This window comes from Lepidochelys kempii, chromosome 5, assembly GCF_965140285.1.
Source record: "Lepidochelys kempii isolate rLepKem1 chromosome 5, rLepKem1.hap1, whole genome shotgun sequence".
Lineage (NCBI taxonomy): Eukaryota > Metazoa > Chordata > Testudines > Cheloniidae > Lepidochelys > Lepidochelys kempii.
Window position 1 is genome coordinate 56,446,565 of NC_136384.1, and position 288,358 is coordinate 56,734,922.

Consider the following 288,358-nt stretch of genomic DNA (forward strand, 5'->3'; position numbering starts at 1 on the left):
ACAGCCCTAGTTACTAATTAAGGATCCTAACTATTCAATTCCAGTTTTTTAAATATTGTTTCAGAACGGTAAAATGTCAGGATTCAGAACAACTGTTTTTGTGTCTGTTGTTTTTGTCCCTAGCTTAATTTTGTCCATCCTCAATTTTTGAAGACTAGAAATTATTACTGCTATTACAGTAGCTAGGCACATAATATAACATGACTCCTCCTTCCACAGAGTTTACAATCTAAGTTTACAGTCTGGTGTTACATAGGTTAGTGATGTGTGTATCTGTGTGGTTTCAAGTCTTTTTAAAAATTTTTGTTGTGATATAAATAAATATCAGCAATCTCCTCCGCAAACCTTCTACCAAGTCATTATCAGATTACAAGGCTAGAAAGCACCATCCTTTCTCATCAGGGAATAGCCCTGAGCAAACTAAGTTTCATCTCATGGAATTTCATGTGAAGCTAGAGAGATACCACTTGTCTTTACTGTGCTACCACAGTCCAAATCTCCTGCTAGCCCCCGAGGAGAAACTCTCCTGCAGGAACCATGATTCCAGAACATCTTCCAGTGACAGCTTCTCCTGAAGCCCTCCAAAAGGAGGGCTCCCCAACCCAGAGAGGAAAGTGGAACAAGCTAATAGAGCTGTAGTTGATCTATACGTACAAAGATTCTCCTTAACCATGATGTCCAAATATTCCTAGAAAAGAGCAGTTGTGGAAGGAATAGTTATCAACTTGCATTTACTCGCAAACTGGCTATTATCTGCCATCAGTAAGTAGACACAAAACATGCATATTGATTAATTTTCAGGAATGGAGGGTGCGGGCAGCACCCTAGAGAGAAAATCTTTGAATGCTAGAGGTAGCTAAGTGCAAGAGAGAGTTCTGGACACATGACCAGAATGACTATTGGAGGTCATGACTAGAGCAGAATTTCTGTTCTGTGAGAAATTTCAACATCTTTACATTTGTTTTCACTCTGAATCAGAACAAAAACAAAAAATCTAAACGTCACACAAAATGAAATAAAAAAAATTGTTTCCAGTCAATCAAAATATGCTGTTTTGATAAAACATTTCATTCTGATTTTGACTTGACTTTATATTATAATTTATAATTTAATATAAAATAAATTTTGAAACAAAAAGGGATTTTAAAATGAAAAATTTAAATATTTCATTCTGATAAGGTGAAAATGGAACATTCTGATCTCATCAAAATGCTTTTTTCCCCCAATTTTTTCAATGAAACTTTTACCAAAATTGACATGTTCTCGTGCAAAGTTTCAAATTTAACAAAATGGCATTTTCTAATGGAAACATATTCATCAGAAAATTTTCAACCAGCTCTAGTGATGACCAAAGCTGTCCCAAAGGCAGAGAAAAAGGGAAGAGCTGACCGGATGCAAATGGGAAGGAAGAATATAAATCTGGAACATATTTTAAGAAATCTCCATGCAGTTATGTTGTCAGATTTAGTGAATTTAACACTTAGGTCTCCCTCTGAGGTATCCGAATGATAGAAGTTTGTGAATGATAAGTTTGTGAAATAAAGCCCTTGGTAACATACTAGACAAGACACAAGCCTCGGTAAGTGTAGCTGTAGGTGTAAGGTTAGTTTCACTTTGAGCATTGCAGCAAGGTGTCATATCTGAATACCCTGAAATGGAGGGAGCTTTGTGATGTCTTCTATACTGATACAATTTCCCCTTTGAGTGGCTGACTTAACATGTATTATTCCATATGACAAGAATTGCAATTAGATCCCTAGAAAATCTTGATCTATGAAATTAACAACTCTTTAGAGGTGTAAATGGAGAAAGTCTATATAGCTTCTTTTCAATTTTAGACCAATGCTGCCAAGCTGGGAAAGCAAAAGGATGCCCTGTAAGAAGATCTGGGGAATAAATAACTTTATTGCAAACACCAGAGTGAAATGATAAAATCCCTGCTTTCCAACATGGAACTGTATGATTTTAACATGATATGAGACCCTTTTCTAACCTTCATATGGCAAATTCTATGAAATTGGGAAAAACTAGTGGTGCTTTTGTAGAGATGAGCATAAACTTTAAATATATGAAGAAAAATATGAACATAGAGTCATGTGCATTGTTTTATAATATATTTTAAGGTATATAGTTTTTTATTATTATGTTTTCACAATTATAACAGCCTATTATGTGTTTAGTTGTATATGGACCTGACCCCATTTAAGTTAACTGCGAAAGTCCTGTTGACTTCACTGGGAGTAAGATTGTAGTTTATGGGCTAGATTCTCTAGTCTGCTGAGATTTACTGGGTGGAGGAGAGAGAGAACAGGAAACCATGACTCAGTTCTCAAATGCAGCAATTTTGGCCCCAGTATAAATCAGAGCATCCAGCTAGGCTGCTCTAACTTATGCCAGCTCACTAAAGTCCTGAAGAGGACCCTATGCCAGCAGGGAATTTGCAAATCAAAGCTTCAGTCATCCCCACCCTGGCCTCCTTTACCATACCTCCTCCCACCCCCGATGTAACCCCTATGCTGGAACTGGGAAGGCAGTTGGTGGAAGAGCCAGCTCTGCTGGCTTTATATCCTCTTACAGTTCTCTACCACTGGGGAAGTTCTCAGCGGGGCCACTTTGGCCAAATTCTGGCCCCTTTGCACCACTTTAAAGGACTATTGTATGCTTTTGCATTTCAAACATTTTGCTTTTATGTTCATATTTGGAGGGAAGAAAGGTGGAATTAATTTTCATGTTCTTTCTTGTTTATTTGTAAATTATTGAGATAAAAAGAGAAACATTAAAAAGTAATTTTGATTTTTCTAAGTCCTGATTCTGACCTTTTGTCAGTGTACATTCGTGTGAGTCCGTTTACTTATAGGGCGTAACTCTTGATTTATATCTGTATATGTGAGATCAGAAACAGGTCCTACAGTTAATTAGTCTACATATGTGTAGTGGTTGAGAGGACATCGCTGCCCCCAGGCTAAATTTAGACTGGCATTAGGCCTGTGTCTCTATAATCATTATTAACAGTATAATTATGACAATAATTTAATGCACCTCATATACTATGTCATGCCTTTCTTGTGCCATTTTCATCCCTGGGCTTAGGCAGCCCTTTGTGCCATGATCCAGTGCTCTTACTGTTTGTGGTGCACTTGCCTAGCCACTCTTTCAAGCCAACCAGCCACTGAAATGTGTTGATGCACAGACATTTGAACATGGGGAGCACATGCATCTCTGTTTATTATTTGAACATATGGTATCTACAACCTCACCCACCCGTCCCTCCTGCCCCAGATCCAAAACACTGAAGCTGAAATTTTCAAAACATTTTTAGGGAATCTAACCATACAAAATTGCCTAGACTGTTTTGAAAAACTGAGTCCTGGTGTATTTGTTACCTGCTGTGGTAGTGAAGTAGCTGGTATGGATATCTTAATCTGATCATGCCACAAGATATCATACCATACCCGATATGGATAATATGTAACCAAACAGACAACTACCCCAAATTTTTGGAGATCATGAGTGGGTTAAAATACTCACATGGAGATTTTTTTTGAACAGTATTTGTTAGCAAAGCTTGCTGAGTGATGCTGGCACATCTGTGAGATTAATGGTGTCATGCTTCAGTGCTGAGGCACGATAAAATCCTGTCAGCTATGTCATAGAGTAGGCGAACCAAAAATTACATGAACGTAACTACAGGATCATTAAACATAGGCAACACCACTGTACCCAAAGGGTCCTCAGTGGTAGCTAAAATCATGACCTGCAGGTAATTTTCACAGAGAGACACTTGAAATTACGTGTTGAGACTGCAATCTCTAAAACTAATTTAATTATCCTCAGGACCACTATGACCTAGTCCAGAAAAAAAATATTAGGTTTGACTTTGAAATGTGAATAATGCTGATTTGTCACAGATCAAGCTCAACACATATTAATGCTTTTGACTGCAGTGCAGATGCATCTCTTCCTTTGCCTTTGGCCAGTTTTGTTCCTCTAGCTAAAAACTTTGATTTCTCATCCTCTAATAAATAGCGATGGACAGCATACATAGCAGTCTCCCTTCCCTCTCTTTACATTTCAAGTTGCTAATGAATAACATTAGCCTTGTTTTCATGGTGAAACTAAAGATAGATTTTAGCTAAGCAGAGGAACTCTCTTCCTAGTCCCTCCCAATGCAACCAGCCTGAATTATTTCAGGGATGGTGGAGTGCATTTGTTGGGTAGAGGTGCTGACCTATGGTGATGGCATGAGTTGAAAGGGAATGGGCAGGAGTTGTGATACCAGGAGGCTGTTTGGGGATGTGTGACCAAGCTAATCACTGGCACACCCTGTGGCCAGTTTCCAGTACAGTTAAAAGGTTAAAATGAATGGTTTCCAGAGGTAAAAGACCTGGGATTTTGCTGAGTAGCTTTGCACTCATGAGATAGGGTTAGACCTTGTGGCTCTCAGGGGATGAGGTCACCACTCTTTTGCACCCTCTGTCTCCCTCAAGCAGAGTCCTGGAGGGTAGGCTGAGCAGAGCCTGCCCTGAGCTATGGGTTATATGTAAGGAGCCCTGAAATTCCTGCACCGGAACCAATTAAATGCCTGATATAGGAGAGTATTGGTGATTGGGAGGTAGTGCCCCTCCACCGTATTTAAATGTAATAAAAGTTGTGACCTGCTGCTTAAAATCCATCCATGTGTCTTGTCCTCATTTCTCTGCTGAGTCCACATCAAATGCCATCCACCTTCCTCAATGGGTGGGGGAACTTGATGATGATAGTGGTGAAAGGGGTATAGCCTCAGGAGCAACAGAAGAAGACACTTGCTGAGGGACATCAGTCCATTCCTCTCCAACTTTTGGAGTCTCTGATGCCTGTTGGCCAGTTGTGGGGAAGGAATACAGATTGAATAGCATTCTCTGGCTTCTAGGACTTAACCTGGAGTAGGAGCCATTTGGGGCCTCTTCAGTCTCTGTTCCAGCAGCCCCACCGTACCCATCCTGAACTAATAAGGGGAATTGGGCCTGACAGATGCTGCAGGTCTAGCCGATCCCCCATTTGGGAGACAGGAAGGAATTTTTTTTCTCCCCTAGGTCAATTGGCAGAGAACTGGGGAGTTTTTTCGCCTTCCTTGCAGTACCTTTGAGCCACAGGAAGTTAGGTAGGAATGCACTTTATTGCAACTTGCAGCCAGTTCCCAGTGCAGTTAAAAGGATAAAATGAACAGTTCAGGGAGACAGTGTGGATCCTCATGGACCAAGGTCAGATTTTATGGCCAAACCAGGCCAAAGTCACCACACTTCTGCACCCACTGTCTAGCCTCACTGGGGATGGAGGCTTAGGGGGTGACAGTGTTATGAGAGAACTGGACTTGACATAACCACAGGAATTATTTACATGCAGCTAAACAAGAAGCACATAGAGTCATGGTCACTGTCCATCACTCCACTCATAAGATTAAATAAGTAATCGAGGGGGTTACAAAGATTTGGAACACAAATGGTGGGAGTCTTTGCTGAGATGGTCCCCCACAGCAGTGAGGATCTTAAATTTGGCCTTACATCCAACTGTGGTGATTCCGATGTTCCAGGTAGCGGTAGTTGTTTTATTCCTGGCCCTAATATGCTGGGTAGTAAAGAAAATCAACTGATTGCAAGACTTGTGCTTTTATAGACCATGGGCCTTTCCCTGATGGGGACTATATAAAGTCTGGCTGTTAATGAGGCAAGATGTGGGGGAAAACTGAGGGTGCCAATGAGAAGGTCTTTGCTCAGTCTCAGTCAAGAGCCTTGAGCCTATGATGGGCTTCACGAGTAACCTACTGAATTTGTTATAAGGGAAGGTCTTAATGTTATGAGACCTTCAAGGAGGGGAGTGTTATGAGAAAACTGGACTTGACATAACGGCAGCCATTTTTGTGTACTCAGCCACCATTAAGGCTATGGGAGGCCTTAAAGGACGCAGGTGTCCCTACCCATTATTGGACTTTATTAGAGAGCTGAATAATGGAACCACTGTCCATGTATGTCTGGGGAGTCAGAGGTTGGCACCTTTTAAATCAGTATCTGATATCAGGCAGGGCTGCGTCTTGGCTCCTGCACTCTTTTGTTGAGCAATGCAGCATAATTTCATAATGCAGCATTCCGTCAGGTCCATAGGTTCTCAGCCCTTGATTATGCTGATGATGCTGTTCTTTTAGTACAGAACCCTGACAAGTTTCGTGAGGCACTCCAGCAAATGGAGGAGACTGCCCTCCATGTTTTATGGTCAAAGACAAAGCTGCAAAATGTAGGACCACCAGTGACTCCAATCTCTTTGAATAATGAAACTGTCAGAGCAGTCTCCAGCTTTTGCTATTTGGGTTTTTTATTCACCAGTTTCTCCAACTCTCACATGGAGGTTCTCCATCGGATTGGCATCGCAGCATCTGCCATGTGTCATTTACAATGAATATGGAATCAACATCATCTCATTATAACAACCAATTTCAGGATCTATTCGAGCTATACTCTGCCTGTACTGTTCTACTGCTGCGAAACATGGACACTATGCCACAAAACGCCAATGTCAAATACTGGGCATAAAGTGGAATGACTTCATCTGTAATGCAGATGTTTACAGTTGGTCCAGTGTACAGACTACCAGGGCCATTTTCTGCAGACAACATCCTATACTTTTCGGACATGTCACGAGAATGCCACAAGACATTCCAGTGAATGCTGTTCTCCAAATGGCTTGTAACATTCAAGATAAAATTCCATCAACTGAGGGGTGGAGGCAGCCTCGAGGCAGACCTCACAGGAACTGACCATATGGTGAATGATCACTATGGCTGACTGTTTGGCTAAGCGTTGAAGAAGAAGAAGAAGCCACCATTAATTGAAAGCAAAGACACCACATAGTCAGGGATAATTTGGCCTTTGCTTAAGCAGACAAAACAGTTGCACAGCGTCAGTATTGCTAATAAAGATAAAGTGACAGGTTTATGAAAATGGGAGGGAGTGTGAGGAGCTGACCTTGGATCTGGGTGTCTGTTGTGATACAGCATGGCCAGAGGGCAGCAGGAGAGTGTCAGAAGGGAGCCTTATTCCCTGTAGAGGGAACAAAGTTTGCAATAGATTAATTAATGCACCTGAAGCCAGTTAGAGCACCTGAAGCCAGTCACATGATAAAACCCCCCTGCTTCAATCAGACAGGAGGAGGAGTTGAAGCAGAGTGGATTGGTGCTGGAGTAGAGAGCAGTTTGGAGGGAAGCAGAGGAGAGTTTGGAAAAGTGCTGTGGTGGGCTAAAAAGACCAAAACCCTAGGTAAAGGGACGTCTGGTCTGTGGAGAGGGAGGGCAGGAAGCCCCATAAGCTTAAGGGTTGGAGAGGGAAGTAGCCCAGGGGAAGGAACTGCTAGTTCAAGTGGTTTACAGCTATCCTTAGGGCCCCAGGGCTGGGACCCTGAGTAGAGGGTGGGCCTGGGTCCCTCCCTCTCCACTCCCCTCCTCTAGGACATTAGTAGGGCAATTAATACCCCAGTTCAGGGACAAGAAATGGTGCCCTGAACCCCCTGCTCCCCCAAGAAGAGAAAGCATGAGACCTGTCATACTAGTACCAGCAATTTGACATACTGTGATTAAAAGTTTCTGGGTTTTTTTTTGCTGGGAGTTCCTCTGATAAGTAGAAATTATGAGTTCTCTGCTGTTGCTAGGGAAATTGTCAGCCCATTAGCGGTTACTTTGAGTTATGTGCTTTGTTCTGAGCAACCTGTACAAGAGATTAGTTAGATTTGGAGAAGTTTGAAGAGGCTTTTGACAAGCTAGGAATCTGATATCCAACTTGGCTAGCAGGCAGGATGGCCACCAGAAACCTCTTGCTGATCACTCAACACCATCTTGGACTTTGGGTAACTATATCTGGGTGCTCTAAACTATTGTTGTTTTAGATGTGTGCTTTAGACAACAAAAACAAGGATTTTTGATTGTAAGCACTCGTGTGTGCCAATCATTTATCAAATGGAGGAGCTGTGTCCCCATTGATTTATGCCCTGAAATGCTGGGAAAACAGACTAGTTAGCACAGTTTGGGGTTCATAAAACCACGGATAACAGCAGGACTGAAAAAGAGATGAGGCCTGGGGCGGGGCAGGCTGAGGAGAGCCTACCCTAAGTTATAGGTTATATGGTAAGACCCCTGTAATCCCCATACTGGAACTAATTAAATGCCTGGTATAGGAGAGTATGGGTGATGGGTGAGTAGGTAGGGCCCCTCCTCTGTATTTCAATGTAATAAAATTTGCAGCCAGCCATTTAAAATCCATCCATGTATCTATCCTCATTTTGCTGCTGCACTGCATCAAGTGATGCTGCCTCTGAACACAGCCGGAGCAATGTAAGTGCATTCACATGCATTGCCCCACTGTGATGAGTATACTGGAGCTTTAAAATAAAGTATCTTATCCATCATTTTAACAGCTGGCAGTACTAGAATACTGTCAGTTCTTTAGAAACAGCTCCATAAATGTACTCCATTAGACTGTTTGTAGATTAGTTGCCTGAGAACAATGCTGTCATATGTCAAGCATTTGCAAAGTGGACCAAGGTGAACTGTAATTTTGGTTACAAAGCCTTTTCTTTTAACAGGGAACATTTAAAGAGCAAATAGAGTCTAAAAAACAAACCCTGAATTAATATGACAAGTTGCTTATGTAAGAGATACAGTGTAGGTAAAGCTTGTGGGATGAAATAAATTTTTGGGGGAAATGGTTATTCGAAGGTCCGTTTTTGTAGCTCTATAGAAATGCTTAGCTCCTTTGTAAAATAAAAATCTTGAGACCAAGCATATAATCAAAGTGATCTCTGGGTGCTTGATCACTGAAAAGTATTTTATTCTTTGCCACAGTTAAGTGCAAACAACCACAGAAGTACATAGGATTATCATAATAACATTAGCAGCTCTGGCCAATATTCTACCCCTCTTCATTATAGAAGGACACTGTGCATGGGGGATATGGATAAATAGCCCTATTTATTACCTTTTTAAAGTGGCTTAAAATAATTCAAAGCAATGGTCCTTGAAATTTTATTTGCCCCTCTTTTAACACTTTTACTACAGTTTAACTTTACCATTTGTCCTGCACAGTCTGACTGGACTTTACAGTTGCAGGTAATAAACCCAAACTAGAGGAAAAAGGGACAGTGGGAGAAGTACTGTTCCCTGATGCAAAATCTTCTCTTTAAAAAAGAATAAATTACTGCATGAGAATAATAAATACAGTCTACACCCTGTAAGTGGCAGAATTAGGTATCTAGGCCCAACCTCTCCAGTAGAGTTGGGGGGGAACTCGGGGCCACATTTTCAGAGGCATTTAGGTGCCTACAGATGCAGATAGGGATTTTCAAACATGCTTAACACAGTTAGGTGCATAACTCCCATTGATTTTTGGCTTGAGGCCTGTCTCCCTATCTAAAGGAGCCAACTCTCCAACTGCTTCATGTGCACAATGCCCATGGAAGCTAAAGAGAATATGAGTGCAAAGTGCTGTAGAATCAGGCTTTCAAGCTTACAGAAAATAAAGCATACTGATCCATCATTTGTGGGGGATTCTTGGAATCCAGCTCTAACACTCTCTGGTCCAACTAGGAATTAATCACATCTGTCAGAAACTGACACTGATTCCCTGTGTCATTTAGAAGTACTTACTAAGACTAAATAGGGCTCTGTTAGAGGCACACAGAAATGCTTGCTAGATGAAAGGGAAAAGGATCCCATTTAGGTCGCAGAACACACACCTGTTCCAGGCTGCTTAGCTAAGCCTAGCAGAGTGCAGAGAAAAATCTCATCTTACAGCCTCACTCCTTGAGAAATTCACCCACTCGAGAAATCCTAGACACAGATGTCCCAAAATTCGATGTGTCATTGCCTTTGTCCAAAGGGTTCTTATGGAGCAACCTGAGCTCCCAGTGAAGTGAATGGGAGTTCAGGCTGCACAACACCTTACAGGCCTGAGCCCATAAACGTGAAGATGAATACCCAGCTTTATGGAACGGGTTCTTTATTCTCCTCAGATAAACAGAACTATAGTACCTGCTCTTCAGAATCAAAGGGAATCTGTTTTTCATGTGGCTGCTTCTGCTGCTGCTCTTTTTAAGGCACTGTGTCTTCCAGTGAAGGCAGAGAAAGGAAGAAAATTAATGCTGCCTCCAATTCTGTGGCCTCTGCAAAATTAATTGAAACCCTTGCCTGAGCTTCAGTGCCTCTAGCTGCTGCTGATTCCCTTTGGCAATGCCCCTTCTCCTTTGAACCTTTTGATTTTCCATAGTTTAATAAAGGAAGAGGAAATGAAGTCTATTTTTTGCTGCTTCTCAAATTTTAACTAAGTTTTTTTTCTCTTCTCCTGAGTGATGTACCTTCACATCAGTCACGCTACTAATCATGTGGTTAATCAAGTGTCACTGCAAGTGTAATTCAACCTTTGACTTTTGCTCCCTTTGCAGTGTGATGCCACCTTAAAGGATGACATTCTGGGGAAGAGTGCACAGTTCAAATAAATGGAGAAAGTAGCCATATGCCTGTGGAACTGAAGAATGAGGCCCAGATCCAGGCTGCAGTAGTGGTATTGCCAATCCCAAACATTCAGAAATCATAAGTAAGCATACAATTATGAATCAATGGCCACCACTGTTATGGAACCTATGAGTTTTCCCATTTATTTCAGTTCATCTGTGAAAGCTCACCACTATCAAAGAACTGTGAAATTTGATATTTATCTGGATCCTACTGTCATGCATTAACAGTTTGTTAATTCACTTTGACCAACTGCTGCACATTAATAGTTCATTAGTTGGCTTTAATCTAGTCCAGTTTTAAAGAAGACTAAATCAAAGCAAACTAAAAAGCTGTCAATGTGTGGCAATAGGGTCTCTTGCTGTAAAACTAGTACTGCAAAGTCTGGGCAGAAGGAAAGGCTACAGTTGCTTCTCCCTCCATATACATCTTTGTACTTCACTGGAGCTGGACAGCTTCCAGAAACCACTGCCATGCACTCCCATCTCACCCCTTTTCCCTTCAATCCCTATAGAAACGGTTACCGCAGAGGAAAGATCCAACATACACACGGCAGGGTTGGGAGAGCTCCTTTGAACTTTGATTCCCTTGCACAGTAGAACTTCAGCAGTTCTGCTGCATTCTGACACTTCCCTGGAACTTTTCTGACTCTCAGGATTTCACACCAAGTTATTCCCAGAGCTGGTTAAAATTTGGAATTTCCATTTCATTGGAAGTTCCACCGTTTTGAAATTTTCTTTGGTCCCAAATCAGACTGAAAAATTGAAATTTCAAAATTTCCCACAAAATGAAAATGTTGAACAGTTGAATTTCAGAAATATCAAAATGACATCAAAGTATTTCATTTCAATAAGGTCAAAACACTTTGCTTTGACTAATCTATTCTACTCTATCCTATAATTATTATATGATAATAGTCGAAATGACAAAATCAAAACAAAGTGCTTCCACCTTATAAAAATGAGACATTTTGATAATTTTTCATTGAAAATTTCAATGAAATCTATATGTTCCCATGAAACATTTTGATTTCTTCAAATCAGGATTTTCTGGCATCAAACTGTTCCATCAGAAAATTTTCAGCTAGCTCTAATGATGTCACTAGTTTCACAGCAAAAAATCGTTTTTGCAGAGATGAATGAGACTGGACCAGTAAAAAGAATACTTTTGCCATTTTATCAAATAGTGGGTTTTTTTGTTTTTTAAATAACAATTATTTTTGCAAGCTGAGTCATGATAGCAAAGGCTGATCAGCATGCACAAAATATCTTGCTACACTATGTTTAAAATGGTTTTCTTAATAATCTTTTTCTTTTATATTGTGATTTGCTATTTATATAGTAGAAGTACCCATGGGCCTTATTTAGGACTGAGGGCCCCTGACTCTAGATACTATATAGACACATGGCCCCTGCTACATTGGAGCTACTTCTTATTTGCAGTAGTGCAACATCAGAATGAGGCTCATGTTTTTTGACTCCACCCAACAAGTCAGATTCATTTGACTTCTGTGGCCAAAATTTTCAAACCTGAGTGGCTAAACTTTAACAGGAGTTCTGAGTACTCAGAAGCTCTACAAATCTGGCCTTTTATTAGATGCTTATACATGGATTTAGATGTCTTGCTTTAAGCATCCTAAAGCCTGATTCTGCAAGTTATTCTGGACAAGCACAGAAGTTCTGCAAAGACACAGAATAATTTGAAGGAATAGGGCCCAAATTGGTAAATTGTGGCATATGTTTTTTTTTATTAAAAGACCCCCTTTGTGTGTTTAATACTCTCTGCTCTTTTCTCTTAGTTTTTCTTAAGCACAGTGAGGAGAAAAAAATAACATTTCAAACACAAATTTGAAACTCCCAATGTTTAAAATTAAGGATAATAAATTCACTCCACTAAGAAAGGTGTTGGAGAACTTATAATTTTATGATTGAGTTCTGAGGTATGGTAATTATACTTAGGGATTTTTCTCAGGGATGCTGAACACATACCTGCAGATGTCAATGGGAACTGCCATTGCTTAGCACATCTGCAAACTCTGGCCACCACGTTCTTTGGATGTTGGTGCCTATTCTTCTGTTGAACCTTTGTTTGCTTATTGAAAATGTTGCCACTGTGTGTTCATGGGAGAGTCACACTTGTGTTCTTTACACTAAGGCAATAAAAGCAAGATACTTATTAAATGCTGTCTATAACCTCCTGGGTTGCCAAGTGCCTGGTTAATGGGAACTAGAGTTTAAGAGACCTTCACAGCCACCCAACAGGGTTATGGTTAAGGTTTTCAAACACTGATCAAGGACAGTCTATTTAAACAACATACTACTGAACAGCACTTGTTACACAATGAAGTGTGGAAAAGACCACCTCTGTTTACAAATACCATGTTAGATCCCTTTTGAGATATTACTTTTTCTCAGCCATTTGAGACATAAAATTTTTTTATGGTTTTCCTACTGTCTCATATGTCTGAAATTCCATTGTACTGTCATCAAAAGCATGTTAATTGCTAAGCATTAGACAGCCTATTTCTGTTTTGTAAGACCTTTTTAAGTGATAATTGCTAGCCTTTGAATATGGTACATTATTATCCATATTTCTAAAAATGTATTCATATTGAAATAGTGTAGTGTGATGCATTGACTACACCATTATCTATGCTGCGGTGCAAAATCAAACTATTAGGGTGTGTCACAGTGAGGGCTTGCACTGGCCCACATGCTGCAACTCCATAGCTCTGCTCTAGGTCCCCAAATAAAGTTCTTCCCTTGCAGGGTACAAATGGAGACCTTTTGCCATCTGAGCTTCTAAATTCTGCTTCTTGTACAGCCTCCTTCTCACTATGGCCACTGGCTGCTGTATTCTAAATAATTCTAAAATATCATTTCATTTTTCTTATTAAAATGTATGATATTAAATAAGCATCTGAGAATATTTCTTGCATACATTAAAGAATAAAAATACAAACTAGCAAATCTGAAATATTAGCAATGAGTTGCTCTGGTTCATTGTTTGTTACTGTATTTCAAAGTGACTTTTGTGTCCATGAGCTGATAAACAACCAACCAATCTATCTTTCTTTTACTTAGTATAAAGGAAGCCCTTGAGTATGGTGTATAGCAGTTGGGTTCACATGATCACAAAGCAATGAAAAACATGACGGCATAAGACTGACTGTTCCCAGAGGTGCTCTTATTTCTGCTGAAAAGAATGGCTTATGATTACTACTACCAAGCACATTATATCACATTTATTTTTTGCATGTCATGTCTTAGTAGGAAAGAACATGCTATGTGTCACTGCTGTGCTATTTTATAAAAAAGATCATCTGTAGTGGTATGAACTGATCAGAGTGTGCAAAGACTCATGCTACAACCCAAAATTTCCATTTGGTACTTGCTTCTATGACATACCTTGCCTGCTCTTCTGTGAGTTTGTAAACTTTGTTGGCATCCCTACAAGGAGAAAAAGATAGATGAAATTTTCCAGTATCTGAACATCCTGCCAATTTTATATCGTCAGTGTTCACTTGTTTTCTTTATATTTGATTTTGAGTTCATAAGCCTAACTTTTCAGATGTGGAAGACAGGTAGGCAGCAAGTTTTTGACCCCCATTGCTATATAAGTCTGACAGTCATTTGATGGGCTCAGGGTGAAGAGTCTTCAGAGTTTATTAATCTTAAGCAAGAACTTTTTTTGGCATTCTATCAGGCACTCTGAGAATGAACATCACAACAGGAACAATCCTTTACTCCTTATCTGCAGGAACAATGCAAATCCTTGGGAAACTCTTTACCAGTTCCCCAGGCCCTAACTGACTAGGTCCTTTATCCTTAGGCAGCAGAGCTGAAGACTACCTGCTATTAGAAGAATAATAGAAAAAATGCTGAACTACTTTAATTTTGTATCCCTGCTGTGGGATATCCTATACATCACACTATCCAAAGAAGGAATGGTATAAAATATATATCAGATTAACACTCACTGCTAGCCTTGATTCTTTTCATATCTGGTATGACTCTGGTAATGACTTTTTTTTGGTTCCTGTGAAAATTAACTCTTCCATTGGGGACCTGAGCAGCTACCTAGTTTCTAGACCTTGCAGGACTTTGTTCACAGCACATTATCTGTACCTACCTTCATGTTACAGAACTATGTTTCCATACTAGAATCTGATAACCTATTATTTCTTTCTTATTTTTATATATTAATATTTTTCTGAACAGTTTTAGCAATGATACCATGTCTTTTATGTTGCTCAAAAGAGAGACATTTTTTCTGCCAACTTTCTAATCGCACAAAACCAAACACCCTGGCCCCTCCCCTTTTCCAAGGCCCCACCCCCTCCCATTGCTCGTTCTCCCCACCCTCACTCACTCACACATTTTCACCGTGCTGGGGAGGGTCCCTTTTTGACCATGTGTTCCAGTTGAAAACCTGGCTACCCTATGACCTGCAGGTGTATGGATCAGAAAAAAATAGCTCCAAAGATCAAATACTTTTCAAAGCTGGAGTTAGAAGACCTCCTCGAGAACTAGCATATTGAGAAGTTGAAAGCCAGAGGTGATTTTTGCAAAGTAGGGGATTCTCTCTAGTATTCTCTGTAGTCTGGAGTCTTGTTCCAGGCCTGACTCCAAACAAACCTGACTATAAATAGATGGTCATTGGAAACAGATATGGGTATATCAATATCCTAAATCTTTGATTTCCCATACCCTAGGTAACGGCAGAATGTTTTGAAAAGAAAGCAGACTTTCATGTGCAGACATGCAATGGTTTCTGAAACTGTGCAAGATCTTTCACCTGCTGTGCTTAATTTCACAATCCAGTTAAGACATAAAAATAGATGTTTTTTTTTTCATTTCTGCACCATATTTCACCCAGTTTACATAAATCAAAAATCTTTGATTCCAGCTTCAATTTCCCACTTTTCCCCAGTGGAGCATGTTTACCTTGCAAAATCATTTTTGTATCATCCATGATAAAAGAGTAAATTTTCTAAAAGTTTATTTTTTCATGCGAGCCCTTGATTCTATTTGAAGGCATTATTTTTTCTCCTCTTGTAAGCCAGTATTTTCCCTAGCAAGAAACTTCTAATCATAACACTTAAAAAACAAACAAACCCTCTAGATTCTCATCCTTAGGGGGATAAAAACTTGAAATTTGTCCTGGAGAAAGTGTCTTGGTCATAAATGAATCTTAGGAAGTTTTAGGGAAAGTCCATCTTGATTTGCCTACTTTTTAAATGTACTCTGTAGAAGCTCTGAATTTTTTGAGTAATGATGTCCCAACAATCTTTATTGGCCCTACATTTGCATGTGACAAGAAGTTGTGTAGATTGATTGGTCATACAAAAACATTTGGAAACCCCTCTGTCCTTTGCTGTTTAATAGCCCTGCCTCATTCCAAATGATCTTTAAGGTCACATGGAATGCCGCAGAGCTCCCCACTCATTTTGAGTGTGATAAAGAATTCTGGTGTTGTCTGTCTGGGCATTTCAGATACCATCACTTCATATTCGGTTTCTCTAAGAATGTGAAGATTAGAGATAGGATTGTGACCAAAAGAGAGAGAGAGAATCTAAGCAGAGCTATTTTTATGAAGGCTTGGATGGTGATGAAAGCAACAGGGAATTTACCAACTGACTATTGGTTATTGCTCTAACATAGGGCAATAGTTGAGAGAAGGGAGGAGAAAAGATAAAAGGGCATAGGATTGATGTATGAAGAGGTATTTTTGTTTGCTGAAAAGAGGATTGGAGGGAGGAAAAAATTATGAGGGATGGCTGACCAAGGGAGGGAATGATGATTCATGTACTATCACATCAAGAAACATTTTTCATTGGTAATAAATAGAGGGAAAATGCTATTGTTACATATTCACCATTGCCTTTTACAAAATATGAGAAATCCTTAGGAAGGAAATCTTAAACAGTTTTGTCATGCTTTCATAGGGATTTTTTGGAGGGGATGATAGTAGAAGATGGGGGTTTCACATTTGTATTGATTTTTTGGACACTAAGAGTGCATGTAAGCACATGCACTCATGTACCACTGGTACAGTTTGTTGTCATTTGCTTTTGGAAATGACATCAGGACTCCTCGCTTGATATGAGCTTGCCGTCAAGCTGATGCACCTGGTCATTAAAGGAGGGAAGTCAAGAACTATCATGGGAGAACAAAGGCAATGTGATCCTTGTGTGGCACTGGGTGGTGAGACCCCCCTCTCAGAAGGGGGTGACAAATTACTCTGGGGAGGAGGTTCCAGTATAGAGTACTAGTGGCAGATATAATGAAGCTGTACCAAATCCTTACGGAAGTACAGTTCCTGATGTTTGCATCAAGGAAAAGAATGACCTGAAGCATCATAAAAGAATCATCAGAGTAGGAGCATGGAATATGAGGAGCATGTATGGAGGAAAACTCAACACTGTGATCAAAGAATGGGTAAGATAGATGTATGTGGAATCTCCAGAGCTGCAATGGAATAGTAGGGGTCATTTCATGATGATGGATGGATACGGAGTGTGCTACTCAGGTCTGATAAAGTGAGAGAATATGGGGTTGTATTTATCTTATCTAAGAAGACATCAAAGTGTGTGCTTGGATATAATCCAGTCAGCAACAGAATCATTACAATTCACCTTTGAGTGAAACCAGTTAACAGGATGATCATATAGGTTTATGCCCCTACAACAGCAGTTGATGCCCCTGTGATTGATGAATCCTATGAATGGTTTGAAGAGCTACTCATTAAAACACTGAGCAAAGACATCACCCTTGTAATTGGAGATCTGAATGTGAAAGTTGGAGCTGTATGTTCTCATAAACAAGTAATGAGAAACAATGGTTCAGGTTTACAAAATGAGAGAGGAAGGCGTTCAGTTGAATTCTGTTGCTCTAGTCATCTGATCATTACAAACATGATCTTCATCCAACATTCTAGATGCTGACAGGATGACAAAGAACTACGTTGATTAAATAATGATACAGCGATGCTGGAAATTGAGTGTCTAATGGACAAAGACTTTCCCAAGTTCTGACTGTGGGTCAGGACATCAACTGTTTAACCTCAAACATAAAATTAAAACCTTAAAGATAAGACACTCTTCAGGTCCATTGAGTCTGGACTTGTCCAGAATCAACAAAAACTACATGACTTCTGTCCAGAACAGGTATGAGGCATTGTCAGAGTTGGAAGAGGAGAACAACCTGAATGAACTTTGGAATAAAATGAAAATAATCATGCTCAAAACTGCAAAAGCACATATTCTGAAAAGTTGGCATTGGATTGCACCATGGAGAAGGTATTTGAGCTGGAGAAAAATGGAGCAGAGTGAAAAAGTGTGGCTTGGAGACTGAAGAATGTAGGCGAGAATACAAGGAATTGAGCAGACAGATTCAAAGGCATACTAGATGAGACAGAAGCAAATACATCAGGACAAAATGGAAGGAACTTAAGAATTATGAAGAAAGTAATAATACAAAAGGTATGTTCACAGTGGTCGGACTTCTTACTAAAATTTTTCCCATGATTGAGCATAATAAAAGATCATGATGACAGAGTTCTTACTCAAGATAATGATCAAACATAGGTGAATAGATTACTCTGCCAATCTGTGTGCCTCATGAAAGCCACTTACAATAGAGGACAACAGAAAAGAGAGTATGGAGTGGGAACCATCCATCCTGTGAGAGGAAGTGGTGTTTGCTATTATGAAAATGAAGCCTGGGAAAGCACTGGGTAGATAATGTAGCAGCAGAATTGCTAAAGCAATTGGTGAGTGCAGTATTGATCTCCTGTGGAAAATTTGGAATGATGTATGGATGACTAGAAATTGGTTGAATGACTGGATGAAGGGAATCTTTCTTTCCTTACCAAAAAAAAAAGGTGTGTGGGGGGGTATAACAGAGTGCAGTAACGATCATACCATCCCTCTTATATCTCCAGTGATTAAATGCTGCTCTGGATAATTCAGGATCACACAAAGCAAATGACATATGCAGAACTACCCGCACAAAAAGCTGGTTTCAGACAGATACAAGGTATCCCAGATCAAATTGTGAATATCTGTCATATAATTAAAAAATTTCAGGGGGTATAATCACCCATTGATTATGTGTTTCATTGACTACTCCAAAGAGTTTGATACAGTCCATCATGACCATCTCTGGAAGTTACTGGCAGACAAGAGGATTCCAAAGTATCTCATTGGCCTCATCAAGTCTTTATTGTCAACAACAGACCCTGGTGTGAACAGTAGCAGCTGACAGTGAATGGTTTTCCACTGGGCAGGGTGCTAAACAAGGGTGCATTCTGTCAACACAGAGGCAGACAAGCCCCAGAAGGTTTTGATAAAGTGGAAAATGCTGGGATTGCCTTTTGTGGCAACCAACTTCAGATATACTGATGATACAACACTCCGTGCTGCAACCATCAATACAATGCAACAAATGTTAGAATCTGTAACAACAGTTAGTGAGGAATATGGACTATCCCTGAATGTGGCAAAAACAAAACTCACATACTGTGACATGATCAACAATAACAGGATAGTGTACAAATATTCGACTGCTGAAAATCTTAATTTTTTTCAATTGCAATTTATAGATGTGAATCCTGGGAAACTAATGCTGCTGACGAGGAAAAATTGAAGCCTTTGAGAGGGGGTGCTGTCAAAGACTCTTGCGTATCTCTTGGATGGTAAAGAAGGTGGATGCTTATGTTAGAAACAGTATTGGAGAGAAGAGGACTCTTCTCTTGAAAATCAACAGGGACAAACTTAAGTACTTTGGTCATCATGCATTGAGATAGAAATAGCCACAAAAGTTACTCTGAAAAGAATAGTGGTGAATCACTGTAGTAGGTGATGACCAGCAGATCACTGAGATATCAGGTGTTGAGTGTACAAAGTTAACAATAGATTGAGAAGGCTTCCGAAAGTTCTGCTATGATGCGACAGTTTTCAGACATGAATAAAAGGTGTTGACTTTACTTACTTGAGTAAGCCAACATAACTATTCTTTTTCAGCAGAATGATGAAGAAGCATTGGAATATTGGCCATGGAGAGTACATTGCCGGGGGCTGCAAATCCACCCAAAGTAAATGCTTAGCATTGCTATTAATCCAGAGGCTAGAGGAGGAGTGAAATTCCATGTCGTTCCACTTGTAGTATTTTGTTGCAAAAATAAAAATAGATGGGGGGAAGAAGAAAGTGGAAAACATTATTACTATGCATTTTCCACTTTGCCATTGCATGCTTTACAATTGCCTAATTGTTCATCAGCATCACAAAAGAAATGCCTTTTACTTTTTCCAGGCACTTAGAGATGACTTAAGTGTCATTTAGTCAATTGGCAGAACAAAGAATTCAATTTATGGATCCGATTTTCTCTGTTTCTTTATTCTTTAAAATAATTTACTTTATTGGTTTAGTGTTCTTGAAAGATGAGGGATTGACAGGATTGCAGTGCAGAAATATCATTTCACAGAATCAGGTCATGCACAGACATCTCTGCTAAAGCTGGGGTTGAAAAGGTAAGACTTTGCCAGCCTACACATGTATTTAAACTTAAATTCCCTCAGAGGGAAAAAATCCAGCATTCCGTTTAAGGCCAGGACTACACTATAAATTTTGCCAACTTAGCTGTGCCAGTTAGGAGTGTGGAAAAAAACATACCATATAGCTGACATAGTTATGTCAGCACACACACACCCCATACCAGCAAAGGAGTCCTTATGTTGTTCAGGGAAGTGGTTTAACTACTAACAGGAAAAAGAACTCCTTATAGATTCATAGATTCTTAGGCCAGAAGGGACCATTGTGATCATCTAGTCTGACCTCCTCTATAACGCAGGCCATAGACCTTCTCCAAAATAATTCCCAGGGCAGATCTTTTAGAAAAATACCCATGCTTGATTTAAAAATTGCCAGTGATGGAGAATCCACAATGACCCTTGTTAAATTGTTCCAATGGTTAATTACCTCACTGTTGAAAAAATGTTTAGTTATAGGTATTTCTACAAAAAAACCAAAAGCATATAGAATAATTCCAAATGATGGAGATAGAATCTTCCTAAAGGCATCTGGAGTTTGAGAAAAGTGTTAAATTCCTGACTTGTGACTTCCAGCAAGTGTTCCCATGTAAAATTCTTTTCGAGTTTGTCAGGATACATATTCTCATATGAGATAGCACAATGGGGGAGAAGTGTAAATGCCTTATTTAAGGCAAGTAGAAACCTATGGAATAAACACTATGCCCTTAGACAAACAAGATGTGAAATCCTGATCCCCATGAAGTCAATGGCAAAAATCCTGTTGACTTTAGCGGGGCCACGATTTCACTCTATGTGAACATACGCATTTCATCACAACCAGTCTAAACAATAAAAAAGTCCAACAGACCAGTGAACAGTGTTTATTTGTATCTTTGAGGAATCAATTAATAAAAAATAAAACCTGATAAGTGTTAGCATCAGCCAATAGATATCCAAAGAAATTGTATGAGACTTAAAAGCTGTGTGTACTTATCGAACCTCCGTTCGAGGTCCTTGATGAAAAATAATCAGAACTGAGTTTTGAGACACTTCTAAAACTTTCAATTACAATGGTATTATTAATAATTAGTTATCTACAAAGGGGAGCTATTATTGAAAATGTAATCTGTTGTGGACTGAAATAGATGGATAAAGCTAAACTCTAAGAAATTAAATATGAGCGGGGCATGATTTCTGTTTTCATACATTACTTGCTTATCAGGAAAATAACAATGCTGATATACTGAATCATTCTGATTTTAAAATATATCTCAGAAAAATATTATTAATAGTACTAATGGCTGCATTAAGAACCTGCATGAGTACATTTTGTCCTGATTATGAGACAGCATATTGTATATACATTTCACATATATTTGGTTTTTAATAATATAAATGCTCATTCTTTTTAAAATCATTTTAGATCTAGAAAATAAAGTAAGTCTATGCAACTAATAAGATTAACTATATCATATAAAACATGGCGGCATCTGAAATGAAGCAGTTATGTATCAAAATTAAGAAACCAAAGAGCTAAATTCCATTTCTAGCAGACTCTCACTGACTCACTCTCCTCTTCACCATCATTTTGCTCATGAAGACAGAATCACATGAAAGACCTAATAAAGTGTAGCACAAGCCTATGGGTTTTGTTCCTAATGTATTACACTATCATTTTTGTTGTAATTATTTTTTTTCTCCTACTTGATATTCTGAGGGACTCTGCTTACATAAATAGTTACAGGATAAATAAAGCTGACAAACACTAGTGACAATATCTCTTGGAAAGATGATAATTACAGATTACTACATGGTAGAAAAATACCTGATAGGCCTAAAATGATATGATTAGATGAAGCTTTTAAAACTGTAATTCACGTAAGACTTTTAATATTTTACTATGCTCCTCTTTGCTGTTTCCAACCTATGAATTTCACGATTTATTTGTCACTATTCTCTATTTTTCTGCTGTACACCGTGTTTGTGGGCTATGGCAACCAATCCCCTTGGGCTTTCTTTTGCTTTAATTTGCATAAACACAGGCATCATATGAATATTCAGTGAGTGGCTTTGCATTAAGTAAGTGCCCTTAATCAGCTTTTCAGTTCAGTTTTATTGGTTGCACGCACAGTCAGTTATTTCATCCAGAAAATCTGAGGGCCCTACAAAGCTAACCAGGTAAGGATTGTAATTCTTTGATGCATTTAATGAAAGAGTATTATCATTTGATTATATAGGTTCTGGAGAATGCTTAAAGCTTGGTAGTTTTCCTTTTGGTTTTTGTGTGTGTGTTTTATTATTATTATTATTATTTTATTAACCTATAGTGGTCAGGTGGGCACATGCTTCTGTAATTTGCATAAACATTGACTCTTAATGAATAATTCATAACGGTTATTTTAAACACTAGGCTTCTACTTCGGATGGCTCTGTAGCACCGCAGCTTGATTGGCTGTACAGCGTTTTCATCACCAGCAGAATTCCTATAGCATGAAAGCAACTAAAGCTGAATTGAATATACAGTATTTGTTTTTTGAAAAATGTGTGCTATCTTTTCAAAGCAAATTGCTCAGATTTCCCCTCCCCCCCCCCATCCATTAGTGCGCCTAGCTTTTCATGAAAAATAAATTACAAGCTTGATTGTGGCTGCCATTTGTAGCCTTGACCAGTATCTGTGATTCCTGGAGAAAGCAGCAGCCTCTGTATTTGTCTTTAACTTGCATAAACATGAGCAACATGTAAATAAGAAACCATTGCATATATATGGAATATGCTACTAAAGTCTGCACAATTCCACTGCAGTACTGTAGATCTCTCACCATCACGATCTTCTCTTTCAGTAGTGATATGATCTGGAAAAAAACAATTACTCACTGAATAAGTTATCTATAGGTGTTTTTTTTTACTCTGCCTAAAATTACATTTAAAAGGGAATGGGGGAGAAACCTTTTCATCCTCCAAGGAGAGGAGACAGGAGAGAATTAATAAAGGACTAACCAGGACAATGAATTTAGAGACCAGAGGATAGTTTGTTTATTTAATTTGGTACAAATAAATAGCATCTCTCCTTATTCTTTATCCTCATTTGAGGTGAATTATATGCCTTTAGGATAGCTTTTGCTAGTCACTTAAAATTAACTACTTCAGGATATGAGGATCACAGCTAACACTTGCTTGTTACAAATGGTTCTGATCCAAAAACCTTACAGATGTGATGGACCTGGGGATGGTCAGAATCTAAAGCAGAATTGAACATATTTAATTCTTTTTAAAAGCTGTAATAAAAAAAAGAGAATAAAACAGAAACATAATGCATGATAACAGTTGATACAAAAGTCATGTGAAATGGTATGTGTAATCAATGTATCTCCCATTAAACTATATGAAATGTAACATATAGGATAGGAGAAAATACAGGATTATATGTGGCTTCAAGCTATACACAGAACCTCTAAATTTTAAATGATTGGATTTTAACAATACTAAATTACAAAACGTACACATTACATTGACTCAGTGTAACATACACTAATGTGATGCAGAAGATGTGAAGCTGATACGTTTTCTTCCACATATAATTTCTAATGATATGATAGTGAAACTGAATAAAGAACAGTGTTTCTAATTCTGGTACCAACCATGCCTATGAATCCAATGCAAGACAAAACCTGTGGGATCAAAGAAAAAGGCAAAAATGCCTTTGGTAGTTTGGCTATTAACTTACTTATTTGGAGTAACAGTATTTCTTAATTCAAATACTGTTGTTATTTCTTTAAAGAAATTAAAGAAATATTTCAAGGATATATGACAGGGGACACTCCATACCAATGGCATGATTTATTATTTGACGTGTCGGTTTGTTCCACCTTTTTCCCTTAAATCAGCTCATGATGTGTTGGGTGAGATTGGGGTGTATTTGAGAGAAACAAAGGAAATGGATTAAATCTTGAAATGTAAAAATAGGAGCAAATAGAAAATCTTTTTTAGTATTATATGCACCTATTCAAGAAATATTACATATTATGCAGAATTATTAAAACTAATTTTAATTTTCCGTCTCTTGCCAAGTACATTTAATTAAATCTTGCAGGATTTAATAAGTTCACTGTGCATTTAATCTTCAACCATTAAATGTTTACAGCTGTAATAAACACCAAGCAATCTTTAATGCACTAAATAGAGATTGTAGGTTTAGTACATTTCAATAAAAGAATATGGTGGTACTAGAACTGGAATATTGATAAAAGAAACTCTATAAAGGAGAGCCAGATTAATAAATGTTGTATACAGGATGTACTTGTATACTTTGTATTTGTGTGAAGTACCTGTTAAATGTCAGCCCTTATTAATAAAAGAGAAAAAATAACTCAATAACATCTTGATTGCAGTATTTCTCTCCTATGAGTCATCCTATTGTATGAACTCCTTCAGTCCTTAATCAGGAAAAATTCTTGTAAACCTCAATAGGAGCTTTGACTGTGTAAGTCTCTAGGGTTGGGCCCTTGATGATCATATTTATAGAGGCAAAAGAGGGGCCAGACCCTGCCCTTGACACAGCACAAGGAATGAAAGACACTACCTGGTGCATAATCTGGAAAAGAGAGGAGTAAGGTGCCCACAAGGAGGTCTGGCAGTGCCTTATGGGACATATTTTGATGTATCTGTGAGCACAACGAATGTGCACATCCAAAATTTGCTACTTAACGGTTGCTGCTGATGGCAGCTTTCCCACTGGCTGGCTAAGCATGGGGGATAAACACGTCCCTTCCTGCAGAATAACAAATACCCCAGGGGGGGCATGTTTGGTTGGCTGGTGAGTTAGCGAGCCCTGTGATTCAGTATTTATCTTTACTTTATGGAGCTATTTGATTTGGCATGCTTGTTCTGGAGGAAGAGTCTCTTTAACCTCTCTTCCCCAACCTTGAATATCAGTGCAGCAGAGGGTAGCCCTACCCCTTCCATGTGGGGTAATTTTGAAGTATATCTAAAATATAACTGTCTACCACATGCTTGCAAACAGTGTAAGGGTTTTCTGTAGTGCTTTGAAATATAATCACAAAATTCCAAAATGGAAAAAAAAGGGTGAGGGAGAGCTAAACTTACAGTGTATTCCTGGCATGAATAAGGCCTTTTGTCTTTAGGTCCAGTCCTTTTATACTGGGGAACAGAGATGAATGAGTGCCAGTCCTCATGTCTCTGACAGAATATTTTTTTCATGAAAAGAATTCTTGAGAAGTGTCTTTAACAGTTACGGCTGGAGGTTTCAATGTGTATTGTGAGCTCTCTCAATGCTTAATTTGTCAGGGAGCTGGCTCATTAACATACATTTTTTCTTCCTACTGTTTAGGTAGCATTTTAGTTAAACAGGTATTAACAGAAACAGAAAAGAGTTTTAAACAGTCTGAATAGAAACTGCTCCCATCTCAGCTTTTGTTAGCTTGGTATCTGGGGTGGCCTATTCCTCCTGCTAGTTCTCCAACTGACCATAGAATCATACAAGAGGAAAGGAGTAGATAAGGTTTGGACTTCTGATGCAAAAAAAAAAAGGTGTCACTGAGCAAGGGAGGGAACAAACAAACATTCAGGCTTTATTTACAAATTTTAAAGAAGCAAAAAAGGGCAAAACTCCATTTTTCCCCCCTTTGGGGATAACCTTTAACCAGGCACAGCTCCCATTGAGTTCAACTGTGCCTGTCTGAGGATTTTAGGATTGGTCCCTAAAAAGAAAATAATGGCATAAAGCAAAAAGTATAAACATAGGAGCCTGATTCTCCTCTCATTCACACTGATTTTCTACCAGTTTAATTCCTTTGACCTCAGTGGAATTAATCCTGATTTACATTGGTGAAAGTGAGAGGGTAATCAACCCTTACATTTTTCTAGCATTTCTAGTGACAAAAAGCAAAGATTGTGTAGTTACTCTGGACATGTCCTAGAGCCGTTGAGATAACATATAGCCTTTATAATATGTGCAGCTTGGGTGTATTTTACTCTTTATGAGTTCCAAAACAAATTCAACCCACTGACACCTACCAAGCATTTTTTTCAAACCACTTACACATTACTTTATACTGCCTGCTTTAATCCATTTAATCTTGTGCAAAATTTTCTGTTTTCTTCTGACAACATCCAAAATTTTGGTACTTTTGAAGATATTTTGCAGCAAACTGCTGATAATCAGGATATAGAATGAAAGTGCTGACAGATTATTAGCAGTAGAAAAATAGCTATAATGGAGGGAAACATTTTAACATAATGAATGAGTTGTTAGCATATCCAGAATTGCATGGCTGATCAGCCCTATAGAATTACTGTTTCTCTAAATATCAACAGCTTACATTTTTTAAGAGCTTTTCTTCTCAGGAGGAGAGCAGGACGTATTCAAATATATTTGAAGTGTGTATTGACATGATTCTGCAAGAACAAAAGATATAGATTGCTACATTTGTGGAATAACCATGTTTTCTGCCATGGAAAAAGAGAAAGAAAAGAGAGCAGAGCACTTTAAACCTAGAAAGGGTTTACAGTGATTGGTCATTTACATAACCTGCTTTAAAAAAATTAGGGAAATTGTCTTTTCATTTTCACAGGGCATTTAAAACATTTATTTGAATCATATTTTTATTTCTCCATGTGGCCAAATATCGACCTACCTTTGTAAATCTGGGAGGCTGTGATCTAGAGGAATTTGAATTTAGGAAGTCCAGCATTTCATTCCTGGCTTGGCCAAGAGCTAGTTGTGAGGTCTTGGACATATCATTTCAACTCCTTGTATCTGTTTTCTTTGGGTGTGCAATGGGGAGAATTATACTTTCCTACATTTAGGCCAGATTGCATTCTCTAGATCCATACAGAGTGGGGGCTCTCTGTGTGCTAATATTCACCCCTCATTCCTTATGGAACAGGGGCTCAGCTGCCCTCACAGCACTTTTCCCTATCCCCCAGCCACTGCAAATTCTTCCCCATATTGTGTGAAGCCCATGATGGGGGAGAAGACTGGGAAGAAAAGTGGGTGGCACGATGGGGTGCACATCATCTTCCCTCCGGTCTTATGGAAATGTAGTGAGAAAAGATCATACAGCTTCAGGCTATATGTAACTTTCATATGTAGACCACCACAGAGATCCTGAGGGGCAGCTGAAGCTGTGGGGAGGTAGGGTAGTTCAGCTTCAATGAAGCCATGCTGCCAGGTAGCTGGGGCTGCTGGGCACCCAGAGATAGTGTGGAGGAACAGGTGTCCTGCAGATCCCCAGGGAACCACCAGATTTGAGGGGAAGCTGGTGGTGTTTCCCAAATGGGAGGTATCAGTCCACCAGGGTGATTTACAAGTGAAGGGGATTTCTGTGAGGGGATATTCACTGAGACCTACCCAGAGACCTTTTCTACCCAGAGACCTTTTCATGGGTTTCCCAGTTGGAGGGAATCACCTTATTGTATATTACACAGCAACAGAAGTGTGCCCTCACTGAGTGTTGTGAGTAATTAATTAATGTTTGTGCATCACTTTGAAGCTGTGAAGTGCTAGACAAATGGTAAGTATTATAATTATTTCAATATAGGATTTTATGAGTCATTTTTTTGCAGTTGTGCTATTGTCTGTAATTTGTTTAGTGCAATGTGGTAACGTCTCTAGTACAGAGCAGTGACTTATCCCTTAATAGATCGTTATGAAGGGCCTGATCCTAGACTCAAGTATGCACAAAACTCACTTCACTTCACTAGATGCAGGGTTGGGTCCCAATACAGATACATATACTGAGCTCAATATGGTAAGTATGTCATCAAACATGTTTGAATCTGGGCATATATTTGTGTGTGAAACTAAGTCGTCCTCACTGAGCATGAAACAGCCCAAAACCTAGAGACTCTCTCTCCCTCATGAACACCCAGATTACAAGCTCCATAAAGGATAGAAATCTCCTGACCACATAGCAAACTCCACAGGTGAAACACAGCATTGTGTTTATTCACAAAAAAGTGCCCTAGAGGGAATCTGATTTTGCATGGGAAGGAGGATAAAGTCACCGAGAAATTAAAGGAGTAGCCCCTTGATGTGTATGGCATAATGTGGTATATTTTCAAAGCCGTGAGGCAAGCTTTTAATAAATTTCATTATTTCTGGGATTTGTGCATGTAATTACCCCCACAGTACTTTCAAAATGTAGTCTAATATGCCTTTACATGATTACAGAGTATATGACACGATGGTGCATGCAGTGAATAAATGTGGAGACATTTAAACCACATAATTAACCATTCTTCTTGTAGCCATATAAATCTATCTAATCTGTCTATCTCAGTACTTATATGGCACCCTCTTTAAGAAAATGAGGTATATGTCAATACAAGAGACCCTTCACAGGTATTTTGTATATAGTGTCACATTACTGGTACACACATATTTGATATAATTGAAAAGAGGTATGGTACAGTTTCTGCCAATCTCTTTCTTCAATGTGCAACAAATAAATAGGGCCACTGGAAATACATACTACTACCAGAATTCCCATCTCACCATGAATTTAAGGTTCTCTGTGGATTTCAGTGTGTTTTGAATAATGTAAAGTTTGATTAGGAAAAGTTTCTACCGATACAAATTGAGATTTTATCCCTCTGACAGTGAATGAATGCAGTGCTCTGTTCCCAGCTACGGAGACAAACAAAATGAAACAATAACTCTCAGAGAAGCATGAACCTCCTGCCATTCACCTTGCTGAGGCACTAACTCTGAAGGCTGAAAAAATGACAATTTTAAATGTCAGCATTAACTATTTCCCAGCTGCTTTCTCTAATAGAAACCCCCTAATGCTTTATTCACTGTGTCCATTTGAAAAGTCATTCTATGCACTTAGCATTGTATTAAAAAGATACATGTAACTGAATGCTCTCTGAAAGATTAGAGTTTGTTTCTTCCACATAATCCAGTAGGGAGAAGAACTAAAAAAGATGATTCTAAGTTGCCTGAAAGATCTTTGTGGGGGTGGTGGGGTAGGGGTGTGGGGCGGTGGGCAGGAGGCAAAGGTAGATTTCAAGGGGGAAATGAAAGATTTCATGGAGATGTGGAAGGAGATTTTATATATATAAATAAAAGCGTGACAAGTCAACTTTATGTAAAGCTATTAAGTATGGATACAAATCTGTACTAAATAATTTGCTAGTGTTTTCATAGCTGACTGAGTGCATTTACTTTAAAATAATTCTGCAGATTTTCCTACAGATATTCAAAAAATTGCTACACAATATGATACAGAGTTTGCCAAAAGTTTCTTCTGATTTCCAATGGTTTTAATGAAAAATCTGTCCTTCCCTTGATACTCTTAATCATCCAGTGTAATTCTTTAAAAAGCAGATGAGGCTCCGTGGGTAACTTTGAAAAATATTTCTGCCTTTACTTGGTATATTTATTTCCTCATTATGGACTAAGTTCTGAGAGGTGGTGAATGACCACCTGAAACTGAAGTCAGCACCTTCAGAATTCAGCTCTAAATTACTAGAGCCAGCTATATGGAAAGTCGATCTTTGAGTCTCAAGTGTTAATCTATGCGCTCTCTGTGTTCCACACCTGAAATCATAATATGCCCTTTGTGACATTACAATAATTTCAACAGTATCCAATTGTGATCTCCCAAACGAAGGTATTGAGACAAAGAGGAGAATAATAAATAGGTGCTGGTGAACTCTTAAAAATTGATATGCTCTTTCCACGTACATGTCTCTAAATGGAGGGGAAAATAAACAGGGGAAAACAAATGGGCCTAAATTTTCAGAATTGATTACTGATTCGGGATGCCTCAGTTTTTGGGTGTCCAGTTGGACACATGTTGAAGGGTCCTTATTTTCAGAAAGTGTTGTGCACCCAGCCTGGTTTACAATGCCATAAACGAGAGAACTACTCAGCCTCTGTAGGAGGGCTCTGCTCACTGCAGTGTTTGCTTAACAAAGAGGTTTACAAACTGAAGCCTGAATGCTAATCTTCAGGGACTGGAAGTGAGCTGACACCTGCAGGTTCTCTTGGGGTCTTGTGTTTAACTAATGGAAATCTCCATGGGGAAGACTTACCAGCAGACATCACCCCACCTAATAGAAAAAACAGGTGAAACATAGTGTGCCTGGCTGGAGAAAAAAAAATTAATCTTTTTGATGGTCTTTGTACCATACTGCCTAAAACCCAGGTAGTCCCTCTGCCTTTTACAGGCATTCAACTTTGCTGCAGGCTGTGGGATAGACTTGCAACATCCTTTCAGCAAAGAACCTGCTAGGGGAAAAGTTTTAATCCACTGTCATTCATCTACAGCTTATATATACTTATCCCAGAAATCATGGGTTATATTTCTGGCAATACATTAAGAGACTACGTTTGTGGGACAGATAGCGGAAATGTTAAAAAAAAAAATAGGGTAAGTGAAGTGCAAAGGAGGTTAAAAATTCTGTTTAATGAAATACCAAGAATTCCAGGATCCGGACTAGAAGACCAGTGCTCCATAAAGACTGTTGATTGCTTCCCCAGGCCATCAGTGCTGCCATTCACTATCCAGAGAAGTTAATTGTAGCACAGTACACAGATAAAATTAACTTTTAAAAACAACTTTAAAATGTATAAAAATGGGCTGGCTAACCTGATTATTCTCAATTTTACAATGGGATGATATACCTTTCATTTGAGTTATCTAGATATCATCCAAAATGTAGACATACAGAGAGAGACAGGAGCATTTCAGAAAATTGACAGCTTTGTGGGTGAGTTGAAAGATGAAGCAAAATATATTAAAAATACCAGAGAGAGGGAGTGAAGCACAGAAATGCAGGGAACCTGGTGATTAAGGGTGTTGTCAATAGACTCTGACAGTAGGCATGCTCTCAGAGCTGAGGTATTTCAAATACAGACAGTATCATACTGGAAAGATAAACACATCTTTGTAGTGACTCCCTCATTGGGTTTGACTAATTTTACCCCAGTTGTCCTCAAGTCAATGAAATTAGGTTTTAAAATGGTATCTGTGATGTATTCTTAAGTTGGTATGCGTACTATGGCTTTACTTTGGTCAGGACTATCTTAGAGAGGTGTGTTCCATCCTTTGCATTTTAACATACCACTGAAAGAGCTTGAGGATGTCAAGCAGTCCGATTAAGTTCTGAGTTGTGGTGTGATTATGTTATCTCTTCAGAAAGAGCATATCGCAAAACTAAGTAACATTCAAATCATGATGCTAATTGTTCCTTGGTCTGCTGAGTGTAGTATCCTGCCTCTGACAGTGGCCAGTAATACCTGATGCCTCAGAGAAATGCTGTACCACACCCACCATAATGCATCTTACCAATTGAGTAATGATATGGGGATAAAATTCCTGCCTAACGCCTGCAGGCAATCAGCTTATTGCCTGACACATTTGAGGTCTGATTTCCCTTGTATCATTCTCTTCACCTGCATAAGAGCAAATGTTAAAAGATTATAAAATGAGCCAATCCTTTGAAAAATCCTGTTGAATTATTTTTGTGATGACCTCTAACAGTTTGACTGTAATACATTTTGAATTCACAGTTTGACTGTAATACATTGCACAAAGAAGATTTCATTGTATTTGTTTTACATTTGCCACCTTTCTTTTTCATTTAGATTACCTTCTTGGACTTGCACTGTGGGAGAGAGCATAAAGAAGTAGCTGATCAGTTTTCTACTACACCCTTCCTGATTTTACCTTAGTCAGTCATGGCCCTTTCTTTCTATTAGCAAGGTTAAGTAAGCCATCTTTGTAGTGTCTCATTGCAGTAAGAATCATCATGTCTCTAATCATCATTATTAATGCTCTTCTCTGGGCCTTCTTTGTTGTGCTTAGGTGCAGTGGTCTTCGATCACCTCTTAGATAGTAAATGTTGCACCGCATACCACATGGGTTCAATAATGATGCAGCAGCCAGTACTTCCTTGCTTTTATCTGTTTATCACACACTCACAGTTTAAATCTAACAAGCTTTTTGCATTTAATTTCTCCTCTTTTGAAGTTCTGGCTTCTAAAAAAAATAGGGAGGTATGGAGGTGGTGACCCATTCACTGAAGTATGTAACAGCCAACATGATTCAGAGCCACCATAATGTTTCATATATTGAAATATTAATAGATATGCATTCTGGGGAAAATCCAGTCCCAACAACCAGATAAGAACTATGCCCTGCGGAGATCTGATGGAGCTGTGGGAGGAAATCCTCTGACACCACGCTAAACAGCAATAGTATAGCCATTGTGGGGCTACAACTGTAGCCTCAGCAACTGTTATGCCCCTTTTTCCAGGAGGGGCGTAGATGATGGGCTGGCACTACTGCAAATCAATTGGCCCCTGCTGCAAATTACGGACGCTACAGAATGGTGGTGTATGACATGCTGGGTTTGCCAGAGACATTATATCCGCCTCCGCCTCTCCCCATTTAGGCTTCCCAAATCCTTCTACCCTCTCTTCACAGCAGAATGATATCGATTCTACTGCAATCAGGGCTCTGTGCCGATAGAATGGAGTGGCAGAATATACACTCAAATATACATATCTATATACACAGAGAGAGAGAGAGAAAATATTGATTCGGTGTAAATTAATGACACTCTTAGTACCTCCCATATAAATTAAATTTAAAGGCCTCCTATATAATGGTTTATGGTGTTCCAGGGCCCATTGAAATCTTGAATCAGCAAATGTTAAACCCAAATGATTCTGATCAAATAGCAACTTTGTGGTGGATGTGTTCTGTTCTTTGTGTGGGGCTTCGTTTCATACACACTGCCAGGTACACCATATTTTGTTCTTGCTATGCAAAATAACCCATGCTTCACCTTAAACTATTATGCTAAAAACATGATATTTTTGTCAAAAAGAAGTAATGAACATGAACAGTAGCTACATTTCTAAATGAATTAACTTGGTTATTTTTTAATTCAAAATTATCCAGATACACTAGCTGGCAATTTTTCCTTTGTTTTCAGAGATGGGCTTGTTATGTTGACATAACTGAAAGTGCTTCATTTGCACATAGGGTTTATAAAATGAATGACAGATGTGTTCTGGGAAGAATATCTTCCTTTTTCAAAGAATAATATAGATGTGCAAGTGAGAGTTATGTGAGATCCCTAGGAATGGGACAAAGTGGTGTAGCAATTCAGGATTTTGGAAAATGCTGCTGTTTTGTCACTTGCCAATAGATTGTTATTCATAGGTATGCTTTTATCTCATTATTTTAAATTCCATGAAGTCATTTATTCAAATTAAACAAACAAACCCAAATACAAATGTGATAGACGTCTTATAAATACCTAGCGGTGAGACTGTGACAAGCTATTATGTTCCCACAATTTAAAAGCAGTTAAATTGATCATTTTCTCATTGCGCTTAAAATCTTTGTTCCTTGGCTGAAGACTTTTGGGATGAAATTTTCAAAAGTAGTCTCCAGCACCATACTCACAATTTGGCATGAGCAAACAAGATTTGCATCTATGTAGGGAGGCGGTGTGGTTCCGCGGTGCCCCGGAGTGGGACGAGCTCCACCAGACACCAGAGTGGGTGGAGCCAGAGCACTCCAAGCCCGCCCCACAGAGGGTCAGAGGTTGGACAGGAAGTATAAGAGCTCAACCCTGGAGCTCCCTTGAGAGGCAGCTGCTGGAGCAGCCAGACACCTCTGGCCCAGCTCCTGCTGGGGAGACTCCAGCAAGCAGCGGCAGACCTGGAGACTGGCCTGACCAGCCAATACTAGATGTGGACCAGTGTGTGGGAGAGTTGCTGAGCCTACCTCTCGCCAGCTACCCTGAGGATCCAATGGTGATCAACCCCCCTGAGGACGCCACCTTGACCCAGGTACCTCCAGAGGGGGAGTTGGGAAGTAGCCTGGGGGCAGCCAACCCAACAATGTCAGTGTATTGCGGCCAGGATCCCCACTGACTCAGCAGTGGGCCTTTTGGCTGCTCCTAGGGCCCCGGGCTGGGACGCAGTGGAGTGGGAGGGCCTGCGTCCCAATGCGTGGGTGGCAGTCTCCCCCTCTCCTAGGCCACTCTGTGCCTGAAGCCTGAGTATGCTCTTCACCTGTGTTTGCTCAGCCCCTGCCTGAGGGCCTGAGCTGTGACTCTTTACTGCCCCTCCCTGACCCAAGGACTGGGCTTATTAACTGCCAATTGTTCCCTGTGTTTGCTCAGCCCCTGCCTAAGGGCCTGAGCTATGACTCTTTACTGCCCCGCCCTGACCCAGGGCCTGGACTAGTTATCTATTAATTATTACCTGTGTATGATCAGCCCCCTGCCCGACAGCTTGAGCCAGGACACATGCGACCTGACTGATTCCCCAAGGGGCCGTGTAAGGACTAAGGGAGGCGGTGTGGTTTCCCGCTGCTCTGGAGAGAGACGAACCCTGATGAACTCTCTCTACAATCTACAAATTGGGTTACTAGGCAGAGAGAGGCAGCTGCAGTTGTTGGTTCAATACTAGGCCTTGATACTACAGTCAGATCTAGTAGCTCAGACCTGAAGCCTTTGTAGTGCCACTTTGATATCAATGCACTTATCTGCTTGCAAGTTCAGGGCTTGAGAAGGCTTGGGGACATTGAAAATGTATTCCATTAGGCAGACTACCTGCACCAATTTTTGTAAAAGACTTTTTACAGGTTTATTGTTGGAAAGTGCAGTACAGAGTACTGATTGTACTGAGTCATTGATCGATAATTGTGTATCCTCCAGCCTTCAGTTTTAGTAATAATTTGTTATGTATATGGTGAGCATAAGGATATAATTACCTCAATTTTGACTTGCATAGAAGTAAATGAGAATGGAATGAGACACTTAATGTTTATCAGATTATATTCTCTCTGTGAAGGGATTATATACCCTTGATTTTCTTGTGCAGCTCCTTTCTTCTGTCCAATCATATTAGGCTACCAGTTTGGTAGATCTTATATAGCAATAATGTTAATTTGAAAATACTATTTTCAGAAAGATATAATGGTATTAGCCTCTCTAGGTATGACATTGTGTGGGAATGATATTGCATAAATAAAGTCTCTTCCTCACTTCACATTTAATGGCATCATGCACAAACCAGGACAGATCTTCTAGCTCTAGTCTGATTTATTTGATTTATAAAATGAACTAATTGGAAACCACTGTGTGTATGTAGAATTACAAAACAAACATTAAGCACAATATTGCAAACACTAATATAGCTTCAATGGGACTACTCACGGGAGCAAATTTACTCATATGCATGTCTGGAAGATCAGATCTCCGAGTAACAAGGAACAATTTGCGGCCGGGACAGGTACTATGAAATGTTAAGGACTGTGTAAAAGCATACCATTTTTTTTTTTTACATTTTTCACAACATTTTTACCATGCTAATTTGTCCTTTCTCCACACCCCAAGGTGTCACAATTTCATTATAATTTTTAAAACACTGTATTTTCACTGTGAAAATATTGGACACATGAAAAGCTCTCATGTTTTATTAGTGAAAATAATTGTGATGAATGGGCTTACTAGGTGTGAAAATGGGGTCCCATTAAAAAAAGCTCAGATTTTGACCATTTCGTGGTTTGTTGCAAATATTTTCCCCAATCCTAAACATTATATTGAACATGTTAACACAACCTTAGTCATATTGTTGCAAACAGTGACCTTAAGTTGCTTGACTTCCAGAGCTAGCAGAGCAAGTAAGAAGTGACTTGTATCAGTAACCCCCTGTCTTATTTATGGATGGAAGTCATACTTAAGCTGTGTTTGGCTTCATTTTGGTTCCAGCACTGCAGCTAAGTCAATATGGATTTCCATAATGGAGAGAAACCCTCTTGTAATGAACTCTGATTCTTTGCTACTAACAGTGCTCACTGTTTACAGTGAAACATTACATAAGCCCCAATCATATAAGTGATAATAATAGTCTCTCCAGTTATAACTCATCTCCAGAAATAATAAAATTGTACTCTAGAAAATGGCTTCATTTAGCATTCCTATGTGCGTAATGTGTGAAGGGTTTGGGTTTTTTTTAATTTTGTAATATTTCCCCCTCTCTTGGTCAGTAATCTCAGTACTATATCTTTTTTTCTTCAATGTAAAAATGAGTTGATATTTATTTTGTTTTTTAATGTACTATATGACATAATTGCATCATATTATACAAATGCATACTAGTCAGAATCAGTGATGTTAACTATTATTACTGTGTAATAGTCTAGTATTTTAACTGTAAGATCTCCATTGTATTGCATTAATGCCTTTCTCCTATTAATTTCATATTACTAGGAAGAAACTCAGTAGGGAATTGAGAGTACAATATGCTAACAGTTTCGTATCCTATTGGTGATACTTTATAATATTATAAATTAACTGTTCTAGATATCAGAAAAATTGCAGAAGAAATAGGATGGGAATAACCACTTATTATTTTTGCTACCATTGGTAGTATTTCTGACAAATCAAGGTGACCCTTACATTACCAAGATAATCTCTACATGGTAAACAAATAGTTGGTTAACATCCAGGATGCTTTGTGCTCTAGAATCTCTATAATATGGCATTAGTCCCTGGGGCACATGCATTCAGCTGAGCACATTTGTTTTGGTTCATGACCTTTTAAAAGATGGAAAGTGGGTAACATAGTTCACCCAGGTGGTACTAGGTGCCCTCAGGTGAAGTCCTCAGATGGTTGGAGGGATTACATGATCTGGAAGGGTCATGCAACTAAGGGATCAGGTGGCTGCCTGTGGGGATTATATACACAGTAGCTTGAACTCACTTAGAGAGGTGAATGGTGAGGGAATTATTAGTGTGGGTCTTTGCCACAGCAGCCTGCAGAAGGACTACTGGGGTGTGACTGGTAGAAGTCCTTGTACAGAGGAAGCTGATGATGCAGAAACCAAGAAGTAAGATTACCAGGGTGACTGTGAAGCTCTGAAAAAGGGCCAGAAAGGATGTGGCGAGCCCAGATACAAAGGCAAAGAGCAAATACATTTGGTTTAATGATATTAAGAAAAAGAAAACAAGTAAAGAAGAAGTGGGACTGCTAAACATTGAGGATTGGATGGAGATTAAAGATAATCTAGGAATGGCCCAACACCTAAACAATTACTTTGCCTCAGTTTTTAATCAGGCTAATGAAAAATTTAGGGGTAGTGGCAGGATGGCTAATGACAATGATGATATGGAGGTAGAAATGACCACATCCAAAGTGGAAGTCAAACACAAACACTTTAATGGACTAAATCAGGGGGCCTGGATAATCTCCATCCTGGAATATTAAAGGAACTGGCACATGAAATTGCGAGTCCAACAGCAAAGATTTTTAATGAATCTGTAAATTCGGGGGTCGTACCATATGACTGGAGAATTGCTAACATAGTTCTTATTTTTAAGAAAGGGAAAAAAGATCCAGGAATCTACAGGCCTTTTAGTTTGACCTCAATTGTATGCAATGTCTTGGAACAAATTTTGAAAGAGAAAGTAGTTAAGGACCTGCAAGTGAAAGGCAATTAGGATAAAATACAACATGGTTTTACAAAAGGGAGATTGTGCCAGACGAACCTGATTTCCTTCTTCGAGAAAATAACTGATTTTTTTAGACTAAGGAAATGCGGTAGATCTAATTTACCTGGATTTCAGTAAGACATTTGATACAGTTCTACATGGGAAATTATTTGTTAAATTGGAAAAGATGGGGATTAATATGAGAATTGAAAGGTGGATAAGGAACTGGTTAAAGAGGAGACTACAACAGGTCATACCAAAAGGTGAAATGTCAGGCTGGAAGGAGGTTACTACTGGAGTTCCTCAGGGATTGGTCTTGGGACTAATCATATTTAATGTTTTTATTACTGACCTTGGCACAAGAAGTGAGAGTTGCTAATAAAATTTGTGGGTGACACAAAATTGAGCAGTCTTACCAATGCAGAGGAGGACTGGAATCTCATACAAGAAGATCTGGAGGACCTTCTAAACTGGAGTAATAGAAATGGGATGAAATTTAATAGTGCAAAGTGCAAGGTTATGCATTTAAGGACTAACAACAAGAATTTTTGCTATAAACTGGGGATTTATCAGTTGGAAGTGACAGAGGAGAAGAAAGACCTGGATGTATTGGTTGATCACGGGATGACTATGAACAGCCAATGTGATGCGGCTGTGAAAAAGGCTAATGCAATCCTAGCATTCATCAGGCATTTCCACTAGAGGCAGAGAAGTGTTAGTATCATTATACAAGGCACTGGTGAGACCTCATCTGAAATACTGTGTGCAATTCTGGTCTCTCGTGTTTAAGAAAGATGAATTCAAACTGGAACAGAAGCAGAGAAGGGCTATGAAGATCTGAGGAATGCAAAATCTACCTTATGAGAGGAGACTCAAAGTGCTTGGCTTATTTAGCCTAACCAAGAGAAGGCTGAGGAGAGAGATGACTGCTCTCTGTAAATACATCAGAGGGATAAAGACCAGGGAGGGAGAGGAGCTATTTAAGCACCTATGTGGACCCCAGAACAAATGGATCTACACTGGCCATCAACAAGTTTGGGCTCAAAATTAGGTGAAGGTTTCTAACCATCAGGGGAGTGAAGTTCTGCAGTAGCCTCCCTCTCCTCCCCCCCCCACCACCCAGGGGAGCAGTGGTGGCAAAAACCTAACTGGCTTCAAGACTGAGCTTGATAAGTTTATGGAGGGGATGGTATGACAGGGCTGCCTACAGTGGCGTGTGGCCCATCAGCAACTGCCAGTAGCAAAAATCCCCAATGGCCAGAGACGGAACACTAGATGGGGAAGGCTCTGAATTACTATGGAGAATTCTTTCCCAGCTATCTGCCTGGTGATCTTGCCCACATGCTCAGGGTATAACTGATCACCATATTTGGGGTTGGGAAGAAATTTTTCTCTAGGTCAGATTGGCAAAGACCCTGGGGGGGTTTCATCTTCCTCTGCAGTGTGGGGTATGGGTCACTTGCAGGTTTAAACTAGTGTAAGTGGTGAATTCTCTGTAACTTGAAGTCTTTAAACCATGATTTGAGGACTTCAGTAACTCAGCCAGAGGTTAGGGGTCTCTTACGGGAGTGGGTGGGTTAGGTTCTGTGGCTTGCAAAGTGCAGAAGGTCAGACTAGATGACTGATGGTTTCTTCTGACCTATTAAGAAACCAGACCCTGGAAAGTTAGTCTTTAGTTGAACACACAGTTGTGTGAGGGGTGAGTACTTCAAGAAGTGCAGAAAAAGGGGAAACTGAGGCATAGGAGTATACCCAGAGAGGATACAGTGCATGACGATCACATTGGATTCTACCTATGAGAGAACGCCCAGTTCTGCTAATGATTAAATTGATGTCAAAATTCCCATTGATGTCATTGGGAGCAGGATTGGTCTTCAGTGGAGCTTTGTTGATTTACAGTAGTGAGGATTTGGCCTTAATGTGCCAAAGTAAACTTATTCATGAACATCCAGTAAATCAGGTGAGTACTGCATGTGCATTTTTGCATGCATGTCCGGGGCTTCTTTTTGAAAATCTCTCTCACTGCTTATCTGCATTTCAAAAGTTTAGAAAATGTCAGGAAAAAATAAACATGTATATTTTTATCATGATAAAGAGTAATTTAAGAATTTTGCAAGTTGGTTTCAATTGTGACACTTTTTAAATTGTTTTAATTTGTTTTTGTTCTGGAAAAAGGCTCTGTAAAAAGAAGCTTTTACAAGAAAAATCTAAGGGTTCAGACCTGCCATTTTCTCTGTTGGGGGGACTAGGCAGCCTGCTCAAGAAGCTTTGCATGTGTCTACACTGAGATAAAAGATCTGCAGCATGGCTGCAGCTGACCTGGGTCAGCTGGCTTGAGCTTGTGGGGTTCAGGTTGCTGGGCTAAAATTGTAGCATAGACATTTGGGTTTGGACTGGAGCCTGTGCTCTGAAACCCCACTAGGGGGGCAAGTCTCAGGCCTGGTCTTCACTATGAGTTTGTCTGATTTAGCAGTGTTTGTCTGATTTAGCAGAGTTAAATCAATTAACCCTGCACCTGTCCACACAACGAAGCAATTTTTTTCAACATAAAGGGCTCTTAAAACAGATTTCTGTACTCCTCCCCAATGAGGGGATTAGCGCTGAAATAGACATCGCCGTTTCAAATTAGGGTTAGTGTGGACGCAATTCAAAGGTATTGGCCTCCAGGAGCTATTCCACAGTGCACCATTGTGACTGCTCTGGACAGCACTCTGAACTCGGATGCACTGGCTAGGTGTACAGGAAAAGCCCCGGGAACTTTAGAATCTCATTTCCTGTTTGGCCATGCAGAGCTCATCAGCAGAGGTGACCATGCAGAGCTCATCAGCACAGGTGACCATGCAGTCCCAGAATCAAAAAAGAGCTCCAGCATGGACCGAATGGGAGGTACTGGATCTGGTCGCTGTATGGGGAGAGGAATCCGTGCTATCAGAACTACGTTCCAAAAGATGAAATGCCAAAATATTTAAAAAAATCTCCGAAGCCATGAGGAACAGAGGCTACAGCAGGGATGCAACACACTGCCGCATGAAACTTAAGGAGCTCAGACAAGCATACCAGAAAACCAAAGAATCAAATGGACGCTCCGGGAAAGCGCCCCAGACATGCCGCTTCTAAGCTGAGCTACATGCAATGCTAGGGGGGGCTGCCACCCTTGTCTGTGGACTCCGATGATGGGGTACTCTCCGCCATGCCTGAGGATTTTGCAGACGGGAAAGATGAGGAGGAGGACAAGCTTGAGGAGAGCACAGCACACCATTCTCCCTGACAGCTAGGATCTTTTTATCATCCTGACTGAATTACCCTCCCAACCCAACGAAGCTGGAGAAGGGACCTCTGGTGAGTGTACCTCTTTAAATATAATACATGTTATAAAAGCAAGCATTTTTTAATAATTAAGTAGCCCTGAGGACTTGGGATGCATTCGTGGCCAGTACCACTACTGGAAAAGTCTGTTAAAGTGTCTGGGGACGGAGCCGAAATCCTCCGGGGACATCTCCATGAAGCTCTCCTGGAGGTACTCTAAAAGCCTTTGCAGAAGGTTTCTGGGGAGAGCAGGCTTATTCCATCCTCCATGGTAGGACACTTTACCACACCATACTAGTAGCAAGTAATCTGGCATAATTGCATGACAAAGCCTGGCAGCATATGGTCCTGGTGTCTACTGGCATTCAAGCAACATCCATTCTTTATCTCTGTGTTATCCTCAGAGTGATATTGTTCATGGTAACCTGGTTGAAATAGGGGAATTTAATTAAGGGAACATTCAGAGGTAGCCATTCCTACTGGGCTGTTTGCCTGTGGCTAAAAATAAATCCTCCCTGCAGTTAGCCACGCAGTGGGGGGCATTGGCGCTGAGCTGTTCGTGTTTGGCTAGCAGGGATCTTCCCTGATACCAGCCACGTGGTGGGGTGAGGGGTAAAGCAATCATCCCAGAGAATTGTATGGGGGCAGTTAGTTTGGTTTCTGCTGCTGCACGTTAACAGGAAAACCACAGCACTAAATAGCCAACTCAACATGCATTGCTTGGTACAGGAGAGGAGGGCGCTGCTGTTATGAAGGTTGCAGAAGCCGAAAGACTATGGCTTACCATGGCTGCCTGCAAGCCGAATTCTGTTGCCTGGCACTGTGTGTGTGATCTCTAACATCAAAGCTGCAGGCACTCAATATAAGATACAAAATGTGACCTTGTACCAAAATCACATGTGCTATGTAACGTGAATAGTGTTCACTGTGAAAGAGTATAGCCATTGTTCTGTAAAATTTATCTTTTTAAATACTTCACTCCCTCTTTTTCCTCCAGCAGCTGCAAATGTTTCAAGCCTCCCTCCTCCGTCCCAAAGGCTATCTCAGATAAGGCAGTGAGAAAAACGCACGTGCAATGAAATGTTCTCTGAGCTCATGCAGTCGTCCAGCACTGACAGAGCTCAGCAGAATGTGTGGAGGAACACAATAGCAGAGTACAGGAAAGTGGCTGATGAACATGAGGAGAGGTGGCGGCAGGAAGATCAGAGGAGGCATGAGGCAACGCTGGGGCTACTGTGGGATCAAACGGACATGCTTCGGTGTCTGGAGGTTCATGAACGGCAGCAGGATAACAGACTGCCGCTGCAGCCCCTGTTTAACTTTCCTCCCTCCTCCCCAAGTTCCATAAGCCCAAGAACACAGGTGGGGGGGGGAGACTCCGGGCACCCAACCACTCCACCCTAGTGGACAGCCCAAGCAACAGAAGGCTGTCATTCAACAAGTTTTAAAGTGGCCTTTTCCTTCCCTCCTTCCACACCCCACCTGGGCTACCTTGTGCGTTATCTCCCTATTTTTATAATCAATTAATAAAGAATACATTTTTTAAAATAGTGACTTTATTTCCTTTGCAAGCAAGCTGTGATCGAAGGGGGAAGGGTGGGTGGCTTACAGGGAATTTAGAGTCAACCAAGAGTGTGGGTTTTCATCAAGGAGAAACAAACAGAAGTGTCACATGGTACCCTGGCCAGTCATGAAACTGGTTTTCAAAGCTTCTCTGATGTGCAGTGCTTCCTGCTGTGCTCTTCTAACTGCCTTGGTATCTGGCTGCACATATTCAGCAGCCAGGCAATTTGCCTCAACCTCCCACCCCACCATAAACATCTCCCCCTTACTCTTACAGAGATTGTAGAGCACACAGCAAGCAGCAATAACAATGGGAATATTGGTTTCCCTGAGGTCTGAGCAAGTCAGTAAACTGCGCCAGCAACCCTTTAAATGTCCAAATGCACACTCTACCACCATTCTGCACTTGCTCAGCCTGTAGTTGAACAGCTCCTGACTACTGTCCAGGGTGCCTGTGTACGGCTTCATGAGCCAGGGCATTAAGGGGTAGGCTGGGTCCCCAAGGCAAACTATAGGCATTTCAACATCCCGAACAGTTATTTTCTGGTCTGGGAAGTAAATCCCTTCCTGCAGCTGTTTAAACAGATCAGAGTTCCTGAAGACATGAGCGTCATGAACCTTTCCCGGCCATCCCACTTTGATGTTGGTGAAACGTCCCTTGTGATCCACCAGTGCTTGCAGCACCATTGAAAAGTATCCCTTGCAGTTTATGTACTGGCTGCCCTGGTGGTCCAGTCCCAAGATAGGGATATGCGTTCCGTCTATAGCCCCACCACAGTTGAGTAATCCCATTGCAGCAAAGCCATCTAGTATGACCTGCACATTTCCCAGAGTCACTACCTTTGATAGCAGCAGATCAATGATTGCGTTGGCTACTTGCATCACAGCAACCCCCGCAGTAGATTTGCCCACTCCAAATTGATTACCGACTAACTGGTAGCTGTCTGGCATTGCAAGCTTCCACAGGGCTATTGCCACTCGCTTGTGAACTGTGAGGGCTGCTCTCATATTGGCATTCTTGTGCTTCAGGGCAGGGGAAAGCAAGTCACAAAGTTCCATGAAAGTGCCCTTACGCAGGCGAAAGTTTCAGAGCCACTGGGAATCATCCCAAACCTGCAACACAATGTGGTCCCACCACTCTGTGCTTGTTTCCCGGGCCCAGAATCAGCATTCCATGGCATGAACCTGCCCCAGTAACACCAGGATCTCCAAATTGTTGAGGACTGTTGGTTTTAGAGAAATCTGTGTTCATGTCCTCATCACCGTGCTGCCGTCACCTTCTCGCCTGGTTTTTCAGGTGCTGGTTCTGCATAAACTGCATGATGATGTGTGAGGTGTTTACAGTGGTCATAACTGCTGCAGTGAGCTGAACAGGCTATGGCGTGCTATGGCATCTGCTCAGGCAATCCAGGGAAAAGGGCGCAAAATGATTGTCTGCTCTTGCTTTCAGGGAGGGAGGGTTGACATTTATCCATAACCACCCCAACAAACTTTTGGTCCCATCAGGCATTGGGAGCTCAGCCCAGAATTCCAGTGGGCAGCGGGGACTGCGGGAACTGTGGCTTAGCTACCCACAGTGCACCGCTTGGAATGTCGACACTTGCCGCGGTACTGTGGATGCACAGCGCCGAATTAATGTGCTTCCTGTGGACACATGCACTCGACTTTACACAATCTGTTCCCAAAAATCGACTTCTGTAAAATCAGAGTACTTTCGTAGTGTAGACATGGCCTCAGAGCCCAGGCTCTAGCCCTAGTCTGAATGTCCACACTGAAATTTTCAGCCTCGCAGCCCAAGCCCCACAAGGCCAAAGCAAATGACACAGGCTCTGAGACTCTGTGCCCCAGGTTTTTTATTGCAGTGTAGATGCACCCTTTGAGATAAAGGGGAGTAGAGAGGTGGGGCAATAGAGAGCAAAATAGGGATGAGAGAGGATTGACTTGGGAGAAGGGAAACATACTGCAGAGGAGAAGAAACCAAAAGGAAGAAAATGATTGATGCAAAGAGGAAGGGAAAGAATAAGGGAGTTCCTGTGGTGCAAGGCTTTGTGAATCCACCACATCTTGACAATGCTGGCTTCACAGAGGATTGATGCTCACAGGCGACATAAACGGTGAGATTTGGTTTTTGGTCATATACAAGTTAAAATAATTACTTCATAGATATAGTAATAATATTTAAGAGGATTAGTAGTAAAATTTGCCCACAGCCAATGCCCCTTTGTATCACATGGACTTAGGCCTGATCCACATGCAGTTTTTGCACCTGACTTAACTATTTCAGTTTAGTATGTGATTTTTCATCAAAATAGTTAAATAGGTACAACCCCTAGTGTGGATGCAGTTATATCAGTATAAAGATGACTAGTGCTTATTCCTGTAAATGTATGGGAATAAGCTCTACTTGCATAAGCATCTTTCAACTTGATATAGTTAAAGCCGTACAAAATTGTGTTTAGACAAGACCTTGCATTAAGATACATCGTGCAACTTACTATACTTGACAAATCCACATCAGTGGGTAGCCTTGCATTTCAGAACAGGGGACCTTAGCTGCCACAGTCTCACACACATTCTGCACAGTGGGGCCACTCAGATTTAAGACTTGCACCCTGTATATGAGCAATATGTACTTTACGCATACTGTAGTCAGAAATATTCCATCATAACTCTGAAAAGATCAGAATGGGACTCTTAAAATATGGCTTTTTCAATTCTGTGACAAAGACAAAAGAGCTTTTTATGTACTTTGGAGGCTCACTAGTCTATGAAAAGGGGAGACTGATGTTGGCGGTGAATCAGAGACAGCCTCTGGAATATGGGCTTATCTCTAATATACATGATGTCGCATCACGTTCAGCCTAGTCAAGCTCGGGCTTGTATTAGAGTGAATGGAGTGCATGGGTTGTGGACTACTGGGATATTACATTTAGTAGCATCGATTTTAGAGCTGCATTTCAAGTTTATTTACAGAGCAAACACATTCCTTAAATAGCACACATTCTTTTTCCAAAATTATATGCAGAAATTGTAACTGATGTATTTCTACCGTAAAATTACCCTCATGTATGCATAACTGTGTTACTGTAGAGAGTATTAACTAGAGTCCTTTGATTTGGAAGCATTTTTAAATATTGTAAATATATATTCTAACCAATCCAAATATATACTTTAAAGAGACCACTTTAAGCACCTTCTCCTAGTTCTTCTTGGTGTCTGCTACTCTGGAATGATTATTTATTTGTATTATGGTAACCCTTGTTACCCCAGGACTCCATTGTTCCAGGTAGCTTACTAAAAACGTGCCCAGAGATCTTACAATATAGGTTGTAAATAAACCTAGGTGGAATAATAAATCAGTAGATACTAAATAAATTGTTATTTATAATAGGTCCAATCTTCTATTCCTTATTCAGTTTTCACTCAAACTTCTGTTGACATCAACAGGAAATGGACAAGTAAAAATCAGTATTCATGAATTTTCAGTTTTATGGCACTCATCATTGTAGTATCTGAGTACCTCATCAACATTAATGAATTTAGTTTCACATCACCCCTGTGAAGTAGGGATGTATCATTATCCCATGTAACAGATGATTCAGTGGTTTCTCCATGTTTGCACAGTAAACCTGTGCAGAGCTGCAAAAAGAAACTCGATTAGTTGACTCCCACTCTTGTACCTCAACCACACTCTGCCTTCTTCCTTTGTTTAAGTAAGGATCTGAGGATTTGGATCATTATATACACACACACACACACACTCATGTATTATCCCTTTTCCACCTCACCTGTGGATATCTACTTGTTCACCTTAAAAACCTACATAAGGTACCTGATGATGTCAGCAAAGTATAGATCTTTTACAGTACTCTGTGCACTTCTTATGTTTAATTTTACAAGAGACAATACAAAATGGGCTGACTCTGAGAATAAAAATTTGTGCCTGTGGATTTTAATTGGCTGTCTCCATTAGGAAAGAATTGTACATGTGGTAATAAATGCCAGATAGTGAGAAGTACAAAATCTCAAGGTTTGTGATTTACATCCGAAAGCAACAAAGCTACAGCACTGCAGTGCAGATAAACCCCAGACCCAAACACATCTCTATTGTATGTACTATACTGTGTACACATCACATTTGTATATTGCGCCCATTGAAATATATTTGACTTAGGGATTTGGAAAATTCCAGCAAAGTGGACAAATATTTGGAGAGGTCTAAGAACAACAATAATTTTGTTCAGTGATTTTGCTCTTTTCTCAGTTTTTTTGGATTTCATTGTAATCATGTATATATTATGCTGATAATGACAGCACATGTCCTATGGCTGGAAGATACAACAGCCAAGTTCTGAGAGGGGTGGGTCAGAAATGACAGGTGACACATTTCAGCAATCTGATTGGGCTACAGTTACAGAGTATTGCTTTTCTTTGGTGAGAGGAATAAATTCAGATTTATAGGTAGCAATGAAAGGATGGCCATCATACTACATACTTGATAGTCAGGAATGTTCATATAATCCTTTCATAAAAGGGAGCGGGAGGGCTGATTTTACTCAGTTGAAACTGTCTGTCTTTTTTGGCCCTTCTGGGAACATATTTTCTAGCAAGCAATTACAACATAAATGCACCATTATCACAGAATTGGATAAATGAATGAATAAATAGCATAGTTTAAGTAAGGAAATGTACAGAAGAAGATGCTACTGTTTAAAAAAACATCTCAGGTAATGTAGTGTAAAAAAAGAGGAGCTAATAACATGGAGAAATAATTGTCAGATAGCAGAGAAAGAGAAAGAAGAGAATCACAAGCTGGTATACAGTGCCTCTCTGAATCTGCTGAGAAGAGACTGACCGATGGAAACTAACTAGCATACACTCATCATATTCTCCTGAGGGAGTCTCCCAAATGCAATGGAGGCATCTTGCTGATAGTTTTGTGATAAATTGTCTGAAAAAGGGAGATAATTTAGATCTTCCAATCCACAATGAAACAGTGATAAACTAAGGCATAAGACATATTTAAAAATACTAATAAAGCATTTAATGGATACTCTATTTTTCTCTGTGGTTGCAGAACTGAATTATTCAGTATCAATTACAAACCAAATATTAATGCACAGTGAATAATTCACAATGAATATTGTATTCAATTAATGTAACTTGTCCTGCTGCTTCAAGAATACCCTCAAATTTAATTTTCCTTCAAATTTGATATAGTTTTATTTCCTCAGATATATTTGTTATTTAAAAGTATTTTGCAATAAAATTGCAGGGCTTTTAACCATTTTTGAGCAAGCCATTTTTTTTTAAATCTGTGTGCATTCAAGATTTGTTGTTCAGATTGTGTAGGTTAGTGGTGATAGGTCCTAGAAGCTAAAGACAAAAAGATGCACATTGTAATTTTTATATCTATCTATATTTTTACTTTCCTTCTTTCACGAAGTCATTGATATAATTTAAGGTCCTGTTCCTGCAAGTTACTTAATTTCTAACAGAAGCAGGATCATAGCTTCAGTTTTCTGGCAGATGACTCCCAAAATTCTGTTTCTGTAAGTACATTGAGTAGTCAGTTATACTTTGACTGGTTTTTCCCTTTCAAAAGTAAAACAACACAACATGAGTCCATTCTGACCCATCTCAGATGTTCTTCTACTAATTGGGATGCAGTGTGGCTGTCATAAATATAAAGGGAAGGGTAAACACCTTTAAAATCTCTCCTGGCCAGAGGAAAAACCCTTTCACCTGTAAAGGGTTAAGAAGCTAGGATAACCTCGCTGGCACCTGACCAAAATGACCAATGAGGAGACAAGATACTTTCAAAGCGGGAGGCGGGGAAGAAACAAAGGTTATCTCTGTCTGTGTGTTGTTTTTTGCCAGGAACAGAAAAGGAATGGAGTCTTAGAATTTAGTAAGTAATCTAGCTAGATATGCGTTAGAGTCTGTTTTGTTTAAATGGCTGATAAAATAAGCTGTGCTGAATGGAATGTATATTCCTGTTTTTGTGTCTTTTTGTAACTTAAGGTTTTGCCTAGAGGGATTCTCTGTGTTTTGAATCTGATTACCCTGTAAGGTATTTACCATCCTGATTTTACAGAGGTGATTCTTTTACTTTTTCTTCAATTAAAATTCTTCTTTTAAGAACCTAATTGCTTTTTCATTGTTCTTAAGATCCAAGGGTTTGGGTCTGTGTTCACCTATGCAAATTGGTGAGGATTTTTATCAAGCCTTCCCCAGGAAAGGGGGTGTAGGGTTTGGGGAGGATTTTTTGGGGAAAGACATTTCCAAGCGGGCTCTTTCCTTGTTATATATTTGTTAGACGCTTGGTGGTGGCAGCAATAAAGTCCAAGGGCAAAAGGTAAAATAGTTTGTACCTTGGGGAAGTTTAACCTAAGCTGGTAAAAATAAGCTTAGGGGGTTTTCATGCAGGTCCCCTCATCTGTACCCTAGAGTTCAGAGTGCGGAAGGAACCTTGACAGTGGCCAAGTGGACAGAGCACTGGACTGGGACTCAGGATAGCTGAGTTCTATTTCTGACTTGGCTGCTGGGTGACCTTGGGCCAGTCATTTTTCACCGTTCTATGCCTCAGTTTCACCATTTGTAAAAGGGGAATAATGATAGTGCTCTCCCATTGTCAGATCTACCAATGAAAACCCTTCTGCTACATATTATTATTATTATTATTTTAGTGGTAGTAGTAGTACACAAGGGAGAGAGTATTTAAGTGTGAACCAAATAGAAATCGGTTTGCCTCAAACTAACTTCCTCTTCTTTAGTGCGCATACCTCATTGCAGGGAAGATTGGCAACCAGAGCTGGGAGGTACAGTCTGAAAAAAGGGAAAAATTATTTGAATTCAAGGATTGCCCCAGGGTCCCTTTCTATTTTCAAAATTGAAAATGGGCCCATTGTGGTAGAAAAATCAGTGATATATTTTTTAAAAATTAAGGGAAATTGCCCCTCTTTTCCAGCAAAAAGATGCCAGATGTTGAACAGTGCTTACTTTGACATTAAAAATATGCAAGAATGTGCAGTTTTCAGTTTTTCAATGCAAAAATAGCCATTTTTTTTTTACAAAAGCAAAAATCTGGGATGCAGTAGTAGTGTGCAAAATTGCACAGAACTGAGATTACTCATACTGAATTTGCCAAGATAAAAATGATGAGTTTGGCATTGCTCTTAAAAGCCACCTAGCGGCCTGGAGTAACCCATAGTCCTAAACTGGAACCTTCTTCCTTCCCTAAGTGTCTATTTTCTGCCACAGATGCTTCTGGTGATTGAAAGACTCTTACTACATATGCTAGGTGTCATTACAATAAGGTTTTTAGTCTGTTTAGCTTTGAACTGGAAACAGCACCTTTCACTCCTTTTTTTAAAAAAAATACCCTGTTGACCTAACATATTTTGGACTGAGTAGGGCCCCCATACTGTATGTGGATCCACACAGCTAATTGCTTCAGTCTAGCAACAGAAGAACAACAGTCTGTAGACGTTTTATGATCCATTTCCCATCCAAACATATGGGGTAGCTGGCTCTGTCCAAAACACACTGATTGCGCCATACCCTCAGTAGCACACATGCAGCCCCACAAAAGATGATAGGGTTACACTGGTGTAACTAAAGGCAGAATATGGCTCCACGGATAATTTAAAAATACTGCTGTAGCTTCAGTAATTCCCCTGTTTACTGCGGCCCTATTCCTAATGCCCGATTCTTTTACCACTTACCCTGGTTTTACACCAACATAATTCTACTGACTACAGTGGAGTTACTAGCAAGACCAGAATCAGGATTTATGATACTGTGACAAATGTTAATGGGGCAAATAATCCTCATTTACATACCAGCTTCCAAGTGAAGCCAGTGGTGTAAATGAGAGGAGAATTTGGCCCCATTGGAGTCAGTGCGGCTCTGGGCAAACATGGATCCACTCACACAGACTCAGCTGCAGGATCACTGTCTCATCAGGTAGCTCTAGCTCTTATCACATACACAATAACTTTAAGCACATGATTGCAGCAGCCATGCTTGCAAGGAAACGTGGGGGGAGGGATTTGGTTTAAATTACTTTAAATTGAAAAAGAAAAATGCAAGGAGCAAGAACCAACCATTTCTACTGTTGTTAAGGTGTACACAGTAAACTTAAGGAGGTGAGGAGAGGAAGCATAACGAGTTGATACGTGCTAGAATGCAAGCTTTTCTCTGGAAAGGGGCTGTACAAATTACTTTGAAAAGAAACCTGTTTATTGTGTTTCATTAACTCCATATTAATTTTGTTCGCCAGCGAAGTAAAATAATAGTTTTCTAACTACTAGAACCCAACTGGGGATCTGAAAGTCACAAGGGGTTCTCTCCATCTCATGTCTCATAGTAAAGATGCTGCAGACAAAATTTATACCCTTGGTTACATCCATTGGTGATGTTGCATGGGCCATAATTTGGCCTGAAGCAGCTTACTGCATGGGAAGACAGAAACCAGTTCTCAGCTTCTCACATTTCCTTTGCAAGGTTGGCAGTTAGAAAAATTGCTTTTTAACTTGGAAACACAGCACATTACATGGTCATCGATAACTGGGGGTTTGGAGGGCTTTAGCCCTTCCGAAAAATTTAGATTGCTTTAATATATAAAGGAAACACTGAGTTTGGAACAGAAGCTCATTTATCTCACTTTATTAAAAGTGCATAAATTTAGTTATGATACAAAACTACTCATTAAAAGTGAAATTCGGCATCTATTATTATTTTTAACTCCAGCCTCTCCAAATAAAAAAAGCTGTCTATGCCCCTGCAGTGGCAATTTCCATAGTGAAGGATGAGCAGAGCTAAACATCAGAGTACATCAAAGCTATACAGCAGAGTAACACTATAGAAATACACCTATTAATAAAGGAGGTGGAATGGGAGAATAATGACGGATTCCAAAGTGGCTGAGTAGATGAACTGCTTATATAAAAATGTCTAACCTAGAAAAATACAAAAAAGAGTTATAGATAACTAAAAAGTAGTGAAGAACAAGAAAACTTAACTTAACAAAAAGCAAGTAGAAGAAGACCTAGAAAATTTATCAACAAATCTGCATATTTTACCCAATAAATCATCAAGTGTTTAATTGTCTGTACTCTGGCTGGAAAACTAAGATTGCAGAAGTTAGAAAAGAAACAGAAGAATATGCTTGATGAGTACTCTGAGTAAACTAAATTTACCATTCAGCAAGCATAAAGAAAAGAGGAAATAGAGGTATGATTTGTGAACATGTTCAATACTACATGTTAGTATCAAGTATAACACTGACAGACCCTGGTCATCGGAGGGCACAATTGAACATGGGATGTCCTGGAGCTTGGTGTATGAGCCTCTACTGCAGGTGCAAAAAGCCACATGGCCCTTAGCTAAGGCTGTAGCAGACTCATTAATCTCTAAGTGGTCTCAGTGCCACTAGAGGGGACAGAGCACCACACCAGGAGTGTGTGGATTACACAAAAACTGAGAATATTTAGGATGTAGAGCCCAAAGTAAAATAAGTTATTGGTTACACACTTCTGACAGATTACAGTCATAATGAAAAAGGCTCTTCTGTAATCATGAGAGAGAAAACTGATGACCCTAAGTCATTAAGAACTACTCTCAAATGTGTGTTTGATTTGTATAAATACCAAATGGGACACTGAAGAATTATTTTTGTCCGTGTCGTAGTTCCAGGGATTTTGTGTCTATAGTTGCAGTTCCTGGCGTAACAGCAGTTCTAGTGTGCAATAAATTGATGAATATTATGAGCAGCTGTGAGCCTGAACTAATATAGTTAGCCAAGATTATGACAATGCTGAAAGATGAAGATGATGCATTTGTTGATGTACAAGCTAGACTGGAATGAATTTGCTCTGCGTATAACTAAAGGCACTTGGACTGAGTACAGTTGGTTGGAAAACATGTTCTGTGAAACTTTTGCAAAAAAAAAGTATTTGTCATCTTTCATCGAAATTTCATTCACAATAATTTTCTGCCAGTTCTAGTACTAAGGACTTTATGTTTGGGTTTTTGATTCAGTACTTGCTCAGAAATAGTGATAGTAAGAAAGTTAGGGGAGAGGGTTGAATTTTGAGAGCATTTACATTAGTTTAAAAATGTCGATTTCCTTGCTATTCAGTCTTCCTAAGAGCAGGAATATCATTATTCACACAAAAGACAAAGTAATTTGAAAGGTTTGAATGACACAAGATAGAGCTGCTAATGACAGAGTCTAACTTCAATTAAGCAAACAATAAAAGCCATTAATAACAGCTCAAAATATCACTGGTGATTGGAACTCACTTGCCAAATTGAATGGATTTGTGGTGTGCCATAGACTGAGTTTATTTTGTGTTTGTTTACATATTACTCATGCTATCTTGTTGTCTGTTAATTTGGTATCCACAATTCTTTAGCTTCCTAATCCAGATTTGATTGCTGAACTTCATACCATATATCAATACCAAGAGAACAAATATTGACAATGCACACTTACAATATATCCAATGACTACTGAGATCAAGTCTCAACAGTAGCCATAGGAATTGCTTTGCATGTTAATAAACTTCTGCAGCCATGAAGAAGATGAGTGGTATCATCTAGAATTGATGACAATATAACTGTGCTACATGTAAAAAGGAACTTTTTGTGGTTATAGACTAACATAGCTGCTACTCTGAAACCTATTATTAAGAACAGGCAGTGATCCACAGTGGGACAAAAAGTGATTGAAATCTTCGACGATGATCATGATGATGATGATAGTGGAGCATCATATTGCTACAGGTTTGGATAATAATGCATGCATAGGTTCATTGAAAACCAGAACTCTGGACTAAGTGATATCTTAATTTATAAAGGCTATAACTCTAGAGCACTGATTGATACTTATATAAATATCACCATTTTCACCTTCTTTTCACCATCCATTTTAAGGAAATTACATGTCCTTAAAAATATATAATTATTCATCGAACTTAATTTGAAGGAAAATATATTACCAATATGCTACATGCTATTATAAAACATAGACTCACCCTAATTTAGAGCAAGCTGTTGGCTTACATTGTGTTTAGCTGCATGCCAAAGAGAAGCTGTAGGTGGAACTTTTCTGTCCTGATTTTGGCTCTAAATAAAACTTGAAGAGAGGCCACTCCATGTGTAGGCAGGGCACAAGTGTTAGAGGATGTGGACTTCACCTTAAGGAACACACGCTCCCATTCCAGGCAATGACAAATATTCCTCTCCCCATACAGAATTCATGCTCCTAACAAGGATAATTTCAGTGGTGTTATTGTTGGTCAGAAAATGGACTGTATATCAGCACCACTTTTGTAGCATATATGTGATCCTCTGTTGCGGGTATTTATGCAGTGAGGAAAAATTTGGTCCATAACATTTTCTTTTTATACTTATAGTCCAGGTTTTATAGTGCCTGCTCACACAAAACCACCTCATGCTTTTTACTTTGTTTGAGCAGATCCACCTTAAAGGGAATAATATAGTACTGAGTCTACCCTCACACAGGTTTTACACCAGTGTAACATAATTGATTTCCATTAAATTATTCTCCATTTAAACTGGTGTCAGTTATATCAAAAACAGGGTCATTATTCCCAGCTGTTATCATTAGAGTTGGTGAATTGTTTTTTAGTCCAAAAATGTCTATTTGTCAAAACAAACTGTTCAGGGGAAAGGGTCAGTTTTAACCAATTTTTTGACTAAAAAATTATGTTGAAAAAAATGAAATAATTGAAAAGTCATGTTTAGACATTTTTCAGTTAAAATTTTCATTTTCCTGATTCTAAGTGACTACTTTTTGTTTCAAAATGTAATTACAGTAAAAAATTTAAAAATTAAACATTGTCAAAATCAAATAGAAACATTTAGAAATGATCAGAACAAAGCATTTTGGTTGACCCAAACAGACATTTATTTATTTATTTATTTTGGTTTCTTGTTTCATGACATTTTTCAAGATTTTCATGTTTTGTCCTGATTCAGAACAGAAATTTTTTTCGAATTCTCAAATAGTTTCACAGGATGGAAAAACTGTTCCCCACTCCATTTTAGTTATCATTTCTCAGAATTACACTATCTACATTTTTCTGCATGCACAATAACAGATATAAATATATTGGGTAGCTGATGTAGCGGGGTGGTCACCCTGCTCCAGCCCTGAAGGAGTTAAAACAGCCCTGGGAGAGAAAGGGGTCAAAAGCAGCCCTGGAGAGGGCTGTGGCTGAGAAAGGCTAGGCTGATTGGAGAAGCAGCCACAGCTGGAGCCACGCCCCAATCAGGCCACAGTTGGCCCTATAAGAGGGCTGAGGGCCAGGAGCTGGAAGAATCTCACTCTAGCCCTGGAGTGGGAAGGGCTAGCTGTCGGGGAGCAAGGTACCTGAGGTAGAGCAATGCTGGGGAAGTTCAGAGGGTTAGCTCAGTGGTTTGAGCATTGGCCTGTTTAAACCCAGGGTTGTAAGCTCAATCCTTGAGGGGGCTATTGAGAGATCTGAGGCAAAAATTGGGGATTGGCCCTGCTTTGAGCAAGGGGTTTGGACTAGATGACCTCCTGAGGTCCCTTCCAACCCTGATATTTTATGATTGGGTAGCTGGTGGAGCCCATTGCTATAATAAAGGGCTTCAGTAATGGGTTAGAAGAAAGGGTGACAAAGCAGCAATAGGGTGGAGATCTCTCAGGAAGGAATGACACTCTGCCAATAGGGAAGGTTGTGGAACATGCTCTGAAATGTGGTAGGAGATTATCCAGATCCACTCATAGTTTCCATCCTCTTGGCTGAGGATAGGGACCCACGTCCTTTTGAGGATCAGGCAATACGGCTCTCATTTCTGATCTCTGGCCTGGCATTTTCCCCAACGTCATCACAGACAGAATGTGGGTCCTCAGGTCCCTTTTGCCAGCAGCAGGGACTAGAGACTGCAGAAGGAAGCTGGTAGCTCAAGTTGAGCCCTCCATTCCCCCTCTAAGTTTCACTGGGGGGGGGAATTCATAATTGTTCATTCTGGAAAGGTCTTTGGTGACCTATCCTAGCCTCTTCTGGACTCACAAACAAATGTTGATTCCCCCCCCCCACCATAACAATTAATTCTATTCTTATGTAGCTACACATTTGTGAAGCGGTACATTATCCTTCCTTAGTTAACGAATGGCAAGATGGTACCAGAGGGGAGAAAATAGCTATTTACAGGGATATTTGCATTTTACTTTGTGGTCACACATTTCTTGAAGCCCTTTTGTTTTCTGTGACTTAATTGGAACGGTTTGAAAAGACAAACCCCCTATTGGGGTACATTGTTTGCTTTCTGTATGTGCATTTGGTGAACCCCTTACCTTGAGTGAATGAATTTTGTGAAAGAAGTCACTTTTTCCTTTTTGGCTAGCCAGCTGCTTCTTCTTTGGGCTTCCTCTTTCTTGTGAGTTGGATTGGAAAACCTCCTTCTAATATGGTAGCACTTCCCTGTTATATACAGGAACAACCAGGAACCATTTAGTATTCACTCTGATGGGGTGGGTCATTTTTTAACAGCAGGAACGAAATGTAGCAGAGATAACAATTTCCTGCAATGCCTTTGGGAGATATTGCTGTATTAAGTTTATGTATCAGTGTGGATCAGGGATTGTATATAATTCCATGGTGGGTGGGACCATAGCTTCAACAGCAGTGGTGGGCAGCCTGCGGTCTACAGGCCGCACATGACCTGTAAGGGTAATCTGCTGGTGGGCCGCAAGACAGTTTGTTTACATTGACCTTCCACAGGCACGGCTGCTTGCACCTCCCAGTGGCCGCAGTTCTCTGTTCCCAGCCAATGGGAGCTGCGGGAAGCAGCAGCCGGCTTATTATCATGATATGATGCAATATTGATGCTGTTTTTTTAAGGAAGCTAGGCTTGATGGGATAGCTGATTTAAATATAATGCCTGTTCTTGCAGAACATGTGTTTGTAGGTAAGAGTTGTAGATGTAGAGCTACCTCTTCACAGATGGTAATCTTAGAATGGAAACACTAATGTCAGATGGAATTACTTTATGTTGCATGCTCACTGTTGGATGCATTTGTTTGCTTGTTTGTTTGTCTCATCTCAAGAATGAAATTGTTGATTTTTGCTAATTGTAGCGCTGAGTCACATATTTGTTTTATGCAGCCGCTTCACCCTGCTCACAACCCACAGTTTATTACAAAGTCTTAGGCTACCGATTATTTTTGCAAACCAGACATAAATACCACCAAAATGTGGGTGGACCAAAAAAAGCTTTTTGTTATTAGTGCAATGTCTTTTGTATATGAGTTTTTCTATTTTACAAAATAACACTGACAAGGTTCTGAGCTCCAGTTCCTCTTTTTCATCTAAAAATAACATTTCTCTTCTGTAAAATGATGCACTGTAGTTTCCTGTGACAGAAACTGAACATCTCCTGTGTTGCACATCAAGGAATCATGTGCTGCATAGCCCCATAAGGTGGATCAACAATGGGGCTTGGAGAGCGTGAGTCTCCTGCTGGATCCCTGTTGTAACCCTTTTATCGTTTGTATATCCAGCCACTCCACTCCCAGAGCTTACTTTCTTGAGGGGGAGAGGATGGAGAAGTAATTTTGAGTGAAGATTTGATCCTGAATTAATTAAAATGTAGTGCATGGGCCTAGAATGTTTGATTTTTTTTTATCTAAGTAGGAAACATTTAGAATCCCTAGAATTCTAGATCCCCATGCAAAAAACTGATGCGTAAATTTGTCATTCAGATTTGATGAAGGATGATTTCTCTTCACTAACTAAAAAGCACAGATCCAAATACTAGCTTTTCAATATCAAAAATTAGTAGGCTCTAGAGCGCCAATTAAACATTATCTTGTTAATGTCCTCCTTTTATTGTACGATATAACCCTCACAAGCTAAGTAGATGGTGTTATCAGGCTAATTTTGGGACCACTATCATTATAATGTAGTTTTTTCAATGACGTGGTAGACCAGGTGGCAAGACAGCATGGCTTTGCATTGCCAAGGTGCAAAACAAATTCAATGTTCAATCAACCTGAGAGAAAAAGGACAATTCTCATTTGCATAAACATGTAGCCACGGAAACTAGATGCACAGAGGTATGAGGAAAAGAGCTCTATTTTACATGATGTGCATAGAATATTTGACAGTTTAGATTGGAGGCGTCATTGATGTGGGTAGGAATGGTGCAGTTGGTTGCCATGGATATGATTTTCCATACTGGCAGTGCAAAGATTGGCAGGGATGGATGCTGGAGAAAAAAAAAAAAGACACACAAAAACGCCCAAACCACTGTAACACTCTGGCAGCCTCATTCTTTTCTTTTGTTGAAAAGCTACGCATCTTTTCGGTGCTAATGACAGCTCATCTAGCATGCAGTGTAATGTAGAAACATTGATATTTCTATAACAAATCATTTATGTACAACATATATTTATACTCTGCGCACACACATATATAAAATATATATTTATACATTTATTTTACATAGTGATATAGATGGATATAAAGGAATAGATATATAATATGTAAATATATGTATATATTCCAGATTATTTTCTCTGATCTAACATATAATCTAAAAAAAAAAAAAACCCTCAAAACCCAGCATATGTATACATCCACACATGCATGCACATGCTAATTTTAACTGGTAAGAAAAGTATAAGACGGTATGAATCTGAATCAACAGAATTAGCAAGCAACAAAGAAAAACAAAGAGGAATGGCTTGTATGGAGGGTGTATAGTTCACAAACTGGTCACTAGTTCACAAACTAACTGGTCAGAATGCTGTTCACCAATACAAAAATGTGTTTTTATGACTTTACAGCTTTTAATATACGGTTTGAACATGCCAGGTGCTGAGCACTCTGGATCTGATTTAGCAAAACATTTAAGCATGTGTTTAATTTTAAGCATGTGAATAGTCCCATTAAAGTCATAGACCTATTCACAGGTTTAAAGTTAAGTGCTTTGCTGAATGGCCACCAAACTGCTAAGCAACTGGCAGAATCCAGGCCATATTTCCTTATACATTACCTTACTAGAAATCAAAAATAGACTATTTTTATCTTTTCCTCAAAATAGCTCAATACCTTTGGCCAAATGCAACTCTCAGTTACACCGGAGCAACTCCTGGCCCCATGTAAATGAGTGCTCATTCATTCATAATCTTCTAGGTATCTATATAAATGTCTAGATTTGGCTTGTATTGTAGCAGGTGCCATTTAGAAATAATGTGATTTAGTTTTTACAAAAATTGATTAAAAATATAATGTTGTTTGGTTTTAGTTTTTAACAAGAACTGCAGCTTAGATTTATCCTTTGAACATAGGCAGCTAGATTCAGCTTTTGGTTTGGCGCGTGCAAAACCAGTAAAGCAAAGTGTTGGGGGATGAGTGGGAAATATCAGCATTAGGTGGTGGTCAAGTAAATAGCAACTGAGTGAGGAGATCTGAATTCTCTTGCTAGCTCTACCACTGACTTTCTGTGTGACCTTAAGCAAATCAGTTAACTTCTCTGTGCTTGTGTGTCCCCAGTTGTAAATAGGGATAATTATACTGTGTAAGCTTGGGATCTATAGATGAAAAGGCCCTATGTGAATGCAAGGTATTCATGTTTATTAAACTCGTGTTTTTCCTTAGTTGTTGAGATGTAATGAGTAGGATGCCTAAGGATCCCATTTTTTTCTGGAGAAGGCCCTCCAACCTTGTATGCTCACTGCTGGTTCCCCCATTAGTCTTGTGGGAAATACTGAATAGGAAAGAAATGAGCTACCAAACCACCAGCAAGGGAGCCTGATCCAAAGCTTTTTGCAGGCAGTTGAAAGGCTGATTTCAATGGGATTTGGATCAGGCCCAGCGTGAGAGCTGGCAGAACTGACATAAAGTGACATTGGAGTGATTTAGAGTGGGGTCTGGTGTGCGGTGGGGCTTCAGCATCTGAGAATGTGTGAGATGTAAAGAGGGGGGGGGGGAAAGGGAGAAGTGTAGACAGAGCCTCCTAGCAGCACTAAGGAAAGCTCCGGTTTACAGAATATGTACAATTTCTGCACAATGCTCCACTGACCTGCCTGATCAGAAGGAACCATTTCAAAGTTGTTCAGTCCCTATGCCAGTTCAACCCTTGTGCCTTCTGCTGAGAATGCCCTCCAGATGCCAGTTGTGATGGAGGACTGTTTCTGTTGTTGGGATTTAATTCCAGACTTTAGGTCTTTGTGGAAGCAACTCCACAATAATCCATGGGCTAGAGGGCAGATTATTTCCTCTTCCCTATCCCCACCATCTCCTCATGTGTCTGCTCAGTATCCAGCCTGGGTATGAGGGCTGGGTAGTAGGCTCTGGATTTGTCCTTTTATTTGTACTGTACACCTGGTTCAAACAAAACATGGAAAGCAGCTTGTGTCTCCAAATTAAAATGATCTTTAGTCATGATGTAGGAACATAGGAGAAGGATGTGAATTGTTGCTGTATTGGGTGAACACCTGCAATATTTCAAACTGTGAGATAATTCTTCTGAGGTCAGAAGGGGAATTCTGCCAACATCTGTTTTCCATGGACAAACATCCACTTGCCTAAATTGCACTCAAAAACTGGTGTGTAGTCCCATGCAGTGTGGCGTCTGTTTTCATCTTGAATCAAGTACACAAAACAAAGTCTGACCCAAATCTATTCATTTTTAGGTATTAATACATTGGGTCACCATCTAATCTAATTAATGATTGCACTGAGATCAGAATCTGGAACAAGAAGCATTTATTGTCAGCGTTTTCAGCTGTGAATTGGTGCTGGTTATAATAATCAATTCAAGTTGCTGTTTATTCTGGTTGATTTAAATGTCCTAATTCCATTCTCTGTCATACTCTTCTTCTTCTTTCAGGGGTAAACTATTTGCCAGCCTCCCTCCCTAAATAAACTTCAGGAAAAAATTTAGATTTCAGTTTTCGACTAGCATCGCCAGTACCACCTCAAAAGAGCTTTATAATGACATTTCCATCTTTTGTACAGAACACAAACCTGTTCCTTGTTTTTCTGAATCATTCAAATTAAGGCTTGAGATGAAGAAAAAAATAAACAGTCAGATGGATGTATTCTGACATTTAATTATATATTAATAATTGCTCACAACAATGTTTCTTTTCATATCAGAGTCCAAAGGAACCAGGAGGCAAAGCTATGCACTGTTTGTCTCACCCAAATTGAGAACGCAGTGTAACTCTGATCTCAAAAGAGATGTTGAGAGAAGTTCTCATTATCTTATGAAACTAGTCCTATTTTTTCAAATATATTACATTTTTGTCATCTGTATCTTTAAAAAAATTAAGCCATCTACCCCTTGCAATGGTAACAATGGATATATCAATTGAATTTTCCATTGCCTGCATTATCTTTCTAAAAAGAGATGTCAGGATGTCCAGCCAACCAAGTGATCCACTGGCTGAACATTTTTGGATGCTTCTTAATTTTATGATAGTTCCTGATCCATGTTGCTACTAGTAAGTTGGCTGTAAGATGAAAATGGAGCTCTAACATGAGGAGACTGCAGAGTATCATTGACTGTTATGCTGGAATTCCTTTCCATCCAGTGAAATTGTAACAAGTGCTAGAAATAATTCCTTCCTTTTTCCCACCCATTAAAGTGAAGATTGTGTTTCTAACTTTCTTTCAGGCTACCTACAATTGATGGAGAAAGGAGACTTGACTTATATGATCATTTCAGGGAAACTAATATTTATCTGAGTTCAGAAATGCACATTTCATCCAAGATTAACGGCAAACTTATATTTTCAGAGCTTCAAAATGGCACGTCACCATATTTACTATGTTACTGCACTATATCTCCCATGATGAGTCAAACCGTGTGCCACTATGAACTTACTGTTATCCTGTCTGCTCAACACTTACTGTTATCCGATGATGCCCTTCACAATTCAAATTAAGTTTGAACTCGATGTCACAACTGCTAAGCCACTATTCATCAATTTTTTCATGGTACAGTTACATGCCATGACTTTTTCTAATGTGTTTATCTCTATCATTAATTTTACCTTCAGATATATTAATACTGAGTGATATGATTTACAGCTTAATAGAATGACTTTTTAAAACACTAGATAAACTAGTAAATCACTTGTAAGAGCCTGCAGTTCAGCAGGTGGACTTAATTTTCTTTCTTTATTTGCAATCCTGAGTGGCTTCCTTGAACTGATCTCATGTGAACTTGATGGGATACTGTATATTTTTGGCTATGGTAATGTATAGTAGGAGGGAAATAGCAGCCATCCATGGCTTCTTTTAAAGCTTCCCATGCATAGGCTGCTATATTTCCCTGAAAATAAAATGATAATATTTATGTATTTATTTATAAGGCACCTATAGTGGTAACATAAGGGTGGATATTACATAGACTAAAATTGTAATCCTCCACAGCAATTGAATTGTAGCCAGAAGACCAAGTGTTAGAAGATTTCAAGGCCTGTAGTTACTGAAAAGCCAGGCAAATGTGTCTTACATTTTGCTCTAAAACTTTGGGCTTGGGTTTATATCTAGCAGGAGAGAATCCCAGAAAAAGGTGTCCAGTACGAGAATCCATGATGCCCAGTCATTATTTCCCATCAGCTTCACCCTTGGGACAGATAATCAAAGTGTTTCCGTTGTCCTTTTGAGGTAACTGGGACTTACCCTTTCCTCCTTTAAATCCCTCAAAATCCACTTCTTTCATCTTGCTTTCCACCATAGACCTCCACTCTGATACTATCTCATTCTCAGTTTGAAAACCTGCCCTCCCCAATGTTTGTAAGATTAGGTCATGAAATAATAGATACCTACAGACTTTATTTATTTTAACTTGTGTCCACTTTGCAGTAGAATAAATGTTTTTTGGGATGAGGCCAGAGTCGTCTCATTTTAAAAATCTCACTACTTGATAAAGCAGGAACACAGGGATTTTCAAAGCTCTCACCAAAGTACTGACAGAGAGGAAATTAAACAATCCAGATAAGGATCTGACAACACCTTTCACAAGTAATGTATGCACAGACAATTACTTGCTGTGAATATGATTAATGAAATTTTAACTTTGCACATAGTCAACCAATTCATCGTACAATAATCTAATTTTTCTAGGAATGATGCATGAGGCAGGGGTGTGTGTGGTCCAGAAAGAATAAGGTTTACAGTTTTCTAAAATTCCATAATCATAGAATCATAGAATATCAGGGTTGGAAGGGACCCCAGAAGGTCATCTAGTCCAACCCCCTGCTCGAAGATAATCCTGTTTATCTGCCATCTCTCCATAAACAGTGACTGCTCCCTCAGAAATTCAAAGATCCAGTGGCTTCTTCAAACCTTCCTTCTGATTGTAAGAGTGTTATGTTCATCCAACCAGGGGGCAGAAACAATACCACATGACATATGCGACCAATCCCAACAAGCCAATGCAACACCAATTTTGAATATAAAGTATCGAGTTCTTGTAGCAAAATTTCCCCAGTTCATGGGGGGAAAAGTTGTAAAAAAATTGATAAATAATTTCGAAGAAATTCAAAGAACATGTAATCTGCTTAGGGATATTCCATGTGTAAATAAAGAAACTTAATGATTTGCTAAAAATACCTTGCTTGGTGTTGGTAATAATAATGATCTATAATTAGCACCTTCATTTTCAAATGGCAGCCCATGCAGCATAGTGTGCACATACTTTCATTAGTCTGACCTACTTAGAGGTGTTTTGTGCTAGCTGAAGCTTACAAAGTGGCCTTCTGTGGTATTTCTGGGTAGACTTCATTTGAGTCGTCTAGATTTGAGATGACAAAGGCATGAATAACTGTGGAGACATCTACATTGTGGAATAATGAGCACAATCACTTGGCCAGAAAAAAAAAAGAAAAGAAAGACGGCTTTTGTAAGTACTCTACTATTTAGGAGAAGAGATCAGTCTAGCAGGTCACCATGATAGTGAACCACTCTGACAACTGGTCTGGGGCCTTTAAGCATTACCAGAATATAAAGAAATAACAATAGTAACAGGAAGGCAAATGCTGTCTGCTAGAGGTCTGTCAGATATTGCACAAGCAGGTTTTGTATTCTATCCTTATATACTGAGAAGGAGACGTACAGATGAGTATTATTGGCATAGTCATGATGTTATGGCCCTTAGCTCCTCACAGTGCCCTCCAGTGGCTTCATATTTTATACATGCTGGATATAAACTTAAATGCAGGTTGTGAGCATTTTATGAGTCAAAGTTACTAGTGCATTTCATAGGACAGACACCATGGGGGACCCTGAAATAAAAAGTTACAAAAACTTTCTTTATCTTTAGAATTATTCTGATACAGGTTACAACAAAAGAGGTTTTCAGAGGTATTTGTTTTGATACCATAAACTAGGTCTAATTTCTGATATTTTATTTCCAGAATAGACTGTTTTGGTAATTAGGAAAAAATCTATTGAGCTATCTAGTCCATCCCCTGCCTCTACAGGACTGTTCCCTAGTCCATACAGTATGTTTTTCTAGAGCTTTGTCCATAAATGTCACATGAACTCATAGATTTTCTGTATCCCATAAGGCTGAAGCTGGGCAACTAGAACAGCAGGTTTGAATTTGTAGGTTTAACCACAATATTATGTCAAGAAAATCATCTCCTGCTCATTTTTTCTGCCAATGTCAGGGGATGGAAAATTGGTCACTGCAGCCACCCTCTTGTCTGGAACTTCTGCTTTTTTCTTGTGAAGAACTGAAAAAAGACTTTAGATCCTCTGGTTCTTGTGAAGAAGACTTTGTTGCTTAGAAGCTTAACGGGCATGAGCAATATGCTCCTGTGGCTGACCATGATGGGGCACACCTGCTAGTCCCTAAAAAAATAAACTTTTAGGGCTTAGTCCTAATGAGGGAGTACTTCACAGAGCTGCATAGCTTACAGAAGATGTCATGTGCACACATTTAATGAAGTCTTAGGGCATGCCTACACTACAAACTTAAGTTGACATCCAGCTGCCGCAGTAATTAAGTCGGTAGTACGTGTCCACACCACATTCCTTGTGTTGATGGAGTGCGTCCTCACTAGCAGTGCTTGCACTGATGCAGACAGCAGTGCACTGTGGGTAGCTATGCCACAGTGCAACTTGCCGCAAGAAGTTTAGGGAAGGGCTTGCAATGCCTCATACGACCAAAACATTTTTGCAGAGGGGACTGGGAACATGGCTTCAACGTCCCATGATACAGTTTTCTCCTTCCCCTGATTTCAAAAGGCTGGCATAGTGGCATGTATGTCATATCCTGAGATGCATGGACCCTACTCAGCTGTGCACTATTGTTGTGAGCATTACAAACATCACGTGCCTTATCCTGCAGTATTTACAATACATGCAATGTCCTTCAGGCAGCCCTGCTGCAAGCCATAGATGGAAACAATTCCCAGTTGCTGCTGGCAGTCATGCAGCAGCTGAACCTGGTGGAGCGACATTTCTGGTCCTGAGAAACAAGCACTGACTGATGGGATCACATTGTTATGCAGTTATGGGATGACGACCAGTGTCTGCAGAACTTTCATATACACAAGGCCACTTTCCAGGAACTGTGTGCGGAGCTCTCCCCAGCCCTGCAGCACAGCCACATTAAATGAGATCTGGTCTGACAGTGGAGAATTGAGTGGCAATCACTGTGTGGAAACTTGCAATGCCAGACTGCTACCGGTCAGTGGGGAACCAATTTGGAGTTGGTAAATCCACCATGGGGGGCTGTTGTGATCCAAGTATTCAGAGCATTCATCTCCTTTTGCAAAGAAGGGTTATAACTCTGGGCAACGTGCAAAAGATACTGGATGGGTTTTGTCATGATGGTGGGGTGATAGATGACACGCATATCCTTATCTTGGCACCATATCACCTTGCCAAAGAGTACATAAACAAAAAGGAATATTTTTCAATGGTGTTACAAGGGCTGGTGGATTACCGGGACCATGTTACCGACGTGGTTGGTCAAGGAAGGTGCATGATGTGTGCATCTTTAAGAACAGAGGTCTGTTCAGTAACTTCAAGCAGGGACTTTCTTTCCAGACTGAAAAATAACCATTGGTGATGTTGAAATGCCAATAGTGATCCTGGGAGACCCAGCCTACACCTTACTCCCATGGCTCATGAAGCCAGACACCTGGACAGCAGAAAGGATTGGTTCAACAAGAGGCTCAGCAAGTGCAGAATGGTGGCAGAATATGCCTTTGGGTGCTTAAAGGGTCGCTGGTGCAGTTTGCTTACTAGGTTAGATCTCAGTGAAAGTAATAGCCCCATGGTTATAGTTGCCTGCTGTGTGCTTCATAATATCTGTGAGGCAAAGGGAGAGAAGTTTCTACAGGGGTGGGGCATGGAGGCAGATGGGCTGTCTGCTAATTTTGAGCAGCCAGATATCACGGCTATAAGAAGATCTTAGTGTGGACCACTCTGTCTCAGGGAGGCTTTGAAAACCCAATTCGGTAATGAGCAATGGTAATGTGTGCAGCTTCTCCATACTGTGCCTTCCCATAGTGTGAACCTTGCTGAGGCTGCTGGGTTTTTAACTCCAGCACCTCCCCTCTGTTGCCTCAGTTTCCCTGTCCCTTCCCTTCTCTCCTCCCCCCATTTAAAATTAATAAAGATTAATTCATTCTCAAAACATGGACTTTTATTGAGCAAACATACTGAAACTTAAAGATAACAAATAGAATTTAACCTTGGACACACGGTGGAATAAAATTGGGAGGGGAAAAACACATTAATCTTGTCTTTAAAAGCACAGTAGCCTTGCTTGTCACACATCATCATATATGCGGCTTTTTTTCTTAGGACCCTCCCCTGGAGTTGAGTGGAAGGGATATTACATTCCCTGCCTCACCTCCTGGAATGTTTGGGAGAGGGGGAGGGGGAGGGGAAATACGGCAATGTTGGAATGCTGTTGTGCAGGGGCTGCAGAGGGAGTCTAGCCTCAAAGTGTTTCTCCTGAAGGTCAGCCAGATGCCTCAAAATGTCTGTTTCTCCCTTCAGAATCCCCAGCATCTGCTGCCTGCCATGCTCATGCTCCTGGGCTGCTCTCCTGCTCGCCATGTCCATGTCCAGTTTTATAGAGCGAGAAATCCTCCATGCCTTCTGCTGAGGATCTGCTGTCCCAGCGGCATTCATTATCTCATTAAACATATCATCACGTGATCTCTTTCACCTTTGTCTTATCTGGGAGAGCCTCTCTGCTGGTGTGGAGGAAGAGCTGAAGGCCGCACTTTCAGCTATAAGCCATGGAAAGTACAAAGCAACTACTGTCAGTACAGACCAGTGTCTAGTGCAGAGTTGCTATATAAAAACCACTCCCCTTATTCAAGGAAGTTTAAGGCAGAACATTTTCATTTACACAAGGTATTCCTTGAACTGGTTTGCTGTCCCAGCCACAGTGAATATGGCCCTATGTCATGAGCACCAGATCATCAGCAGCATTGGGTGGGCAACCTGTGGCAGGACCAGAGGTAGTCAGGGGGCCATGCCACCTCCTCTTTGTAACATGGATGTTGTCTGGAGATCAGGGACCAGTGCTCACTCTCCCAAACTGTAAGCCTTGGCAAAGGCTGTGCTGGGGGAATGTTTGTGGCAGCGAGTGGGCACCACAGAATTTTCCTTCCCTCCAACCCACCCTGGTGCCACTGCTGCTAGTCATTGCCCAAGGCTTGCAGTTACTAAAGGTCAACACTGACCCCTGCCACCCAAACTACAGCCATGTTTTGGAAACCGGTGGTGAAGGGGCAGAAAATCATAATGGTGGGGGAGCATAGGCACTTTTATTTGCATAGGCACTATTGTTTGTGGTCCGAGCAGTTGAGATGAAAACTACCACTATCCTTAAGTGACCCGAGCTGATTTGACTCTCCTGAGAGTGACAGAGCAGGCAAGGGAACAGATGCTGTAAGTGTCCGGATACAGACCATATCCTTATGCTGTTATGCTGTGTACTGTGATGCTGTCAGCTGAATTAATACTGAAGTGCTGTGGGAAAGTGTCCTACCATGGTGGAAGGTGGAAGAAACAAGGCAGCCCTTCCCAGAAACCTTCTGCCATGAATTGCAGAATACCTCCACAAAAGTTTCTTGGAGAGCTCTCTGGAGGATTCCCAGACCATCCCTATGTACATAAACAGTCTTTTTCATGGGGCACCCTCTGCCTATCTGGTGTAGCCACTGAGAAGCAGATAGCCATTTTACCTTACCTTGTTAATTTTAATTCAAAATAGAATATAAGAACATGTGACCCCAAAATATTGCTTGAAATTGCATACTCACCAGAGGTTCCTTCCCCAGCATCACACTCAGCCACAATGCTGTTCTGCAACTGGTTGGACTGCTCTGAGGTTACAAACAGCTCCTGGCTGTCTGGGAGAATGAATTCCTCGCCTGCCTGTCTTCCATTTTTCTCCTCCTCCTCTTCCTTGTCCAAGACCTCCTCTTGAGTGTTGTCTGCTCTGGCTTGGCACTCCAACTCCTCAGAGGTATCCAAGCTGCTGTTGGGTGTCATGGTGGGGTTGCTGCTGAAAATTGCATGCAGCTCACTGTAGAGGTGGCATATCTGCAGTGCTGCACCAGAGCGACTCTTTGCGTCCCTTACCTTCTGGTACACCTGCCGCAGTTCCTTGATTTTCATGCGGCACTGCTGCATGTCCCTGGTCTAGCCCTTCTCCCCCATACACTGCATGACCAGCTCATGGATGTCTGTTTCTATGGCTGGATCGGAGCTGTGCCTGCAAAGCTTCTTCTCCCCACAGACCAAGAAGATCCACCACTTCTTGTGTATTCCAGGCTGGAGTGCATTTGGAGCATGGAGCTGCATGATCAGCTGGGCAAGCGAGCTCTCCACCCCAAAAAAACAGGAAATGGAAATTCAAAAATGTGTGGTCCTTTAACAGGGGAGTGGCTGTTTCCTGTGTACCTGGCTGCTGCCTGTTGTGCAATGGAGTTGAAAACCTTTACCAGAGCGGTCACAGCAGAGCATTGTGGGACACCTCCTGAAGGCCAGTTAGGTCAACGTAAGCACACAGTGTCTACATTGCCTCTGTGACACCCTAACAACATTGAATTAAGCACTACACCTCTCACAGGGGTGGAGTAATTAAGTCGATATAGCAGGCGAGTTTTGTCAGTAGAAGGGACCTGGTAGTGTAGACACATTCATTATGAGGTCGACGTAAGGCAGCTTACATCAACCTAACTGTGTAGTGTAGACCAGGCCTTAGTTGTATTTTGCACACTTTTACCGAGCAACTGAGCCACACTTCAAAGTTTAAATGTTTTGAGTGATCTCACTGGTCCTGTCTGGAAAATCTTCAGTAGCTGGTTGAAGGCAGAAGAAGTCAATAAACTTCTGAGTGGAATAAGTCTCTAATGTATGTCAGGAAACACTTTTTTTGTGTGTGGTGTTAATTCTGTTTCCATTCTATTTGTACACTTTCATGACCACAATTTTCTCCTTGTCAGACTGCTCATTTACTATAGCCCACAGCAGTTAATTTCTCCAACTCTCCCTCCCACTACTTCAGTCCATTTGTTTAGTTGACTTGCTTTTGATGCACGCAGGGCTGTCACTTGCTAAGACTCCTGGACATGTCATGCATTTTTATTGTTATAAGGGATATTGATAGGTTACTAGTGTTTATATTCCATATGCAAATTGTACCAAAGTTTCTACCTCTAGGGAAATGGTCAAATTTGTCTTATGATCACTAAATGTAATAGGTTATTTAAATTATTTTCTATCTTTTGCCATAAAGTCAAACTGAAGCAGCTAAAAATCTTACATGACCTATAAATGACTTTCCCATCAAGAAGGATACAACTTAAACCACTAATGAACAATGAAGTCAAAAGAACATCAAGAAAAAACAAGGTGATATCTGTTATAAGTTAACTATTGGCCCCATCCTCCCCATCATTCTTAATACATATACACATCGGAACACTCTCCCCAGACTATTGTGTTAATATTTTAGGTAACCTACCGCTGACAAGAATTGGAATCCTTCAGACTTTTTACACAAAACTAGTCTTAATCCACTTAATTTTCTACGTTATCTCATTCTACAGCTGTGCATAGCCTTGCAATTCCAGTTCTCACAGCATTTACTGAATTTTCCTTTTGGTTTGTTTCATGCACAAATTGCAAACCATAGATTCATAAATAGTCCATGTTTGCATGATGCAAAATCTTACATTTACAAATTACTGTCTTTGCAGTTCATTGCGAACATGTAGCCATTGCCTGGGAGTTTGTCTAAGGTCACTTGAGACCATAGAATATCACTATTTAGGGATAGGACCATTTGTGGGTCCTCAGTTGTGGGTAGAGGAGAATGTATAGTGGAGCTGGTTGGAAAAGAGATTCCCCCCAACCATTTTTGTCAGATTTTGAAATTTCAGTGATGTAGGTAGTTAAAGATACAAAATGCTGCAACCTGTCTAGTAAGCAAGACAAATCATTGACAGCATAGTCTCACCAGTGCTTAACACTATACATTTGTTGTCTATGCAGTCCTGAGTTTAAATCAAAGTCACCCATTTACTGTGTTCTAAATGGGCTATATTAAGGACCACCTCTTGCTCCACACTCTGGAGTGGCACCTGCATAGCACATTTAACAGGGGCTCTTTCGTTGTCAGAGTCCTGGACTCGTTTTATATGAACTGAGGACCAGTCTTTTCCAATGGAGGGCCCAGGGCTATGGAAGTAGTTTCCAGGGACAGCCTGTCTTAACAAGTTAAACTGGTAAGGTGCTCTCACGTACTGCAAAGCATAGGCAGTCTGCTTATGGATAGGGAGGATGCCAAGTCCAGTTGGCATTTTAACCTCTTAATAAGAGACTACTAAAGGAGGAAATGAGATATTCTCCTGTTGAAAAGTGTCCAGATACTACAGTGATGAGTGCTTCCAACATGCACATAGAGTTAATATATATTAAAATTAATAATATTGATAGGTTAGATTGTGCTTTAACTTGCATAGGAGATGGGGAATATGGACTATGGAAAGAGAGATGGAGTGATGCCCCAAGCCCCAGCAAATCAAGGGGATCGAATGGAACTGTAATTTATGAATCAAGAGGAGAGAAAGGAAGAGATGGCACTAGCCACAAATCAGAATGAGAGCTATGCCCCTACAGCACAGTGTTTTGACTAGTCTAGTTTTTTAAACTATGAGCCCATTCAAGGGTAAATTTGTATATTAACTTGTATTAAGGGAAGCTTCTGTATTAAATTATTAAGACTCATTCCCAGAAGCATCAAGAGTTTAACAAATGACAGAGATATTCAGAAGTTGAGACTCCCTGAATGTTACTAAGAAAAACATATAGAAATTACAACAGTAAATTATTCCTGACAGTATGCAATAAATTAAAATAAAATATAACCCTGCCTTGCATAAATGCTCACCAATGTGAGTAAGGGTTTTACAATCAGATCCAAAGGCATCAAGCATCTGGCAGAGACATGCTGGGAACCTCACAGAAAATGTGACGCTTTCTCTCCATTTTTGTGCTGTGCTACTGTGCTGAAATTGTTCTATAGGGTGACCTAGGCTGAACTGAAAATTAAATCTGGAGTGGTTCAGGGTACGTGTAGGGACTTCTTATGGAAGGAAAACAGCTCTTTTAAAACAATATTTGTTTGCTTGTTGCTATGAATTATTTTTTAACTTGGTCTCCAGCCTTGCTTGCCTTCATTCTGTGTCAGTGACTTTCTCTTGAATCTTACCAATAACAACATGTAAGGTTTCATTTTTATTACTTAAACTCTCTGCTAGCTTTTTACCTTCAGTAACTGCTTTTGAGTTTCTTTGTCCTCACTTGAGGCAGGAGTTCCCCTCCGTAGGATTGTGAGTAGGAAGATGGTGCCAATCAGCTGCATGATGGATGTTGATTAACTGCAAACTGCGAAATAGCTTTGTGTCCTATCACCATCTTTTTTTCTGAGGCTTGACAGGGAGGAGAAGGTTCAGAGTGGGCAAGCTTAGCCCACATAAGAGCAGAGTTATTGCCAGCTCAGTTTATGTTATGCAGCAGATCCTCTGCTAACATACTGCCAATGTCACATGACTTCCAGTTTTCTTTTAAATGTCATAAGTGATGAGACTTTCAACATTTCTCTTGGAAGATTGTTCCGCATCCCAACAGATCTGACACTCAGGAAGTTTTTCCTGACATTCAGCCTGAATTTTTCCTTTTTAAAATATTCTCCAATGATTCCAAGTTATTTTCCTTTGTTCTATCTCAATTGTTCTATCTCCTGCTTCAAGCAGGGGGTTGGACTAGATGACCTTCTGGGGTCCCTTCCAACCCTGATATTCTATGAATTCATCTTCATACTGGATATCTACAACCTTCAAAAATGAGTATGAGTATGTTCAACCCCAAAAGCCCCGATCAGAATTGGGGCTCCTTTGTGCTAGTTGCTATGCAAATATTTGGGTGAGTATATGAGTTGTTAGGCCATGATCTACTAAGTCCTGATTCTTGAGCTCAAGCTGCAGCAACTCATAGCTCTGGAAGTTCCCAGTTGATTTCCTGGTGTGTCTGCCAGATGGTAGCTGTCACATAAGTGGGGGCTCATCCATGATTCAAACCTTTGAGCAGAGGAAGTATGTAACCTACTAGTGTGTCTGGGGGAGTGTTAGAGGTAATCCTCTTTGCTGATCCACAAGGTATATGACTTGTTACAGCCCCAGCTCCTGGGCTTTAGCACAAGCTGTAGCAGATCATGCTTTTATCCCTGGGGGCCCCCGTTCAGTCTTCAGTGTGTTGGCCAACATAGCAGCCATCACATCTACAGTAGGATTTTTGTGTCATTGTCCCCTGTTGACACAACCAGGGTCAACTCCATCCAGAGCATCCATAGATGATGGGGGTGCTAGCATAGATAGGGCTCTAGGCAACTGTCAATGTTTTAAGCACCATGTTGTATAACTCTAAGAGCAGACTTCATTAGCACAGTAGTAAAATTACCGGCAGCTTTTGGCAACTTATCTGTTCTAGTCTTCCCACCCTTGGCAAAGGAAAGTATTAACCAGTGTGAGTAAGGGTGACAGAATCCTGTGCTAAAGCCCTGAGAAAGTGGATAGAAGGTAGCCAGTTTAAAAATGACAGGGGAAAGGAGTCCAATTCTGTGCTGAATAATTTCCCTTCCTTTCCACCTACTCAGTATTCTGCAAAAATATTCAGCTATAAATGTTTTAAAATCCAAACAAGTTTTTTTGTTTTTTTTGCAGATCCTTTTCCTATTCCCACAGATATTAACAATAGTTTGTCATAGCCATATCTCTAACTTTCCTTCTCCAAAAGAGTTACATGATTAACCCGATTTTCTGGCAGTCCTATTAGCAGTGTAAAAATGCCATTTGTTTGCACAAGTAGGCCTAGGTTGAGACTTTAGACATAGCATGGAGCAGAAGGTAGTGCTGTGCCACCCCTGAAGTAACCTTGGGAGTCACTGTAACACCCTGAGTCACAGTTTCTCACCTGCTTCCTCCTAGCTCTGTGGGAATAGTGACACCCCCATGCCAGCTCAGCTGTGCTAGCCACGGTATAGAGGTGTAGAGAGTAAGGCTCCACATATTTCTTGCTTCTCCTTGTCCACTGTTCCAGGAAAGGAGTAAACAATCAAGTAGCTCTACTTACTCCTGTACTCCCAGGCTAAAGGCCTGGGTAGCCCACACAATGGTTTAAAGGTGTAGTGGTGTTTTTCCCTTTTGTTGTCTTGCAGGAGTGTACAGTCTAAATCACAGTCTAGCCTCTGGGTAAAAGAACATTCTGCCTTACATGAGGTTTAGACTTCACACTTTCATTTCAAGGTACTTGATGCATTAATCCCTAGTGCCCACGATACTGTGCTGTTGTTAATCCTGATACTGCAATAGAGTTAATACACAATAGCAAGAAGAATCTCATTATTCCAGCATTCTTAACTAGTATCACGGGCAAGAGAAAATGTGTATGGAGCAATCCCAGGATACCAGTGCTCAGCACTAGGTTCACACAGTACTCTGTGATTTTTAACACTGGAGTACTTTGCTTGAGATCACTCCCTTTTAAAATCAGCACTGAAAACCTGATATTGGATATGTTCACAATGAAGTTTGTCCCTCCATAATTTGATTTACGGGAAGAAGAGGGCAAAACGTTAATAGCTAAGAGCTGTTCAGTAGTATTTAATTCCTCAAAAGTTGAAATCCTTCACTTAAATGTGCAGGCTTTATTTACCTCTGCTTTCACCTTTTGTTGAAATATGGATAGCTGAACTGCAGGGGGGATTCACCCCCAGTAGATGACAGAGTGAGTTCCTACACATTTCTATTGCATCTGAGACTCCTGGCACTGACTGTCCAGGGGATGCTCTGAATTAGCGCATCCCACAATTGCCCATCCCCTCACTGACCAGCACTGCCTACTGTTGAAACTGCTTTAGCATGGATCTGTGTCCCAGGGTCCCAAGCTCACTGAGCAAAATTTCTGCTTTTAACTGTTGAAAATGATCTCCTTAAATACATGTATAGATGACACATTCAGCCACACTCCCTCAGATTTCTTCTCTCTTTTACGCTTGCAAAAGAGCTCTTTTGTGCTCTTTAGCAACCCGTTTAAAAACTGTGGGCAAGGTCTCCTAGGTTACCCAGAAAGATCTATAGCTGCCCATTTGGTCTGTGTAACTCTGTGGCATCTATTAGAAAATTTAATCCTGCAAATCCAGAGTTTGACAGAGTACATTTTATCTATAAAAGCATTTACCTATACAAAAGACTCGCTATAGTTCTCTCTTTTAAGAACACTAGAAAATCATAGAAATAGTAGCACCACATAAGACTAAATAAATCAAACTTCAGATCATCAGTGTAAAAATGACAAAGGCTATTAAGATTTTAGAGACAATAGTCTAACAGAAGCCGACAATGTAGAACCAAACAGGATCAAAAATAAAACAACAGTACTAAGAGGAGCTGTAGAACAATGAACATATATTATCTTTGAACCCAGTAAAAATAAAATCAATCTAATGAATTCTGGAGTATCCAGCATATGGTAGAGACTTTTTAAAGGAAACAGTATTAATATTTCATTATTAACAGCTTTAAAAACTAACTGTCTGGTCAAGAGAATAATTGCTGACAAATTACCAGTATCTAAATTAAAGCGAATTTAATTAATCATCTTTCAGTCTACTGTCTTCATGCTCCATAGAAATAAAAACCATGATTGAGATATGTCAGATCAATTGTTCGATGTCGGATGGTTTGGCTCTTGAGGTGCAACTGTCTGCTCAAGTGTCTGAACAAGAGTACATGAACTGCCTCCCTCTCTTTTGTAGAGAAACTAAGGTCCTCAAGGTGTTTAGCCGAGGGTAGCATATGGCATTTGGTTGGCTTTGTGCAATCCCTACATTCTAGTGGCCGAAAAGGAGTGTTTAGGTGTGTTTCTGGGGGAACTGGGCACTCAGAAATAATATGTAGTAACTATAAAGATCTTTTTATTCAGAGTTCAAAGCACTTTACAAAGAAGGGTAAGTATTACTGTTCCCATTTCACAGATGGGGAGACTGAGGTACTAAGGTTAAGCAACTAGCCCCAGGTTACACAAAGGGTAAGTGGCAGGCCCATACTCTAACTACTGGGACATGCTGCCTCACTGAGAACTAGAGGGAGAAAGAGAGTTCCATAAACAGAGAGAGGGAGAATAAAGAAAAAGATTTTATACCAAGGCCAAATAAATTACACAGGAGTCAAGTTGTGTTTGTAATCTATCAAGGCTAAGCATTTTAAAATTGTTTTTGTCCTGTAATTTATAAAGTAATTCTAAAAATCAATTATGCATAATTTCCAAAAAATACCCAGTATGTTTGCCAGAAACTGGGATGGGCGACACGGGATGGATGACTTGATGATTACCTCTTCTGTTCATTCCCTCTGGGGCACCTGGCATTGGTCACTGTCAGAAGACAGGATACTGGGCTAGATGGACCTTTGGTCTGACTCAGTATGGCCATTCTTACGTTCTTATGTTTTCCATAAAATAACATTTTAAATTAGATATTAGAATCCAAGGCCTTGTCTATGATGGTGGCAGCATGCAGGGTATGTGTAGCCTTTCCCCACTGCCTCCTTCCTGCCAGAGCCTTTCCCCATTGCTGGAGCCTTTCCCTGCAGCATGGATAGGCTCTGGCAGCTCCCTGGGTCAGGGAAAGGCTCTGGCAGTGTGGAGGCAATGGGACATTACACTGTTAAAAACATCAGTGTTGCTGGGATAGGCACTTTTGGGTGTGAAAAAAGAGCAATGCAGGCCATATACCCTAAGGATTCAGGCATGTCTTTACTGTACTGGCCTAAGCAGCACCTTGCCATCTATACTGCTATTTATACCTGTGCTAGGGGGACGTGCAGTGTCTGTATTCTACACGCTGCCAGGAAGTGTGGAGATAACCTTAGAGTTCTATTAAGTTCACACCTGTAAGTGTCTTAAAACAAACCAACAACAGAGTTAGGACTCTAAGTCCATTTCTCTTCCTCACAGTGTGTAGGGTGTGCACCTGGAAGGAGACTAAGGCCTGCTTTTCCTCCTATTGAGATCAATATAAAAACACCCATTGACTTCAATGGGATAGGACTGGGCCCTTCACCACTCGGTTCTAGTGCAAGCTGTCATTTTGGTTGGGTTTTGTAGGGTTGGGGTGTTTGTTTTGTCTTGTTTTGCCTTTGAACTCACTACTCCTTATGGCATGCATGTTGCTCTTACAGGAAGAATAGTACAGTGCAATTTTCCACTAGGGTCTAAAAATATTGTGTGTAAAATCTATGCCATCTACTATGAAAGAGAGTTTTGGAAGAAACTGTGAGTTACAAATATTTATAATATCTATTTGGTTAAAAAGCAGGAATTCTGATTCTCACAGGGAAATTACCCTTGAAAACTAAGGCTCCAATCTCAGTCATGTAAATAGCCTAATTACTGGTATGAAATGTTACTCCTATTGGGCTAGAGATCTGTCACACCCCTTTACTTAGCTGCACTGGGCAGTAAGATTTGTCATACTCCCCAGTTGGCCTCTGCTCGGATTGTGCCAGCTGTGGGAAGTAAAATAGAGGTTACACACCTGATATTCCCTCACTGTGCAAGTGGATGAGGAAGGGATGGAGAGTGGGAGGAGCCACTAGCATGGCAGCCAGCTAGATACACATGGGGAATGAGCTATTTCACAAAAAGGGTTGAAGTAATTTATTTCTCAGGGATAAGAAAGGGAGGCATTCCTCCTCTGAGTGCATGTCAGCACTGTAATCACGGGATGTGATTGCAGCGCAAGTAGACATACCTGAGCTAGCAAACTGCAGCAGAGCCTGCTTCACGGCAGGCTGTACAAGGCCACCCAGAAGCCTGGTAATTACACCTGGAGGCAGCCCCCACTGAAGCATGCACTGCTTTGGCTTCACTGCTCCAGTACGCCCAAGATAGCAAGATTAAAGATAGCTTGGATATGTCTACACTAGCTGCAGTCACACAGTTGCAATTCATTCGCTGGCCTGCTCCTGGGGCAGTGCAGTTAAACGTTTCCCCTTGCTTAGGGCAGATTGAAAAATTACAATCCAGCCATTATGACGGTGCAGTGTTTCGTGGTGGTTGCACTTTAGTTGCTTTGTGCACCATTGTTTGTGTAGCACCATGTATTCTTTGAAGTTCAGGGAAATTTTTTAAGTATTATCTATCGCATTAGCAGAATGGGTGAATGATTTGTAATGGATATATTTTTCAAAAAATTTTTACTCTTTTTGTTCCATTTTTTCTGTTCCTTTCAAACTGTTTGAAGCCAGGTTGTAATTTTCTCAGATTCATTTCTCGTTTGAAATTATTCACCATGTAAGTTCTGTGAATAATTCTTAGTCTGTAGCTCATTTGTGAGCAGTTTGTTGTGTAATTCTGATATTCAAAATTTGAGCTGTTTTGCTTGAACATACAGTTCACACAGACTGTTTCTGTACCACTTTGGATGAACATAGTCCTTGGAATTAGATTTCCGATGTGAATACTAATTCTAATTAACTATCTACAAATAGTCTGCATTATCAATTAAAAATGTACTGTTTTGTCAAACATTCCTGCCAAATAAACTCACTTCCTAGATATTTACAAGAATACTTGCTAGAATATTCACAGGAAGCATAAACAAAAGGGAGTATGAATACTGTCAAATGTATTTGTTTTAAAATGTGAACAAATATTGGTGATTTCATCTCTCCCACCCAGATTTTTACCACGCTGATGATTATTATTACCATCTTATCTAATAGTTTAGCATTGGTAAAGGATTAGAATATTTTTACTGCCCAGCCATCACATTGATACTGGAATTGGTTTTACCCATTCTGTAGGGTTTGGGTTTTTATTTTAGTAATGATAAATATTGTGATAGATGGCAGTTCATCTCAGTTAATTGCACTAAAAAGCAAAAAGGCTTATTCCTAAGGAATATTCACAGCTTGTATAAATACAAATCTTTTTCTTTTCAGTTTATATAGTAAGCCATTCTTAGTCTAAAGGATCACTCTGTCTACAGTCACAGTCCTTGGTAAGCTGCCAAACACAATAGGGCAATAATTAACATGTGCCAGGGATTCATCAACATGCACAGTGGTAGAGGGCAATAGCAGGCACTTTTTTTTCTTCTTTCCATGTCTGTGTAATTCATGAAAGATCTCCAGTATGTAAATCAGTTCCTGCTAAACACCCAGTAATACAATTCCTTTTATTTTCCAGGGCTGTTGTCGAATTTCTTGCACATTCAGGAAAGACATTTACTCTGTCTCTTTTTTTCATGTTCAGAATCCATTTGCAGACTGCAGATGGTAAAAATAACATATTTGTTTACTTGCCATACAGACTGCTCTGTAAATAAATCATCTGATAAACTACAAAACAGGAGCAGAATGAGATTCATTTCCCTTAATGTTGTACCAGTGGGAATAGTGGAATTACTCTCCCTGTTAGCCCAGGGTGACAGTAAGCTGGCCTGCTAACTTATGTGAATGTAAAGAGAAATACTGTAAGTCATATTGTAGCTAGCTTTTACCACCCAGCAGCAGGTAGTCAAATAAATCAGAGACGTAAATTAAATTTCAATTAGTCTTCAGGTAGACCTTCTTTCCCTTTTATCTGTAAGGAAACCAAACTTCCTTCCCATCTCTTTTGTTGTTATTGTTATTAAAATGTATCCGCATTTAAGTGAAACCCCAAGCATTTGCCTCTGTTATTTACTTTTGACCCTAATGCTAGGGGAGTATGGAAGCTCTCCAGTTAGGTTACCCATATCATTCACTTGCAGGAAATAACACAGGAATACTGGCAGATGGTAATACAGAGGAGTTCTGTTGTGCAGTTATATCATATAAACCTGCACAACAGTAAGATAGCCAGTCTGCCTGCCTGAACATTCTAGGATCTTGATTTTTTCCTTCCATCTTTCTCTCTTATTCTCCAATTCATCCTCATTCTTCCTTCCATATGCCCTAACCAGATCCTTCTCTGTTCCCTTGATACAAATGTTCTTTTCCCTTGATCTTCCTTCTCCTAATCCAAATCTCTCTTTTTGACACCATCAAGTTCACTGCATTTGGAAATATTCCACTGGGGTCTAAGGTCTTTCCCTTATTCCACATTTCTAGCTGTTTCTGATTTCTTAAGTTTCCCCAGGAAGAGATGCCTCAAAATTTGTCCTCTTTTACCTTGGAGCAAGGGAGACACATCTGTGGCCCAAATTCATTCCTAGTATAACTCCATTAACTGGCCCAAAAGCTAGACAGATGGATTTTAGCATTGGTACTTCTACTGGGACACAGGAAGAGGAAGGTGTTGTGCTTATTGAAATCTAAAAAGACCTTTGAGTCTGTTTCCATCTGAAAATTGGGCTGAATTTGGGCTGAACACTGAAAATTGGCACATGTTTCTTAACTAGTTTGTGCATATTAAGCCGCTGGCTGTATAGAAATGAGCAGAAATAAATCTGTATTTTAGCTTTGCCATAAAATGAAAACTGTATTTCTGTATAAGATTTGATTCTGTTAAGGAGCTCTCACCAAGCCATGACATTTAACTCATGACGTGTTATTTTGGTATGATGTCACTGTGTTGCATGGGCCCCAATGACCAAGACATAAGGCTGTCCCAAAGAAAAATTGCAACAGCCCTGCAAAAATGAGGACAGCTAGAAATCCAACTTGCCATGATACTTTCATGCGGCAAGAGGAAATAAAGATTGATATCATACCATTGATCTGTAGCTGCACTCGTTAATATTAGTGGGAGCTGTGCATACAGATACACACATAAAAATGATAAAAATTTCCCAGCTGTATAATTAACTAATTATAAATAACTATAACTTTGAGCTAATAAGTTGAAGAATACCCAAAAAGTCATTTGCAATTGTGCTGTACTGTGTTGTGCTTAACTTCTAAATGGTGTGCAAATCCCCTTTTTCTTTCACTTCTATTACAATGACTGCCTTTAAGAAGTCAGAATGTGACCTCATTTTACACAAAGTGATATCTGAGAATGATACCACAGTTTCCCTCAACACTTAGAACAAGCTATAACTGTGGTAACTGTATGGTAACAATGACTATTTAATGATGGCCACTGAATTTTTTGAGCCTGACGATGTGCTCAACAGAATACAGAATATGGTGAGTACAAAGTGCCTACCCAGAGGGCTTTCAAGCCAACATATGTAATGCTTTCTATACACTATCTCTAAATATAAATTAAAGGCCTGGGTCTCCTCTAACTTATGGCAGTATTACACCAGTGTTACTTTATTGGCTTTAGCTGAGTCACTCTTGAGATACATCAGTGTAACTGAGATCAGAGTCAGTACCATTGGAATGTCTCTAAACAATCATAATACATTCAGGGCAAATCTAGAATCTCCATATTATGCCTCTGGTTTAGCTATAAACAAGTTGCTTCTTAAATGCAAAGGATTTTTGAAAAATCATTTTATGTTTTGTTTGTTGCTTTTAATTCTGGTGTTATATCCATGGAATTCTAAGCGCTCAGATTCTATGGTGATGAGTTTGGTCTAAATCTGTCCAGCTAGACACATATGCTTTGATACAACTTTAACAAAGGGGAAAATGAAAAGCAAAAGGTTATTTAGATTTTTCTTGCACAATGGTATTTGCTAGTGCTGTCCATTTCCTTCAGCTTCTGCCCACTTTTACAACTGATCAGGGTCTGGTATACAATCTGAATAAAATAATGGGGACTGTTCACCCACTGATCCTTGAGGAATCTATGCAGTAACTCCCAATAACACTAATGGAAGTTATGCATTTAAGATCCCTTGTACATACAGCCTGACAGGTTACCTCTCTCTACTCCTATATTGTATATTTAATCATCAGGTGACAACAATGCATTTATTGCTAGCATTTAACATAGTGAAATGTTACATTGTGATATTCTAAAACACTGAATTATATCAACACAGGGCAATAAAAAGGCTCCAAAGATGACAGTGGCAGGCATCTTCATAAACATTCAAGGGCAAATGAAACCAACACAGAAATCCAAAGATATCAGAAAGTATACAAGCACTGCGTCAGACCCTATTTAGAGAAGCAAATAATCTGTGCCGACATTTGACTCTGGCCATGTGACCTGAATATGCACTAGCACTGAAAATTGACTCTCCCATCACATTATCATTGCATGACAGAGAACAACAACAATACCTAACTTCTGCTGAGGAGCCACTTGAGAGTGTTGTGAGGAATCATTTCAACTATACAGTATGATAGGATATTTTTATTTATTATTATAACTATTACGTGTATGGTGTCAATAGTGTACATTTATGTATGTATTAATTTCATTTATAATATATCTTTTAAAAAGCACATATCCCAAGATGTAGGTGCTTTCGCCATAAGCGACAAATACAGTCACTTTAAAAAGTGGTATTTCCTCCCCCGAAAAGAGAAAGCAATCATTATCAGAATAGACATGGCCCTGAGCCAAATAATTAGTTTACTGCCCCAACGACCTAGTCTGAGGGACTGTTTCAGCAAGATACTTAAGCCTGTACCTCACTTGATGTGTATGTAGAGCTGGTGGAAATTCCACCCCCCAAAAAACCCAAACCAAAAACAAGACAAAAAAAAACCCCACCACAACAAATGTTGCAGGACTTTTTAATAATTTTAAATATTTTTTAATTTAAAGTAGTCAAATTTCATCAAATTTTCAATTGTCAAAAGATTTCAAATCACCTGAGAATGTTCTGGCTTTTATCACCAAATGTAAATTTCATTAAAAAAATTCATTCAAAACTCAAACTCCAAGAAATTTTAACTAGCTGTAAGCATGTGAATACTCCCACTGAAATCAATGTGATGACTCACATGCTGAAATGTAGGCATGTGCTTATTTGCTTTGCTGGACTTGAGAGTCGGAGACTAAAGGCACAAAGGATCCAAAACAGAACAGTTTAATACAGATTATTATTACTGGTAGTATTGTGGTAGCACCTGGGAGCCCTAGTCATGGACAAGGACCCCATTGTGCTAGGCATTGTACAAATACAGAACAAACAGACTGTGCCCCAGAGGACTTACAAGCTAAGTAACAGAGCTAATACACTGTCACTTATGGTCATTGAGGCTAGAATCATGCACGGGATGTGAGAGTTTGTAGGGTTGCTTGTTTTGGTTTTGGTTTATTTTGATTTTAAGAGGTGAGGGACAGAGCTCGCTGTATATTGATGGGGTGATTACTCCAAGCTTAAAAAGCAATGTCCATATATGGAGTTGAGATCGATTGTGTGTTCTTTTGTATAACCCACATATATAATAAGTGAAAATTACTATTATTAGTATTTTAAAGAAATATTATTTTAAATAAAAAATGCTGGCAGTATGGAGTAGCGAAAGGAGATGGAGTGGTCAAGAGAAGAAAGTAGGACAGGGTGGTCTGGGTGTGAAAGCAGGTGGAGGAGAGATAAGGACAAAGACGTAGGTAGAGTTATAAGAGCTTTGAAAGGGAAGAGTAGAAGTGTAAATAAATGTCAGAGACAAAGAAAGGGCAGAGAGAGAAGTAAAATAGGTGGATAGATGTAGATACACAAACTTTATGCTTGTGAGAGGGTCCTGAAGTGGGAATCCAGAGCTTTGGGTTCTGTTCCCAGATCTGTCACTGACTTCTTGTGTGACCTTGGGTAAATGACCTCAACACCCTATTTGTCTGTCTTGCCTAGTTAGACTCTAAGCTTTTTAAGATAGTGACTGTTTCTCACTTTTGCAGGTATATAGTGCCTACCACAATGGGGCTCTGATCTGAATTAGAGATTCTAGGCACTACTGAAACACAAATAAATAAATAAATAATCCTTTGTACTAATTATTCAAATTTGTCCAAAAAGTACATAGAAAAAAGACATTGTTTTCATATTTGACTTTAGCTACAACTTTTAAAATTTTAAGTGAACAACTGACAGCAAAATTGGGCCCCAGAACTTAGAGGATAAAGAAGAATTCAGATACTATGATGATGGGTCATTAACAGACAGCTTACCTTGAGACTAGTAACACCTTCTTCAGCCAAGAACTAGTTCTTATGAATAAAAGAATGTTCACACAACCATAATGGTGATGCAACAGCAATAACTCACATGACAAAAACAACTTACAAATAAATGGAGAATCTTGAATGTTTAAAAAAAGGAAGAAATTCAAAAACTGAAAATAAATTGTAAACTCTCATTACTGAACTTAATATTTTGCAATGGACATGATTTATTGAGCAGACAGTCCCCATCTTACTTTAACTTAATCCTTCTTTTATCCTCCTTCAGTTCCTTGGTATATGAGTTAGACCAATTTAGACTCCCTTACACAGAAGTAGCACAGGTTAATGAGGTCTAAATTATACCTTGGGGCAGATCCTCAGGTGGTGTAAATTGTCATAGTTCTATTTAAGTCAGTGTAACTGTGGCAGTTTACACCAGCTGAGGATCTGTCTTCTAGCTTACTGGAGTAGACTATCAGTGCTCAGAATAAAAATAATAGTACCAATATAATGAAAAATACACTATCAGAAAACACCCAGATGCTCAGCTGGAGATGATTTCCCTAAATCCCAGAATACCTTCAAACTCTGGGGAAGTTTAGATCCAGACCTGAAATTCAGGCAGTTCCTCGTCTCTGTCATGTACTGAACCAAAACCAAGGATGTGAACAGCACCTCACTGCAGCAGCTCTTCTTAATGAAGGAAATATTTGCAAGTAACTAGAGATGTATAACAAATTTTTTGCGTATCCTGTAAATCAAAATAGGTGAATTCACATACATTTTTGTTTTTTAACATATATTTTTGTGAAAAAGAGTGAATACTTTCTGGCAGGACATGTGCATGTGGTTTGCTAAAAATGAAAAGAAACCGTTTTCCTCTTTGGAAAGATGAAAGGCATGTATCACAGCAGGGAACAGACCCAGGGTTGCATTCAGCTTATGACATTCTTTGGACTTGTTCTAAATCTTACCCATATGACAAGCAGCCAGCCAGGGGAGGATTTGGTGAGAAAGGAAGCGTGTACCTCTGTCTGAAGAAAAATCAGTGGCAATACCTGAATAAATGGGCAAATAGTAAGAAGAAAACTGATTCCACTTTATTTACTGCTTCATGGCTTAAACACATTTGGGTGTGTATATTTCTTTTTTTTTTTGCCAGAAGAACTATATGGTTTGTTTTTTGTTTTCTGTTAGTGAGCTGCTTCTCTTCTTGATCCTGTCTGTCAACTATCATTCACTTTGGGTTTTAAAATGTTGTGTGACAAAAATAAGATCAAGAGCTTAGCGAATGAAACATTTCATATTAGGAACCAAAGCAGAATGGATCTGAGAGAAGACTCTTGCCTGTTAAGTGGACCCCATTAAAAACGGAACATGAACTACCACAGTAATTACATTTATTGCAAAATTTCCCAATCTATGTATAGAGAATAGTATAGATACCATAGTAAAAGTAAATATTATGTTGTAAACTGATTTACAAGCTGCATTGAGTGTTAAAAATGTAAGGCTTGATAGAAAACCCACTGAAGTCAGTGGAAAAAGTCCCACTGATTTCAGTGAACTTTGGATCAAGCCCTGAGTATTTGTCCTAACATGGAGCTCAGTAGAGCTTGTAAATCAATTAGTAAATTTTTGGAATCCACCCTGATGAAAGTAGGAACTATGTTGTTATGCTTTCCTATATATTTGTATAGCACTTACCACATTCTACTGGAATAAAAATAATACGTAATAATTATTGTCTACGCTAGTGCATGCTGGAGCTGCATAAAATGTTACAGTTGTTGTTTGCAGGGGTTTGTGCAAATCTTTTTTTTCTTATTTTGATATGCATGGTATGCTTAGTTCCACTTTGAGATTCTTGCACAAATGATTAACCCTAAAAACCCAGCCAATGCCACCAGGCAAAGAAACCTATTTCATATCAAATCACAAATCAACCCAAGTTTAGATGAAACACATCCACATTTGCAAACCTCTCCAGAATAAGGTTTCAGGTGTTTAACACTACAAGACCTGAAATCAATGAGTTTTGCTTGGTTTCATTACAAATTTTTTCACTTCTCTATCAGATATCCAGTGCTCAGCACCTCTATCTCCCATTGGGACTCAGGATGTTAATTCTCTTCCCTAGTTTCTTATGCAGGCACAGATGTAAGCATACAATTAGTCCCACAAATTTGTGAGCAGAGCTTTTACAAACATTGCCCCGAAATGTTCAAATAGGATGAGAAGATAAAATGAATGGACTGAAGTCAGAATTGTGCCAGTAGGTGTGATTATGGAAAATAATCCATTGGGAGAGTGTGGAAACGAAGGTTTTCATAACTTATTTTAATTTGTCTATCATTTACGAGTGAGGTACCTCAGAATTCCAACTTGATTGAACTTGAGGTAGCTACCAGATGAAGCTACAAGCCTAGAGTGGTAAGAGTTGTATAACCTCCATAACTACAGTGTGGTACATCTCAGTTAGCAGTGTTCCTCTGCTGGGACAAATGTGTTCTAGTATTTTATATGTTCCTGGTCAGTGACATAAAAACCACCCAGTTGCAGTCTGCCATTCAGAAAGAATATTTCTATAAAGAAAAAGATGTGAAAATGTAGGCATTCAAGTGAAAATTCAATCCTTCACAGTACAGAGCTTCTGCGAAGTCTTTTAAATGACCCTTTTTATCATGGTGCCATGTCTGTACCTTTCTGAATAGTGAGACCTGGTAAGAAAAATAGATGTATGTATACAAGTGGTTGAGTAATGTATTACTCATGTGCACTTTGTTCTTTTTGGCAAACTGACCTTATCAAAGGGAAGAAAGCTATACATTGTGACAAGCTGAGCCTTATGGGAAAGGCTGAATTAGAAGTGAGTGAGATTTCTCTGTTATCTTGTGTTAAATGATGATCAGTGAGAATAATCTTTTTCTCCTCTGAGAGGCGATGATGCTAAAGCAATGTCACTCACTTTCTCTTTTTTACTTTTTCTTTTTTTAATCAATAGCTCAAATACCATGTATAGCTTGATTTGAGGATCAGGCACAATTTATGATAACAATAGTAATAATAAATATGGACCTTCTGATTACTTGTCATTTTTCATTGATGAACAAATTTAGATTTTTGAATGGCGCCAGGTAAAAGAAAATTAAAAAGAAAAAGGGAATAAAGAGAATGGCGACTAGATTTGTCACCATCACATGGTTCACCATACTTTTCATTTGTTGGCTTTAGTGTTATACTGAAATTGGAAGCCCATAAAGGTCATTTATGGAACCACAGTGCAGGGTACTACTAACCAATAGGCCCACAGTTTCTGGGTCTAGAGCACAAAGAGGTTAGGGGCTGCCATTTTGATGAGAATGTGGGAAGCCAGTTTGTGAAGCTGCCAAGCAGGAGCAGCTCAAATGACAGGTCACTGGCTCCATTTCTTTAGCAGCTGCAGCTCTGCCATTTGGCCTGGGGAGGAGCTGCAGCTGAATGATGGCAATGCAGGGTTAGGGAACAGCATGCATTGCTGATGGCAGTGCAGAGGGACTGGAGAGGCCTGCCTAGAGGAGTGGGATGTGGAGAAAAAATCTGAAGATCCAAAGAACAAATGCAGCTGTTTAAAAAGCATATTTTTTGGGATACTGTTAAAGATACGGGGCTTATCTAAAATGTTAGGGCCTATTGACGCTCACTGGGTTGACCAGCACTGGCTCAATGGAAATACTAGCTATATATCTTATTAAACATCATAACACTATCAAATCTTTATTAAAATCTATTGACTGTATGTGACACTAACTTCCAGTAGAGAATTTGACACATGCAGTGTAAAAATAACTTCCTTTTATTTGATTAAAATTTTCCTGCCATTAACTCCATTGGGTGCTTCCTTTTTCTTGCCTTATGGAAAAACATGAAAGAGGGTCTGATCATTTAATCTACATAATTTTAAATACCTCACGTATGTCTCCTCTGACTCCTCCCCTTTCAAAATTGATTAATCCTAGTTTTTGCAGTCTCATTTTAAGGAAGTTTACCAATACTGTAAAAGAAGGTCTTCTGTCAGTGATTTATATCCTCCTGTTATGACTTTACTAACACTACTCTAAGATCTTGCAAGTACTTTCATTGCCTGTTTTACCTGCAACAGTTCCAAAAACCTCCACCTTTGGTTTCCCTGAAACTGACATTCAATTTGGTTGTTGATATATCAATAACAACCAAAAATGATAAAAAATTATCGTTTTCAGAAGGTGTATGTACATATATTGAGTTTATTTTAACTGCATTCTTTATAGTCCACTGACGCTGCACAAATGAACTCCAGATTTTAATAGTCTATAGTTCATAGAGTTCTGGAATGTTATTAAGATCTTCAAATATCATAATCATAATCAGCTTCACCCATTCAAGGCCAGGAAAATAAAGTAGTTCTAGCCAGTAGGGCCTTGAATATAATCACAATTTTAAGATCATCAGGGCAGATCCTGGGACTGACTCAAGATTTCACTCATTCCTTATTCAGGCAAGTGCCTATTGATTTCAATGACTGAGTACAAATTTAGTAAAGATTTTTACTTTACCGCAACTTGTTGATATACCAGGAGCCAATACTGTGACTGATAAATAGGAATGACATGACTGACTAATTTTGATCAAGGGAGTAGCTTAGCCCTGCATTGTAAATCTCTCGAACGGGGTGTATCAAAGCACCAAGAGGAGGAAGGCTGGTGTGGAAAGCATAACACTATCAAATTTGTCTTGATCTTCAGTCGTTGAGATGACTAGAGCATCCATTCTCAGATGGGAAGTTAGCTGGATCATTTATTAAATTTTTCTGTGTTCAACTAATTTCAGGTGGTGTTTTTTTCCAGTGACTGAGAGGAAATCATTCTGTTCACTTTCACTTTTGACAAAGAAATCAGGAATTGGAGTCAGGTCTCATGAATTTGCTCACAACACCGCAAACCTTCTTAATTTAGAGTAGGTTGTGCTGGTGAGGGAGTGGCATCATATGTGAAAGAAAGCATACTCAAATAGAATAAAAATCTTAACTGAATCAATTGTACCATAGAATCTCTAGGGATAGAAATTCCATGCTTGAACAACATGCGTACAGCAGTAAGAATATACTACCAAACAGCTAACTACGATGGTGAGAGGTGACCCCGGCAATTACAGTGCTGGGCGAATGGGTTGAAACTATAGTAAAGAGCAAAACTGTCAGACACATAGATGAACATAATTTGTTGGAGAATAGTCAACATGGTTTTTGTAAAGGGAAATCATGCCTCAACAATCTACTAGAATTATTCGAGAGGGTCAATAAGCATGTGGACAAGGGGGATCCAGTAGATATAGTGTATTTAGATTTTCAGAAAGCCTTTGACAAGGTCCCTCACCAAAGACTCTTAAGCAAAGTAAGCAATCTTGGGATAAGAGGGAAGGTTCTCTCATGGACTAGTGGGTAAAAGATAGGAAACAAAGGGTAGGAATAAATGGTAAGTTTTCAAAATGGAGAGAAGTAAATAGTGGTGTCCCCCAGGGGTCTGTACTGGGCCCAGTCCTATTCAACATATTCATAAATTATCTGGAAAAAAGAGGTAAACAATGAGACGACAAAATTTGCAGATGATACAAAACTACTCAAGATAGTTAAGTCCCAGGCAGACTGCAAAGAGCTACAAAAGAATCTCTCAAAACTGGGTGACTGGGCAACAAAATGGCAGATGAAATTCAATGTTGATAAATGCAAAGTAATGCACATTGGATAACATAATCCAACTATAGATATAAAATGATGGGGGTCTAAATTAGCTGTTACCACTCAAGAAAGAGTGAAAATATCCACTCAATGTGCAGCAGCAGTTAAAAAAAGTGAACAGAATGTTGGGAATCATTAAGAGTCTCATGGGAGACTTCAATCACCCTGATATCTGCTGGGAGAGCAATACAGCGGTGCACAGGCAATCCAGGAAGTTTTTGGAAAATGTAGGGGACAATTTCCTGGTGCAAGTGCTGGAGGAACCAACTAGGGGCAGAGCTCTTCTTGACCTGCTGCTCACAAACCGGGAAGAATTAGTAGGGGAAGCAAAAGTGAATGGGAACCTGGGAGTCAGTGACCACGAAATGGTCGAGTTCAGGATCCTAACACAAGGAAGAAAGGAGAGCAGCAGAATACAGACCCTGGACTTCAGAAAAGCAGACTTTGACTCCCTCAGGGAACTGATGGGCAAGATCCCCTGGGAGAATAACATGAGGGGGAAAGGAGTCCAGGAGAGCTGGCTGTATTTTAAAGAATCCTTATTGAGGTTACAGGGACAAACCATCCTGATGTGTAGAAAGAATAGTAAATATGGCAGGTGACCAGCTTGGCTTAACAGTGAAATCCTTGCTGCTCTTAAATACAAAAAAGAAGCTTACAAGAAGTGGAAGACTGGACAAATGACCAGGGATGAGTATAAAAATATTGCTTGGGCTTGCAGGAGTAAAATCAGGAAGGCCAAATCACATCTGGAGTTGCAGCTAGCAAGAGATGTTAAGAGTAACAAGAAGGGTTTCTTCAGGTATGTTAGCAACAAGAAGAAAGTCAAGAAACGTGTGGGCCCCTTACTGAATGAGGGAGGCAACCTAGTGACAGAGGATGTGGAAAAAGCTAATGTACTCAATGCTTTTTTTGCCTCTGTCTTCACGAACAAGGTCAGCTCCCAGACAACTGCACTGGGCAGCACAGCATGGGGAGGAGGTGGCCAGCCCTCTGTGAAGGAAGAAGTGGTTCGGGACTATTTAGAAAAACTGGACATGCACAAGTACACGGGGCCGGATGCGTTGCATCTGAGAGTGCTAAAGGAGTTGGCGGCTGTGATTGCAGAGCCATTGGGCATTATCTTGAAAACTCATGGTGATCGGGGGAAATCCCAGATGACTGGAAAAAGGTTAATGTAGTGCCCATCTTTAAAAAAGGGAAGAAGGAGGATCCTGGGAACTACAGGCCAGTCAGCCTCACCTCAGTCCCTGGAAAAATCATGGAGCAGGTCCTCAAGGAATCAATTCTGAAGCACTTAGAGGAGAGGAGAGTGATCAGGAACAGTCAGCATGGATTCACCAAGGGCAAGTCATGCCTGATTAATCTAATTGCCTTCTATGACAAGATAACTGGCTCTGTGGATGAAGGGAAAGCAGTGGACGTGTTGTTCCTTGATTTTAGCAAAGCTTTTGACACAGTCTCCCACAGTATTCTTGCCAGCAAGTTAAAGAAGTATGGGCTGGATGAATGGACTATAAGGTGGATAGAAAGCTGGCTAGATTGTTGGGCTCAACGGGTAGTGATCCATGGCTCCATGTCTAGTTGGCAGCCGGTATCAAGTGGAGTGCCCCAGGGGTTGGTCCTGGGGCCGGTTTTGTTCAATATCTTCATAAATGATCTAGAGGATGATGTGGATTGCACCCTCAGCAAGTTTGCAGATGACACTAAACTGGGAGGAGTGGTAGATACGCTGGAGGGTAGGGATAGGATACAGAGGGACCTAGACAAATTGGAGGATTGGGCCAAAAGAAATCTGATGAGGTTCAACAAGGACAAGTGCAGAGTCCTGCACTTAGGACGGAAGAATCCAATGCACCACTACAGACTAGGGCTCAGCAGCAGTTCTGCAGAAAAGGACCTAGGGGTTACAGTGGACAAGAAGTTGGATATGAGTCAACAGTGTGCCCTTGTTGCCAAGAAGGCCAATGGCATTTTGGGATGTATAAGTAGGGGCATTGCCAGCAGATCGAGGGACGTGATCGTTCCCCTCTATTGGTGAGGCCTCATCTGGAGTACTGTGTCCAGTTTTGGGCCCCACACTACAAGAAGGATGTGGAAAAATTGGAAAGAGTCCAGCGGAGGGCAACAAAAATGATTAGGGGACTGGAACACATGACTTATGAGGAGAGGCTGAGGGAACTGGGGATGTTTAGTCTTCAGAAGAGAAGAATGAGGGGGGATTTGGTAGCTGCTTTCAACTACCTGAAAGGGGGTTCCAAAGAGGATGGCTCTAGACTGTTCTCAGTGGTAGCAGATGACAGAACAAGGAGTAATGGTCTCAAGCTGCAGTGAGGGAGATTTAGGTTGGATATTAGGAAAAACTGTTTCACTATGAGGGTTCTGAAACACTGGAATGCGTTACCTAGGGAGGTGGTGGAATCTCCTTCCCTAGAAGTTTTTGAAGTCAGGCTTGACAAAGCCCTGGCTGGGGTGATTTAGTCGGGGATCGGTCCTGCTTTGAGCAGGGGGTTGGACTAGATGACATCCTGAGGTCCCTTCCAACCCTGATATTCTATGATTCTATGAAGAAAGGAATAGATAATAAGACAGAAAATACCATATTGCCTCTTTATAAATCCATGGTATGCCTACATCTTGAATTCTGTGTGTAGATATGGTTGCCCCATCTCAAAAAAGATATATTGGACTTGGAACAGGTTCAGAAAAGGACAACAAAAATGATTGAGGTATGGAATGGCTTTCATATGAGGAGAGAACAATAAGACTGGGACTTTTCAGCTTGGAAAAGAGATGACTAAGGTGGGATATGAGTGAGGTATATAAAATCATGACTGGTGTGGAGAAAGTAAATAAGGAAGTGTTATTTACTCCTTCTCATAACACAAGAACTGGGGGCCACCAAATGAAATTAATAGGCAGCAGGTTTAAAACAAAAAAAGAAGTATTTCTTTACACAACACACAGTCAACCTGTGGAGCTCCTTGCCAGAGGATGTTGTGAAGGCCAAGACAGGGTTCAAAAAAGAACTAGATACATTCATGGAGGATAGGTCCATTAATGGCTATTAGCCAGGGTGGGCAGGGATGGTGTCCCTAGCCTTTGTTTGTCAGAAGCTGGGAATGGGCAACAGGGCATGAATCATTTGATGACTACCTGTTCTGTTCATTCCCTCTGTGGCACCTGGAATTGGCCACTGTCGGAAGACAGGATGCTGGGCTAGATGGACCTTTGGTCTGACCCAGTATGGCTGTTCCTATGTTCTTATGACAGAGACAGTGAAATGCTCAGAGAGATTACAGAGGTTACAAAGACAGAAAATGCAATAATAGTGGAGGACTTAAACTATCCTGATATGGACTGGGTATACATCACCTCAGGAAGGGATGCAGAGATAACATTTTAAAAACTCTTGTCTTTGTTGTGCAATTTGGGTCAAATCCAGCAATCGCTATGCAGTCAAAACTATCGTTGACTTCAGTGGAATAATATTTGGCCCTTTGTACCAGATGTGTAGGCAACAAGGGTAAGGTTTTTTAAATGGGTGCCTAAATAAACGGTCTGATTTTCAAGTTAATAGGTACTCCTGGTTGCTCATCTTTTTTCAAAATCAAGCCACTTATGTTGTATAGTGTGGTCCAGCACAGGCTATCCTACAGCATGGCATCACAATCATTCTGGACTCAGTTTCTCTGCTCTGACAAGTGGATACACACACCACACAGCATGTGTGAAGTGAGCACACACACACACATATATATGTCGGCATTTCAAATAAAATCCCCCCCTCTTGGGGTCTAGTTTTTTAATGTTATAACAGAGAAAATGAACATACAGTTCCTCAGGCCTTCTTAGTCTCACAGCATCCTCCACAGGACAGCAGGGGTCTATGCAGCCCTCCTTCCCTGGACTGTACCACTTCTGCCCTTAATGCAGGGTTCACACAACCCTCCTTCTAGGAACAGCACCTTATAGTCTTTTATCCCCTGGCACATGCAGTCCTACTTCTATAGCTTGGCCTTGAATCCTATCAAGATTCCCCATTTGCCACTATTTTGGCTGTACTGCCAAAGAGCCTGCCTCCTGTACAAGTCTCTCTCATTGCGTAAGCAGGCAGTCTGTCTTAAACAAACTATTGCCTTGGGGTGCTGTTACATGACTCTTAGTCACCTGACTTAGGAACAAGGTGGAGCAAGAGGGCTTCTGCCCCCCTATAGGTTCAGCTCACTCTATGATGAGGAGCCTGAGCCCACATTTAAAAAAAAAAAAGTCTTAGACTATATGTATCTCTAGCACTTAGTCTCTCTGTGTCCTTAGCAGTGGAGAAGCAAACTGACCGATATGCTTTCAGAAATAAGAATATCAATTGTAAAGAAGCAAAAGGGCCTGGAACATATTCAAGGACACAGCTTTGTTCACCCTATCTGAATTTGTGGTGGCATTTTGAAATAGAACAGCACTAGAAATAAATCTTTTGGAATATCTATAAGGAACTCTATGATTAATATAACCACTGAGTGGGTGGTATAATTAATCACCTCACAGCAGCGTGGCTGAAACAGTATTTCTTTGAATAGAGAAAAACCTCAAGGTAAAATAAGTTGTCTAGATTCTACTTGTAGGAGCGACTTTCCTAAATGTTCTTGAGCAATATCATGAATATAGCAATAGTCAATTGTCTGTCTGTTTACCACATTTATAAAGTGTCCCTCACCATAGTACAGTGGCTGTCATTAAAAAGTCATCATTTATTGACATTTACTATGCCATGAAAGATTGTAGCTATCGTGTAGGGAAGTACTCGGGTACTTCTGACTGCATAGTGTGATAAGTATTGGCAAATGCTGACTTTTAATGGTGACCACTGTATGTATGTATGTAATCCAAGATTACAAATTTCATCATTTTGTCTGGAAGGGCCCTGTTCCTCAGATTTCTTATATTAAAGCAACTGTTACTTAATTGGATTGGCACTCTGTTGTTTGTTTTATTTCTATGTGGTCACAAAACCTGATCCAAAGCCGATGGAAGTCAATTGGGAATGTTCCCATTGACTTCAGTGGGCTTTGGATCAAGTCCACAGTGCACTCTACTGCTTTGAACATGAGGTATTTTATGTTGGAGTCAAGTCCTGTAATGTTTTTAGTGATAGGGTGTCTGCCCCATAAGGACAGTACTGCCTACAGGTCATTCCTTCCTGTCATGTGACAAGGCCTTTAAGAGTTTGGAGTGGTCTTATACACAAGACTGAGGAGATATGGGGAGAGAGGAAAGAGGTCCTGGGAAAAAGTCTGCTTTACAGAGGAAAACTGTAGGGACAGTTTAGAAGATAGCCCATGTGCCAGAAAAGTTGAAAGGGAGGTCTACTTGTGTGATCTGACTTTGGGGCTGACTAAAGTACACCATGAAAGGGCGCTGTTCAGTATACTTTATTAAAACTCTTATTCAAAGAACCCGAGGCAGAGGTGCAATGGTGACACTGCACTGTACTGCCAGGGAGAACTCTAGGGGTGAAGGCCAACCCTAGAGCTGCCGGCTAGAGGCTGAATGTCCTCATTTTCTACTGAAGTCAAGAGGAGGTGAAGGTGCATAGAACCTTTCAGGATTGAGACCTTCAAAGAGCTACTATAGGAACAGGTCAAAACTAGAAAAGGAAGAAAAATAAACAGAGGACAATGGTAAATTCCCACAACTTTTTTTCATGCCAACCTGGTTAATCCATGCTTGACTTCCTTGTATTGTACACTATCCTGAATATCTGAAAGATGTATGTTAAAGTCACATTATACACACAGATGATAATGTGTTAATTTGGAAAGGTTTAATCTAACAGTAATTCTCAACCTGATGACATTTAGCCAGTTCTCACTGAATGTATCTGTCCTCCTGCGTTGCTAGATTCCTAAGGTCTGCCTTAGTGATAGTTTTCTCCGTTTATTTTAAGTAAGGTAAATAATTATAGTGTGGAATTTTATTTCATCTTATTTTTTTATTTTGGGTTTCTTTTATTTTTCAGAGAATTGATCAAGTGTAAGAGAAGGCAAATTTGTTTTGAAGTAATGCCCCATAAGGCTGTAAACACTGCTGGAATTTCTGCTCCCACTGTAATCAGCAAATCCCCTATTGAAGTTAATGTAGGAGCGCTGGATTCTTAGTATGTTATCAGCCTGACTAGAGGTGAACCAATTTATGCAGCTCCACATGAAGATTTAAATGTGACCAGCAAGCTCCGTATCCATACTCAAGTGTGCACACACAGACACATACAGTATACATGAAAAATATAGAGCTATATTATAAAAATATAGAGGTATTTTTATACCACATTCTCCCACAGTTGGGTCAGAGATAAGTTTCTGTTTTATACAGAAAAAAGTGCCAGATTTTAAAAGCTCTCTGTGTGACACTTATGCCATGGTTTTCAAAGAGCTCAGCACACAAAATGTGCTGCTAAGCACTTTTGAAACGATGGCACTGACTGTTATTACTGAGCATTTTTGAAAATCTGGCCCATTGTGACCAGGATCCAGTCCTGCTCCCACTGATGTCATTGGGAATATTTCTATTAATTTTTAGGGGAGTAAGATTGGCATTATAACATAGTTTGAGCAGCAATTGTAATGAACCTATCACGATGGTATCTGTGTTGACTCAGTTTCATAAAAGGAAGGTCAATGAATTATAAATACATAAAAAATACAAAAAAAATCAGGTATACAAATTTAGTGGTATGTAATATATGGTGGAAATGATATTTTAGACTTAAATAGAACTTTTGCACGTGTGGAGCTCAAAGAACTTTGAAAAGCTGGGTAAGCATTGCTATCCTCAATTTATGGGTGGGATAGCTAAGGTACCAAGAGATTAAGTAACTCGTTGTCAGAACCGGTGTATAGCATTAACCAGATGTTTCTCTGGTTCCTTAGCAATATTAATTTTAATTCTTTGAACTTTGAAGGGTAGAGAGGTATCACATGCAACAAGATAAAGATGTAAATGAAAATTCTAATAGAACAATATAAATATATTTCCACAAATCTGTGGAAAAATAACTGACAGTTGTCATTTTGCTGTGCAACCTTGACATTAGAATTTTGCTGCAGTAGAAATAGATAGAAATCAGATCCTTCTAGTCCAAAAGCATAGACTCTGATCACCTGAGCTGAAGGAAAAAAATCTTTTATTTCTTAGAAGTACAGAGCCAGTGAAACACAGATGAGCAATTCTGGTTATGCCCAGTAGACAGCTCTGATTTGCTATATTAGCTATATTAGCTGGTTTATTACAATACTTTATAATAGGAATATTGTATATTTCATGAATTGACATATGTCATTTAACCTGTTTTGATCAATACAGTGTCTCCCTGAACACTAACTGAATGGAAAGCATGTCTTGTGCTGTGCACTCTAGGATGGAAGGTGATTGGGAAGTAAAGTGAGGGACATGTGATATGAGAGGAGTTGTCAAAAACAAACAAAAAAATATATTTTTAAAGAAATGAACCTGGGCAAGAAATAAGCAGGGAGTGAAACAAAGGAATGAGATGAGTAGATACCCTCATGGTGTGAAATACACACAACATATTAGGAGCCACAGAGCCCTGACTCTGCAATTGATAGGATTTATTGTCTACAATTTAAGTGGCAAAGATCAAGGAGCTTTTACTCACATAAGTAATCCCATGAAGTCAATGGGACTAATCTCTTGAGGAAGGGTAGCAGGCCAAAGCTCCAGCATTCAGAAAATAAGCTTTTAAATAAGATTTAGAATTAAGAAAAACATCAGAAGCAGGTAACTACAGGATATTTTTTTTTACCAAAGAGATAAAATACTAAAATCAATAATATAATACTAGGCAATTTGTCAGATATTAGGCATAATTTTGCAGCTCTATGTAAGAAGCTGTTTCCATAATGTGAATATCTGTATCTTCTACACAATAATTATGAAGTTTTTAGTTCCTAATAGGAGGAAATGTAAAAAGGAAACCTGGGAGTCTATTCTATCCAGACTGACGTTCAAAATACAGTGTGCGATTTAGATATGAAAGTAGTGGAATATAAGCCCCCTTTCTAGCTTATGCAAAATTCTTATTCAGCTTATCTAGGTTGTGCATCCAGGTTTTGCTCTCAGGATGTGAAAGTCCAAAAGGGCAAAGAATGAGTCACAAGATGAGAATCTTCACAAAACAGACACGTTACATCAATGTAGAAAAGCAAGAATTGGGGAACTGCATATGATACTGGGGTTTTAACGTGAAGAACCAAAATTTGGGATAACTTAGTCTTACTGGACAGCTACTCTTCTTTGGGAATTCTTCCAGTGTGTAGAACTCATTATGTTTTCCTTAGTTCTTAGGCATAGTTCTATACAACTTCTGCCATCTGTCTTATTTTTTTAAAACCCTGTTATTATTCTAAAAGTCTCTGTCTGCTGTATCATTCAATATTCAGATTGTGATGTAATTCAAGATCTTATTCCAAAGCCAGGTTTATTAGTATCCTAAAGTCTAGTACTTAGAGCAGTTGCTTGTTAGTCACATTATAGTTACTATGAATATTTGTTGTTCATTTGATTTGATAGTGCACAAATGGGTTCATGAAGACCACCACTGACTTTTAAAAAAACAAATATATGCTGATAAATTAGGCTCTGATCCTGCAGTGGGCTCTGTGTGGAGGGACTCATACACCTGCACAGAGCCCCACTAAGTTCTTTGCCAAAGCAGCCTGTTCACATTGTATCAGTTACAGGATGGGGCCTAAGGATCCTTCAATAAGCTCCATGAAGACTGACCCTGTTGTCCTCACAGAGCCCCATTTACTTCAGTGGAGCCCTAAGGAGATGCCAAGGTTTGCCCTCATGGAGCTCACTGCATGATTAGGCTCTAATGTATCAGTATTTATTTTATTTTATTTATTTTTCTTTCTTTAGGTGTTTACAGTAATAAAAGAGGGCTCCTATCCAATAGGATTTTAGATATGATCTGTACCCACTAGTTATCTATTTGTAGTATTATACTGGATTTTCCCTATTGTAGCTTATCAATAGCCAAAGTGTGCCCCTGGATCCACCGTCCAAGTGTTTGCTGCCATCCCAGTGTTGTTAATAATAATAAAAAATTGTATTTATAAAGTCTATCCCCCCTGCAGCCAATGCCCTTTGTGCAATAAAATTAAGAATATTATAAAAACAATATACAACCAGATAAAAAGCCAAATAAAATGCTTTGGAAACAGCACATGTATTTGGCAGGGCTTAGAGTTATCTTGCTATGCAAGGGCTAACAGAGATTTGAAACCAAAAAATACCTCTGATAAAATGGGGTCTTCAGATAATTTTTAAAAGTGAGGAGAGATGAGCTGAGGAAGAACAAAATTCATATTGTCACAGCAAATCTGATCATCAGCTAATCCAAAGAGTCATGACAGAATTCCCAGGCAGCAGGTTGCATCAGAGCAGAAATTCCTACCAGGACAGGGATTGAGGAGTAAGTCTTTAACATAGATGCAGAAGATGAATATCTCAGGTCATGCAAAAAAGCCACCTAAGCATCACCAGCACACTGTAAAGTCAGTTATTCTGCATGGCTCTGTGAAACCAACCTATTTATCTTCATTAAGTGCTGATGGAGGCTATTTCTCCATTTGTTAATAATTATAGTGTGAAATGCACATCTGGCATTAAGATTTGTAATGTGGTCAAAATGAGGAATTCCTGGGCCAGCGTCTGAGGGAGGAGGGGTGGGAATAAAACACACAAGTCTGTATGTATTTGTAAGAGGACTGTTGCCCCCTTACTGACATTCAGAGGGGGTGTTTTGGTTGGTTAGCTCCCAGTACTAAAAGGGGAAGGGTCTATGGGAAACCAGGACCCTGAGACTGATAGTCCCCAGGAACAATGGGGAGAGGCCAATGCTCCAGCTCAGCCTGAATGACAGGGCGAGCAGGCTAATCAGGGAGTCAGGAGGCCAGGGAGGTCCCGTCCTCCATGTGAGCTGGATTTGCCTGGGTCAGACAGAGTGGGTCTGAGCTAAGGAGAAAGCTGGGGCCCAAGCTAAACTGGGGAGCAGAGCTGGGCCAGATCCAGAGGGACCAGAAAAGCAGCCCAGGAAGCAGGTCAGTGCTGGGAGCAGAGTCACAGAAGCAGCCTGCAGAGCAGACCTGTCCTGGGAGCAGAGCTGCAGCAACCAGAGGCAAAGGGGCCAAAGAAGCAGCCCAGGGAGCTGGAGGCAGAGCAGCAGCAGTGCAGAGACAGAGTGGTGGAGCTGCAGCTCGAGCAGTCCAGAGCTGGGTGGGGTGAGCAGCTGGGGAGTGCGAGGGGGACCCTGGGCAGCAGGCCGAGCACAGGGAGATGCCTCAGCCAAGAGGCTCTGCAGGCCAGGCTTGGATCGTAACCCTGATGGGGTGGGGGCAACACTGGGAAGAAGGGTCCTACCACTTAGAGCCTGAGAGCAGGAGGCCATCACCAGAGCAAGTGTCCAACCCACAGCATCCCTGCAGCACAGCCAGGGCCTGAGAAGAAGGCCTGGGACTTACAAGGAACAGACTGTGAACTGCCCAGACATTCCAGAGACGCTGTTTGTGATGTTCCTGCCACAGAGCGGGATGATGTGTTTCCTTTAACCTTTCTCATTTTTCCTTATTCTTTTTAAAATTAATTGTTGGTTAAATAACTTGCATTTGCTTTAACTTGTATGTAATGATCAGTGGGTCAGAGAAGTGCCCAGTGCAGAGAGAGTACCCCGGAGTGGGGACACCCTAGCCCCTGTCCTAGGTGACCACAACAGGGTTGGGGGTCGAGCCCCGAGGAATCCTGGGCCCAGCCTTGTTGGGTTATGAGGACTCTGCCAGACAGGAGAGTGGAAGAGGAGTCCTCAAGGGCAGGGAGGCCACTGGGTAAAGGAAGTGGGAGTGAGGACTCAGATCCTTTCGGTAGCCCACTTCTCCGGGGTAGTGCAGAGGCCAGGAAAGTTCCCCACAATAGCGGGACTATTCCTCCACTTACATATGTGTTAAAAATGCACTAGTGCCAATTAGCTATGACCATTCTTGGTTCAAGAAAGGGTAAGTGTCTGTTTCATACTGTTTTAGCTTCCAAACCTCTGAAGACTAGGATCCTGTGCAATTAAATGCCCATGTAAAAAGATATACACATATTTAATTTAAACATTGTAAATCCATTGTGAGTCCAAAACTAAACGTGTCCATCTTTTCTGCATCAGGACCTTAATTTGCACAAGAAAATGAAGTATTTGTGTTCACAAGTGGCCAGCTGGGTGTCTAACTAGCCATCTTCACTTGTAAAAATTATTCATATCAGATTTAATCATGAAACTGATGCTATAGAAAGTTATTTACACTAAAGGAATGATTCCCACAGCATTTTAAGTTTCTTGCATTTCTTTTTGTGTTCCTCACTTTGGGTTTTTGACATACATTTGGATCTGGATAGGTTAAAAGGTATATTTTGAAAACGAGGCCCTGCATATTCAAAATGGTGTGCGTGGTGCTATTTGGAATGGAATTGCTCCAGAAAGATAATGTTCCTGAGAGCAGTGGTTTTGGAAGTACAAAACACCAACAATCAGTCAGCGTTATCTTATGTTGTGGCCTAATTACTCCAAAATTTGGCCCATTATTGTTTGAGGAAGTTTTTGCGTGTGTTAGTAGTGCTGGTCCTGGATCTTAGTCTGGAAAAATTTGAATTTAGTGTGAGATTTATAAAGGTCCTTTCTTATATGGTGGTTTTGGATAAAATCCACTAGATGGCACGAGAGCACTGCTCTGGGACCTCTGCAGTGGTGCATTATAAAGCATCAGTTTGTTCTTTCTATTCATGTGTTTGAACAGTGTTGATTCATGTATGTTGCACTTTCTTTCAGAAGGATCTTACAGTCACATGCCTCTTGCAGGACACAAAGGGGGTTGTTGTTTTTTCTGTCATGGAAAAATGGACTTAAATTTGGAATTGTAATAGTTAAATTCTATTTTGTTGGGGGGGTGGGGGAGTTGTGAAACTTTACCTTTGGGAACTTTAGGGGCCATTCTGATATTTGTTATGGTTTGTATTTCTATTTTGGGATTGTCTTAATAGGCAGTTTCGGTAAAATGTATGACTTCCTCTAGCATTATTCTGGTATAAAAACAAATCTATATAAAGTTTGTATATTCTTAACCATACCTCTCAATGTCCCCATATTTTTTTAATAAAAAATTCTCTTTGTCTTTACCATTTCTGGCAGTATAGTGTTCCTCATTAAGGTCTGGAATAGGAAGAGCAGAATTTAAGGCTGGCTATCAAAATGATAGCTGAACATTCTTTTAATATCTTTAATAGCAAGGCTACAGGAAATGTGTAGCTTCCCTAATTTTTATTACCATTCTCTTCAAATACTGTGTCATGTCCCTTATATTTTAGAATGTTTTCTCTGATTTTCAGGATAGAGACTTGAAAGACTCTTCTCAACACTCCCCTAAATTGGTGGATGCTTATACCTTTGGGGTCAAATTCACCCCATAGATGTCATATGGATTCATGGATGTCAATGGAGTTACATCAGGGATGGATTTGGCTCACTGTCTCTATATTTTCACAACATACCTATCAGCTTTTTACCACTACCTATCTGCACCTCCACAATATGGAAAATTATCGTATTCTTGCACAGTTTATCACTTCCTCCATCACAAAATGTCCATTTAAAAGCTGTTTTGATCTTTTGGATAAGTGCCTTGATTTAAAATAATAGCAAAAAAGTAAAATTAAGCCTGTAAGCTCAGCAGTGCATGAATGACAAATCTGTTGTAGTTTGGAGTATATTTTAAGAAACTCTTTTTAAACCTCTTATAGCAAATTTACATATGCTCAGAAAAGATATTACACACTGAGAAACTGAGCAGCATAATTTATTTCATGTGTTTATACAGATATAATAGATTTCACGGTCTTTGATTTGCTATCATGTGAGTTCTTATAATCAAAAAGGTTTTTAAACGTATTTCTATTTTGGGATTTTCTAAAGCCATGTAAAATACAGTGGTTTGTTTCACAGGGGCTTGAATTAAGATTTTCTTTGGTAACTCTCCAAGTTCACATTGGAACGATGTGAAATTGAAAACTTCACAAAACTTTGACAGCAAACCCTAACCTGGCTTGAAGCAGGGCCCAGGTGTGCTTGAGGTTTGTGAACCTTTTGATGAACCTAGCTCAAGTTGTTAGTTTGTAACAAAATCTGAAACTGAGCAAGCTTTGCAGGATGTTGGGCTTGAATGTAGACATTTCACATGGCTTTAGTTTTTTTTTTCCTTTGAATAAGGAATTTTGCTATAAAGCACCTAGATCTGATTCACTTCCAGATGACAGAAACCAGGCTGCATCCTCCAGTCCAGTGTGGGTCTTGGGGATGGCCACAAAGAGCTGCTCCTACTCAGCCTCTGACAGTGGGGTTCAAACTCCTGTGGGTAGATCTGACTGTACAGCAACAGGTCTTAAAAACCTATCAATCTTATCTAAGATAAATAAACACAGTTACTTGCGTAGCTACAGTATTCCCTTTTATTTCCCTATTCTTACTAACCAGAATACTGAAAAGGTAACCTTATATAAATTTTATAGAATTTAATAGGGTTTAAACAAGGTTCTATAGAAATGTAACCAGAACTTCTAGAAGTTACACTTAAAACTACAGGACCAGACCCTCAACTGATATAAATCACCATTGTTCCCTGGCTGCAGTGAAGCTATGCTTCTATAGACCAGCTGATTTGGCCCACCCAATGAAATACTATGTATAGGGTTTTTGATTCTTCCTATGGAATTTTCTATCCAATTCTATAAGATTGTCCAAAAACATCTTAGCAGGTTTTATTGACTCTTGTAGGACTTTTCCGTAAGTATAGTGAAAAGCAAACATTTTTCTTATGAAACTGAAAAGTTTTTAAGAGCAACCATTGAATGCAATGCTGCTTAACACAAAATTTCAAGAAGTTTATGGATTTCTAATAGAGAGAAGCTGAAACAATGTAGGAAGGCTTAGGTACTTGTAACAGTGTGTCCCTGTAAGGTTCTATATTTTTGTAACCAAAAGCAGCATGGGTTGGAAGGAACCATCAGTACTACAAGAGATTCTGAAGAAGCAGATGCCTAGAGATCTGGCCATAAAATACTACTAAACTTGTTCCTCTGAGTGTGCCTGGAGTAGTTTTCCACACAACGACTAAGGTATTATATGGTGACACCCATCTATCTGTGTTTAGATAGATTTTATTGCCAACACATCAACTTCTCCCTGCTAAAAAACTAGGCATTGCATCTGTTCACCTGAATCAGCCTTGAGAGAGTTGATCTTAATCCCCTTCAGCGTTAGCACATACAAGGACCACCAAATGTACTGCACTATGCAATTCATATCCAGAGGGGCATATGGGTTACACATGCATATCAAGGAAGCTGGCCTTTGCTCACAAGCTACTTGCTCAGTGAAATAGTCTTGTCCAAGAATTTGTAGCAATACCAGCTGCCATTTCAAATGGTCTCTGATTATGATATGGACAAAATCATACCTGCAGTGCCAAGAAGCACAACTTAAAAATGACAAAAACTTGTTTTACAGTTTTGACACTGAACTGAAATATTTTGAAAAGCCTGTCTGATATGACAAGGAGTCCGGTGGCACCTTAAAGACTAACAGATTTATTTGCGCATAAGCTTTTGTGGGTAAAACCAACTTCTTCAGATGCGGGTTTTACCCACAAAAGCTTACGCCCAAATAAATCTGTTAGTCTTTAAGGTGTCACCAGAGCCCTTGTTGTTTTTGGGGATACAGACTTACCCAGCTACCCCTGATGTTTGATATGGTTTCTGTAACTTCTGTATTAAAATTTGAGAGATATTAGTGCCATATTTACATTTTTGTAGGGTTGGAGAACAACAGTAGTTTATATCCCTCTCAGCTGTGGGAATATGGAGGGGAGAGTACAGATGGGAATAGAAGTACTGGGAGGCTACAGTTAAATTGATGACTGAAGATTGAGTTGGAAAAGGGAAATAAAAGACTTTGTTTTTCCGGTGTATATGTATAATTAGATTTGCGGGGGGGGGGGGTTTGATTGTATTAGGTGATATTTTGTTTTCTGTAATACTATTATAAAATAAAGTCTGTGTATTCAAAAAATAGCTCCCATAGGCACCACCACCTCCTCCCGTTCCCTCCACCCTATGAATTTGTATTGTTTTCCTTAGGGTTTTTATGTGGTCTTGTGATTTTTTTATCTTGATTGGCTTATTTTACTGCATTTATGCTGAATATTAATCTGTAACGACAAGGAACACATCACAGACCTCAACAGTACTGATCCCTGAACTTGCATTCTCCCCAAAAATTTCATTTTGTGGGGTCCATCGTTTGTGATGATTCAGCCAAGTCAGCAACTATTCTGAACAAAAATAGAAATACCACATTAAAAATGTAGTGTACTCACTTCAGTATATCTAACTATACTTTTTTTAAAATTGATTTTCATCTTTTGCTCTCTTGAAATTTAGGGATAATGGCATGGATTTCATTTTTAATTGCATTAAAACATCACAAAATATTACAATGGTAAAGTAAGACAAAGTATAGGAAGGAAAGGAGAATTTTGTTGTAAAAGTTCACATCAGCTAGATACCATGGGGCAAATTCATCATGGTGTAACTCTACCAGGGTCTCTGGTGGTGAAACAGAAATGAAGTTAGCCCATTAAGCATAAATTTAATTTCACAGCAACATCACAGGCTTTACAGAGTGCAGAATCTCATGTCTTTAACATACAAAATAAAGAAGAAAGGAAAAGGAAGACACATAATTAATGTTTTTGAACTTCTTTCTAGGCACACTGGGCACTTATTTCATTTCACAACATCACAGCAACCTATCTCAACAGTCAAGCTAATACTGCCCTGAAAACCAACAAGAAGCCACCTTAACAATCTTGTGATTTCATCCTTGCACATATTTTCATGAAGTCCCATCTAGCTAGCAAACTGCCCTAGGCTATTAGTCTGCAACAAAGCTCGGCCTCACTCTCAAGAAAAGAGAACACAGAATGCCATCAATAGCCACTCTCATACGCTGTGGAAGATCTTTTGTTTTTTAAAGCAGCATGAGTTAGATGACCACATTGCCATCTCTGCTGTATGTGTTGTTACTCTGAAAGGTCTTCTGAAGTACAGTGATGTGTACAATGCTGGTTCGCCAGATGAGTTAAATAGCCCTACAAAAGCACTGGCATTATGTCTCTACCTGTTTGCCCTTAATTTAAAAAGCAAGAATGACTATTCTAGAAACAACAAGAACTAAACAAATGGAAACCCCAGAATATCCTAGGCACCAAAACTGGGAGTAAGAAATTTGAGAAGGAAACACTAGAAGAGGGATAGGTTCTGATGCCTTCAAAGGCAGAGAAGAAAAAAAATATATAACAAATAAAACTTAGAACAACAGGGAAAATGTGAGGCTAATTCTTTCCATCCCCCGTGCTGACAGAAGTCAAAAATTTTATATGCAAGGTTATTTACTCTATGTGTAACACAATAATAATTCTAGAAACTGTACCCTCTGTTACAGTACTCCGTCTGACAAAGGTCCACCACACCAATAGTAGTATTGATATATATTATTTCTAGATGTGTTTTGTTAACCAAAGAAAATCAGTGCAGTCTCTACATTGAATGAACTGTTAAGCTATAGATCTCAACTTACAGCAATCACTGTCACCTACACCTTTGAAGGAACCTCCCAACCATTTTTTATGGAAGGGCAGAGAATCTGACAGTGACACAAAGCCTGAGCTGGGAGGGGAGAGAAAGTGAGGCCATAGTGAATCTGACTCATCCCTGAAGTAGTATATACAATATTATTTGTATGAATATCGGAGGAGAATCCTCTTTTATAAAAAAAAGAAGAAGACTGACTAAAAATTGGAGCCCCTGGACACTACTTTAATACCAAAACTAATATCAGGCTCTGGTATTTGACTTTTGCATGGCATTTGCAGTATTCCTTACATTTAGATGGAAAACCACACAAATACTGTGGTAAATTTAACTACCAAGAACACTGTTAACTCTATAGTGAAGCCTGCTGTACAAAATAAGTGTGAAGAAATCTTCCCACGCTGTAAACTCAGGCCACTGGATTTTGTACCAAACCTCAACAGCTGATGCCACTGTTGCTGCCAGTCTTCTTGCATTGCAAATCACAAGCCACTTCCAGAATTTCATCCTGTAAATCCCGTATCCATTGAAGTCAATGGCAAAACTCCCTTTGATGTCAGCGGGGCTAGGATTTCACCATGATGTTGAAGGAAGAGGAGGAGGAAGGAGGAACACTGATGATACAATCAAACATTTTATCACATGTTGGTGCCAACATTTGATGTCCAATGAAAAATGTTAGCCTAAGCTAATCATGCAGGTCTTGTACTTCAGTTGCCCTTCGATTACATGTTCATATTTCCTGTATGACACGTAGGATATTAAAACTCTTGTAAGTAGTGCTGTATAGTCTATTTGTATATGATAAACATATAGTGATTGTCATGGTATTCTTGTAAACTAACACTGAAACCATGCCATTATCCCACTACTCTTTCGTCCCAGATCCACTAAAAAACAGCATTTTTTCCCCTTTATGTCCTCTTCTACTCCTCATCTTCCCTACACAGACACTTTTTCCTACTGAGTCAGTAGTGCAGGAAGGTTTTAACATAATACCCAGTCTAACTCTGACAGCCAGTTTTGGATAATCTCTCCCAGAAATCAGACACCCAACCTGCTGTTTTTTAAATGCCCAGGGACTGAGTTATCTGACTGCCTACACCAATTTGGTGTTGCCAAAAAGGATCAGGTTCTTCATTGTTAGTCCACCTCTATTTTGCAGGAGAATTATTGTAAAGAGTAATTTATTTTATTTGAGGCCTTGTATTCTGTGGCCTTCATCTAATGAACTGACTGAACACTGGCTTTAGAAAACAATAGAATGAAAAAACATATAGTTTAATTTTATATAGCAGCCTTCATATGGTATACCACAAAATGCTCAACTGGGGCCCAATCCAAAGCCCAGAGACTTCAATGGGAAGACTCCTATTGACTTCAATGAGCTTTAGTTCCTTTATTTTCTGTGAGACACGACAACCATTTCTACAGGGTGGTATACTAGACAACATCTTTTTAAAGTGTATATAAACCTAACAATTTTTTTAATCAAAATTCAGGATCTGATTCTGCCATTGAAACAAGTGGAACTCTATGTGTGAAGAAAGACAGTACTCAGTTTGAGTGAGGGTGACACAAGTGTTCCCTACAAGAACTGATACACAAGTTGAAAGATTGGGGCTATTTACAATAAGCATTTTTGGCTATCCCTAGTCTGGGATTCTTCCTCCCCGCCCCGCCTTTTGACATTAGAATAAAGAAATTAAAATAATTGGTCAGACCCCTGGCTGATATAATCAGTGTAGCTCTATTGAAGCCAAAGGAATTACAGTGATTTGCACCAGCTGAGCCTCAGGTCCAATATTTTATAGCATAAATGGAAGAGAGAATTTCCTTTAATTTGTTGTACATTATCAATAAAAAATAGATACAAATGTGTCAATTGGGCCAGCAGTATTTTCTATCTCTGATATTTTGTGTTCAATATTTTTCACTGCTCTTTGAACATTGTTTTGTTTGCAAAGTACTTTTTTTAATTATAGCATGAATTGTTCACAATTCTATAAAAATAGGCAAATGTTTTTAAAATATGCCTAATAATAAAAAGGCACATTTTTAAAGGGGAAAATATATAAACTGGCTTGATGGAGTAGGTAAATGTTTTTCAGGGAATAATGTTCATGCAACAGAAAGTGGGCAAATAATGCAGAGTACAAAATGAATGCATGTCTCTTCAGAATAGTACAAGCTCTCTTTTGACATGCAAGCAATTCAGTAAGGAGGGAAAAGACTTGAAATTGAATTTAGCTGATGCAAATGAAATTAAAGCTAAATTGGTTGTCACATCAAGCTGATGTTAACTATGTAAATGTTGCTGTTTGTTAAACTACCATTGAGAGTTTAGAATGTGATCAAAAATAAAGTTCTCTTATTATTCATTTAAAATATAAACTGTGCATTTAAAAGAACATAGATCAAGATTATTCCCCCTGCTTATGCCTTTAAAATTAAATTTAAAATATCCCCTACTTTTTGACAGTATTTTTCAGTATTTAAGTCCACATATACTGTAGCTCCATGCTACCAAAAAAAAAAAAAAAAAAGAGAAAGAGAGAGAGGCTTTTCTGGGTAAGCAGTATCCCATTACATCATTGCTTCAAATGCATTCATTCTCTACAATATTGTTGGCTGTTTCAGGTTAACTACCAAAATCATTTGCCTGAGAAGCGAGATTTAATTGTCTTACAACTACCTCTGTGAAGTACAATAGGGATTACAAGTACCCATTGATTATACTATTGGGTAGAATAAGGCACTCTTATTCTAGCATTTCTCATTCATTTTGTCATTGCATTCTCTTTGAAAGAGACCAAATGGGTCCCAGCAGGTGAAAGCCAAGAAACCTGAAAGGCCCCCTTTGATGAATGACAATACCACAACTGCCCTCCCCCCATTTTTGGAGATTATAAAACCTTATTAAATCATGCCCTGTGAGATATTGATTGAGAGGGAGCTAAACTAAAACCAACAATAGCAGCATGGATCAGAGAACAGTGCTTTCATCAATGGGCACTAAACACAGCTAAGCTTTCCAGTTCTTTTTGGTGGTTTTTTTTTAACTATTTATTTACTTTTGTTTAAACCATTATACAAGAAAGTCATACAATTATACCAACATTGTCAATCACAAATAGCCAATAGCTGTCCCTGTAGAACTAGCAATTCATCTTTTAGACTGTAGCAGGATATTACACAAACAACATTATACTTAAAGTTAGTAGTCTAGATTTTTTTAAAACAATTCTGAGTAATTAGCACAACTGTCACTGACTTCAGGACCCCCTTCACAATGACAAGGCTGTTTGGGAATAACTTGCATGAAAAGAACAGATTAAGACATTTGCTAAAGATAGCTGTGAGAAACAGAGAAGAAAACTCACCCATATTTTAAAGCTATATTTGATTTTAGACTTTTTTGTTGCTTGGCTGTCATGTTAGCCATCTGCGAACCCCACTGCAAACACTCCCTTTATGACAATCACCTCAGTATTACTTGAATCTGCCTGCTTTGGAGGAGACCTCTATAATAAGACTGTGTGTTAATTAACTGTCAGTAGATTTTTTTTAAAAGCATACTGCATCTCAGACAGTGGAAGAAAATGACAAAACATGAAGAAGTTTACATCTAATATTACAAATATCTGCCCTACCATAAGAACAAAAGTTAGGCCTGGCCCTGAAGAATTTTTTTGCTTTAAATACTTTGCTATTGATTTCATTTTCCCCTTTCCTGCCAGATGTCTACAGGTGATCACATTTGTTCCCTGCCATAGGCAGATCCTGTGAAAGAGGAAAAGGGGAATAATAATTTAATGATGGAAACAACCCATTTTGAAACAGGCATGATTGTATCCTGATAATAATTGATTGCTAAAGTCAACAAACTATGTTAAAATGATGCTTTTAAAATTAACCTTGGTTGAAGAATGAAATCAGCATCCAGATTATGATACCAATATTAATGTTGTTGTTAATTTTTTATCAAAGATAAGCAGTTTTGCTGTTTATTATTAATAGCCTTATTTGTGGGAGTAGTACACCCAATATGTAAAAGGCCTTCTCTGCCAACCATAAGTACAATTATGGAATTGCTGAAATTAAGCATTGTGGTTATTCACTGAAACAAATAAATTGTCATCTTTCTGGTAGCTAAAATTTGTTTTGATATCTGATAGTTATAAAACAAAATTAGATGCATTAAAAATATGTGGGCATAATATCAGCACAGGAAATGTAACAGGACTCTTGTTGATGTTTAAAATGGTAGTCTCAAAAACATCTGACAGAAGAAAATCCTGGAAAGATATATAATTCTGCAAAATAATAGAAATATAATGCTTTCAAAAGGGGTACAAAAAAGAATTAATTATGTTATAATCATATGTTTATGTCCATATTTATTTTTGATTGATTTATAATCTCTTTTTCCTAATAGCTGCCTTGCTGCTATTTAATATTTTCCATTTGTTTATCTTCTTCATGTCAAGACTAGCAGTATTATCCTGTGATTTTATACTGCACATTGCATTCATCTAAAACATTAATAAATACTTATAACAATCCTCACCTATTTATCTAACTGCACATCCCGATGTGTATAAAATGCAATAGTTAAATATTTAAATAAAAAATATCAAGTTCTACATCTGTTTTTTACTAATTTTTGTTAATAACAATACTTTTGATAATGATAAAATTCATTATATATATATATATATATAAGAGAAATGGAATTTGAAAGCAGAGAGTTTCCAGTCATATTACAGTCATATCAGTGAAATTTACAGATAAGCTTTATAGCACAGTGTCTTGAACAGATTTTATAAATATAGCATGCCAATTACAGAGCTTTAAATTTTTATATGCTGCTCAGGATGAATAATTAACTGGCTGAAACCTATTGCTAATTGTATTTTCATTTGATTTGACTTTTCAAGCGAAAATGTTACATGCTAGTTTTATACTAATGATTATCCATTTCTGTGCAGATCCATGTTGCCTGTAAGAAAGTCTAACATAATTCTTTGGTTGTATGAGAATCTTGTAATTCAACCATCATCTATTGCTTTTCAAACTCTATCTATCCTCTGTCCTTAAAGAGCTCTGTTAAAATAGAATCTGATGGATCAGGATGTTATTAGACTATTACTTTCTGTATCAAATTTTCTGTCCCTCCTTTCCTTTCTCTGGGAAAAGACATGCAGTAATTCTTACATATCTTTCTTCCAAATTACATTATAAATTCTGAGAAATATTATTGTAAACTAAGTGATGATAAACTAAACTGAACGATTGTACTTCCACTTACCTTCTGCCAATTACCTACAGTGGTTATAATCAGTACTGATATACTTGTAGTTTCTTATGTGCTTTTAGTCATCTGTTTATTTCCTATTCAATTACATATTGGCAAATTCCTACAAAAATGGTGAAATTAAAATAGCTTAGGATAAATCAGTGAAAAATCCCAATCAATATTTTTTCAAATGTAAATTTTAAATGATTTACAGTACATCTAATTTTATACAGGAACCAGTACTGTGATGTCAAGCACTTACTTTAACATTTCATCAGCATTTAACTTCTCTGTGCTCTCAGATCAGTTCATGTAAGTGAGCTGAAGTCTATTGCCCTTGTTATACAAAACCATGAATCATCAGGCCCTATCACCTTATGATGATATCAATTTCCATTTAATAGAAGGATTTAATAATTGGGCTATAAGGCTGTTTCAGCCAATAAGAAATGAAAAGACGTAGTAATGTCTGGGTATTTTACTAATATAACTATGTATGCATAGGTATAAAATATGCCCCCCAAATTAGTTATAAAAATATAAAGTATGTTTAAAGATTTAAAATTAAATACATTCACTAAATCATCACAAATGTCATTCACAGAGAGCACTTGAATTTTAAAGGTCAATTTCCATTAATTTCTTCCTCATATTTACACATTTTTAGTTGCTTAGGTTTGTATTCTGCTCTTGCTAGATTCATTAACTCCTACTACAATTAAATTTGCGCATATGCATCAAAGGAAGATTAGTCCTCAGCGGCCAAATATTGTTTCCTTGCAAAACCTGAGTGAATGGACTTTGTTTCAACGTGGTCTCTGTGTTTGTAAGCGATGGAAATTTTCTTCCAATGCTGCAGAGCACCAGCAGAACTTGATCTGTGGCTGCTGCCTTCTTGTAGTCTCTGGACTTCAGTATCCTAAGACTCATCCCTGAAAGGAAATCTGCTTGATGGATCATCATTCTCCCACTCACAAACATAACTGCAGTAGCATGGAGGTAGAGCACAGTTCCAGTGTACAGAAGGCTCCAACGTGGAGGTAGAAAACAGTTCCAGTGTACCAAAGGTCTCTGCATCCTAGCCTCCCATGGTGCTCCTTATTCTGAAAAGCACTGAGTACCCTCACCTTCCTTTGAAATCAATGGGGGTAGAGACCTCTAAGTAACTCAGGATTTAGAATTTATACCCCACTTCCCAGGTGGCATCAGAAGTAGATTAGCAAGTTTGGTAGCCATTTTACCTGGCCCTGTTGCTCTCTCAGGACATAGAATCATAGAATATCAGGGTTGGAAGGGACCTCAGGAGGTCATCTAGTCCAACCCCCTGCTCAAAGCAGGACCCAATCCCCAACTAAATCATCCCAGCCAAGGCTTTGTCAAGCCTGACCTTAAAAACTTCTAAAGAAGGAGATTCCACCACCTCCCTAGGTAATGCATTCCAGTGTTTCACCACCCTCCTAGTGAAAAAGTTTTTCTTAATATCCAACCTAAACCTCCCCCACTGCAACTTGAGACCATTATGATATGGACAATACCCATGTTCTCGTAGGATGCATTTGACTCTGTGATGTAAACCCCAAAGTGCACAAAATGACTTGGTGGATTCAAATGTGTGTTCATAAATTCACCTTTTTTTCTTTTATATAAAAATGTTAAATTCAGTTCAAAATCTATGCTAAAGTAACAGAAGTTAAACATGCCACATACATCAGGAAATTAAAAGTGATGTTTTCCACATCAACTTTAACTTACACGACTATATTAAAGCATAGATTTAACATATATACAAGATGTTTTAGACATTAGGGAGCTGTTGCTCTGCTCTTTTACATGGGCTTTTTTGCCAGTGTAATCACCTGGTGAATGAGGCCGTAAAAAGGGGCCCATATACAGTTGTATGAGAATTTTCACACTCTTGTGTGTGCATTCTGAACTATGTCATCACGTTAACATAATTTGTGCATTTCTTTTTCTCTACTCAAAAAAAGATAAAATGATGTTGATGTCACTTCTATAAACACAACCAAATGTGCATGTTAAATTCTCAGCTATAACTTGGCATTAATATTTTTCACCTTGATATCTCTTATTCACCCTCTAAATTTCTTGCAATCCCTTTTTCATTAATACTTGTGACGATTTAGCATTTACCCACTACTGTTGCTTGCTGAATAGATGGTTATTCTAGTCACAGAACTCAATTTCCATACATTAGTAACAATCCCAAATAATTGTAATGTATGATAATGTAAGGAAAGTTAGGCTTTCTTGTTCAGTTTCTGGGGAGGAGTCATTTTATATCATTAAGTTACAGTATCATCACTTTGTACCAAAGTCTGTGGATCAGACTACCTATTGCTGGCTGATTATTCACTCAGAAAAAGAACAGAAAGATCTCCAGAATGCCTCTAAATGGAATATCTGTATCTCTAAAATGCCCATCACCACAGCATCTAGGCACCAAAATTCTAATAGAGAGTGTAATGACTTGACTACAGTGTGAAGGTGGTGGATTGTGAAAACTCATCAATGCACTTGATAAAGGCAGTTTTAACCCATTTTTGATAGAATATAGAGAAATGTGCAAATATGACATTGTGGCACACAGAAGAAAAATACTGAACACATACAGTAATTTAACTGTACAAACTATCCATTCTGAATTAATAATGCTGTTAGAAACGTGTTGCCAATTAATGTACAGGGATGGTGGTTAGTGATGTGTGAAAAATTTGAAAAGCTTGGAAATGGAGGGTTTTGTATTTTTGTTTTGAAATTTCATTAGATGCTTAATATCACCGAGAGCCACAATCACTGGCAGACAGACCAGCACTGGAACTTCATGCTTATGTAATTCATACACTAGGCATTTCCATTTTACCGTAAGGGCCTGAGTCTAAGGTGTTGAGCACTTTCGATGCCTAGTGAAACCAGTGAAGATTGAGGACATTCAGCACCTTGCAGGACTGAACCCTTAATGATGGCTCAAAGCACAGTGTGGTTTGGTCTGCTACCTATTAAAGGGGAAGAATAGAATCTTTCCGCTGTCTTGAGACTGGGCTTTGGGGCTGCTCAAGAACACACAGATGAAAAGGAAGAGCATGATGCTGCCCAGTACAGTTCAAGTCTGAGATCCTACAGAAAAGGGAGCCATATAAATGCATAGGTAGCATAGTATGGTTTGCATTGATAAAGTTTGCTGTAAAAGCTAGGTACCATAGGCTTAGTGTGATGTTAACTGGCTCATTCCATCGTTTATTTTTATTTAGTTATTTGCATACACATAAGACATTTAAAATGCCTATTCAGGGCTTTAGGTATCTTTCCCAAGTATTAAAAATACATTGCCAAATAATACATACAAAGAAAAACACAACAGCTTCCCTGGAATCAAGAAGAGAGGGAAATATTCCAGCAATCATTCCCAACTCTTGTGCAAAAAGCTTTCAGCATACCCTACCCTGAAAGTCTGGAAAGAAGAAATGGCCTTTTCAGTGTGTCTTGGAGGTCAACCAGCCATTGCTATTACAGAACAGGGGAGAGAATCCCCTCATGAAGAAGCTGCTGCCAGTAGCTTCCTGTTTCAAAGGGGCTCTAACTTTCGACCCTCCATGGGTCATAAGTGCAGCTGCATGGCATTACTATTATATTATTATTTGCTATTATCTATTTCAGATATTTATTGAGTGCCAACAGTGTTCTTGACAGTGCAGATAGCGAAAGGCCTGATTGCTGCTCCAATAAGCATATGTTCTAAGGGCCCAGTTCTGCAAACAAACATTTACACATATGCTTAAATTAATGCACTGTGAGCAGTTCCACTGAATGTGGTAGAAAGCAATAGGCCTGTAATGTCAATGGGACTATTCACATTGTGTAAAGTTAAGCATAAGTTTTGTAGGGCCTAAATAATCAATATTCACACTTATCCCATTTATTTGTTGCATTTTCTCTATATCCAATGTTTAGTTGCCCGAAAACTAATTATTTTCACTATTTTTTCCTCAGTAGCTGCAAGTGTATTTATACAATGTATTTGACAAGAGACTTCAGAGTATGTTATATGAGGTCCATTCATTTCTAATATGTTTTCTAGAGACTGGGTCTGGTACTTGTGACACTGGACCCCATATTTGTCAAAGTAATTTATTATAGTATGGTTATGGCATAATTATGATGCATTTTGTACAAGCTAAGTCATGTGAGGTGTCATTTGAATAGTTATGATTTGCTGAATATGATTATCCTATTTATATGCATGTATCATTTTTGAATCTGAACTTATGAACACTGACTGGAGATCTGTATTTCAAATGGGCTTACTCTGGAAAACACCCACAGCCAGCCTTTCAGGTACAACAATGAAGAAGCCAGACGCAGCTGATGGCCCATCAGCAAAGATAATGGACTGTGGAATAGCTTAACCTTCCCATGGGCATTTTGGTCAGCATGTAAGCAATGGCTGCTTTAACACTGCAAGGTTCCATGACCAGACCACATATCTCTGGACTCCATCTTGGGATGTCAGTATTTTTCCACAAACTGGTCTGGGAACCAAGTTTTGAAATAAAGGGTTCCCACAATATGCTAAAACTATATAAGGCAGGGAGTGATATCATCTGTTGTTCTTTTCTCCCCACACAAAAAGATTCCTGGAAACACCTGAGGAACAAAGACAGAACTGGGGGAAGTGCTGGACCATGGCTAAAGGAATTTCTAGCCTATGTATGAAGGACCTGGGGATTTCACACTATAAAGCAAGTACAGCTTGTCCCTTAAGAATCTGCATCCTGTTTGTATCACCAAGCAGGTTGAGAATTTGCTAATTCATATCCTATTTTTCTAGTATTTTAGGCTTAGTTTGCTTTTTGTTTATTTGTTAGATAATCTGCTTTGATCTGTTTCTTATCACTTATAACCACTTAAAATCTATCTTTCGTAGCATGGGCGGCGGGTGAAGTGCTGGTTGGGGGAGGCTAGCCTCTGGATGGCCCCGCCACCCCCCAAGAACCCATCCCCCTTCTCCTGTCGGGCGCTTCACCCCCGGAGCACTGGGTAGTCGGGCGACATGCCCTCCTGACCCTCGTGTGCAAGGCGGGCAGGCAGCTTTCACCCTCCCACCCCGCAGCTCAGGGCAGGCAGCACGTGCCCCCCCCACTCCCAAGCCCAGCGCCCCCAGCCATCCCAAGTCCCAGCCACCCCAGCCCCAGCAGATTTTCCTGAAGAGGAGCAACCTTCCTGGGCTGGAGCCCAGTGGGGAAAGCAAGCAGGAGGGGGCTTCAGGGAGGAGAATGGATGGGGCCACACCAGGATATGTGGGGAGACACAGCCTTTCCCAGCCTATGGATCGTGACACCCATGTTTTGTAGTTAATAAACTTGTTTTTGCTTTATCTAAACCAGTGAGTTGGAGCCAAGTGCATGGGAAATCATATCTCATGGGGCAAAGGTTGTTGCATATTCCTCCCTACATTGGGGGGGGGGGGAGCGAAGTCCATGAGCGTACTCTGTACAAATCCCTGTGCATTGCAAGATGGTATAATTCTGGGTTTATGTTCCAGTATTGGGGGGGGGGGAGGTTAGGCTGGGAAGCTGGTGGTTATTTTGGCTGTAGCCTCTCTATTATTGGTTTATGCAGTGGCTGGTTGGAGAGCCTGCATGTAACTGCTGCAGCTGGGTGTGTCCCTACCTGTGTGTATGCTGGTGGAAGTGTAAGACCGGGAGTGGGTCTGCATCTTGTCACAGCAACACAGTGTGAGAGAGATCCCAGGCAGGTAGGTCAGAGGGCTCAGTGGTACCCCAGTTCCAGGTGGCTCCCCAAGGGGAACCCATCACAGTACTCGCAAAAAGAAAAGGAGTACTTGTGGCACCTTAGAGACTAACCAATTTATTAGAGCATAAGCTTTCGTGAGCTACAGCTCACTTCCTCAGATGCATATCGTGGAAACTGCAGCAGGCTTTATATATACACAGAGAATATGAAACAATACCTACTCCCACCCCACTGTCCTGCTGGTAATAGCTTATCTAAAGTGATCATCAGGTGGGCCATTTCCAGCACAAATCCAGGTTTTCTCACCCTCCACTCCCCCACACAAATTCACTCTCCTGCTGGTGATAGCCCATCCAAAGTGACAACTCTTTACACAATGTGCATGACAATCAAGTTGGGCTATTTCCTGCACAAATCCAGGTTTTCTCACATTCCCCCCACCTCCATACACACACAAACTCACTCTCCTGCTTGATTGTCATGCACATTGTGTAAAGAGTTGTCACTTTGGATGGGCTATCACCAGCAGGAGAGTGAATTTGTGTGGGGGGGTGGAGGGTGAGAAAACCTGGATTTGTGCTGGAAATAGCCCACCTGATGATCACTTTAGATAAGCTATTACCAGCAGGACAGTGGGGTGGGAGTAGGTATTGTTTCATATTCTCTGTGTATATATAAAGCCTGCTGCAGTTTCCACGATATGCATCTGAGGAAGTGAGCTGTAGCTCACGAAAGCTTATGCTCTAATAAATTGGTTAGTCTCTAAGGTGCCACAAGTACTCCTTTTCTTTTTGCGAATACAGACTAACACGGCTGTTACTCTGAAACCATCACAGTACTGTCTTACTAAAATATCTTCCAGAAATTAAAACCACTGTGAGCCTGGTTATTTAGAATTATAAAGCTTAATGAAATATGTGAGCACAAAAAGGAAAAGATATAAATTATTTGTGTGCCAAAAAGGGAACTGTGGGAAGGGCACGTAACAGGAAACCAGTTTTCTTCTGATATAATGGAGAGCTAGCTGGCTGTTATCTACTCACTGTCTTCTAGAAGATGAAAAGTCACATGAGTCATGTTGTTTCCTTCCTGGGTTAAGATTTTCTATCTGTAAAATATAGGAATAGCACTTTCAGTTAATACCTGAGGTAACAGACAGAAGGAAGCTTGCTTCTGAAGAGACCCATTTCTTGACAGAATGTGAACAGCATAACCACCAGTTTTGTATTCTATTCAAACTGTCAGTAGGCAGACAACTTATAATTGCTAACAACAATGATAGACGTTATCATTTTCCTTTGGAAACAAAAACAACTCTTGCTTGTGATTTTTGTTTCCACGTCTTGCTGTGTGATGAATTTTCCTAACTGCGGTACATAAAGGCTAGTCCTTATCTATATCCCAAGTCTTTCAGTTACACCTTATGCTGGACTCTCAGCAAGAGAACATAGATGTCAGGCATTTAATTTTAGAGCAGAGCTTCTTTTCAAAGCAGTTTTGCTCTCTGTTGGGTTGTTCTGCTTACAATGGCTGCTAACACATGCACTGCTCATGATAATCGTAACTGACTGAACACTGAGTCCCCTCTGAAGCTGGACTCTCATCTGTCATTGTTCTGCTGAGTACATATGTGGTATGTTATGTAAGTTGGTACTAAATTAATTTTAGTGCATATGTTCCAAAAAACTGTCAACGATGTTTAGTTATGTAATCAACTGATCTGATTTTTTTTTAAATCAACTCATTATTGCTTCAAGTGGGTTTAAAAATAAATGTGAAGAAACAGGTTGTGAGGCTGCTTTGTTGTTTAGCTAGTTGACTTTTTTTCTTTGCCAGTTCATTTTGTTTGTTTTGTACTTTTTCCTCTTTACTCAGTAGCATTCCTCTCCCCTCCCACACTTGCCCTTATAGTTTTCTTAGCACCAGGGCTGAAAGTGGCACCGGCTGGTGGCAGCTTCACCACAGCAATGTCTCACTAATACTAACTATTGTCTTGATGTGCTAATTCATCGGTGTCATGTCATGTAATTTCCATCTTGGGCAAAAGATCCCTTTCCCAGCAATGCTGATATCCAAGACATTGCTGATGAATACTGTTCGTGTTTTCTGAGGCCATACTTCCGGATAAGAAGGGAGAAAGACAAGAGCCTGCATGAAAACTGCATGTTGTGTCATCAGTATATCTGTCTTGTATATTCAATAAACAATGTGAAGAAAGGAAGAGAAATAGAAGGTAAATTGAAGCAGCTGTAGATTCTACACTTTATTCCCTTTTACCAAGTTGGGCCCTGCAATGGCCTGGCACCCACCTCTTGTGAGCACCCCTTCTGTCAAGTGGAGTCTTTAAACAGTCCCAGCCCTGGTATTGCGCCATATACCCAGAGCTTCCTCCCTGGAGCCAACAGTTTTGCCCTCTTGGTCTGTTCTGGCCTCAGCTCTCCAGTTGGGCCACAAAATAGTTCAGATCCCCCTCTGGGGTTTATTTTACTGTCTGATCGTAGGCCACTTCCACAGTGCCTATGGTGTGGGGGAGGGAGGGAGTGTTGGACCTGGGCCCTCCCACTGCTCCAGGTGTCAGCCCAGGCGTCCTAAGAATAGCAGCCATGCAGCACCATGTCCCTTTAGTGAAACTGCCTTCAATTCCCTGGACCACTTCTCCACACCCTGCATCAATGCTTCACCCTTAGCTCAGAGCTTTTCTGTGTTCAGGCTCAGCAGCCAGAGAGGAGCTCTTCCTCGCTCCCCTGGTCCCTGCCAGCACTGAGCTGTCTGAGGTGCTGCAGTTCCCTTTGGTCAGCCAGGAGTACCAACTGCACTTCTCTGGATCCATCAAGGAACTGACTGTCTATGGCTCTGCAGCTCCTTTTCATATGGCTATCCTAGCCTTTATTGACTGCTCCCTGCAACCTCTCTGATTGGCTAACCTTTTTCAGCCTCTCTAGGACACTCAGAAGACTTAGCTCCTCTGCTCCTTTCCTGGGACGAGTGTCACAGGACCCTGAGGCCTCCAGCAGGGAGCTTCTGGGCCTAGTCCACCCCATCACAGGCCCCAATCCTGCACTGAAAACTGTGCAGGTCAACTTCTGGTTTACCCAGAGCCCTAATGACTTATTCAGGACCTTAATGGCTCTCTGTGGGCATAGAGAGCATCACATCCTGTTTTCACTGTAGGATCAGGATATCAAAGAGTAACACATTTCAAACCTCAGGCTAGCAGGCATCTGTACATATGAAATCCTGGTGATTGATTTCTCTCCAAAAGCTTCCTCAAGGAGCAGAATTACAGTACATTGAAATGATGGGTTTGTTTAAGTCATACTGTAACATATACATTGAATTCTTCAGCTATGTTGACTAGTAGTCTGCGCACCAGAATAGGAAACAAAGAACACTTGAACTGTAATTCTCTGACGTTGACTCTTTTTGTGGCCTCTGTGGTTCTGTTTCCCCTTCTATAAAATGGGGGGTTGATAATTGTCTACCTCAGAGATGGTGTTTTCAGTACTAATAAGTTAATGTTTGTAAAGCACTTTGAATATGAAATCACTAAGCATTGGTATTATAATTCCTTAATAATCTGATTATGGGAAAATAGTTATACTGTGGTTTTAATTCTGAACAAAATATGCCTGTAATATGATTTTCTCCATTGCTTTCTATTAATAAACTAAATAACTGTCACCAAACTACTTCTTTCTTATTTGCTCACTCTAAACACACAAGCACATAAAATGTGAAAAACTGAAGTTTTTTTAGAGAAATTCTAATCTGGTGAGAACCATGGTGTTATTCCTAGGTGGATGAATTGGTATGGGAAAAACAAATACGACCCAATTTAAATGGAAAAAATGCTAAAACTTTTGAGTTTTACAAAAGTTTGTTATATTTTTGTACCTATGAACTTTCTCAGTGTGCTTCTATTCTATTTAGGTTCTTATGTCACTCTCATTACCATATTATCTTACTGCACTACTGAAAAGTGCTCTGTGATATAACTAAAATCTGTCACATGTAGTTTGTTCTCTTTCACATCCTCCCCCATGGCTTAAACTGGAAGAAACTAACTCAGAGTAGAAAGGCTATTTTTGTGATATTTCCCACATGGTCATAACTGAGAAGCACTGCACCTAAATTCTTGTGAAGAACACTATACTCTTGATATTTCCAAAATGTCCCCTAGACAAGTAATGGGGCTTGATGAATTGGTGAAAAAAATCACAAAATATGTCACCAGTTTCTCACAGGCAGTTGCTGTACCACCCTTTGGAATCTGATTGTGGGCTATGAGACATTTTGCTGACATTGACCGTCTTCAGGCACGGCCCCCTGCAGCTCCCAGTGGTCACGATTCACCATTCCCGGCCAATGGGAGCTATGGGAAGCGGCTGGTCGCAGGGATGTGCTGGCTGCTGCTTCCCACAACTCCCATTGGCCAGGAACGGCGAACCGCAGCCACTGGGAGCTGCAAGGGCCTGTGCCTGAGGACAGTCCACATTAACAAAATGTCTCGCAGCCTGCAATCAGATTACCCTGATGGGCCGCATACGTCTCGTGGGCTGCAGGTTACCACCACTGCTCTGGAATCTTTGGCTGTACCTTCAGGTGTTAAAGAAACCCATAAGCAGAGATACTTTCTTCTTCAAATTTTGGATAGTTTTCATAGGCCTGTGATAAATACCCCTCTTCCCACAGTACAGCACTATGAGCATAGCTCATTGCTACTGTTCGCATTCCCCTCCCCCCACAACATGTCAAAGAGAACATAACACAATGCAGGCACTCCTAAGTGAGTGACTTTTCTTAATGGCTTCTATTAATGCCCTTAAGCATTGGAGAAATCAAAACCAATGCCATGTGATTTATGTGACCAATCACAACCATCCAATCCAGCTCCACATTTTTAAAAAGTAATGAAAAAAATGTTCCCATTACTTCATATATATAATGTTGATTTTAAAAAATCATAATTTGTACAGTTGGTTCAATCTTGTGCATTTTTAACCAAAAACAAGCATCTTTTGTTGAAACAACATTTTGCTATGAATTTTTCACCCAGCTCTAAGTGCAGAAAGATTCAAAGTAAATCAAAAACCTTTAAACAAGTCAGCAGCAGGATAATGGCCTGTAGCATTTAGAAAGATGTATGGCACCTACATGCATTGTCTGAAATTTTCAGATGTTTATTTTCATTGTTGCTAATTTGTAGACACCTCATAATGCTCAGGTGAAAGAGGTAACCAGGTCTTCCTTCTTTATGGAAAAGTTACAGTTAAATTCTTTTCCTTCTTTCTGTTACTAATAGTGCACCTTGCCTCCACATTATTTTCTCTTGCAAGTATTCCTCAGCTTTCAACTCCTATTGTTTTCCCTGTTCTGCCAGCTAATTAAATACATAAACCTGTGAGAAAGCCACACTTAAAACCACCCTGCTAACAAAGAAGATTTCTCAATAAACCTGATATTGAATATGTTTCAGATGCCTGATGAAACCTCTTCTTGAAGAAATACATTTAGCCATGCTGCTGTCACTTAAAGTTAGTGATTGCCCATAACTATAAGGTAGAGGTTGATCACTAGCCAAGAGCATCTGAGTGCAAAAAAGTTTTAATGAATGTTCTGTGTTTCTAAAAATGTGACACTTGCACACACTTTGGTAGAAATAAGAACTTTATGGAGTGGGCACTTACAACATTTTGTCTATTGTTGCTAAATAAACTCATTCCTGTCATTAACAACAAGATGTTATGGAAATGGAAACCCAATCTATAGATTTTGTCACCATCTGGGGCTTAGATGCCAAGATGATAGTGCTTTAAAAATATCTTCTGGGTGGATGAAGCCAGAGACAATATGTGCAATCAAAACACTCCTTTACTGTCTTTGTCTGCTTCAAACAGCAAGTGTGTTCACTCTTATACCGACTTTATTAAACATGCCCTTTGTGTGTTTGCTCTGTAAATGTTTCTGTTTTGCAGTAAGTAATATAATTATGTACAGGAATATTTACTGTCTGCTGTAAATATAATTAATTAGTCCTGGTATACGTAATTTTTATTTTATTCGGTGTGCTATAAATCATTTTTTATTTCAGCAAGTGGTACAGTAAAAAGCCTAGTAAACTAAATGTTGTTTGAATTAACATTGCTAAATAATTGAACAAAGAAGTTCTGAGTAAATGATGTGGAAAAAATATCTAACATCGCTCTTATCAAAATGAAAGTTGTTTAAAAACTGAACCTCATTTTCAGCATTAGCATCTAGCGCAAGCAACCATTTCCTTACTTTTTTCAGGAAAACATTTTCTCAAACCACAAAATAAATAAATACCATTACAGAATTTGACATTTTATGCCAGTTCTGGCATTAGCATGGTGAGTTACTATCTGCTTAATTGCAGGTGAATCTGCAAATGAACAAACCTACCCTACTGCAGTGCAAGGACCTTGATGGGTTGGTGGGGAGCTATGGCAACTGACTCTCCATTGTCCAAGAGATTCAACCCTGTCAGCTGCATGTGGTCAAATAACAAATAATTATTCACAAATAATGTACTGACTCAATTACTTGGTGAATATGGTTAGACTATATCTTTAGATCTCATCAAAATAGAGCAAGTAATGAACATTCAAATATTCATAGAATAAATAAATAATATTAATATTATTCAAACAGCTCTACTAATAACTGTTCTGGTAGTTTACTGATAAACCTCAGGAAATGAAATAACAGGTTGGCCATTGGAGTATGCTTCAGAAGAACCGGGCTCAAGCACAAATAAGGACTCGTTAAACTCTGGAAATAGGCATTCTGTTGTACTATAATAAAGGCAAAGAAGTATTTTACCTGTAATGTAGATTTTGTGAAGAACCTCCTCACAGAGTTGTTCAGGATGTTAAAAAGCTTGATTGTTCCATGATCTGTGTAGTGTTTGAAACAGACTCATCAAGTGAGTGCTGTGAGCAACTTTCCATCTTCACTGAAAAAATAAGTCACATTAACTGCAGTTTCTTTAGATCAGCTAGACAGTGACAGATGAAGAAGGCACAAATGAACCCACTAAGCAGGCTGAATTTATAAGTGTCTCATTTGTGGCATATAGAGACTTGTCCTGGATTTTGGGAGCTTGTGAAAGTCAATAGTGCAATCCCATTGGATGGGCTGTTGTGTTAATTTTGATGGAATAAATGGGCCCAGAGAGTCAAAGGTGTTAACATGATCCTGTCACCACACAACAGTGAACAGTCAATACGGTTTGGGGTTTTCAGTATAGAGATCTTGGCCTGCTTAGTCCTGTGGCAAACACATTAGAAAATTCATGCCAAAGTTTGGAAATGTGTTGATTAGGATTCACTAGAGAAAAAAGAATCAGAATGAGCCATACATGTTCTGGAATTGAAATTGAGCAGTTATGCAGAAAAATCTCAATTAAAACCTATGAAAGTCTCTTTTCAGAGAGAGGATATCTGTTAGGGTCTCTAATTGTTTCAGGAAACCCTGGGTGGTGGAGAAGAAACTGTTAGTTCTGTTCAGTTCTGAGTTTTGAAAGATAGTCATTTTTCCTGCTTTTGACAAAACAGACAAACACAAGAGGGACTAAATGATAGCATAGTAAAGCTGGGGAAAATATGGCTTTTGTTGATGTTCTGAGGATACCACATGACTGGCCAGTCACAGACGGATGCTCTGGATTGGCAGGTCAGCCACAACAGATGTCGTTTTAACCTCTGTATCCTTTCCCCAGTTTGGAACATCATTTGGCTGGTCTAGTCAGGTCCTTCTCTTTTTAACTTCTCTTTCTCAGGCTGGGCAGAGCTGGATGCGGAGTATCATCTCATTGTGCTGGTGTTGTGCAATACAGCTGGTCTTAGGAGCAAGTGAAAATCCAAGAAAGAGAGACAGGATAAGAGGAAGATAGTGAGTGGATGGAAAGAAACAATGAAGACAGAGCAGTATCTCTTGCTTCAGGCTGAAGTCTCTCTTGGGGCAGTGGTGATGGTCAGGCTGTGATGTTGCACTCCATATAAAAAAGAAGCTTACAAGAAGTGGAAGGTTGGACATATGACCAGGGAAGAGTATAAAAATATTGCTCGGGCATGTAGGAATGATATCAGGAGGGCCAAATCGCACCTGGAGCTGCAGCTAGCAAGAGATGTCAAGAGTAACAAGAAGGGTTTCTTCAGGTATGTTGGCAACAAGAAGAAAGCCAAGGAAAGTGTGGGCCCCTTACTGAATGAGGGAGGCAACCTAGTGACAGAGGATGTGGAAAAAGCTAATGTACGCAATGCTTTTTTTGCCTCTGTCTTCACTAACAAGGTCAGCTCCCAGACTGCTGCGCTGGGCATCACAAAATGGGGAAGAGATGGCCAGCCCTCTGTGGAGATAGAGGTGGTTAGGGACTATTTAGAAAAGCTGGACGTGCACAAGTCCATGGGGCCGGACGAGTTGCATCCGAGAGTGCTGAAGGAATTGGCGGCTGTGATTGCAGAGCCATTGGCCATTATCTTTGAAAACTCGTGGCGAACCGGGGAAGTCCCGGATGACTGGAAAAAGGCTAATGTAGTGCCAATCTTTAAAAAAGGGAAGAAGGAGGATCCTGGGAACTACAGGCCAGTCAGCCTCACCTCAGTCCCTGGAAAAATCATGGAGCAGGTCCTCAAAGAATCAATCCTGAAGCACTTGCATGAGAGGAAACTTGCATGATCAGGAACAGCCAGCATGGATTCACCAAGGGAAGGTCATGCCTGACTAATCTAATCGCCTTTTATGATGAGATTACTGGTTCTGTGGATGAAGGGAAAGCAGTGGATGTATTGTTTCTTGACTTTAGCAAAGCTTTTGACACGGTCTCCCACAGTATTCTTGTCAGCAAGTTAAGGAAGTATGGGCTGGATGAATGCACTATAAGGTGGGTAGAAAGCTGGCTAGATTGTCGGGCTCAACGGGTAGTGATCAATGGCTCCATGTCTAGTTGGCAGCCGGTATCAAGTGGAGTGCCCCAAGGGTCGGTCCTGGGGCCGGTTTTGTTCAATATCTTCATAAATGATCTGGAGGATGGTGTGGATTGCACTCTCAGCAAAATTGTGGATGATACTAAACTGGGAGGAGTGGTAGATACGCTGGAGGGGAGGGATAGGATACAGAAGAACCTAGACAAATTGGAGGATTGGGCCAAAAGAAATCTGATGAGGTTCAATAAGGATAAGTGCAGGGTCCTGCACTTAGGATGGAAGAATCCAATGCACCGCTACAGACTAGGGACCGAATGGCTAGGCAGCAGTTCTGCGGAAAAGGACCTAGGGGTGACAGTGGACGAGAAGCTGGATATGAGTCAGCAGTGTGCCCTTGTTGCCAAGAAGGCCAATGGCATTTTGGGATGTATAAGTAGGGGCATAGCGAGCAGATCGAGGGACGTGATCGTTCCCCTCTATTCGACATTGGTGAGGCCTCATCTGGAGTACTGTGTCCAGTTTTGGGCCCCACACTTCAAGAAGGATGTGGATAATTTGGAGAGAGTCCAGCGAAGGGCAACAAAAATGATTAGGGGTCTAGAACACATGACTTATGAGGAGAGGCTGAGGGAGCTGGGATTGTTTAGCCTGCAGAAGAGAAGAATGAGGGGGGATTTGATAGCTGCTTTCAACTACCTGAAAGGGGGTTCCAAAGAGGATGGCTCTAGACTGTTCTCAGTGGTAGAAGAGGACAGAACGAGGAGTAATGGTCTCAAGTTGCAGTGGGGGAGGTTTAGATTGGATATTAGGAAAAACTTTTTCACTAAGAGGGTGGTGAAATACTGGAATGCGTTACCTAGGGAGGTAGAATCTCCTTCCTTAGAGGTTTTTAAGGTCAGGCTTGACAAAGCCCTGGCTGGGATGATTTAACTGGGAATTGGTCCTGCTTCGAGCAGGGGGTTGGACTAGATGACCTTCAGGGGTCCCTTCCAACCCTGATATTCTATGATACTATGATATGCTTTATGAAAATATGCTTATGAATATGACATAACTGGGATATGCTTTATGCTAAATACCCCTTGTATGGTGTCATTAGAAAGCTTGTAATCTACTAAGTATGTTCATCCTATTTGTTTGCATGTATTATTTCTATATCTGGAGTTAGGAGAATAAGATATAAACTCGTATCACTGATGTAAACATATTAAGTGGAGGCCATTAAGGGTGCTCCAGAAACAATCAGTTGTAAATGGCCTTAGTTACTTGAAAGCCTTCCTGTGTACATGTGGGCCAGCCCATGGAGAATGAAGATTAGGGGCCTTACAGTGACATGCGACATCCATCTTACATCTGGTACTTTTCCATTTAGAAGGAGGGGTGGGGATCCAGAGAGACAAAAGATTCCTGCCTTGTGCCAAAGCTATAAAACGGGGGTGGAGCAGGACAAAAGGGTTGGCCAGTCATGAGAAAACCCCTAGTTACCACCTGAGATGTCTGCTGGAACTAACAAGGGCTGTACCAGGGAAAAGGATTGAGCCCAGACTAGGAAGGAGTCTAGTCTGTGAAAGAAGCTTTTTGGAACATCTCTGAGGGTGAGATATTACCTGTAATCAGTTTCTTAATGTAATAGGCTAAGACTTTCGTGTTTTTGCTTTATTTTGTGTGGTGACCTACTTTGTTCTGTCTGTTATTACTTGAACCACTTAAATCCTACTTTTATACTTAATAAAATCACTTTTGTTTATTAATAAACCCAGAGTAAGTGATTAATACCTGGAGGAGCAAACAGCTGTGCATATCTTTCTATCGGTGTTATAGAGGGAGGACAATTATGAATTTACCCTGTATAAGCTTTATGCAGAGTAAAACAGATTTATTTGGGGTTCAGACTCCCAGAAAGGCTGAACACTGGGTGCTGGGAAAGTTCCTGTTAACTGAGAAGCCCCTGGGCTGAGTGAATCTCCGTTTCAGTGAACTGCTGAGAGGCATGACCCAACATCTGGGTCTGTGCTGGAGCTGACTGGAGTGTCTAACTCAGCAAGACAGGAGTGGAGGGGCTCCTGTTCTGGCAGGAGGGCTGTTCTCAGTGATATCCCAGCTCATCGAGTGACAGTCTTGAGAGGAGTCTCTGTGACCAAACCCATCACACAGTATACCCAATACTGTGCTGAAGTCTGGGTGTCATGATGATGTGATAGTTCTCAAGGCTCAAGAACTAAGGACAGAGTCTCTGGAGCAAATTGGAGATCTACTGACTTTTCCCCTTCCTCTGGGAATCCCTCCGTGCCCCATTTTTTTTAAGGATCCCCAAAAGGGGCAATGCACAGACTAGCCCATCTTCTCATTATTTTGTCCACCAATTAGACCTAATTTCCAACACACTAATTTTGGTCCACTGATTTCCAGTCCCACACATCTTTTGTTGATCAGACATGATTTCAGCACAGTCTGTGAGTTAAAACAGTAGGCCTTTTTGTTTGGATTAACACAGTTTTTGTCTGTTAAGGAATAATTAGTCATGGTGTGAAAGGTAAAGTTCTGCAATGGATAAGAACTGGTTAAGAGGCATAAAACAACAAGTAGAAATAAATGGTCAATTTTAACTACGGCAAAAGGTTAACAGTTGGATGCCCCAGGGTTCGGTACAAGGACCATCTTGTTTAATATATTATACTAATAAACTGAAGGAGGTGTGCACAGTGAGGTGGCAAAATGTGCAGATGTCAGAAAACAATTTAGTAGCTGAAGACTAGAAAGACTACATGACCTCCAGAAGAACCTTAAAAACAGGTTGGTAATTGGGGAACATAATGGTATATTTCAGAGGAACAGCCGTGTTAGTCTGTATTCGCAAAAAGAAAAGGAGTACTTGTGGCACCTTAGAGACTAACCAATTTATTTGAGCATGAGCTTTCGTGAGCTACAGCTCACTTCATCAGATGTTTACCGTGGAAACTGCAGCAGACTTTATATACACACAGAAATCATGAAACAATACCTCCTCCCACCCCACTGTCCTGCTGGTAATAGCTTATCTAAAGTGATCAACAGGTGGGCCATTTCCAGCACAAATCCAGGTTTTCTCACCCTCCACCCCCCCACACAAATTCAATATTGTGAAATTCAATGTTGTGAAGTTCAAGGTAACATGCATTGGAAGAAATAGTTGAAATATCCACGCACCTTTCCAAGTTCTAAACTAAATACAGCCAGTCATGCACATGCAGTGGTCAAAAAAGCCAATAAGGTATCAAAACATGTAAAGACATGGATAGAAAATGATACTGTAAATATTATTTAAAGTCATGGTATTCCGTCAAATATATATATAGCAGAAATTGAATAAGTCCAGGTATGCACAATGAAAATAATTAAATGCATGGAAAGAATTTTGTTTGAAGAGACACTGAGCCTGTTCTGTTTAGAGAAGAGCCAAATAAGAGGGCATACAATAAAGGCACACAGAATAAATCACATAGAGAAGACAAATCATGCTCTTTTATTTTATAATACAAAAACATGAGGACATTCAATGAAATTGCAAGGCAACAAATGTAAAACCAATACAAGGGAAGCTGTTTTGTGGAATGTATGATTTATGTGTGGAACTCATCGCCACCACATGTCATTCAGGCCAAGAGCTTAGCAGGGACTCTAAAAAGATTTAGACATTTATATGAATAATGAGAACATCCATAGTTACATTACACAGGCAGTCTATTCAATGAGAGATGTAAACTCCAGTACTTCTGGAATAAGCCAATCACTAACTGATAGGGTTGGGGGGGAAATCCTTTATGGGCAGTTTAATCCATAATTGTCTGGACTTTCCTGAGAAGTGTCTGACAGTGTCCTCGGACACTGCTACCTGGACCCTCGGTAGTTTCTATGCTGTTTTCATATTTAACATCTAGTTAATAGTGGAAAAGTTATTTTCAGTTAAATTAGGTCCCAGCTTTGAAATGCAGCAGCTAATTCTTTTTTAGCTTCCTTTTCTAAATCTGTTACAGAGGCTTTGAACAATGAGACTGAAATAACATTTCAAGTACATCACTGTGCCTAATGAATTACAGAGCTCTTGATTAATGGCACTTGTTCAACATCACAGTGACAGAAGTATGAAGTGTAAAACAAATGGTGTTTTGGCCTGGTGTGTTTTCTCCTATGAGACAGACCTGGCACCATCAGAAGTGATTTTTTTTTTATTATCTTTTCTTCTGTTCATCTGCTGTTGTATTTTTCATTCTACAAGTGTGCACTTTTGTCTTGTGCTGGTGCTTGCTATCAGAGTAGTTATCATTGAAGAGGTTTGCTGCAGATTCCACTGAAACATCACTACTGAGCATCAACTCTGCAATCACTAAGCCTCAATCCTGTATCCTAACACGTAGCACATGGGAGGGGGGAAGAGAAGCTGGAGGCATATGCTGGTCAGAACCCTTAGCAAACAACTAGGTTGCAGGAATATCTATCATAATGGCACTGGTGAATTGCAGTTGACGAGGCATACTGCACAGTGCTGGATCAGAGTTTATGTATTTTACTAACCTTATTTCACTGTACAGTTTTATAGGGGCCCCAAAGCTGCACCAGTTTGAAATAAATACCTTCTAAGCTGTATATCAGACAGTGACACTGGTTCTTGGACCATCCCTGTACGTACAGTTGTTGCCTGTATTTTTTCTACTGCTTCTGGACTAAAGAGGTCACTCTCCTGCGTGCTGAGAGGCATGAAGCTGGCAGTGAGACCAAGATACAATAGTCAATTTTGCCTTTTGTTAGCTTCTTGCAAGTAACTCGGTCCACTGGTGATTGGAATGTTCAACACCATTGTCAGCTATCTCTGCTCTCCAGCTTTCCTCCTTCCTAGCAGAAAGATCTGTGACATAGATTTTACAAACAGCAAAGACAAGCCTACCTTTGTTTTCAGATTTTTTTTTGTTCATTATTATGTTCTCGTGGCCAATGAACACAATTGATCTCTACAGGGAAATGTTGCCAACATGAATGGGTCCAATCCCAATCTTTTTATACTCGCTCCCTAGTCACACCAAACTCCCATTGAAGACTGCATCTATGCCTGAGTTCGAAGTGTTGAGTAGGACCTTGTATGAATAAAAATAGTATCTGAACTTATGCTGACTAGGATCAAAAAATAATCCAAAACATAATGGCAATCTGTCTTCATGCTTTGATATATATAAGCATCAGGAAGAGATTTCTCCCACATGGTACAGTAAATGTAAAGTTATGCATATTACTGAGAGATTAGTGGCAGGGTACTAAAGGGACCACTGGTCTCTTTTACTTTGGTAATGCATTTAGATTTTAAAAAATGGTTTTCAGTATTATAAAGCTCTCTCTATCTGTTAACAGGGGGCTAAATAATTTGTAAAATCTGCTCTAGCAATATCTTCAGAGGCTATTTCCTCAGTTAGAACATAGAGCATGGTTCTGTAGATGCAAAATTTGGGACACAGTTAATAGTTAAATATCTAAATGGTGACATTTGTGCCTAACGTTAATTGAGAGTGTGATTTTGTGTCTGCAAAAATAGAGGCATTGCTAAAAAGCAATCTATGCCTGAGTTCGAAGTGTTGAGTAGGACCTTGTATGAATAAAAATAGTATCTGAACTTATGCTGACTAGGATCAAAAAATAATCCAAAACACAATGGCAATAAAAAGCAAAGCCATTATGCCCAAGAACATTGAGGCGAGACCCCTTAGAATATAGACCAGACTATTATCTTGTGTTCCTTAGGGAGCAGATGTAGCTTAAATGTTAGAGCAGGGAACTGGGAATCAAGAGACCTGAGTTTCTCAGTTCTGCCAAAGAGTTACTGTGTGGCTTTTACTAATCACATAACTGCTCCCTGGCTCAGTTTTACAAATGGGAGTCATATTCTTACTTTCCTCATAGTGACACTGTGGGAATTCATTAATGCTCGTAAAGCCCTTTGAGATCCTTGGGTTAGAGATGCCATAAAAATGCAAAGTATTATTACAATTGCAATAATTTTAATGAGTGGAAAAGTATATATAAGCTTTGTGGCCAAAGGAGACACAAATGTTTATTATGCTAATCTTTTACAGCCTCCTTTGATTTCTCCCTGAGGACAAAAACAATGAGGAGTCGTTGTGGCACCTCAGAAACTAACAAATTTATTTGGGCATAAGCTTTTGTGGGCTAAAACCCACTTCAGATGCATGGAGTGGAAAATACAGTAGAGAGGTATAAAAATAGAGCATTTGAAAAGATGGGAGTTGCCTTACCAAGTGGTGTGGGGGTCAGTACTAATGAGCCAATTCAATTAATGTGGAAGTGTGCCATTCTCAACAGTTGACAAGAACTTTTGTAGTAATAATGAGGCCAATGTAATCAAGGTGGCCCATTTCAAACAGTTGACAAGAAGGTGTGAGTATCAGCAGGGGGAAATTAGTTTTTGTAGTGACCCATCCACTCCCAGTCTTTATTCAGGCCTAATTTGATGGTATCCAGTTTGCAAATTAATTCCAGTTCTGCAGTTTCTCATTGAAGTCTGTTTCTGAAGTTTTCTTGTTGAAGAATTGCCACTTTTAAATCTGTTATTGAGTGTCCAGAGAGATTGAAGTGTTCTCCTACTGGTTTTTGAATGTTGTAATTCTTGATGTCAGATTTGTGTCCATTTATTCTTTTGCATTGAAACTGTCCAGTTTGTCCAATGTACATGGCCAAGGGGCATTGCTGGCACATGATGGTATATATCATATTGGTAGATGTGCAGGTGAACAAGCCCCTGATGGTGTGGCTGATGTGGTTAGGTCCTATGATGGTGTCCCTTGAATAGATATGTGGACAGAGTTGGCACTGGGGTTTGTTGCAGGGTTTGGTTCCTGGGTTGGTATTTTTGTTGTGTGATCTGTAGTTGCTGGTGAGTATTTGCTTCAGGTTGGGGGGCTGTCTGTAAGCGAGGACTGGCCTGTCTCCCAAGATCTGTGAGAGTGAGGGTTCATCCTTCAGGATAGGTTGTAGATCCTTGATGTTGCACTGGAGAGGTTTTAGTTGGGGGATGTAGGTGACGACTAGTGGAGTTCTATTACTTTCTTTGTTGGGTCTTAGTAGGTGACTTCTGGGGACAATCTGTCGAAACTGTATAATTTTACCTACCTTTCCATTTAGACATATAGCTCACAGATTGAGAGCAAGGTCAGGATTTCATATTTTTTATTAAAAGCTTTTTTCTCCTAGATGTGACTCTGGCAAACATATCTCACATTATAAGGTAATATTTAAGTGTTTGCTCGGTAACAGATAGGGGAAAAGCACTAACAAGTATGATATACTAGTTTCCAAAAGGAGGTGTTATGTCCTGCCCTGCTAAGAAGGCCCATCAACACCAGATGAACTATTGTGGAGCATCAGAGGATGAAAGACTTTATAGATTGCTCTTCTCTCCTCCCTACCCAAGAGGAGACATGCAAGTGAATTCCTCACAACAGCTGAATTTGTAACTCAAAGCAGAAGGAGGGAAGGAATAAAAAGCCCTAACAAGGAGGGACTGTATCTTTTATGCTGCTTAGACTCTGAGGGTCCAGGATTACTAAGCATAAGCGAAAGATTCCCAGTGCTTGGGCTGGGTTAGCCCTAAAGGACATATAGAGCTTGCTTATCATAGAAGCTTCTATTACATTTTGAAATTGAAAATTGGAACTCATTTGTGTGTATATATGTTTAGCTGCTTTAACCATGTAAATAACTTTTTTATTTCCTTTTCCTAATTAATAAATCTTTAGATAGGTTAATACAGGATTAGCTACAAGTGTTATCTTTGGTGCGAGACCTAAAGTGCAATTGTCTTGGAGTAAAGGATTGGTCATAACCTGAATATTGGTGTAAGGGATCATCTATCACAAAGGCAAACTTGGCTAGGTAACAAGCTAGGAGTACCCAAGGCGACTGTCTGTGACATGAGCTGTAGCTCACGAAAGCTTATGCTCAAATACATTTGTTAGTCTCTAGGGTGCCACAAGTACTCATTTTCTTTTCATGGTAAGGCTGTTATAGCACCTGAGGAGTTTACACTTGATACTTAGCTGGTGAAATCTAAGTATAGAACTCACAATCAGTTTGGGGTTTGTGCCTTTTTAACAATCTGCCCTGAGGCTGGTATTCATGCTTTTGAGCCACTGCAGGACAGTTTGACTCTGGGTGCCATCAGTTTAATCATCGTGACCCACCATAACATACTTGGGGTAATGCCGGATGGATGGACAGACTGAAAAAATCAAACCTTTGCATGTAGAGAGCCCTAAATAGGAGGACCAAGACTTAGAATTGTATCAATTAAATAAGTAGCAAACTGAACTGATATTGCATGAGGAATACATGAAGCACCTGTGATATTGCAGTGTAATATACGAAGCACCTGTGAGATATATTCTCCATTAAAGAGACAGGTCATTGTGGGCTGGCCAAGCTTCAACTTCTGTGTTGTTTCCATTGTCATCCCTAGATAGAAATTGTCGAAGTAATCCTGTCTTGAAGCAGCAAAAGCATGGATCATAATGGCCAGATAGATGTCTGAAAGAAGTGGGAGAATTTGTCCGGCCATCAGAGATAGAAAGAGATGTTTCTGGTTAACCCTGCAACAAAGGCATCCAGTCATAAGTATGAAAAGCTCTGAACCTTGAACATCCCACATGTACTTTACATTTTATTCTTCTTTTCTCTCTAATACTACAATTGCTACCTACTTTTCTGTGTTTCTGCTGTGTTTTTGGTCTGTCACCAGAGTAACTTTCTAAACTACTATTGTCATCTTTAGATACTTTTTTGGTTTCTCTTGGGAAATGTTTGTTAATACTACTTGTTGTTTGGAGCTCACCATTTGGGTTTTGTTTGCTTGTCTTCCCAAAGTTATTTCAAGTTCTCGTGTCCCAATAATGGCTGATAAGGCATTAATCTGATTTGAAGTACTCTGGGCATAGGATACAGTACTCAACATTCACAGCTGTCTTACTGTCTTTGTGGAGTGCCATCCATGTAATGCCTTTGGTGATGTAATGGAAGGGTCAGGATATACCGTGTTGTTATCAATAGGGCTTCAGGAGCACCCAAGTTGTAGGATGTCTGCAGTGTGCCCTAGGGCAGTAAGGGAGCTTTCAATAAACTGATGCTTTGATCAAGGGAAAGAAAGATCAGAACACAGAATTTTGACATCACATACACACACACACACATATCATACCACACACTTGGTGGTTTTGAGCATTTTGAATATATTTGAACTACCACAGGTTTTGTCTTCAGGCATTTACAGTGGTGCTTTTCTTTCTGTTGCACTGGATTTTTGGCTAATAATCCTTGGATTTTATCAGGTTAAAAAAGTGCAATGAATTGTGTGGTGATTTATGAACATGGATGAAAATTCACTGGAAACAAGACTAAGGCCCAAACCCCCTTCATTTGTGACTTAAGTCAGATGTGAGCCTAGAGGACAAATGCTGCAGCCCTTACTTCTAGGACAGGCTTAGCATAGAAGCAAAAAACACTTCTCAGGTGAAGCTTAGGAAACTGAGAGCTCAAATGAATAAGCACCCTGTGTTCCCAAACTTTGCCACTCCTGACTCATAGAAAGCATCTATCCCTGAACTTGGGAGCACACTTATTTCAGGGCTAGGACTGAAGCTACTCCTTTGCATGATCCCAGGATGGTAGGGGAAGATGGCCTATTTGTTTTTTTTTAACTTTTTTAAAAATAGGTGTGTGTGAGTGGGTTGTGCTGGTGAAATGAGATTGGGGGGGGGGGGCAGGGGGAGGGAGAGAGAGCCTGATTGCTGGAGAATGTGCACAAGGATCAGTGCTTTCTTCACCATCATCAGAGCCCAAGGAGGACCCCCATGATGTTCTGCACCCTGTGACCTCTTTTTTTAGTGTTTGTTGAGATGAGTCTCCAGATATTGATGGTCCTTTCCATCCTGACCTATCAAATATGGAGCTTGGAGCCACAGAGTACCATACAAATCTGTGCCACAAAACCTGTACAATTTTTCAGTGGCTGGCTGAGATTCAGAGCAGAATCTTTCCTAGTGCTAGGACCCCAGGAGGACACAGAGCATACAGCTGTAGAGGGATTCAGGATCTAATTTTTAGTTCCTTTTTCAGAATCAGTGCAATTTGAGATACAAAGAAGAAATCAATAGCTCCTGTATACAAATACATAATGCTCATTTGTGAAGTGTGACTAGCTACCTACAGTAGGTATTAATTGGAGATAACAGAAAACAAGCTTCATACTTACTGCGGAATGTCAAAATCTATGTTTGTGCTGGATTCACAAAAAAAGGGGGGGACCTCTTTTTCTTCTAATCAGTTCTGCTTCTCTTTTTTTCCACTATGAGTGAAACACATTTTTCACCAGTGAAGACGCTTTGTGCTCAGCAAAAACTAAATTTACACATGACACTGGCTAATGACTGCTGAAGTTCAGAAAGTTAATTCCAGTTGCCATGACACTTCTTTGCAGGTTGCTCTTTAGCAGCATCCAAGATCAGGAGTATTCAGACAGGAGAGAGCTTGTCGAGGAAGATATGCCTGGCGTTTTTGGATGAAAAATAGCTCAAGGACACTTCCGATAATCCTACCTAAGAAGCAAAACCAGCTAAATGTTTTATACTTTAGAATTAATTGTATTATTTTTCCTTGGCAAAGCTGTAAAGCAGAAGAAATAAATGATGGAGAGGAGGATTATTACATGGGGGAATTTTTCTTAAGGATCATATTTTTCTTGTTTTACTGAAAGATTTCTTCAAACTCCAACCAGAAAATGGCAAAGGTGAAAGAACTGTGGCAGTCCTCGCCATCCACTTTTTGTTTTGAAACTTTATTAAGGCCAGGTTACATTAAAAGTTAACATACTGTATCATACATTATGTATTACTTATTTAGGATCAGGTTAATATTCAAAGAACCCGGCTAAAGATTCTGGCTTGCTAACTGGGGAGCCCTCCACCTCTGAGCATGCAGAAAAAGGTGACCAACGTTTGAAATACCTATCCTCTTTTTTGCATTTCTCTCCTATACATACTTGGTACGAAAGCTTTTGAATTGAATGAGTTAGCAAATGGAGTTAGCAAATGGCAAACAAATGCTAAAATGACACATTCCCTCAAGTGAACTCACAGAGGAAAATGATAAAAATCAAAACCACCATTTCACCTATGGGTGAGCACTTTTCACAAAGCAATCACTCTATAGCTGACCTATCAGCCCTCGTCCTCGAGGAAACCTGCACAACACTTTCAAAAGATGAGCCTGAGAGCTTAAATTCATAACTTTGCTAGACATGAAAAATCAGGGACGGAAGAGAGACACTAGAATTATGGCTTATTAAAAAATCTATAACTCACTAACAAGTCCCGCTCCAGCTGCTTCCCCCCCCCCCCTTCCTTTCCCCTCTGTGACTGGAGGGATGTTAATTGGCCACTTCACCTGGAATGGTCCCTTGAACTATGTATTAACTACTTATGCTAAACAATCTGTTCTATCTTGTATTTAACTGTGACACTCTGAGTACCTTTCCCAGACCTGAAGAAGAGCTCTGTGGGGCTTGAAAGCTTGTCTGTCTCACTAACTGAAGTTATATCAGTCAAACATATTACTTCACCCAGCTTGTCTCTCTAACATTCCCTCCTAATCTATTTCTTTAGTGAAAGAGATACAAGAAGCATAGCTCAGGAGGTAGCTGAAAAGAGTGTGCCACTGGGTCCGACAGAGGTAATTCCTGAAACATACAAGACTGTAGCTATTGGCACAGCTGTGTACTCCTTACACAGGCTCTATCATCTCTATGACTGACTTTACTAGCAGCACCAGAACCACATGCCTTGGCTCACAATCCTTGTGGAGGAGCTGAGAATTAGGTAGTATCTTGTTCCAGCTCTAGGCCCTATCGCACCTTCCCAAGTATACAAGAAGCAAAGGCAGCTAGAAAGAGTAAATTTAAAATATGTGCCACTTTTCAAAGAAACAGCAATAGGATCCTTTCTCCCCAGCCATGCCTTTAACACTGTAGCAAAGACCGCATTAGGATTCGGTGGTCATGGAGTTTTCTATGGGGTTGGTACTGGGGTTGGAGTCTAAAGCTTTACCTCCATTATTGTCCTTCTCTAACAATTGGGTGATTTCTCAAAGCACAGTTGCCAACTCTCATGATTTTGTCATGAGTCTCATGAAAATTACTGTTTTTCTTAAAGCCCCAGTTCCTGGAGTCAAGTGGATGTGTGATGATTTCAGCCTTCATTCTTAAAGAAAAAGTACTTTCTGACTCTTGAGGCTGTGGAGAAAGCTTCAAAATGTGACCCCAGTGCACCCTAAAGTCTCAGAAAGAAGACGGCAAATAAAAAGAACAAAAAACCCTATTATTTTTACATAATCTCAAGCTTTTAAAGCCCATCACATGATTTTTGGTGAGTCTGATATGTGATTTAGGAACATTTGGGGTTGGCAATACTGTCGAAGTTCCAGCATTGTATTTATCTCCCAGAATCTCCTGAGCTCCTTCTTATGGCTCTTCATTAAAAAGAATGGACTAAGACATCACCAAGCACTGTAGGTTATTTTAAAGTGTTAGTGAGGTGCTCAGCTACTAGAGTGAAGAGTGTCATTTACAAAAGCCTGTAAACAACTAAACAAATCCCAATATAACTTTCACTGCCAAGAAGTTTATTGTGATGCTCAGCCTGTTTTCCATTTCTTGATTCCTAGTTATGTCCTCTTTCTCCACTGTAGATAATTCCTCTTCCTTTCTGAAGTTTATTAGTACATTGTTGTTATGTCCTCTTGAGTTGTCACTTACCTATACTATATATATTTAGCTCTTTTAAACATTCCTTATAAGTCAATCACTTCTATCCCCAGATAATTTTTGTTGCTCCTCTCTCAACAACACTGTAAAATGTCAGTTTCTGTCTGGTACTGTGGTTCACAGAACAGAACACACTGTTCCAAGTGCAGTCACACACAAGCCATAGTGAGAGGAGCTATTACTTCCCTGCTCTGTGATGTGATGCCTCCGCATATCTCTCTGTCTATTTTTAGCTCATCAATTGCCATGGTACTTAGGCACCAAACACAAGAATTCCAAGGCTCAGCCTTGCCAGCTCCACCTTCATTGAAGTTGTATTCCACTGGTGTTCTTCAGGACAGGAAGATAATTCTCCAGCCATTGGGCTATTGCCTCTCTTGGGCTGTTCAAAAAGTTTTGTCCTGCAGTTTTCAAGGAGGCACAATACAAAATCATCTCAGTCTTCTGCCATCAGGATTTCTATCTCCAGGCTCCTTTCACTGAAAATGCCTTGCATCCAGCTCTAAGGAGCTTTGTCCTGGGTACTGTCAGTGATATCATCCTTCTTGGTCAGCATTGTGGAATGGTGCAGAAGGAGAGGTGATCAGACTTTAACCCACTGAAACTTCAAAGATGAGGATGAGAGGTGATATTCTCAGACCCAGGATGGAGCATTGTACAGGGACTCTAAAAGGATTCTCCCAGTGTGGAGTTTGAGAAAGATGGCTGCAGGGTGTTGTCTGAGGACCCCTCACAAGTGCTGGCATGGGGGGCATGCCAGAGGTGAGAGGCACATTGGGTGTGTGGCCACAGCTAGTGGCATTGTAGAGATTCTGGGCAGTGCTGCCTCCAATAGCAGGCTGGGAATAGGCTGCCCCAGGACTGTCTAAATTATGTCAGAGGCCATGCTGGTCCTGGATCAGCCTAGAATTTGGAGGGCACAAATGTGGCTTAAAGCCAACTTTGCCCACCCTCCCCTGGGCTGTGAGTTCTGGAGTACACCTCTTGGATCCAGAACCAGGCTTTAAATTGGAACAGTGACCTTGAATGGTGAGGTCAGTGTAGTGCAGTGAATGCTGTTTTCATGTGGTCTTGCCTAACTGATCCATTTAGGAGATAAACTGCTGAGTGTTGCATCAGCTGCAGCTCTTACAAAGCCAGTACCAACACAATTTTCATGTTTTGCAAAATAGTGGTGAGAAGTAGACTAATTCAGCACAAAAATGAATAAATTAATAAATAAAATTAAAAACCCTAAAAATGATGTCTGGTTAGGGAAACACTATGAAATTGCACAAAAAATTATATTTGGTGATATTACTACACATTGGCAATATTGCCGGATTTTGTAAAATTCACCATGTGGGATTCTCCAGTCTTCCAGATTCACTTTGCACCAATATCAAGCTTAGACCAATGGCAGATGTTAGAATGGGCCCCCTTATGCTCTAATTTCTGCTGGGGTCAGGTAAGCCAGGACCTAGGGAGGTGGTAGAATCTCCTTCCTTGGAGGTTTTTAAGGTCAGGCTTGACAAAGCCCTGGCTGGGATGATTTAACTGGGAATTGGTCCTGCTTCGAACAGGGGGTTGGACTAGATGACCTTCAGGGGTCCCTTCCAACCCTGATATTCTATGATTCTATGATTCTATGACTGTTCCCAGGAGCCTCCACCGTCCAGTGAAGATTTGGGACAGAGTCTTCACCTTTCTCCTCCGTGTGAAAAGTTTGTCAAGAGCAAATTGTCAGTAACATTAAGAGCTGTATTAATATTTTCTAAACGTACTCCTACTGCTGCTAAAAGGGCTGTTTTACAAAGCAGAGGGAGTTAGCAGGTGTCTCCTCTACATCAGCAATAGCAGCAGCAGTTAGTAGTAGTACAATACCTGACTTTAGAAGGCCCCATCTATTCTAAAAATATAATCATGTCAGGGGACCAAGTTACAATATGTTTGTCCCTTGACCGAAACACAACATGATTCTATTTTGTAGTCTTGATGTGCCCTTAACTACATTCCACAGCAAGACTTAAAGGTTAAGGTTACTATCTGTACTGTACAATGGAACTGTGTGGTCACTGGATCCCCTGACACGGCTGCATTTGTAGTATATAAGAGTCTTATATATGCTAGATGCCATAAATCTCTGTCTCTCTCCCCGCTCCCCTTCCCCAACCCCCACCAGTCACAGGCAAACTCATATATGCATGCTTGCTGCCCGCAGGGTATCTCCAGAGAACTGTGCTTCTCCATTTACTGTAATAGGAAGTACTTTGATTTAATGACAGGGTCATTGTCTGTCAAAATCAGGAGATCAGAAGATTCACAGTTAACTAGTAACAACAAGTAATCAAAATGCTTTATAGCGCAATTTGAATGACCCAGGTCCTCCATCTCATTAGGCACTGATAAAGAAAACATTTTTTATTGTACCATCCATAAATTTAGTTGCTATTTTGATGTTTTTTTAGGTTCCTTCATCTCATGATGCTTAACTCCGTGCAAATACACAAAGTGTTGCCAATTTTATCAAAGAATAGCTGGAAATCTGGAAAGAACAAGAAGCGTGACCTTGTTCAATGGCTGTCAATATTTTAATAGATACCTTTCAGTCCTTCCCTACTTCCATGCAGAGTAATGACTGTAAGGCAAGGAGCAGAGAGAGAAAGGTGGGAGTTACACTACAAATGATAAACCTCTAGTGATCTGAACTCTGTTAGTATGATCATGTTATAGAAATAAATGCTAATTGAAGCCTTACTGTTTTACATCAGTGTAGTTTTTGTACATCATAGTTTGATGTATTTTAAAGAGTGCATTTAAGAAGGAAAGGTACTGTAGAGAGAGAGTATTAGAAACCAAAAGTCTATTTAATGATTAAGGTTCTGTTATGGGGCATATGCACTTCAGTATATCTGTGTCTCCTTTGGCATCTATTTTTAGGACCTACAGTATGAATTATCATCTTCATGCTGACAACACCACATCAAGACCGTGTCTGCACCATCAGCTGATCCGGATAGGACGTTATAGTTCTGCCATCATGCCCCTGAAATGCAAAGGTAGATGTCACAGAATTTTTCAAAAATGAATGTTGAAATGTTGAAAATTGGTTCCCCTAATTTATTAAAATCTGTTCTGGACTTTAAAGGAGGTTTTTTTTCCTTCCTGGGCACTAATCAGATCATCCCTTCCAAAGTTAATTTCTTTAATGTTAAATGATGTACAAAGCATGTGTGGAAAATAGCTTGTCACCTTAGGCCCCTGGTGTTTCATAACGTGGTAGTAGAAATTGCTGCTGAGGAACATGCATGGCCCAACAGCAGCGAAGGGGCTGATCGTTTGTTTGTTCCTGCTCTTTTTAAATATCTACCTAAGAAATAATAGTGGACTGGGACCATTTTTAATCTAACCAGATGGAAAACTGGTGCTGCATGCTTTTGTGACTTTCTAGAACATTTAACTCTGCCTGCCTCTTTCCATAATAAGTTTCTATAGCACCATCAAACGTTGCAGAATCCCCTTACATGGATACTTCCCACGTCCAGGGCTGATTTAACTCAACACAGTACTCCTATGCAGTCCTCAAGAAAGCAAAAAGCAAGGCAACTCTTGCAGTTCTGCAATGGCAAATGAAATGATTGTGGAGTAAAAACCAAGAAGCACCTGAGCATGCACACCCGAAACAACTGAGTCTGTGAAAATACAGCCCTATAGGGTGCTGACTTTAATTGTTATGTGGCACTTAAAAATCTTGGTGATAAGTATGTTAGAAAAACCTTGAATAAATAGGTAGATGGAGGACAAAATACTTAGGGCCTGATCGAAAGCCTAGACTTCAATTAAAGTTAAGTATGTGCTTAAGTACTTTATGAATGGAGTCTTAGAGCTGTATCCATTGCAGGGCAGTACTGTGGAAAAGTGAAATGAGAAGTTAGGAGCATCTAAAAAATCCAGGAAAAATGCTGGAACTTAGTTTCTGCCAGGGAAACAGTACTACCTCTCAGCTCTCCTGACTTCTTGCTCTCTTTGATTGCTGCTTTCCCTGAGGTGTACCATCAACTGGATTTTCACCTTGGCAGTCCATTTTATCGTGTTGTTTGGTGGCCACACTTAGCAGCAGCAGTACATGCTCATATCCCTAGCTTCTTGGCTATGTTTCAGATTTTAATGTTGCTCAGGGTTTGGGGGTTATGTTTTTAAGGAAGTTAATTAAACTAGCCTCTTTTTAATTATTTTTTTAAATAACCATATGACAAGCTGCAACAAGACAAGAAATCCTTCCTGCTTCCTTTAGTGCCCTTTCTCTGCTATAATACTAGAACAGGTAGGGTAGCCCCATCATCTGTACAATGAATCACAAGAGAGGGCCAGCGAATGGTGACCAAGCACCTGTTCCTGCATGCTGTGGGCATGGACAGACCCTGGGGCCTACTCAGAACCCGACTGACCTCAGTGAGGCCCCAGGCACCTTCAGATACTCATCCACACACAACTTGCAAGATCAGTGTTCAAGTCAAATACTTTGGAGGCACTTTTAAAAGGCCCGGGCTATTTTATGAACATTAACAATAGTTGTAGCTAGGTAAACTAAGAAAAAAAGATAATCAAATCTCATACTTCAGGGCAGCTCAAAGAGGTATCCCACTCCTCTTTGTTCCCAAACACCCACCCATGCACCCACACCCACACACACACATACACACACTTCACATAGGATATTAAAGAATTACACACACACACACACTTCATAGAAGATATTAAAGAATTGGAATGGTGCATTATATATTTTTCATCCTCCTCCAAAGAACGAAGTATTGGCCACCTCTTATGTAGCACTTTTCATCTATATATCTCAAAGTGCTTTACAAAGGAGATCAGTATAAGTATCTCAATTTTACAGATGAGGAAATTAAGGCACAGAGAGGCCACTAGGCCACTGAGAGAGAAGGAGCCAGAATGCTGGCCTCCTGAGGTGTGCTCAAGTACTTTAACCACTGGACCACACTTAATAGAGATCTGGGTTTCCAGGAAAAGAATATTCAGTTTTAGGTCTGAAAAAAATTGGCCATCCAGCTTCAACTTTGCAAACTATTCATTTAAAGTGATCCACAGAATATCAGATCCCTCTCTTGATTTCTTTTTGATTAACCATTTTTTATTATTTTTCTTAGGTCAATAAAACATAGAACAAATACACCATGTATAATGAACATGTTGATTTAAGTTATAAAATTAGCATGGAATGTTATATGAATAAAATAATTAGTTAGTAGTATGGTATGTGCCTTACTATTAGTAGTAAACTTGCTATCAGTCCTAATGTAATATATTTTCATCAGAAGCTGTGACAGTTCCCCAAAAGCAATGATAGCTACTGACATATGGGGTACCATTTGAGCTTTTGAGGACCTCAAAGGCCCAATGCTGCAAAGCACTTAAGCCTGTGCTTAACTTTAAGCATGTGAATAATCCTATTAAAACCAATGGACTACTCACATGTTTAAGTGCTTTGCTTCACTGGGGCCACGGACTGTTGTTAATGTCCACTGTGGAAAAAAAGCAGGCACAACCACATGATCAAACTATGGGTCAAATTAAGACCCAGATTAAGACCCAATACATAATCTTTTGGATACAGAGGAAGAAGAAGGAAAGGGGAAGGATTGTGTGTGTGAAATCCTGGCCCTGTTGAAATCAATGGGAGTAGTGCCATTGACATCAATGGAGTCAGAACTTCACCCAGTTTATCATAGGATCATAGAATCACAGAAGATCAGGGTTGGAAGAGACCTTAGGAGGTCATCTAGTCCAACCCCCTGCTTAAAGCAGGACCAACCCCAACTAAATCATCCCAGCCAGGGCTTTGTCTAAAACTAGGGCCAAAGTCAAAGATAGCTTCTTGAATATATGTGAAAAGAAACTTTCAGCATAGCAACAGTCTATAACTGAGACCAGTGAGCCACTCAGAACTGGGGTGGGATCGTCTGGGGTTTCCATTTTTGGAATGACTCTTCTGGCAATTAGTAAATCACTAAGCATAGGCCTCCCTTGCCATTTAGGTAATTTAATAATATTAAATGTTTCTAAAATAAGAAGTGGGTTATAAAGTATATCATTTAACTTAAGAGTAATTTGTTCAGTTGCTTAAATTGCCCCAAAGGATTTTATCATGGTACAGTCCTACAGCATAGATATAGCAATAGCGTACCCATAACCCCTGAGTCTTTAATTCTAGAAGATGCCATAATAGCCTCTCATCTTAATTTTTCCCATTTCTAGCTAATGGCTTTATTTTCTCCATATGTACTTGGCAAGTCTTTGTAATATGTAGATTCTGGAGTTCACTTTTATCATCTCTGTAAGTATTACTTGAAGGTGTGTTGCTAGAGAGTCACAAATAGGAATATCTTGTCCTTAAGTAAGGCCCTTCACAATTAAGTTTCTCCTTACCTATCCTTTCTATTAGTTTATCACAGTGTTGATCCCCACTGTCACTCTGCCAATGATACCCGCCTCAATCGCCCATTTGCCTACTGCTTTTGTAAGTACCTCTGCTCCTTCCAGCTTGCTGCCCCATGTGCATGGGATAAACTCCTTATTAAAATCCTTAAAGCCACTATCGTTGTCTTCCCCTTCCTGGGCTATATCTCCTGAGATGCACAGCACAAAGTCTACCCCCTGGCTGAGGCCTCTACATGCTACTCTAATACTACTTGATTAATAATTAGTGGCTTTCCTCCCAAGGTTTCAAACTTATTCCTAAATTATAATAAAGCTATTTTGAGTCTTCACCCAGATATACTATTCCAGGATTTGCTCTTCTCAGATGTCATCAACTAAGCTGCATCTGGGATAGGAGACCTCCAGGTGTTGTTACAAGTTGGTGAGTCCATAGGTGGTTTGCTCCTCTTTTGAGTCAGTAGTGACTAGGTCAGGGGTAGGCAACCTATGGCACGCATCCCGAAGGTGGCACACGAGCTGATTTTCAGTGGCATTCACATTGCCTGGGTCCTGGCCACCAGACTGGGGGGTTCTGCATTTTAATTTAATTTTAAATGAAGTTTCTTAAACATTTTAAAAACCTTATTTACTTTACATACAACAATAGTTTATTTATATATTATGGACTTATAGAAAGAGCCCTTCTAAATACATTAAAATGTATTACTGGCATGCAAAACCTTAAATTAGAGTGACTAAATGAAGACTTGGCACACCACTTCTGAAAGATTGCTGACCCCTGGACTAGGTGGTACAGGCTGCCACAGTGCTGGACATGCCCCCTTTCAGGTGAAAAGTAATACTAAGACCCTGATCACTAATGGAATTAAAAATACTATGGCACTATACATATGATTAGGTTAATCTTCATATCCTGGCTAAACTTCCCAGGTAACTGGACTTAATCTACCTAAAATATTCCCTTCGTAGTTCCAATTGGAAGCTTTTCCCTCCTAAAGATAGTAGTGGTACAAGCTCAGAAGGACTGACACCCTCTACCATAAAGATGGCTGCCTATCAGCCATGACTACGTTGTCCTTGTATATACTTTGGAAGTGGGACCCTTTGACAGAAAAGTGATAAATACACATGGGGTGAATTTCTGGCCCCGCTGAAATCAGTGAGAGTTTTGCCATTGATGGGGCCAGGATTTCACCCATGCGGTATTATTACAAGTTGTTCACATTGTATCTGTCATTAAAACATAACAGAATTTAAGATTACAGTATTTTGTGTTTAACTTTTTATGTTTCAGTGCTAATGTTCATCTCATATTGGTAGTGAAGCACCCTGGGAAATATTACCTGAAATGAAAAAATAGAGGTATATGTATTTTTTTAAATAAACTACTGGCTACATATGCTATACCTAAGGAGATAACTGTAGGAGGTTAACCCACGCTGTTCTGCTTCCTCCTCTGTGATCCTGAAGGATGGCCCTCCAAGAGGATGCAGTCTCTCTTTATACTTTTCTCCACCATGTATTCCACCACAACTGCAATAGCTGCATGTTTTAGAGCTACCTACAATACTTCAAACCCTGGGTGTGCCCAAGGAATTAAATAGCATTGCTGGGATTTTAAAATACTCTGACAAACTACCAGCAGGCAATTAAAATATTCCATTTCCTCCAAGAACCTACTACTTTTGTGCAATGTGATGCAAAGTAAACCAAATGTTTATTTTGTTGAAAAGCAAAGCTTTCCAGGTTAACATAACAATCGGTAGAGCTATCACAAAATTCCTAGTTCCAGGAAACATTTTTCCTTTTGCAACACCAACTATCACTATCGTCCCCTTCTATCTGTCCATTTCTTCTCTTCTCCATTCTTTCCCAACTGTATGTTCCTTTATGTTTGTTATCCTCATTTTTCCTCTTCTCTCCATCCCTATCCTTTCCAGATTAAGATTTTTATATTTTTAAGTGTAAGTGTGAGAAGACTAAGGGAAACAACAAGCAATATGTAACACAGTAGACACATGCCCCACAAATATACACATATATCTCATATGTGCAGGGGATATCATGTGATAAATTGAGGAGTCACACTAAATGTATCCTGTTGGAGTCAATGAGACTCAGGATCTCTGAAAATCAGGTCAGTTACACTCTGAATCACCAAAGTACCTAAACTAATGACTAACTTAAAACATATGAATAGTCCTATTGACTTCAGTGCTAGAAATTAAGCCCATGTTTAAGTGCTCTACTTTATTGAGTAGGGGTTGCTTTAAGCATGTACTTAAAGTTAAACATGTGCTTACGTGCTATGCTGAGTCAATAGAATTTTAGATACCTAGGCACCCAAGTTTCAGAATTTTAAGCCCCATTTCAGTAGTTCACTATCATCAGCATTTTAAAATTAATTGAATATACCACTTTTTCACCAGATCAAAACCAGTAGTTTTGGATATGCAGACTTTTAATTCAGTATTGCTAAGTGCAAGCATTCAGAAATCATGAGAAAAGGAAAGAAAGGAAAATCAGGATGGGAAGTAAATATTACATGTTTGTGGGGCTTTTAAAATTAGTTTTGTTGTTGTTGTTTTGCCTTCTAGTGTTTGAGCTCTCAGGGTTCATGTTTTAAGGCTTTTCTCTACAACTCCGAGGGCTACACCCCTTACTTTATTTTAATGAAAGGTGAGACTCGTATATAGCACATGACTTCAGGAGCTGAGGCTTTAAGACAAACACCAAATACCATTAGACTCATGATAAAATCATGAGTTGGCAACACTCATTAACATATATTAATCTCTGAATATAATTGCAACTCTACATTATTCTTATTCATGTCCCATTCCATTGATGAGTTTGGATCATTTTATATTTGTACTATTAAGCTTATGGTACAGTTTTGACTAGCTCTGTAATCAGATAGTTTTTATTTTGGAATATATTTCTTTGAGACTAGGCTTCTCTAAAAAGTATCTAACATCAGTTATTTTTTCAACATTTACATTATATGATATGGATTTACCAATATTGGTTCCAATTTATAAAATATGAATAGTTCATTTTATCTATAATATAATTTTATTATAAATATTTGTCACTTCATAACTAATTAGTCACAATTTAACTCATTTCACATTTTAATATAGATGATATTATCATGTGACATCTTGTGGTTACAAATTCCTAGTAACATGATTTTATGTTAAGCTGAAATTTATCATTTCAGAGTCTCTTTTTTCAACGTTATTTACAAAACAATTTTACTTTCATAGAGTTTTTACTGGAGACAATATACTTGAGTTTTCTGTATATTAATTGTATTAATTACTGTGTATGCAATAATTATTTTTCTCTATAGAATCTTAAAAATCAAATGTAGTATTAACACAGATTTATATAACAATTAGCTTAGAATTCCTGCTAAAAAAACATTTATTTGAAGAGTCAGTGCTTGCCTTTCAAGTTCCTTTTCATTCATGTAGATTTTAATTTCCTAATAATGCTCTTTTCCTTAAATTCTCTCTTCTTTTATCCATTGAACTGTAACTTATTATAAGTAATTTTAGCTTTTTATTATGATTATTAGAAACATCCCTTCCATCTACAGCCCAAGAGCAGTTACTTATTCCATAAACTCACTGACAAGTTTGTGGTTTCAAAGCTAGTTTTCTGATCTTCTGGTCCCCCATGATTTATTTTGGGGAAATATGCTAAAACTGCTCCTTTTCATTTCTGTTTTTAACTTAAACTTTAAATATTCTATCTGTACATCTTATGGGCTTGTTTCTCATCACACATTCTGTTGTAAATCCATAGGGACATCTATGATGCTACACCAGCATAATACTGATTTGAGAGGAGAATCAGGTCTAATATTTCTAAATAATCTTTAACACATTAGATGGTTATATTGACAGTTTATTTTTACTCCATCAGTGTTCTGCATTCTATAAGTATTTACAAACAGGTCAGAGGTGGTAGAAGCTCCCTTTGAATTGGGGGGTGGGGTGGGAGAGCAGGAAATGTATGAACCATGGGGAGCACGGAGAGCTAGGGGCAGAGGGGGGAAGGAAGGGTGTTTAGGGAAGTCAGGGTGGGTGCTATGCATGGGAGCGAGGGAGTTAGGGCAGACATCAGGATGGGTTCTCTGCATAGGGAGTGGGGAACAGTCAGGATGTCAGGGATAGGATGGTGAGCAGGATGGGCTCTGTACTGGGAGCGACGGGAATTACTGAGACTTGGCCGAGGGCACCTGGCTCCAGGCTGGGAAAAGTCTCTCACATGACAGGGAGTTGCTGACAGTCCCCGAGTTCCTACCTGCTCCCTGGCCCAATCCTGGGTGCCAGGGTGACCTCCACAGCCGCTCTGGGTCCCGCTCTCACCTCCATCTCCAGCAGCCACAGAGCCCCTCCTAAGTAAGTGAAACACTTAAGAATGACCCGGGGGGGTGAAGGGGTGGCACAGATGAGCTCTGACAAAATTTCCACTGAAGGAGTGGTAGCCCCTCCCCCAGCCTGGTCCCACCACCCTTGAAACAGGAATTAATTAATGTCTGCTTAATATTAATATAGTCCACACTTTATGGGCTGCTTCCATCTACTCCCCCCACTTCTCATTTCAACTGCTCCTTAAGATTCAGGGCTGGATTCTCCCTTGGGTGGTAATCAGCATAGAACTCCATCAAAGTCAGTTTCCACCCAGCAGAGAATCTGACCCTCAGTTCTCCACAAAGATCACAAATATTGATCCATGTGAGTCAAATGATCTCTGCCTCTCAACACTTTATGAAGGGAACTGAAAATAACATTTAAAAAAAAAAGAAATTCTAAATTAATGCCATCTCCTGGGTCTTCCTGTGCACTTTCTTGTCTCAGTGTCTACCTTAGACTGTAAGGCAAGGACTGCCTTTATTTGTGACTTCTGCAGTGCCGAATATATCAGCAGCATTTAACAGATAATGAGAAGCATCGGGAATAATAATCATATACTTAAAAATAGGATAAAATTTGTGACATTTTCTGTTGTTTTTATTGGGGGAGAGGGGTGGTGTTAACATATTTGGAGTCCTGCAGTTTCACTCTGAGCTAAAGTACGGTTGTCAGCATCCCTTCCTAGGGGCAATGAGGGATCTCTTACCCAGCTCACTAAATAGCCAAGGGACACATCAGGACTAGAAGAATTTCTGCTCCAAATACACTACTGGAAGTGGAGGTTGGCATATTCTGCTTGCCTAGAACACTTTTTAGAACAGAGGAGAAAGGGGCCAGATGAACAGTCTGGTTGGAGAGGCTACCCAGTGTCTCTCAGTGACTTAGGAAGGTAGCAGAGGTGTCCCTGTGGCCCCAAGAACAGAATGGGGGGAGAGATGAAGAAGAACCTCAAGGATATCAAAGGTAAAATATGCATGGAGGGAGGGGAGTGGCTAGGGACTTGGAGAGCTATGAAAGCATGCCCTTGGAGCTTTAGGTTCAACTCCCATGTGAAGGATCCAATACCTCTCCTACAGACTGCACATCAATTTTAATTTCTTTAGCTGATTTCCAGTTTTATAGAATTAACTTTTTCCCAATTAGACTAGCCCTTAAAATAAAATGCCCTTGATCTTTGCTAATATTTGTAATAGAATCCAAATCCCCAAGGATAAAGATAGTAGGATTCAGAGGCAAGTCAGTGCTCATTTTTGTATTTACTTTTCTATTACTTTTCATCAGAATTAAAACACGTCTGGGCCCTGATTCACCCCTGGAAGCCCACATGAACGATTCACAGGAGTCACCAGACCCCATGCTGAGAAGGCCACAACCTCTGTTCTACCAGGGGGCCTTAGAAGGGGAAATTCTGGATACAGAAGACATATGAACAGGGTCTGATTCACCACATCCCCACCACAAAGGCTCCTATCGAGCTTCAACCCTGAATTAAAACTGCTCTCCCACAAATAAACACAGAGAAGGGATGATGCAGTAGAAACTTGTTAGTGAACTTGGACATTTCCACCATATCTCCTGAATTATTTTCCTCAAAATTTACCTTGTCAAATCCTCCATCCTGCACAACAGCACACATTCCACAATTTTATTCTATTCAGGTTCTTATAATACGATCATCACTGAATCTGGGCACCTTCCAGTAGTGGATGAGGTACTGAGACTAACAGCTGTCATGTATTATTTGTTTTCTCATTCTCTCCCCAGTGGGATAAGTATGTGCAGTGGAGTGTCTTGTTTTGGTAGGGTTTGGCTTTTCAGTGTTTTTTTTTAAAGGTGTAATGGCTATTCTGTGAAGTTGTAATGGTTCACAAATTATGCTGGGAGCTGGGCAGGCACCTGATGAGGAGCAGAATTAGGGAGATAGAAAGATGGTTTAAGTTACCTTTGCCTCTACCCCATTTCCAGCACCCAGGATAGAAAAGCATGTCTTTCCATACCTTCTACAGAACTCCTCAGATAAAGGCACCTACCATGCTCAAGCTGTCCCTAAAAAGTTTTCAACTGCTTTTATTACTAGGGGTTACTCTTTACTAGAGTGGAAAAGGGTATTTTTGGGAATGTGTTAGGTAGCACATTCTAAGTGACACATCTTAAATTTCTAATGTAGAAAAGGCAAGTTGTACTTAAGATGGGGGCTGGCTGGTCAAGTCGAAGCCTCTAATCCAAACAAATCCTAGGTGGCTGGAGTCTTTTAACATTTTTTTTACCTCTGAATGTCTCTGCCTTTTGTAGTTCCTAACAATGTATAAAATTGAACGGTCTGATTGTACAACCCCCTTCATTACAATGCTGCTGAGCTGGAACTGAAGGGTGCTCAGTGGAGCTCCAGATGTTAAGGTGTCCTTATGCTACTTTTATACTCCCACAATACTTGGGCAGTTTTATAGCCAGGCCATTCCTTCAACAAACCAGAGCAGCCTTAAGGTTGCTCTAATTTGCACTGGTTGCATACAGTCCCAAAGGGCTGACCTGACAACTAGGAATCACAATATGTAGAGAAGCCCTATCATACTATCTTTTCCCTAGCCATGTCCTCCTTTGCTGGCAGCCAAGCGAAGGGCTGATATGGGAACCACTTTGGTGAGTCTCTGCCACCCAGGGATTCCCCTCTACAAGGTGTTCCTCACTAGCCAAATTAGCTTGTTTTAGGGCAGATTTACATCACTGGACCAGTCTAAAAATGCCCTATTGCAGGGGAAGACTGGGGCCTAACTGTCCACAGTTTGTTAATCTGGAAACCTTCCACTCAGTTGATGTGGAGGGAAAGAACTGCTAATTAATGGCTAATTAATGGCTAATTAATGGCAACATGTGCAACTCCCTTCACATAATCATCCTGATTCTTCACAGCCAAAAGTGTGGAGTATTGTGTGTATAAAGTGAAAGTTAAAAAGTAATGTGCAGGACAGGGGGTGAATGGGAATTAGATAAAGCTCATCTGAGTGGCCTGCAAGCACAAACCCATTCTCCAGCCATGTCTTATTTATTTTATCCCCTTGTAAGTAAGAAAACAGACCATATGGATAATAATGCTTAGGATTCAACCCTATTGCACCCGCACATAGCCTCCACTTGGGCTGAAGTGTAACCACTTTACACAAGCTGCTGTGTACAATGCAAGGATCCTTGCAAGCAAGATGAAGCCTAATATGGAAATATGATCTGTTGCTTCCCTGTCATTGCTGAGACCACTAGCAATAATCCTCTGCCCTTTCACATTTGTGTAGCGGTCATATTCACTGGGGATCTGGCTTAATGAGTGGTACTTAGTATGTACATAGGCTTTCTGTCATTCCCTCCTCCCTATCTCCCATTCTGATTTTTCAGGCACCAACATCCAGTGCATCGAAGTAGATTTCACAAAATGTTGCACACACAGCAAGAAAAAGGTAATGATCTGTGTTGGTTTGTGAGAGCATTCACATTTCAAATACATTTATAATTCTAATAAATTAAAGGAGTGTTAAACCATAACAAAAGTAAAATAAAATGAAAGGCTAAAACTGCAAACAAATAAAACTGTCATTAGGCATAACCTAAGCAGGCTGTACAAGTTAAATGCAGTTACACATATTGGCCAATAAACAATGAAGTATCGTCAAGTACTTTAACTAAAAGGGTTTCCATGCATGTGCAATGCACTGAAGTCACAGCAAAATCCCTGATGCTTTGTGTATAATAGAAAGCTCTTGGACAGCACAGTGCCAGAAAATTAGTATTTGTTGCTTTTTGAATTAGCTTGATGAGGCACGTCCCCCATAACAGCGCATTCAATGGCTGTTTTGACCAGTGACCTAAAAATGCACTTGCACCAATTTATGTGAAAATTTCCACGGTCCATAAATCTGGTATTTTGCCATGGAAATGCAGGATCAGGTTCTCTGTCCCACTGAGGTTCTTTTGTGCTTCTCTGGTGTAATAAAGCCTTAAGACCATCTTGATTGGCCACTTGAGGCTTTTCAATGCCCTGGGGAATCCTCAGTGGGCTTAGCACCAGTATATTAGCTCCTTTGCCATCCCAAGTAATGGCTGGGGAAAAGTGGGTGTGGCCAGATTGTCTTTGCTGCTGGAATGGCACCTTGAGACTATGGACCGGCACTGTTATATAAAATGGCCTTCTGAGATTATGTGAGTTGTTCAACTTCACAAAGAAAATCTGTGGCAGGGCTGGAACAGACCTCCTGAATCCCAGTCCAGTGCCTTAACCTCAAAGTCATTTTTCCTCTCCAATAACATTATAATATTATTAACAATTATTCTCTACTCCTTTTAATATACCCCAGCATTTCACAAGGGTTTTTAAGTGCTGCTGAGAATTGAGCAGATGTCTTCATTGTTGGTTTCGGTTGTCTTTGTGTTTTCCCCCTCACCAGTCTTTTATGTCACATCTGCATGACAAGAAAATACTCAATAATTTACCTAAAGAGTGGGAATAAAGTTTGTTTCTCCTCTCCCTATGGACCATGGCTCAAACTCTTAAAAGTGACTTGTTTTATCCTGGACAACCCTACTACCTGCCTACTCTCTTCCCTGCTTACACAAGGGTTTAACGCATCTTCCTTTGTCCCTTTGGGCTATGTTTATCTGGGTTGGCCACAGGAGTTACTGTGTGGGAAAAATCTTGCTGCTTACAATTGAAAATTGTTCAAAAAGGAAAAAAATCTTTCCTTACAGTCTGAATAACTGTGCAGTGTATAAAGGAGTCCTGTGGGGAGACAGTGATTCAACAGCCACAGTTCCCGGGGCACTGTAGGGGACAATGAGAAGTGGATCCAGGGGGTATCCTCAGAAGCAAAAGCCGGCACAGCACTGTACAGACAGCCCCATTAAAGCAGAACTCTACTGCATTCTGGAGCTGCACACCTTCTGTGTGGGTTCCCTTAATCCTACCCTCCCCACATATTGGAACTATACTTGTTCCATTGCATCTGGGGAGCTCAGTGCATCTGGAGGAGAAGGCAGGATTTGTCCTTAAATAGAAAAGCTCACATATTAGGGGTAAAACATCCCTCATAGACTATTAGTAGACTAGTCAGTAAGGGCTCTTTATGCAGTATAGTGAAATTCTCCCCATTGCAGAGGGCTAGCACAAGAATGGTGTACCATTTAAAGCCTTCTTAAGTCTCCAAAATAGGGATTAACTGCTGCATAGGCTTCCTGCTGGCCCACTGCACAAGGGTGAATATCACCCTATGAGAACAAGAATCTGTGAACTTTTCCAAACTATTGCTTAACCAGTTAGGGTAGCAATTAAATATTCCAAATGCATGTAACTGATCTCTTGGTTTGTCAGCCTTCATGTTGCCAATTTTGTAACATATGTCTGTGGGTCCAATTGACCTTCAAGCTAGAGTCTGAATATCCTAGGCTGTATGTCACCTTTTCTAGAGCTTTATCTCCTGTTAGAAAGAGAAATATAATTATTAGCACATTGTTCTGCTCAGCTGACATAGGATCTGATATTTCAGAAATGCTTTTGAGATGCCTAAATTGATTTGATAGTGTGAACTGAAAGATGCAGCATCTTTAAAGCATTAGTAATTAAAAGGAATAAGAGGTGCAGTTTGATCAGCGTGATGCTATAGCTGAAAATAAAACACCTTAAGATGATGAAGCTAATAGCTAATGAAAGAAATGATGGCACATAAGATGTACACTGAATGATTGGCCAACTCTCACCCTGACAGAGACAATTTAATTACATTTCATTATGATAGCATCACCACTTGCAAGACTGTAGGGGTCTGTCAGTTTCCATTTTAAAACATGATTTTTGAGGTTTAAAATGTTGGCCCATTCCAAATCTCAACAGGCTCAGACCTGACATATCATATAAAATGCCAGCTAAGTGAAATCTTTTTTTCTAGCTGAAGATATTGTAATCCTTAGAGCCATTATTAAACTTCAAAGAAAATGCAGTATTACCAACCCCAAACATCCAAAAAATAGTCAGCTCTCCAAAAATTGTGAGATGATCTTAAAAATCATGAGATTTCTAAGACTAATACATCTGGAGTTCTTTTTATTTGCCATCTTGATTTGTGAGCCTTTTGTGTCCACTCACTACATTTTCAGGCTTTTCCCACAACCACGAGGCTAAGAACATTACATGTTTTTCTTCTTTTAGTGCAAGCTGAGATTCTCAGCTCCAAGTTCTCGGGTTTTAAGAAAAATAGTAAATGTGGTGAGACTCGTGATAAAATTCACAGTTGGCAACATGCAACTTTCAAACTGTTTCAGATACTTTATTGCCAACTTCCAGGCTGAATAGTAATCAATAATTATTATAATGTTAGCTTCCAGGAAGGTGCATAAAAGTAATGCTATTCACTGGACTGGGAGACACTCTCATAACATTTCCAAAAGGGGAAAGCAAGAGACCACAGTCCCTTGAAAGAATTAGAGTACACATGCTCACTGAGAAGTACATGCAAAATAACTGGTAAAACAATAGTAAGAGTCTGACAAGCTGAGATTAGAGTCTGGACTGGCAGCCAGGATTCTTAGGCTCTATTCCTCCCTACATAACTTACTTCTTGTGTGATATTGAGCAAGTCTTTTAACCTCCTAGTCTAGCTACTTGAACAAAGATATGACAATACTTGCCTGCCTCACAGGAGTGCTGTGAGGGTTAATTGGTTCACTAATGTTTGTAAAGCACTTTAAGAACCTTGGATGAAAATGACATATGCTGTTAGTGGAATTCACCCATGGTGCAGTGGTCCAGTGCAAGACCCTTTGCATTCTGAAGGGGCACCCTGGGCACAGCGGATAAGCAGGTATACCTGAGCACTGAATCAAGGGTGTCATTCTGGCTCCACATAGGCTAACACGCAAAGGGGACAGGCATATGGAGGATCTCTGGATTCAAATTTATGTAGTTCCAGTTGCTCAAAATCCCTTGCAAATGGAGCAGGGAGACTGAATGATATTCCAGCCCATACGCTGAAATTCCATAGGCTGGAATAGAGGCTGCAGGAGAACAGCCCCACACCTGGCCCAGTTTTCATTTCCCCACCTTCTCTGAAGCGTACCCAAATGTAGCCCAAGTACTCCGGCTTGCCTTATGCGGGTGTATGGTATTATTACAAAGGCAAGGAAACTAAGTTAAAGGCTACTGCATTGTATGAAGTCTTCCCTCTGGGACTCTGGAAGCAATTGTTGATTTTGCATAGCTACCACAAGAACAGCAAGATTTGGAAAGAATATATGAGTTAAGGATGATGGAGCAACCACAGCATTGACTGTACTTCTTTACAGTATATTTTGTGGATATCAGCCCATAATGTGGTGCTAACTGGGAGCGGGGACTTGTATGAGCTCCCATCTATTTTAATCTCAGTTTTAAGGTTTCATGTAGTTATTGAAAATACTGCAATATGAAATGCAATGAGATAATTGTTCTTTTTATGTTCATTGCTAAAGGTTAGGGCTTCATGTTTCTCACTTAGAGTTGGTTGGAAAATTTCCATTAAAATGAAATTTCAAGAAAAAACAGCAAAAAATATTTTAGCAAAGATTTCAGTGAACATTTCCTGCCATTTTCTGACCAGCTCTTGTGTCCCTGAAATATGAATTTTATTTTCCCTTGAATAGTTTTAAAAATGATCGTCTTCTACTGAATTCCTACCACTTGGACATTTTAGTCCTTTACGCAATGATACAAGTTATTATTGAAGCATAAATTCCAATAAGCATTTGGATCTTTTATTTTGTTCTAATCCACATTCTACAGCTTTTTTCATTTCATAACTCACGTTTACCTCAATCAGTTCTTTAGGAGCGGTATGTGTTGCAGAAGATAACTAACTAAACAGCTCAAAATCGTCTAGAAAATCATAAGAAAATAAAACACCATAGCAACGATATCTACCTTAAAGCTTGACCACCAATTCTTTATGTACATGCAGCTGTTGCTACAGCTGTTAATAATGATGGACTTAATAATGACATGTAAATAATTGATATTATGGTTACAGTTACCTGGGTCACATAAGGAAAGCAAGACAAAGCAAAAACTTCAGTATTTCTAACAAGAACAAGACATAAATTTTTTGTCCTGCTCAGGTTTTCTTTTCTGATGTTCCTAATGTTTTACACATTCATACTGCAAATCTTATGTGACTGTCAGTATCTACAGGTAACATATATCTAGGCTTTTGAAAAATTCAAGGTCCGTTATATAATGACTATATCAACACACCTAAAGCTATGAGTTGTAAAAAAAGAAACTAAATATGATCTGAGTCAATATAGAGCAAATTACTGACAAATCTGTCTCCAATATAGTGTCCACGCTGTTGTTTTATTATTGACTGAATGTTTTTTATTTTCCAGCACAAAGTAATAATAGTGGAATAGCCACCACCTCGTTACCCAGTGTTGGTAACAATGCAGTGAGAACATGAAATTTGCCATCTCAAAATAATACTCTTTTCATGGAATGCTCCCTAAAGCAGTACATCCGGGGGGGCTAAAAATGAATATGCTTAAGATGATGACAGTGGTACTAAGCTTTCATGCCTGTCTATCTGTCTGCCTTCTATCTGACCCTAAATTAGGCCTCAGAAGGTATAGTTTTTAATACAGATACTGGGTACAATGTACCTTCTCACAATTAGTAGAAAGTGCTGTTTTGTAATTAAAGGATGAAGTGGGGCGTGATGAACATATGGAAAAGGAGACCCTTAATAAGCGATGGAGCCTTCAAAAGAAATTGCTAATTAGTATGCATCTGATGTGTACTATCCCAATTTTAAGACTTTGCCTTGAATAAATTGCTATGTTGGGTGTTCGAAGGAGTGGTGAGATTAGCATTTACAAAGGGGGCAATTTTCTGTCTTCTTGACTCTGTTAAATGGAGGAAATAACTTCCAAGACTGAAGCAGTAGTTAGCCCATCAATCATTCTCACAGCTGGAAACTGGGGATCCCAAATGCTGAGATGAGTTAATCCGTCAGTTAATAAGTTCATAGTGGCACCATATGGCGCTGGGCCACTCCACACTGGGACAAGGACAGAACTGTTTACACAGGCATGCTGCTTTCTCAGGTACCTCCCTGCTGACAGAACCCTTTGTTCTGAAGGATCAATTTACTTTGCACAGTAAATTGACTGAATTGATCAGTTCAGAGCATATAATTGTTGGCTAATCCTGTGGAATCATGTCCTATCCATATGGAAGGGACAAAGGGTGCTGACAGTGGTCTAGTTTCTTGCTCCATCTCTGAGGCTATTTTCTCTGGACATGATGGACACTGATTAAACCTGCCAGTAGGTGGATACACAGCCTGTATTGACTTTAATTGACAGAGGTAATAGGAGGCCCAGCTTCCTCCAGCAAGGCAGTTTTATGTGTCTTTATTCTACTGCTATCATTACTTCTCTTAGGACAAAAAAACACATAAAGGTCGATCCCATCAATTTAAATGCTGGATCACTTAACTCATATACCTGTCTTAATCATAAAGGGGCATGCTTTTACAAATCTCCAAATCAAACTAGTCAATCCATAGCTTCTTGTTTTAAAGTAAGACACTACAAAAACCACATTAAAGTACTTAAGCCTACAAAACCGAGGAAATTTAATATTAAGACAGAAATGTGGCATATGTCCAATAGTTAGGCATCTTACTCAGGTGGTTAAACCTACACCCAGTTTTATCTAGGTATTGCAGAACATATCACTTTTCAGCTTTAATTCTAAACTTCTTCACTTCTGTAAGTCCCCCTGAAACCCTTCTTTTCAATACAGGATGTGTACATGCAGGATGTAACTCACTTTGATTTGGGTTTCATTATTTTCCTTAGTACCAGATAAAAGCAATGTGCAAGTGTAAAAGACATACAATTCAATTATATTATCATCTCTTGAGTCAGTAGTTTCTTTTCCATGACAGTGTGTCTAGAATTATTTCAGTTAAGGTTTTGATAGAAAATGGTACCGTGCATGAGAAAATGCCATTTACTTGCCAAAAATGTTTAAATAATTACTTCAAAATACCAAAAGTAAGTTGTTTGGAAACGGCAATGGTCCTTTAAATACAACATTGTTGTAGTGCTGTGTCCTTCATCAACATTACAAATCGTATTTGTTAGGATATTTTGCCTTTTCTATGGACCTAGGTACTTGTCATTGTGTAATCTGAGCATCTTCTCTCGATTATTCCTCATTACAGACCTGATTTAACACTCATTGAAGTCAATGGATTGTCTTCAATGGATGCTGGATCCGGCCCTATAAAGGAACATTTCCTAGGGGGGAAATTTAACCAGTTTGAACAAACATGGGTGAATGTTCAGGGACAAATAATAATTCACTCAACTTTGGCTCATCTTTCAGACGTTGGAATATAATTATGTAGTAAGTATTATTTTAATTATTTTGCATGCCTTTTTGATATGTACCCTGTGCTCAATATATAGAAATATAAGATCTCCCTCAATTTTTTATGTTATTCAAGAAACTTTAAAGGTTTAAACATCTCTGTCCAAATGTAAACAGCCTCAGTAAATGGCTAAAAGCTGCTTTTTATGCAGCCACAATATTAATTCTTTTGCTTGCATCAGCAACTTATCTCCTCAAATGCAGATGTTCTTCTTTTTTAACTCAGCAGAGGTTTAACTTCCAGCTCATTAACATTTTCACAAATTCCCAGCACTCTACACATTCTGGAACTGCAGATCCAAAATGGTTTTGTCTCTATATCTGGGTTTCGTTTTGTCCTCTTCCCCCAGAGACTGTGATCATAAGATTTAATGAAATATGACAAAGTCTGATGCAGAAAAGGAAAGAAAAAATGTGAGGAGTTTTCTTAATGTGCTCTCTGACTCCTAAAAAAATGAATAAAAAAATGGAGGATCTGGAATTTTTAGCTGCACAATACTAACTTCAGATACCATGACCAGAGGTGGAATATGGAAGAGGATACTTTGAAAGAAAAGATCCCATTTGGCTGGGCCCTTAGGATTCAGTTGTAATTTGCTTTAATTCCCTTCCACCAGTTACTAGCAGACCATACAGTATTAATGGGAAATTCCGGATAACAAATTCAGCCCCCTCAGCAGAGATGTACTGGAGGGAAATCTTATGGGCTTTTAGTAGCTTTTCATCAAAATTCTCCCAACAAATTGAAGGGAAAATTTAGTTCACCTCCTCTAAGTGTGCAGCTAAATCCCCAATGTCAGAGATGGATCACCCTTAGAGCTCATAAAAATACTTCTCAGAAGCAATTTAGAATGAATCAGAGTGTGCCAAATGGCAGGTATCTTCAAAAAACCAGGGGAGGTACAGTACTCTCGGCTCCCAATTCAAATTTTACAGGTAACAGACTGTCCTACTGACATGTTGCAGTATTTCCCAAAATGGGAAGTGGGCTCCCTTTCAAATCCAGACGACTTCACTTTGTTAAGTGGCAGCTCCTTCTTTGTTTTAGTTAGAAAGAGCTTTTGTGTAAGCCAGAAATAAACGAAGACATCTCTCGGTCCCACATTGTTCCTCTCTGCAAAATATATTTCAGATTTGTAAGAACCCTAAAAAACTGGCATTTGGTATTTTCATGCCTACATGTGCATGCATTGTTATATTTGATCATAAGAAAGGGTATGTCTGGATTTGCTGTTTTACATCTGATGCCAGCCAGTGCCATGCCTGCCACTGCCACCTTCTAGTGTTGCATTTTCTTTGCTATCACATATCCCACAGCACCACTGTTTGGCATCACCAAGATATGGGAGAAATATAGACCTCTGAGAGCTTGATTTTTGCAAGATGAGTGCAGCTGATTAATTCACCATACATGTTTGAAACTTCTAAATAAATTTGAGCAACTAGATAATACTGTGTATTCAGGTAGTATTACCTCCATGAAAGGAGTTTAATGAGCAGATGAGTATGTTTTAGTTTAGACCTACCATAAAGGTCTCTTGGAAGAATTCCCATTTCAAAGATAAACTGAATATTCTTAGGCTCTAATTTATATGTTTACATTTTAAATGTGCTTAAATCTATTCCTGTTCAAAGTTTAAAGTTAAGCACGTATTTAAGTGCTTTGCTGAGTCAGACCCTTAGAGCTCTATTCTGCGTGGTACTGAACAATCAGGCTTTGATGCCTCAAAGCACTTAAGGACATAGTTAAATTTAATCAGGAGCTTAAGTCTCATCGTGGTTACTCTTCTTGCTTGTTCTTCAGGTGAATTCTGAATGTCCAAGTAATGGATCTTGTCTGTGGAGGAAACAAAGGATATTATCCTAAAGTGTATGACTACATCCTTTGAATCATGAGTCTGTAATTAAGCAGATTTTTACATATTTGGGGAAGGCTAGTTCTGTACACAATTATTTGCGAAGGAAAGAGAAAAATTAGGAAGTTCTTTGTGATTCAGCTCAAGCAGCAGTGTGAGTGTGCAAGATGCATTGGAGTAAACTGGGACAGTGTAGCTAGTAAAATATGATCATTTTCATCTTCAGAAAAAAGAGTGGATTTAAGAAATGCACCATTGTGTGACTATGAAATAAGTAAAAAAAAAAAAAGACAAAATTCTACGTAACATGGCTCACAGTCACAGATAGTCTATCTTTATTCATGCCATAAATGCAAAGAGGCTGCCTGGCATGAATGAGATATTCTTGAATTTCCTATGTTGAGTTGTTTGGTTTTTGGTTTAGTTTGCACTAAAATCCAAATGTTATTTTTTTGTTTGGATTATACTTGTTTTATAAGGGTAAACCTACTGGTAAAAAAAAACCTTTAGATGAATTAATATATAAATTGCTCTGAGAGTAAAATATAAAAGATAACATTTTAAAAAAAGAAATAATTTATTATGTAGCCAGGTGTTAAGAAAAGCTTTAAGTCTAGTGGTAACTATGCTAGTAAGCTCCAAGCACTTTGCATGGTTTAAAAAAAGCCTGATCTTCACCTGGTACAAATCAGCATTGTTCCACCTACTTCAGTTTACACCAGCTGAGGATCTGGCTGTGTATTAATTTATCAAGAGACATGTTGTGAGCACAAGCAGTAATATTGTCTTTTCGACTTTGATATTAGGTATAGTTTCATTTTCAAATTGCCAGAAAAAAGTGGTCTGTAATACAGCTCATCTTCACTTGCCCAATTTTTCACTTCCTAAAATCAAAAGCTTTTGATTTACAGATGACCCAAAGCATCTTACAATAATAAACACACACATACACATATATTTGCATTCCTAACTAAAATAAGGCCAAAACAACTCCCCTCCATTGAAACATACTATAATAGTCTACATCCTAGACATTGCAGCAGCACTATTATAAAATGTACTCATTGGACTGTTACTTTAGAAAGATGTAGAACATTTGTATATATACGGTATTGGTTGGTTTGAGCTGAGATTCAGCAGAAAGCAAATTTTTATAGATGAGTTATACAAACCTCTCAAAAGCAGGCTTTCTAATGGAAATGCTGACACACACTCATATAGAAGGACATGAAAATCATGGCTGTAACAAAATAATATGAGCTTTATTTCTTTTTCTGAAGTATGTGTGGTTTAGAAATTTATGGAGACATCACATGGGAACTACAACTTCTAGTGTATGGACTGGCAACTTGCACTGCTCTTGTTTGACCTAGTTACAGCTAAAAAGAACGTGTAGGGGGAGGGGGAATCTGCTGCACACTATTACTCTCGGACCATCAGCACTCCCTGTAACATTGCCAATAACAAATTCTCTGGATAATGTGTTTAATATAGCTCTCCCAAATGTGGAGGGAAAATGTATAAAGCTGTCCCTGGGTTTATTAACCTACACATACAACATGTGATAGGACAATTTTTTCTAAATTCAGAGTACTTCGAAAGGTAATCTGAACATCAGCATTAGTGTGTTCGGACAGAAAGCAGCAAATCATTGCCTTCTGCACAGATAAAATGCTGATACACATTCTAATGGTTAAAGCAAACAGACTGATTCCACATTCTAGAATTTGTCTTCTTTTACTGTTGCAACTCACTGAACTATTCCAAATAGTCCAGAATGTTGCAGCATATTTTCCCTATCTGGAAGGCATTATTATTTACTATTTACTTGTGTAACACACTGGCCAAGTGTATGTGTGTCCCGCCTTTATCTGATTGATCTACGGAGGATAGTCCTGCTGCTGCCCTCACCTAATGGATTTAGGGCTAGAGTCACAAAGAAGCTTAGACATGATGACATTCAGCATCATCACATCTAACTTTAGGCACTTAGAAAATCACTGGGATTCTCAAAGCCTGAGTTCAGTGCCTATGCTCCCTATGCAATGAATGGGGAGAGACAGGTGCCTCAGAATGGGATTCACAAAAGCCAGCATGCTAGGCAGCTCCTTGTCTAAAATAGCCAACAGGAGATGCCACGCCAAGGGCTAAGCCTTGCTAAGCCTTGCCCCTCTCAGAGATAGGTGCCAAGACCAAGCTGCAGTGAGGTGCCTCCCCCTGCTTGGGATTCTTAGCTGCAAACCCTCTCTTGGTGCTGGGTGCCTAGGTCGTATTAGCAATGGGGAGGGGGATTATGGTGGTGGTGCCCCCCTTATAACTTTTAGTCGAGTGGTTAGGGTACTCACCTGGGATATGGGAGATCCCCCATTCAAGTCCCCACTCTAGCTGAGGGAGAACAGAGATTTGAAGGGGAAGCTGCCACCTCTCAGATGAGTGCTCTAATCTCTGGCCTATCGGGTATTTCTGAGGTGGTGTTCCCTCAGTACCTCCTGTTGAAGCTATTCCTCTGTGCATTATTACCAATATGTATATATATATTGGCTCAGGTGAGCTGTAATCCTGGGTCCCCCAGGTGAGTGCTCTGACCACTAGGCTACAGAGTCATGCTCATGTCTGTTTCCAATGTGCTCTCTGGCCCAGTGGTTCCTTCATTATTTACCCACAGTGGAACAGCTTCAACAGGTGATATTGGGGGAGCCGTACACCAGAATATCTCATAGCCCAGTAGGCAGAGCACACACTGCCAGATTCCAGTTCAAATCCCCTTTTTCCCCTCACGTGGAGGGGGGATGTGAAGCAGGGGTCACTCGTGCTAGGTGAGTGGTCTAGCCACTCTTGTGTAACCTTACTTGTAGAGGCCTGATGTCTGAGCATGCTTACTGGAGCAGGCCCTGCAGGTGATTTAGGAGGAAGACCACCTGGTTTATGCATCATTCTGGGGCTAAGGTGTTTGAATGCCTGGCATGGGTCTGCAGTGTGTATGCTCAGAGACAGAAACATAGGTGCCTAGGCAACTTTTACAGCAAAAATATAGACATCTGCAAGGATTTAGCAGCTGGGGGTGGGGTGGGAGGAGGGGAGTGTGTTGTGAATTCAAGTGTGACCTGATTCTGGGATTTAGCCACCTAAAGAGACAGTTAGGCACCTAAGTTCTTTGGCAGATCTAGCCCTTAGTCTTCAAATTCAAGTAGTAGAAGCCTATACTTTGGAGACAGAAGCCCATAGGTTTAATCCCTGCTGATGACCGAGTCAGATTACTGCAGTACCCGGAGCCCCAATCAGAATCTGAGCTCTATATTCTTACAAATATATAGTAAGAGACAGTCCCTGTTTCAAAGAGATATATATATTTTGGCCATAAAACTTTAAAATTTTAAATTTAAAAATGAGAACAAAAAGAGACATCATCACAGAGAAAAATAGAGGGACCAGTTCTGGGCTGTGCTCCAGTTACTTTGCATTGTTGCTGGTGCAAACCAAACTTAAGCCTGGTGAACCCAACCTCCAAAGTGTTTCTCCTGCATAGACTGTTCCTTGGGTATATTCCTTCACCCCACCCTCAGCTCCTGTCATAAGGGGCATGACCAGTCGAAAGAAGCTCTGGCCAAAGCAGTTTATTTAAATCTGAAAGTCTAAACAATTTAATGCTGAGAGAGTTTATGCCGGAGAAGCCTGTCACGTAATGTCTCATGGCAGACTGCACTCTCAAATCTTCCTTTATAAAATACTGCAATATTTTCTTACCTTTGTTAAATTCCTTGGAAGAGTATGATCTTGTAGGAAATGTCTGACCTTATTCAAAATATGGTTGTCATGTAAAGTCCAGGACGGCAATATTGTGAAGGAGCAAAGGGAGCAAGCAACATTCTCTGATCTATTCACTCTTTATCTTTGGAAGGTATCTGAATGTCAATTTCCAGCTTAGTATGCATATAATACTTAGAACTGGAATCTATATGCATTCCCACGATAAAAGGTGACTCTCTCCTTCCTGTACAGCCAGAGAGTGACAGTCGTAAGGAACTAGAGTGGAGGCAGAATGCTTCCTCCAAAACCTGAAGTATATAATTTGTCAGTAAAACTATTAAGAAAATGAGTCTCTTCTGCCCTTTTGTTTGCCAACCCTAATTTTCAAAAGCAGGGCTCTTCTTGTAAAAATAAACTCTATGGATAGCAATACCACTTATCTGCTGGAATCTCAGACTCTCATTGACTGAAGTACTATAAAGCAGCGAGATTGCATAAACAATAGACCTATATGATCTGTAGTGTCCTCAGTGGATCATCTAATCCAATTTCTCTGTTTCCCATATTTTTAGATTTACAGATGTTTCTTCAGAACCTTCAAAAGCAATTCTCCTATATTAATGCATAATTTACAGACAATAACTCACAGGCTGCTTACTGCAGATCCTGTAGGGCAAATTCTGCTCTTACTTATATCAATATAAAATCACAGTAATTCCCATTGACTTCAGTACTTCAATTGCTTTCAGTTGTGCCCATGTGAAATTTGAGGAACTTCAGTGATTGCAATGGAGTTACTCCAGTGTAACTGAGAGCAATGGAAACACTCAGATCAAAGGAGTTACTTCAGTTACACTGGTATAACAGAGCCGAATTTAGCCTGGAGCTGCCAGGATATACACCAGCTGAGGATCTGGCCCTATGTGCTTATATGAGGTCTGTTAACATCTCCATTGAGGTCACTGAGATTTTTGCCCAAAAACATAGTGCTGTACAGTGCCTTATGTGGGTAAGGTGTTAATCTGTAATAATTAAATTCACTGTGTGCTTTTGTCACTGACACACAGACAGACACACTCTGATTATTGCTTGTAAGAACTTTGCTTTCAGAATTGGATCATGCCCACTTTTCCCAGTGGAGATTTGAAAATACAAAATGTATCATACCATTCTGATAAGCTCCAAGGAACCGTCCAGTTTGCATAGTACATAGCAACAAGTGACCTGTTAAATGATGACAAATCCTTTAGCTTCTGGCTTTAGACCTTTGACCCCTTGACATTAGGCTGTATCCAGGGAGCAGTCTTGAGAGAAGAATGCAATAAACTGCTTGTAATCTAGTGGTCTCAAAAGAAATTACATCAAAACCAGCTGCTACACCTCTAGTCATTAAAGACTGACAACTTGTTAACTAAAATAGGGCCATTATATTGTGAAAGGCTTGATTTTGCAGTAGCTAAAGACCCATCTCTTTCCCCCTTTCAGAAACCCGAGCAAATGCCATTGCAAGTAAACATGTTCATTCACCGTTTAAAGGTATGTAAGTAAACTGTGGTTGACTGCAGCATCACTTTTTGATTTTTGATACGTTGAGTTGTGCTAATTAATACTGTGATTACTCAAACTGTGTGATTCCACATTTCTAATTGCATCTGAATTGATATCTAATATTATTCGCTTTGATTTTCAAGCAATGCAAGATTGCAAGATTTCAATTGTTTTTTTTTTCTTCTTTTAAAACCAGTAGAAGTAGATATAAGGGTTTTATCATGAAATAGAATCTACATTTGCTATTTGGATGCTTCTTTGTGCTAGAACTTGCTAAGGATTTGAGCCAGAAGCTGCAGCAGACTGTGCCTGACAATTGATATACCAAAGCTTTGCTATGGGACACTTAAAATACAACATACATCTTTCTAGGGAGTCCATCCATCCACACAAGCATTTGAAATACAACAAACATCACTACTAGGCTTAAGGGAGGAAAGTGAAAGTAGGTGCATGAAGAGCACATCAATGGTTGAAAAACATGTGATGAATACATTCTGCTAAGTGCCTCTTAGGAACGAAGCTGGTACAAAGGCAACAGTGCTGAGAGCATCCACAGAAGCAATTGGAATTGCCACCACTGGGAAATATATCCCTTGAGAAAGGAAAAGAAAAGAGCAATGACAACAGCCATTAATGTTGCACCAAATTGGGAGTCAATGATATCAAAACTAATTATCTACAGCCCAGCTCACCAATTGCGTAGGTAAAGAGGAGGAAAGCTTAGGAAAAGGAAGAAGGTTAAGCCTTCATGGCAGTCAATAATAGTTGGCTGGAGGGACCCTTCTCTACTCTACTCTTATTGTTAAGGTGTCCCTAAATATGACCACTATCTATATTTTGGTTCCCAGCTATACACCAAAGGCAAAATCCTGGCCCCATTGAAGTCTACGGGAGTTTTGCCATTGACTTCAAGGGGGCTGGGATTTCACCTCGAGTCCTGTTAAGATGTAATAGTAATAATGATTAATACCTCTTTAGTTTATGCAGATGTTCTGCTTCCAAATGGATGTTGTGAAAAGGGGAAATGTATGTTTCCTGCTGATGCAGGTAAGAAATGTATAGAAACTGAGAGTACCTAATGAGATGAGACAAAAATATTGAGCTACTATGAAGTCAAACATTATTCCTGAAAAGCAGGTGAGGTTTTCTGGAAGTCTGTTTGCCCTTGTGTATTAAGGAAGATTGGCCTCATGGAAAATGCTTGCAGGGATTGAGTGTGAAAGTCACAAAGCATATGTGTTGGTGGAAGACATGCAAGACAGGGAAGGCGGCAAAACAGCAGAGAAAATTATCAGCTGTTAAATTGGAGTCCCAGCTGCAAAACACCCAACCACTGGTTGTCAAAAAATAAGGTAGTGTTATTATGCAAGTTAATACTTTAATATTGCACTAGCTCAAAGTAGAGGGAGCTTTACAGTGACTTTACATAGGAGTAAGAGTTTTTTCAGAGAAGAATTTTTCTGTTGCAGATTTGTTCAGCATTTGTCTTAGGAACTACTTATGCTTATGTTCATATGCGGCCACTTGAGATCTATTTTACCCCCATGCTACTCTCAAAATTTCCTATGGACCAGCATCATGATGAGCAGTTCAGGCCTTACAATACCCTTATGAATCACTACTGCAGAAGGGATGGAACAGATGAATAGCCATTGTTTGGTTGTTTAAAGCACCAAGTTGTGTTTAAAGCACCAATATTGAGGAAACAAGTGGAAAGCAGGACTCACTATTCTAGTGGAGCAAATCCCTGTGCAGTCAATAAACAACCTTAAACAAATGATCTGAAAGAAAAGCACTACACTAAGGCTCCCCAATATCGAGGAATTGTCATCACAATCCTTTGGCCACATTGCATGGGGACACACTTCTGTAACCATTTATAAAAGAAACACACTGGCACAGATATCTAATCTATCTATACACGATCACAAACACACATTCACAAGAACACTTTTCTTAAAGTCCTTTTTTCTGTTGGGGTGAGGGAGAAATAAGAGGAACCAAACAGACACAAAGTACAAGGATGGGGGTTATCAGAGAAACTTCTCTTTGCTTCCAGCATTGCTCCTAGCAGAGAAATATGCTGTCATTTCTTGCCTGTTGCTCCCTGACATTATAACCCATATATGTTATGCCAACCTTCCTTCCCAATTACTCCTAAGCTGCCACTCCCCAAACCATAAAGGCACACATGCTCCTTTGGTTTGCATGGGCCATTCTTTTTACTTTTTTCTTAAAGACGATAAAAATATTAAGTCACCTACTCTGACAATGTAAATTCACTCTAGGCTGAGGTGAATGTGACCCTAAAATTCCATTTGTTAGTCTCTAAGGTGCCACAAGTACTCCTCGTTCTTTTTTCAAAATAAAAATGATTTTAAATCAGATTACTTCCTGATGGGAATTTTGTAGGATGTTCTGCCTCATCATGGAAGGGGTGGACTTTCCTTTCCTTACTGTGGAATATTAAAACAAAAAATAATAAGCAGAGGGTTTTAGCCTCTGGATCCACATACTGAGGGAGGTACTATCTCCTTAAATGTACAGGAGGCCAAATGTAACATTCCTTCTTGAAAGAAACTCAGTTGGGACCCAAAACCAAAGCAGCTTGAAGTCAAGTGGAATAGAACTTTAGGTTAATAAGAGATGTTGGTGTATTGGACTCTTGAGGTTAATCCTTAAAATTACTTTGGAAAAAAATTTGCTTGTGAAACCCTGTGAACTAAATGATATTCTCACCTCTGACCTTTCTTTTATGTATTAATTTAGTATTTATTAATACCTATGTGCCAGTTTATTTTCTGGGATGAAGGATGCTCTCTAGTTGTCCATGAACATGTGCATATAAAAATACAGATTTCCGTAGTCTACATGCTATGGACTAATTTTGCACAGCAGTGGCAGTAAAGGGAGTTGCATTTCTCATCTTAAAGGTATGGGCACAAAGACTGGCATTGTTAGATGTCATTACTAAGTGAGATCTTTGTATTTCAGTGTTGCACTTCAGATTAGAGCAGCCTCATAGATGATTTAGTTTATGCAGCCACTTAAACCAATTTTACCTAACAACCAGCCAGAGAATATGCCCTATGTCAATTTTTGCATACTATACCCCTTTTGGAATTTACAAATCAGCTCACAGAGCCAGCCAGCACAGGTGCAACTACATCTATACAAGAGAAAAATCATTTCAAGAGTACAGAGTGGGTGGTGTCCAACTTTACACAGATGTAGCTGTTTACTAGCTGTATATTTGATACAACCAGTAGATAATTGAACACTCTGTATAAGTGAGCAAAGCATGACCCTAATGCTAGCCAATGCTATCAGCATTTTGATTTCACTAATAAATTCATCCTGTGTCTAATGCTTATTTACAGTAAGGCCCCTTTACACCACTGTGACAGTATAAAAGAGCCTTAAAATGTGTACAAATAAGGGCCTCTGCCCGTTCTAGTGGTGGAAAGGAGTCTTAGTGTAAATGAGAATCAGGCTTTAAAATAAAGAATTTGAATGAAGTTTTAAATGCTTTCCTTTATATTTCTGAAGTGAGTTGTTTTGTTTCAGTTTAGATGGCTATCTTTTATTTGTTAGGATTTCAGCTGCACATGAAGTTCAGACTCTGGGCAGCTTTTTTACTTACCATATTGCATTTTGTGAAACCCTGGCATGGCCCTCTGTTGCTCTCTGAAGATTTATTTTATAGACTGAAATGTATGTTTTAGGGACCAGTGATGTAGAAACTGACAGCCTTCAGGGTGTAGTTGTCTTTGTCTGAGTCACTTGTAAACTGCTGCAACCAAATGACAGTTTACCAGCATGCAAAGCCCTTAGAAATGCACAACTGACTGTGAATGTATTGGAACATGAGATATCTGATCTCATTTGCTGTTTGTTGTACCTGCTTAAGTTTATCAATCAAAGCCTACAAGCAGGGAACAAAATACAGTTATCTGACTGAAATCAGACTTCAGTCTTCTGTCCAATACAGCACATAATAAAGTGTAGATACTATCTCATATCATCTAGATTATAAAGCCTGCACACCAGCTGTTAAAACCTGAGCACTGCACAGTGGTTAGCAGGCTACCTCTCAAGGCAAACTAGAGAGAAATATAACTGCAGCCTATATATATAGAAACGTAGATATTATATGTAGATTACTCTTTTCTTGCTTGCATTAGTTTTACACCAGTATAACTTCATTAAAGTCAAAAGAGCTACTATGGATTTACAGGAGTGTGAAAGAAGAATCTGACCCTGAATCTACGAACTCAGTACATAATAGGGTTCATTCTTGAGTGAACAGGTTTTGAAAAAACAAGTCTCCTCTGCTCTCCTGCCTCTTTTATTTGAAATTGCCTCACAATACTCTGGAATATATCCACTAAGTAATTTCTGTAACTAAGTAGCTGAGTTCGGGAAAATCTGAGATCTTGTTAGAAGTCACAGTTGGGTAAAACTTTCTGATTTTTTTTTAATTGGTTCAATCCAAATCTTACTGAAGTCAACAGAAAAAATTCCATTGAGTTTAATGGAAGATGAACTTGGTCCGAAGCAGTGTTAGTATTCTTTTAAAAGAAAGCTTGGAAACCTATAGGTTTGTAAAATAGTTTGTGTTTTGTTTACATTCAATATAGCCATGGTTCATATTTGACATAAACCATTTCACCTATTATACACCCTCGATTCTGGCTCAATGGTGGTGTTAATATTGACTAACGCGATAGTTTACATTTTCTTGCTGCATTTAATTTACTCATCAATTTTCCATTAAATTTTTAATTCTTTTTATAGCCTGCTTCATACAGCCTTTATACATTCTTTCCACACTAAAATAAACTTGATTTGCTTGCCACAAAGAGTTATCCGCATTTGTTAAATGATTAGTAGGTGGCATGTTTTGTTGCATTTACTTAAAAATAAAAAAGCAAATTTTTAGAAAGGCTTTTGTCAGAAATATGAACACCACCTCCATAGCTTTCATCTCCTGTTTTGACAGCTCATTGAATACTCTCACAACTTTTCCTATACAGTAATATCTCCCATTAATTAATACCTTTTCTCTGCTCCCAGTTTTGATAGATTTGCCGGAATTGTTAACACAACACTCACAATGATAATTGTTTGGATATATTTTGTCGGTGTGTCTAAAGATCTTGAATAGTAAATGTTGTCTAAAGGGGAAATTAATGTGAATATTGGAAGAGAAATGAATGTTATTAAAGTTTTGTTGTAGAAAGAAACAGTCCTGGTTTACATTTCATTATTATTTCTTCAGCTTTGTAGAAAACTTTGGTGAAACATTTTTTTCTTTGCATGAATCAGCTAAGATGGTAGAATTTTCATGCTTGTAGTTTTTGTGAATCCAGAGAAGCTGTTTCACTAGTTTGCTTCTCATGCTCTTTTGTTGGGTTGTCTATGGAAGGAACCCACACACAAATTTCAGGAGTCAGAAATATTTTTCTAGGAGACAGGTACAGAATGTGTGCTTGCAAGACACTGGAAATAAAGAGTGAGGGTGAAATCCAACCCCTAGTGATGTCAATGGAAAAACTTCCACTACCTTCAATGGTCAATGCGAGGTGACTTGGGTCCTATATGCATTTCTGCTTCCCTACTGCCACCCCTGTGATATTTATCAATAGGGGATTGCATAAGTGCACCAAACTGGCTGTGACATTGCACCCCATAATGCTTTATGGAAATATGCTTATGAATGCAAATATGACATAACTGGAATATGTTTTATGCTACATATGCCATGTAACATATCTCTGCAAAGGTTATGATCTATTGAATATATTCATCCTATTTGTATGCATGTATCATTTTGCATTTGAAGTTATGACTATTGACTGTGTACTTGTTTGATTTTAAGTAGCCTTAGTAAGGCATTTGGGCAGCTTCTTTAGAAAGGAATTTGCAAGTTAAGTGCCCAGTCCAGAAACACTTAATGGACAATTGATCTTGGAAGGCTCCAATCCATGTAAGAAGTCTACCTGAGGATGTTCAAGGTAGCATGTGAACAATGGCTGCTACCTGTAAGTTCTGAGTCATGCGTGGACATGTGACTTGCCCTTGTGACTCCAAAACTCCATCTTGTAGCTGGGATTCTACACAGGGGGTGGGAGGGGTGTCAACCCACAAGATAAAGTCTATTTAAACTCCTGGGAGACCCCTCCATTTGGTCTTCAGCTGGCTCAAGAGATATCCTTTGGGGGTGGAGAGGCTATCTAAAAGAAACTGGAACAATGGACAGTAACCATGGGGGTGTGAGTGATTGCTGGACCTGGACTAGAAGGAGGCTAGTCTGTAAAAGAGGCGTATTGGAACATCTCTGAGGGTGAGATTTTATCTGTATTCCGCTGCTTACTGTATTAGGTTTAGATTTGCATGCTTTATTTTATTTGCTTGGTAATTCACTTTGTTCTGTCTGTTATCACCTGGAACCACTTAAATCCTACTTTTTGTATTTAATAAAATCACTTTTTACTTATTAATTAACCCAGAGTATGTATTAATACCTGGGGGTGGGGGGGTGGGGAGGACAAACAGCTGTGCATATCTCTCTATCAGTGTTATAGAAGGCAGACAATTTATGAATTTATCCTGTATAAGATTTATACAGAGTAAAATGGATTTATTTGGGGTTTAGACCCCATTGGGAGTTGGGCATCTGAATGTTGGAGACAGGAACACTTCTTAAACTGTTTTCAGTTAAGCCTGCAGCTTTTGGGAGACATAATTCAGACATGGGTCTGGGTTTGTAACAGGCTAGCATGTCTGGCTCAAACCAGGCAGGGCACTGAAGTCCCAAGCTACCAGGGAAAATGGGCTTAGAGGTAGTCTAGGCATATCAGCTTGCAGTTCCCAAAGGGGGGGTTGCCGTCACACTGGCAAAATAATTCAAGGCTGAAATCTGCAGTGAAACAAGTTGTGGATATAGCTTGGAAGGGACAAGCTTCTAACTTTATCTTTCCTCTCCAAACAACACATACGTGGGAAGCAGCTACTCATCCATCTTAACGAGGTGCCCAGGACCGAATGAATAATGGTTTCAAATGATCAAATTGTGAATGTAAGTAATGTGCATGCACTCAAACACAATTGGTAATTTGCATATGAAAATCAGTTAATTTCACACCCAGATGTGTGCTGCTACAGGCGATTACTGATTGCTGCGTGGAAATGAGGATTTTGTGCACTAAGGGCTTGTCCACACTGGCAATTTACAGCGCTGCAACTTTCTTGCTCAGGGGCGGTAAAAAACACCTCCCTGACCGCAGCAAGTTTCAGCGCTATGAAGCGCCGGGGTAAACAGTGCACCAGCTCTGGGAGCCATGCTCCCCTCATAGAGGTGGTTTTTCTAGCTGTCTCCCAGTGTTGGCGCCGCGACCACACAAGACACATTGAAGCGCTGCCGCAGCAGTGCTTGAGCATTGCCAGTGCAGTCTAGCTCTCAGAGGGTGACGTATTTTCTGTGGGCACAATTAAGACACACATGAAAAATTTGCCTTAACATTATCAGACTGTTCTCTTGCTTCTCTCCAAAATAAACCTGCCCCTTCTGATGTCACCCTATGAGGTATGTCCCAATTCCCTGCTCCACCACTGACTTCCTGTGTGACCTTGGGCAAATCACTTAGGCCTTGTCTACACAGGGGAAATTCACAGGCATAGCTATTATGATTATTTGGATAATCATAGTCCATACAAGCCCAGTCCTGCACCAGGATCATGTTGTTCTAAACTATTCTGGACTAATGTAGCTATTACAGAATAACTGCCCAGTTTGGACACTCTATTCTGAAACACAAAAGTTATTTTCTACCGATTGCCTGAAGTCCGACTGTGTATCAGGTGGTTGGGGAAAGAGAGTAAGAGCTATGTCCTGTGTATACTACACATAGCAGTTAAGCACTCCGGGCCTGATCCAATGATTCCTACTGACTTCAGTGGGCTCTGGATCAGGTCCTAGATGAGGAAAGCTAAAAATATAAAGAGATGCAAACAGTGTGAACTTGTGATGTATGGAAGAGAGCACCACTATCCCCTAATGAGAAAAAGCAGAAGGCATGCTGTTAAATTTGACTTCCGGCATTATTATTTTAAGCAACAAAATGTCGTACCAATAACCCACATCTCCTGCCACTCAAACCCAGAGAAGAATTAAACTAGCCAGTAAATATATTACACACTTGCCTAGAAAAAAATGAATGTGATGACAAAGAAATGATATGTGCCATAGGGGCATCATGTCAGAAGTACTACCACCAAAAGTAACATTCATAGGAAATGATATCACAGCATCCACGAATACTTTTTTCTCCCGTGGATACTGGATGCGTGCTTTCTCCCATGCCACCCCTCATGCTTGGGAGAAGCTCCGCATAAACATCTGCAATCTAACAATGTATCCTCCTTGAAAACCCTCCTTTAAACTCTCCTTTGCCATGATGCCTACAAAAATATTGACAATGGTTAGGCTGCTGGTGTGCTGAAACCAATGCCTCTCCTGCTGACCAATCTTGTCTCATTGGGTACATCTACACTGGAATAAAAGACACACAGCACGGCCATCACCAGGATCAGCTGACTCAGGCTCATGGTGCTTGGGCTGTGGGACTAAATATTGCTGTGTAGACATTCAGGCTCAGACTGAAGCCCAGGCTCTGGGACTCTCCCCTCTCACAGGGTCCCAGAGCTTGGGTCCAGCCCAAACGCCTACATAGCAATTTTACAGCCCTGCAGCCTGAGCCCTGTGAGCCTGAGTCAGCTGACCTGGGCCGGCTGTGGGTGTTTAATTGCTGCGTAGATGTACTGTAGGTTTCCTTGCACTCTCCCGTCTGTCTGTATGTATCCATTTGTTGTCTCTTGTCTTATACTTACATTGAAACCTCTTTGAGGCAGAGACTGTCTTTTTGTTCTGTGTTTGTACAGGACCTAGCACAAGAGGGTCCTAGGTAATGACTAGGACTCCTAGGCACTATGAAAATGCACAAAATAAATAATAATAATTAATAATAATTAACAATACTGTCAGCTATACCAATGGAGTATTGCCATTTAGAATAATGTACACGATTTTCAACTAACACCAGGAAATAATGCAGAAATGAATGTCCCAAGCAGTATTTACCCATATTTACCTTGCATTTGTCACTGTTTTTCAGCAAAAACTAAGTTGTGCGCAAATAATTCAGATTGATTATGTGCCACAGCATCTGAAACCTGCCATTCCTGGTGGGAAACTGTAGGTGTTGCTGAAGCTGCATAGTTGGGAAGGAGAGGCAGGTGGCCTAAAGGTCCCTTAAATTTATTGGTTAATATTTTTTAGTCCCGTCTCAGATATCCTTGGCTTTCCTTCTTGGATGATATACTTCAGAATGTATTTGGATTTGATGCATTCCTCAGTTGTTTGGATTTTTTAAAGTAAATTCCCCAGAAAACCAGCATAAGTGGATTTTAACTTGTTAGTGAAGCATGCCCTAAGAGAAACTGTGTAAAGTAGTGAACAGCCTGCAAGAGCTACGGATTATCTTTAAATTGAGAAAAGAAAGATCTGTAGAAAGTTTATTGTGTTCCAGAGGACTTGAGAGTTAATGAAAGTGAGTCTCTTTACTACACTTTAAAGGGAAGTTGGTTAAAGAGACAATACTCTAAAGTCAATACTTGAAGATTAGCCTTCATCACTTTTTTTTCCTACTGACCAATTCTCTGAGCACAATCTGTTTCCAGTCTTTTTGTCATCAGAGTGAAAAGGTCAGTGGCCTTTGACATGGCATGAGCCACTGAGTGAATCCAGGGAAACGACACCACCAGAAAGAAAGACAGAGAACAGAGCTGTGCTTAAAACAACTTCAGAATTGCAACAACCTCCAAGCAAAGGAAGTTGTTCAGAGGTCCCAGGGAGTAAGGACATTGTTTAGCCCCTTGACTTCCTTTGAACTATTGGATGCCTACCGTCTTTAAGAACTTTGTACTGATATGTCCACATACCCTGTTCAGGCATTTCAGGTTAGGATATCAAAATGCCACTCTCATGAAGCATCTTTAGAACAATCTAAAAATAGGGGTGTCAACAATAACACTCAGAGAATGGAAAAGTTCCATCAGCCTAACACAGATTAATAAAGAGACTTACACTTACCACAATGGGAGAAAACACAGCATGAAACATGAAAAAAGTTGGTATTTTCTAGACATATCTAGTGAAAGAATGACTATAATCTAGTTCCTTTATACTAATATAGCCTTACTCATCAAAACAGACTAAAACCACTTCCCTCTAAAGCATGGTTTACGATGAGATAACGTATTTGTAACTTAGGGCAGATCTACACTTAAAATACTGCACCAGCGCAGCTGCACTGCTGTAGCACTTAAGTGAAGATGCTTCTACACAGACAGGAGAGCTTCTCCCATATCCCACCTCCCCAAGAGGCAGTAGCTATGCCAATGGGAGAAGCTCTCCTGTCGACACAGCACTGTCTACACAGGGGGTTAGGTCGGTATAACAAATCACTCAGGAATGCGGACTTTTCGCATCCCTAAGCAACGTTGTTACACCAATATAGGTCTGTAGTGTAGACCTGACCTTAGATAAGAATTATATTAGCATTATGAAGCAAAATTAGATGTATGTTCTTCCCTAGGTTTCTCCTTTCTGTACGTGAAGTTGCTTATTATAGAAGCTCAATAAAATAAGAATAGGGTGGGCCAAATTTATTTTACTAGTACACAGGTTATTATGGGGAGGAAGTGCATGGGATGTTAATCAAGGGAAAGGCTAAATATTTCAGCATGTGTCTATGATAGGAAAACTTGTTGACAATGACCTATTTTTCAGCATCAAGGTCCTCCAAGCAGAGTTGTTGGTTTTTCCATTCGATCAATGCAGTGGGTGAGTTACTGTGCAGCCTCATCTCTCCCCTCCAACCCTCCTCATCCCACCCCATTCCCAAAGGATGATGAATCCTGTTGGATTCTAGAAATCTGGAGACTAATACTGTCCTATCATTGTACTAGGCCTGGTGTGGCATTACAACCACTTGTGGTGTATGTTCATGCTATGGGCTCTATTTGTCACCTCCATCTGCATTACTCTCCCAGATTTACCATTATTTACTAATAGGCTGAAACAAATGCAGTGTGAAGGAAGGAGGACCAGATCTTCCCTGGCCTAAGCAAGTTCAACTCTTACGCTAGGAACGAATCTGGCTAATGGACAAGAGCATCAGTGAGAGAGGTCCAGTGCTAAAGCCTTTGGATTGCATCAAAGATGGTTTGCCAAACCAAGGCCTTATCTGCAGTGAACACGAAAAGGTCATTCTTTTCCTTCACCGAACTACCTTATCTACAAAGTCACAAGCAGACTATACCAGGTGGTGGACCATCTGACTAACCCAGCATGATTCCATCACAGTTAAGAAGAGTGGAATGTTTTGTGATACAAGGAGCTTTCAATCAGTTTTGCAAATAAACAATTTGCAAAGGTTTCAGGGTAGTCTCTCTGATGCTATGGAAGGAGTGTCAAAGCAGGAGGAAGAGAATGCACCATTTCCCCAGACTGAGTTTCATTTATTTACATAACCAACACTTCAAATTGCCATAAGAGAGGTCCACTTGACCTTCTGTGAGATGGGCCGTTGCTCTGGCCTTCACGGGTGGTGGAATTCCTAGGCCCTGAACTGATGGGGACGATTAGTATCTATGTTAGGGAGGGCTAGTTGTTAGCAGTGCTTAAACATGCTGTGGTCCAGCCCTTGATAACAAAAAATAATTTAACATTAATGATCTTAATAGTTACCTCCCTTTTCTGTGGAAGGTCATTGAAAAGATGGTTCAACTATAGTGCACAGCACAGAAGAATGTTATAATTCTATACCTGCAGAGCTTCACTCTATTTCACCACATGCATCTCTGGATATCTACTTCTGCTGGAAAAATTGTGGGGACAAAGGCAATTCAGCATTTATTAACTGACACAGTCCAGTGGTTCAAGTCTTGACAGAGGTGGTTTGTGATTTATCCACTCTGCCTGTGTCCCAAGCACCTTTCAAACCCCCATTTAATTCACTTTGGGATTGAGATGGATGAGCTTTTTCTATTTTTTTTTTTTTTTTTTTGGTGTTTAAGTAATTACTACTCCTTTTTCACAGTTAAAAACAAAATACAAAACAAATCTCTCATGATGATGCAGAAGACTGCTGAAACTATGACAATGGAGAGAGAGAGATTTAGAGAGAGACAGATTCACCCAGGCTGGATCAGGGAGTTGCTTATTATATCTGATTGCACGAGCCGATCCTCTTATCTAGCAGGGAGAAATCACCTGGAAGAACAGAAGGTTGTAGTGCCACCTGACTTCCTGTGGGATCCTGCAGGGTGTGGAGAGGGGATCAGCTTAATATCAACTTGTGGCCTCAAATGTCTAGATTTTTCATGGAGAAAAAAGCTTGTTTCACCTTACTTTTTGTTTGTTATTGAATTTTAAAATAATTTAAATGTCTTCCTTTGGTAGATTACCAATGAAGAACTTCACAGAAGAAATGTAGTATAAGGAGGAATTTGACTAGAAGATGGCTGACGGGGTGCAGTAGGGAACTGTTCCAAGCAAATGAGGTAGCATGGAAGAAGCATGAAGACAAGACTGGAGACGGCAGATAATATTCAATGCCTACAATAAGCCTTGATGACTGCATGTCATATTTTAATATCACTTTTATTATCCCTGATTTATTACAATAAAAAGTGACTTTTTAAAAAAATGAAAAATAGGCAAATGAAAATGTGGAGACTTTTCCTGTTTTAATGGCACTGTTACATAATGTCTTGGGTGCGGGGGAGAGTTTCTTGTGAGTAAGTTTTTAGTGTAAGAAGAAAGGCTGTGGTGCTGATGGTTTTCTGATGTAGTCTCCTTGGGGGAGTTCTGGCAAGCAGCAACAATGCCTGAATTTCTCTAACTAGAGTTAATCCTTGAAGCACCGTTGCTCCCTGGGAACTGAGCAATGATGTTGGACCAATCCTTGAAAGAAGGGATTGCCTGCATACTGTTGTGACTACCTGTGTTCTAGGACTGGTGTATCTATGTAAATAAAACAAGTTGAACTAAGAATACACTCAGATTCTATGTCACTGATTTCTCCTTCAAGAGGGAGCCATTCTGCAAAGCTCCAAAATCTGCTACTGCATGGCAGAAAGGTGACATTATCTCTCCATCGATCTACTTATAATGTACTTATCACCATGACATTGGAGTGCCTAGCTGAGTTCTAGCACATTATAATAGTAGTAGCAGCTTTTTGAGATAGATTTTGTGTGGGGACTGAAATTCTAGAGTGTAGACACTCCTTTTTAGGCTTCCCAAAGTTTTAACTGAAGAGATTGAATACTCATCTTTCTTGCTATTCCTAAGAACATACTCCCAAGTGCAAGTGTGCAAAATTTACAGAGGTGATAATGAGCTACATGAAATATCTGCTATTACACAAACAGGTTAACATCAGCAATTAAAAGGATAATTATGTAACTACATGCTGCTCAAAGGCATGATTTAAATCATGATCTTATGTCTGATTCACATGTAATGTAAATGCTTAACAAGGACCTAATAGTGTGTACTGAAGGAACAGCTGATATACAAAGTGATGTACTGCATTGTCAGTGATTTTGGTATTAATGATATCATATCAATTTTCTGTGTACATATTTTTACAAACAACAGGGCAATTAATAGTTAAGATTAGTTCTAGGCTCAAAAGTAACAATGTAAAAATGGCACTTTCTTACTCAACAGATCTGTTTCTATCTGCTGACCGTAATAGCTAACACATTTTTACTACTTTTTCTTCCTGTTACCCTGCATAGTCAACACAACTAAGAGAGAGCGGTGAGCTGAATTTTATTCCTTCATAGGCATCATCAACAGATTTACTAATGCAGTTTCAGTCAGATACCTCTGTGCACCCCACTACAGACTGAGGTTGTACCAGTGTAATTGAAGACATTAATTTGGCTTGCAAAACTTTTCTTAATGACAGGTTTCAGAGGAACAGCCGTGTTAGTCTGTATTCGCAAAAAGAAAAGGAGTACTTGTGGCACCTTAGAGACTAACCAATTTATTTGAGCATGAGCTTTCGTGAGCTAAACATCTGATGAAGTGAGCTGTAGCTCACGAAAGCTCATGCTCAAATAAATTGGTTAGTCTCTAAGGTGCCACAAGTACTCCTTTTCTTTTTGCGAAAACTTTTCTTATTGCAGATAATGCCCCAAAAGGAAAGAACTCATCTTGACTGTCAGATCCAAGGTGGGATTTGCAAGGCTGGGAGTTAGAAACACAGTGCACATTGAATATAGAAATCATTGACAGATAATACATGTGGAACTCTACAGAGCCATTTTTATTGTTGCTTTTCAGCATAAAGCCACATTTTAGTTATCCTATTTTTTATACTACTGTTTATTGTTATGATGAGATCAGAGCATAAAATACACATGAACATACACCTGCAGCGATGTCTTCCTCCAAAATGGTATTTTTTATATAGGGCTTAATCACCCAAACAATGCATTACTACACCTGTTCTCTCCTCACTTTCAATGCAGACACTAAAGAGTTAGTTTCCCTCTCCACTTTCCAACAGACAATGGATGTATCCTGCTCCTGAGTCCCTAACAAACATAAAACAAAATCATTGTGTGAGTGAAACGTTAGCCCAAAATAAGACTTCCATGGAAAAGTCATATGGAATTTAAGAAGTGTTAAGCAACTAAGAGTGTTCTATACAAATTTAACAAAGTTCCTTAGAAATTTCCCTAAAACCCTATAGAATGTAATACAACAATATAGCTTTTTCAATCAGTTTTTTAATCATATAGAATTCTATAATAGGTATATAATTATCTAAAAATTATATAGAAAAATTCAAAATACTTATAGGAAGACTTGCAATTTTCTTATATGTTTGGTGGGATTTTTCAATAAAGACAATGATGGATTATAAAACTTTAATAATCTCCCCCTTTTAAAAAAGGTTGTGAATTAAGTGTCATAGAGAAGGTAGATCACAAACGTCTATTCGCCCTGTCTCATATTACTAGGACAAGAGACTATTAATGAAATTGAATAACTGGCAAATTCAAAGGTGATAAAATACTTATTCTCATGAGGCACAGTTAGCCTGTGGAACTCATTGCCAAATATACAATTATATAAAAGCTACCAGAATTGAAAAAAAGTTATTGGACTTTACATGGATAAGAACAATATCCAGCTATAATAGCAAATATTTAAAAAGAAGCATTCTGGGAGGGATAAAAACTCTCATGTGTCAATGCATAAGTCAATCTTTAGCTATACAGTGTTAGGAGAAAACTTTCACTTGGGGCAGGCAAGCTCAAAACTGCCTCCTGTAGTGCTTCTTCCTTCTGCCCTTGAAGCAGTTGGTACTAGCCACTGGCAGATACTACAGAACATGAACCACTAGCCTGATCAAAAGTCTTCCGGGAGCACCAAACACTTCTGTGACCACATCCTGCTCAACAGAATTGTGGCCTTTGACCTCTTCATCAAAGTTCCAAGGATTAATAGGACCTGGTGGCAGTGAGAGTTTTGCTGGACTGAGAAAAACAGGTTGAAGAGAGCGGCTTGCTGACAGCCACTCGGCCACCAGTGAGTCCCAGGGTAGGTCTACACTTACAGCGGCGAGTACAGATACTGCATGCCCAGCGAGCACAGGTATAAATAGCAGTGTAGGCAGCGAGACACTGCTTAGGAGAGAAAAGTAGAGACAAGCCAGAACCTTAGGGTGTATACCCTAGATGGCTTGCGACAAATCCAAGCAGAGCCTTCCATGTCCACACTGCTATTTTTAGCAGTGTAGTGTCCCTAGGGTTGCCAACTTTCTAATCGCACAAAGCTGAACACCGTAGCCCTGCCCCTTCCCCGAGGCCCCATCCCTTCCCAAGGCCCCGCTCCCCGCTCCCTACATTCCACCTCCCTCGGTGGCTTGCTCTCCTCTACCCTCACTCACTTTCACTGGGCTGGGGCAGAGGGTTGGGGTGAGGGCTGTAACTGAGGGTGCGGGCTTCGGGGTAGGGCCAGAAATGAGGGGTTCAGAGCATGGGAGGGGGCTCTGGGATGGGGCAGGGAGTTGGAATGCAGGAGGGAGTGAGGGTTCCGGCTGTGGGGGGTGGGGTGGGCTCCGTGATGGGGCTAGGGATGAGGGATTTGGGGTGCAGAAGGGGGCTCCAGGCTGGGGGGTGGGGCCAAGGGATTCGGAATGTGGGAGGGGACTGTGGGTTGAGGCAGGCGTTGGGGCGTGGGAGGGGATATAGGCTCTGGGTTGGGGGTGTGGGCTCTGGGGTGGGGCCAGGGATGAGGGGTTTGGGGTGCAGGAGGGGGATTCAGGTTTGGGGGGTTCAGGGCTGGGGCAGGGGGTTGGGGTTCAGGGTTGGGGCATGGGCTTACCTTGGGCAGCTCCCGGTCAGAGGCGCAGTGGGGCTAAGGCAGGCTCCCTGCACTGCACTGGCTGCACTGTGCCCCAGAAGCAGCCAGCAGGTCCGGCTCCTAGGTGGAGGGTGGGGGCAGGAGTCTCTATGTGCTGCTCTCACCTCAGGCACTGCCCCTCCCCCACAATTCCCATTGGCCGCGGTGGCCAATGGGAGTGCGGAGCCAGTGCTTGGAGCGGGTGCAGTGTGCGGAGCCCCGTGCCTCCCCCCGCACCTAGGAGCCGGCCCTGCTGGCTGTCTCTGGGGCGCAGCATGGTGCTGGGACAGGTAGGTACATCGACATGTGGCGATGGATGCATCGGCGGTTGATTTAGCGGATCCAGTGAAGACTCCAAGGGCTCCAAACCTTGCAGATGGGTTGGAAATACTTTAGCTGATGAGGGCCCCATCAGACTGAGGGGTGACCTCTAGTAGGCTTTTAGCATGTGCATAGGAATTTTTAAATGTCTTCTCTGTGATGCTTTCACCTTAAGAATAAGGTGCTTGTTTAGAAAGAGTTGTGTGGTAACTTGTAACTGCTGGCAATACACTGACAATAGACCTTGGACAGAAAGCAACGCACAGGTGCTAGCCATTAGGCAGACTGATTTGCTGAGGATATCACAGTGTGAAGTGGGGAACTGTGCAGCCTTAAAACCCCCTGGTCAGAGGGAGAGAGATGTGGGTCTCCACCCAAAAGCAGGGACTGTTGGGAACTGGATAACTTAAGTGGGTGCCCTTGAGGGACCTCAGAGTGGGAATATAGTTGCAAAAAGAAAAGGAGGACTTGTGGCACCTTAGAGACTAACAAACTTATTTGAGCATAAGCTTTCGTGAGCTACAGCTCGTGTCATCGGATGCATCTGATGAAGTGAGCTGTAGCTCACGAAAGCTTATGCTCAAATAAATTTGTTAGTCTCTAAGGTGCCACATGTACTCCTTTTCTTTTTTGCGGATACAGACTAACACGGCTGCTACTCTGAAACCTGTCAATATAGTTGCAGTTATTCTGAAATTGTGTCCTATTTTATTACAACATTTCCCTGCCAAACATTCTCAGGAGTGCTTTACATTATCAGAACAAACTTTTACTGACAGATCTGTTATCCTATGGGCTAGACAATGTAGCCTTGTAACATTTGATGGCTACATTTGATGGCTTTTTCATGGAGATCACAAAGTCTGCCTTCATCATGATTGCTTTCCACTTCTCCCCTACATTTTGTCCATCCAGAGATCTTCCTTTTTCTTTAATCCAGTTACTACTAACAGTCAGTGCCTTTGGATAGTATATAGGCATCCAAATGCAGTAACTCTTCGATACTACAAGGTGTGCCCCAGGAGACTTTACATATGTCAAAGAAGCAAAAAAGAGTCGAGAATTTCCAAGTAAGGATGATAGGTAGGAGAAGCTGACCAAGGGCAGCTGAATTAAAATTAGGGGAGGAGCTTTCTGAATCGGAATGGCAGATGGGTAAAAGGACTGGAACATAATCAGACTGCTAGTAATTGCCTTAGAAATGGAAAGAGAAGTGATTAAGTCAGAAGTAACTACTGTATATCTGTAGATGGGGAAATTACTTTTGATCTGATGCAAGTAGATATAGCATAAGTTGTAGAAATACAAATAAATAACTCAAAAAAGGAACTGAGGGAATCAGAAGTAAGTTCATGCAAAATAAGAAAATGATGTGAAAACCAACAGGCTGAAGAAATAAAATTAGTGAGAGGCCCCCAAAGAAAATCACTAAATAATGCATGCGTCTCTTGAAATGTGTTCTTCCTGAAATGTGTTAGAGAGACTGAATCAATGAAAATATGAAACCCTTACATTCATTAGCAAATGCATTTGAAGACATAACATTGTCAATTGAGACATCAATAAACGTTAAAAGCTGGGAAACATAAATCACTAAGTCAGGCAAGAAATCTCTAATAAAAACATGTGTAAGCTTCGTTGGGCAACATATAATCACAAGAGCAAAAGAGAGACAAGAACAGATCAAAGTGTCATTCTCAAATTTCAAAGGTCAGGAACCTGGGTCCCAGTCTCACATGAATGAAAGACTCATACAGTTCCACCACACCTGCATTTACTTCTTTTGATGAAAAAGTGGAATGGGAACTAGTCTCCAACAAAAAGGACACAAAATTCTGCCAGCTACGTCTCTGAAATCCCATTCATAATTAAATTCAACTCTGATATTACATAACATTGGAGTGGGTGTGACTTAGAAATGATAATGATTTACCTAGACTTTCACAATGCTCATTTAATTTACAGTAATCTTATTCAATGGAGCTGTGGAGCTGTCCATGAGTTACGTAACGCATGAGAGGGTGGGTGAGTTTTAATTTTGCATGTCTGTTTCAGTGTTACAAGCAGTGGGTGGGTCCTGAAAATCACCAAAATATGTGTTATGCAATTCATGGACAGCCTCTCGGAGTTCAAAATTACCTATACTACAGAAGCTCATTTTGGTGATATTATACTTACTTACTTACTTACTTGAATAGCAATGGGAAAAGGAGAAGAAATCAAGATTGCAGTGCCATTAAAGATTTGACAGCACAAGACATTTATCATAGATGACAGACTGAAATGCTGGATTATGAATTTCCTACATTAAAAAATAAAATAAAAATAATAAAATCATGACGTTCTCTCTATTGGAATATGACCTGCTCACACTGACCACAAATATTTAAGTCTGTCTGCTGGCTACCTGAGCAATATCATAATATAATAAAAGCAAAAAACATTTTAAAGCTAAAGGCCAGATAAAGGTACAGACCAGAATTAGTAGATACTCCTGAGCCAGTTTTGGATAAACCACAATTGGTAGCAAGAGGCATCTAAACCCAGATGTTCTCACTTTTTCTCAAAATTATCCTCTGAGCTGTTGACATTTCTCCTCAGAAGTAGCATCCATGCCTCTAGGACATATGGTAAGGTTCCAACTATTATTAATAATGTTAATGAAAATTGCTGGCTGTTTTCCCCTGTGGACTTCTAATAGATAAACCATTTGCCCGAGCAGCTGACAGAGCTTTCTTCTGCTGAAACTCGGTAGATTTCTATATCATGAAGCTTTTTGGTGCACCTTGGATAACCCTTTCCAGCCCTTTAGAAAACTTTCCATGCAAATAGCAATTTTCAGATACTTATAGCACAGACAAATTTGAGTGAATTTTCATGAGGATGGCTCAAGTCCTGTCTTTTCACAAACTAGCAAGGTTTCCTGCCAGCTTGCCTGGCAGGCTGTTGGGGAGTTTGCTTCCAGAGTTTGCGACACTAGGGCAATCCCACCATGAGGAGTGCCCCAGGGCTGGGAACCCTGGGTTTCCAGGGATTCCTAGCTTCAGCCAAGGCTCCCTGAGAGCCCCATATCAATCTGGGGGCTCTCCGACCTGCTAGGCTCTCCGCTCTGTGGCAGGGAGCCTGGGAGCCCTGGCTGAAGCCCAGGGAGCCCCACAGAGTAAAGGACAGAGCTGGGTGCAATTATTTCAGCAAACTGTAAATTCACCAGAAATACATTGTTTAGGGCACTGGAACAATTTGTGAATTCCGTGAGTAGTTTCAGCTGGAAAACCTGAAAAAACATTTTGGAAATGTCAAAATGGTTTGTTTCAAAATGTTTCAACATTTTGTTTTGAAATGACATTTCAAAACAAAATTTCATTTCAAATCACCATTCCAAATGCTTTCTTTGACCTGAATGAACAACATTTTTCCCATTTTTTGTTTATTTGAGAAAAACAGACAAATTCAGTTTTTGTTTGAAACAAAAACCAAAAATCAATGATTTCCTCAGCTCTAGTCAGAGGTGGCCAGGGAGTTCCTAGAGTCAAGGCAGCTGGCTGCTCTGTTTTGTTTAGAAAAAAAAAATCAAACCAAAAACACAGTGTCTGGATTTTCTTTCTGTGGGAAGTTTTGAAATGTCATGTTTTTGTTTCAGTTCAGACTCAAAACTTTCTTGAAATGTCAGAATTTCCCATGGAATTCCAGGAATTCTGAGTTCCAATCAGTTCTACCAGCAGCCACACTCTGCATTCGAGTCAATTACATTATTTCCCCCTAACATCTTTCTCAGAAAGAGCGGAAATATTTTTTCTGAAACTTTCCAAAAATATTCCACCTGAGGCAGACACACAACACAGAAAATTTCATCCCAAATACAGAGACGACCCATACCTGCTGATAGTGGGAAGGGGCACAATTTAAAGGTTCGGCCACCCCCGGAGTAGCTGGAGTCACTCTCCCCCCCTCACTCTCAGTTTCCCCTTTCAGAAAGCAGCAGTCCTGCCCTGCAACAACCAGGAGGCCTGGCTGCACCATATGACCGAGCTGGGCCAGCAAACTCCGGCAGAAATCTGGGGGGCACGTGACCCTCATGTGCTGCCCCCACATGTCGCCTCTGCCCAAATAGTTTAAGTCTGGGAAAGTTATGAGCAAACAGAAAACATGGTCTTATAATAAAGTGTTAGGACAATTTAGCTATGGGTAGTACCGCCATCTCGGCCAGATATCAAGAACGGGTCAGAGCTTCAGCTGGAGTAAATCAGCATAGTACCACTGAATTCCATGTAGCTATGCTGATTTGCAGCTGGTGAAAATTTGGCCCAGTGGCCCCTAGAAAATTCATGTTTATTTATCATTCCAGAATACAAAGCCCAGGATGTTAAATAGCTACAAGAAAACTGCATCTACTTTGGTCACTACAGTGCTCTGAAAGTTCACATGGTGAGAAGCATTTGTCATCTTGCAGAAGCTGTGAATTGTAGTTGAAAATACATTTTTAATTTAAAACTGGCACTTCTGAGCCTTTTCTGTTATCAGCTACCATCCTGCTGACAATTCACATAATTTGTGACTGTAGCAGTATGAGAGTCCAATAGCAGAAATTATCAGTCCAATTTCATCCTGCTTTAACTGCTTCACTGCCGATCCGTCGTTGCACTGGCACTGCCAGAACAGCATGCATTGGCCTCCACTGCACAACAGGAAGATTGCATATGCTAATATATCGCTAATTTTGCCAGTAGTCAGTTCCAAATGCTCACCCTGACCTTGAAATGGATGGCACACGCCTGGTGCATGCCTTCCTATGCTGCTTCCAAGGGCTCCGATACGACTGGCACCTCCTTTATCTCCATCCAAGATGTCTTTCGTGATACCTCTCCAGGCTGCCGGTCTTCTACCAGGACCTCCTCCGAACCTCGAAACTGGTCTCGGCAACCAAGTTCATGGCAGCCACCAAGGGGGGCGGATCTCATCGCGGAACCTCTACTACACAACCCCCAACTCCGTGTGCAGGTGGCGGAGACCTGCTCAGTGCAACAGAGGCTGGTCCTAGCAGAAGTCACCAGAGTCAGAGACCTATTGGACTATGACAGGGGAGATTGGCTGGATCCACTGATGCTCGCTCAGCGCATGGGGCTCTCCGGCCCTCGTACTCCCGCCACCTACTTCAGGAGGTGAGGGCCACTTTACTGCCCACTGCTCAGGCCTACCTTGACTGAGTCCTGCAAGAGGGTGCCCCCCGCCCACCTTGCACCCCAGGCCCTCCAGACATTTTCTTCGGGCCCCTGCCCCTTGGCCCCACATGGCCATCCCACCCCTTCACGACTTGCAGCTGGCTAATTTCCAGACCGTGCCAAGGAAACATCTGTACACACTCATGCTCCACACCCTTCACATCCCCACACTCATGTCCTGCCCCAATACAATGTGGTGGGACCACCTCTGCCTCAGGAGAGTGAGGCACCCCAGTGGGCCAGCCTATACTCCAACCTGGTCCCGAGGCCCACTGGGGATATCAGCTGGCGGCTCCTTCACTGGGCCGTGAGCATGGGCATGTTCTTGGCATGGTTCACCCCCATCCTGGACACCTGCCCTTTTGTGGTGCAAGGGAGACCCTGGCACACATGTATCTGGAGTGCACCAGGTTGCAGCCCCTATTCCGGCTCTTCCAGAACCTCCTGCTGAGGTTCTGGCTGCACTTCTCCCCACACTTATTTATATTCGCACACCCTATTTGTGGTCCCACTAAGTCGCGAGACCGCCTCGTCAGTCTCCTCCTGGCACTAGCCAAAGTAGCCATCTATACCACCAGGAAGAGGATGGTAGACGAGGGAGTGTTCTGTGACTGTGGAGCCTATTTCCGCTGCTCCCTGGTCTCACGTATCTGGGCAGAGTTCCTCTGGGTGGCATCCGCTGGCTCCCTTGACGCCTTTGAGGAGCAGTGGGCTCTGTCCGGGGTTCTCTGCTCAGTGTCCCCATCCGGTTCCCTTCGTTTAGCCCTGTGACCTCACTCCCGTCCCTGTTATATCTTTAGTTGTCCCCCATACTTAATCGAGATCCCGGACATTGTGGATCCTCCCCTTAGGCTGGGGGAGGTCCTCCAGGATCCCAACAGGCTGACCTTGAAATGAAGAAACCTCATGCAGCCTTTGTGGAGGCAGAAATTCACTCAGAAATAACTACAACCTCTTTATCAGTAATACACAATCACCTTTATCAACAACAGTCATCTTTCTCAGCAACCTGACAGTCCCAGTGACCTTCCAGCCTCAATCTCTGAGTCCCAAATCCCAAACAGGGTAACCTTCTGCCCCACGAACTTGTCACTGGTACTTAGGCATAGTGCAAGCCTGGAGTGCTAGGCCCTGCTCACTGCTGTATTAGGTGGCATCCATCCAAATGATCAATGTGCTATTTAGGGCTCCTGTGTTAGGTCTAGGCTGACCTGGCTGTGGCCATGGCTCCTGCTCGCTTCCTGCTCCAGGTCCGGGCTGCGTTGGGCAAGACCTGATCTTTCCAGCAATAGCAACTTGTATTCCAGTCTTCGCATGCATGTCCGATTTTCATCCTTGCCCCTGTGTGAGCCGGTTGACCCAGATAAGTACTCTAGAATGACATTCCTGCTCTCCAACGGGATGGCTATTTAGATAGCAGCAGGAAGTCAGGGGTGGGATTACTTCCCAATCCTCCAGGACCAGCTCCCTTTTCTAGCCCATTCCCACATTAATCAGGGCTCAGGAAGGTACAGCTGACCCTGCCATGCTATAGCCATTCCACATTACAGCAGCACATCATGACATACAGGTACATGAATCCACTTTGGCAGTAATCTATTGCCTGACATAACTGGTGTAAACAGCAGACACAAGGCAGTCCTGGCATGACTGAGATACTGGAATGGGTATACATACCCCACACTGGAGAAGAAGGGGTTAAGAAGCAGCTCTAAATCCAGGAGGCCCAGCCTTGCCGCAGCTGCACAAGCTGGAGAAGGAGCTCAAAAAAGGAAACAGAGCAGCTCCGAAGGTGTTAAACAGTGGAAGGGAGCAGTCTTGTGCTATGGGGAAGTAACACCACATCAGTATTGACCTGCCTAAGACTGCAAAAGTCAGAAACCTTATTTTGTGTTCAGTTCTTCAATTTACCCTGGGGAAAAAAGGGGACTCAAGTTGGAAGAGATTCAGGGAAACAGTTGCTTAGTACCCCAAGGTGTTGAGTGTAGCTGTCCACCATTGGGCCCTGGATTGGAGCCTGGTGGAGAGAGTGGGAATGGGCTCCTCTACCAACTCCTAAAGAGGGGACAACAATAGGAGTTTATTCCTCAGTGGGGGGACCAGGTGGGGAAGGCTCCAAACGTACAAGGACCCTAAGACCCTTACCTAAGAAAAAGCCCTGAAGCCCTTGCACGCATAGGAAGACTTTCGAATTATTGGACTCTTTTTGTGTATACTCCTCAAGGGGTGGACTTGAACATGTGACCTGGCTGGAGGTCTGAGTTGCCAACGAAGGGACAGACCACCACAGGGCAGAGCTATGGTAAAAAAGGAGGCATGTATGAGAGGAAGGCAACCTGCTGCACCACTGCCTGACCACTAGGCAACACTGACAGTGAGTGTTCCCCTTCAGAGGTGCTCTGTGAAGCAGGATGTATGGGAGTCTCAGGCAGCCTGCCACAAACTATTGCGCAGGAAGGTCTGGAAGCTGAGGGTCAGGAAGGAAATCTCAGGAGAGTTTCATCATCCAGAAGGGAGATCAATTGGCTATTTGGAGTGGGGTTGGAAAAGTTGAGGGGAAAGGGGGTTGAGTCTGAAGGTTCACAGTCTGAAGTGGTGTGGGGGACTATAAGCATGTTCTGGGAGAGAATGGTGCTAAAAGGAGGTCCCTGGAAGTGCAGAGCCCTGTGTAATTGCACATTAGGACATACCTAGGGCTTGCTTTGGACAACTGTGAAGTCGTTAGTACAGGTTTCAAAGACCTTACCGTTTAATATTTAAATAAATGTTTAAACATTTATGTTCTTCTTCTAGCTGATAGACCCATCTTGGATGAGGCTGGAAGATTTACAGCCTCCATGAAATTGTGCTCTTACTGCTGTATGATGATAATAATTTGTACTTTTATAGCATATTTCATCTGAAGAGCTCAAAGCACTTTACAAATGTACAGTAATTAGTAAAGCGTCACAACATCCCTGTGGTGCAGGGGCTATATTATTATATTAATTTAACAGCTGTTAAAAGTGAAACACAAAAATGTTAATTCTGTCCCTAACATTAAATAGAGTGGAGTCTGCGGTGTCCCCCAGCCAGGGCCACGATAAAAGGGGCCCAAGTTATTACATCAACAGAGCCCCATCATCATCCAGCATCTTAAAATCTACATCATGCAGGGCTGGTGTGAAAGCAGTAAACTACTACTATTTCAGCTTGTGTCTACCGCCTTCAATTCCAGTGTGGATGGAAAGTGTTTGTGCACTAGTCCCAGTGATGCCGCCCCCCTCTCCCGCACAAACACACACTTCTATCCTACAGCACACCAGTGAAGGCTTAGTATCTGGTCTAATTTCTGCATGCTACTGCATAGTGAGTCTAGTTTGCTGGAAGCCACTTACCTTTACAAACAGTGTTGCACGTACTATGGAACCTATTCAATCGCTGTTTTGCCAGCTGCATCTTCTTCTCCAGGGATCTAGTTTATTCAGATCAAGCATGTCTCAGAACAATCCTGGCATCCTTTCTTTCAAAAAGCACATTTCTCTCTGTTTTTGGGCCCCTTTGCACTAAGATATTTTTGAGCTTTGCCTCCAGTAAATAAGATTACTTAGTCCAAATGAATATAAGAACATAAGAACAGCCATACTGGGTCACACCAAAGGTCCATCGAGCCCAGTATCCTGTCTTCTGACAGTGACCAATCCCAGGCGCCCCAGAGGAAATGAACAGAACAGGTAATCACCACGTGATCCATCCCCTGTTGCTGATTCCCAGTTTCTGGCAGATGAATTGCTCATTGCAGTAATAATTCAGGAACTGCAGCTCTCAATCTCTGCCTCTCCCTGGGTATTGCCAAAACAACCTCTACACCTCTTCAGGAACCTTGTGGCTACTTCTCAAAGCCCCAGCAAAAAGCTTTCTTGCTGACCGAGGAGTGAGTCTCCTTGGTCTCTAATCTCTGAAAAGGACTAGGAAATGGCACAAGTTTCCAGTTTCCCAAGGGAATTAAGGAAGTTTATTCTCTTCACCTACAGCCCCTCCAGACTTCTATAAAGGTCTTTCCAAATCTGCCATAAGCCACTGCATCAAGGAACTGTGAAGGGAACTGTAATAGATACTCAGAAGACAGTGTAACTCCAAGGGTACATTAAAGAGCAAGTGTGGATGCAAGGCAAAACTGCACCTGAAACAGCATGGCTAATATAGATATACTGCTCCAATGCTTTTCCACCAGTTCATTTACCAATTCTTCAGTTCTCTGGTGTAAAAATGGACTGGGAAAAATCTCTGTTTTAATCTTTTTTATATCAATATGGCTGAAGGCAAAAGAATCAGAAACTTTAAAAAGGTATTTGTCTTCCCTTCTTAAATAATTAAATTTCTAAAAGCAATAAAATCTTTTATCTATCAGATAAGGACTTTGCAGTCCATTAAATGCCTTAGGCCCTTAATCTCCCAAATGGGCCCCGAATCATAGAATTTGAGAAGTTAAAGTTGGAAAACACCTAGGTCATCTAGTTTATCTCCCTGCCAAATGCAGGATTATTCCCCAGAGTATATTTTGTAGTGCTATTTCCAGGCTAACTTCAAATGTATAAAGTGATAGGGCTTTCACTACTTCGCTGAGAAAATTATTACAGTCTAAGAGACAGCTCCATTAGGAATTTTTCCTGATATCTATCCTAAATTTAACTTTTCTTCCTTTCATCCCATCACTTCTGGTTATGTCCTCTTGTTCTATCCTAAACAATAGCCCTGCCTGCTGCGATTTACAGTTATCGCATGTCTCACCTTAGTCACTTGTTTACCCAAGTGAATAATAACAGGCTACTCAGTTGGTCGTTATTGCTCTTACTGTTCTTAAAAACTAGGCAATAATGTGCTACTTCTGCATGCACAGTACTGAAAAGTGAGATGAAAATTTTGAAATGGGCAAGAAGAACATTAATGCACAAATAAAATATGAAATGTTTTGTCATGTTTTATTAGTAGTTTTCATGTTAGCATCATTTTGTATTAGTCTTTGTTTTCATTAATCTGATATGAAAATTGCTGAAATGATTGCATGGTCATATCTTGTTAAGGCAATCAAATGCTAAAATTCTATGATATTAATATAAGATGATAGAAAATCGCTGATACTATAGAAAGTTGCTAATATGTTACGATAGATCATCCAAGAAAAGTTTATGTTGCTTTCATGTACTTTTTCTGAACTATTTCACTCCTACTTACAGAGGGAATATAGGGTTACATAGAGATGAGAAAGAAGAGCCTGCTGCTAGTCCTATGTTAGATTCTCTTACTACTCTCATGGTTTTGGGTTGCTCTGATCCAAAGTCCATTGAATTCAGTGGCAGTCTTTCTGTAGTTTTTCCATTGACTTCAGATGTCTGCATTTTTCTAGGAAAAATATAACATTCATATATTTCCCCCTGAATACACTGCTATGCTGCTATTGGATCAATCATAATATTAAAAGCTTTTTTTAGTTTAATAATACCTTTAGAGACATATGTGCTTTGCTACCCAGTTATGGTATATATTGGGAAACAAACAACATAAACATATTACTTCAGCTTTTAAGAACAGGTAATACTTGTTCTGATTTGCAGGAAACTTCAGCAGTGACAGAAAGGTTGGTATACAGTACTTATATTCTCTATCAGTACAACTTTCCATTCTTGCTTTCAAGAATGACTTGCTTTTGACATGAAAAAGCAGGGTAATGTTTCTATCCAACCAAGTTTTGATTTTCTAGTCATCAGAAATTCAGACGCAGTACAATTTTTCTTCATCCATGATTCATTGATTTTTATAAAAGCTACTTCAGGCCAACCTGGCAAACCAACATTTGGCTAAGAGATGTATCAGTTTTGCAACCAGTTCTCTGGTGCTGACAAATGAGTTGTCTAATGATGTCAAGTGTTTGGGTGAAATTTTAATTTAATCTGTTTCATGTAGGATGTCTCCTCTATTAACAGTCAACCTGAAGGTTTTTAGATTGGCATGTGAAATTATTATGCTCCCCCATGAAAAGTGTTTTGGGGGTTAAATTTAAAATTGAATGTTATCGGCCCTTGAATCTGGAGATCACAAAAATGGAACTTACCCTTCTGCCATCGCCAATTTTTGCTGGATCTCTAAGGCCCTGAATCTGAAGTTTCAGACCTTATTCATGTGAATAGTCTGATTAAAATCAAGGGAGTTAATCTGGATTTACGCTAATGTAATTAAAATTTAAGAATTGTAGTTCACCCCTGATTCTAGGCCTTCTTGGTTTGCTCCCTGGATTCCTTCTTCTAATGTTGTCAGTTTGTCCAAATTTCTTTGTGAAAGGAAGATTCTGTAAGTGGACTGGAAGTGAAATACAGAGGGTTGTTTTTTTTAACACTCTTGCAAAAAAAACCCAAACATTATTCTGGGATGTATTAGCAGGAGTGTTGTAAGCAAGACACAAGAAGAAGTTCTTCCATGCTACTCTGTGCCAATTAGGCCTCAACTGGAGTATTGTGTACAGTTCTGGGCACCACATTTCAGGAAAGATGCCGACAAACTGGAGAAAGTCCAGAGAAGAGCAACAAAAATGATTAAAGGTCTAGAAAATATGACTGTGAGGGAAGACTGAAAAAATTGGGTTTGTTTAGTCTGGAGAAGAGAAGACTGAGAAGGGACACGATAACAGTTTTCAAGTATATAAAAGGTTGTTAGAAGGAGAAGGGAGAAAAATTGTTCTCCGTAAGCTCTGAGGATAGGACAAGAAGCAATGGGCTTAAATTGCAGCAAGAGCAGTTTAGGTTGGACATTAGGAAAAACTTCCTGTCAGGGTGGTTAACCACTGGAATAAATCGCCTAGAGAAGTTGTGGAATCTCTGTCATTGGAGATTTTTAAGAGCAGTTTAGACCACCTGACAGGGATGGTCCAGATAGGGGTGAAAGTAAAATTGAACTCTTACCAGTACGGGGGCTGGCTCTGGCCCCCCTGGAAGGGGCAGGGCCTCAGGCAGAAGGGGCAGGGCTCGGAGTCATCATCCCCCAGCCAGCCCATCTGCGCTGCCTGGCCCGCACTGCCTGGGGCTCTAGTGGCGATTTAAAGGGCCCGGGGCGCCAGAGTCCCGGGCCCTTTTAAATCGCCGGCCCCAGGGCAGCTGCTCCTTTTGCCCCTCCTGTAGGTGGCCCGGGGGGTGAGGGGGCAAAAGGGGCAACGACATTCAGCACTTTAAGCGGGGTCCTTTTTACTTTTTACCAGTATGCTGTACCGGCCCGTACCGCCTTACTTTCACCCCGTGTCTAGATAATACTTAGTCCTGCCATGAGTGCAGGGGACTGGACTAGATGACCTCTCGAGGTCCCTTCCAGTCCTATGACTCTATGATTCTATGAATGTTAGGTTGTCAAAAGTTGAGGCTGATAGGAACAGGCAGGGTGAAGATGAATTATGTACACTGAATTCACACAAATGATACTTAGGCACCTAACTCTCATTGCAAGTCAATGGGAATTAGGGACCAAACTGCCATGGTACTTTGAAAATCTCCCCCAGGCACATTTTATGCAAAATGTCAAGACTTCACAGCCTATGTACAGATATATCATGAACCATGATCACTTTTCTACATAAACTGAGGTGTGTGTTTGATAACAGAATTCAAACAATACCCATAATCCAGAACCCATTCCTGTTAATGGGAGCTGGGAGCTGTGTTCATTAGTTACCTCTTCCAGACCCTACTTCCCTAATGGACACTGGCAAAAATAGACACATATGTACTGAGAGGGGGCGGGGGGGAAGGCTTGAAAACCACCAGATTAGCAGGCATGTGGAGGGGAGGGGTATCACCTTCCTCTGCAGCATGGTTTGTCTGCTGGGATTATCACATTTTAAAATGCATAAAATAATTGATTTTTAAAAGTGTTATTTATATGCCTTTTTAAAAAAGATGCTTATTTTAAATCCCTGAAAGATTTTTTTAAAAAAGACTCTGTTCAAATTAGGTATGCTAAATTCTAATGTTTATCTTAATGTAACATTTCATAGACTGAAGAAATCTTTTTACTCCAAGATGACATTATCTATCGTTTACAAAATGATTATGATGATTGCTTGGAGGGTTTGGCTTAGGAAATCTAGTCCTGACACACTTTACTTTTGTAGAAAACTAAATTTATCTCAATTGGCTCTTAATGTTATCTGAAGAAGGGAGCTATTTAAAATTAGCTGCCAGACACAGAAATAATCTTAATTGAAATTAGAATATATGTCATGTACTGGCTAACTGGCTAACCTGACTTTTGGATACTACAAATATTATAACACAATTTACTAGTACCTGAAATATATTTTAGTCTGGGATTTAGAGAAACCTATGTGTTCTTTTCATGTATTCAGTACAATGTTCCAGTATTCTGAAAACATTTTTAGAAAACAAGATATATGATACTGCTAACTTTTGGAGGGCCCTTTGGAGTGCTTTGTAGGATCAGTAAAACAAATTAACTGGAATAACAGCTGGACTAATCATGTGCAAGTTTAAAAAGCTGAGACTTGTGTTTAGGTTTCTAAAATGCCAGTGGACTCAGCTAATTACCACATGCTGTCACAGTTAGAGCAGCCAGGTCATGTTATCAAGAGCTTTATTGTCCAACGGCAAAGAAAACAATGGGAGGAAAATGCTCGATACCTGAAATAAAGATTTTGGGCAGCAGACAAGTCCAGTCCCTTCCCCTCTTGAGTGCCAATCTGAGGATAGTTTATTCAGATGTGACAATTAAGCCTCAGGCATTTGGAGAGACTCTATCATTTTGAATTAATTTGTGTGCAGTTTTTAAAGTGTTTCCATCTTAGAGTGAAGGATTTGCAACATGCTTCCATGAGACATTTATAATCTTACTCACTTTACTCCATCATTCAAATTAGAGCATCTGAGCTTCTCTGTAGTAGGATTCCTGGAATTTCAGCATATGTAACTGCTAGGCCAGATTCTGCTCAGACCCCATGAGCTTTTGATTTCTCTATCACTTACACGAGTGTAAATCCAGAGTAACTGTCTGAAGTCAATGCTGTTACACAAACTTAATTGCTATCTGAGATCAGAACCACTCCCTGGCCCCTCAGAAAGGTCAAAACGGGTTGCATGAGATGTAAGTGAGAGAAGAATAGGCCCAGAATATTATGAAGAAATCAATGTCGGAAAATGACAACAGTTTTTATCCACCTGCGGGGTTAATTGTAATTTTAAAAGATTTTCATTTGTCTCTATTATTTTTCCAAAATTGTCAAGATGATTATGTATTACTGAAATGCAGAATTTAGGGGGACTTTCTTGGGTGGAAGTTAAGAAAAAAATAATATTGTAATTCACTTGATCAACGTATTTAAAATTCCATGGTCTGAACACTTAGGATGAAGTGATGTACCCTACCTTGGTTTTGCCACATAGGTCCTGGTGTACACAAATCACAGGCTTTAAATTTACACAATAACACGCTTCATTATCAACCACAAAGACAGCAGGGCAAATTCAAAATAAGACTGCTTTGTTCCACCTAGGATCTTGGTAATATCCCTTATAAATCAGTATCATGTATATGGCTTCTTGCTCTCTAGCTCTGCATAAAGCATTGACTATACACACTACTTTCTTGCTGCTTTCTATTTGAAGAGTTATGCTACTTTTTTTAAGAAAGAGAAAAAATATGGGTTATGAATATTGACACAGAAGCTATTCTTTGTTTATTGAAGTCTTGTTTACATAAAAGCTCTTCACGGGCTACCCCCTAAGTCTAGAGGTCCTAAACTAGTGTCAGGGAGCTGTCTGGGTATTTTTTCCCACGTATTGCACTGCTAGTCTGCCAACAATAGAGACCCATTAACGTTTGGCCCTTCAAGTTAGACCAGCCCAAGCCTCAGTGGCAGGACGTCTGCCCAATATGTAAAATAATGGAATGAATGGATTCCTTGGAAACAATGATAACAAGACCTGGCTGAACTAACTGTGACAGCATGTGGTAATTTTCCAGCCCGCTGACCCTGTAAAAAGAGCTTGAACACAAAGCTTAGACTGCAGGGTGGGTTGGCCTGAATAGCTGCAAACAAGTGCAGAATATCTGATGATGTCATACACACAATTTGACAGATGGGGTGGGATTTTTTTTAACTTGCATTTAACTATTTATTTTCCAGTAAGTTCGGACTCCCTGAGTTCAGCCGTGTAATCATCGCCTGCTTTAAAAATACAACAAAACAGTGTCGTCCTGTGTTAGAGTCAAGTAACAGCCTAATTTCATGTCAAAAAATTATATCAGTTACTGGTGAGGTGAATGCTTAGGAAATGGCGGGAGAGACTTGCAGTAGACTTTGCATCATCTCTGCATTCAGTCCAGGGGCCAGGTTTTGAATCTAGCTCCTTCTGAATTCTAATACACACTTTGAATAGCATAAAGAAGTATTGTCATTGCCTCAGTCTAGTCATTACATCACAGAAAACAGACAACCAAAGTCATCTAAACTGATTACTAATTGAGTTTTGGTGTCTGGGAATTAAATAGATTAAAACACGTTTGTTTGTTTTTTTAGTATTTGAAAATTTGTGTCTCTCTGAGTATATGAGCGATTATAAGTACTCCTGTGTCTATTTGCATAACTTAAGTGGACGTGTTCATTATCATGTGTGAAACTGTGAATTAGAAAGAGGTACTTTTACTATGTCTAAAACTGAGATGGACTTCCTAAATGCACCCACTGTAGCATACTATACATAAAATGTGTACATATTTTGATTACATCTCTCTTCCTCTCCTTCACCCTTCTAGTGCTGTTAATCTTTTAGATTGTGAGCATTTTGGTACCATGCTAGGTATATTGTGAAATAGTAATAATAGAAGTGTATGTGTGTATTATATAAACATATATGCTTAAAAAAAAAGAAATACATATAATTTATATCTAATTTTCCCCTAAACTATCCATCATTAGTTGGCCAAAATGAGGACAAATAATGACAAAATTTATAAAGATCAAAGAGAAGTTTGAATTAAAAAAAAAATCATGGGGCCAAATTCTGAGCCCATTACACAGTTTTGACTTGGTCCTTAATTACATTCAGTGTAGCTTATCAATCATACAAACGATTGGTGTCAACATTTTTTTCAAAACAAGAAGCTCTGTTAAGCCCCATATATCCAGTGTAACAGAAAAGTGTGAATGATTGCTTTTATTTTTTAAGACCAGTGAAAGGAGTTAGATAGCTCTATGCATATCTTAAAATGTTAGGCAATTTTATTGCCTTTTCTCTTTCCATTGTAATGCATCCCATTAGAACTATAAACTTGCATTTTTTGCTATCTACAAGTTTGTGCCATTTGACAAGGAAAGAAGACTGCCTTCTCTTACACATCCATTTTGGTTGATCCATTGAGTGATCTGCAAATGAAAAACAAATTGGACCTTTGCCCTTTTTTGCTTCTTGCTGATGCATAGAGGAGGTTTGAATATTGGGGGGGGAGTGGTCAAAAGGTTTTTATGAGTTGTTTTTAAAAATACCTGAGAAATTTGCGTCTTTTCTGCCCGTGAAGACCCTATGGTGATGGGAGAACTAATAAAATGATATCATAAAACAAGAGTCAAAGGAATTAACACTGAGCAGCTGAAAGGTGGAAGGATTTCTAATCCAATTATTTAATACTCTTTGTTTTCTGTTTGGTTTTGTTAACACCAATTAACTTCAATGACCAAATTAACATTTTGGAGAAAAGAAGTCTGTGTTATAGATTCAACAGCTTCACGAAATCAGTTTAGTGTATAAGAGTATAATATACATCCGATGAAGTGAGCTGTAGCTCATGAAAGCTTATGCTCAAATAAATTTGTTAGTCTCTAAGGTGCCACAAGTACGCCTTTTCTTTGTGGATACAGACTAACACGGCTGCTACTCTGATACACATCTCTGACTCCCAAAAGGTCCTCTACCAAGAACATACTTGGCATTCCTGCTATTGCTGAAGAATATGCTGCAGAATAGGTTGGGAATAATTCTTTTTCAGGTAAAGAACTCTTATAACCATCATGTAATGAAAATGAGCCAACAAAATGGAACTATGGAAACAGATGACTCAGAACTTCTAATTTTGGTTACTATAAATGAGACCTGACAGAGAGTTCAGTCTGCCTGCAATTTTGCTGAGCAAAACACATTGCACTTTGACTTATGGGACATTGACTGCATCCTACAATTAATCAAGAAAACATTTGCAATGGGGCAGAAAATGGCCCGTCAAACCATGGTTGATGACTTTTTAATTTTAAAAAAACAATTTTAAAATGTCTACATTTTTTTAAAATGAGTAAATGCATCAAGTGTTTAATTTTTAATTGAATAAATGAATTGTATGCATCATTATTATTATGAATTAAGGCCCACTAAGTAACTTTTTAATGCAAATGATTAAGATCATATATTGTATAATTAAATAATGCAAATGGTTTCTTTTTTAAAAAAAAAGTGGTGAAAAATTAAGTAAAGAATTGCATATTGTAGTATAAGGTATAATTTGAAATTAATGTACATTTCAATGTGATACAGTGTTAACGAGGTGTATCCACGTTAATGTTCAAATAAAATGTGTCTAAGTATATATGACCTGGATTTTTCTAAAATAATTTTGTACAATGGGTCATTGTTTGTTTTGGTTTTTCCCCAGCATAGCACATAGTGATTTCTATTCATGACTATTTATTTTTATGTACTTCTGAATCAGGAAATTTAAAATTAGTATTAAGATAATAGGCTAAGATAAATTACTCACATGGGTAAGGATTAAGTATAAAGTGTGTTTGTGCTATGTAAAGTACACAGTATTATTAAAATATTTCAGATGTGTTTGTTAAAATGTTTCTCTGGCTCTATCTCTGTATGTGTATTTATATCTATATCTCTTTGGGTGTGTACTAGTAAAAGTACTGTACATATGTATTTATCTTAAACAGTAGCTTTTTTCTCCCCCTCCCCCACGATTGCCGGTCCTCAGAAGCCAATGCTATACGAGTCTGTAGTTCTGTGCTATGAACATGATTAAACCATTAGACCTGACAAGTTGATTGTGTTTACAAAAGGTCAGGATCTGCTGTAGTTACGCTTTATCTTCATCATGTGTCACAGGTTGGGGTCCTTTCCATAGTCAGTCACTTTGTTGTCAGCATCTGTACTCTTCACATTTAACGAGGAGAGTCAAATTCCAACATTCATTTTAGGAATCCCTGTTGCTTTTCATTTTATTAATAAAATATTCTTTTTCCACCAAAGCTCTGATTTCAAGAGAAAAAAAAAGATTTATAATACTGACAATGGAGTTTGCATATGCCCATGAGAACATATTCCTGTTTATTTTTATTTTGCTGTCATAGTTCCTTGGACAAAACCTCCACTAGCAGAAAGTCCCTGGAGGGAGAGGGAAGGGCAGAAGTAAAGCAGGGTCCACATGCACACACAGCTTCCCTCCTCCAGGTAGCCAAGATGGCTGTAAAACTGATTGATGTCACTGAGGTGGGTGGGAGCCTGGGTAAGGTTTCTAAGAGATGTATTGATCCATGGGAGGTCTGTAATGGAAAGACAGCATGTTCTTCCTGGGCGTGAATCTTCCCCACCCCACACCCTTCAGCGCTCTACAGACCTCGGTGAAGACGTGGAGAAAATCTTTCCTAGTGGCTATGTAAGAGTGCATATTAGAGATGTCATGGACATGGCCTCAAAGATTTTCATGCTTACAAATATAAAATACTTCTTACCAGAGTAACAGATAACCTTCATAGAAGTGATGGCCATGTGGGTGACTTACTAGGAAACCAAAGTCAGGCCTAATTTGCATAAGCATATATACAGGATTATAATCACAGAGAAATGCACCAATGTTTTTTTTATTTGTAGAGGACTGTACATATGTAAAGTGCTTTAAAATGCAAATAATACTTTGCATTTCTGTAGGATTCAACATTCTCAAAGCTCTTTATTTATATATCTCACCAAATTAAACATAACAGCTTCCAAGCAAGGTAAGTAATTACTATTATTCCTATTATACTATTATAATTAGAGTAGAAAAATACAGCAGATATATAAAGTAACCTGTCCAACATCACACAAAGATGCAGCTGGAATAGGGATAAAACTAAGGTATCTCAGTTTTGTTCTTTAACCATCTTCCAAAATCTACTAATTCAGTAATAAAAAATAAGATTATGCTTAGATTATCCTTATGCTTGCTAGAATTTTTTTTAAAAAAAGTATTTGCTTGATACGTGCATTTAGACAAAAAAAGTTTTAATTTGGAATATATATTTAGAATAACAGTTAAATTTATAATAACAGTTAAAATAACCAGGCATTGCTACATAAGCCATAAAAGGTTTTAATTTAGCGTTACCAAATTCCAAGTTAGAATGAGTGCTTAAGTTTCAGTCTACAAAGAAGTGGGGGCAGGAGGGGCAGGAAGAAAGCATATATGGCCTTATCTATATTCAGAATTAGTTTTAAATCAGTTAAATTAAATCGATACAACCCCTATGTGGACATACTTAAATTGGTTTGCACTTGGCTTATGCTAATTTTGCTTCATTCAGTTTTCATTAAAGCAATGCAAAGCTGACTCTTGATCTTTCAGAACAATACTTTTTCACAGTTGGCAAAGGGGAGATGTTTTCATTGTTTGGAAATTTCAAAGAAGGCTTTGAGGTATCATTTTTACTATTACCATTATTAATGTATCTTTTGATTATTTAAGCACTGGTTCTAAGTGCTAAATAGTCAAAAATGTCAGGCCATGGTCCAAAGTGACCAGGTGCATGATAACCATGAAAGTGAAGCTTGTGATGTTTTACAGACTCCAAGAATAGAGGGGTTAAACTGGACTTATAGTGGGTCACCCCATCGTTTTTAGAGGGATTTTTTTTCTTTTTATTTAAAGGATTCTAATCTCTCTATATTATCTGCAATTGACTAAGCAGTTATGATTTGTCCTTTTTCAACAAATTGGGTCCATTTCCTAGTTTCATAGGCTTAGCCTTTTTCCCCCCTGCTGTTTAAAACAAGGTATTTCTTGTTTCAATGTAAGTTCTTGATTTCTTGCCTTATCTCTGCTAATTAACGATACCAGCAGAGGAACCCTGAGATGTTTACATAGCTTTATTCACCTTGTATTCACTTTCCTGTGTTGTGCATTATCTGCATTTGGGGATGGATCCTGGAAAGTGCTAAACACCTAGTTGAAGATACTCGGCTTTGTCAGATCCTGTTAAAGAAAATGGATGTTAAGTGCACTCAGCAACTCCAGCAGGTGCTCAGCACTTCACAGTATTGAGCTATGACGCTTATTGCATGCTCTTAAAAAAATAATAATAATAAAATGACAGATTTCACACAGTTTCTTACTATTCTGACCCCTCCTCCATGCTTATTTTCTGTAATGCTCTGTTCCTTAGAGAAATGGAGGAACCAAAAGAGAAATACTTTTAAAACATTAAAAAAAAATTAAAGGCTTCAGGCCAACGAAGGCCTGCATGAAATGTGAGGTCTTGTGAGCGTCACAAACTTTTAGAAATGTTTTACAACTTTGCAAAACACATTCAAGTTTTGTGAAACCATTTTCTATAAATCATACTAAAGAGAGATTCAGCATAACAAATTACCTTTTTCCAGTTTGGAATACCTGTGCTATGTAAAGAGTGAAGAAAATCATGGAAGTGTGTTGTTATTAATTCTATCCAGAAATGAAAATAACTGGACCAGTGACCAGTTGCCTTTGACATGGAATACTTTGGCCTTGTCTAGATGAATAGTTAGACATGGTAAGCTGGGGTATAAATCTACAGCACACTAGCATGCCACATACCAACTGCCTGCGTAGACCCTGCTACACTACTCTAAAACTCTCTAATGCACATTGGCCTACTGCTTCAAAGCAGAGTAGATCAGTGCTCACTAAGAGTTTGTCTACACTTACATTTTATAGCGCTCTAACTTGCTGGCTCAGGGATGTGAAAAATTACCCCCCTGAGCACACCAAGTCTGAGCGCTTTAAAGCACTGGTGTAGACAGGCTCCAAGTGCTTGGATGTGACAGATTTCTGTTACCAATCTGCGTGAGGCGCCAGGTGGTCAGGCTGAGGCCACAGGATCTATAAGGGAGGAGATGACGTAACACACCAAGTGTCTAAATTTTAAAACTTTATTGATGAAATAATAAAATAACAGCAGAGAGTGGTGGGTGCTCCCCACGTCACTCAGAGGAAGGAAGAAAGCATTAGTGCCCCAAGCCCTAACCCACTTTCATATTCACATACGCCCGACCCAAAGCTGGCCAAGCCTGGGTGTAATGTAAGAAGAAGAGAGGAGGAAGGGTGGACATGAGTGCTGTCCTGGGCTCAGGTCGTACGAGGATCCACTGTGATCTCCAAGTTGCTCCAGCTCTCAGGAGGGTTTTAAGTCCCAGGCTCCTTGGGGAGTTGCTTCGTTCAGGGACCTCTGCTCCTGGTGCCCTCTGTACCAGTCCATGGCTTTCCATGGTGGCTTCAGTTTTCTCAAAACACCCCGGCTCCAGGGATGCAAGGCTTGGCTCCCCCTCTTGCCGTCTCGTCGGTGTTTTCAATCTCTGCAGTCTTCAACCTTGTTTTCTTCTTTGCTGGCCTCGCTTGTTATGGGCTGGCCCTGCAGGTCTGTTCAGTTGAATCTCCCTTTCTCACGGCTGATCGGTGGATTCTGGGCCCCCCTCTTTCTTGGCAGGCAGACGAGAGTCAGATGTGTGCCATGGCCTTGAACTGGCTGGAGTCAGCGTCTTATCTTTGGGCCTAGCAGGAGTGTGGAGTTAACCCATTCTCTGCTCTCTTCCGTCTCCCCCCCCCCCCCCCCCGTCTCCCCCTGGTCTCTCACAACCTGCAAAGGAATCCTCCATTCCACACTCACTCACATCTTTGACCCTTTCCAAAACACCCTGCAATGCTTGCAACAGCTTGAGCAATATACAATGCTGATCTGCCTTCCCCAGGGGACCCTTTGAGGGAGGGGGCCATCAGGGTGTGACAGGAAGCCGCGATCCCAGCCCTCGGAGCTAATCCCCTCGTGAAGGTGGATTACCAGGACCTCTGGGAGAGCTTTCTCCCAGCACTCACCTGCGACCACACTCGCACTTCAAAGCGCTGCTGCAGAAGCGTTCCCACGACAGCACTTTGAAGTTTCCAGTGTAGCCATGCCCTAAGGAACTTTTAGTGCACAGCAGCGGGATCCATACAGACAGTTAGTGCTCGGCATGCTACAGCGCTGTTGATTTAAACTCCAGCTTGCCAGGTACTAACTGTTCATCTAGACAAGCCCTTAGATAGTAAACTCTTTGTGGCAGGGAAGATCTTTTTGTTCTGTGTTTACACAGCATCTAACACAATGGGGTTCTGGTCTATGACTAGAACCCCACTAATACACATGAATAAATAATAATAATAATAATGACTGTAGAAATTAATAGGCCATGCATAGGATATATTGAAACCTGCAACAATTTACATAATATTCAGAGCCATGATGGAAGCCACTTATCCACTGTACCATATGGCTGGCCTCACTCACAGACTGGGCCTAACAACTCACAACAAAGGGTGAATATAGACTCATGGGGGAGAGTGTGTATGTTTTTGTTGCTTTGCCTAAAGATGTGTAACTCTTGTATGCTTTGAGAGTAGGAGTTACTATAGTTTTAGATATTCCTTTGCAAAGCCTGTGTTCCTTACTTTACCTGCAATGAAGAGTTCAACAGGGGTATTGAACTCCTGTATTCCATACAGGAAATGGAAGGAGGGGCATGTCACCAAGGAAGTATACATGGGAACAGCACGAGTGTGTAGGGACAAAAATCAGGAAAGCCAAGATAAAGTATGAGTTACAGGTGGCAAGGAATGTTAGAGACAACAAGAAGGGGTTCTTTAAATATGTCAGACAAAAAAAGAAAGATCAAAGATGGTAGGGGTCCGCTGCTCAGTGGGGAAGGTAAGCTGCTAATGGAAGATGATAGGAAGGCAGAGCTGCTCAGTGCTTACTTTGCTTCATCTTCTCATAAAAGATAATATGAGATCGGATGACTAGCAAAGTTACCACACACAAAAGGAAAGAGATGCAGATCGGGATAAGTAAAGAACATGTCAGTGTTCTTCTGATCAATTTGAATGAATTCAAATCAGTGGGACCTGATGCTATTCACCCGAGGGTACTGAAGGAATTAACTGAAGAAATCACAGAGCCACTGTCAATAATATTTGCAAACTCGTGGATGACAGGAAAGGTCCCAGAAGACTGGGGAAGGGCTACTACCGTGATGGCCATTTTTAAGAAGGGGGGGAAAGGAGGAGCTAGGAACCTATAAACCAGTCAGTCTGACTTCGATATCTAAGCAGCTACTAGAGCAATGTACAAAACATTTGATTTGTGAATACCTGAAGGATGAAGGGATGATCACTAGCAGCCAGCATAATTTACCAAGAACAAATCATGCCAAACAAGCTTGATTTCCTCCTTTGACAAGTAACTGGTTTGGTGGATAGGAGGAATGGGGTGGACATAATATACCTGGACTTCAGCAAGCCTTTTGACACAGTCCCACGTGCCATTCTCATATGTAATCTGGAGAAATGCGGGCTTGGCGGAACTACCATTGAGTGGATATATAATTGGTTAAATTGCAAACACAGAGTAACTGTTAATGGAATGATGTCAGATTGGAGGGAGGTCTCGAGTGGGGTTCCACAGGGATCTGTTCTGGGTCCAGTGTTGTTTAACTTCATTATTAATGACCTGGATGTAGGAATAGAGAGTGTACTGATCAAATGACACAAAGCTGTAGGTGTAGCCAACACTTTGGAAGACAGAGCTAAGATTCAGAGAAATCTTGATAAATTGGAGAACTGGGCTATAGACAACAAAATGAAATTAAACAAAGACAATGTAAGGTGTCTTAGGGAAGAAAAATCAAATACACAAATACAGAATGGGGGATAACGGGCTTGGCAGCAGCAATGCTGAGAAGGATCTGGTGGATCGCAACCTCAGCATGAGTCAGCAATATGCTGCTGTTGCAAAAAATGCAAATGAAATTTTAGGTTGCATTAACAGAGGCATAACATGCAAGTCACAGGAGGTGATAGGACTGCTGTACTCAGCACTGGTTAGGTCTCAGCTGGAGACCTGTGCCCAATTTTGGTCACCAAAGTATAAAAAGTACGTAGAGAAACTGGAAAAGATCCAGAGGTGAGCAACAAATATGATCAAAGAGATGGAATGCAAACCATATGAGCAAAGGCTGAAGGAACTGGGTATGTTTCGTTTAGAAAAGAGAAGATTAAGGGGGAACATGATAGCGATCTTCAAATACTTGAAAGTCTGCTATAAAAAGATGGAGAAAAGTTGTTCTCTCTCTTGCCACAGAGGGCAGGACAAGAGGCAATGGGTTCAAACTACAGAATAGCAGATTTAGATTAAATCTCAGGAAAAACTTCCTAATTGTAAGAACAGTAGGACAATGGAACAGATGCCTCAGGAGATTGTGGAAGCTCTTTCACTAGAGCTTTTCAAAAGAAGGCTGGATAGCCATCACTCTTGGATGTTTAGTCACAACAAATGCTGCATCTTGAGTTTGACTAGATAACCCTTGTGGTCTCTTCTAACCCTATGATTCTATGATTGTTTTGCAGCCAATGCCAACCACAGTCTTCCTGACTATATAACTTACAGAACTTAAGAACATAAGAATGGCCATACTGGGTCAGACCAAAGGTCCATCTTCCAACAGTGGCCAATGCCAAGTACCCCAGAGGGAAAGAATAGAGCATGTAATCATCAAGTGATCCATTCCCTGTTGCCCATTCCCAGCTTCTGGCAAACAGAGGCTAGGGACACAGTCCCTGCCCATCCTGTCTAATAGCCATTGATGGACCTATCCTCCATGAATTTATCTAGTTCTTTTTTGAACCCTGTTATAGTCTTGGCCTTCACAACACACTCTGGAAAGGAGTTCCACAGGCTGACTGTGTATTGTGTGAAAAAAAAATGCATTTTTCTCCTCCAGAGTTCATCCACATACTTCTACCTGGGAAAGGTCAAAACCAAATTCCTATTTCCACCACTAAAGATACTCTCCAATGCCAATATTGAATAGCGATGCTAAAAATGAAGGTGAAAAAGTCTTGCTGTGATAACATCTCAATAAAGGAGTGCGGCAGTTCAATCACTGATGCCAACATAACATGATGAGGGGTATGGTATGGATAGACAAAGATGAGACATTCTAAATAAGAAAGCAAGAAAACTGAAGTTAAATTAAAAAAAATCCTTACTTTACAGACCTAAAAATCACACCTTGAAAACTGTATATATGATGCCAATACTTACAAAATAGGCAATGCTTCTACTAAAGTATTCAGGTTCTAAGAAAGATTTTGGTGAAAAGATTATTTAAAAATCTGAGAAAATCACAATCATTTTGGGGGAAAAAATATTTATGGTACTACTGTCCTCCTTCCTTTTCTGATCTACATGGAAAAGGTCCATGGATTTGTCTGGGAAAAGCCTAATTGATAAATCCATATTTTTAAATTCTTTATAATATCAAAGAAATTAACTTCTTAACTATCTATCTAGGTTCTGATATAGCTGCTGTAACTGTAGTATCTGAGGCCTCATAGACATTCATGGATTTATCTTCTCAGCCTCTATGTGTCATAGGTAAGCATTGGTATGCCCATTTTATAGCTGGGACACTGAAGTACAGGAAGTTTCAGTGATTTGCCCAAAAATCACACACGAAATCCGCAGTAGAGTCTGCAATTGAACCTCTTTCTTGGGACAGAAAAATCACAAAATAATCATCAATAATGATGAAGCACAATGTCACAGGGTCCAATCCAAATTCTATTGAAGTCAGAGGCCCATAGTGAACCAACAAATCCCTCTGAAATTAATTGATACTGGCCTGGTGGCAACATGTTACCACATGCAAAAACAAAGGACAGGGCATAAGCAAACAGTATAACACATAGAAGAGGATGAACCAATTGAAGATGTAAAGCACCACCGGCTCTATAAGTCAGCATTTATATCTGTACAGCCAGGTGTAACAGTTGTATATTAAATATATACTAAGCTATAGGACACAATGTGGGATCGTACTCATTAAATAAAAAAACTTATAGAAAAGAAATAACTTCAATACATTTAAAGCATGTTGTTTAACTAAGCTTAACTCTGTTTCACCATAACTTTCTTGTTCTGTATTATACAGACTAGAAGCAAATGTAGCAGCGGGTGGCTGCTCTTACTCTTATAATAAGATTTTGCCAAAATGATTTTTGTCAAATGCAACATTTTCACTAGCCCACATTCCGCATTCTAGGCTGAAGATCCAAAAGGTAAATCTGATATGAACAGTATACAACAGCTTGATGACCACTCCATATGCTAAATGTAAGATCAATGTTGGTTTATCTTTCGGAATTAGGAGATTATTTTCTGATATGTCTTACAACACTGATGTCAGCAAAGGATAATGTGACTAGTGTGACAGCTCTTTGAAATTTTATCCAAGCCACATTAAAAGCGCCAGTATTCGAGCTTTCTTTCTCTTCTTTTATGATCAAATTTAAACAGGTAACACTTGTGCCTTCTTGTTGGCTGAATAAAGAGTGACATCTCCTTCTTCAAAGAGAATGGCAAAAATAGATAAAAAAACTACTAATTTTGTAGGTATGAAAACCATTTTACCCAAACCCTGAGTCTTTAGAGAAGCTATAATCGTCACAGATGGTCCACTTAAGGCTGTTAATGTATAAAGTATCGCCTGCTGTGCCTTACAAGGCTATAATTTTCACCTGGGGGTTCCTCTGACTAAACAGCTCAATTGAGCTCTTTTGGTTTATGACATCAGAGGAATCCTCAGTGAAATTATAACCTTGGGAATTCCCTGCAGGTGCTTTTATTTCTACTGCAGACTCTGGAACAACTTACATATCACTGCAGAGGAAGTTAACAGTAAGCAATAATATAGTGTAATGTTTAATTAATGTACAAGATCTGCAGCTTTGGGTTATATCATGTGGGTATCAAAACAATAGTTTTAAAAAGAATATATTTTTTATTTGTGTGTGCGTGCTCATGTTATTTATAGTGGGTCAAGCAATTTCTTTAGAAAAACATTAATTGTGGTCTAAATTGTAGGACTCTAGTTTGCCCCAAGGAAGGGATAGTGCGCATTTGTGCCACCACAGGAGCAGACCAGGCACTAAGAAATGGGTTTGATTCTCTTCTCTGCCAAAGCTGATCTTGGCTCAAGGAATAAGGGACCATTAGGTGGCCAGTTACAGCTACCTGATGGCTCCCTAACCTCAACAATGCTGAAAGTTGCTGCAGGGCAGCTTTATGTTCTGATATTGTCTTGAAGCCTTAATAGACTATGGCAATGGAAGGAAGGTGTGACAGAGTTCTCCTGCCCCTGCTTCCTGCCAACCCCCTGTTGCCCCAGACATCCTCCTATGACATGGAAATTCTGGCTGAACTGTGGCCCTGGAGAGAATCTGGCCTGGTGACACAATGAGTTATAATTCAGGCCCTGGTTTCCCTCTTGCTTCAGGGGGGAATTAATCTGTGCCAGTCTTTTACATGGTGCAGGTTACTGCCCCGTCCGCACATGCACCGGTTCAGCTGCACCGATTTACATGTGGAACATGGAAGAGTCGGAAGCACCACCCCGTCCCGCCCACAATTCCTGTCTACTCACACCCGCACAAGAGGAGGGACAGCTGACATATGCAGGCTGCTCCCTCCACCCCCACCAACATACACACACACAGACACACACAGCAGAAGGGAGAGTAAAGCAAATCATAAACTTGCTCTAGAATTTAGCTTCTTTTTTGGTTACCAAATCATTTGTGAACCAAGTCGAACTTCCATTAATACATGCTGTATTTGTAAGTATTCACTGAATAGTTTTGAAGCATAGTGTTCAATATAATGGTTCTTTGGAACCTGTTGCTGTTGACTATTTGGCAGCCATTTTTGTTGAATGATTTGCCACCTCAGTCACACGATACTGTTACTGTTATATAATTGGATGACTGATACTTTTCAAACAGAACAATAGATAATGCACTTTTAGTACAAATGCTCTCATGAATACACATTTTGTGTGAAAATCATTAAATATTCAGGGTTCCCAAACACACTATTGTATTCCACAGTATACCTGTACAACACATAATAATACCCATAAATCACAGGGATTGGAACGCAGCCCTTTTATCTTTGGAAATATTAATGAATCAGGTTTTTGTGTGTGTGTGTTTACCATCTGACCTGCTCTAATAATTTTGGGTGCTTGGTATGCTTATGACCATTAATGAGTGAGAGAAAAAGAAAAGGTACAGTATATAACTGTGATAGTCCTAGAATCCCAAAATATCACAATATTTTGGGTCATTACTTTTATTGTCTGGATAAAAGATTGTTGTTTAGCAGATATCATTCTGTTACATGTGTGACAGGGGTCAGGCCAGATGGCTATAGGAGAGTAATTTTTTTTTGAAGCAAAAAAGGTATTTTTTTTATTTGCATAATACACTGACAAAACAAAACAACAGCATATGCAATGTGTAACACAGCAACCAATCACAAATGTTTTCTCATTAGCTTCAGGGGAGGGATGTGTTCAAGCTTGCCTGGGCCCAGAGCGGGGGGGCTTCCTCGACTCTCATGGTCTTCCACCCTTCCGAGTTACCTGGTGGTCCACAGTGAGGGGGCTTCATCGACTCTCAAGGTCTGCCACCCCCTCGAGTTACCTGGCGCCATGCCCGAGTGTCACCAACAATTCCCTCCTCTGAAAGCACCCAACAAAAGGGGAAGGCTGTGGGGTGGACAACCTGGGGGGGGGGCATGTGCACCCACGTGTGAAAGTATCCCTCTAAGGTGGTGGTGTCCGCAGCAGCAATGGCTGGGGCTGGGGTCCCTTACTCTTTCCCCAAATCAAAGGGTCAAAACAAAGGGGACACTGAGCAGAGAGCCCAGACAGCACCCACCACTCCTCAAAAGCATCAAGGGAGTCGGTTGTCGCTGCCCAGAGGAACTCCGCCTGGATACGTGAACGGACCGAGGATCGGAAAATGGCCCCACAGTCACAGGAAACTCCAACCTCCTCTCTCTGGTTTTATAAATGGCCATTTTAGCCAGGGCCAGGAGGAGGTTAACTAGGTGATCCCGCGACTTTGTGAGGCCACGGATGGGGAGTGCATAAATAAAAAGGTGAGGGGAAAAATGCAACCAAAAACGTAATGAAAGATTTGTGAGGAGCTGGAACAGGGGCTGCAGCCTGGCACACTCCAAATATACATGTGCCAGGGTTTCCCTCACACCACAAAAGGGACAAGTCTCTGGGATGGGGTTGAACCGCGCCAAGTACGTGCCCATAGTCACAGCTCCATGAAGGAGCCGCAAACTCATGTCCCCGACGGGCCTCAGAACCAAGGTGGAATATAGGCTGGCCCACCGGGGCTGCTCACCCTCCAAAGGTGGCAGAACGTCTCGCCACTTTGTGTCGGAGTGGGACACTAGGGTGAGGGCATGAAGGGTGTGGAGCACGAGCGTGTACAGATGTTTCCTTGGTGCAGTTTGGAAGCATACTGGCTGCAGTTCATGCAGCCGGCTCACCATAAAGGGGTGAGGGGGTCGATTGGGTCTACGGGGCAGGGGTCCAATTAAAAGGTCCGGCGGGCCTGGGGTGGGGGGGGCGTGCCCTCAAGCAGGACCCGATCGAGATAAGCTCTAGCAGTGGGCGGCAAAGCGGCCTTCACCTCCTGAAGTACGCGCCGGGGGGTACGAGGTCTGGAGAGCCCCATGCGCTGAGCAAGCGTCAGGGGATCCAGCCAGTCTCCCTGGTCGTAGTCCAGGAGGTGTCCGACTCTCATGACTTCTGCCAGGATCAAGCTCTGGCGCACTGAGCGGGACTCCGCCACCTGCACACGGAGCTGGGGATTGTGCAGCAGGGGCGCTGCAAGGAGATCTGCCCCATTGGTGGCTGCCACGGACCTGGTCATTAAAAACAGTTTCCAAGTCCGGAGGAGGTCCTGGTAGAAGACCGGCAGCCCGGAGAGGTCTCGCAGAAGACCTCCCGGACGGAGATAAAAGAGCTGCTGGTCATATCGGAGCCCTCGGATGCGGCGCAGGATGGCGTGTGCCAGTATGCTGCACGCCGAACTGCCTGCACCATAAAGGAGCCTCTGTAGGGCCTGGAGGCAGCAGACGTGGACCTGAGTGTGCAGACACTTCAGGCCCTGTCCTCCTTCCTTCAGGGGTAGATGAAGAACCCCTACAGAGGCCCAGTGCTTTCCTGACCAAAAGAACCCCAGAATTGATGTCCGGAGGTTGGTCAGGAAACCCAGGGCCGGGACCCGGGTGTTGAGCCAGTACCAGAGCATGGCTAGGACTAGCTGATTAAGCACCAGCGCTCTCCCTTGGAGGGAGAGACATCGGAGTAGTCCTGTCCATTTCTGGAGCAGCTCTATCACCCCGCCCTCTAAGTTTTCCCAGTTCTCTGGCGGAGAGGGATGCGTGGCAGAAAGGTAAATGCCGAGGTAAAGCAGCGGACCTGCGCTCCACCGGATGGTCTGAAGCATGGGTGGGAGGGAACTCACCTGCCGCCAGTCTCCTACCGTCAAGCCAGAGCTCTTGACCCAGTTGACCCAGGCGGAGGAGTCTGCCGAATAGATGGCCTGGCAAGCCTCCACCCGCTCCAAGTCGCCCGGGTCCTGGACCACGGGGAGCATGTCATTGGCGTATGCCGACAGGACCAGCCGCAGCTTCGGCTCCCACAGCACCAACCCTGTCAACCTCCTGCAGAGGAGACAGAGGAAGGGCTCAATCACCAGAGCGTACAGCTGGCCTTAGAGGGGGCACCCCTGCCGTACTCCTCGCCCAAAGTTGACCGGTTTGGTCAGGGTCCAGTTGAGCTTAACCAGACACTCTGTGGAAGCGTACAGCACCCAGAGAAAACCAACAAACTGGGGTCCGAAGCCAAATGCCCTCAGAGTGCTCTGGAGGTACCCATGGTCCACCCTATCGAAATCCTTCTCCTAATCTAGGGACAGGAGGGCGAACGATAGACCATCTCTACACCCGAGTTCCAAAAGGTCCCAAACCAGAAATAGGTTATCAAAGCTACTGCGGTCTGGGACGGTGTAGGTCTGGTCACCGTCCGCCAGCACAGACCCTAGCCGCAGCGAGATTGCTTTCACTACGATTTTGTAGTCCATGCTGAGGAGCGAGACGGGACGCCAATTTTGTAAATTGTGGAGGTCCCCCTTCTTCGGCAGTAAGGGGAGCACAGCTCACCTGCATGAAAGAGGGAGGACCCCGCTCTGCAGAGACTCGGCCCAGACGGTGACTAGGTCTGGGCCAAGGACATCCCAAAACACGTGGTAGAACTCCACGGTCAGCCCGTCCATGCCTGGAGACTTATTAGTGGGCATACGACGAAGGGCTTCCGAGAACTCGGCCAGAGTGAGAGGCAACTCTAGCTGATCTCAGTCGCTTGCGCTGACCGTAGGGAGCTCCTCCCGGAGCACTCTGCAAGCGCCAGGGTCGGTCGGATCCGGGGAGAAAAGACTTGTGTAGAAGGCTTGGGCCCTCCCGCACATCTCCTGGTTCCATGAGGGGGGTGCCGTCTTCTGCCACGAGGCAGGTGACATGTTTCTTGGCCCCCCTCATTTTCTCCAGAGCATAGAAGAAGCGGGAGCCGCGATCCATCTCCCGAAGGAGGCGAATGCAGGATCGAACAGAGGCGCCCCGGGCCCAATGGTCCTTGAGGGCCCGGAGCTCCTCCCGCTTCTCCCAGCATGCTCTGCAGAGGAGCGGGTCCTCAGGGCTGGCAGCCAGATGCCTCTCCAACTCTGAGACTTTCCATTCCAACTGCTCTATCGCCGCATTTCTCCATCGGCTGGTGCCCCGGGTGTAGTCGCAGCAGAAAAGCCGGGCGCGCACCTTCCCCAGGTCCCACCATCGCAGCGCCGAGGGAAAGACGCCGCTGCCCTCGCCAGGCCAGCCAGAATTCCCGGAAGGACGTCACGAAGCCCTCATCCTCCAACAGGCTGTTGTTAAAATGCCAGTAGGCTGGCCCCAGCCTCTCTGCACAGAAGGAGGCTGTCACGGTGGCTAGATAATGGTCAGAAAATGGGGCCAGCCGAATGCTGGAGGAGTGGGCTCGTGAGAGATGGAAGTGTGATAAATAAATGCGGTCCAACCGGGAGTGGCTCAACCGATGGGCTTCCACCCGGACAAAGGTGAACATGGAAGTGTCATCCGGGTGGTGGTCGCGCCAGATGTCCACTATGGAGTGATGTTCGACTATCTCCTGGAGCGTGTCCGCGGTGGCCGGGCTCTGTCAGTCCCCGAGCGGTCCTGTTCCTCGAGGGTGGTATTAAAGTCCCCTCCCAGGCACTCATGAGAATCTAAGGTGCCAAGGAAGGCGGACGCCCGCTGGTAGAATTGCAGCCGCTCCGGGCCCGATGTCGGGGCATAGAAGTTAACGAGGTTAGCCACGAGCCCCTCCATATGGACTCAGAGATGCAGCAGGCGACCCGGCACGGCCTCAGCGACCCCTAGCACCTTGGGCCGTAGGTCGGGGGAGAACAGGGTCGCCACTCCAGCCTGTCGAACTGTGGCATGGCTAAAGTAGACCCTTTCCCCCCACTCCAGCCGTCAACTGTCTTCGGCGTTTGGGTCCGTCCGGGTCTCCTGCAGGAAAACCACAGAGTACCCTAACTCCCGGAGGAAGGAGAGCACCTGGGACCTGCGAAGCGCCATCTTACAACCCCGGGTGTTCAACGTTGTGATGGTGAGAGGTGTCATGGGGAGGGTCGGGGGGTCCTCACTGGCAGGGACGCTCGCATCTCCCAGCGGGCCGTGCAGCAGTCCGTGACCCATCCCATAGGTGAGTAATTGTTCACAGAAGACACGGACCCGCCAGTAGGCCGCGGCATCCTGCTTCCCCATCCCTTTACTTTCCCCCATGAGGGCCCTTGTGGCCCGGAGGATTTGAGAAAAGTCCTCCCATCAAGTTGTACCTTGTTGCGGGAGCCACGGACATCCTCTAAAAATGTCCGCAGCTCTCCTCGCAGCGCATGGGGGCGTGGGGTTACGGTTTCCCGGTTGTTCCCAGGTGGGGCCCTTGGTGCAGCCCTGTGGCCCACTAAAACGGGCAAGCAGGGTGCGGAATCCCGACGGGGTGCCTGATGAACTGGAGCTTCTAGGCCCGCCTCAGGCTCTGGGGCGATAGGGGGCGGTGGAGGGAAAATAGCACCTCCTAATGGGTTGGGGCAGGAAAACACAAAGGCCGCTCCCTGGGGGTCATCAGTTGAGAAAGGGAAGGAGACAGCCCCGGGGGCAGCAATGACATTGCAGGAGGTAAATTGGATAGGGGTAGGGGCAGGGGCAGAGGCAGAGGCGAGGTTCTGGGTTTCAGGAGGCAAGCAGCTAGATGGTGGCATCTTCCGATCAGACTCAAGAGTTAAGGGGGTGGGGAAGGAGCTCTCAGTGACACTGGGCGCGCGCTCTGTGGTGGATTTAGCAGCCACAGCATCAGGAGGTGGATTATCTTCTGTAGGGCCCCCGCCCGGGAGGGAAGTCGATTGCTCCGCACCAACGGGGGGTGCCCCTGGCGACACGTGCCCCAGCGGCATGGCGCTGGCTGTCACCTGAGCAGGCTCGGTGGTCATCAGCGGGGTGCCATCAGCGGCTGGGTTGGTGGAGGAGTCCAGGGGATCCTCGGAGGTGGGAGCGGAAGCAGCAGTTAAGGGGAGGGAGCATGGGGAAAAGAGGGGTGGAGTGGGGTCGCCCAGATTGAGATTTGCTGGCAAAAGGTAGTCCTCCCCCTGGGCGACCGGGGTCAGATCTAAGGCCTTGATCTCCTCCAACATGGAGGAGAGGACACTTTCCGCCGCCCCGGGGTTCTCCCCGCTGGCACCCGCCACGCCGGTTGCCTCGGGGTTCACGGGGGCTTCAGGACAGAAGGGGCTTCCTCGACGGTCTCGGAGGGGAGGGTCTCCCGTGGAGGGGAGACACTACCCTCCGGTGCTGCCACGTCTTTCCCAGCTGACACTGGTGGAGGGGACACACTCGTGGGCAAAGCGGAAGGTTCGGCATCAGTTCCCCCTTCCTGGTCTTCCGTGGGGCCTCCGCCTCGGGTAGATGAGGTGGAGCTCGAGCCTTCCACTTGCCTCGCTTCCCCTGGACTAGGGCCCAGTGCTCCATGGCATCATCTGGGGGCTGGTTAGCAGGGGTCGTGTCAGGGGGTAAAGGCGATGGTTCAGGGATTTTGGGAGGGGGAACAGTGGGGCAGCATAAGGGAGGGAGGATTCTCCTTGGGGCAGGCTCTCTCCCATGTCTGGTGGTATCTCTGCCACACCCTCCTCCATAGGCCCCACTAGATTGTCAGCAGTGAGGGTGGGGCTCTCCCGCTCATCTGGGCGTTGTAAGGGAGGTGCCCCTTGGGACTGAGTGGGAGTAGCGGTGGTCTGAAGAGGAGGGGGGGCGGATTTGGGTACCGGGCGGCTAGGGGCATCGGCAATGACGGGGCTGATGTCCTGCCGGGTCTCGGGGATCCCAGGTGCCCCTCCTTGCCGGGCTAAGGGGCAGTGCCTCTGGACATGCCCTGACGCCCAGCAGAGGTAGCACCAGGCTTCCCCCGTGGAAAACTACACCAGGTAATGGGCCCCCGGGTGGGGGACTAGGAAGGACCCTTCAAGCACCACTCCGTCACGCACCGCCGACGGCAGTAAAAATTGCACTTGCCGGTGGAAGGAAAAAATGTGACGGAGGGTGGGGTCCTTGCAGCCCAACGGGAGAGGGCTGATAACAGAAACAGGTTTCCCCAGGATGGAAAGGGTGAGTAGCAGGGCATCATTGGGGAGAAAAGGAGGGACAGACGTCAGGACCAGGCGGACACCCAGGTCCTCTAGCGGCTCTAGGGGGACAAACCCCACCACCACCACCTCCAGGCCCCTCTCCACCGCTTCCTGGGCGGCAGCCTCCGATGCTAAAAAGAAAACGACCTTCCAGTACATTTTGGAGGCCGCCACAATGGCTGAGGGCCCCACCACCCTCACCAACGCCCACACGTAGGTCTCCACATGGGGCAAGGCGGGCACCAGGAGGCATCGGACACCGTGCTTCCTTGTCATGGTGGGAAAGGGGCCCTGGCCACTATCGATGTGGCGGAGGCCGTGGGTGGGAGAGATGACGAGGCAGCAGGCGGGGGGGCTGCCGCCGCCCAGGCATACGTCCTGGGGGCTGAGGGAGGGACATCCACAGAGCTGGTGGAGGGGGCAGTGGGGGAGGACGCCATGGTTGGTGGTGGGGCTGCAGCGGTGGGGGTGGCCCCTGCCATGGAGGGCCCGGTGGTTTTAGTGGGGCCCTTCCCCCTCTTCTTGCCCTGGCCTTTCCCGCCGGCTGGGGGGGCTTCCCTAGAGTCTGGGGAGGCGATGGGCATGACAGCGGCAGAGGTCACCTTGGTGCCCTCCATTGCCGATGCCCCAGTGGGGGCAGTGGCAGGTGATTAACAAGAGTTGGGGTCAGATAGAAAGGGACAAGCTGTGGGGTGGACAATTCGTGGGGGGGCACATGAACCACCGTACGCTTGTCCAGAGAGTCCTGTTTGGTTGGCTGGTGCTTCTGGCCCGCGCGGTGGAATCAGGGCGAGCAGCTGAGTCCAGAGGCAGATGTTAGACAGCCAGAAAAGATGGTGGAGTTGGGGGGTGAAGATCATAGTGTGGGGGTTGGGAGGACACAGATGGATCAGGGGGCAGCTCCGTGCCACACCCCCTGTGCCCCTACAAACACAGTTAAGACACAGTCAAGGCCTCCCCCCACACGAGAGCACAGTTCGAAAGTTACTCAGTCTTAGGCCCCCTTCACAGCGATTTGTAGATTCCCCAGGCGGTGTTCCTCCAGTGGACGGCTTTTTCTCTGTCTGTTCCGAGCTTTCTTTTTTGCGTTCCGGAAATGCCGGAGCAAGTGATAAGAGTCCTCTCAACTGGAGACGGGTCCGCAGACAAACAGCAAGCGGCTGGGGCTGGGGGCTGGGTCCTTCCACTCCCCCCCCCCCGGGGAAGCGGGCCAGCAGGCCCCCCCTCTCTCCGGGGGGGGGGGTTCAGCTGGAGCGGCAGCAGCATCCGAGGGCGGGCGGGGGGGAGCTAACAGCCGGCTGGCAGCTGGCCAGCACTCTCGCAACAGCAGAGAAAGAAAAAAAAACAACAAAAAGAAAAGAAACGGGGGAGAGCGTCTGGCCCGGTCAGGGGAGAAGCCGAAAGCAGGGGCAAAAAGCAAGGAAAGCCCAGGCCAGAGGGCAGCAGCAGGAGAGCAGGCTAAGTAGGTCCCTTTTCCCTGGGTAAGGTAACAGGGAAGGTTTTTTTTTTGAAACAGAAAGAAAGTTTATTGGTAACGCTTACAGAATTACCAAAGGAAACAAAACAACTATGCAACAAAACAATGCAAACAGAAGGTATAACACAGCAGCTTTCAGGAGGGAGAAGTGTTCAGGCTAGCCTGGGCCCAGAGCGGGGGGGCTTCCTCGACACTCGTGGTCTTCCACCCTCCTGAGTTACCTGGTGGCCTAGAGCGGGGGGGCTTCCTCAACACTCATGGTCTTCCACCCCCTCGAGTTACCTAGTGCCGCGCCCAGTGTCACCAATCCTCCCTCTCCTGAGAGTGCCCGGTAAGATGGGCACGGCTGCGGGGTGGGCAGTTTAGGGGTGGGGGAGGTAGACACCCATGTATTATAGGACCCCTCCTAGATGACAGGAATGATGGTATCCACAGCGGCATCGGCTGGGGCTGGCGTCTCTCACTCTTCCCCTCAATCAAAGGGTCAGACGGAGGGAACCAGACGGGGTCACCGAGCAGAGAACCCCACACAGCGCCCACCGCTCCTCGAAGGCGTCAAGGGAGTCGGTGGAGGCCGCACAGAGGAACTCCGCCCGGATACGTGAATGTACTGAGGATCGGAAAAAGGCCCCACAATCGCAGGACGTTTCATGGGCCAACCTCCTCTCTCTGGTTTTATAAATGGCTGTTTTAGCCAAGGCTAGGAGGAGGTTGACCAGAAGATCCCGCGACTTTGTGGGGCCACGGATGGGAAGTGTATAGATAAAAAGGCGAGGGGAGAAATGAAGCCAGAAGCGTAATAAAATATTTGTGAGGAGCCGGAAAAGGGGCTTCAATCTGGCACACTCTAAATATATGTGCACCAGGGTTTCCCTCACATTACAGAAAGGACAAGTGTCCGGGATGGGGGTAAACCGTGTCAGAAACACACCCGTGCTCACAGCTCTGTGAAGGAGCCGCCAACTGATGTCCCCGACGGGCCTTGGGACCAAGGTGGAATACAGGCTGGCCCACCGAGGTTGCTCACCCTCCAAAGGTGGCAGGAGGTCCCGCCACTTTGTATCGGGGCGGGACACCAGGGTGTGGGCGTGAAGGGTGTGAAGCATAAGTGTATATAAGTATTGCCGTGGTGCAATTTGAAAGCTAACCGGCTGCAGTTCGTGCAGCCGGCTTGCAGTGAAAGGGTGAGGGGTTTGTTGGGATCTATGGCGTAGGGGCCCGATGGAAAGGTCCGGCGGGCCTGGGGTAAGGGATGGGCGGGGTGCGCCCTCGCACAAGGCTCGGCTAACATAAGCCCGAGCAGCGGGGGTCAAGGCGGCCTTCACCTCCTGAAGTACGCGCCGGGGGGTACGGAGGCTGGAGAGCCCCATGCGCCGAGCGAGCGTCAGGGGATCCAGCCAGTCTCTCCGGTCGTAGTCCAGGAGGTCTCCGACCCTCGTGACTTCCGCCAGGACCAACCTCTGGCGCACCGAGCTGGACTCCGCCACCTGCACATGGAGCTGGGGGTTGTGTAGCAGGGGCTCCGTGAGGAGATCTGCTCCCACGGTGGCCGCCACGGACCTGGTTGTTAGAAACAGTTTCCAGGTCCGGAGGAGGTCCTGGTAGAAGACCGGCAGCCCGGAGAGGTCTCGCGGAAAACCTCTCGGACAGAGATAAAAGAGCTGCCGGTCATATCGGAGCCCTTGGAAGTGGCGCAGGAAGGCGTGCGCCAGTGTGCTCCACGCCGAACTACATGCACTGTAAAAGAGCCTCTGCAGGGCCTGGAGGCGGAAAACGCGGACCTGAGTGTACAGACACTTCAGGCCCTGCCCTCCTTCCTTCAGGGGTAGATGAAGAACTCCAACAGGGGCCCAGTGCATTCCTGACCAGAAGAACTCTAGAATCAATCTCCGGAGGTGGGTCAGGAAACCCGGGGCCGGGGCTCTGCACCAACCAGAGCGTGGACAGGACTAGTTGGTTAAGCACCAGTGCTCTCCCTCGGAGAGAGAGACATCGGAGTAGCCTCGTCCATCTCCGGATCCGCTCTATCACCCCGCCCTCTAAATTTTGCCAGTTCTCCGGCGGGGAAGGGTGCGTGGCAGAAAGGTAAACGCCGAGATAGAGCAGTGGACCCGCACTCCACCGGATGGTCTAAAGTGCGGGTGGGAGGGAGCCTACCTGCCGCCAGTCCCCTACCGCCAAGCCAGAGCTCTTGACCCAGTTGACTCGGGCGGAGGAGGCTGCCAAATAGATGGCTTGGCATGCCTCCACCCGCGCCAAGTCGCCCGGGTCCTGGACCACGAGGAGTAAGTCATCGGCGTACGCCGACAGGACCAGCCGCAGCTCCGGCTCCCGCAGCACCAACCCTGTCATCCTCCTGCGGAGGAGACAGAGGAAAGGCTCGATCGCCAGAGCGTACAACTGGCCCGAGAGGGGGCACCCCTGCCGCACTCCTCGCCCGAAGCTGACCTGTTCAGTCAGGGTCCAGTTGAGCCTAACCAAACACTCCGCGGAGGCATACAGCACCCGGAGAAAACTCACAAACTGAGGTCCGAATCCAAACGCCTGCAGAGTGCTCAGGAGGTACCCATGGTCTACTCTATCGAACGCCTTCTCCTGATCAAGAGACAGGAGGGCGAACGATAGACCATCTCTCCGCCCGAGTTCCAAAAGGTCTTGGACTAGAAAGAGGTTGTCAAAAATGCTGCGACCCGGGACAGTATAGGTCTGGTCTGGGTGGATCACGTCTGCAATCACGGACCCTAGCCGCAGCGGGATTGCTTTCGCTACGATTTTGTAATCCGTGCTAAGGAGTGAGACGGGACACCAGTTTCGTAGATCGCGGAGGTCCCCCTTCTTCGGCAGCAAAGCGAGCACTGCTCGCCTGCACGACAGAGGGAGGACCCCGCTCTGCAAGGACTCAGCCCAGACGGTGACTAGGTCTGGGCCGAGAATGTCCCAGAACGCGCGGTAAAACTCCACGGTCAGCCCGTCCATGCCCGGAGATTTATTGGTGGGCATGCGACGGAGGGCTTCCGAGAACTCGGCCAGGGTGAGAGGCAGCTCTAGTCGGTCTCAGTCGCCCACGCTGACCGTGGGGAGTTCCTCCCAGAGCACCCCGCAAGCGCCAGGATCGGTCGGGTCCGGGGAGAAAAGGCTTGTGTAGAAGTCACGGGCCCTCCCACACATCTCCTCTGGATCCGTGACGGGGGTGCCGTCTTCCGCAAGAAGGCAGGTGACGTGTTTCTTGGCCCCCCTCATTTTCTCCAGGGCATAGAAGAAGCGGGAGCCGCGGTCCATCTCCCGAAGGAGGCGGATGCGGGACCGAACGAAGGCACCTCGGGCCCGGTGGTCCTCAAGGGCCCGGAGCTCCTCCCACTTCTCCCGGCACGCTCCGCAGAGGGACGGGTCCTTGGGATCGGCGGCCAGGCGCCTCTCCATCTCAAAGACCTCCCGTTCCAACTGCTCTATCACCGCATTTCACCGTCGGCTGGTGCCCCGAGTGTAGTCACGGCAGAAGAGCTTGGCGCGCACCTTCCCGAGATCCCACCATCGCCGCACCGAGGGAAAGGCTCTCGCCAGGCCAGCCAGAACTCCTGGAAGGACGTCACAAAGCTCTCGTCTTCCAACAGGCTGTTATTAAAGTGCCCAATAGGCCGGCCCCGGTCTCTCTGCACGGAGGGAGACCGTTACGGTGACTAAATGATGATCGGAGAATGGGGCCGGCCGAATGGCGGAGAAGTGGGCCTGTGAAAGATGGAAACGGGATAAGTAAATACAGTCCAACCAAGTGTGGTGTGACCGATGGGCCTCCACCCGGACAAAGGTGAACGTGGAGATGTCATCTGGGTGATGGTCACGCCAGACGTCCACTAGGGAGTGATGTTCAACTATCCCTTGGAGAATATTCGCAGCGGCCGGGTTCGGTTCGGCCCCTGAGTGGTCCCGTTCCTCGAGGGTGGTGTTAAAGTCCCCTCCCAGGACCAGGCACTCGTGCGAATCCAGGGTGCCGAGAAAGTCGGACACCTGCTGATAAAATTGTGGCCGCCTGGAGCTCATTTGCGGGGCATAGATGTTCACAAGATTAACCACGAGCCCCTCCATACAGACTCGAAGGTGCAGCAGGTGGCCCTGCACGGCCTCATTGACCCCTAGCACCTCAGGCCGTAGGTTGGGGAAGAACAGGGTCGCCACTCCAGCTTGCCAGGTTGCGAAGTGGCTAAAGTATACCCCATCCCCCCACTCCAGCCGCCACCTGTCCTCGGCGGCCGGGTCCGTATGGGTCTCCTGAAGGAAAACTACAGAGTACCTCCCTTCCCGAAGGTAAGAGAGCACCTGGGACCTGCGGAGAGCCATCCTACAGCCCCTGGTATTCAGGGTCGCAATAAGAAGAGGCGTCATGCGGAGGGCTGGGGGGTGGGGGCTTCGTGTTGGCGGGGGTGTTCAACCCGTCAACCCATCCCGTGGGTGAGTAGATCGCGTCGGAAGCTGCGGGCTCGCTCGTAGGCCACAGCACCATGCCTTCCTTGTCCCCTGCCCTCCTTTATAAGGGCCCTTGTGGACTGGAGGATTTGATCAAAGTCCCCCCATAGCTGAAGAGCCAGCTGTGCCCTATCGCGGGCGCCATGGGTGTGCTCTAGGAACTTCCGTAGTGCATGCCGCAGCTCATGCGGGGGTGGGGTTACAATTCCCGAGGTGTTCCCTGATGGGACTCTTAATACAGCCTCGTGGTCCGCTAAGGCGGGTAGACAGGGTGTGGACCACCGACGGGGCGTCTGACAGGCTGGGGTTATTAAATTCATTTCACGCCTTGGGGTGGAGGGGGATGGCAGGGGAAAAATTGCCACTCCTAATGGGTTGCGGCTAGAAAGTGCAAAGACTGCTCCCTGGGGGGAATTTGCGAAAGGCGGAAAGGAAATAACCCCAGGGGCGGCATTAACATTGCAGGAGGAGGGGACTTGGGCAGGGGCAGGGGTGGGGGCAGGGGCAGGGATAAGGCTCTGGGGTTCAGGAGGCAAGCAACTAAAGGAAAGTGCCTCCTGAGCAGAGTCAAGGGTTAAGGGGTAAGGGAGGGGGCTCCCAATAATGCTAGACGCTGGCTCCATGGTGGTCTTAGCGGCCATGGCATCAGGTGGTGGACCACCTTCTGCAGGGTGCTCACCCGGGAAGGCAATTAGGGGGAGGGAGCATGGGGAAAGGGAGGCTGGGGTAAAGTTGCCCAGCTTGAGGCCAGCCGGCAGCAGATCATCCCCCCCTGGGTGACCAGGGTCAAATCTAAGGCCTCAATTTCCGCGTACACAGGGGAGAGGCCAGCTCCTGCCACCCCGGGGGCCTCTCCTCTAGGGCCCGCCTCAACGGTCGCCTCGGGGTCCGCGGGGAGTTCGGGTGGTATCCAGGCAGAAGGGGCGTCCTCAGAAGTCTCGGAGGGGAGGGTCTCCCGTGGAGGGGGATTCTGCCCTCCAATGCCAGTCCGTCTTCCCCTCCCGACACCAGCGGATGGATCTCGCTCGTGGCCGTGGTGGGAGGCTCGATAGCAGTGCCCCCTTTCCTGGTCTTCCGGGGGGGCTTCCGTGTCGGATGGATGCAGTGGAGCTCGAGCCTTCCGCTTGCCTCGCTTCCCCTGGACTAGGGTCCAGCCCTCCATAGCATCATCTGGGGGCTGATTAGCAGGGGTTGTGTCGGGGGGCGGAGGCGATGGTTCAGGGGTTCAGGGGGGTAGCGGTGAGGCAGCATGAGGGGCGGGGGTTTCTCCTTGGGGCGGGCCCTTTCCTATACCCGGTAATATCCTTGCCACACCCTCCTCCATGGGCTCTGTTGGATTGGTACTAGCAAGGGTGGAACTCCCTTGCTCGCCCGGGCATTGTAGGGAAGGTATTTCTTGGGCCCGGACGGGAGCAGCGATGGGTCGAGTAGGAGGAGGGTTGGTTTCAAGTGCCGGGCAGCCAGGGGCGTCAGCAGCGATGGGGCCGATGTCCTGCTGGGTCTCGGAGGTTTCGGGTGACCCTCCCCCCCGGGCCAAAGGGCAGTCTCTGCGGACATGCCCCGCTGAACGGCAGAGGTAGCACCGGGCCTCTCCGGTAGAGTAAAAGACCCGATAGCGGGCTCCCTGGTAGGGGACTAGAAAAGACCCCTCGAGCGCCTCTTCGTCACGCACCCCTGCCGGCGGTAGAAGCTGCACTTGCCAGCGGAACGAAAAAATGTGACGGAGGGTGGGGTCCTTGCAGCCCAACGGGAGAGGGCTGATGACAGAAACAAGTTTCCCCAGAGTGGAGAGGGCGGGTAACAGGGCAGCATTGGGTAAGAAGGGAGGAACGGAGGTAAGGACGAGGCGAACGCCCAGGTCTTCTAACGGTTCTAGGGGGACAAACAACCCCCTCCCCTACCGTCAGGCCCCTCTCCACCGCCTCCTGGGCGGCATCCTCCGAGGCTAAGAAAAAAATGACCTTCCCATACATCTTGGAGGCCGCCACAATAGCCGTGGGTCCTACCACCTTCGCCAACGCCTGCACGTATGTCTCCACGTGGGGCGAGGCGGGCACCAGGAGGCAACAGACGCCATGCCTCCTGGTCAAGTCGGGGAAAGGGCCCCGGCCGCTGGTGATGGTGGCAGAGGCAGGGTGGGGGCGAGATGACGAGGCGGCAGGCAGGGGGGAGCCCGCTGCCGCCCAGGCATACGTCCTGGGGGGCCGGGGGAGGGACAATCGCAGAGCTGGTGGAGGGAAATGCAGGGTGAGGCACCACGGTTGATGACGAGGCCACAGCGGTGGGGGCAGCCCCTGCCATTGAGGGCTTAGTGGTTTTAGCGGGGCCCTTTCCTTTCCACCCACCCCGGCCCTTCTGGCGAACCGGGGGGGGGGTTCTAGAATCTGGGTGGGCGGTGGGTGCAGCAGCAGCAGCAATCACCCTGGTGCCTCCTGCTACCGTTGCCCCAGCAGGGGGGGTGGCAAGTATCTTGACAATAGTGGTAGGGGGAGACCTTGGGGGTCAGGCAGGGGTGGTGGTGGGGGAGGGACAACTAATTTTGTTGAAGCAGTCTCACCCCTCTCGTTCCCCGCCATTGTGAGCAGGGAGAGACAGGGAGACACCGGAAGGAGGAGGGGGGAGGGGAGAAAGCGGAGTAGCCCCTCCTTCCGCTAGGCTGAGGGTGGGGGGGGGGGGAATGCCAAGGGGGTTGGACTGGGGGGGGGGAACAAAATCGGGGTCCAGTAATAGGGGCAATCTGGGGGGGGGGTGCAGACCCACACACGTTTGTCCAAAGAGTCTCGGGTGGTCAGCTGTTATGTCCGGTTCGGAAGGCAAAGTTCAAAGTGAACAGGTGGATCCGAAGGGAGATGGCAGGTTGCCAGCAGGGACAGATGGCGGGGGGGCCGTGACAGTTGTAGTAAGGGTGGGGAGTTAGCGGCACCGATGGATCGGGGAGGGGGGGGTCTCCACACCACACCCCCTGTGCCGCCACAAACGCAAGTAACCACAGTCAAACTCCCCCCCACGAGAGTATAATTCAGAAAATTACTCAGTCTTACGGCCCCCTTCATGATGATTTATAGCTGTCCTGGATTATTTCTCCTGTCTTCTGAAATCTTCTTCTCCGGCTGTGTTGGCTGTGTTCCAAGGCTTCCGGCATGCTGAGAATGTTGTAAAGTCTGAGCTGCTAGCAAAACGGCTGGGTCTGGGGGTTTCCACTCCCCACTCCGGACAGCAAAATCGGCAGTCTTCCCCCCCCTCCTCCGGGAGCTCAGCTGAGGCAAATAGCTGTGCCCGAAGGCAGGCATGGGGGGGGGTGGGTGCTGGCGGCAAGCTGAGGGCCGAAGCACGTAGACGGGAAAAAAAATACAAAAAATGAAAAGAAACCAAAAAAAGCATCTGGCCCGGTCGGGGGCGGGGACTAAGGCAGGTGCAAAAAGTAAGAAAAATCCGGGCCAGGGGGCTTTAGGAAAGAATAGAAAGCAGATAGCTGAGGAGCAAGGGAGAGACGTTCCGTTTCCCAACAGGGACGGTTCCAGAACAATCAGGAACCTTCTGGAGACAATTAAGACAGGCTAATCAGGGCACCTGGATTTTAAAAAGGAGCTCACTTCAGTTTGTGGTGTCATGTGAGGAGTTGGGAGCAAGAGGCACTAGGAGCTGAGAGTGAGAACGTGGACTGTTGGAGGAGTACAAGCATTATCAGACACCAGGAGGAAGGTCCTATGGTGAGGATAAAGAAGGTGTTGGGAAGAGGCCATGGGGAAGTAGCCCAGGGAGTTGTAGCTGTCACACAGCTGTTCCAGGAGGCACTCTAGACAGCTGCATTCCATAGGGCTGTCTAGAGTGGGCTGGAACCCGGAGTAGAGGGTGGGCCCGGGTTTCCCCCAAGTCCTCCCAACTCCTTGTCAGACACAGGAGTCATCGACCTGGACTGTGGGTTCAGAAAAACAGCCAAGCTGAGGGCTGCCGTGAAGCTCCAAGGCGAGCAAATCCGCCAATAAGCGCAAGACCCACCAAGGTAGAGCAGGAACATTGTCACACATGACTATAAAGTTCCTGGGTGTACCCCAACCAACCAACACATTTTAAAACTTGACATGACTGTTTAAAATCATTTAGTTAAAATGTGGTTGTGTTCACTTTTTAAAGCACATCCATATTGCCTACCCTAACAACTGCTAAGGTGAGTTCTTAGTCATTTTAAAGGGCAATACACACAGAGAAAACAAAAGGCAGTTTCATATCTAACCATAGCACACTTATCACTTGTGGTTATTGAAAATCCCAGAGCATTTTTCATAAGAGAAGGGATGTTAACCCCAGTGTTCTGCAGAAACTGCAATTCAGGTAATTCTGCATGGTTAAGTTCCTCTGGAGCTTTAATTGATTAATTTATCCTTCACTTTGTGTCTTAAAATGATTGTGCATGTTACTAGGCAATTTCATAAGCTGCTGAGCTTCACCCCAGAAGTGGCAGCATTTTAATGGTGGAACCAACCATGAAGATACCATGTTGATGAGTACAGTATGAACCTTGAACTGAATATAATAGGATATATTTCTTGCATACAGTATCACAAGGGTATTATGAAGCATATTAGGTATAAAATATTTTGAGATCATCTTTTTATGAGGCAGTATATTATTTATTATTATTAGAAAACTCCGTTCCATTTTCTTCAGATATTTCAAGAACATTCTTCTATATAGATTTTATTACAACTCCAAGTGACGTTGTTGATGTCATCATTACTGTTATTATGCTTTAAATTATAAATATTTTGGCTAACTTTATATTATCTTGCATAGTGATGCAGGAACTGATTTGGATAAAATGGAAAGCAATATGATTGTTCACTCTAAAGCTCAGCCAAACTTTAAAAAAAAAATCTTTGAAGCCATTGAGCTCACTTTGCTTTCAGTTTTGCTTCTGCACTTCCCAATTCCTGCTTCTACAAGAAGTAGAGTATCAAAATGTAAAAGGCTATATACATGGAGCATTTCTAACTGGCAACCAATACTTAATGGAAATCTCACAGGAAAGCCTGATTTCTAAGTGAAAGAGGCTCCAAATACTCACCAAATAAGCCTGCAAACTTTTGGATGCCAATCTGAATCAATTCTTCAAACCTTTGGAAGTTCACCCATCACTTATTATTAGCATTGGCTTTATTTTAGTTCCATTTTAGCTCTAGCCCAATCCCACTGTGTTATTCAAGCTAAACTCTCTTGGACTTCAACAGCAATTGTGGTTTAGGCAGAGGCCCATGAAGAGGCCCTTTAGCATTATTTGATATTAAAACAAATTCAAACTGTTTGTATTCTACAGTAGTGCTTTATTTTTCTTTATTAGTCTTCTTTTATCTCTCAGTGTTCGCATACATCAGTATTTTGTAACACTGTTGCTCAAACCAAACAGCCTTGTCACTGTTTCATTCGTCATATCATTCATAAATCATGATTTTTAGGGGTTAATATTTCAACAGTTGTAAATCACATCTTGCTGAAATGAAACAGCCTGGATTTGACTCTATTCTTTTTCCTCCAAAATTGGCTTTAACCCAGTAAATGCTTTTTGAATGATAAGACACCATAATGGCCAGTAAGTTCTTCAGAAAGTTGTTCTCAGGAATAATTCAAATAACTTCACTGCCCAAGGAAGTAAAGAAAGAGGATATTGTATTATAATTAAAATATTATCAATTCTGATGGTGCTAGTGAGACAAAGTTAGTATTATCAGCAAGATTAGGAAATCACATTGCTCCAGAGTAGAAGCAAAAATGTGTAATTCTCTAATTGTAAAAAGCCTTCCCCATTAATAATTTCTCTTTGTTTTTAAAAGCCTAAATGGACTTTCTCTGGCTTACCTCACTCTATTCTATTCAGGTTCTCATGCCACACTCATTGCCATGGTACCTGAGTGCCTCATTGACATTGTCCTGCTCTATTCTCTTTCTCTTCTTTCCATTCATTCAGCAATGGCCTCTTTACACAACCTTACTCAAGTCCCAACACTGTTAGTTTGAGAATCTTCTTCTCTGCAACTTGAGCCATCAGGGGAACCTTTACTGTATCACTAGGTCTCAGCAACGCTGCAATCTGATTTCAAATCTCAGCTGAGAGCATATATTTTGCCCTTTATAAATCTGCATTTCTCTCCTTCTAGTATTATCTAATTCTGTAAATTATTTTGAGATGCCTTTTTTCTGAAAGACACTCTACACAAAAGACACCCACTTCTGCTGTACTCATAAAGGCCTCAAGCAGGCACCTTGCCTTCTGTTGTGCAGGAGGAGCCAAGCTGCAGTTCAGCGCATGGAAAGTAGTCTCCATTTCCTACACATGGAGTCAGATCTAGTGGCACATAGAGCAAGTGGAGTAAATCTCCTCTAATTTTGGGCAGCATAAGACTCAGGGAATTCTGGTCCCACTGAAATCAATGGCAAAGCTATCATTGAGTTCAATAAGGTCAGGATGGCAACCAGGGAGTGGTTGTGAAGAGCTCAAGTTCTGCATTTATGCTTTAACACCACCACCGCCCCCCCCCCCCATTTTACCTTGTCCCAGTTTTGTAGAGATGGACATAATCTGGCCCGAATTATCTGCTTAGTTAATGCACTTCAAAAATGTGTGTGTTAAGTATTAATAGTAATTGATAGAGCTAGTCAGAAAATTTCCCTGGATTTTATTTTTACAAAAAAGAGTTTTTGAAAAAAATTTCTGGAGAGCAAATTACAGTTTTTCAACCTGCTCTAATAAATAATTGCAAACAATTGTCTATGTTGTTAACAAGTTGTACGTAGGATCTGTCAGATCATCTGTGCAGGAATGAGATCTGTAGAAATGAATCCGTTCTCGGGACCCTTTAATGTAACAGGCTGCAATTTGAATAAAAGTTTTTTTGTCTAAAGACTTTTTCTTTGGTTATTTTTCATCACAAAAGTTTTTAAATGTTTTACCAAGACAACATTCTACTCCTCTTTCTTTCCCCTACAGTAATGTTTTGTGTAGGAATCCCAAATAGACCTAATAAATGCACCTCATGAACCACTTTATGACCCCTCATATAACACTTCAGATGACTGTTTAATTTCCTATTTAAAACAAATTAACTGTTGCATACTCTAATCAGGACACAAAAGAACCCAGACCTTGTCTGGAAGTATGTGGGGGTTACTCAGAGGTTGTCCAGATTGATGATTCCATTGGGTGTGTGACCTTAAGATGAACTTTGACTAAACTTTGCTCTTTGTGCAGTTGGCAGTCTGTATTTGGAAAGTGTCAATTGTCTACAGTCTGCATGTTAAATATAAGGCATATGTTTGTATGGGTTTGGGGCTTATTTATTTTTACAGAAACCAAAAGCTTCCCCAATCTCATTTATATAAAGTTTTATCAATAATTCCATAGCTATTTCAGTCTCCTTTATCATGCACTTATTTACTTAAATAATATGTCAATCAGCTCTGATTTTCTCACCATTTCCTCTCCTTCTAAGCTGTGTATCATCATCATCAAGGCAAGTGTGATGAGCAGCCATTGTGCCTTGATTGGTAAATTTCCATGACAGTTTTTGCAAGGTTGCTTTATGACTAATGCTCTGTTTTAATCATAGCTGTCATGGGAGTCAGGAATTCCATTTTATCGGGTTTTTTAACCATTTTGAAATTTTTGGATTTGAACCAGTTTCAAGGAGAACATTCAGCTCTGCCAAGCTAACCAATGCTGTTTGCAGTGTTGTTGTAACCATGTTGATCACAGGATGTGAAAGAGACAAGATGGGGAAGGTAATATCTTTTACTGGATCAACTTCTGTTGGTGAAAGAGACAAGCTTTTGAGCTACCCAAAGCTCTTGTTCAGGTCACAGAAGAGCTCTGTGCAGCTCGAAAGCTTGTCTCTTTCACCAACAGAAATTGATCCAACAAAAGATATTACCTCACCCATCTTGTCTCTTTCAATCTAAATAATGGATAGTATGGCAGGCCAACAGATAGCCAGAATTCAGCAACCACACTTGCAATACACAAGAAGATCAGTGAGAACTTTAATTCCTCCACAGTTTAGTAATTCCCATAATGATTGACTTTTCCTAAACATTGCCAGGAGGAAATCACAGACTTTTTTATTAAAGAATGTGGCATCACCACTGATTTATATGCCAATATGTGTGATTTCAGAACAGAGAAATGCAACAAATTCACTAAAGTAGACCTAAGAAGGAGTGATCAAAATTATTTCATCAAAATATTTTTTTCAAACAAAAAATGGCTTTTTGACCAAAATGAAAACTTTTGCTTTGGTCAACATTTTCTGTTTTCCCCAAAAAAACTTTTACTGAACATTAAAATGTTTACCAAGATATTTTTTGAAATCGGAAAATGTTTTCATTTTCAGTTTATTTTCTTGTGAAAATTTTCACAGGAAGTTTTTAAAAAATTCAATATTTTCCATAAAAAATAATTGGCATTTTCAAATCTGCTGTAACCTGAACTCACATAAGTAATTCCCAAAAATATTGTTCCTGAAAAGATTATTCACATAATTCTATTTGAGACTCTACTGACATGAAGGGGTGGGGAAAGGACTTTTCTAATCTTTGGGCATGATTGTCACTACTGTGCACCTCATGTAGTCAATAAATGACAAATTGAATGCAAAGTGCCTATCAAAGACTGAAGTTCTGATCTAGACTACACAAAGTACCAGGCAGAGGAAAATCAGATTCACTGAGAGTTTACACTGCTCCCAAAAGTAAGAACATAAAAATGGCTACACTGGGTTCAACCAATGATCCATCTAGTCCCAGTATCCTATCCTCTGAGAGTGGCCAATGCCAGATGCTTCAAAGGGAATTAACAGAATAGGGCAATTATCAAGTGATCCATCTCCTGTCATCAAGTCCCAGCATCTGGCCGTGAGAGTCTTAGGGATACCCAGAGAATGGTGTTGCATCTCTGATCATCTTGGCTAACTATCATTGATTGACCTATCCTCCATGAACTTATCTAATTCTTTTTTGAACCCAGTTATAGTTTTGGCCTTCACAATATCCCCTCGCCACAAGTTCCATGGGTTGACTGTGCATAGTGTGAAGAAGTACTTCCTTTTGTTTATTTTAAACCTGCTCTGTATTAATTTCATTGACCCATGGGGCTTGTGTTATGTAAAGGAGTAAATAAACTTCCCTATTCATGATTATAGACCTCTATCATATCCCCACTTAGTCATCTCTTTTCCAAGCTGAACAGAGCCAGTCTTTTTAATCTCTCCTCATCTGGAAGCTGTTCCATACCCTTAATCATTTTTGTTGCCATTCTCTGTACCTTTTCCAATTCCAATATATCTTTTTTGAGATGGGGCAACCACATCTGCATGCACTATTCAAGGTGGGGGCATACCATGGATTTATATAGTAGCGTTATGATGTTTACTGTCTTATTATCTCTCCCTTTCCTAATGGTTTCTAACATTCTGTTCGCGTTTTTGACTACTGCTGCATAGTGAGCAGATGTTTTCAGAGAACCATCCACAATGACTTCAAGATCCCTTTCTTGAGTGGTAACAGCTAATTTTGCCCCCATCATTTTGTATGTATAATTGGGATTATGTTTTTCAATGTGCATCACTTTGCATTTATCAACATTGAATTTAGGCATCACAGGATCTGCCCTGTGCCTTCAGATGGGGCATAAGCAGCAGAAGCAAATGATCACTTAAGAAGCCATACTTTTTGTACAAATAACTGGAGTAATAAAAGATCGGAGAAGAGAATTTTAAAAAACCCCACATCTAGGAATGTTTCCAAGCACGTCTGCCACAGTTTTTTGTATGAGATGTCACAGCTCTTTAAGGGTCATTTCAAATCACACCAGGAGTCTGTAACTTGGCACCATGGGCTATAAATCTGGAAGTAATTTTCAAAGAGTTGTTATGAGCTATTTGTCATAGCTGTGAACGCTGGTTAAAAAATAAAAGAAAGAAAGAAACCTAAAGAAAATAAAGCACCTTAACACTCAAGCTTCAACTCACAAATATGCTGCCCTCTGCCTGGTAGCCTCACTCTTTATTGCAGATCTGAATATCTAGGCTTCCCTCACTTAACTTTGAAGAATGAGTCTAATTCTAATTTTGAAGAATGAACCCAATTAAAAGAAAATAAATATTAAAACAAAGAAATATTTAAAGCTCCAGCACCACCACAATAAAATCCTGAAGGGATTATAGTGAATTCTCAGAGGCTGGTAGGAAGGATGGAAGGAAGGCCTGGTAGGAAACTGTATACCAATTTTTCAGTCACATTGCAGCGAACAATGATGCTAAGAACAATGTATATGCAAGTGTAGGCAGGATCAGATATTTCTGGCAAATTCCTGAGCCCCTCTCTTCCTTACCACTTACACAGAGTGTTCGCAAAGGTGTAGTTGCACCATTGTTGGAAAACAGATATACAGAAAAAGCCAGAGAGAACTGAGAAACTTCTAAACTGATAGCACCCTTTTCCAGTCTGCAACAATCAAAGGAGCCAAAGGGAGATAGGCCTAGAGCCTCAAAGGGTCTGTCCACACTGCAATAAAACACCCACTGGCTGGCCCACGTCAGATGACTCAGGCTGCCAGGCTCAGGTGGTGGGGCTGTCAAATTGTAACGTTCAGGCTTGAGCTGGAGCCTGGGCTCTTGGACACTCCAGGGTCAGCCTTGTCAGTTCTGGGGTTCCAGAACCCAAGTTCCAGCCCAAGCCCAAATGTCTACACTGCAATGTTGTAGCCCTGCAGCCTGAACCCCATAAGAAAAAGTCAGCTGATATGGGTCAACTGCAAGTGTTTTATTGAAGTGTAGATATACCCAAAGGTATTTAGAAAATCAATTGGAGTTATAGCGTTAGCTGTGGCTATCTAGAGTCACTGTATAGATGGGCCATTGGGGAGAAATATAAAAGCTCTGGGCTGGCATTTGACAGGACATGGGACCCTAACTCCTGTAGATGCCTTTGCAAATCCGAGCCTTTAATCTCCCTTACTGTATACACCATACCATGCCTCTGTGGTATATAGAATATACAACATTTTGTGTCCCACAGTTAGGTGTCTTCAGGGCATAACATCTTATTTATTGTTAAGATAGCTTAGGAGGGAGATCCGTCATAATGAGAAAGTTCACAGAACAATTAGGAAACACTTTATTATGTAACAACGCATGTGCATTAGGGAAACAAAGTCCCAAAAAGAGAGGCATAAAAATACTTACTGGAAGCTGGAATTCATAGTTTTTAGCACAGAGACATTTTCTACAACCTGTTTCAAGATGCTATTTTTTTTTATTTAAAACCAGTTGTAATATAAATATATTAAACATATAGAAATAGAAATTGGCAATTGTCTATCAAGCATAGGGCTTCTTTAACATTTATTAATCACTTTGCAATGATTATCTGTTAGCCATAGAATTCAGCTTTACTAATAAGTTTTTGTATTTAAATCTCAATAGCTACATTATGCTCCATAGCTCCACTATACTGGTTTGCTTAATCTGTGTCTATGTGCCCAGGCAGGAATTGTGATCCAGACATGACATCCCCTTTGTGATACCTTTTGCACGTTTTCCAATTTCCAAACATAGAACATTCTCCCAGTGAAGTCAGTGGTCAAACTCCCAGAAACTCTCAGACTTCAGTGGAAGCAGGATTGGACTCCCAGAATAGCTCATATCCGGTAAAATGCCCTATCCATATGTGTAAATAAATGAAACAAAATGGGGATTTAATATTCCCACTGCATGAGAAATTCTCTTATCAATCATTTGCTTCCCCATTGACTGGATAATCAGGCCAATAGATGTCAAGCAAGCCTCAAAGTCTGGGATATTATTTCAGAAATGTGACATCAATGTAATTATTTTGCTTTAGCTAGGCAACCCTTGAGGAATTTCTTTCATCTTCCATGATATTCTAAGCACCTCTTTTATAATGTATATCCCTGTCCTGATGAAGTTCTTAGTTTCTTTACCAGCCCTAGCACATTCTTTAAGTGGCCCCCATTTAACTTTATACCTGAGTTCTGAGGTCAATTCAGTTCAGTTTTGCACACTCACTGAATAGCAATTCTTTCTCCTCTTCCCAATAGACTTCCCTATTCATATTTGAATACACTTCAAAGATTTCTATACTAAAACTTTAAACCAATGTTGAAAACATTTATTTCCATCACAATTTTTCCAGCTAGAGAAGCATCCAAATGACATCCAAATCAATATATAATGATCCCTGAGACTTTTCATCATTAATAAAAGCTGAACTTTCCTTGGCCTTCCTTCTAAATTCTTCTGGTGGAGTAGCAAAATTCTCTGTGACTAGGTTTACCAAGTTTTCACTAGTAGTCTGGTTAACAATAGTATCTCACTAGAATTCTTGAATTTCTAAAGATTCACTCAGTGATACCATTCTTGTAAGTAGATCCACTCATGAAGAGTGTCTTTTTCCTCACAAACAAAGATGAAGTACATTTCCAGGTCCATATTATTGTAACTTTCCACATCTTATAATTCTATCATCTTTTACTTGCTGGGGAGGGGGATTGCTCTTGAAGAATCTTAGGCCTTGTTTCAAACCAAGGTAAGTTGCACCACTACAAATCATGCTGCATGACTAGACGGGGTTGCAGCTACACCGATGGATGAAATCCCAGTGCAGACGAGCCCTAAGATAACTCTCCCTATCCAGCTACATTCTAGAATATACATTCTTCTCATGCCAATATAACAACTAGGGGTATGTCTACACTTCAGCAGCTACAGCAGGATAGCCATGGTGCTGTAGTTGTGCCACTGTAGCACAGTAGTGTAGACACTTCCTACAATAACAGAAGGGTTTTTCCATTGATGTACCACCTCCAAGAGATGGTAGCTAGGTCGATGGAATAATTCTTCTGTTGACTTCCCTGCCTCTATAGTGGGCTTAGATTGACCTAACTACATCACATATGGCGCAAAAATTTTCACCACCCTGGGTGATACAACTAGGTGATCTAATTTTTAGGCATAGACCAGGCTAGATAAGAAGCGTAACAGTTTGTGGCCAGTGATAAAACCTAATTTAATATCTAAAATAATTTGGCAAGATAGCAATGACAAGTAAAAGCTTCAAATGGGTGTTTGTTTAAAATGTAATAAGATACAATTATTTGCCATTTCATTAGCATATAAAAAGTAAGAAATAAGAGCACGTTTGACGTTTAAAAAATAAATGAGAAAACTCCCCAGTACATAGATTCACTTCGTGTAAATCTATTCATCGCTCATTTTCTAGTAAGCCTTTTTTGGAGGACAGGAGGAGTGATTCCACAGTGTCCACTCAAAGGTACTGTATTTAGGGGAGAGGATTGTTCACACTCTTTACCTAAAGTGTTCTTTTTCCCCACCCCCATAAAAGAACAGTCAGTTATTAATCTGCAGACATAAGAGCAACCTGTTATTTTAGCACTGGGACTTTGACTTGCTGGGACTGAAGCTCTAGAATTTAGGAGTGTGATTATTTAGTGCTCTCATACAATTGTAATGTTGGTACATTAGAGTTCTGTAAGACAGCTGATGCATAGTACTGTACCCTTCTGAATCAGCAATGCTGTAGCTCTGTTTCTTAGGTGCAAGTGCCTGAGTGTAGGGAAGAAACTTTCATGGACCTTAGACAACATATGATTGAATTTCAAAAGATTTAGAAAGTACTCCATAGTAGAGGGCCTGATCCAAAGCTCATTGATTTCAGTGGGAATCTTTTCACTGGTGTCACTAATGCTTATGGAACTCATACTCTCATTCTGAGTTTTCAGTTATTTTTATGGAATATTTTCAGTCAAGAGCTAAAAAAATTATAATAATTAATATACTGGAATAATACCTAAATTCTATCTAATTTTAAGATGGTGTCTTCCCTCATCTTACCCGAAAGGCTGAACATAGGAGATGAGACCACTATATTGCCTTAAATGGCATTGCTTGCAGTGGTTCTCAAATGAAATTTTGTTGTGGCTGCATGTGCAACCACTGCGAATTCGCAGTAGCCGCACTTTTGACAGTTAAAATATTATACTAGTGACAGTCTAGTCGCATGTCGGTTTGGAAGTGTCATGTAAATAAAATAATAAATCTTGTCAAGGTAAAGAATAATATGTTCTATTAATAATACCACAAAAGTTACATGGCTATTACTCACTATTATCAATTTTTTTTAAAGTTTGTTGTAACAAGATTTTTTTGTAGCCAAATAGTTGTAAATATGTATGAACTTTTTTTTATTTCAAAAGGGTCTTGAAAGGGAACTGTTCAACGCTTCAACTTCCAGTGCAGATTGTGGTGGCTGCATGCCTCCAACAGTCATGGTGGCTGCAAATGAAATCCCCTGGTGGCCACATACAGTCACCATGGCCGCACCTGAGACTCACTGGAGAGCCTGAACTGCAAGCTTGTCACTGACAGACTAGCTACTGCCTCAGGTAAGTGTACTATCTCGTGCTCTTGGATGAGATTGCTATTTGGTATATTAACTCTGAAAAGTTACTGTGATTTAGTCACTCAGCTTTCTATGTCATGGATTGTTAGGGTTAGGTTGTAATTCTTTTAAATAAATGACATCAATGATCTTGGGTATAAACATTTTCCTGAAGTTAATACAAAAGTATTAGAAATGTATTATACAAACGTTTTTTGCACCAGGAAGAACTAGCAACATGAACTTAAGAGAAGGAAGAGGTTTTCCAGTATGAGGAAGAGATAATGGGGATCATATAAGGATAATTCCTGGTCTTGGAAAATCACTGTTGAATAAGACACATTGGACGAAACTCAGAGGCCACATAAATGATGATTAACACATCAGTAAGTGGGTGTGAGTGTGACTAAGCATAAGTAGGTGTATCTTACAAGCCAAGAGGATTCATACTCATTTTAAGGATTTTACGAGGATTTTAAGGTCAATAGGAACTGTTCTAATCAACCTAGCCCAATGATCTGTGGTTGAACTAGAGCATACATTTTAGAAAGACATCCAATTTTGACTTCTAGACTCAAAGCAGAAGTATCCCTCCCCAGTTTTTTTGTTTGTTTCATCCTCAGGTTGGTTGCTTTTTCTGCTATATTAACTTAAAGCCTACCCCAGCCCCAATAACTTTACATAGTTAAGATCTTGCAATATGTAAACATAAAATATGCAATCTGTCTTTGATTTGAGCCATGATACTGCTTTGCTTTGAAATCATAGCTATATTACAAAACTGACAGCTTTAATGGAAAAAGTAGGTTTCAAAAGCTGCTGTTGAAAACACACTGAATAATTCTCCAAATCGTTAATATTTTACTACCCCAATATTCAGGATGGCAGTAAGAAACACAGCATTGCTTTATTCTCCATGTTTTGAGAGAGAGAGAGAAATTCAGTAGTGATCAAATATGCATTTGTTATACAGTAAAACCTATGTAATCTCTTGTTTTAAGAGACCACTCCAAAATAGTTGATTATTTGGTCCCTTTAGCGGTTTCTTAAGGGGGCCCTGAAGGTTGTATCCTTTTTTCCCTTCTTTCTGATATATAACAAAGACATATAAGGTCTTTAGGGGGGAAAAAGCAGTTAGTATTTTTTCTTCTTCACCAACTCCTTAAAAATATTCCAAATCTGACCTTCTTGTTTTTCCGGGAGGTCTCAGAGGGTATGTCTATACTGCCCCTGGGAGTGAATTTCCATGTGGGTAGGCAGACACACGCTAGCTCTGTTTGAGCTAGCATGCTAAAAATAGCCATGTAGCAGGGGTAGGATGGGCAGCAACTCAGGCTAGCCACCAAATACATAGTGAAAAGGTCCAGGCAGGTTAGTGTTCATGCTGCTAGCCCATGCTGCTTCCCATGCTACCTGGCTACACTGCCATTTTTTGCACACTAGCTCAAGCAGAGCTAGCACATATCCACCTACCACAGAAAAGTAAGTGCTTTTCCGTTTTCATTGGGTAGAAACAGATGCATTAGTGAGTAATTCATTTGTGAAACATCTCTAATGGGTTGTGTGCTTACAGTGTTGAAAATGAGCCAAGTGTACAACCATAACTTGCAACAGCATGTTTTTCTAAAGTCAAATGCAAAATGTTTAGGTAATGAAACATTAGATTCACCTGTAAGCAGGCAGCAAATTACTGAAGGCCCTATTGTGGTTTTACATAAATCGGGGTGTATTATAGCGTAGCTTGTAAAACTGACTGCACCCAGTGCATGCAGCCTCAAGCATGCATGAGGTCAAAAATGGGCTCTTTATGGCCCAGTTTTACCCACAGCGCTCCAGTATTGCATTAAATGTCAATTGGTAAGGAACTGGTTTCTGCGAGAACAAATTAAGGAGGAGGTGGAAGAAGGAAGATGGGACAACCTTATGGTATGAGAACCCTTCCCTGGTTCCATAATGATAGTGAAAGGCAGCCAGCACTAAAGAAGATAATTTTTCCATTGACTATGAGAATCCTGGTACCAAAGCTTTGTCTTCACATTGCTCTCATAAGTATCTCTTGGTGCCAACTTCCTCTCAGCTCTGAAACTCCAAAACTTCTTACAGATCAACTTAGGAACATAAGGTAGGATCTGCCACACCAGATCAAACCAGTGGTCCAGCTAATCTGATATCTAGGAGCCCTAAGAAATGCTTCACAGGAGGAATAAGAAACCTTGTAACGGAATAACCTGCCTTGAGGGAAGCGTTTTCCTCAATTCCATTAGTTAATGGTTGGTTGAGTGGGGAAGCTGGTACTGGTGGAGTACTAGCCCAAGAGGTACTCTGGCACTAAGTAGGGATAAGTGACAAACATCTTCTGCAAGTGGGATATTGTGACCCTAAGAACTCCTCAATGCCAACTGGCAAAGTGTTCACTCTTCTGTAACAGTAGCACCTGACAGGACTTACAAAGTCATTACACCCAACACATTGCTCTCAGTATCTCCTCACAAGCCTGACAAACTCACTACACCCCACACATTGCTTTCATAGTATTTATTGAAAAGGGCAAGTGAGGTATCTAATAAAAACTTATGTCACACTGACCCTCATAATCATTGCAAGATATGTGATTCACCTGTCTATGTGTCAGCCATGTAGATTAAGCATTGTAATGGAAGCCCCATTTACATACAAAGTCAATAGGGGAAAGGGAAATCAACAAGAGACGAGACGCTGAAGAATAAACCCCAAGGAGCCATTCTGACTCTGGGGACACAACCATGAACCTTGGAGGTATGAGAAGAAGGCAAAAAGATACCATTCTATCTTTCACAGAGGATGCAAAAATGGACAGCACTTTTTGTATTCATGAAAGGAGGATCCCAGCCATGTTGGTTGGAGATACTGGAAGATTGCTTTAAGTAAGGTAAGCTACTTTAGACAAAAGTTTTTAGCCTGTTAAAATTAAGTTTTGATTCTAAGAAGAGTGTTATACTTTGTTTTATATGGAATCATTTCTGTTTCCATCATTATCCTTATTCACTAGCTCTTAATCTTCGATAATATTTATGATTGTTTTCACTATAAATATATCTCAGTGCTGTGATGTTATATTGGAACTGAGTCTCAGTTGAACTAAACAAACTGGTGTGTACATTGTTTTTTTGGGAACAGTTTACCTGGTAATTTCTGGGAGTGTTCAGGGGTTAAGGGCTGAACATTGCAGGGGAGTGTTCCAAGGACTTGGTGTGTGTGTGTATCACTAGACTACACAGAGATGGCAAATTCTGCCGGGACCTGAAGGCCATGCTTGTGTGACCAGTAGCTGTTGGTTTCAGGTTGCTGAGCTACAGCAGGCACAGAGAAGACTGCTTCATGCTAAGGGCAGGTAGTGGTGAGGTGGCTCACAACTCTGGCTATCCCTGTAGAGTGTCACAGATACCACTGAACTCAGTCTTTTTACCAAATCCTCCCAGAGTCCCAAGATATTGATTTATATGGGGACACAGAATATAACCAAAAGCCATTTGGACCTAAGAGTGCCAGTGGAATTGCAAACATTATACAGTAAATGACAAAGTTATTAAATTTATTAAAATAACATTTAGTACCTCTGATTACAGCCATCTAAATGTGCTGAGTTTTGAGCTTAATCCATGGCGAGATATAAAAGCAGTTCTACCATCAATTTGGTGGAGCAAGGAAATGAAGAGGCTTTGGGCCATGGCATCTTATATAACCTCAAGTTGAATGCTCATTGCCATGAGAGTGATTGGGAGGCCCCGCAGATAGAAGCTACCTTATTAGAGGGCTCCAAGTTCAATACAAAAGGTGCATGAGCACCCAATAGTTGGGCTCTATGCCGACCATAGTTGAAAGACCTTTGGTTTACATTTCATCAACCTCATCTATATCAAAGTAGAAACAGGTCTATGTTGAAATATGGGAAAGTTAAATTCTCCTTTTGTCAAGAGCAACTCTACCCCAACATCAACAGCTATGCCATTAAACCATCAGCTTGCATGTGAAGGCCTTCCTGAAATGTATAAAACCTGCAGTTGGCTTGAAAGTCAAGACATGGTCTAATACAGAACTGGACGCTTCCTACATTGCCTCAGTAACACTGACATACCCAGCTAGTTAACTGTTTTCATCTTGTCTATGCAGAGGAGAAGAGTCCCAACTTGATATAATGCTTGACAGATGGGATGGCATGTTCATAAGGCACACACACACACACGTACACACACAAGCCAATGCTGCCACAGTATTTGGTGGTGTCAACTCAGATTATAAATCTGTGATAGCAAATTGCCAGCATACCTGCAGCCTGACTCCAAAGCTCATGCTTTAATAGGATTGAGTAATGATCCTTTGTCCAAAGAAGGAGATTGATGATGAATAAATAAGATGCAGCATCATGCTCCAAATAGTAGGGTGATAGTGTATCTTACTGTTGGGGGTAGAAAATGACTAGTATTCCTTTAGCTCTTCTCCATGTATCCTGAGACCAGGTCCCCTACCTCTGAAGCTTAGTCTTTAGAAACACAAGTAAGTTAATCACATAATCCTTTAGTTTTGTCTATAAATCCGTGCGTCCCAATAGTATTGATTAATAGCTTGAAGTGAAAGTTTTTTGGAACTAAGTAGCAGGTGGTACAATCTGCCTCTACACACCATCTCCCTGCAGGGAAAGTGATTCTTACAAACAACAGATGGGTGGTACAATGGAGATAGTCCTGTGACTGAAGCTGCACTACAATCAGAGGGTTGTTTTGTTTTGTTTTGTTTTAATTTAATAGCAGTGTGATAGGTTAATGAAATCAGTGGGGAAAATCTATGGGTCGCATTGGTGGGGGAGTTACAGCATGTCATTCAATCTGGAAGTCACTGTAAACTGGAACTTTAGTCAGCGTGATTTATTAACACAGAATGAGACAGAACAAATGTTCTGTGGTTAGTTCAGATACTCCTTGAAGAAGGCATATTTTGCTAGAGTCAGACACAGAGACAAATGTATCATGTGACCCTCAGAACCGAACTGTTGAATGAATGCATTAGAGAAGGGTGGTAACTATTCAAATATATTTGTAGACTCCAGATTGATGGAAAGTCATGGGAAGACAGGAAAAATGGTTGGGTTTTGTGTTTTTCTGAGAAACATTCGCCTGGCATTTGTCTGCCTGCGTCATCAACTGTGGTATCTCATTCTGCTGCCACCCAGATTCCCATTCACTGGTTTGTTTAACCTCGAAGTGGGAAAGTAACTAACACAAATACATTCATTGTCCATGCTCTGGTAGAATTAAGATTCAGAATACACTCTCTGCATTTTAATGAGATTTGTTATGCACTGTGTTGTGTGGCTGTCCTATTTCTCCTGCAGCCTTTCCTAAGAATGGTAAAAGTGCAAGATGAGAATTGTTAAGCCCATATATACAAAGTGCACTGTGTTTAAATAATGTTAGGGTTGTGACAGAAATGGAGAAATCTCCAGAAACTCACAGTTCAAACTGACACTCCATCCTCACTGATGCTATTGTGAATAAAAAGGAAAAAAAAATGGGACATCATGTCTGAATTGTGTACTCTACCCAACAATCTGGAGAAGCTGTGCGTATTGAGCCAATACGGTATGTGTTTTAACAACGCAAAGCATTTACCCAGTAGACAGAAAAAGTGGAACTAATCGGCTTGACAATGGGTAGATTTTAAAAAATGGGTAATTTTATAACTACTGTCTTCTAAAATGAATGATGTTAACTTGATTGCCCACAACAGCTTTGAATCACAAACATTTGTGTACTGTATCATACTGCTTTCTGCCATGGATTGCCAGGATGTATTTTTTTAAAAAAACAGATATGAAAGACATCACAGTCCAATAGAAAATTGTATGCTTAAAGGCAATAGCAGGAATTCCTGGCTCTTCCTTATGGTATGCTGTCTAGCTTTTAGAGTAACAGCCGTGTTAGTCTGTATTCGCAAAAAGAAAAGGAGTACTTGTGGCACCTTAGAGACTAACCAATTTATTTGAGCATGAGCTTTCGTGAGCTACAGCTCACTTCATCGGATGCATACCGTGGAAACTGCAGCAGACTTTATATACACACAGAGATCATGAAACAATACCTCCTCCCACCCCACTGTCCTGCTGGTAATAGCTTATCTAAAGTGATCATCAAGTTGGGCCATTTCCAGCACAAATCCAGGTTTTCTCACCCTCCGCCCCCCCACACACAAACTCACTCTCCTGCTGGTAATAGCCCATCCAAAGTGACAACTCTCTACACAATGTGCATGATAATCAAGGTGGGCCATTTGCTGCACAAATCCAGGTTCTCTCACCCCCTCACCCCCCTCCAAAAAACATACACAAACTCACTCTCCTGCTGGTAATAGCTCATCCAAAGTGACCACTCTCCCTACAATGTGCATGGTAATCAAGGTGGGCCATGTCCAGCACAAATCCAGGCTTTCTCACCCCCCCTTTTTCACTTTGAGTTTGTGTGTGTGTGTGTGTCCCAGGGAAAAGGGGGGGGGTGAGAAAGCCTAGATTTGTGCTGGAAATGGCCCACCTTGATTACCATGCACACTGTAGGGATAGTGGTCACTTTGGATGAGCTATTACCAGCAGGAGAGTGAGTTTGTGTGTATATGGGGGTGGGGGGGTGAGAAAACCTGGATTTGTGCTGGAAATGGCCCACCTTGATTATCATGCACATTGTGTAGAGAGTTGTCACTTTGGATGGGCTATTACCAGCAGGAGAGTGAGTTTGTGTGTGGGGGGGTGTAGGGTGAAAAAACCTGGATTTGTGCTGGAAATGGCCCAACTTGATGATCACTTTAGATAAGCTATTACCAGCAGGACAGTGGGATGGGAGGAGGTATTGTTTCATGATCTCTGTGTGTATATAAAGTCTGCTGCAGTTTCCACGGTATGCATCCGATGAAGTGAGCTGTAGCTCACGAAAGCTCATGCTCAAATAAATTGGTTAGTCTCTAAGGTGCCACAAGTACTCCTTTTCTTTTTGTCTAGCTTTTGTCTTCTTACAATTCCTATTGCTCAAGAAATGGTGCATACTGATCTTAACTTTAGCAAATTGTTCAGAGAAGATGATCAGGACACCAAGGGTGCAATTCTGGCCCCACTGAAGACAATGCACTATCCTGGGACTGGAGAGACCTGGGTTCAACTTCTTGCTCCACCACTGACTTCCTGTGTGACCTTGGCCAACTCACTTACAGCCTATCCATATGCTGCCAGCAAAGCACACAAGAGGTAAGTGATTTGTAAAGTGCTCTAAGATGTTGCACTCTAATTGCCCCCAGACCTTGCTAGCATGTAGTTCTTAGGGCTATGACAACATGAAATAGGTACCTTTTAGAGCACAGCGGTAGGGTTTACACAGCACAGTCAGAAAGCAGATCATTAGTGAGCTTTACAAATCATACCCCACACCATGCAGACAAGACCTTGGACTCTCTGTGCCTCAGTTCCCCATCTGTAAAATGGGGATAACAGAATGCCCAACCTCACAGGGGTGTTGTGAGGATAAATTCATTAAAGATTGTGAAGTGCTCAGATCCTATGGTTATGGGGGCATATAAGTACCTTAGGTAGATAAATGTAGCTACTGTCTGTGAAAAGCCATGGGAGGAAAACAATTATAAATCACTGTGGATTTGGCTGCAATATAACCAATAAAAGTAGAACACTCTGTACTTCACCACCAGCTCCCCTGAGAGATCCAATCCCAACCTTTGTAACTTGAAAGCTTTGTAGGCTTGTCCAGAAAAGACCATGTGGTTCTTCCAAATTCAGGCTATTTATACAGGCAATCACATGAAAGAATTGTAGCTCAAATTGCAATTTGTTTACTACAAACCTGAAGTCTTTAAATAATCTCCTGAAAGTTCTTATAATCCTTATCTTTTACTTGGAAGCTGTCAAGCATATGGCATGCCAAGTTGGCACTCAACATGATGGGCTGATATCCCAACCTAGAGCAGTTTAATGTAAGATGTACTATTAGACCCCCGATGATGATGTAGTTAATATTAGTTGTATTTTTCATGATGTCTGGGCACATAGCCATAAATTGGCAATCTAAAATTATTTAATTTTCATGCAAGTACTTAAATGTTTACTAAAGATTAGCATTTTAATTAGTCTATATTTTTCCCTAGGACAATTGGCATTTACTGTTGCCTGATTGAAAAGACATAGGGGCAAATCCTGCTCATTTACTTCACTAGGATTAACTCATATGGATAGAGTAAGCAGGATATGCTCCACAAAGTAAAATAATTTGGGATTGTGAAATTGCGTTAAGCAAAATGAGTCAGTCAATTCTTCAATTTAAAGTAAGAGGAAGCAGTGTTTAGCCCCTTTTTAAATCTCAAGAGCTAGTAAATAAAGCCCTTACAACCTCTACCTTATCCATTTGTATACATGCTTATTTTAGTTGTTCCTGGTATATTAAGGAATCCGTCATGCTGACTCTTTTATACTATGTATATTGATTTCTGAATACGATCAAAAGAAATAAGGCAAGAAAATACAAAACACTTCAGAGGCTTGTATTTGTAGTTTGGTAACATAGTGATTATAAACTCTTTATGAGTGATCTCTTTCACACATACACACACACACTTCAAATATACCTCACCCCAGCCTCAGAAGTTGCACCTGCAATTTTGTATCTACAATTATTGTTGCCTGCAATTTTGCAAATGACAAATAATGGAATGAAGACATCTCCTTCATTAGCAGGAATAATTGGGTAATTCATTCTACATTCTATTATTTGCATTCATAATTGATTGCACTTGCAGCATTATGAGTGCAAATAATTGTAGGTGCAAAATTCTGGGTTCAGTCTTAAAAGCTGTTTTTTTTTAAATTTGGCAAGATTGTGGCACAAACATACCAATCAGTGCAAGCCTGCTTAAAATGATGGCTGGCGTGCTAGCATTAACTCTTCTAGAGAAACTCATAACAGATACTGTGCTGATCTAAGAACCCAACAATGAATCAAAGAATATCAGGGTTCGAAGGGACCTCAGGAGGTCATCTAGTCCAACCCCCTGCTCAAGCAGGACCAATCTCCAACTAAATCATCCCAGCCAGGGCTTTGTCAAGCCTGACCTTAAATCCTATAAGGAAGAAGATTCCACCACCTCCCTATGTAACCCATTCCAGTGCTTCACCACCCTCCCAGTGAAAAAGTTTTTTCCTAATATCCAACTTAAACCTCCCCCACTGAAACTTGAGACCATTACTCCTTGTTCAATCATCTGCTACCACTGAGAACAGTCTAGATTCATCCTCTTTGGAACCCCCTTTCAGGTAGTTGAAAGCAGCTATCAAATCTCCCCTCATTCTTCTCTTCTGCAGACTAAATAATCCCAGTTCCTTCGGACTCTTCTCATAAATCATGTGCTCCAGGCCCCTAATCATTTTTGTTGCCCTCTGCTGGACACTTTCCAATTTTTCCACATCTTTCTTGTAGTGTGAGGCCCAAAACTGGACATAGTACTCCAGATGAAGCATCACCAATGCCGAATAGAGGGGAATGATCACTTCCCTTGATCTGCTGGCCTTATACTCAGAATGATATTGAAATTAATGGGTCTAAGCCTATTTAGAGCACTTCTTTTCAGGAGCTTTGATATTATAGTGATGTGCAGGAGTAAAACCCCTGAATTAGGAATGGGACCTTAGTTATGAATGGAAACAATTCTTAAAAATTGTTTTTATACTCAAGTAGAAGATGGTTGAATTGATTGTGAATAGCCTTATACTTAGGTTTAGGACAAATTTCAGCCTAGAATGGGTTTTTATGAATGCGTTCTAAATCCCTGAAAACTGAGAGGGATTGTGATGCAAAAGATCAAAAATATAAAGTGTATTATTCATCTACTTTCACATAATTGACCCTTTAATTCTATTAGAATCTGTGGTTCAGTAAAGAGAAGATGACACAACCTTAACTATAATGGCACTAGCAGGTACTAGTATAATAAATCTGCTATACACCAAGGTAGACTTTGATACCTGGAATGGGGAAAGATAGATCATGACCTGGCTGGAGGGCCAAGTCATGAAGAGGAGGCTGCAGTGCCTGGAGTGAGAGAGGGGCCACAGGGAAAGAGAGAGTGGCAGCAGGGCATGCAGCGAGCAGCAGAGAAGGGCCTCAGACCTGGAAAGAGCTAAACCCAAGACCAGCCAGGAGAAGGTACCACTGCAGTGAGTGGACTCTGTGACAGAGGGTCATATGAATTGGCCTATGAAGGGACTTTGGTTTGATGGATATTATTTTTGCTTTAACTTATTTAGGTAGAGTTTTATTCCATATTCTCCTAACTCATCCTATGATATATCACAAATTGGTCGCCAAACGATTCAGTGACATGTCTTCAGCTTATTGGAAGATAAGAACTATGGACCAGACCCTCAATGGTATTCAGGAACCTAATTCTCATACTTCAATGGAGTTAAGCACCTTAATACCTTTGAGGATCGGGACCCCTTTCTCCTTATGCCTTCCAGATGGAAGGATTTGGCTCCTCAGGAAACGTCTGATTTGTTTAGAAGGAACACTAGGGATGTATTAAAGGGTTGGCTGAGATCTGAACTACAGAAACATCAACTGATACAGAACTTTGATCAAGAATCAGCAGGCTGAGAAGCAAGCCAAAGGCCGAGGTCAAGATTTTCAAATATGCAAGATAATGTTAGCTTCTGAATCCATAGCATCTGAATAAGTGGCCTGATTATCCATAGTGCTGAGCACCCAAGAACTCCCAAAGAAGCCACTGGGAGCTGCTGGGCTATTACCTCTTTGAAGCAGAGGAGTGAACTCTTGGTTCCATTGAAGTCAATGGCAAAACCCTCAATGGCTTCAGTGGGGCCAGGATTTCACCCTAGGTCACTTACTTAGCAGCAAAATATGGCCTTAGACTATTAACTTTAGGCACCCATCTTTTGAAAATCTTGGAGGTAACACTTGATTACAATTGTAAATTATAAGGTTCTGCTTTATGTAACTGGATTATGGGTCCTAAATTATGACAGGCATCGGTTCATTGTTGTCCCATTAAGGTATGTAATAATAAGTTGCAGTGGAAGGCTAGTTGGGTAATCTAATTGAGAACGCTCAACTCAGTGAAGAAATAAAAACTTGATGTTGACACAAATCTAAACTGTTTTTTTCAAGGTTTGAAAACGTTATGCTTTGTGAGTTACAGCCCTGCCATACTTTGGCACTGGAAGGCATTCCTTACTGCTGTCAAGGCAAGGATGAAAATGATGCATCTAGAATTGGTGTTGCTTTAGCCTGCTATGCTGAAGCTTTACTGTAGAGGTTGTTATTAGTATTTTGTTTTCCTGTGCAGGTTATTGTGTTTTAGGATATAAAAAGGTACTGGATCCAAAATCAGAGCTGACTTATACTCCACACAGTCCCTTGGATTTCAAAGGATTGGACAGGATATAAAATTAGAGCCATATTTAGCCCTGACAATGTGAAAAATTAAGATTGGGGGAACTGAATAGCAACCATCCTGAATCTCAGTCCAGCCCCTGATTTTAAGCAAACCCAGAGCCTGTTTTAAGGTTCAGATTGGTCCAGGGAAGGGGAAAATTACTAAATTTGCAGTTCTTCTGTGAAGATACCATCTAGTAGGATTCTCACTGCCAGATTTTAGCTCCTGAGCACAAGAGTGGCAGAACTCCTCTAGCTCTTTAGCTGTTAAAAGTTTCACAACCCTTAAGGGCAAGGAAGGGAAGGTAGGATTTGAGCCATGCCCACTGCTGGCTGTTGTGACACACCGCATTTGGATGATAAATGCTGTCCCTGAACATTCCAATATGTTGCTTCAGTTGAATTGTAAGAGAAGCCTCTAGAAAGAAAGCCAATTCAAAATGATCAACATCAGATTCAAAACTGTGCCACTGAGTAAAATGAAAAACAGGGTTGCAAGAGGAAAGCACCTCAAAAAGAGGAGAGAAGTAATTGAGACTCAGGCAAATAACATGCTTATTGAAGCAGAATTACAGATAAGTAATTTCCCTGTCTCTTAAGATTCCATCTATGCAGGATTCTCACTACCGGAGAGTAAAAAAGCTTGAAGAATGACACAAAAGGAAAGCACTGCTATAATGAACAGCAACAACATGGCCAATGTCAACAGTGTGAACAAGATGGTTTGGGTTTCTTTGTTTCTCTCCATCATATAAAGATACCACTGGATCTCAAGCTCAATATCAGGAGCAACACAAAGTCTATAGAGTAAGCTCACAGCTATAGGAGGGGGAAATTGGCTACTGAAAATAAAGACCATCCCAAAATAAAACAAAACTACACTGTGTGGTTGGAAGAGTTTGCCTCCCTTACCTTGGAAATAAGTTCTAGAGCACAGAGAGTTTGAGACTGGATTCTATCCCAAAGGTTGAACCCAAGCAATAATAATGCCTCATAAACTTATGGAGAGAGACCCATGTAGCTGCTTTTCAGATTTTTGTGATGGAAACATCTTGAGGCAGGCAGAAATAGCAGCCTTGCCTTAAATGAGCCTTGATATGGCTTTCTAGTATTTAGTAGGCCAGGCCATAACAATGTGAAATGCTATCAGAGATCCATTGAGATGACCTTGTTGGAAACAGCATTGCCCAGTGCATTGGCATCAAAGAAACAAAGTTGTGTGGACAGTCTAAGGGCTTGTGTGCTTGCAAAGTAAAATCCCAGGGACACTTTATCTAGAGCTGATTAGAATGTTTCAAATTTTGAAAAATTTCAGTTATGATAAACCAGTTTAAAAAAAAAGAAAAAAAGGAATGTTGGCAACATTTTTACTGTTTTTTGACCAGCTCCCCTTGAACATCAAATGTATAGAGCAGGATCTCACCAGGATGGGCATGCAGACACAGGAAAAATATCAACAGGTTAAAAGTTCATGAACGTGTTTCTCTGCACCTAACCTCTGAAGAGAAATTTGAAACGAGTCTGCTGCACCACCTTATCCTTGTAAAGTCAGACATAAGGTGAATCAGGCATTACCATTTGAAGTTCGTTCACTCTGAGCTAATATCACTGCCACCAAGACCTTCTCTTAACTAAAGTCTGCAAGAATGAGTAATTCAAAGGAGCTGTTATCTAAAAGGTTATTGACATTTTCATTTACCAAAATTTCAATTTTGATGATGTAGTTAATAAAAATTAGATGGGGGGGGGTCCAGAGAAATTACACAAAAAAGTTAAAATAATAGAATCATAGAAATCTAGACCTGAAATGGACCTCAAAAGGTCATCTGGTTCAAAATCATTCCTCCTCCTCCCCGTGCACTGAAGTGGGATTAAGTATACCTAGGCCATCCTTGGCAGGTTTTTGTCTAACCCATTCTTAAAAATCTCAGTGATGAGGATTCCAGAACCTCCCTAGGTCACTTGTTCTAAGTCTTAACTATCTTTATAGTTAGTTTTTTTTCCTAATATCTAACCTAAATATCCCTTGCTGCAAAGTAAGCTAGTTACTTCATCTTGCCCTCTCTGGACATGAAGAACAATTGATCCGTCATCTTTATATCAGCCTTTTCATATTGGAAGACTGTAATGTCTCACTTCAGTCTTCCCTTTTCTGCCCAATGCTTTTAACCTTTCCTCATAGGTCTTGTTTTCTAAACCTCTTATTTCTGTTGCTCTCCTCTGGACTCTCCCCAGTTTATCCACATCTTCTGAAAAGGGGTCTGTTTCAAACATCTTGAAAGGAAAATAACTTTGAAATATTTTGCAAAAATAGATATTTGATCAGTGCTAATCACCAACCACTTATATTTAAGAGACGATTACCAAATGGTCCCTTATTCCCATGCCAAATCATCTTAATGAGGTCACTTATTCTTTATACTGTAATTTATAACTGCTTTGTTATGGAAGGGCTCTGTATTATAGTTTTATCTCTGATATAAAACTGTGTATTCTGGTTCTCAGATCATCTGAAGGCTACTTTAAGTTCTGATAGTTATTATGTGTGTCGTATTAATATATATATAAAAAAATCTGTGCCTCCAAAGAAAAACCTTCTTAGAATGGAAACAATTTATACTGCATGTTTAGGTGTGTGGAGTAGAAAGATGTAAGGTAGCATGTGGGAATCATGGCAAGAAAACAAATTGCTGCAGTTTTACTATGCCATTTTTTAAAATTTAATTTAAATTCTGTAGCTACCCAATGCTGATGTCAAAATGAACATGGAAGAGCATGCAGCATTCTTCATTATAGATTTTAGCTTCATGAAGATAGAGCTAGACAGCAATCTATTTTATTACCAAAATCCATGGTGGATAAGTGAGTGGACAAACTGTAACTGAGGAAAGGTATGGGCCTTGATAATGGGAGTGACAACGACAGGATTACGACATTTTTTTGGAAAACTCACTATAAGCATTTGCAAGCCTGCACAGACTGTGAGAGCCTAAGGAATTTAGAGAGCTCCAAAGTTAACTTGAGATTTAGGCCAATTTTATTCATATAATGAAAAAAAAATCTTGGTCTTTACTCACTCATGCTTCTGTGTCATTCCAGATTAGTTTATGTCACTCATACAAGCTGACAATCAGATCTCACAGATGAAAATCTGTAGGGATGTGGTACACTACTGCAGATGTTCACAAACCACATTTCATGAAATTGTCATGCAAGATATTGAAATAATTATTTGGTAACAGAAGTAAAGAAAATATCAGTATAGGTAGTGACAGTGTGCTGACAAAAGTTATCACATGGGAAACTGATGATTTTGGGGGTGATCTGTAGCTTGCCAGAGGCTATACATGGGGTTTCTGCTAGCTCTTCATAGGGAAAGAACTATTTAAGCTGCCCTTAAATAAAAGCTTCCTGCCTAGTCCATCCTAACTATTTTGGTGGGTTGTGGGAGATGTCAATATATTTGTGAAAATATATCCTTAGTAACATTTTATCAATCAATAGCGTTGGAATAGGCCCTATTGATATAAAATAACAACAGTGTTTGGTTTTGGTGGGTTTTTTTGGAGGGATGGGGTGTGTTTTGCTTGGGGTTGTTCCCCAATGCTCTGTTTCATTCTGAGCCCAGGCAGGAAGTGAAACTTACTGGATTCATGATCTCTCAAGAGCTGCTCACTGCCCACATTTCGGAGAGAACGTATCAATGGAGTAGTGAGGGATGGACACTACAAAGTGGCTGGGAAGTATGGGTGAGGGGAACCAATAAAAAATAGTATGATGAAAAGCAAAGAATAAGCAGCAGGGGAACACCACAAGGGTGGAGAAGAACTCTGGGCCAGATTCTGTTATTCTTTACAACCATGTAATCCCATTAAAGCATGTAGGTAATGCTGGTGGGAGTGCTTTCCCCAGAAAGGTGAAAGGGAGAATGTTATATCAATTGGAGTTGAAGAGAGAACTCCAACTGGAGAGTTAGGGAGAAAGAGGTAAATCAGGCTAGAGCCTCCAATAATTCTCCATCTCCCGCCAGGCTGGTTGTGACTATTAATTAATGTTTGTAAAGTACTATATACATATACAAACTCTGTAGAGTATGCACAATTCTCCAGAGATTGGAGGTCTAATGCTCTCCACATCCTCCTCACTCATTTGGACAATGATTGCTTGCAAAATGTTAAATAACATTGGTAAATCTGCTGAAGAACCAGCCCAAGATGCTGAGTTCCCCTAGTGCAGCATGAATCTGCAGAGTTGGGGGTAGCACCTCAAGAACCTCACACAAACAGTGGGAGCATCTCCAAAGCATTCATCTCCGTAACAGGCTGGCTTTTTGCCCATGGTGCAGTCATCATGATGGTTAGGAGTTGGTTGCCTTTTGGTGGGTTGGCAAAAAATATTTGCTGCTGGTCCGGCCAGAAACACTGAGGCCATATCTACAGTACAAAGTTATGTTGAACTAAGTTACGCTGGCATACAGTTACGTTGCCAGCCTTGTGACATCACTTGTATATGTGCATACTGCACTCCTTGTGTCGGCGGTGCATGCATCAATGCAGAGGTCCATGTGGGGTATTGTGGGACAGCTCCTGGAGGCCAGTAACAGCTGATGTAAGTAACAGTGTCTACACTGACACTGCATTAACCTATCTACATCATCCATGACTCTATACCACTCAGGAGGTGGTGCTATTAGTTTGACCGAGTAGGACAGTTACATTTGTGGGAGCAAAATTTAACATAGGCACATCTATAACTAAATTGATGTAAGCTGTCTTGAGTTGACTTAACTGGTAGTGTAAACCAGGCTTAAGACTAGCTATGCCCCTGTGATGAGGAATTTGCCTGGAGGAAGAGAGGGAATGGGAAAATGGAAAAGGGAGAAAATGAGAGCCATCAGAGGAGAAAAAGAGGAAAAGGATAGAGAGATGGGCAGAGGAAGGCATAATCAAAGATAAATAAGAACAATTGGAGATGGTGAAAATGTGAGGGAGGAGAAGCTATTTAGCAAGAACATGGGAGAATCAGAAATTATGAAAATGGAGGGTAGAGAGAGGGCCTGGGAAAGATGAGACTGAAAGAGACCAGGGGAAGGAGTAGGAGTTGGGGAAAGAAAGTGGGTGAGAAAAGAAGAAATACAGGGCTGAAGGAAGGAAGGAAGGAAGGAAGGAAGAGTTAACAGAGATGGGAGAAGTTAAAAGGAAGAAAGAACAAATATACAGAAAAGAAAAAACTGTGTTGAAGAAAAAGATGAAAGCAGAAACTACAGAATTAATGATCTAAGGATCTAAGTTTATATGAAAAATCAGGCTAAGGAGAAAGAGATAGCAGAAAAAGGAAAGTAAAAGGGATACACACACCATTATACTAGGAGGAAAAAGGAGGCTGATGAAAGGGAAAGTGGGGGGGAAGGGAAAAAAATAAAATTACACTATAGAAAACTTGGTACCCAAATTTGATAATAAAATATGCTGATTGCATATATTTGCACATTTTCAAGGTGTACCTACACAATCTCACCCACCTACGTTCAGTCACAAACCCTGCAGCTTCGTTGTAAAATCCTAAATCCACAACTGGGTATGTTTATCTCCTGGGAAAGGCTACTGATAGGCAGCACTGCATGTATCTACCCTTCATTAGACTGATTCCTACAGGCATTTGTCCTTCCTAGTTATGCATAGGAATCCCATATGGCACAATCTGGATTGGATAGAAGATAATTCTACATAAAGTGGACATAATCTGGAATTTACATAAAGGCAGAAACATGCATGTAGAGATATTGATATTGTAGAGCTAACAGTGTTTTGTTCCCATACTTCATTCAAGCCCAGGGAACAAGTGGCTCAGTGTCTATAGGTATGGTAGCTGTCGGTGAGATGATTTAATGAGACAGGAAAAGAAAGTATAAAAAGGAGACAATACTTACTGATTTTAAAACGGTATGAAATCTGAAAACTGTTCCAGGGCTACTGGTATACCAATCCATGACGTGATATACTTACCCTTTCACTCTTGGAAAATGAGTATTTACCAGGCTACCAGGCAAATAAATGTTTTAGGAGGATCTGCAGAATAAATGTGTGTCCCTCACCTTAAAAAAAAGGTGAGTATAAAAACAATTTTGCTGTAGCCCATACTTTTGTTGTAATTGTTATTTTATTCATTTCTTAAATGTCTAAAATATAAGCTTTCATGACAGACAGACATCTTCAGGATAAGATACCTGCCTCATGTCCACACAAACCATAAGAGAGTTATCAGTATTATACAGCAGAGAGCTTTAATAAGTTTTAGGATTGGCCTACACACAAACTTGCACTGAATTTCAGTTTGTGTGCTTCAGTTCAAGTTTGTAAATACAAGTTTTCCGAATAAAAGTGTTCACACAGACTTGCACCAATGTGAATTACAACGCTCATTGTTATTTCACTGCAATTTTGGGTGTAGGGGCCCTTTGTCTTAGAAAAATAAGCTCTTTCCATACTACCTGTACAAGTGTATCAGACAGGGGAAACTGTAATCATATCATTGACTTCCATATCACTGATCATCCAGTTTTCAGAACTTGGTCAGACATGTGCAGCTGCATAAATGTGCATGCACCCATTACACCAGTAAAACTCATGAGTATCTGTCTTATAGTTATCCATTTCTCAAACACAGAGGCAGGATCTTTTGTGTATACTGGGCATTCGTGCATTTTTGCAGGACCACTCACTGAAGCGGACATTTTAAAATTTCACTCCTAAGGTAAACTTCCCATTTCCTCTAACCAGTGTGTTCCAAGTTAGACAGCCACAGTGCAAAAAGAAACTCTATTTTTCAGTATTTCTTGTGTAATATACTGACTAGAGTTTGTTTAGGCCTAGAACAGAGAATATTAGACCTCTTCATGTGTGTATGATCATGTCCCCACACAGTGGTTGCTCCAGGGAGGATCTAAGAAGGTATTACTAGAGCCTTGCATGGAGAGTAGTCTTTATTTCAACTGATAAGAGTCTGTTTGTCTCTCCTCCTCCCTTCACCACAGCATTTTAAATCTATTGATTAAGTTGTTATATGGCCTTCAGTGAGTCTCTCCCAGAACTATGGAGTATTCAACCAGAATATTTGTCTCTCCCTCCCTCATCTTTAGTGAGCAGAGACTGAATCTTTCTGTTGCTGATGGTGCTTTCTACTGGTTTTATTGTAGCTACATCAACAAGTGGGGTTTATATTTTGCTCCAAAGGCTCTAAGATTTGTGGCCATCCTGATCTCTTCCAGGATGGAACTCCAAATTTGTAGGCAGGTTGCTGAGAAAGTGGTGTCTCCTTCAAATAAAAGTTTCACTCTTGAGGTTGACAGTTGCATGATAAAGTAGAATGTAACAGTCATGGAGGGTCATGACCACACAGTGTGAGGCAGCCCCTCAAGTTACTTGAGCCAGCCCCATGAAGATGAAGACTGAAAAACTGAATTTGACAGAGTGCCGGTGAGGAGAACAGGACACTTTGGTGATGTGGTCTCAGCAGTCTGTGTTGATAAGCAGACAGGCTGCTGAGTTCTAAACTGGTTGTAATGGTTTTGAGGTCAGTGTTTCACACGTAGGTACAGAGAATTACAATAAGCAAGACTGGGACATGAATACATGGATCACCATGGCTAAACTTGACTCTAGCAGAAAGAATATCCTTCATTCTGTCTTTGCTGTTGACTGAAAGCCATGGTATGTGGAGTAGCTGAAGGCAGTGAAGTCTTATCATGGATCATTCCACACATGGTATCAGAGAAATTACTGTCCAGATTTGGGGGCAGAGAAAAACAGATCAGGTTCATCTTCTCCTTAGAGCAAGTCAATTAACAGGTTCAAAAAGATATAACTGCCTGGAACTATATATGCAGATTTTATTAGCTTATTTACTGCAGTCATTTTGTTCTGGAAAAATTTTTTTAATCCAGTTGAAATAGGTCCTAGTTGCTGTTACCATGTTTTGCTGTTTCATTAAAGAAATATTAAAATGAACAGTTTTCCCTCCTTGGAAATTTGAGCTTTCCTTTCAAGGAACATCTTTCTCTTCCTTCTTAAAGTAACACTGAATCATAAACAAAATTCTGGGTAGTTGCAAACAAAGCTCTTTATGGACCATAATGAAATAGCTATTTATTGGTCTTGGGGGTAATGACAGGAGACAGACTAATTATTCTATGCAAATTGTTAAATGAATTTCCTCCTGGCCTGCTTTGGAAAAAACACATGGGAAGAGAAAGCTTTGTGAAAGGAAATCTCCATAAGGATTCCCCCAAGGACGTTTCACTACATTGTCCCTTCAGGAAGGGAAGATTCACCCCCAACCCTTTCACTCCTGTCTGTAGAAGCTCTGAAAACACCAGGCGGCCAAGGACATCCACCGTAACAACCAACTCCTCCACGCTGACACTGCCCTCTGGTGGGCCTTTCATCGGCTTGCTGGCAGAGATTCACCCCCCCACCTATAATTGCCCCTGTGATGTACAAAGGGGAATTCACAGAAAAGACAGTACACATCTAGGTTGCGTTATTGTAAGTAGCTTACCTTCTCTTCACCAGGTGCCACTTCACATACATTGAAATGTCAACCCCCTTCTAGAGTAACAGAAGTCCAAACCAAATACCACACCACTCCATCACTTTCCCTAGGCTACAGCCTCTCTAGGGTCTAGATAATCTTCTCAGATACTGAGGTTCACAAAGTCCTTTGTCTTCCTGCATCCTCTCTAGGACTCTCATCTCTAGGATCTGTGCAATGTTCTCTTCTTGGTTGCAGGGGTTCATTCCTTCTGAGTGCCAAAGGGAAGCTCATGCCCTCCCTCTATCATAGACCCCTCTTCACAGTTCTGGATTGGTTCTCCAGACTCCTCAATGGAGAGTGAGACCAACACAGAGACCCCTGCCCTGCTGACAACAAGGGCTATTCCCCTTTCTGAGGGCCGGAGCATTATTATAACTTGCTTATCTCTTCCCATCAGGTGTGGCCCTTAGCCTACTGTTCCCATCAGTCCCTTTGAAAATTACATGATGCCCTGGTTCTAGGCCCAGGCAGTAACAGATAGTGCTGAGCCTGAGTCTGCCCTTAGGGGGCCAGCATACCTTGTTACGTTGACTAATTTCCACAGGGTGTGAATGCTGATAGCTATAGTGGAAAGGAATGATGATTCACATCCTCTGGGTCTCAGTTTCCATCCTGCACACTCTTTTCCTGGGCCTGCCCAGGCTCTACCTCTCCTCCAGCATGGATCCTAAACTATGCAGGCAAGTCTCCGCAGCGTACAGAGCTGGGGTAAAGTGGTAGATGAAGGGAGGAGATCTACATGTGAAGGTTTCCCTTTATATGAAGATCTGTCCCCCTGGGTCTAGTGACCCAAACAGTGCACTAATGGGGATACTAGCTCTTGGAAACAGATTCCAAGGGGAAACGTTTAATTCCATTTGGGTTAATATGCCTGAACTATATAGCGTTGAGCTGTAATTAGAGCCAGGTGAAACTCTGCTGTTTCACTTCACAGATGGTTTCACAAATTCTTTTTGTGGGTTCATAACCTAGCCCCAATACTGCAGGTTCTCTAGGCTCCAAACACCAACCGGGGCCCTGAATTTCGTTCTGAGTTTCCAGTCCAAACTGGAAATTGAGTTGGCTCAAAGGGTTTATAAACTTGGCAAACATTTCAGTAAACCTGGATGAGTTTGGGTTCCTATGAACATGAAAACTGGTGAGATTTGCCTGTTGTGGGGTTTGTTCTGAAAGGTTCACTCAGTCACCTGTAGTTGTAACTCTAATAGAGGTGCACAAGAAGGCATCAAGAAAAGTAGTACTTGTGGCACCTTAGGGACTAACCAATTTATTTGAGCATGAGCTTTCGTGAGCTACAGCTCACTTCATCGGATGCATACCGTGGAAACTGCAGCAGACTTTATATACACACAGAGAATATGAAACAATACCTCCTCCCACCCCACTGTCCTGCTGGTAATAGCTTATCTAAAGTGATCATCAAGTTGGGCCATTTCCAGCACAAATCCAGGTTTTCTCGCCCTCCACCCCTCCACACAAATTCACTCTCCTGCTGGTGATAGCCCATCCAAAGTGACAACTCTCCACACAATGTGCATGACAATCAAGTTGGGCCATTTCCTGCACAAATCCAGGTTCTCTCACCCCCCCCCACCCCCCTCTCAAAAACCACACACACAAACTCACTATCCCGCTGGCAATAGCTCATCCAAAGTGACCACTCTCCCCACAATGCGCATGATAATCAAGGTGGGCCACCCCCAGCACAAATCTTCATATTCTCTGTGTGTATATAAAGTCTGCTGCAGTTTCCACGGTATGCATCCGATGAAGTGAGCTGTAGCTCACGAAAGCTCATGCTCAGATAAATTGGTTAGTCTCTAAGGTGCCACAAGTACTCCTTTTCTTTTTGCGAATACAGACTAACACGGCTGTTACTCTGAAAGAAGGCATCAATTATTCATTTAAGATCAAATTTAGCCCAGTGTTGAAATTGTTCATTTTGCCTGTTTTTCCTCTTTCCACCTTTCACCTGCCTGAATTTCAAATACAATCATATTTCAGAGATATTCCCACTGGGGCCCCAAATCATAGTTGCCCTGTGGCCCCCTTTCCTTCACAGGGCATGGGCCCCCCAGAGGAAAAATACACAGTGCAGAAGGCCCTTCCCCCTAGATGCAGAACCAGCATTGCCAGGGCTGCACTTCCCTGACAGCACCCACCGCGTGTGTGGTTGGGGTGGGGAAGGAGATAGCATACTGGGGCATTTTGGTGGGAGGGGGCCCACTGTGAGAGGGAGGGTCTGTGTGGGGTCAGGATGGTTTGTGCACCTCAACTATTCCTTAGCTGCCACAGGGCTCATATAAGCTTTGGGCAACAGGGCGCAAGTCAAAACAGCCTTGTATGCAGCTCCTAAGTAATACAAGGGGCTGAACTGGTACCCAGCAACTACAGGACAAGGGGAATATAAGCCACCCTTTCCATCTCTTTGCTGAGCTGTGCACCGGTACAGGGATGAATTCAGACCGGTAAGTCTTTAGTGAACACCAATTCAAGCGTTACAGCTAGATACATCATTTTTATTTCAAATGTGCACTTTTTAAAAACCCATATCCAAAACTAGCCAATGTTGTCTAAAGCCAAGTTTGTTATTTGAAGAGTATTTATTTCATACCTCCCAATGCATTTCACAGGCAGTCATGTTTCTATGACTAGGCTGTGCTGTGCCCGCCCTCCCAAAGAGCCTTTGTAACATCAGAAACTAATGATATGTTAGTTAGGTGACTTAGAGATCAGCAACTTGGAAGTGGATACTTTGGCTGTGCACTAAACATCATCTCCATTGTGTTTTTATTTGTCTTACATAATCCTTGAATTTTATATCAATTTCATAAAAAACGTCAATCAAGACTATTTTTTTCCAAAAAGAAAGCAATATGTGTTTTACGAACTACTGCCCACAAGGATTCTCAGAAATTCAGAATGCGATAGTTTAGTTCAAACCTACATCTTATAGCCTCAGCCACAGAAACCCTCTGGTGCACAGGTCAGTTGACGATAGCTTTAATGAGAACATCCTCCCTGGGTGGTGTAGGTTTTACTCCTATTTGTACTTTTGCGATGCTTTGATACAAAACCACAAATGTTTCTTTTCTTATCCTGTGCTACTTTAGATTTCAAACTTGCCTGAAAGACTCTGCACACAGGACCCCTGCTTTCTAAAATACTTCAGATTCTTGTAAAGCCAAATGTATTCTGCTGCTGGTTCTTTTTAGAATACAGTTGATTCCAGGGGTAAGATCACCCTTTGGTCATTTACCAGGCAGACTATACAATGTATTAATGCTTTTCAGCCCTGTCATCTTCCTACTATCACTATGGTATTCTGCACGAGCAATATTTACCATCTTGTCAGCCAGTGAGTGGCAATCGGCTTCATGAAATGGTCTGTCATTCAGTACAAACCATAATCATGAAGATATCAACCTGAGATATGCTTGTTTATTGCACTTGTATTATCAAACTGTATAAATGCTTAAAAAACCCTGTAGCACAGATGAGCTGGAACAGTGACTATTAGCTGGGGGGAAAAATACTGAGCATGACTCGTATTTACACTAAAGCCCTTTACACCATTCTGGCAGTAAAGATGCCTTGAAGTGGGAGTAAATGTAATTAGTTTACTCTCACTTTAAGGCCCCTGTATACTACTAGAGTGGTGTAAATAAGAATCAGGCCCAAGCATGTTTACCAATTGCCTTCATATTGGTCGTGATAAAATTAGATTAATTCAGTGTGGGTTAGATAGTGAACATAATTTCACACTATTGCCGTTGCGAATCTAAAAAACGATTTGAGTGCCAGGATTTCTAGAAATAGCACTGACAAGAAACGCCATCAGGAGGGTAAACTGCTTTGTTCTCTTGTTGAATATGAACATCTAGAGGGGCCCATCTAAAATGAGATACCTTCTTCTGCCACGACCTCCCAGCTGCTTTTTTGGATTGCAGGAGGTGCCGGTGAGAAGCACAGCATGACTTTTCGAAGGGTTCTCTCAAGCTTCTATGTTCTAAAGCACTGGAGGAATTCAATGAAAGTTCTAATGCTTCACGAAACAACTGTTTGCGGGTTTGTTTTTTCCAGAGAAATCAGTCAAAAGGAGGAGAGGAGAAAAAGTTACTGGTACTTTACAACTTCGGAAATGAGAACAGATACAGTAAATAAAATTCCACATACAGTGACAAATACACAGTAGCTTTACTAGCTACGGCATACTGTAACTTTAAAAAAAATTGACTAAAACATTCTTGCCCCGACCGCTTTGTACTGCTCCATGAAGCTAGCTTAATGATCCTTTCCCCTGGCATAGAAGACTATATGGCAGCTCTGTGATTCCTCTATACCATCAACCCTCCTGTTCAATAGGGTATGGCCAGGGGTTCCCTGCACTGGGGCATTCCCTGGCTGCAGGAAAGATCCTTTGGGGGGCGGCTAAAGTTAAAGCAGCCATGAGGTTTCTCTCATTTATGCAAAGAGCAGCCCCAAGATTGGAGAAGCATAAAATGCCTTTAATCACCATTACATCCCCTTCCATAGCTGTGCAAAGTGCAGCTTGACCTCTGCTTAAGTTATGGACCTCTACCTATAGCTGGATCAATCTCTCAAGATTAGAGTCCTTTATTAATACATTTTGCTTTACACAGACAGAAATCAAGTAAAGAAACAGTATTTAAATGCAGTTTTTAACATGGTTGAGCTGACCAATATGGACAAAGTCAAATTAACATATTTTTAAATGTCCTAATTTAGGGCTAAGCTGACTGGCCCAAATCCTAGTAAGAAAGTGAATTTACATGGTCCCTCAATTCAGTCTGAAGCTCAGTGTAGATGTGGTCTTAGAAGCTCTTACTTCCCTTTCCCCTCCTTTTATCTGTTTTCTTCCTCTCATTCTCCTACCCTTAGTCCAGACCATCTTTTTTCCCCCATCCTTTCTCTTTCACGCCCTGTCACTGTTTACTCACACACACTTCTCTCTTTCTGGTCTTCCCCTCCCGCCCACCCCCCCCCCCCCCGAGCCTTTTCTTTGTCTAGTCACTTCCAATCCAATAACTGCTATTGTTCTCCTAAATCTCTGCTTGCTTCTCCCTGGCCCTGCCACCTATTCATACTGCACACCTGTGGTGAAGCTGCCTATGGGAAAGATGAGGGTGCTGACTATCCTGCTACTAGAATGAGTTGGGCCAGCCCCCAGGTGGCTTACCTACATGATCTTCAAGCACCATCCCTTTAGTTAGGGAATCTTTCAAAAAGCTAGTTTCATGAGTACATTTTGAACTCACAAATTTTGCATGATGTGAAAATGTGCTCCTGAATATATTCTCCTGTTGCTAGTGATTATCAATTTGCAGCATGCTGCAGGCTACAAATCCCATGCAAATAACTTCCAGAATTCAGCTTCGGTTAAAACTGAGAGCCCTTGGACAATTCGGACCATCAAAAAAAAAGCCTTACATATAATGTTTTTTAAATAAAGATATTATTGGGGGAGGCGGTTAGGGGCATTATTATTTCTTAAATTAGTGGGAGAGATGAACTGCAAATTTAGTCTAAATCATCTGCAAATGAAATACTGCATTGCTTGCTTGTTAGCATGAATGTATTGCATGATAACACTCGCTGTATGCTATGTAGCATAAGGAGTTGCTAGGTTACACAGAGCATCAGGAATTCAGGGAACAATGTACTTATATCTTTTTCAATTTTGAAAAATAAAATAGGTATTGACATAAAATACAGTGTGGCACTGAAGTAATTTTGTAGTAGAGAGATCAGAGGAAGGCGGCCTTTCATCTCAGTGACAGCAGTTTACTTCTTGTTGTGACTTACAGAGGGCAATGGCGGGACAGCCCACCAGGATGTCAGTCTGAAGGAGAATGTTTACAGCTCCTGTACCCCAGCAACTGTTTCTTGAGGCAGATTCTCCAAAGCCATTGAGCAGCTGCTGTTCTGAGCCATGTCAACTGGTCCTACAGAAACTCATGACAGCTCCAATGATGTATGGGCCTGGAATGGAAAAAACAAGCCTTTCATGTTCAAAGCATATCTGACAGGTCTAGTGGAGGCTCTCAGCCTACTGGTGCTGTGCCTTGAGTTTTATTATTGTTGTTATTATCTTCCTGCTCATAGATAATGTAATAATTTACAGTCAGACATTGTATGACCTGAATGATTGATGTCACTTGGGCATGAATAACCATTTCTGTAGGTTTAATAATGAACCTCTAGCAAGACACAGCATGGGGGAAAACTCATGCATAAAAGCGGCCTCTCTTTTGATATCCTGCTCAAGACGGTAAGCTGAAGTTTCTAGAACTTGTGGCTCATGTGTTCCTGATATGCTAAAACAATCACTTGATGTACAGGGGAAATATGGACTAGTGCACAGACTCACTAGTGAAAACTAATGTCATGCTCCCTTATTTCAAACTTAGGAACTAGAGTCATAGTACATGAGGCCATGAGCATGCCCCCCCTCTTTATTTTTAGCAGCAGCATGTTGACTTGTTTTTGTAAGTAAGAGCGTTCTCACTGTTTTACATTTATACTAAGGGTGGAAGGACATTCTAATATTCTGGACCTCTGAACAGTCAGAGGACATTAAGGAGATTACCTCAAAGTGAGCTATGATCCACTAGTAGGCTATTGTCTTACAAAGATCCCCCGGACTCTACATAATATACACTGCATTCACTTTTAATATTGTTGTTGCACCACTCCAAGCACTCCTCAGAAAAACCCAAAGAGAATCACTGTTCAGGTCAATGTGATTCTTAAGGCTTGGACACAGTGTGCTGTTAAAATGTCTCATTTGTCTGGAATAGTTTATTTCAGTAAATAACAGCATTTCTGTACTGTTGATGCTTTTCACATCCGTCTTTTCAAATTGCCAGCAGATTTTAGATTTTTTTTTAAAGTATATGAACAAAGGTTGCATTTTTGTTGTTGATTTCTTATGACACTGTAAATTACAAGGGCAGTTCTTGAAACTTTTGTAAATTCTACAAGAACCCCAGAGTAAAGTGATGTTTTATAATTAGTGATGGGTGAATTTCAACAGGATCAGGAGTTTGGTTCAGTTCAGGGAAGCACTGAAAAGTTGATGCTTTTCCAAAGCTTACCTGAACTATCAGAACCAATTAGGTTTATAAAATGTGTTGGAAATCTCACACAACAAGGATTTCTGAGGAAGTTTGGATACTTTTAGCATCTATTAAGCTGTAAATACTATTCTTCAGAGGGTGCAAATCAACATAGCAAAGTCAACAGAGCTACATCGAGTTAGATCAGCCAAGGATCTGGCCCTAGAACAGCATTTCTTATTCTGTTCTACCATATCCTGCTTAAGATGGAATCTATAAATGCAATAGTAGACAGTGAGGGAAAAAACAAAAAGATCCTAATTAGGATCACTATGAGTGTTAAATCTGGCTGGATGGATGCAAAGTTATTTTATTACCTTTTTACTTACAATCAGCAAGACTGTCCTTACCCCTATACCTCCTAAATCCCCTGTGCATGCTACACGCCCAGCAGATCCCAGTGCTCGTGGGAGAGCTGCCCACACAGGTGACCAGGGACTGGACAGAGACCCCACTCCAACATACCAATCCCATAGCTCAGTGAGCATGGAGGGAGATGTCATGTATTGATATAGACCAGTAAACGATTAACAAGAGGAGCGCCAAATAAGTCAGAGTTCCCCCTCACAGAGTCTGCCCCTAACTCACGGCAATCTAAATTTAGAACCTAGCCCAATTTAGCAGTTTAGACAATTTATACTACATAATGCTTGAGTACCAAAACAACAACGACAGCCTGTGAAAACATGCACATTTTGCATCCAACAGTCTATAACTTACTGTCTTTCTTCCTGCACTGACTTAATTTTTCTGTTCATCTGATAAAAAGTAATTTGAAAACATTTTCTAGATTATAGAATGTCAAATGATAGCCTGGAGAACATAAAATCAAATTATTTTTAATTTTCAAATACTTAAGAACTCAAGTTATTTTCCAACATTAAACTTTCAGTAAGACAGTCTTATTACGATCCTAAGTAGTAACAGAAAATGACATTTTGTGTTGCTTGGTTTCCAGGATATTTTTGCTATATTTCAAAGTGCTTTTCTATTCTGAGAGGAGAATTTGTAAAAATGGTATCTTGGAGTATATATATTTTTCATCTCCCAAAGACTTCCAGATCCAAATCTGAACACTTTACAAGCAGAGATTTTTTTCCTAACTCCTATTAGACTTATTTGTTATGTTCCTTCTCTGCAAAGGGCTTGACTTGTTCTCTGCCATACAGATGTTATTCAAGGAGGCTGAAGTAAAGTTAGCTGTATGAATATATTTAATCTATGGTATGTGTATAGACACAACACACTTATCACCTTTGTAGCTAAGCTTTGGTACTTAAGATTTCTATGAAGAAGAATACTTAGGTAAAAGGTGAAGGATCTGTACTAGCTGATGAATAATCTGTCTATGTGCTGGGATGTGGGGTGGGGGGGTAACACCATTTACGAGCCTATGGGTCAATATAATATCTTCTGTTAGAGACAGTGTGCCAGAATTTTCTCCCCTCTACTACTAAGGAGAGCAAGGGCAGCAGAGGGAAGATAATAGGTCTACACACCACCTTTCCACTCCCCTGATACTGAGCCAGTCAGAAATGGGCTGCTCTCTGTTTTGCCTGCTGCAACAGTCCCTTAGGCACTAGTCTGTTGACTGTATGCCGTCCCACCCCACCCACACCCACCTTTAGTACATTGTCTCCCTGACCGCCACCCCGGATACATCCCTTACATAGGGGGGTGGGCAGGCAAGCTGATAGCATGAAACCAGGAGGAATCTGTAGGAGGAACCTTGTGCTAAGCCAGAGGAAGGCAGCTGGGGACAAGAATTTGTCCCAATGTGAACTTGTCTGTCATCACATTCTAGACACCTTAACTACATTCTGCTTCCTATGAGATTGCCTCTCTCTTCTAGTTGTGGGCTGCGTATGCGATGCTCACAAATCTTGGACATCTCAGTAACGTGGTTTTGAGAAACAGACCAAATGGAAACAATTTCATTCCAGCAGCATGCCTGCAACATACCCTGGTATACCCTGGTGAATGATCTTCCAGAAAACTTTGTGTGCTGGAGTTTCCAATACTCCGCACAGTGGGACTTGTTTCCTTCCTAACACACAAGGCCAGGTTGTGAAATGCACTCTTGTGGATGTACAGTGGGAGGAGCATTCAGTGACCTGCCCCTCTCCTTCCATAGCCTGTCACAACAGCAAACACTGTACTAACTGTATTGGTTACAAAGCCACACTAGCACAACTTTCTCGGGCAACCAAGCCTTAAGCCACACTCCAAGCTGAAGTCACATGAGCCCAGGTCCCAGCCCAAATAATCAGGGAATGGGCTGGACACATACATAGATTTTTGGCAGAACTGTCCGTGGAGACACCATGTCCTCACCAGGCCCCGCCTCCCCCTGCCCACCACCACAACCAGCAGTTACAGAAAGGATAACAGATGGATCCATGCATCAGGAGATCCTCCATCCCCAAACACCCATGACCCTTCCCCAACCCTCTGTGTGGTACCATGCAGGGAGACTACTCAAAGCATAGCTCTGTGCCATGCAGGGAGTATGCACCCCTTGCCTGGGTGCCCAAATTCTGCCTGTTCTTGTGTAGCAGAACTGCACAGTTTCCAGAGTCAGGGACCCCCAGCAGCTGTGGAAGCTACGGCAGGATTGGTGTCATAACAATAGTCCTGCAGATTCCTGAAGAGATTTGTTCTGGAGCTGGGCAGATGCTGAGTTGACAAACTGGAGGGTTGTCCAATATGCTCTAACAGGAATATAATTAACCCCCTGACACCTGGTTCATAGGGATGTAATGTATACACCACAATGCACAGAATCCTGTCAGTTTAAAAATGTAGATTTCTAATTGAGTCAATAAGGGTGTCTGCCCTGCAATTCTGCCTTCCCAAACAGGTCAACTATGCACACTTTTATTTACCTAGCAGTGATAGACATGCTGTAAATACTCAAATCATCTGGATTTAGCCTCTCTGAAGTAAACTATTATACTATTTTAGATTATAATGCATGACACTCACCAGATTGACAGATGTGCCCTGTCTAGGGTAGCATACATACTTGCATATACCTGACTAACTATACAGGGTGTGTATAAAGAGTTTGATTTTCCATTTCAGTTGGAAAGGTGTCTTTATAAAGTTATTCATCAATTCCTCTAATCCCTTTCCAGTCAGGGTAGCAGCACATTGTTCCTACGTCTGAGAAGCATATATCTGAGCCATAACTGAGCTAGCATTACAGTAATACCAGATCCTTGAAATAGGCTTAAAAACCAAGAAAAATGTGGGGGAAAATTATATGTAAAGATGGGATACACAATGCAGACCTCCTGCAGTGAATTTATTAGGTTTTTAGAAAGAAATAGAAGATACAGGATAATAGATGGCCCCAGAGCGACTACAAAAGCAGTAATCCATGTGAGGGGCTCTGCTGATGTCATGAACAGTGAAAGGACAGGTCAAGGGGTTTATGGACAGTGGTAGAGCTTTGCGAATGAATTCAGCCACATAGCCATCCAAGCCAAGATCATTGAGTGGATTTTTCAAATTACATTCACTTATTTCTTTATTTGAACTATGCAGAGAAATCCAAACCATGAAGCAAGAGAAAAATGTACATAAAGAAATGCAATTAGAAAAAATAAAGCTGCGAGGCTATTCCCTTCCTTATCGTTCAGATACACCACAATTCACATGTACCTTAGCACCACAGCTTAGCAACTACTCTATGTGAAATCAAAGCACTTGGCCACACTCCAAAAGCAAGTCTATATGATCTGAGTCACCTGAACAACCTCATTGACTTATATAATTTAGGACTGATTCATCCCTACTGGCAGAAGGAGGTGGAATTTGCTAATAGTGGCTAGTGCAGATAAGAGGGGGGAAAGTAAGTACTATTTCTATTAAATTGTGTTTAAGGCTCCATAGCCCCCTCTATGGTAGGCTGCCTGGGGATTCACTGAATAGCACATCCTGGGACACACCGCCCCCACCCTCTGACCAGCACTTTTTTATGGCTGTGCTGGTTGACTGCCATGCTTCCTTCCCGTAAAAAGGAAGTTGTGGACATGTTACACAACTTCTCTGGGCAGACTTTTTGCCATCAAGAGCCCTTCCATTTGGGTTATCCAGCTTCTGACAGAGTAACTTGGGGCTGCATCTGACCCACAGTTCTCTAAATTAGGACCTTTAAAGTCATCGTTTTTAAAAGAGGCATGTGAACTGCATGCGATCTGCATGCCTCTAGTTGGAAATACTCGTCTAACTTGCATGCCTCTGTAGGAACACAACTGTAGTCTTCTTAGAGAAAACCATGACTCAGCTCATATCAGAAGTGTATGGTATCACACATATCTAATATGCTAACTACAACATGCTATCATACCTGTAAAAGATATGGCAAGAACAGTAACAATTTCTGGCAGAAGCCAGTCATTTTAATATCATGAGATGGGTCCATATGTTAAAATGCAAGGATGAATTCACTTCCTTGGGACTTGCAATCTACCTTGAGTAAGGAGCACAGCAGAGACTGAATTAGACTGTGCTGGTTGGTGTTTTGTGGGGGTGAAGCCAAGGATCTGACTACTCCCTGAACTTGCCCACCTACTTTCCAACCATCTGTGTGGAAGGGAAATAGTAGCCTATGGGTTCTCTCTTCTATACTGTGACATATGAGGTAGATACCTGTGCAGAGGAGTCAGGGGCACCAAATACTCCCTTATGCAGGTGCATAGACTGGTTCATGAGTGAGCCCTTATGTATCAGTGATCCACAAAAAACAGGCAATAAACTTTATTTAGGGCTAGAATAAAACAGTCCCTTAAAAGATCTGACAGACAGGCATATACTGCGCTCTGTGCTCTATGTGCAGTTTCACATTTGGTGACCATTGGTTAATTTTGGTCATCTGGACAGTACAGCTGGTTGCAAAATAATTTTTTTCACCAAAAAATGTTAAAATTGTTTCCATTTTTCTGGGTTCAAAATGAACCCACTTGACATTTTTGCTACATTTTCTGAGATTTTTTTTAAACCAAAACATTAAGGGTTTTTTTTTGTTTTGTTTTTTGGGGTTTTTTTTAGTTTTTGGCCCAAAGGCCATTTTTCTACGAAAACCTTTTGGACACAAAAATTTTACACCCTACCCCCCCTTGTGGGCAGGGAGGAGATTAGTGGTTGCAGTGCAATGTCGTTGTGACCTTACAAAAGCAGAGAGAGACAGCAAAAAATGTACTTACTCATAAGACGCAACATTATCCTCACTTAGGAAAGGGAAAGAGCTGGGATTTGCCTTATTAATGCCTTAATGCAGCAGTTTTATTACCAAATGTATGTGTTTCTTTGGGAGACGTAAACGCCAAAGCTTTTAAACGTGAGCTTTTAAAAACACAGTCTCGGTGCTTCAGACAAGTATCTTCCCCTTAAATTCACAGAAAATTTCTGTGACTCACTTACTGCTTTGAAAAGCTCAGGCTCAAGTCATACACATCTATCAGTCTTTTCATGCACATCTGAACACAATTGGAAGGTCATGATTTGGTGATGTGAAGCACTTTTTAATGTATAAATATTTCTATAATTTTTGTAGTCAAGTGGCCCCCCACACACACACCCATGGTAGGAATAATGGAAGAATTAAAATAGTTGTGGAAAAAGGAAGGAACACCCTGAAAGACCCCCTCATTTAGGAACAATGGACTATAGTACCATTCACTAATCAAAATTTCCCAATAATCAAATCATGCACCAACACTGCAAAACATAAAAGATCACTGTATTCAACCAACACACCCACGTAGCAAAAAAAATCCTCACTACCCGAACCAGGCACTGACACTGCAAAACAAAACAAAATCCACCGACCATATTAAAAGTCTAATCCCACATGGATGAACATCCACCAAAGGTAATGCTGAAGGAATGGTTAGCAAAGTAAGAGGAAAACTAGGAGAAGACAGGAGCCAGATTCTCACACCAGCTGAGAATCTGTCCCAGAGTCTGAAAGAGGATCTCAAGAAGATGTGTATGGTCAATGTCACATATAGTAGAAAGATCAAGGAGAATGTATGAAATCTTAGATTTGGAAAGGAAACTATCATTAATGACTTTTGTAAAGGCAGTTTCAGTGATTGGAAAGGGTGACAGCCAGACTGGTGGGATCCAAAGAAATGGCTGGAGGTGAGGAAGCCTGGGCACTGGGACTAGAAACCACTCTCCAGAAGCTTGGAGACAAAGCAGTTGAAGGAGACAAGATGATGAAGAGACATGGACTTTAGTGAGGAGGAGTATTTTTTAGAATATAGGAAACAGTTGCATGTTTGAATGCAGAAGGGAAGAAGCCAGAGAAGAGGCATGAGGAAGGAAACAGAGGAAGTTGGAAGACATGAGAGGATGGGGGTAAAGTTGACAAGTGGAGAGACTTGAAGTAGACAGAAGTTTGTAGACCTCAAAGCAGGTCACAGTGTTAGAGAACAACACTGAAAAGTAGGGAGGATGGTGACAAAAGAGAGATGGGGTGAAGGGAGAGAAAAAAAGGAAAGTTTGAGGGTTTAAACAAAGTCAAAGGTGGCAAAGAGTTTTTGAGGTTTAGAAGCCTGGGAACAGACAAAGGAGGGGAAACAGAATGACTTGGCCAAGAAGAGGGCAGCACTGAAGGAAGAAAGGTCAATTACAGTTGAGAGAGTTGGCAAGATGACACAGTGCGCATCACTCACCACCAGACTGGCACCTCCTCCTGGTCATTCTGGGGATTAGCTCAAGGCCAACACAGCCTCCCTAGGGCTCTATTAAACCATTACTGGCCTCTGTGGAGCAGATGCCCCATCACACAAGGTCACAGGGGACTTCCTGAAGATGCAGCAGAGCAAGAACAGGAGCAGATATAATAGAAGCCAGGAAAGAGTAAAGGATGTGGATGCTATAGAGAGCTCGCCTCCCCACCAGCCTACTATTCCCTCTGGGACCTCTGGGGCTCCTGGGCACTCCAGGGTCCCTGCATTTTTCCCTCCTCCTCTCACTATAGCAGTGGCAGCAGCGGAGCAATGGATGGTTCCGGGAAAAAGTTACAAGGAAGGTCAGTGTGCTGTCTGTCTCCCACACATACTAGACAGCTGCTAACTGGAAAGAAAAGGAACAAATGAAGGTCCTCAGAGGTGGCAGGGGGGAGCCAGGGACTTCAAATTGTGGGGATATATTCTCCTTCTGAACCATTCAATATTGTTTTTGTCTTGATAAGGCAATAATTAATAACTGATTATTAATTGTTACTGTAGAAAGAACAACAAACATCAGAGCCCACTAAACTAGGCGAAGGGCACAAATCAGACACCAAGAACATAGGTCCTGGTGAGTAGCATCAGTCATCAGAAAAAGGAAAATCATGTGTGTAATAGACAGGGCATTCAGGCATGACCACTGCACTATATATAGATTTTCAAAGAAACTCCCACAGAGCTCTGGTAAAAGGTCTTCCCCTCCCATGCTAACAAGTTTTTCTTGGTTTGGCTCCTCTACAGTTGCCGAAGCATGGCGCGGGGTGGGGGAGGGAATGTACATTGGTCAAACTGGACAGTCTCTACGTAAAAGAATAAATGGACACAAATCAGATGTCAAGAATTAGAACATTCATAAACCAGTCGGAGAACACTGCAATCTCTCTGGTAACTCGATTACAGACCTAAAAGACGCAATATTACAATGAAAAAGACTTCAAAAACAGACTCCAATGAGAGACTGCTGAATTGGAATTAATTTGCAAACTGGATACAATTAACTTAGGCTTGAATAGAGACTGGGAGTGGATGGGTCATTACACATAGTAAAACTATTTCCCCATGTTTATTCCTCCCCCCCCACACACACACACACTGTTCCACATACGTTCTTGTCACCTGCTGGAAATGGCCCACCTTTATTATCACTACAAAAGGTTTTCTCCCCCCGCCCCCTTGCTGGTATTAGCTCATCTTAAGTGATCACTCTCCTTACAGTGTGTATGATAACACCCATTGTTTCATGTTCTGTGTGTATATAAACCTCCCCCCGGTATTTTCCACTGAATGCACCCGATGAAGTGAGCTATAGCTCACGAAAGCTTATGCCCAAATAAATTTGTTAGTCTCTAAGGTGCCACAAGTACTCCTTTCCTATTGTAATGGGGCATGCTGCGGGGGAGATTAACATGTAGGTATTGATATCCACATTCTTGAATTGATATTAGAGTAAACAGCAGAATTTCGGTCTTTTTTTTTTTAATGTTATTCACGGAGGATGGCTGTTGACATTTTACAAAGCAAACTCTAAATGTACTTAAACAGATGAGTAAAACATTAAAATTAAAAATCACCCCACTTTTTCTCCAAGTGCCTTTTTCAAATGGCACGGAGAACTTTACACAAGCTACAGGAACCTCTACTTTTAATTCCTAAGGGCAATGATATTCATCAGTACATCTAGCAGTCTAGTCAGGTATTGCTGAGTCAACCCAGTTCTGGGACTTTCCTTGCTTGCTAACACAGTGCACAGGCCTTGAGATGTCATTATTTCACTGTTATGATATGTCTTAAACTGCAGCTGATTTATTGCAACTTGGAGCAAAGGTTTAAAAATCCTTAGCAACATATTCATATTCACTATTTTTAAAATGCAAACCTGAAGTGCCAATTCATTTGAGGAAGTAGCTTCCCTTTCATGGTGAGGTATTTTTTCTGTTTGATGTAAGCATTTTCAGTTATATAAGGATCCAAAGATACTGAATTTCATAAAACACTGAAATCTAATTTTGTTTTTTGCAGAGCAATTGCACAGATAATCTCAAGCATGATATGCTGATATTTACATCACCCATGTTCTAAAAATGCCATGCTTATGTTGCAGAAAAATATATGATATGCCTTACCACTTCAGCCCATTGGTTGAGCAAGTTTAGCATCCTGCCACCAGCAGTGAACCGATATTTGAATTTCCAGGAGATAGTGAAAAAAGCACCACCACCACTTGTATCATAATGTACCTACTCAGTTGTGCAATGTTGTATATTGGCAAGTAAATAGTAAATAGTTTGTAAATAGTCATGTTTACTGTTGTTGCCCTAATCTGAATAGAACTGTCTGCATAATCAGTGTGATCCATCTCCTATTAAGACCATCCACCCACCAGATAAATATTCTGAAGTTCTAGTCAACCCAGTTACACTACTTAGACCATGTACAGAACTCTTAGGGGGAGTGGAATATGCGAGTGTGGACTGAGGGCAGTACGTGGCCCTGAGTGTCACCTGTTAGAGGTCACTATGCATTATCTATCTCTTAAGAAAAAATATTATTTTGTGTACATTTATGCAAACTTTGACATCCATCTACAGAAATTACTTTCACACTGTAGTGATTGGAACTAGTCACTCCTAGATAATGTTTTCAAATGTGCCTAAGTGACTTAGGAGCCTAACTTCTATTTTCACACAAAGTCTCATTGATTTTCAATAAGATTTAGGCTCCCAAGTACCTAAGTCATTTTTGAAAATGGGACTTAGGCTCCTAAGTGAGAGAGGTGCTTTTGAAATGTTTCCTTTACAGTTTTTCAGAAGATAGCTTGTTCCTGGATTCCTGGAACATATAAACAGAAAAGTCATTCTTTGTTCTTTTTTGCAAAAAAGAACAGTCTCCAGGAATGCCTTTTTTTGCCAGTTTTTGATGAAACCAGAATAGAGGAACTCTGTGTTACAAAGAATGGAATCCATCTGCTGTTCTAGAACCACCTCACCAAACTCATCCTCATTTGACTCAAGCACTGAAAATAAGGGAAAGCCAACTCAGTTCAGAGCTGACCTGCAACATTACCCAACTGAAACCAAAGCTTTTAAGCAGCTCAGGAAATATAGGTCCATTTTCCCAAAAGACTCATTATCTCTTTTTCCTGCCCCCTCACCTTTTGATTGCAAGGCCTGGCTCATGTGTTGCTAATGAACTCTGGTACATCTGCAACAGTGATGCTTTGGGGTGCACAGCTCTCTTGGGAATTCCCAAATTTCACACAGCCTCGGTCTTCCTAGATACACTAGATGTTTTAAAGTATTACAGCGAGGAACCTATAAATCAAGATATTCAAAAGGAGAGACAAATCTAGTCTTACTGCTGCCTCCTGCTGCTCTTAAGTAAAGGCTGTGGAGCCTTCCTCCTCCCCACATAAGAGTGCAGCAAAGGATGGCAAACCTTCCCCAGGAGGACTCATGAATTGTGCTGGAGTCTGTAAATTGCTGCTGCAAAGGAAAGCCTCCCCAAAACAAAATCCTTTCCTGTTCCTAATGGGGAAGAGGAAGAAGAGGGGTACAGGAAAAGAGGGGGAATCAGAAAAATCTAGAGTCTATTCCTGGCTCTGTCATAGACCCACTGTGTGACCTTGGTCAAATCTCTTGCCAACACTGTGCGCCTGTTTCCGCATCTGTCAAAGAGGGGTAAGAATATTTACCTACCTAGAATGGGAGATGTGAACGTTAATTCACCAATGTTAATGTGATCCACTTAGAAATTCTTGGGTGGAAGGGACTTATAGAAATGCAAAAGATTGTACTGTATGGGGAGATGAGGGACACGGAGAGGGACTTACTGTGGGAAGGGAGAGGCCATGAATAACTTCACTGGGGTTTCCAATATCTTCAAGCTGGCCCTGGTTCCAGTTTTGTCCTTCATCTTGTTTTTTATTAGTTTCTAAATTATTTCCCACATACAGTATTCTCTGCTATTCCCCTGTGTTTTCTTCATCTAGATCCACAACCTGGCTGCTCCCCTGTCACCTCAGCCTGCTACTCTCTTTGAAGCACTCACTGGCTCCAACACTGTTTGATGCCAGCTCCACATTCTTGCAGCTTAAAGATCTACATGCTTGATGTGCAAGGCAAATACGCCCTGTAGCTGTGTGCTTGCCCAATCATCCATCATCCTCCTGCTTTTGGAACACGTAGAGTATATTGGTGTGCTAGGGAGAAATTAATCTGGTGTAACTGGGGGGGAGAGGGGGAGGAGGGGTGTCAAGACCACTTCAAAAGAAATCTGCATGCAGATACCTTCCCTGCAGCAGCAACAACATCCACCCTTTCCCCCCTTGCTCAGCAAGCCACAAACTTGACCTTCCAGAGCGTTTCAAGGATAGCAACTCTCTAGCCCCCTCCATTTCCTTCCAAAAGAGCTGTGCGTTCCTCCTTCAGGGAAATCAGCTCCGGATGGAACCAGCGCTCCAAACCGCGCATGCTGAGCCGGGCAGACACAGGCAAAGGAGGGAGGTGGCTCATGAGCACATGCATGACATACCTAACGCTGACCTCATGCAGAGGCAGCTGTGGCAGAAAGAAAAGGAGACGGGGGGCGGGGGGGGGAAGAAGAGGAGCAGAGGGGTGGGGCACAGAATTCATGAGCTGGAGAGGTGATTTGCATCCCCTCTGATGATTGGCTGCCGGGTGGGGGCGTGAGAGGGAGGTTTTGTCTGACTGGTTTGCATTGGAAGAAAGGGCGTTAATTCCGCGAAAGAGCCGAATGGTACGCGGGGAGGCGCTCAGTGCTGCCAGGACCACTAGGGGGAGCGGTGCCCCCTCTTTGCCCTGCATCTTTCCCCTCTCGCTGCCCATCGCCGCCGTACAAGCCTAGAGAGTGCCGAGAAACGTGATCCTCTGCACCGCGGTTATAACCCCCCCCCTTCTCTCTCGTCCGCCTTCATGGGGGATCCGCTCTTTTCATTACACGTTATCACCTCAGTAAATATTCCGAGCTTTACAAGAAAAGCATTTCGGCAAAAGGAAGGGCAGGAGAATAAGGAGAGTGCGTGAAAGAGAAGGTGAACGTGAAGAACACACACCTACATCTAACCAGAGACCCCCTCACACCCCACCTGCAGCCAGACACACACACCCGCCCCACACTAATCCAATCCTATACCCTTCATTGGCAGGACAAGCTTCACAAGTGTTCCTACTGTAAAAAAGACAATTCCCAGGCTCCGGCGCGGCGAAGTACATCAAGCCTCGTGATCCGCCGTCTCATGCACAACAGCCACACACAAATGCACATCCACACACAGATAGGAACACGCCCGTGTATCCACACAGCCAGTCGGACACAACAGTTAGGGGCGCACATAAGTTTGGGCCGAGATCAAAGAAACAGTATAAACTAATTCACCTCATATGAGCTGTAGCTGTTTCCGAAGGATGCTTTCAAGGATACCCCTGAAAGCTTCACCTGAAAGGCAAAGAAGCCACTTTTTCAAAAAAGTAGATCCAGCTTGTGGCATTTGGTAAAAGAGGGAAGATTTGCTTTAAAAAAAAGAAAGTCGGTATGTGCACTGTCGTATGTTTTCCTGTGTCTTTGGGATACACAGCTCTTCAGAAGCCCCTCGCTTAGCTGGCATGGACTGCACACAATAGGCATAATTAAACATTCCATATCAGAAGAGCTACCTCTGTATTTACCATTCTGTTCAAATGTTTGATCGCTTTACTTGCTGACATTTTTATAGGGGGAAGGGATGAGGGACACTTTCTAGGAATTTAGTACAGAGGAGAACAGGAGAGTGAAGCTTTAGGTGCCTCCCCGCTTTTAGATTGCATGTTTCGTTTGCTACAGTTAATGTATGAGATCATCGCTATTTATTATCATTATGAGGAGATCTTACAACCCTATGTAGGAAAAAACGGGGGGGGGGGGGTTTCCCAGGTCAAATTTTATTTTTTTACACGCAAAAGAGATCACTTCCCAAAAGATATCAAAATCATTAAAACCGCCTTCACTTTTATTTTGTTCTCATGACTCATTTGTAATTTATATTAAACTCGTTTTCTTCCATTATTTCATCAACTGTGACTTTAGACATATATTAGAGAAGTAGTAAAATACTAGTTACCAATGCCATTTCAAAGCTTGATTTAAGTCATTACTTAATTACAAAAATAACCTCCCAAGGACTGAGTACTTTCATTGAAGCGATCATTCGGAACAATTTGTGTACAAATAAAAAATGCTTCACATTTTAAAAAGTGCGAATACGTGTGTGTGCAAAAAAGTGCTTTAACGGTCCAACATAAAGTACTAGTTCACAGGAGTATATCCATAATGTAGCAGAATCATTCTCACGCTCACATCATTATTACAAACAATAAGTAAGCCATTGTCAAGAGGAACATGTAGAAAACTGAAATTGATACCTAAAGTGAATAAGAAGTGTGACAAACTACTTATAAAGTGATTATTGCTATACTATAAGCGTTACTTCAACGCTTTCAAGGAGAAAAGTACAAAATACATCAGACTCCTACCCAAAAATAAATAAATAAATAAATAAAAATAAAATAGCTTTCTAAATTATTCTCTTAATTACTCTCTGGAATCCAGTTCCCTAATTGATATTATTTTTAACAAGGTGCTATGTTTGTCCAGAAGCCGATCTGGAGTTTAAACAAGAGGATTTAAGAATATTCAAGGTTGGGAAATTTTCTTCTGTGGCCGTCCCTCGTCGTCCTCCAAAAAATAAAGATAAAAAATTCAGAACGCGTGGGAGGAACTACTGCTCTACTGCCTAGGGGAAAATATGGTTCCAAGTAACATGACTGCAGCTTGAGACCGCTTTCATTTTGTTTTAATTTAGCAAAAACAAATCTCAGCAATCTTCTCTCCGATGTCTTGATGTATACAGATTCAGAGTCATCAGCCATCAAATGTCGCTGGCTATCCACACAATAAACCTCATTCGCAATATGCAGACACCTATGTTTATAGTTTAAACATAGATTGCATTGCAAATTCTAAATGCATGGAAGTAATTGTAATTTCTAGGGGAGTGGCACATGACAAGAGCCCATGGTGAGGTGTGGGGTTTTGGTTGAGTAATCCAGGTTGCTGTTTTCCTTCTATGGTGCTGAAGTGAATCATCCCATTGCAAAATCTTGGGGCTGTTTGGCTCTCTTGCAGGTAAAAATCAAGGAACCTAATTACGGGTTAAGAGTTCTCTCTTTAAAATTAACATTCTGCTTAATTAGAACTTTTCCGCAGTGAAGGGGAGGGAAACATATTCATGAAACTGGTGCTTAAATAAAACATCATCCTGCGGAGGCAGAGGGAAGCGGTCGTGAGCTCTCTTTTCCTCCCTTAAAACAAACCACCCTCTATGTTTTGCTACTGTAGAAAACACCCGGGGGTAATTGAGGACACTTCCCGAGTTCTGTGATACTTTCCTCACTGCTCACTCAGATTCAGAGAGATTTAGCCACAGACATTTTGTTAAACCCCGCAAAAGAATGAAAGATACTTATCATGCGTCCGCTGTCTAGTGCAATGTGCTGTAGCCAATTATAAGCAATTGAAGCAATCATCGCTGTTATGGGAGAGGGAGGGAGGATTTCAAATAGGAATCCTATAGCTTCAGGACGCTAATTTGGGGAGATTGGGGGGAGAAGCCTCTACCAAGGTTAGATGAGGGAGAGGAGAGGAGAAATCTACAGCATCAATCCAACTTTGTTTGCTTTCAAACCCCCAAATGCAGTTTTGGTGACACCCGTCACAAGTCCACTCCTTAGTTTGTTCAGTACACGGTTAAAATAAGGGCCAAAGGATCCATGCCCTAAAATAGGGGGCTCCTGAATGGGACTGGACACGATGAGCATTAGCAGAGGGTCACCTGGAAGCTTCGCTGGGCTGTAGTTTCAAACCACAGCTGCTAGTTTGAGAGAGGAATGGGGCTTACTGGTGCCACCGCCCCAGGAGAGGGTTCGGCCGCTGGGTTACAGTTCTCCTAAGTGCTCGCTCGGACCCCGGCTGCTGCTGTTCTATTGAGTTCTAGGAGCAGAGCATCAGGGAGCCAGAGCGTGTCCCAACGCATGAAGACGAATAATGTGCCGACAATGCTAAAGAGGCTTGTTTGCCATGAATTCTACCCTTATTCCTCCTCTTCAGCTTCAGATCTGCTTGGAGGGGAGCATCAAAGCACTGACGTGTTTTCCCAACACAACTTTAAAAAGAAATATTTTTAGCAAAGGGAAAGTTGGAAGCGTGAGGAGGCGATGGCAGTTGTCACAGTGTAGCTACAAACAGAACATGAATTTATGCAAGAATCAAAACAAGCAAACAAGCCAGCTTCTGCTGGATCAGTATATTTCAAGATGTTCCCAAATAGCCACCATGGCGACCTTGCCAACCTCTCCTACTGCTAAGCTAAAAGGTTGCAAGGTTGGCCCACAGCACAGAAATTCCCAGTGTAATTTCTCCAGGCAGTGGGACAGCTGCGAATGCATCTGTTCAGGGCCTGATCCTGGTCCCCTTGAACGCAATGGCACTCTCCTTTGACTTCAAGATGATAAAGATTAGGCCAAACATGCGCACTTAAGCCTTCTTTTACCTCTCAGGAAAACTTGCCTGATTCTGTGAAGCGTTTTTACAGCCTGCTGCATCCATCCTCTACACAAAGTCTAAGAAAGGGTGATGCCAGAGTACAGGAGGTTAGAGAGAATATTGTTTATCTGATCTTTTAGCAGAACATTTAAGAGTTGATGGGGAGGAAAAGCACACAACAGCTGGGGGGGGGGGGAGAGAGAACATTTCCTTACTACTTCACTGTACAGAGTGTGTTACATGACTAACGTTTACGCTGCGAGAAGGCAAACAGCCAGTTTCCACACTGAAAAATTTACAGTGCTGGATAAAGAAATAGCCTTTGGTTTCTGGGAAAGATCGCTTAACTGAGAGTACTTATGTTCCAAGCTAGCAAAAATGTTTGGGGTTTAGATCTGTGTTTTGGTGGGACTTAAACATACATTTAAGTACTTCTAGACTGTGTACTAGCCGAGACACATATTAAATGGATACTTTGCGAGATATTTAAAATATTTTTACCCTTATACAGTTCAAAAATATATCCAAAATTTGTATTTACAGCAATCTAATTGCAAAAAGCTGACATGAAGGTGTTTTGTTTGTTTTTACAGCAAAGAGATTTCACTCATGTTTTAACTTAATTTCAAATTAACTTTAAGTCTAACAAGTGGCATATTAAGACTTTTTAAAAAAAAGTGAAAGACCCTAATATCTGTAAACATAGTGCAATAAAAAAAAGGATCTATTCTACTCTGTAGAGGAGTTTCTTACATAACTGGATTAAAATAGCCTGAGAAGTCTATGCACAGTGCCTGAATAATTTAACAGATATAACTCTGATACCCAGTGAAAAGTTGTGCTTTGTTGGGTGATATGAAACATCAATACCAAATCATGTTTGTCTTGTTTTTCATAATTCTTTGTTTATGAATCCTGAAAATTGTGTAGCCCATAATTAGTCCAGTATTTGCTGTTCTACTGTAAAAAAAAGTTCACTACCAAATGTAAGTCTTGTAACAATAAATATCACCTCATTGATATAAATGCTACAAGAAAGCTACAAGATTTCCCCCCATCCCAGAATTTTGAGGCATCAATTCATTATATTTCAAAAGAAAAACAGATGTAAAAGAAATTATGGCTAACAAACTTTCACATAAAGCTGATCTGCTCCCCAAATCTCCTCCCCACACTGTCCTTCAACTATACAGTAAACACTATAATTATCATAAATTTCAAACTTTTTCATATTAAATCACATTTCCAAACTGTGCAGCATAATAGACAAATGAGGGGCACATTTAGAAAACTGCCAACAAAATGTTTAGCTTTATGATTGAAAATAATATTCCCAGAATAATTTGGAAAGTTTTTGAAGCACACAATAATTAGGTTGGCATAATAAACATTGTAACTGTGACTGTTGCAAAAAATTCTCTACTTTTGCTGCCATCTTTTTAAAAAAATTACAGACTGCACAGCACAGGGAATACAGGATTGTAAATAGGACTGCAAACTTAGTATTCAATATTGAAAATTGTTAGCATTGTTGTTGAAATTGCTATTCACAGATGAATTTCGCAATCGATGCAATATTCAGAATTAGTGCTAAAGATGGTAAACACAAATCTCCATTTAAATAAAAATGTGTCAAATATGCAGACATTTTGCAACAGTCACAAAGCACAAAATATTCAGTGTATTTGAATTTTACAGGTTCACTGGTTTTGTTTTTGCAAAAGTTGTAATTGTTAATACAAAACAAATTAGAGTCTAGAGATTTTTGTTAGTTCTTCTGTACCGCTGAGAACACCTAGACTTTGTGGGTCTGCTGTCAATCATTGTTTCTCTCAAGTAAGATTTAACGAGCTAGTGTAGGAAAAGCTCTATTCACATCCAGTACTTCTAACAGGTATGGTAACTCCATCTCACATAGATGAAACACTTCATGGAAAGTTTCTTTGTAGGACCCCAGACACTGTGTGAACTAAAGGAGAGTTGTACTGGCTTCTCCATGCCATTGGAAACATTTTGTTCCAGAAAACATAAAGCTCGTGGAAGTTCATGGGAAAGGTCTGCCATGTCAGAATCATGTGCTTTTGGTAATGGCTTGAAAGTGTTCAGTCAAGGAATACATGGCTGGTTGAGTTGAGTGCATTAATACCATTCATTATTTTGTAATTTTCTCTTGAGAACAGATGGTTCATTTCACAAATTATGCAATCAAGGACTGTCTAAGATGTGGGCTATGATAGTATCCTTGTGGCTGTCACTTTCCTCCTGTTGTCTCCATAACTACCGAGATTCTTTTCACCCCTTCTTGCACACGGATCATTTAATTTGAGTGACATTTTTAGGAGTCATTTGACTACAATAAAAACAGTTTGTTTTCACTTCAGCCAAAATTCTGATAAATTCGTTCTCAGGTTACTAGTGACAAACACATCCTTTGACAATAATAGTGGCTCTTCTCCTCCCGAATATCTCAGCACTCCATCGTAGGAACTAGAAGATTATTTTCACCTAAAATAGAGCAGGAAATGAGTATACTGCCAGTCAGCCCATTGTTATTTCATCTGATTGCACAAGCTAACTGGAGTCAGGCCCCAGACGTAGCTGGATGGGAGCCCTCCATGGACAACCCAGAAAGCTGCAGGAAGTAGTTTAGAGATTCAGTAGGTGGCACTCGGACAGAACTGAATTAATTCCCCCATATGATGTAGCAGATATTGTGTTGCAATTGAGACATCAAGTGAGGTCATTACACTTGTGATTATTAAAAATTCCATGGCATTTTTCACAAGGTAAGGGCGAATTCAAGCGAGAGTAATTACATTCTATCTAGTAACAATTCCCTTTGCAGATGATTGTTCTTCTGCAACAAACCGTTGCATAGCGTGGCCATCTACTGTTACAAAATTGTTGTGTCCCAACTCCATAGTGGTTGTATTTCAGTGGTGATTCCTTCCCTTCATCCTGTGTAGTCTGTGAAATGCTCTGGGTGAAAAGAACTATAAAAATGTAATAAATACAAAACCCTCACAAAAATACTGAGAGCCAGACCTTAGGCCCCTTTTCCAGCTGCTTTGAACTGCTCAGGTACCACAAAAGCAACTGGAAATGCGGCAGATGGCAATTTCCATAGCATAGTTGAATTCCTTTGGTGGTAAAAGCTGGTTTGCCCAGCTCCATGTCACCCGTTCCCAGCCCACCCAGGTAAAGGAAGTATGCTAGGGGTATGCTGAGGCAGTAGGGACCTGGCCAGTGCCCCTGGCACTCTGGTAATCCCTGGTCAGTCCAGGCTCCTCTAAACTGACCACTCCCCTGTCTCACCAGGTGTCCCTGTCTTGAGGAAGCAGAAAGATGGCTTAGGCCTGTGCTAAACATAGCTTGGCTGGGTCCAAGAATCAGATTCAGGATATTTGTCATAGATCTGGGAATGCAAACCCTGTGTTTCATTGGGGTTTTTCATTAATTAATTAATTGATTAATTAGCAGCAGTAGTAGTATTCTGACAGTGTTTCCAGTGGAAAGGTGCGTGGGGGAGCCTCTCTCTAGCACACCAGCAAATACAATACAAACAGGCTACTTAACTATTAAACTTGGGACATTTTGGTGGAATGCCACTTGAAATAAACAGACACCAACATCAAAATTCAGTAAAAGCCTTGTTATCTGGCATGTTGGGGAAATGGGGGATGCTGGTTAGTCAAAAATTCTGGTTAACTAAGGAGTTACACTTACCAATGGAATACCAATTTTCAAAGAATTAGAATACAATCAAATGAATACCGTATAAAATAGTATGCAGGTACTCACCAATCCAGTGGTAGTACTGCACTGCAGAGTGGTTGGTTTCTTGAAGCACTTAGGTATATACAGGTAAAGTTTTCTAGACAATAGGTTATCTTATGACACTACATATCACTATGGGTACTGCATGGCATACACCTAGATCACTAAATATACACAACACTAAAACTATCCTGAACATAATTTAATCTTTCTTTGATGATTCGGAAGGCACTTCAGGATCTTGCAGTGCCTCAGCATCATCATCATCATCATCAACAATTATCACCGTAGATGTAGGAGGTGTAAGAGATTGGGCTGAATCTGTAACGACCCTATGGACACACCCTGGAAGCTGCTTTTTTGAATAAATCCCTGAGATCAGCTTGCTTACTTGTCTTCTGCCTCTTTTGCATAAAAGTAGAGTGCAGAATGTGCAATTGCATAACCTCCTGGGCAGTCCCAGTTACTAGATTGTATTGGGAGATATCAGAAATGCCGGTTAATAGAGCTTTCCTGTTGATAAAGTGCCAGATAACACAGCTTTTAGTGTATATAAATGTTGAAATTTGAATATAAGTATACAGCTTTTGGCACTGTAACATCAAGGAATGAAGGTAGTTAGTCAGAACGAGTAAACAAAGACAGCATACTTAGCTGCTGGTGGCTATTAAAGAATGTTTACTACTCGCATCAGTAGCTGCCTCAAAGACTTGGCCAACACAATCTTGTGTTTGTTGTGCAGGCCAAAACACTTGTAAGCATCTTATTACTACTTGTCTGAGGCTCTCTTCATCCAGTTGTGAAAAGCAAAGAGCTTTTGTAAAATTGTCCCATTAGAGGAGCACCAAAGTCTGTGCAAGATCTTCTCTAATATTGTTTTATCTACAGTAAAAGAAAACTCCACTTTCTTTTATGATCTGATCTTGAAGCATCTCTGAAATTGTCTGAAGTATTTCATTTGGCATAGTGTCACTCAGTGGCAATTTCAGAAGTGGTAAGTGCTACTTTGCATTATATCACCTTATATTTTTCCATAGAGACGTAACAACGGAGCACTCCAGGGACTCCTGGGGACCCTTTGTTAAATTTCCAGACAAATTGAAGGGAAGGTTGGGCTGAGTTCCCTGCTCCAACAGAATTCAGCTCAACTCTGGACTCTGCTAAATAATCCTTGCTAGAGATTAGTTTTATTTCTGGGGTTATAAAAATACTTCAGAAGAACAAAATATTGTCCTTGGGCATGCACAAGACTGCAAAAATGGCAAGTATTTTCTAAAAGATCTCCAGTCCCTTTCCCCCTGGCCATCCAAGTTCTCCTCATGGAACACCTCACACATTCACTATGGTTTTCAGGAACAAAGTAGAAACATTTCCAGCAAATGCACTTAATATAACCTGATTTGCCATTTGGTGCTGCTGCTGCTGCTCCTCCCTTACATTATGGGTATGATGAAGCATTTTTGTTTACAAGGGAAAACAAAAGAATACATTCCTCTGTCCCTCACTCCTCCACACAACAAGCACGTTCACCCTTACCACAGACTAAGTGGGGGGAGGGAATTTGTGAGGGACCCACTAGTCCAAATATTGGCAGCATATCATTGCCCTCCAGTTCTGAGTGGCCCTCTGTACATTAGTTACTTGTTGTACAGCTCCTTAAGAGCCAAGTGCTTACAAAGACCAATTCACTTTTTCAAATTAATTTAGTACCCATGGAAGGTACTAGGACTGACAGCTCTGGTTACTCAAACTGTTTATCCCAGAATGGGTACACCACAGGCAGTGCAACATCCCTCCCACAGCCTACCACTATGCCTGATTTTCTGACCTGGCAGGAGTACTTCCAGAGATGAGGAGGTAGTTTTAGACTCCATAGGCCAAATCCAATTGCTACCGAAATCACAGAGCATTTCCATGTACTTCAAATAGAGTTGGCTCATGCCCCATGACCATTCAGTTCTTAGCCTTTGTTCTGAGACTTACATCAGTGCTAATTATTGCCAGATGTGGTATTTACTGTGCTATGGACACCCGTCTCCAAGGAAATGAACTGAGTTCAATCAATGGCTATGGAACAGACGTCAACTGGTGATAGCAGGCTGCCCTGGGTTGGATTTGCACAGGCCATCTAGAGGCAAATGGTGCTGTATTACCAGTTCTCCAGGCCAGTCAGTCACCTCACCATTCTGAGATAATCTGGAAACAATCTGTTGTAGCCTAAATCATAATTGAAGGTGAGGGAAAAGGAATCTTTCTATGCCTACCTCTGCTTCATGAAGTAGTTGCAGCATTCAGAGTTCCTGAGTTGATTCACTCACTCACATTCCTGACACAGCTCTTAAAAAAAATCTTGCCACTTATTGCCTGACAGCAAATGTGCCAACAGTCAGCTGATAAATAAGAACTTCTGTGAAGAGTGACAAGACACTAACCCTGTCACAGATTGTCTGCCTGGCAGACAACAGTGAAGCATGTTTCCAGCCAGAGGAATTGGAAGATTTATTTACTTTTTGAAAATCGTTGTTGTCTGGTTACCTCAATTCTGAACTAGAACAGAAATTTGAAGGCTTTTTTCTAGTTAAGATTTTTATTGACAATTATTTTTAAAAGAACATAAGTACATACATGGTACCATGTACATGGAAGTATTAAATTAAAAAACAACCTAAGTTTTCTCCCCCAACAAATCCTGTCCCAAATTTCAATTTGGTTAAATAGTACAACAATGGGGATAACTAGATCCTAATTATTTCACTGTCTCCCAAAAACC

The 288,358-nt window shown here is 41.3% G+C and overlaps 1 protein-coding gene across 8 annotated transcripts; it reads left to right on the forward strand.

Moving 5' to 3' along the window:
- Positions 1-22,042: 22,042 nt before the first annotated feature.
- On the forward strand, positions 22,043-180,002 carry LOC144930554 (uncharacterized). 8 transcript variants are annotated; one of them, XR_013635781.1, is made up of 9 exons: positions 22,043-22,238; positions 115,490-115,598; positions 141,331-141,449; positions 152,667-152,728; positions 159,682-159,702; positions 166,815-166,865; positions 173,893-173,961; positions 177,733-177,786; positions 179,407-180,002. XR_013635781.1 is itself a non-coding variant. In XM_078852795.1 (8 exons), exons 2-7 carry the CDS (start codon positions 134,173-134,175, stop codon positions 173,929-173,931), a joined length of 333 nt encoding a protein of 110 aa, XP_078708921.1. In that variant the 5' UTR covers positions 22,043-22,238; positions 134,059-134,172; the 3' UTR covers positions 173,932-173,961; positions 179,407-180,002. The 8 variants fall into 8 exon arrangements, 1 of the variants encoding a protein (XP_078708921.1); XR_013635779.1 differs by lacking the exon at positions 115,490-115,598 and adding an exon at positions 134,059-134,213; XR_013635780.1 differs by lacking the exons at positions 115,490-115,598; positions 159,682-159,702 and adding an exon at positions 134,059-134,213.
- Positions 180,003-288,358: the final 108,356 nt, after the last annotated feature.

Bases quoted from the DNA above. Each gene is read 5' to 3' on its own strand.
- LOC144930554 (XM_078852795.1), top strand. From the start codon at position 134,173: ATGTTTCTGGTTAACCCTGCAACAAAGGCATCCAGTCATAA. The intron at 134,214-141,330 runs GTATGAAAAGCT...ATCTATTTTTAG, and splicing joins ACAAAGGCATCCAGTCATAA to GACCTACAGTATGAATTATC. The intron at 159,703-166,814 runs GTAAGTATTATT...TCCCCCTTTCAG, and splicing joins CGTTGGAATATAATTATGTA to AAACCCGAGCAAATGCCATT.